The 278160-nt window shown below is 51.1% G+C and overlaps 10 protein-coding genes and 3 non-coding genes across 38 annotated transcripts; 8 read left to right on the top strand and 5 right to left on the bottom strand.

Annotated features, from left to right (window-relative positions):
* Positions 1–2150: 2150 nt before the first annotated feature.
* Positions 2151–2223, bottom strand: Trnam-cau (transfer RNA methionine (anticodon CAU)). The gene has a single exon. It is a non-coding gene; the product is annotated as a tRNA-Met (tRNA).
* Positions 2224–11789: 9566 nt separating this feature from the next.
* LOC113185170 (small nucleolar RNA SNORA43) lies at positions 11790–11925 on the top strand. Its single transcript, XR_003301099.2, has one exon. It is a non-coding gene; the product is annotated as a small nucleolar RNA SNORA43 (small nucleolar RNA).
* A 29179-nt stretch (positions 11926–41104) lies between these two features.
* On the top strand, positions 41105–53775 carry Atxn2l (ataxin 2 like). 19 transcript variants are annotated; one of them, XM_026392062.2, is made up of 24 exons: positions 41107–41915; positions 43370–43406; positions 43614–43670; positions 43759–43830; positions 44140–44290; positions 44705–44829; positions 46033–46124; positions 46844–47044; positions 47935–48110; positions 48250–48360; positions 48871–49083; positions 49173–49244; positions 49473–49543; positions 49700–49995; positions 50074–50143; positions 50643–50789; positions 50916–50988; positions 51082–51269; positions 51614–51743; positions 51833–51954; positions 52112–52324; positions 52499–52688; positions 53015–53051; positions 53312–53774. In XM_026392062.2, exons 1-23 carry the CDS (start codon positions 41620–41622, stop codon positions 53044–53046), a joined length of 3135 nt encoding a protein of 1044 aa, XP_026247847.1. In that variant the 5' UTR covers positions 41107–41619; the 3' UTR covers positions 53047–53051; positions 53312–53774. The 19 variants fall into 19 exon arrangements, with proteins under 19 accessions (XP_077659164.1, XP_077659163.1, XP_026247847.1 ...); XM_026392061.2 differs by having other exon boundaries at positions 53289–53377; XM_077803037.1 differs by having other exon boundaries at positions 41106–41915; positions 52499–52742; positions 52892–53775.
* A 2083-nt stretch (positions 53776–55858) lies between these two features.
* On the bottom strand, positions 55859–59540 carry Tufm (Tu translation elongation factor, mitochondrial). Its single transcript, XM_026392123.1, has 10 exons — positions 59412–59540; positions 59116–59310; positions 58352–58518; positions 58072–58176; positions 57818–57982; positions 57559–57691; positions 57375–57479; positions 57092–57243; positions 56868–56987; positions 55859–56164 (listed from the first exon to the last, which is right to left on the bottom strand). Exons 1-10 carry the CDS (start codon positions 59452–59454, stop codon positions 55991–55993), a joined length of 1359 nt encoding a protein of 452 aa, XP_026247908.1. The 5' UTR covers positions 59455–59540; the 3' UTR covers positions 55859–55990.
* Positions 59541–70672: 11132 nt separating this feature from the next.
* Sh2b1 (SH2B adaptor protein 1) lies at positions 70673–78253 on the top strand. 4 transcript variants are annotated; one of them, XM_026392114.2, is made up of 10 exons: positions 70673–70804; positions 72779–73809; positions 74101–74202; positions 74454–74545; positions 74656–74831; positions 76521–76724; positions 76930–77141; positions 77273–77494; positions 77892–77991; positions 78151–78239. In XM_026392114.2, coding segments are annotated over exons 2-10 (2052 nt in total). In that variant the 5' UTR covers positions 70673–70804; positions 72779–72867; the 3' UTR covers positions 78153–78239. The 4 variants fall into 4 exon arrangements, with proteins under 4 accessions (XP_026247899.1, XP_026247902.1, XP_026247905.1 ...); XM_026392117.2 differs by having other exon boundaries at positions 70674–70804; positions 77273–77441; positions 78151–78253; XM_026392120.2 differs by lacking the exon at positions 70673–70804 and adding an exon at positions 70847–71120.
* Positions 78254–82999: 4746 nt separating this feature from the next.
* Positions 83000–100932, top strand: Atp2a1 (ATPase sarcoplasmic/endoplasmic reticulum Ca2+ transporting 1). 2 transcript variants are annotated; one of them, XM_026392113.2, is made up of 23 exons: positions 83000–83316; positions 83589–83606; positions 83976–84058; positions 85516–85620; positions 86301–86439; positions 88253–88333; positions 89116–89201; positions 89347–89644; positions 90066–90232; positions 94219–94307; positions 94532–94634; positions 94869–95000; positions 96713–96838; positions 96964–97182; positions 97920–98255; positions 98400–98620; positions 98693–98895; positions 99078–99163; positions 99248–99381; positions 99502–99619; positions 99807–99924; positions 100211–100253; positions 100674–100932. In XM_026392113.2, exons 1-22 carry the CDS (start codon positions 83199–83201, stop codon positions 100213–100215), a joined length of 2985 nt encoding a protein of 994 aa, XP_026247898.1. In that variant the 5' UTR covers positions 83000–83198; the 3' UTR covers positions 100216–100253; positions 100674–100932. The 2 variants fall into 2 exon arrangements, with proteins under 2 accessions (XP_026247898.1, XP_026247897.1); XM_026392112.2 differs by lacking the exon at positions 100211–100253.
* On the bottom strand, positions 96227–96298 carry Trnag-acc (transfer RNA glycine (anticodon ACC)). Its single transcript has one exon. It is a non-coding gene; the product is annotated as a tRNA-Gly (tRNA).
* Positions 100720–112868, bottom strand: Rabep2 (rabaptin, RAB GTPase binding effector protein 2). Its single transcript, XM_026392121.2, has 14 exons — positions 112346–112868; positions 111641–111850; positions 108519–108676; positions 105843–105953; positions 105419–105760; positions 104607–104702; positions 104410–104508; positions 103585–103740; positions 102613–102790; positions 102449–102460; positions 102301–102356; positions 102154–102207; positions 101918–102034; positions 100720–101511 (listed from the first exon to the last, which is right to left on the bottom strand). The coding sequence occupies exons 1-14, from the start codon at positions 112404–112406 to the stop codon at positions 101410–101412; spliced, it is 1752 nt and encodes a 583-aa protein (XP_026247906.1). The 5' UTR covers positions 112407–112868; the 3' UTR covers positions 100720–101409.
* Positions 112869–118707: 5839 nt separating this feature from the next.
* On the top strand, positions 118708–125250 carry Cd19 (CD19 molecule). Its single transcript, XM_026392158.2, has 15 exons — positions 118708–118795; positions 119019–119276; positions 119593–119796; positions 119925–120203; positions 122040–122150; positions 122416–122464; positions 122766–122854; positions 123241–123336; positions 123455–123556; positions 123633–123701; positions 123805–123861; positions 123946–124002; positions 124707–124793; positions 124896–125002; positions 125172–125250. The coding sequence occupies exons 1-14, from the start codon at positions 118708–118710 to the stop codon at positions 124985–124987; spliced, it is 1638 nt and encodes a 545-aa protein (XP_026247943.2). The 3' UTR covers positions 124988–125002; positions 125172–125250.
* Positions 125251–133883: 8633 nt separating this feature from the next.
* Positions 133884–145120, top strand: Nfatc2ip (nuclear factor of activated T cells 2 interacting protein). Its single transcript, XM_026392140.2, has 8 exons — positions 133884–134329; positions 135091–135163; positions 137084–137204; positions 137823–137903; positions 137994–138180; positions 139492–139636; positions 140071–140180; positions 142750–145120. Exons 1-8 carry the CDS (start codon positions 133919–133921, stop codon positions 142906–142908), a joined length of 1287 nt encoding a protein of 428 aa, XP_026247925.2. The 5' UTR covers positions 133884–133918; the 3' UTR covers positions 142909–145120.
* Positions 145121–146483: 1363 nt separating this feature from the next.
* Spns1 (SPNS lysolipid transporter 1, lysophospholipid) lies at positions 146484–154690 on the top strand. 2 transcript variants are annotated; one of them, XM_026392149.2, is made up of 13 exons: positions 146484–147211; positions 147754–148045; positions 148129–148194; positions 149647–149783; positions 150849–151000; positions 151089–151155; positions 151902–152047; positions 152331–152486; positions 152783–152972; positions 153258–153323; positions 153572–153670; positions 153935–154106; positions 154349–154690. In XM_026392149.2, the coding sequence occupies exons 2-13, from the start codon at positions 147805–147807 to the stop codon at positions 154441–154443; spliced, it is 1587 nt and encodes a 528-aa protein (XP_026247934.1). In that variant the 5' UTR covers positions 146484–147211; positions 147754–147804; the 3' UTR covers positions 154444–154690. The 2 variants fall into 2 exon arrangements, with proteins under 2 accessions (XP_026247934.1, XP_026247933.1); XM_026392148.2 differs by lacking the exon at positions 146484–147211 and adding an exon at positions 147442–147515.
* A 568-nt stretch (positions 154691–155258) lies between these two features.
* On the top strand, positions 155259–160118 carry Lat (linker for activation of T cells). Of its 3 annotated transcripts, XM_026392135.2 has the most exons (12): positions 155436–155638; positions 155807–155834; positions 155929–155963; positions 156167–156254; positions 156398–156462; positions 156562–156591; positions 156679–156742; positions 156819–156913; positions 158673–158726; positions 158903–158965; positions 159047–159133; positions 159298–160118. In XM_026392135.2, the coding sequence occupies exons 1-11, from the start codon at positions 155536–155538 to the stop codon at positions 159124–159126; spliced, it is 705 nt and encodes a 234-aa protein (XP_026247920.1). In that variant the 5' UTR covers positions 155436–155535; the 3' UTR covers positions 159127–159133; positions 159298–160118. The 3 variants fall into 3 exon arrangements, with proteins under 3 accessions (XP_026247922.2, XP_026247920.1, XP_026247921.1); XM_026392137.2 differs by having other exon boundaries at positions 155259–155638; positions 156562–156742; XM_026392136.2 differs by lacking the exon at positions 156562–156591.
* A 27624-nt stretch (positions 160119–187742) lies between these two features.
* Sbk1 (SH3 domain binding kinase 1) lies at positions 187743–238330 on the bottom strand. The gene is made up of 4 exons (XM_026392090.2): positions 237522–238330; positions 193381–193613; positions 191984–192186; positions 187743–191236 (listed from the first exon to the last, which is right to left on the bottom strand). Exons 2-4 carry the CDS (start codon positions 193604–193606, stop codon positions 190403–190405), a joined length of 1263 nt encoding a protein of 420 aa, XP_026247875.2. The 5' UTR covers positions 193607–193613; positions 237522–238330; the 3' UTR covers positions 187743–190402.
* Positions 238331–278160: the final 39830 nt, after the last annotated feature.

The raw sequence follows: 278160 nt of genomic DNA, 5'->3' as shown, positions 1-278160 counted from the left end.
TTAGCAATGTAGCAAGGCCCTAAGCAATTTAGCAAGACCCTGTCTCAAAAATATAAAGGGCTGGGGATGTGGCTCAGTGGTTAAGTGCCCCTGGATTCAATCCCTGCTGCCCACCCCCCCCCCAAAAAAAAACTTATGCAAATGAGCTCAGATTCAAGAGTTTTCAAAGTTAACTTCCAGGTGATATTGTACAAATCCAGATGCAAGAGCAGTCTTGTGAAAACAAGATCATACTCAGGGATTCTCCCAGTGAGAATTTGAAGAATTGTCTCCCAGCTTTACGCTCACTTTTCCACTGATGAGAGAAATGAGGAAAAAAATACGAAAAAGAACCTGAGAACTCTGTGAAGTAAAAGCCGGCATATTGGGGGGAAATTCAAAACTTGAAGCAAGCAATACAGGGGTGAGTTTCTTGGTATTTTTTCTTTTGTGGCTTCTGAGGTCAGGCTGCAAAAACCCCAAAAGAAAAACCCATCTTGGACCAGGAAAAGGAGCCTGTGGACTGGAAAGCCTGGCAGGAGATCCCATCCCCCCTACTCCCCTTTTTTTCCACCAGGGGCAGGCAACAATTACAAAATTATGCAGCAGTGTTGCTCTGGAAGCTAAAACTTTAGAGGAACCAGGAAAGAGGACACTTGTCTGAAGAAGTGGGGCAATCACTATTTTGTTTTTCTATTGCTGGTTTGGCCCAAGGATGGGTTCAACTGTAGTAGGGGCACAGGCAACTAAAACTTCTGAACAACTGACTCTCTGGGCCAGAGATCAATTGACTACTGAAAGGAAATATAATAAGAGATTTTTTTTTTTTTTTTTTTTTTTTTTTGGCAGGGGTTGGAGGTATACTGGGAATTGAACCCAGAGGCACTTTACAACTGAAGTATATCCCTGGCCATTTTTGTTTTTATTTTATTTTTATTTCTTTATTTGTGGTACCAGGGATTGGACCCAAGGGCTTTTAACCACTGAGCCATATCCATCCCCTGCCTCCCCTTTTTGAGGTTCTTGCTAAGTGCTTAGGGCCTTGCTGAGTTGCTGAGGCTAGCCTCAAATTTACAATCCTCTTGCCTTAGCATCCTGAGCTGCTGGGATTACAGGAGTTGTGTACCACTGCACCCAGCTTACCAAAGGATTTTAACAGAACCTAGAATCTCGATATGCAAAATACCTGGAACACAATCTATTTTAACAATACTCTCTGAAATATACACTTGAGCCTGGGAAAGACTTCTCAGCAGGTCATCAGCACATTAAGGGACTGTGTAGCATGACCAAATTTCATTTATCCCAGTAGTACAGGAGAGGCTTAACATGAGGAAATCAATGATACAAATTAATAAAGAAGAAACCCAGTTAACTTGATGCAAAAACCCTTCCCCACCCCCTCATTTGGTACTGGGAATTGAACCCAGGGGTACTTTACAACTGGACTACATCCCTGACCCTTTTTATTTGGAAAAGGTTTCACTTAAGTTGCTTAGGGCTTTGCTAAGTGGCTGAGGCTGAGGCCTTGAATTTGATTCTCCTGCTTCAGCCTTCTGAGTTGCTAGGATTATAGGCACACCACATCTCCTACACAGTGTCCTTTCATGATAAAAATAAAAGGAACAGAAGGGACTGTCCTTAACATGATAAAGGGCACTTAGGGAAACTCTCAATGGTGAAAAAGACTGAACACTTTCCCCAGAGTTCAAGAACAAGAGACAGGATGTCAGCTTTCACCATTGCTATTTGTACCAGAGATTTGACCCAGAGTAGACAAGGAAAAGAAAGGCATCCAGTTGGAAAGGAAAAGGAAAGAAATCCAAGTTGCAGGTTGCAAAGGTAAGGCAAAAATCAGTGTGCACACATCAAAGGACTCTCAAAAGTGAAAAGGTGACCCACAGGGTGGGAAGAAATCAGTAAAATGTATCTGATAAAAGACCCACAAAATATAGAGAGCTAAAAAGAGACAACCTTACTTCAAAGTACGTGGTGCACGCCTGTAATCCCAGAGACTCTGGAGGCCAAAGCAGGAGGATCACAAGTTCAAAGCCAGCCTCAGCAATGGTGAGGTGCTAACCAACTCAGTGAGACCCTGTCTCTAAATAAAATACACAGTAGGGCTGGGATGTGGCTCAGTGGTTGAAATTTTTTTTTTTTTTTTTTTTTTTTGGAGGTGCTGGGGATTGAACCCAGGGCCTTGTGCACATGAGGCAAGCACTCTACCAACTGAGCTATATCCCCAGCCCATTAGTGGTTGAGTGCCCCCGAGTTTCAATCCCTGGTACAAAAAAAAGACAAAGGACTGGAAGATATTTCTCCGAAGAAGCTGTATAATCCTATGGCTCAGCACTTTTACTCTTTAGAGAGAACACCCAAAATAATTTAAAGCAGGCTCAAATTGCAGTAGAATTTTATTATTTATTTGGTACTGGGAATTGGACCCAGGGGCACTTAACCACAGAGTAACTAACATCCCAGCAGATTTTTATATTTAGCAACAGGTTCTCATTGAGTTTCCTAAGGGCCTCATTAAATTGCTGAGGCTGGCTTTGAACACACAATCTTCCTGCCTCAGCCTCCTGAGCCACTGGGATTACAGGCATGCACCACCACACCCAGCTCCTCAGCAGAATTATTCACAGTAACAAGGTGGATACCCAAGTCTCCATCAAAGTGGAGAATATACAAAATGTGTTATATACATACAGTGGAATGTTAGCATTGAAAAGGAAAATCCTAATGTGTCATAACGTGGATGAACCTTGAAAATATGCAAAGTGAATTAGCCACAGAAAAAGACAATATTTTATTATTTCACTCGAATTAATCTAAAAGGGGCAAATTCGGGAAAAAAAAAATAGGTTTACCAGGGGCAGGGGAAATGGGAAATTATTGCTTAATTGTTGCAGAATTTCTGTTTTGGGTGATGGGAAAGCGTTGGAAGTAGTAGTGATGTTTATTGTACGTTATTATAAATGTATTTAGTGTCACAATTGTGCACTTAAAAATTAAGGCTGGGCATGATGGCACACACCTGTAATCCCAGTGACAGGAGGCTGAGGCAGGAGGATTGCACGTTCAAAGCCAGCCTCAGCAAAAGTGAGATGCTAAGCAACTTGGTGAGACCTTGTCTCTAAGTAAAATACAAAATAGGGCTGGGGATGTAGCTCAGTGGTCAAGTGCCCCTAACTTCAATCCCTGGTACTAAAAAGTAAATAAATAATAAGATAAACCAGGTTCGGGGATGTGTGTCTGTAGTCTTAACACTTAGGGGAGGCTAAAGGATCACTTGAGCCCAGGAGAAATAAGTTAAAACAATAAACTTAGTGTTATGTGTATTTTGTCACAATAAAATAATGGATCAAAGACTTAAGTATAAAAACTATAAAACTATTAGAAGATAACTTAGAAGGAAATCTCTGTGAATTTAAGAAAAGATGTATTAGGTGTAATGCCAAAATTATGATCCATAAAATCCAAATCGGACCTTTTTAAAATTAAGAACCAATCTTCGAGAGACGCTTAAGTGAATGAAAAGCTATAGGCTGGGAGAAATTTGCAAGTCATATCTGACAAAGTACTTGTATCCAGAATATATAAAGAATCAAAACTCAGTAATTAAAATTTTTTTTAAATGCTTAAAATACTTGAACAAATACTTCAACGATTTCTTGGAGGTTCTACACCATTAGTTATTAGGAAATGCTAACTGAAACCACAGTGATACACCACTCCACACCCATTAGAAGGTGTAAACAACAGACCATGCCAGGTGTGGAGGAACTTCCTTACACTTGGTGAGTGTGAAATGGTGCGACTCCTTTGGAAAGCAGTTTCACACTTTCCTCAAAAGTTAACATACAGTTACCACATGCACAGAGATCTTGAGAGATTCAGAGCTTCAAGGACACCCATGATGTCCCTTTCCTGAGCTGAAGACAACCCTGTGGATCACAGTGTGGGAGCTGCAGGGCCAGAACCTGGTTTTGGTTCCTCTTCCACCATTTGTGTGCCCTTGTGTGATCCCACTAGGTCTCTCTTGAGCTTCAGTTTCTTCAGATCCATGCTACATCACCAATACCATGAGATTTATGGTCTGTGATAGTATGATTTATAACAAGCAGTTAAAGAATTAGATGTTAGCCAGGCACAGTGATGACATGCTCCTGTAGTTCCAGCTGCTCAGAGGCTGAGGTGAGAGGATCACTTGAGCCCACAAATTCAAAGCAAGCCTGAGCACCATAGCAAGACAGCATCTCAAAAAACAAAAACCCTATTAACAACTAGATGTGAGTTAGACTCTTCGCTTTCATGAAATCAGGGAATTTTGCTTGCTTAAGGTCACACAGCTATAAATATAAAAAGAACATATGATGCTGGGAGCTTCAAGGGACTTTCATGATGAAGTCAAGCTTCCCATGTTTCCCAGATGAGGAAATTAAAATATAGAGGAAGTGATTTTCTCCTGTCTTTTGACTCTCAGCCTGAACTAAAACCCCTCTCCCCTCTAATGTAGGAACAAGTCCCAATATGTCCTTTTCCTCACAAGTTATGGGTGCCCCTCTAGGAAGCTCTGCCAGTTTCCTGGACAAAAAGCCTGGTTTTCCCAAGAAAGCGATCAGGACAAGGTTTCCAACCTTGGGCTTGACACAGCTCAGCTGAAGTGTCAAATTCAGCCAGAGCCCAAAATCAAGTAGTAAGCCATATGGTTGGGAGCAGCCACATATTCCAAGCCTTTACTATGAAAGTGACAGGGTTTGAGCAGGTCAGACAGAGAAGGAAAGGCTGCTGCCAGACACAAACTAAAGGATTAGCTAACGAATGTCAAGCCTCTACCTGGGTTTTGCCCTGGCCTTCAGGACTGACTGGAAGGGACATGCAGTCCAGATGTGTTAAGCAGACTCACCAATAACTCAACTTGTGGCCCAAGTGACAAGAAAAATCTTTATTTTCTGCTACAAAAGACACTTCCTTTATGTAGGAAATTTGGAATATATTAGTGGTAAAGACAAAGTTGCTGGTAGTTTCAAAAAATATACAGGGCTGGGGATGTGGCTCAAGCGGTAGCGCGCTGGCCTGGCATGCGTGCAGCCAGGGTTCGATCCTCAGCACCACATACCAACAAAGATGTTGTGTCCGCAGAGAACTAAAAAATAAATATTAAAAATTTCTCTCTCTCTCTCTCTCTCTCTCTCTCTCTCTCTCTCTCTCTCTCTCTCTCTCTCTCTCCTCTCTCTCCTCTCTCTCTCTCTTTAAAAAAATAAATAAATAAATAAAAATTAAAGAAAAAAAAACAAACAAATATACAACCAGGCACAGGGCTGCATTCCTGTAATCCCAGCAACTCTGGAGGCTGAGGCAGGAGATGGCAAATTCAATTACCTCAGCAATTTAGGAAGCCCCTCAGCAACTTGAGACCTTGTCTCAAAGAACAAAAAGGACTGAGGCTGGGCCTGGGGCTGGGGCTCAACGGTAGAGCGCTCACCTAGCATGTTCGAGGCACTGGGTCCGATCCTCAGCACCACATAAATGTCTAGCTGCAACTAAAATAAATACATGTTTTTTTAAAAAAGAACTGGGGATGTAGCTCAGTGGCAAAGCACCCCTGGGTTCAATCCCCCAAATTCGAAAATAAAAATATAAAAATAAATGAGATAACATGCTTTGCCCAGAGCCCAGTCCAAGGCATATGTGGAGGCTCAGTGTTGGCAGCTGTGCTCCACTGACTCTCCAGAAGGATCAGGTAGTGTCCAGCGCCAGGGTGGGAGCCCTCGTGGAAAGGCGATTACATGGTGATCATAACTCCCCGTTCACACCCACAAACATTTGCACAGCCCCTTCTGTGTGCCAGGCTCTGGACCGAAAACATGGGTATAACCCATGAGCAGACTGTCCTGGGCCACACCTAAGTGTGCCACACCTTAGGAAGTAGGATAGCAGGCTGAGGCCATCCCCACCTTCAAGCCCTTCCACTGACCTGCCCTGTGAGTCACTTCCCCTCCAGGACTTCAGGCTCCTCATATCTCAAATGGAGGGGACAATTTTCAAAGAATGGAGAACAAACTTTTTTTTAGCACTTTATGCCTTTAATTGAAATTATCCAATCTTTATTTTTGCTTAAAATAACAACCATTTAAAAATATTCAGTGGTGTTTAGTATATTCACACTGCAGTGCAATTGCCACCCCTGACTTGTTTTTAAAAACATCATTTCGAAGTGAAACCCCTCATTGTGCAGCTTCTCTCAGCCTCTGGTGGCTTCCTGTCTTTCAACTGATCTACTCTGGTATTTCATGTAAATTGAATACTACAACAGTGACATTTTCCATCTGACTTTTCATTTAGCATATTTTGGAGATTCATCTACATCATATAGCATGTATCAGTACTTCAATCATTTCATGACTGACTAATATTCCATTGTATGGATATACCACAGTTAACCATTCATTCATTCATTGGTGGACATTTGGGCTGTTTCCATCACTATGTCTTTTCTCAACAAATATTTTTTTCCCTTTTTTTTTCTTTTCTTTCTTTCTTTTTTTTAAATGCCATGCTTGGGGGTCAAATCCAGGGCTTTACAAAGGATAGGCAAGCACTCTACCACTGAGCTTCACACCCCAGCTCAAACCATTTTAAAAAGGGGGAAACCTAGGCTCAAAAAAGGTCAAGTGAAACTGGGTGTGATGGTACAAACTGTAATCCCAGCTACTCAGGAGGCTGAAGCAGGTGGATCAAAAGTTCAAGGCCAATCTGGGCAATTTAGAAAGACCCTGTCTCAGAAAATACAATAAAAAGGTCTGGGGACAGTTCTGTGGTAAAGTGCTTGCCTCACACGTACAAAGCCCTGGGTGTGATTCCCAGTGCTGACAAACGGAAAAAAATGCAACATAGAATCAGAGAGACTGTGACAACTAGAGAACTGATGCCCTCATCTCAGGGAGCAGCTCCTACACACAGCGCTGCCAGGGCTGAATTTAAAGAGAAGCAGAAATTTAGATTTTATTGTGAACTCTAATCCTAATATGTTGGATTTACTTAAAAAAAAAAAGTTAGTACCATAGAGGACAAACAAAACATTTACTGGCCAGATTGGGCCCAGAAATCCATTTGTGAATTCTGCTCTCATTGCAAATACTAAATGTCAATTAAACACTATAGACCCACAATTTAATGCGCTTCCATGCGCTTCCCTCGTCACTGGAGAGCCCAGGTGAACGCCGTTCATTTGGAGACCCATCACCCTGCACAGCTAGGAGCAGGCTTTACTCTCAAGGAAGGCGCGCTCCCGAGTTCTGCAGTCAGAAGAGATGAGGGGAAGGGGCTGCAGGGACAGCCCAGATGACAAACAAAACAAACTCTGGTCCCCTCTTCAGGACCCATCATGGCCTCAGATCCAGCCACCAGCCCTCAAGTCTCGGAGTAGAAAGGCACATTTGCTCTCCAACTTTACTTCTCCAGGGGGCGCTGCCATCTCACAAAACACAGCCCCAGGCCCACTCTCCTCCCTCTTGCACTAAAGCAGCAAACGGGACTGAAAGGACCACAGCAGCCTCTGTTTCTTTTACCAGTCCCTTCCTCCCTCACACTCTTCTCGGCCGTCCCTGTGGGCTCAGGCCAGCCAGTAGAACTTCAGGACAGTGTAGACAACACAACTAATATTTGAAGACTTCAGTACATCACTGTGGTTGTTGGTTGTTGTTTTGTTGTGTTTGTTTGTTTTGGGTACTAGAGATTGAACCCAGGGTCATTTTACCACCGAAATACATCTCCAGCCCTTTAAAAAAAATTTCTTTTTTTAAATTTCCAAACAGGGTCTGGCTAAGTTGCTGAGACTGTCCTCAAGCTTGTGACCCTCCTGCCTCAGTCTCCCAAGTTGCTAGGATTAAAAGGTGTGTGCCACTGCATCTGGCACCACTATCAATAAGGTAGAGAATAGTTAAACAGAAGGGCAACATGGAAATAGAAGACTTGGCAACACTACAAACCAACCAGACTGAACAGGCATCTGCAGAATACCCCACCCAACAACATATCCATTCTTCTCAAGTACACCTGGAACATTCTCTGTGATGACATACATTAGCCACAAAACAAGCCTTAAGATAGAATTGAAACCATACAACAATGGAATTATCTTAGGGATCAAGGACAGTGAGAGCCTGGCATGGTGAACTGCACCATGCCAGGAGGATTGCAAGTTTAAGGCCAGCCTAAGCAACTTAGGGTTGCCCTAAGCAACTTAGCAAAACCCTGTCTCAAAAATTAAAAGAAGGGCTGGGGATGTGGCTCAAGCGGTAGCGTGCTCGCCTGGGTTCAATCCTGGGCTCCAGGCCCGGGTTCAATCCTCAGCACCACATACAAACAAAGATGTTGTGTCCTCCAAAAACTAAAAAAAATAAATATTAAAGATATTCTCTCCTCCCTCCCCCCCCTCTCTCTCTTTAAAAAAGAAAAAGAAAGATGGAGGGAAGAAGAGGAAAAAATTTGGAAAATTCACAAATATGTGGAAATTAACACATATCCAAATAATTAATGAATCAAGGGGAAAATTAGAAAGTGCTTTCAAGACGGGAACCCTCCTCGATGAAAAACAAAACCCCTTAAAATTAAAGGGGGAATGAGATGGGCAAGCTACTCTCAATTCCATAGAACTAATGGATATACAGAAAATTGGGATTTAAAAAAAGGACCAGTCTTTGAGGCTATGGAATTAACACACCAGGATGTTGAGAAGTCATCTCTGCCTTCTGAGACCATATCAAGAAGCCAGAGCCAGACAAAGCAACATCACTAAAACACATCGTGACAGGACAATAGTTTGCCCTGCTCTTAAAATAATATTAGGGACTTTCCCCGATGATAAGGAGCAACCCCAGGTGGCCAGGGGCAGATGTATGCATAGAACAGTCACTAAAGTAGCCCACACTTACCTTTGTTGGCAGACTAAAAAGCTCAGCCCTATTGGGGACTTCAGGTGGTTAGGAGACATGCTGTAGGCGACGAGGAATGATGAAGAGCATAGGCTCTCCTCTGCGCAGGGTGGCATCAAGGGGCCAGTCCTGTCTATGCTGTGGATGCCAGAAAAGCTATACGTGTTCATCTTTAGTTTGAAACAAACTGATTCCCTCTCCCTCCTTCTTCGAGCAGAAGCCCCCAGGGAAGAAGCTTGTAACCCTCTTGTCGTTCCTTTGTCCGATTCTTCTCATGGAGTGGACAAGAACCCACTGATGCTTTGAGAGGAATGAAAACAAAAAGAGAACATACCAGGACTCATAGGAATCAGCTAAGGCAGTTCTCAGAAATTTATAAACACATATTCAAAAAGAAGAGATACCTCAAACCAATAACCTAAGCCTCCCAATAAAAAGAAGAAACTAAACCTAAAGAGAGCAGAGGAAGGAAATCATAAACATGAGCACAAAGAAATGCAACAATTAAAAAGTAAAGAAGTAAATGAAACAAAAGCTGATTCTTTGAAAAATCACAAACCTGACAAATCTAAATGGACCAACCAAGAGAGAAATAGAACAGACTCATAAACAAAACAGGAACAAAAGAGAAGATATCGTTGATTGTTTGCCTCACATGCACAAGGCCCTGGGTTCAATCCCCAGCACCACCACCAAAAAAAAAAAAAAAAAAAAAAGTCATCATGACTGACATTGCAGAAAGAAAAAAAAATATAAGGGAAAACATCTGTGTGTCAATAATTAGATGACCTAAATGACATGGAAAAATTCCTAGGGCGATTCAAAATACTGAAATTAATTTATGAAATATAACATCTGAGTATATCAATGTAAAGGCATTGAATGATTGATTTAAGAGACTTCCCATATGCCAGTAATCACATGCCTGTAATCACAACTCAGGGGGCTGAGGCAGGAGGATCACAAGTTTGAGGCCAGTCTGAGCAGTTTAGCAAGACTTTGTCTCAACATAGAAAATAAAAAGTACTGGGGATGTAGCTCAGTGGTAAAGCACCCCGAGTTCAATTTGCAGTATCAACAAAACAAAATAAAACTTCCGTAAAGAAAATTCCAGGAGTCCATTGACAACTAAAATATATATAGAGAAAATTCCAGACCAGATGGCTTTGTTTTGAATTCTACTAAACATTGCAGAATTACCATGGATCCTTTACAACTTCTCCAAAAGTTGAAAGATGGGGAGGAAGATAGCAGACTAGGAAGCACCAACCATCGGTCTCCCTAACCCAGCTGGCAAGAGTACTAGCAGAATCTGTCCAGAGTAACATCTTGGAGCTCTGGATTCCACTGAAAGTTGGTGACTTCCAGGGTGAGATAGGAGTTTGGGGATGCCCACATGGCAGAGGTAGTGTACCGGGATGGAGTAGGAGAAGAGTCATCACGTCCATGTTTACACTATGACCATGACAACTCCCACCCCCGACGGCGAGGGCGTATCTCCATGGCAACGCCCACCGTAGGTTCTGTATTGTAATCAGGTGAAAATCAAGTGACCAATAGAAACTGTCTTCTAATAAGGCAAAAATCAAGTAACCAATGGGAACAAATGGGGCAGGGTCTCCAATCAGTGTGTGCAGAGAGGTATCCCAGTGCAGCTTACCGCATAGGATAAGACTCACCTCGACCCTGGGCCTTGAGCCAGTCTCACGTGGCCCACTCTGCTCTGTTTTATGGAGTGTCACTTTCACTTTGAACAAATCTATGCTCTGCCTGTTGCTTCTGTCTGTCTTGCTCAGTTCTTTGTTCACGAAGCCAAGAACCGGAACCCTAACTGGACCTCTCACTGGTGTCACGGGGAAAGTTTGGATGGTGACTTGTGATGAATTTCAGCTCTTAGCAGCAGCTATCCAGCCCTCTGCAGGCAGTTATACTGCTGATAGACATCAGCATGGATGTCACATCAGAGCCAGGGTGTGGGCACTCAGGGTCCCACTCTCTAAATATGGGGGAACTACATTCTGATGAATAATTGCCACATTTTTTTTAAATTGCCATATTTGTGTAGGGTGTGGTGCTGAAGATGGAACCCAGGGACTCATGCCTGCCAGGCAAGTGCTCTACCTCTGTGCCACACCTCAACCCCTGATTGCCACTTCTATCCACAGAGACCATTTTTTTCAAACACACACACACACACACACACACACACACACACAGACACACACCATTGTTCAAACCCATCCCTCACTGGCTTAAGCACTTCCAGAGGATTTTAAATGCCAGGATATTTTTTTCCCTTTCATTTTTCTTTTTTTCCCCTTGTGGGATCTAGACATGAAAGACTAAGACATTCAAAAGTCACCACAAGTATGAGGAAGATTAGAAAGACACCTTGCATGCCCAGATTAAAGGAGGTTTTTTTTTTCATACTTCATTCCTTTTATTGCCAAATAACATTCCATTGTACAAATATATTATATTCTATTTATTCATTTAAGAGTTGATGGACAGATGAGTTGTTTACACTTTTTAGCTGTTATAGATAATATTGCCGTGAACACACATACAGAATTTTGTGTGGACATACATTTTCATTTCTCTTGGGTATAGACCTCATGTGGAATTTCTGGGTCAGAACTGTTGGACACACTGCTAGACTGACATTTTCTATTCCCATTGTGAATGTATAAGGATTTTAGGTTTTTCATATTCTTGTTGGTACTTCTTGTTATCTCTTTTTTTGTTATTACTATCCTAGTGGGTTAAAGGAGGTTTTGTAAAGACCTAATACTTTAACATTGCACCTCAGTTGATCCTTGTTACGGAGATCACTTACAACGATTAATAAACAAAAGCAGCTGCCCTGCAGATGCTGGACTGGGACAGCCAACACCACAGACATGACTGCTTTGCTCTGCCTGTGACATCAAGGCAAAGAGGAAGTAGCTATTTCTGTGCTTAGTTTTCAGACCAGTGCGCACTAAGAAAGATTTATAGCCTAATACTTCTTAGAAAAAAACAACAAGAAACAATAAACAGCAACCCTGGAGCAGAATTACCATATTATTAGAATAACAGTTCAGTTTTCAACAACAACAAAAAAAAATCACTAGTATATAAAGAAATAGGAAGGTATGGCCCACTTATTGGGGAGCAATGCAAAACAATAGAAACTGTCCCTCACAAAGGCCAGATGATATACCTACTGCTACACAAAGATTCTAAAACAACTCTCTGAAATATGCTTAAATAACTAAAGGAAGATGTGAGAAAAGTAAAATTAAAAAAAAAAACGGACAGACAAAACATATGTCAACAAAGAGACAGAAAACAAATTGAAATGACACACAGTGATTGTGTCGTTGGACCCAAGTCCAGCTGTGTGCCACTTGACAGGCCACTTAAATCAAGAGACAAGGTGTTGAGGCAAGGAGGATGACTATTTGAAAAGCTGACTGGATAAAAAGATGGAAGACTTCTGTCCAAAGTACATCTTGCTAGGAAGCAATTTAGGTGTGGCCTATTCAGGTGGTTGATGAGTGTTCCTAGACTAGTGGGTACCTTCTCACTGTGGGTGGGCCAGATGATACAATCTGATCCTAATTTCCTCATAGTGAGGTTCCTTAGGATATGCTTGTCACCAATTAGTTTGCCCACTCGGAGTTCCTGACGTGATGTCCAATGGGTAGGCTACAAGGGTGGCTGTCCTGAGGCCCTCTTGCTGATCCTCAAACTCACAGTATCTCATGTGAGGTTGAATGTGGAGTTAGGTGTGAGATCTGGTCTCAACTGAAATGAATAATTCACTGGAGGAATTTAAAGACCGATTTGAGAAGGCAGAAGAAAGAATCAGCAAACTTGAATACAGTATGCTTGAATTATTTAGCCTGAGGAACAAAGATTAAAAGGATTCAAGAAAAGCAAGCAAAGTCTAAGGGACCTTTGGATCATCATCAAGGAAACCAATATAGACATTTTAGGGTTCCAGAAGGAGAACAGGGAGAAAGTGCAGAGAGATTCTTTGAAAAAATAATGACTGAAAACTTTCCAAGTTTGATGAAAGACATAAATATTTAAGAAGCTCAATAAATTTCAAATAGAATAAACTCAAAGAGACATACACCTAAATATAACTATTACATTGACTGAGACACAGAATCTTACTTGTCAAAGACACAGAATCTTAAAAGCAGCGAGAGACGTGACTTGTCACATACAAGGGATGCACAACATTCTTATCCATAGATTTTTCATTACAAACTTTGGAAACAAAAGGTAGTAGGCTCATACAGTCAACATGCTAAATAAACAAAAGAGTCTGTTAACCAAGAATTCAGCAAAGCTATCCTTCCAAAGTGATGAAGAAATTAACATGCTCCCAGATAAACAAAAGCTGAAAGATCTGTTATCACTAGATTTGCTCTGCAAGAAATGCTAAAGGAAGCCAGGTGGGTGATGCACACCAATAATCCCAGCAACTCAGGAGGCTAAGCCAGGAGGATCACAAGTACAAGGCCAGCTTCAGAAACTTATCTGAGACCCTGTCTCAAAATAAAAAATAAAAAGGGCTGGGATGTAGCTCAGTGGTAAAGTGCCCTTGGGTTCAATCCCCAGTACCATGGGCTGGGAATGTGGCTCAAGCAGTATCAAGCTCGCCTGGCATGCGTGCGGCCTGGGTTTGATCCTCAGCACCACATACAAACAAGGATGTTGTGTCTGCCGAAAACTAAAAAAAAAATAAATATTAAAATTCTCTCTCTCTCTCTCTTAAAAAAAAAAAGAATATTAAAAAAAAAATCCCCAATACCATGGGGCGGTGAGGGTGGGTGGGGACCCAATTACTAGTTTGCAGTTTTGTACACACAATACAAAGAGATATAATTCTATGATGTTAACATATGAAAGAGGTGAGGACAGATTTGTAAAGGAAGAACTTTTGTATGTAACTAAAATTAGGCTGTTATAAATTCAAATGAATGTTATAACTTTTCTTTTTTTCTTTTTTCTTTTTTTTGTACCAGGGATTGAACCCAGGGGCACTTAATCACTGAGCCATACCTCCTGCCCTTTTTAATATGTCATTTAGAGACAGGGACTCGCTAAATTGCTGAGGTTGACCTTGAACTCAGGACCGTCTTACATCATCCTCTTGAGCTGCTGGGATTATGAGCATGTGCCACTGCACCCAGCTGAATGTTATGACTTAAAGATATCAATTGTAGGGGGCTGGGGATGTGGCTCAAGCGGTAGCGCGCCCGCCTGGCACGCGTGCGGCCCAGGTTCGATCCTCAGCACCACATACCAACAAAGATGTTGTGTCTGCCGAAAACTAAAATAAATAAATATTTTTTTAAAAAAAGATATCAATTGTAATCCTCATAGTAATCAAAAATAAAAAAGCCATAGAATATACATAAAATAACCCAATCAATAAATTGGCCAAGGACATGAACAGACACTTGACACTTCTCAACCAATATATGAAAAAATGTTCTCATCTAGCAATTAGAGAAATGCAAATCAAAACTACTGTAAGATATCATCGCACTCCAGTCAGAATGGCAGCTATTATGAAGACAAACAACAAGTGTTGGTGAGGATGTGGGAAAAAAGGCACACTCATACATTGCTGGTGGGACTGCAAATTGGTGCAGCCAATATGGAAAGCAGTATGGAGATTCCTTGGAAATCTGGGAATGGAACCACCATTTGACCCAGCTATTCCTCTCCTCGGACCATACCCAAAGGACTTAAAACCAGCATACTGCAGGGACACAGCCACATCAATGTTTTTAGCAGCACAATTCACAATAGCTAAATTGTAGAACCAACCTAGATGCCCTTTAGTAGATGAATCAATTAAAAAATGTGGCATGTATACACAATGGAATATTACTCAGCAATAAAAGAGAATAAAATCATGGCATTTGCAGGTAAATGGATGCAGTTGGAGAAGATAATGCTAAGTGAAGTTAGCCAATCCCCAAAAACAAATTTGTTTTCCCTGATATAAGGTGACTGACTCATAATGGGGTAGGGAGAGGGAGCATGGGAGGAATTGACAAACTCTAGATATGGCAGAAGGGTGGGAGGGGAAGGGAGAGGGCAGGGGGTTAGCAATGATGGTGGAATGTGATGGATATCATTATCCAAAGTACATGTATGAAGACACGAATTGGTGTGAACATACTTTATATACAGAGATATGAAAAAATGTATTCTATATGTTTAATAAGAATTGTGATGCATTCTGCAATTAAAAAAGAATATACATAAAACAAATTGAGAAAGGAATTAAATTATCTCACTACTCTCCAAAAATTAACTAAACAAAAAGGAAGACAGTAATACAGAAAACGAAGGAACAGTGCTTTCCAAAAGGTCTGAAGAACACGAGTGGGCGCCTCTCCCCTTTCCCTTTGTGTTTGACATTTGGCAAATTATTGGAAGATGGTGCTTCTGACTGAAAGGTGAAGGTATGATCTTATAGGTAGAAAATACTTAAGATGCTACAAACAACTGTTAGAGCCCCTTCATTAATTCAACAAATTAGCAGGATGAGGACAACAGACAAAGATCAGCCGTACTTCTGTATACTAAAAATAAGCAATCGGACAAGGAAATGTACTTAGCATGCAAGAGGCCCCAGGTTCAATGCCCACAAGCTTCAATACTCAGTGTGGTATGAGCATAAGGACAAAGAGACGAATGGAATAGAATAGGAGAGAGACCCTCACATACACAGTCAAGTGATTTTTTAAAAAATTATTGTCAATGGATGTTAGTTTTATTTATTTCTATGAGGTGCTGAGAATCAAACCCAGTGCCTCACAACTTTCATTCATGGTTTTAGGTGAAGTTCTAATCTCCTGGTTTTGTGTGGGAGTGTCCAGTTGTCCCAATGAGATGTGATGAAAAGACTTTTTTTCTCCATGAATAGTCTTGGGATACTTGTCAAAGCTCAGTAGTGCCGGTCTACGTGAGGGTTTATTTCTGGGCTACTCAATTCGATTGATCTGTGTGTCTGTCCTTATGCTGTCTGTCCACCAGAGTAAGTTTTGAAATCAGAAAATGTGAGTCCTCCAAATTTTCTTTTTCTTCAAGACTCTCTTCTTGTGTGTGTGTGTGTGTGTGTCCACACTGGGGATTGAGCCCAGGGGTGCTTAAACACTGAGCTACATCTCCAGTCCTTTATTTTTTTAATTTGCTCTTTTTAGATATACATGACAGTAGAGTATATTTTGATATATTACACATACATGTAGTATAAAATTTTTTATTTTTTATTTTTTAGTTGTAGATGAATGCAATACCTTTATTTTGTTTATTTAGTTTTATGTGGTGCTGAGGATCGAACCCAGGGCCTCACACGTGCTAGGCAAATACTCTACCACCGAGCTACAACCCCAGCCCAGAGTATAACTTATTATTTATTTTGAGACAGGTTCTCACTGAGTTGCTTAGGGTCTTGCTAAGTTGATGGACTGGTTTTGAACTTGCGATCTTCCTGCCTCAGCCTCCTGAGTCTCTAGGATTACAGATGTGTGCCACTATGTATTAATTTGATTTATGGATTATTCATTGTTAGCATATAGAATTGCAACTCATTTTTGTTGTGTTGACTGTATTCTGAAACTTTGCTAAATTAGTTATTAGCTTTTTTGTTTTAGTGAGAGAGAGAGAGAGAGAGAGAGAGAAAGAGAGAGAGAGAAATTTAATATTTTATTTATTTTTTAGTTTTTTTGGCGGACACAACATCTTTGTTTGTATATGGTGCTGAGGATCGAACCCAGGCATGCCAGGTGAACGCGCTACCGCTTGAGCCACATCCCCAGCCCAGTTATTAGCTTTAACAGGTGTGTGTGTGTGTGTGTGTGTGTGTGTGTGTGAGAGAGAGAGAGAGAGAGAGAGAGAGAGAGAGAGAGAGAGAGAGAGAGAGAGAGAGAGATCTTTAAGGTTTTCTACATATAAAATCATGTAATCTGCAAACTAATATAACTTTACTTTTTCCTTTCCAGTTTGGATTCCTTTTACATGTTTCTTTGCCTAATTGCTCAAACTAGAGATTTTAATGTTGAGTAGAAGTGGCCATAGTGGGTATTCTTGTCTTGTTCCTGATCTCCAGGGAAAAGTTTTGTCTTTCATCAATAAATATGATATTAACTTTTAAACTTTTGGTGTTGCAGTATGAAAAGGGGATGTTAAAACACCATGTCCCTGAATACCCAATTTCTATTCCCCAAAACCTACCCAAGGGAACAATGAGAACAAGCCCGGCCAGGAATGCTTTGAAGGATACTGTCTCTTATGCACCCTGGGAGCTGTGGTAAGTCTGCGATCTGTAGAAAGCTGCTTTCTTGCTCATCCGCCTGGGCAGTTGCTCCTTGGGGTGCTGGTCATGCAAGCAGACCAAGCAAGCTGATGCTGGTGATGTCACTGCTCCTGCAGCCTGACTGACAAAATCCCCTGTCAGTGGGGTGGGACATGAACCCCAGGGCACTATGGGAAGGTATGTGTCATTCACGCAGCTGGCCACCAGGAAGGAGAGAAGGTACTGCTTGGTGAAGCACCTGCAAGGATAGAGGTGCTGTCTGCTCAGCCTGTCGCCACTGAACTCCTCTTGGTGCCTTCTCTGATCTCTTGTGAGCCTTTCCTGACAAACCCTGCATCTCCTCTGCACTTTCTTTGGCCTACCCCACTGCCCTGGCACGACTGGGTGTGAATGAGACAGGTATATATTCAGATTTTTATTTCTTCCCGAATCCGTTTTGATTGTGCGTTTCTAAGAAGATGTCTATTTCCATCTAACTTACCCAGCGTGTTGGGGTGCGATTGTTGGTCGTAGAGTTGGGACTCTGAGCTGATTCCGACTTGTGCCGAGTCCCCCTTCCTTCCCATCTCATCTCCGTCTTTCCCCCCTTCTCTCATCCTCTACTTTGCATTTCTCTGACCTTCCTGCCGTCACCGGTCTTCGACTAGCTCTTTTCCTTCCCTGGACTTCCCCACCATCCCTCCTTCCCCCAGGCTCCTCCTGCAGACCTGACAGGCCTGCACTGCTCCCGGCCCATCAGAGTGAGGCCCAGCCCTGGGCAGGTGTGCCCCTGTGGGACACATTTTGGCCTGATGTAGAGGAGAAGGAGAAAGAAGAGAATGAAGGGTCCAAGGAGGATCCCATCAGCTTCTCTTCCTGAAGGCAAAGCTTCCACTCGTGCCCAGCGCTCAGTGGGTCAGCGCTTGGAGACCCTCTTCTTCAGGCACCCCTTGCCCCATGGCCCTCTGGCCTCCGGATTTTTGCTCTCTGAGCCCTCTTAAGTAGAGACAAAGCTCTATTTCTTCAACCCACCTCGTCCTCAAGATGGGCCTCTTCTTGAAAATGAGACTGATCCCCGCCAACCTCTGAGATCCTTTCTCCATGGCTCTCAACTTCCCCACAGCCCACTTCTCCCAGGCTTGCCTGCCTGAGATGGAGGGTCCCAGAGAAACAGAGAGAAATATTTTAAAATTCTAGTCTGCCAGGTGTAGTGGTGCATGCCTGTAATCCCAGGGGTTCAGGAGGCTGAGGCAGGAGGATCGCAAGTTCAAAGCCAGCCTCAGAAACTTAGCGAGGCCCTAAGCAACTTAGTGAGACCCTGTCTCCAAAAATAAAAAGGGATGGGATGTGACTCAGTGGTTGAGCACTCCAATCATTGGTACCTAATAATAATAATAATAATAAATAATAAATAAAATACAGATATCAAATTAATTACATGTTATCTTTTTGCAAATCTCTTTATTGTCTTGCCTAATAAAAGCTGAATTCTTATATATGCTTTTGCGTACAATATGGTTTGCGTATTGTTTTAGATGAAATACAAAGAAAATCCAGCCTCACACAGATATATAGTTGGGAAAGGAAGGATATTTTTCAAATAACTGTGGATATACTACCATACAGTTGACAGAGTTGTTTTTAAAAGTTAGTTAAGGGGCTGGCGTTGTGGCTCAGCAGTAGAGTACTCGCCTCGCACATGCGAGACCCTGGATTCGATCCTCAGCACCACATAAAAATAAATAATAAATGAATAAATAAAATAAAGGTATTATGTCCAACTACAACTAAAAAATAAATATTTAAAAAAGCTAGTTAACAATATGGGGGGAGCCCAGTGTAGTGGCTCACACCTGTAATCCCAGTGACTCTGGAGGCTGAGGCAGGAAGACTGCAAGTTGGAGACCAGCCTCAGCAACTTAGAGAAACTTGTCTCAAAAGGTAGAGGGGACTGTGGATGTAGCTCAGTGACAGAGCACCCCTGGAGTTCAATCCCCAGTACCAAATAAAAAAAAAAAAAAAAAAAAAAAAAAAGGACATTCTGGGGCTGGGGTTGTGGCTCAGTGGAAGAGAGCTTGCCTAGCAAGTGCAAGGCTCTGGGTTCAGCCTCAGCACCACATAAATAAAATAAAGGTATTTAAAAAAAAGGACATTCTGAAGTGAAACTGTTTTGTTTTTCTTTTCTTTTTTCCTGAGTACTTATTCACGCCAGTTATCAATTGATTGCCTTTTGGTCTGGTACCCATTTCTTCCTCTGCTTGCTACTAGATGTGAATTGGTAACTATTTCTTCCCAGTAGAGGGCATCAGAGGGATGCAGCAGGAAGAAAGAGGCTTCTCTGGGTCTTGTTTTCTTTGCTGCCTCCTTCACCCTGGGGACAGGCACCCCTGTCTGTGACGCTCAGTGGCCTTCAGGCCCCTGCTCCCTGCCAGACAGCACTTCAGTGGGAAGGTTTCCTGCTTGCAACTCCCTGACCACCAGCCTCTTTCTGCTGGCTGTGGGCCAGTGTGGGCCTGCAGTCACACCTCTCCACTGGGGTCTGAATCCCAGCCTTGGGGAGGGCACCTGCCCTCTCAGGTTTGCTTTACCTGGGTCCTCCCTTAGCTTTGGGGCATTTTGTGTGTGTGTGTGGGGGGGGTATGGCTCTCCCTCCTGACTGTGGTGCTTGGGATAGAACCCAGGGCCTCATCATATCAAGCAAGTGCTCTACCACAGGTTTTGTTTTGTTTCGTTTCTCTCTTATTCACAGTTAGTAGTATCCTTGTAAAGAGCTTTTTTTTCTTTTTTTTTTTTTGGTTGTGGCACTGTTGATTGAGAGCACCCTACCTCTGAGCTACATCCCAGCCCTTTTAAAATGTTTTACTTAGAGATGGTCTTCCTGAGTTGCTTAGAGCCTTGCTATCTTGCTGAGGCTGGCTTTTTTAAATTTTTGAGACAATGTCTCGCTAAGTTGCTGATCCTCCTGCCTTAGCCTCCTGAGCCTCTAGGTTTGATTTAGTTCATTCTTCTTCCTGCTAAACCTTCCCTGTTTAAATTACCATGTGCAGCCAGCACTGTGGTTCATGCCTATAGTCCCAGCTACTTGAGAAACTGAGGCAGGACGTTCAGCCTGGCATCTAGCAAACCTCTGTCTCTTACTAAGAAAATAAATGACTCTGTGGTTTCTGCCTTTCTCAAAGGCAGAAAGAAGAACTGGTACCAGGTGTGTAGCCCACAGGTAGAGCTACAAGGGAAGAACCTGGAAGTCATCTTGGTCGTGTCCTTGAATATAAGTGAATATATTGAATATTCACCTTCAATGTGAGTGTGGTGCTGAGTTCCTTGACAGTGGAAATGTGAGGTTAGTGATCCACACTTTATAGTGATCACGGTCGGGCTATCGCCTTTGCTTACTTTGATGAACTACCAAATAAAGCAGGCGCCTTGGGAGCCAAAGGGCTGCTGCACCTGTTAGGTCAGCAGTACTGACCACCAGGGCTGTGGGCTAGAGTGTGGGCTCTTCTAGGGCACTAGATGGCTCCAGAATGAACATGACAAGTTCAGGTTCTTGAACTCCCAGCTCATGTCCTGATCTGAGAACAAGAGCGATCTCATGACAGTCCTAAGAGTATTTATTGTTTTTTTTTATAGCCACAGAGCTGATTTTGGTGAAAATAAATAAAAAATAAAAATTGTGTGGAAGAGTTCTGTTTCTAAAATGGATTAACAGGGAACAGATTTACCCAGGAAGAAGGAAAACTGTCTAATTTCCCAGAGATTCCCCACACAGACCCCCAATCAGTGTGCAGAAAGTCCAGTGGAATCTAAAAAATGCTATGAGAACTAAGAGGTTGGTTTTAGTAAGATTGTAGAATACAAACTCAATGTACAAAAATCAGTTGTACTAATTAGAACAAATAAAGTATTTTTAAAAAGAATAATATCGGGGCTGGGGTTGTGGCTCAGCAGTAGAGCACTCACCTAGCAAGTGTGGGAGGCTGGATTCAATCCTCAGCACCACATGTAAAAATAAATAAAGGGCTGGGGATGTGGCTCAAGCGGTAGCGCGCTCGCCTGGCATGCGTGCGGCCCGGGTTCGATCCTCAGCACCACATACCAACAAAGATGTTGTGTCCACCGAGAACTAAAAAATAAATATTAAAAAAATAAATAAATAAAAAATAAAAAAATAAAAATAAATAAATAAAATAAAGGCATGGTGTCCAACTACAACTAAAAAAATAATAATATTGACCAAATTATATGTTACATTGTGTGTATGTACAACTATGTAACAATAAATCCCACTATTATGCATAATTACAATTTACCCTGTAGTCCCAGTATCTCACAGGGCTAAAACAGGGGGTTCCCTTGAACCCAGGAATTTAAGACCAGCCTAAGCAACATAGCAAGACTCTGTCTAGAAAAACAGGAGGACAAGAGACGGAGGAAGACATGGAGGAGTTGGAAAATAGGAGGAAATCTTTGTGACTTTTGTTTAGGGAAAGATTTCTTAGATTTGACACCCAAACTACAATAGATCAGGAACAAATCCACAAATTATATGTTATCAAAGTCAAAAACATATGCTGTTTAAAAGATTTCCAGTGAAATAAAAAATAAGCTGTCAACTGAGAATATTTATAAAAATAACAATGGCAACAACAGTAATAATAATATCTAGGTGTGGTGATGCATGCCTATAATCTCAGCTACTCAGGAGATTGAGGCAGGAGGATTACAAATTTGAGGCAAGCCCGGGCAACTTAGTGAGATCCTGTCTCAAAAAAATAAAAAGGGCCGGGGATGTGGCTCAGTGGTAGAGCAACCCTGGGTTCATTTCCCACTACCAAAAAAAAGTTATTAACCATGTCAAGTGCAGATAAAGATTTAAAGCAACCGAACCCTCATGCATTGGAGATAGGTATGGTTTGGCAGTTTCTTAAAAAGTTAAACATATACCTACAATATGCGCCAGTCAAGGAAAAAGAAACCATATGCCCATGTAAAGATTGTACATGAATACTCACAGGAATTTTATGTAGAATAGCCCCAAACTGGCAACAATCCAATGTCTATCAACAAATGAATGGATAAACAAACTGTGAAAATTTCACAATATGGAGTATTTACTCCATGATTTAAGCTATTCTTACAAACAACATGGAATAATCTCAAAATAATTGTGCTGAGTGAAAGAAGCCAGACATAAAAGAGTGCATGACTGCATTTATGTGAACTCTAGAACATTTGTGTGTGTGTGTGTGTGTGTGTGTGCATGTGTGTGTGCATGTGTGTGTGCATGTGTGTGTGCATGTGTGGTGCTGGGGACTGACTCCAGGGGCACTCTACCTTTGCGCTATATCCCCATCCCTTTTATTTTTTATTTTGAGATGGGCCTTACTAAGTTGCTGAGGTTGGCCTCAGAGCCTCAGGCTTGCCATCCTCCTGCCTCAGGCTCCCAAATTGCTGGAATTTCAGGCATGTGCCACCACACCCTACTAAAATCTAGAACATTGTATGTGACTTATACCTCAAAAGAAGAAAAGTGTAAAGAAACATTGCACTCTACTTAACAATATAGATCCTGAACTATTTAGGGATAAGTGTACTGAGTTTACATTCAGGGCTCAGCCTGTGGGCAAAATCCAGCCTACTGTCTGTTCTTTTTTTTTTTTTTTTTTTTAATGGTTTGTGAACCAACAATGATTTTTTTCAGCCAGTTGATTGGTTTTAAAAAATCAAGAGGGGCTGGGGCTAGGGTTCAGTGGCTGAGCCCTCACCTCACATGCGTGAGACAGTAGGTTCCATCCTCAGCACCACATACAAAAAATGAAACAAAGATATTTTTAAAATATCAAAAGAAGGGCGCATGAAAATTTCATGAAATTCCAACATTAGCATCTATTAAAATTTTATCAGAGACAGCCACAATTGTCTATTGCTGTTCTTGAGCTACATCAATGACTTCCACAGTTGCTGAAGAGACTGTATGTGCTGGTGTTCTCACCACTTCATACTGATCCAAGGGGCGCTGAAAATCACAGTAGCACAATTTAACATGACAGTGTTTCAAACGCCATGCATGGCATCATACTGCGACCTTTTCCCCCAAACACCGATTCATACCCATTATGTCAATAAAGAAAAGTGGCACTCAAAGAGTAGGTTATTTTGTAATTAAATTCAATGGAAAGTCCTTGTGTTTATTACACAACAAACATTATAGAGATGCTAGAAGGATATAATACACATTGACCTTACCAGACTAAGCACTCATCATAATATTCCTAATTCATAGGAAGGCAACAGTCAAAAAATTTAGGAAATTGAAATAGAATATTTAACCACAGGAGAAATTCTTCACAAAAATTAAAAAATGAAAAAAGTGAGATACAAGTGGTGATATATGTGATCCCAGCTACTCAGGAGGCTGAGGCAGGAGGATCTCAAGTTTTATATCTCAAGACTTTGTATCAAAACAAAAAATAAAAATGGCTCTGGGGATGTGGCTCATTGGTAGTGTGCTCCTAGTTTCAAACCCAGCCTGAAAACAAAACAAAACAGAAAAACAAAGTGACTACAACAAAAGTCAGATTCCAAGTGGCTAGTTGAGCAAGAAAAAACTCTTTGATGGTAAATTGATTAAATTACTCTTGATTACAGTATCCAGAGAAGATAAACTGTTCAAAACTCTTATGTGAGAACAGTTGCTCAAAGAGTTGAAGAAATCAAGAGAAACATCAATAACAATTTAAAAGGTGAATTATTTTGATTTTTCTTGACTCTTGATTTAACAGATTTTATCAATACTGCTCAGCTAGAGTTGTTTATTTGAAGAACCAATGTTGAAATTGAAATGACACCAAAAAAAGTCTCTATGGATAGTCTTAAAGAATCTTATTTTAAAAATATTTTTATAAGATATTAATGTACCTTTATTTATTTATTTGTTTATATGCGGTGCTAAGAATCGAACCCAGTGCTTCACACATGCGAGGCAAGTGCTCTACCACTGAGCTACAACCCCAGCCCAAGAATATTCTTTTAGAAACTGAGAAAATACTAATTCAGTATGAATGGAAGTGGAATCTACAAAGATGTGTTAAAAGTAATGTTGGTAAAAAGATATAAAGGAGAGAAAGCCTTAGTTGGACAAATGTACAAAGCTTACTAAAATGTAAAATGTTTAAAACTTTTTTTCTTTTTTTTTTTTGTTACCAGGAATTGAATCCAGGGGTAACAAGTTCTCACCGAGTTGCTTAGAGCCTCGCTAAATTGCTGAGACTGGCCAAGCCACTGGGATTATAGGTGTGCACCATCATGCCCAGCCATGTTTAAAACTTCTGATAATTGTTTTTCATTAGTTCACCACATTTTGCAAGAAATTTAAAATCTGTCATATGATGTTGAACCAGTGTTGTGAACTTTGTTTGCTTGTATAGACTTAGCCATCATCAGTTCTATGAATTTCTATTAGAAATAGAAGCTGATTACCCCTGACCTGCCCTATCACACAGTTGTTTGATGTCTTAACTGGACTGAAGTTTCATGGTTTTGCTTTTGCTGTTGTTGTTAACTTTTTTTTTTTTGAGAGAGAGAGAGAGATTGAGAGAGAGAGAGAGAGAGAGAGAGAGAGAGAGAGAGAGAGAGAATTTTTTAATATTTATTTTTTAGTTTTCGGCGGACACAACATCTTTGTTTGTATGTGGTGCTGAGGATCGAACCCAGGCCTCATGCATGCCAGGCGAGCACGCTACTCCTTGAACCACATCCCCAGCCCTGTTGTTGTTAACTTGGGACTGGATTTTTCTTGAAATTTTTCTGAATGAGAAGAACCACACTCAACCGTTCCTAACTGAATGGCTTTGGTAACTACTTTTAGTTATAGACTTGATAATATTTCCTAAAATTACAAAAAACAAAATAGTACATCTACACATAAGTTACGGTGCTGTAAGGCGATTTTAATGATAGCATATTGTTTGAGACACATGTAATATATCAAGCTGCTTTCTACATATCCCACAACGTCAAAATCTACAAGAAGAAGCAAGATTTCCATTCCAACATAAATTTGCAGCAATTATATTTTCCAAGATCAAACTACAGTTATGGTAGCATTTTCAGAACTTTTTAGAATGCAAGGAAGGAAATATCTATGTTTCAAAATTTATTTAAACTGCTTAATTGAAGAACTTATGCATAACTTTTAATTGGAAGTGATGAAACTGCAGTGTAGTGTCATGTTAAAACACAATGATCTAAAAAAAATTCTATATATGCCTCCAAATGATGAATGTGGTCAAGTAAAACCACAGCTGTAGGTTGTATTTGGATTTAGCATTACCTCTCCCCATGGAAAAACATTTTAATAAAACAATTATAGATCAGACAAAAATTTGTGATCGATTCTGGTGATAAGAAGCACTAACTGTAGCTGGGCATGGGGGACACACACCTGTTATCTTAGAGACTCATAAGGCTGAAGTGGAGGATCACAAGTTTAAGTTCAGCCTCAGCAACTTAATTTTCTGGGGTGTAGCTGAGTGGTAATATACTTGCCTCATATGGGTGAAGCCCTGGGTTTGACCCCCAGCTCCCAAAAAGAAAAGATGGAAGAAGAAGGAAGAGGAGGAGGAGAGGAAGAAGAAGAAGAAGAATTAGAAGAAGGAGAAGGAGAAGGAGGAGAAAGAGAAGGAGGAGGCAGAGGAGGAGGAGAAGGGAGGGAAGGAAGGAAGGAGGGAAAAGAAAAGAAAAAAGAAATCTCAATCCCTGCCCTCTCCAAAAGTATTTACTTATGTGCTTGGTTTGTGGCTCAGTGGTAGAGCATTTGCCTAGCAGGGCAAGACTCTGTGTTCAATCCCTAGCACTGAAGAGAAAAAAAATGTACTCAATTATTATACTTCTAATCTCATCAAACAAAATTTGTTTTCTCTTGTTATATAAATCCATTTTTTTTTGTACTGGACATTTAACCCAGGGGCACATTACCTCTGAGCCACATCCCCACCCCCCCACACCTTTTTTTTTTTTTTTTTTTTTTTGAGACAGGGTCTCACTAAATTGCTGAGGCTGGCCTCAGACTTGGGTCCTCCTACCTTAGCTTCCTGAGTCACTGGGATTATAGGTGTGTGCCACTGCACCTGGCTACAAATCCTAATTTTTGATTGTTGTCTCACAACATATGAAATATTTACTATTTGGCCCCTTTATAAAAAAATATCTGCCAAACTCCTGCTCCAGAAAATGTAAACCAATCTATAGTGACAGAGAGCAGATCAATGGTCTCTAGCGGGTGAGCAATTGAATATGGGCAGGTAAGAAAGATTACGAAAGGTCATGAAGAAACTTCAAGTGTTCCATTAGCAAACGATGGAACCATGAAAGTTAGAAGAGAAATGCCTTGTGGAACATGGACCCAACTGAAAATGTGAACAATCAAGTTTTCTGAGCTTCTCTTGCCATCCTTAGTGTTTTGCCTTCAGGAGGATCAAAAAACAGCCTCAGCAACTTAGTGAGACCCTGTCTCAAAATAAAAAAATAAGCAAGTGGCACACGCCTATAATCCCAGTGGCTTGGGAGGCTGAGGCAGGAGGATCATGAGTTCAAAGCCAACCTCAGCAAGGGCAAGGCGCTAAGCAACTCAGTGAGACCCTGTCTCTAAATAAAATACGAAATAGGACTGGGGATGTGGCTCAGAGGTCGAATGCCCCTGCTTTCAAAGCCTGGCACCCAATAAATAAATAAATAAATAAGGGCTGGGGATGTAGCTCAGTGGCAAAGTGTCTCTGGGTTCAATCCTTGGTACCAAAAAGGAAAAAAAGAAAAGAAAAGAAAAAAGAAGAAGAAGTAAAAGAAGAAGATCTTGGAGCTGGGATTGTGGCTCAGTGGTGGAGCATTTGTCTAGCATGTGCGGGGGCACTGGGTTCGATCCTCAGCACCACTTAAAAATAAATAAACAAAAGAAGGGTATTGTGTCCAACTATTTCTAAAGAAAATAAATAAATGTTAAAAAGAAGAAGATCTTGCCTTGCCTTCTAATAACTGAGGTTCTTTGTTAAAAATCTCTGTGACAACTTCATCAGCCACATATTCCTTGAAAAAAAAAAAAGCGTTCTCCTCAAGCTTACCACAAATATTGCCATTAAACTAAATCTTTAAAGTCAGGGGTGGTGACGCAGGCCTGTAATCCCTACAACTTGGGAGGCTGAGGCAGGAGGATTGCTAGTTAGAGGCCAACCTCAGCAACTTAGTGAGGCCCTAAGTAACTTAAGAAGACCCTATCTCAAAATAAAAAATAAAAAGAGTTGGAGATGTGGGCTCAGTGATTCAACCCAGTGGCTAAGCTCCCCTGGGTTCAATACCCAGAGCCAAAAAAACAAAAAAACCTAAAATATTTAATCTGCCAAGAGTAAAATCTTAGGACGCTCTGGAGGGTTTAGGTTTATACACATGGTATCATCTAGAAAGAAATACCTTGCACAACAAAATAACTGCAAGACTACTAAAATATGTGGACAGAACACTGGGCAAGTCATATGAAAGGCTGTTAGACTAAGTAGAGCAAAACAGAGCACTATATTGGGTTGAAGTCTTGGACATCGGTGCATTTACTAGAAGTCTGTATTTAATTTAACTCATGCAGTTGGAGGGGGTTCTAATAATTTACTCAGTTTACTGAAAAAAATGCCCTCAATGATGGCATAACTTTAATGGAGATGCCGGAGCTTCCCTGCCAAGATTTGGAGGATGGAATCCAAAGGGTTAAGGGAATAGGAATGCTGGAGTTGATCTCCAATATTATGGAGATTACATCATGTGCAACTGACATAATCATCCCTTAAATACTTTCGCTGAGAAGACCTAGAAGATACTTCTTTCATGAAGGCATTGAGAAATAGATCACTGAGGAAAACATCTGTATTTCTGAAATGCCCTGCTGTTGCTCAGTGTTTGTGTAAGCAAGGTATGACCACAGGGTTGCCACCAACGAAATGTCAGTGGTATGATGGGAACCTGAAACAGCGGAGATCAAGCACGTTGTCACCCAAAATGAGATAGGTGCATGTGTTAAAGGGCAGCAGGGACATCCCAGTAACCATCTTTGGCAGTGAATAACTCTTCACCACGTTCCTAGGATTAAATGGATGGGCAGCCACCAAAGAATTGTTTGATTTCTATAACAGAATGAAATCTTACCCTGGTAGCCAAAAGCCCAACTTGAAAAATTGCCACAGTGGAGATTCATGGTCCCTCTCCCAGTTTCCAGACCCAAGTCAGCATATATCCAGAGTCCTTCAGTTGAAGAGAAGTTTGAGTCTCCTTGATAAAGGGACAGTGCCCATTTACAAGAGTAACTGTGCATTAGGGAGAAGGAACAACTCAAGACATAATCAGGGTGGTGGCACATGCCTGTAATCCCAGTTACTCAGAAGTCTGAAACAGGAGGACTCCAAGTTTGAGGCCAGCATGGATAATTTACAAAAACTCTTGTCTCAAACTTTTAAAAAGGGCCAAGAAGCTGGGCATGGTGACACATGCCTGTAATCCCAGCAGCTGAGGAGGCAGAGGTAGGAGGATTGCAAGTTCAAAGCCAGCCTCAGCAACTTAGTGACACCCTTGTCTCAAAATAAAAACATAAAATGGGCTGGAGAATGTGGCTGTTATGAAGTGACTCTGGATTTGATCTCTGGTAACTAAAAAGGTCAATGGGGGCTGGGGATGCTGCTGAGGATATAGCTCGATAGTAGAATGCTTGGCTCTAGCATGCATTAGGCCTGGGTTCAATCCCCAGTTCCACAATCAATCAATTAACCAATAACTTCATGTAGGCGTTACTTGAGAGATCACATCCTTAAAAAAAAATGAGGTTCTGTTTTATAGGAAGCAGGATGTACTTTAATCAGAGACTATTATGTGGTGCTGTCTCCTGTATAGCCCGAACAGATGAGTCAGAACCAAGGAGTGGAATTGGATCTTGTTCTTCTCCCTACTCTATTGAACAACCCATTTGTAGAACTTTTGCTTCCCATCTTGTCCAATTTGAGCTTTGCTGATTTGGAGGTCTTATTTCCCAAGGGAGAAATTCTTCAGGTGACACAATGGTTTCATTGTATTGGAAGATGAGACTGTCACCTGGCCATTGTGGACTTTTCATGCCACTGAACAAACTGTAGACAAAAGGATAACTCTACTGGCAAGAGTCATTGATTCTTTTGAGTAGGAGGAAAGTGGACCCCACTATGAGTAGGGACAAGATTGGTATATGGGAACCCAGGGGTTCTGCCAGGTAGATCTGACTACTTCCAAGCCCAATGGCAAAGGTCAGTGGAAGACTACAGTAACTAAAGGCAGCAGGATGATGGCTGACCTTCAGGAATGCAGTTTGGCTTCATTTTGCCAGGTAAAATTCTAGTTATCTAAGATTCTAGATGACGTCCAGGTAAATATGACCTGAATAATTAAAGAAGGAACCATAGTATCCAACTTGGAACTTATGACCAATTACAGAAATGGGGACTCTAGCAGCTTGATGTATTTTCTCTTTCCTAATAGGCATGTGTTTATTTGTATATGCAAACTATTTCCTTTTTCTCTCCTCATTTTATGTTTATACAATTTAGTGTTATGTAGCAGAATACTCAGAAGGACAATGGCTGACCTTTGAGACTATGGGACTCCTTCTAGGGAAAGGGTGAAAACTTCACTTATTCTTCACACAAATGGGGAATGGGAAGGGTGGAGGGAGGATGATTGACAGTACAAAGTGCAATTGGATAGGAGGGATATCTTCTATTTTAAGTACAGGAGGATAACTAAGCTTGACAACAATTAATTAAATAGTTCAAAATAACCAAATGTGCTGATATTTATAGACCCTTAATTTTTTTAAAAAAGCTAATGGAGAGATTTTGATTGTTCTCAATACAAAAGAAAGGTGTTTGAGGTGATGGATATGCCGATTACCCTGATGTGATATTACACATTGTTTACATCTATAGAGATATCCTATTGTGCATCACAAATATGTGCAATTATCACACATCAATTAAAACTTAAAATGTTTTGAAGTACATGAATATAACTAGAAGAGAATTGGGAATGGGGAGAGGAAGAGAAGGAGAACTTAGTAGAAAACCAGAGAAAACAGAAGGCGTCTGAAGTCAAGGAAGAGGTGAACTCGCAGTCAGTGTGTGGCATCTGAGCCATGAAAACTAGGAGGGCAGAGGGCTGGGGATGTGGTACAATGGAACAGCATTTGCCCAACATGCACAAGGTCCTGGGTTCAATCCCTAGCACTGAAAAAAAAAATGAAATCAAATAAACATAGGAGGGGCACTGGGGAAGTTATTACAGATCTGAGAATGAGAATAGTATTAAGGAAAAAAGGCTGGTTGACATGGGGCTGAACAGGGAAAGACCCTGAATGTGGACTTGAGAAAGACAAGCTAGCGCAGTCTTACAGGGTTAAGAGACATGCTATAGAATCAGGACTTACAAAAGTGGACCAGTGTGGAAGTTCTGGAATTAAGAGAGCACACCAAGAGATGGGAGACCGAGAAGCCAGCTCAGTCTTTTGAAACTATGTGGTTAGCAGAAACTTCAGAAAGCCAAGGTCTCTAAAACCCAACTCACCGAGACAGGACAATAAATAATCTGCCCGGTTTTGAAAATAACATTAGGGATTTTCTCAAATGATTAGGAGCAGTTCCCAGTGATGAGGGCAAATGCACGTGTGGATCAGCCACATACATACTCGCAGCTACCTTTACTTTATTAGCTTAGTAAAATGCACACCCCTGGGTGGAGACTTAAGATGGCAATGGGACACAGGCCGAACAATATGATAAAGAGCAGCTCAGACACTATTAAAATTCCACCTCTACATGTGATGACGTTGAGACCAAGTTCTTACCTACCTGGCAGATGCCATAAAGCTGTAGACCTTTGTCCTTTGTTTGAGGCGGCCTGACACTCTCAGTCAGCGCTGGGATTACAGGCATGGGCTACCATGCTCAGCTCAACACCTATTTTAAAATTACCCATGAAAACCAAGATCTCAGATAAGCATAGTTAATAGTTATTAATTTTTTGTCAAGTGAAATCCCTAAAAGCAATGAACACAATATTTTAAACATCCTAATGGAGACAAATGTAATCCTGATTGGTAGCAATCTGGGCAAAAACATGTTAATAATTCTAAAAACATCTTTACTGTGACTTTACCAAAAATTTTAAATTAACTTATTTGTCAAAGATTTATTTAAGTCAAATGAACTAAGAGACATTTTTGTTTTTATTTATTTTTTTTATTTTTAAGGAGAGAGAGAGAGAGAGAAAGAATTTTTTAATATTTATTTTTTAGTTTTTGGTGGACACATCTTTATTTTTATGTGGTGCTGAGGATCGAACCCAGCGCCCCGCGCATGCCAGGCAAGCACGCTACTGCTTGAGCCACATCCCCAGCCCACTAAGAGACATTTTTAGATTCAGTTTTTTTAAATGATCATCACTCCTTTATCTCTAAACCAATCTGGTACCATGAATACAGATATATACACAAGCACACAAGTAGAGATACAATATATACAGGTATGCAAACATGCATAAAAAGGCAGAAAACAAATATTTTATAATTATCATTTACTAGATTTTAGGTCCTCATAGGTAGGAGCATGCACCAGATTTAGAATACCAAAAATCAAAACATACTCTGACACAGAAGGTTATCAAATGACACACTGAGCAACAGATTACACCACAGGGGACACAGATATGGAGGAGGCCCATCTAGCTGGGGATGGTCGGGGCAGAGTCTATGAAGCAGTGGTTCAGGTGACTACTTGTTTATTAGCCACCAGGCAGATCCAAGTCAACATCCCCCTGTTTACCCTCCTCTTTAGGGTCTTCTAAAGGGGAAGATCCCTGCTTCTTTTTTTTCATTTGGGAATTAGTTAGCCCTTAAATAACTGCTTAAAATAATAACCCTTGAATAATTAATTGTTTGTTTGGTACTGGGGATTGAACCCAGGAGTGCTTTATCACTGAGCTACATTCCCAGGCCTTTTTATTTTTTGTTTTGAGGCAGGGACAAGCTAAGTTGTTTAGGGCCTCACTAAATTGCTGAGGTTGGCTTTGAACTTGTGATCCTCCTGCGTCAGTATCCCAAACTGCTGGGATTACAGGCATGCGCCATCAACTAATTTTGTTTTTTTTGGGAGGTGGTACCAGGGACTGAACTCAGGGGCACTAGGCAACTGAGCCACATCCCCAGCCCTATTTTGTATTTTATTTAGAGACAGGGTCCCACTCAGTTGCCTAGCGCCTTGCTGTTGTTGAGGCTGGCTTTGAACTTCTATCTCAGATCCTCCTATCTCAGCCTCCCAAGCTGCTGAGATTACAAGTATGGGCCAGCATGCCCAACTAGAATAACCATTTTTTTAAAAAAAGAAGAATATCAGGGAAAAGAACCAGGTAGATAATCAGATCTGTCCATTTTCCTTCCTGTTTACAGAACAAGTCAAACTGAAATGTTAAATTAAAATGTACAGTCCCATGTGTAGGCCATGTTTCTTCACTCTCTAATTTATATTGGTGCAAACTGTGTTAAAGAAAACAATCAGCCCAGGTGTGGTGGCACATGCCTGTAATACAATGGCTCAGGAGGCTGAGGTGGGAGGATTCCAAATTCAAAGTCAGCCTCAGCAATTAAACAAGCCCGGGCTCAGAATATAGCAAATAATAGGGCTGGGGTGGGGGGCTGGAGGGATGGGGGTGTTCAGTGGTAGAGCAATTTTCTAGCATTTGTGAGACACTGGGTTCGATTCTCAGCACTGCATAAAAATAAATGAATAAGGGGCTGTGGCTGTGGCTGAGTGGTAGAGCATTCATCTCGAATATGTGAGGCCCTGGGTTTGATCCTCAGTACCCCATAAATAAAATTGTGTCCACCTACAACTAAAAAATATTTAAAAATGAATAAATGAGTAAAATAAATGTCCATCAACAACCAAAAACATATTTTAAAAAGGGGGGCTGGGGATGTCGCTCAGTGTTTAAGCATCCCTGGGTTCAATCCTTGGTAGAAAAAAAATTATTTTAAAACTTCTGCTTTAAGGGCTGGAGATGTGGCTCAAGCCGTAGCGCGCTCGCCTGGCATGCGTGCGGCCCGGGTTTGATCCTCAGCACCACATACCAACAAAGATGTTGTGTCCGCCAAATACTAAAAAATAAGTATTAAAATTCTCTCTCTCTCCCTCTCTCTCACTCTTTCTTTAAAAAAAACAAAAAACAAAACAACAACAACAAAAAAACCTTCTGCTTTAAAATAATACCAATTATTGTAATCTCATTTACTCTAGGGAATGAGGCAGGAGGATCAGAAGTTCAAGGCCAGCCTCAGAAATTTAGTAAGACCTTGCCTCAAAAAAAATAAATAAATAAATAAATAAAGAAGGGCTAGGGGTACAGGGTCTCTGGTTCAATCTGTAGTGCCACCAAAATAAGTAAATAAATAATCTCAGTTATTATTATGTACCTGAGGGGTGAGATCTCAGGGATAGACACTGAATTACCAATTATCTTGAAGTTTATCCACTTTGAAAATTTTCTGAAAAGAAAAACAAACAAGGGGTTGGGTTGTGGCTCAGTGGTAGGCACTGGTTCCATCCTTGGCACCACATAAAAATAAAGGTTATTGTGTCCACCTACAACTAAAAAACAAAACAAGAACAAGATCATTCTTTTTGCAAATTATTGGTGGTTTGAGCATCTTCACCTCCAAAAAGCAGACATAGCCTCAGGATCCACCAAACTATACTTTTGATGTCCTCAAGAAAAAGAAGTCTTAGCTGGGCATGGTGGCACATGCTTATATTCCAGTGACTTGGGAGGCTGAGACAGCAGGACCCCAAGTCTGAGGCTAGCCTTGGCAATTTAGTGAGACCCTGTATCAAATAAAAATAAATAAATAAATAAATAAGACTGGGGATGTAGTTCAGTGGTAAAGCACCCCTGGCTTCAACCCATGGTACCAAAAAGAGAAAAAGTCATCTTAGTCCCTTATGAAAAGAATATCACAAAGTCTTGAAATCATCTAGATGCACTTGAAAATTTATGATTTTTAAGATGATGACACAAAGACCTTTTACAGAGTTTAAAGAGGATTTGGAGGCATTCCAGGGTAGGTCAGAGTTAGGGAAACTTCAACAGAAGATGATCTATTTATGGTTGATGTTCTTATCCTAAATAATAAATTAAGAGCACCTGCCTAAGTATTAAAGGAGTTTGTCTTTGTACTGGGGACTGAACCCAGAGGCACGTCTACCACTGAGCTACATCCCCAGCCCTTTTTATTTGTTTATTTTGAGGCAGGGTCTCGCTGAGTCACCTAGGGCCTCGTGAAACTACCGAGGCTGGCTTGGGTTCTGCCACCCTCCTCCCTTCTCGATTGCTTGGATTACAGGCCTGTGCCACTGTGCTCAGCAGCACTCTGGATTTTTAAGAGAACCCCCCCACCCCTTATTTGTCTTTTGATCTCAAAGGAATCTGAGAAATGACTCACACAAAGTTTACATTCCAGTTCTTGATTAAGATAACAGACCTTAGGAGACAGATACCAGGTAGAGAACTGAGAATCTACTATAGCTAATTCCACAACTGCAGCATAAGAAAAAAGAAAAGGGAAGAATTCTAAAGACCAGTGAGCTCCTGCATGATTAATTTTTATTTATTATTGGGGATTGAACCCAGGGGTGCTCTACCACTGAGCCACTCTTTTATTTTGAAATGTTTCATTAAGTTGCTTAGGACCTGCTAAACTGGGGCTGGCTTTGAACTTGCAATCCTCCTGCCTCAGCCTCTGGAGTGGTTAAGTTCAAGGATCAAACTTAACCACTGAGCCACATCCCCAGCCCTTCTTTATATTTTATTTTGAGACAGGGTCTCACCAAGTTGCTTGGGGCCTCAATAAGTTGCTGAGGCTAGCTTTGGACTTGCGATCCTCCTGCCTCAGCTTCCTGAGTCACTGGGATTACAGACGTGTACCACCGCACTCGGCATCTTTATTATTCTAAACCTTGTGTTTGATACCTACTCAGCTGTGCACACGGGCATATTAGTCATTTGAGGGATGTTCATCTAAAGCTGACAACCACCCGCTTCAAGGCTGAAGAGTCAGAGATAGGGAAACTACTGCAGCTGTGCATGGTACTGCACCCCTGGAATCCCAGCGACTTGGGAGGCTGAAGTAGGAGGATCACAAGGTTGATGCCAGCCTTACTAACTTAGGGAGGCCCTGTCTCAAAATAAAAAATAAAAAGGGCTGGGGATGGGGCTCAGTGGTAAAACCCCTGGGTTCAATCCCCGGAACAACAACAAAAAAGAGTGATTAATGGATTCTCAGGATACCCAACTGCCAGCTCTTACAATTTCCCAGACTCTGGAATGGCACCTAGAATCCTCCGGTCATGCCCCACACTTTGAGCAACAGTGCAGCCTTGCAGGCAGATGGTGGTCACTGCTCCCCAAGGTGGAAACAACCCCCTCCTGGGAACCAAGTTGCCTGTCCCCTTTTTTTCAGGACCCACTGATAAACACTCTGCAAAACAAATGGAGGTTACCCCTCAGTGACAAGGATTTCTCCAGAGACATCTGGAAAAACCAGAATGAGGTAATGAGCAACCAGACCCCAGGCCACTCCAATAAAAGGCTTTCTTCTCCATGTTTGGGGAGTAGCCATCTCTCTCTCTCAGCTCTGTGTCTCCATTGTCTTTCCCATCCTTGAGGTAAAATCCCTCAATCAGAGCTTTACCTGTGTGCTAATAATACTCTTTGGCCTGGTTTCATTTCTATTTGTCACTGGGTCAAAAGTTCTGGTCTCCAGCCTCAGATGCATTTGGTTTTATACAGTTACTGGTATCACCTATTTCTGTTCTTATTTATTTTGCAGCTTAAATTGTCCCAGATTTGACTGGTGGGATACTTTTCAAGTTAGCCCTTGTGTTTCTTTGTCACATAATTTAAGTGTTTCCCTCCCTTTCCCTCTCTCTTTCTTTCTAGGGCTGGGATTAAACCCAGGACCTCACAGATGTGCACAGTAAGTGCTCTACCACGAGGCTAACCCCCCAGCCTACGTACTTTGTTTCTGACAACAAAATGTTCCAAATTCATCTCATACCTTCCTTGCTCTTGTCCTGGCTAGAATCAGCCTTTCTTCAAAGAGCTGCAGGTGCTCTTAAGGGATAATGGAATTTATTTATTTATTTATTTATTTATTGAGTGAGAGAGAGAGAGAGAGAGAGAGAGAGAGAGAGAGAGAGAGAGAGTTTTAATATTTATTTTTTAGTTTTCGGCGGACACAACATCTTTGTTTGTATGTGGTGCTGAGGATTGAACCCGGCCGCATGCATGCCAGGCGAGCGCGCTACTGCTTGAGCCACATCCCCAGCCCAGGATAATGGAATTTAGAAAGCAAGATCTGAGCCCTAGGTATCTGTTTATCCACGGGTTTTGTACTGATACTTCTTGCAATTCAATCACAAGAAATTTTTGTGCCTCCCTTCTCTCCAGCTGAGGTCTCTGGTTCTCAAAAACATCCATATTTACTCATGTGCTTCATCCTATAAAACAGGCAAAATAGGTACAGAAGTTCTGGGTACACCTGTAATCCCAGGAGTTTGGGAGGCTGAGGCAGGAGGATCACAAGTTCGAGGCCAGCCTTAGCAACTCAGTGAGGACTATACAACTTTGCAAGATCCTGTCTCAAAATAAAAAATAAAAAAGGGCAGGGATGTGGCTCAGTGATTGAGGGCCCCAGGTACAACTCCCAGTACCAATAAAATAAAGAGTTGAGTCACCTGGTAGCAAATGCCTGTAATACCAGCAACTAGGCAGACTGAAGCAGGAGAGCACAAGTTTGAGGTTGGCTTGGGCAATTTAGTGAAATTCTCTCAAAAATCTTTTTTTTTAAATATTTTTTTAGTTGTAGTTGGACACACTATCTTTATTTTATTTATTTATAATATTTTTTTAGTTACACATGGGCACAATATCTTTATTTTTTTTGTTTATTTTTGTGTGGTGTTAAGGATCGAACCCAGGGCGTCGCACATACTAAGCAAGCACTCTACCGCTGAGCCACAACCCCAACCCTGTCTCAAAATCTTAAAAAAATTTTTTTTTTTTTTTTAAGAGCTGGGGATGAAGCTAAATTGTAGAGTACACCTCTGGATTAAATTCCCAGTACCACACACACACCAAAAAAAAAAAAAAAGAAAAAAAAAAGAAAAAGAGTTGAGTTTCTTTGTTTATATATGTATTCAGTTTCTAAAGTACTTAACCCCACCCTTGTTGATTTTAACTTGTGGAATATTTTAACACGATTTGAAGTAAAAACTCCATGGAAAGATCTACTGAAAGCAGTGTCTCCCCGCCCCAGTCGGAGCTCTACAGCTTCCTTTAACAAGACTGTAGGGCTGGGGATGTGGCTCAAGCGGTGGCGCGCTCGCCTGGCATGCGCAGGCGCTGGGTTTGATCCTCAGCACCACATAAAAATAAAATAAAGATGTTGTGTCCACCGAAAACTAAAAAATAAATATTAAAAAAATATATTAAAAAAACCAAGACTGTAACCCAAGAAATCCTCACTTCCCCCTCTCTCCCCATAAGTAACTCATTGGACTCATTTTTGGTCTATTCTTTCTGTATTTTTCTTTGTAAAAACCTGCATATCCATCTGCTTTCTTTTTTCTCCTTTCTTATATAAAAGCTAGCCCAGAACTTTGCTTTTTTTTAATATTTATTTTTTAGTTGTAAGTGGACACACAATATTTTTATTTCATTTTTTTTTAATGCGGTGCTGAGGATCGAACCCAGTGCCTCACATGTGCTAGGCAAGGGCTCTACCCCTGAGCCCCAGCCCCAGCCTAGGAACTTTGCTTTCTTAACAACATGTCTTGTCAATCATTGTAGCATATTATTATTCCTTTTTTAAGGGATGGTGTCTTGCTATGACACCCAGGATGGCTCTAAACTCCAGGGCTCAAGCAATCCTCCTGCCTGAGACTCCCAAGTAGTTGGGACTACAGGTGTATGCCCCTCAGCTAATTCGGTGGTTGTTATTAACTGGGGATTGAACCAGGGGTGCTGTGTCACTGGGCTACACCCCCAGTGCTTTTTATTTTTGAGACAGGGTCTCTCTAAATTGCTTAAATCATCATTAAGTTGCTGAGGCTGGCCTCAAACTTGCAATACTCCTGCCTTAACCTCGTGAGTAGCTGGGATTATAGGCGTGAGCCACTGTGCCCAGCTCTCTTTTCTAATTTTTAAATCGCATACAATAAGAGGGCAATTACCAATTTAGTGAGTGCGTGGGTGCTAGCCACTGAGCTGATAGAGGGATAGAGGAATAGAGAAATGCCCTTCATGATACCAGACTCCAAGAGAAACAAATGCACAAAAACACAGTGCTTTGGAGGCCTGGAGGAAGGAGTCAAAACATTTGAAAGAACTGACACCTGAGCTTGAAATGAGAAAGCAGAGAACCAGAAGGGAATTCTGTGTGTAGAAATAGTACTCAGGCAGGCAGAGTTGAATAAGGACAACGCTTGTTGTGGAAAAAGGGACTTGAACCTGCTAAAACTTAGAACTTGGGTGTGGGAGGAGGAAGGGGTGGGGAGCAGTTAGAGACCCACAGAGAGGCTGGAGAGCTGGTGCCTCACAAGTGGTACAGATAAAAAAAAAAAAAAAAAAAACTGCACTGTTATGGTACCAGGGAGATGAGAAGGTCTTTAAAATACCATTTGGATCCATTCACCTTACAAATATTCAACTGACTGCCTACCTTATGCCGGTACCACAGGAGGGAATAAGTGTCAAGGCCCCAGCCATTAGGGAATTTACGTTAGCAGGAAGACAGAATTCAGCAAGCTTAGTAAAAGAAGAGAGGAAATTGCTGGGCAGGCCCCCATGAGAGGAACCTAACACATTTGACTGAGGCCGAGGTGACAATATTTCCCAAAGAGTAAGACAGACTCATAGCTAGGCGTGTTTGTGTTTGGGAGGGAGAAGTTGGGAAGAACCCCAGTGCTGGTGCCTAGAGCAGAAAGAGTGACACTTTGGGATTAATCGGTAGGCGAGGTGGCACACACCTGTAATCCCAGCGACTCACAATTCAGGAGGCTGAGGCAGGAGGATCCCATATTCTAGCCAAGCCTCAACAACCTATTAAGACCATGCCTATAAATAAAGGACTGGGGATGTTGCTCAGTTCCCCTGGGTTCGATCCCCAGTACAAAAACCACACAAACAACAAAAAACCTGGGCTAAGCTACCTCCCTGTCTTTAGTATTTGGATTCATTTTGGCAAAATTATATATGCAAGAAATGATTTCAATTCCCATTCTCTCTTGCCCACCCTTCCTCTATCCCTGTCAGCTCAATGGCTAGCACCCCTGCACCCACTCTTTGCTTCCTCCTTTATTGTTCTTCCTTCCACACCCTTATTTGATTGATATTTTCTAAATAACACTTAAAGGTGAGATTCCCTTTGGTACATTCATATATGTATATAATATGATTTTGTTAATTTCATTCCATATTTCTTCTCCTTTTTCCTCTCATCTAGTGTGGTTTTCAAATTTGTATTTATGTATATATTTTTGCGGCACTGGGGATTTAGCCTGGGGGTGCTCTACCCCTGAGCTATAGCCCCAGATCGCTTTCTATTTTTTGAGTCAGGGTCTCTAAATTACCAAGGCTGACCTTGAACTTCCAATTCTCCTGCCTTGGCCTTCCCAGGCTCTGGAATTCGGACAAGCACCATCATTGCCCCGCTCCAGTCTTTCATTTAAACTCCCTCTTTTCTCCTTTTAATTTTATGCTCCAGCCAAGCTGAATTTTTCATATCTTGTCATATCCTGTTCCTGCCTAGAAATCCTCTCCTTGCCCGCTTCTCAATTTAGATGTCACCTAATGCTGGATTAGGTGATACACTTACCTACTCTCATAGTGCTCGCTGCTTCAGCTCACAGATTTCATCAATTAGTTAAACCCCCACTAACTTAACTCTTTGAGAGCAAGAAGTGGTTTAATTACTCTTGTGTGCAAGGCATCTAGATTAATGTTCAACTCATTTCGAATGAATCTAAAGGCTGCCTTCATTGTAGACTTGGGCAAAGGATTTTTAGTTTTGTTTTGCGATGTTGGTGATCGAACCCCGGTCCTAACACGTGGTAGGCACGGGCTCGGATACCCCCAGTCATCAGGTGTAGGGCTTTGAAGTAGACCCTAGGAACTCTGGCCTTCCATGTCACGGTTCAAGGGTTCATTCTCAGGCACGGAGAAATGACAATTTAGGTTTAAACTTACTGAAATTTAAAATTTAGGATTGGGCATAGGTACAGCATGCTCAAAAAATTTTTTTTATTTATTATTATTATTTTTTAATCTAGAAGCACTTTACCACTGAACTACATCGCCAGTCCTTTTTGAGGCAAGGACTTGCTAAATTACTGAGGCTGACCTCGAACCTGTGATTCTCTTGCCTCGGCCTCCTGAGTGGGGGGGGGGGGGGGTTTCAGGCGTGCACTACCACACCCAGCTCAAACTAATTACTTTAATATGCATCAATCTTTTTATTTAAAGTAGATACAATGAAGCGTAGCTCATTGGGAAACCTATCACCTGCCTAAATGAGCAGGGGCTAAGTCGTCCAGTCCCAGGGATTTTTTGGCACCTAACTCCGCCCACCAGTACTCAAGTGGCGGAAGAACCTCACGCCACGACGTGACAGCTCACACTGCAGCGGAGGCATCCTGACGTTACGCCGGAGGCGTGGGCGGGGCGGCCGGTCCTTCCTCTCCGCTTCTTCGGCTCCTCCCCCAGAGCTTCACACGCTCATTGTGAAGCGACAGCGGCCGCCAGTCTTTAAGGCTGTTTGAGCCCTAGAGACCCTAAATCCTTGGCGCGCGTGAGCGCCCGCGCTGCTCCTTACCCACACCAAAGGCCAGGGGTGCGAGGGTCACCTATTTGATTCTCTCCCAGCCTCTCGCCGGAGCTAACCGCCCGGTGCGCGCGGGCACCTCGCGCCGCGCTCCCTCCTCCCCGCCCCCCCTTCGGAGCTCCCGCCCGCGCGCTCCTCCCCTCTCCTCTCCCCGGCGACGCGCACGCGCGCCAGACCGGCTCGCGCCCTCTCGCTTTCCTCCGGCCCGCGAGACCCCCCTCCCCTTCCGCCTCGCGCCGCGGTCTTCTCTATCCACCCCCGACACCGCGGGGCTCCCCCCGCCCGCCAACGGCGGGTCCCCAGCTTCCCGATCCCCCTCGCTTCCCGCGCTCTTTGGCGGGGACCCAGCCCCGGCCCCCTCTCTCCCTCCCTTCTCTCCGATTCCCCTTCCGGACGCTGCCATCATGTTGAAGCCTCAGCCGCCACAACAGACCTCCCAGCCCCAGCAGCCGCCCCCCACGCAACAGGCCGTGGCCCGCCGGCCTCCCGGCGGCACCAGCCCTCCCAACGGCGGCCTCCCGGGGCCACTGGCCTCCGCCGCTGCTCCCCCAGGGACTCCCGCGGCTGCCTCTCCCTGCCTGGGGCCTGCGGCTGCTGCCGGCAGCGGGCTCCGCCGGGGAGCCGAAAGCATCCTGGCACCGCAACCGCCGCCTCCGCAACATCAAGAGAGGCCAGGGGCAGCCGCCATCGGCAGCGCCAGGTGAGGAGGGGTGGGCTTCCTGGCGCGGGAACCCAGGCTCCAAGGAGGCGGCGGCGACTCGGTTCTGGCGGGGCGGGCCCCAGCCCGGCGCTTTTAGTGGCGCCGGGAGCCTAGGATCCCCGTGAAGCTAGGGGTGGCCTCTCCGGTCCCAACAGGTCAAAGGGAAAGGGTCCCTAAGTGACCACCAGGAAATCTAGGAGCCATGCTTGGCTCTCGGGGCCTAATTGGGGCTCGGGTCTCGGGCCCTGAGAGGAGGCGGGGCGCGTCCCGCCAGCGCCGTCGGAACCGGGAGTTGGGGGGGGTGAGGAGGTGTTCGGGGTCCCCGGCTCCATTACCACGAAGGGTCTCGCGGTCCCCGGCTTCAGCCAATGGGGAGTCAGCTGCGGGAAAGGGTCCCCGGCCGTAGCCAATGGAGGGGGGCGCGCGGCCCACAGTTTGGCCAATGGGGAGGGAGGGACTTGGGAGCGGGTTGCTACCTCCCCCTTGCCGGTCTGGCCAGTAGGAGGGGAGCGGGGTGGGAGGGGGCACGGAAGGAGGGACTACTGGGAGGACTGCGGGCCGGGAACCTCCAGCGCGCGCGCGCCCCTCCCGTACGTGCGCGCGGATGCTCTGTCTTATGACCCGGGCATTCGCGTGTCCTGGTAACTCTTAGGGCAGGGGCTGGGAGTGTGCATGGAGGGATTCGTCTGGTGTTGGGTGGATGAGTAGTGGACGCACCACTCAGTTTCTTCTCTGTGTGTGCTAATACGATTGAGAGTCGCGGTGCACGCAGGCGCAGTGGGTTCTGATCACGGGAGGGGGGATTTTGAAGAGGCCCGTGGGCTTTAGTGCGCAGGCGCAGACCGGGCGAGGCCTCCCGGTGGATGGCTTTTGCGGCTGCGCTGTCCCCCAGCCCCGCCAACGGCCCCCTCATCGCCCTCCTCAACTGCCGGTTACATCAGCCATCGAGGAGCAGTGTTACCTGTCGATTGGTGACCCCTGCAGTGTGGGTAACAGGCTGAATGAATAATGAGGGTGATGGGGTGGGGTATGGAGGGAACACCCCTCCTCCCAGGGTTTGGGGCATAAGGCTACTGAAAATGATTTTTTTTTTAACCGTTTGGGAGGTAGTGTGCCTGAGCTGAGTAGTTCTGCATCGCGCCCCTGAGCATTCACCTTCACATCTGGGGAGGGTTACTGGTTATTGAATGCTATAGCATTTGTCTGTTGGAAGCATGCAGCCCTATCCCCTTGGAAAAAGTGAGAGGGCTGTGTTGCATTGGCTGTTATAGCAGTTGACAGCCATTGTTGACTGGGGTCTTTTTTTTACGGGCATTTAGATTAAATGTGTTTATTGGCATTTAATGTCTACTTTCTTCCTTTTTTAGAGTATAAGAATATTTTTGATTAATTGCCTTGTAGGCTAAATCATCAATGCTGATTAGTAACTAGTTTCTTGTTTCCCTCTCTTTTAGGGGACAGAGCACAGGAAAGGGACCCCCACAATCACCTGTGAGTTCCTTTTCCCTCCTATATAAGACTCAAAAACCTGAAAGCGAAATATATGGGAATATAGGGCAGAATAGGTGTTGAGATGGTCAAATGGACTCAGAAGGGCCAGAGGCACTGCACAAATAAGGTGGGTGTGGGTAGAGTGTGGCCATTTAGAAAGTGGAGTGTTTATTCACTGCTTCTTTCTCTTTCTTATGTTACTGACAGGTGTTTGAAGGTGTTTATAACAACTCCAGGATGCTGCATTTCCTGACAGCTGTTGTGGTAAGTGAGGACTTAACTCCTAGGTTGATTGAGGAATGCAGTGCATCAGTTTTCTAGAGTCACTCTCCTTAATCTTCCATTCTCCTAGGGCTCCACTTGTGATGTAAAGGTGAAAAATGGCACCACCTACGAAGGCATTTTCAAGACTCTGAGCTCAAAGGTCAGTGTACTCGAATTAGTTTGGTTTTGGTGCTGCATGTGAGAAGGAGGGAGAGAATGACATTTTGGGTGTGTTTTCAGTGGTATTAGAAAGTACTGTCAATCATTTATGTAGAACGTATGTTTAAAATTCCAAAATTTTAAATTTTAACTTTAAGCCTTTGCTGAGTCCTGTGGCTGATGTTGAATACAGGCACACGAGAATGAGATGTAGGGCAAAATATGGAAAGGGTTAAGAGAAACACAAGTCATTTTGCCTTTGCATTTCTTGATACTGACCCTTGGGTGTTGGGGAATGGGGCTTTTGTAGTTTGAACTGGCAGTAGACGCTGTGCACCGGAAAGCATCTGAGCCAGCAGGTGGCCCTCGCCGAGAAGACATTGTAGACACCATGGTGTTTAAACCGAGTGATGTCATGCTTGTCCATTTCCGGAATGTTGACTTCAATTATGCTACTAAAGGTATTATAGCTCTAGGCTATTGTGTCAGGCTTTGTAGAGGGAAGTTTGTGTGCAGGTGGACTGTATTAACTTTTTCTTTACTACCCTTCATAACTAAGGGAGATGGCTGAATTTTTCTTCTTGAAAATGTGTCTTGATATCTAATATATGGTGGGGCAAATTCCGGCCTATGTTGTGGTTCTTCATATTTTCTCTGATTAGTTTTCAAATTACTATTTCTTCTGAACTATCAAGATCAGGGTTTTCATGCTCTGCCCTACCTTCCATGCCCCATAAGCATAGATACCCTAAATCTGGGTTTGTTAGAATACCTTTGTTCCTGAACTATTTATGAGGGGAGGGGGTAAAGGTGAGGGGAAAGAAAGCTGTCAAATGTCACCTGACTCCTTCTGATCTTCAACTCTGCCCCTACAGACAAGTTCACTGACTCAGCCATTGCCATGAACTCGAAGGTGAATGGGGAGCACAAAGAGAAAGTGCTTCAGCGCTGGGAGGGCGGTGACAGCAACAGTGATGATTATGACCTCGAGTCTGACATGGTATAGTTTCCTTCCTTGAACCGGGCAGCTACAGTGTGGGTTGATGACAGTGACATTGTTGGAACAAGGAGTTGATTCTTGAAAATAGAAAACAGTTAAACAAAAGTACCAGTTCTTTTACTCTTTGTAATTGACAATGATTAACTTTGCTTTATGGTATTATTTTTTCCAATGACAAAAAGTAGAAGTGAGATTGACTAATGTAGATCCATTTGTCTTTGTAAAACAACTACCTTCATACTTTTAGAATCTTCTGAATGAAAAATTTGTTTAATTTGTACAAAAAGTCTTTTTAATTTGAACTTTTCATACTCATACACAGGTCTAGTTGGTTGCTTTTTCTTTTTAAGTATTTTTTTTAGAGGTTGATAGATCTTTATTTTATTTACATGCAGTGCTGAGAATTGAACCCAGTGCCTCACACATGCCAGGGAAGTGCCTTATCGCTGAGCCCCAGCCCTAGTTGGTTGTTAACACTATATACATGTATCAGTGTATATACACAACAAATTGTATTTCTTCTTTTACTTATCTGGTTTGTTACCATTATTTTGCTATTAAAAATAGTGTCTCACTGGGCACAGCTGTGCACTCCTGTAATCCCAGTGGCTTGGGAAGCTGAGACAGGATGGTCACAAGTTCAGGGCCAGCCTTAGTAACTTGGCAAGGCCCTAAGCCATGTGGCGAGATTCTGTCTCAAAAAATAAATAGGGCCCCTGGGCTAAATTTTCCTGTACCGAAAAGAAGAAAAAAAAATAGCATCTTTTTGAATGTGGTAGTGCACACCTGTAATTCCAGTGATTCAGTAGGCTGAGTCAAGGGATTTACAAGTTTTGAGTCTAGCCTCAGCAACTTTATCAGACCCTGTCTCAAAATAAAAAGGACTAGGGATCTAACTCAGTGTTAAAGCACTTCTGAGTTCAGGCCCCAGTACTGCTTGCCCAATAGTGTCTTACTGGACCTTAGAACATGTATTTCCATACATACAAGTTAGAATTTTTCAAGGACATGGAAATGGATTTGTTAGGACTTTCCACTTTTATTAGTTATTGCCTATTTATGCTATAAATTGGCATTATTAGTTGATGCTCTCACCAGCCCTGTACATTCTTGGATTGGTTGCATTTTTGTTCTTTACCAGGTGGAAAAACCAGGTTCCTTTTCTTGCTGAGTTTTAAAACATTCTCCCTTTCCCTTCCCTAGTCCAATGGATGGGACCCCAATGAAATGTTCAAGTTCAATGAGGAGAACTATGGTGTAAAGACCACCTATGATAGTAGTCTCTCTTCTTACACGTGAGTATTTTGGTACTTCCAGGAGGTACAGTTGGGGTTGTGGGGTCACCGACAGAAGGCAGGTCTCTAGGTGGAACATAGTTTTTACACATGCTTTTCTGGGTATCTAGGTAACCCTCCCCCTTTCCTTTCCTGGCTGCCTTATGAACTGCTCCCTGAAAGGTATTCTGATTCTAGGCCACCCATGTATAGAACTAGCTACTTGCTTATTCATCTACCCATACCTTTTCTCTAGAGTATAAAAAACATAAGCATTACGTTTAGGATATGCTAGCTGGGCATGGTGATGCATTCATGTTATCCCAGCTCATCAGGAGGGTGAGACCGGATGATGGCAAGTTTAAGGCCAGTTTGGGAAACTTTGTGACATCTTGACTAAAAGTAAAAAGGCCTAGTGGCAGAGCTCCCTTGGGTTCAATCACCTGGGCTGAAAAAAAAGATTTTGAACATAACTTGGTTCTCTGCCTAATACCCAGTAAATACTCATTTAAATATTTGTTGACTGGGATGGTGTGTGGCTCAGTGATGAAGCACTTAACTAGCATCATAGGACCCTAGGTCTGATCCCCAGCACTGCAGAAGAGAAACTGTTATTGAAGGAATTAAGTACTGTATGCCTGAATGCCTGAAGTGGTTATGGGACTGATAGGAATGTTTTCCATTTTCTTTTTGTTCCCTGGTGGGTGATGGGATATGGTGGTCTGTGGGTGTTTGCTCAGGGTGCCCTTAGAAAAGGACAACTCCGAAGAGTTCCGTCAGCGGGAGCTGCGTGCAGCCCAGTTGGCTCGGGAGATTGAGTCAAGCCCGCAGTACCGCCTGCGGATCGCCATGGAGAATGACGACGGACGCACTGAGGAGGAGAAGCACAGTGCAGTTCAGCGGCAGGGGTCAGGGCGAGAGAGCCCCAGCTTGGCATCCAGGTATTTGTGGGGGCAGCCAGGACTCTTTGAGGCTCAACAATAGGATTCAGGACCTGGTCTAAGACCTTTGTACAGTTTATTAAATCTCACCACTTTGTTAGATAAAAAAGTTAATGCCTTGTTATTCTCAATTTTTAAGTTAGGAGACTGAAACTAGGGAGATTAATTTGCAACAAGGCCAAGGCTTATAGATTTAGGGAAAAAGCCTTTTTTTTTAAAAAAAAAGTTATACTGTGTTCTTTCTGTTTATCAAAATGAAATCAGCTGGGCGTGGTGGTGCATGCCTGTAATCCAGCAGCTCAGGAGGCTGAGACTGGAGGATTTTGAATTCAAAGCTAGCCTCAGCAAAAGCAAGGCTCGAAGCAACTCAGTGAGACCCTGTCTCTAAATAAACTACAAAATAGGACTGGGGATGTGGCTCAGTTGTTGAGTTGGTTGAGTGCCCCAGTGAGTTCAATTCCCAGTCCCCCACCCACCCCCACCAAAAAAAAAAAAAATCAAACTGTACCATCAGTTTCTCGTGAAAGCTTCTCCTTAATGTAGTCTGATTCCTCCTAAGAGTCAGGAGTGGTAGAATTGTGGAGCATTGACCACATTGTTTGGGTCAGGGTTCATGTAACACAAGGTCATAAGCCTATAGCCTCAACATTTAACTCTGTGATTTTCAGGTAGAATAGTGACAAAAGCTGGAGCCAGGAAGTGTGTCCATAGGGGGACTTCAGAAAGGTCTCATGTTGCCAATTTGTGTGAGGTATTCTCGGTACTGGGAATTGAAACCAGGTCCTCACACATGCTAGGCAAGTGGGCAGATGCTCTACTGTTGAGCTACATCCCTAGCCAAAATGTGTGGGTTTTGCGGCTGCCTTCCCTTATTTAAACTCTTTTCCCAGGGAGGGCAAGTATATCCCTCTGCCTCAACGAGTTCGAGAAGGTCCCCGGGGAGGAGTTCGGTGTAGCAGTTCTCGGGGTGGCCGGCCTGGCCCTAACTCTTTGCCACCTCGTGGCCCTCATCATCTTGACAATAGCAGCCCTGGCCCAGGTTCTGAGGCACGTGGTATCAATGGAGGTGAGTTATAAAGCAGACAGATGGGATGGAAAGAAAATGGAAAAGGTGATTGAAAGGATTTAGACCATTTGGAAAAGATGATGAGTTGGTGATAATGCAGGTTCTCTGTCTCTTCATATTCTCTGTCTTTTGAAAATAGGTCCTTCCCGCATGTCCCCCAAGGCACAGCGCCCTCTGAGAGGTGCCAAGACTCTGTCTTCACCCAATAGCAGGCCTTCTGGAGAATCTTCTGTTCCACCTCCTCCTGCAGGTAAAGCTTCAGTGCTGTTATATGAAGAAATGGGTAGAAATTTGTACAGGGAGATAAACATGTCCCTTGGAATGCTGGGATGGGAGAATTAAGTTTAGAGAGCTTGGTCTTATCCTTTAGGCGAAGAAATTTTTCAGTTTTCCTAGTATGAAATCTAACCTAGCAGTTCATGGGATGTATATTGGCTGGCAGGTATCTTTTTTGTTTGTTTAGATTTGAATTTGACCAACAGTTTTAAAACATGAGAAGTCACAGAAATTTTTAAGACCATTTTTGAAATACATGAAATTCTGCCAACACTGAGCCTGTCTTACTGCATAGCTTTAGCTGGCCCAGAAGCACACCTGTTTCTTTTAAACATTCCAGCCCTTCATGGTGCCCTTGAGGCTATTAACCTGCTTTCTGTTATCTACCTTGGCCTTGGTTTGAGGTGTAATAAATGTATATGCTTTGGGTTTTAGTAAGTTTCCTGTACTTGCTGCTTATTGACCATCAGTAACCATTGTACAGCTCTCCCTTTTCTTCCAGTGGGCCGGATGTACCCTCCACGCTCTCCAAAGTCTGCTGCCCCTGCCCCAATCTCTGCTTCTTGTCCTGAACCTCCTATCGGCTCTGCAGTGGCGACCTCTTCAGCCCCTATCCCTGTAACATCATCAGTTGTGGATCCTGGAGTGGGTTCCATTTCCCCAGCTTCTCCAAAGATCTCACTGGCCCCCACTGATGGTAAGAGTCAGATGGTTGAGTGCTGTGGACAATGTAAAATGTGGCTGTGGACAGGAGGACCTTCAGGCATCTCTCTCTTTCCTTGTCAGTAAAAGACCTCCCAACCAAGGAACCTGGCAGAACTTTGGAATCCCAGGAGCTGCCCCGGATAGCTGGGAAAGGTGAGTGCGGTTTGTTGTGCTGCGGTCTGATGCCCCTTTGTTGAGGAGAGCATTTCAGGAAGTTTGTTGGGATTCAGGAACATTTATCTGTTACCCCTTCACTTATAATTATTTCTTTGGAATTCTCATTTGTCTTTGGTTTCTTGTCCTTGAGCTACTAGTATTGTGTAGACACCTTTGAGAAAGGTGTATGTTATATTTTCTCCTTTTTCCATCATTTTTTCATAGTCCCTGGCCTTCAGAATGAGCAGAAACGATTTCAACTAGAAGAACTGAGAAAGTTTGGGGCCCAGTTTAAGGTACGTGAAGTGCGGAAATGAATTGGATGTCAGCAGGGGGTATGGAGGATTTATAGAAGAGACAAAAGGGCCAGCTGGGTAGAAGATTTGAACTGAAGCTGACAAGAGGAGTCTGGCCTGGGATCTGGATCATGATACATATCTTTCTTTTTCCAGCTTCAGCCCAGTAGTTCCCCTGAGACCAGCCTGGATCCTTTTCCTCCTCGGATTTTAAAGGAGGAGGTCAAAGGGAAGGAGAAGGAGGTTGATGGTCTATTGACTTCAGAACCTATGGGGTCCCCAGTCTCATCTAAGACAGAATCCGTATCGGATAAGGAAGACAAACCCCCCCTGGCACCAGCAGGAAGCACTGAGGGGCCAGAGCAGCCCCCACCACCTTGCCCAAATCAAACTGGCAGCCCCCCGGTGGGGCTCATCAAGGGAGATGACAAGGATGAGGGCCCTGTTGCTGAGTAAGCAAGGTGGGGAGCTGGGTGGATGTTGGGTGGTGAGGGGAAACCATGAGGACTTAGCTTTATTTTATCTCACAGACAAGTAAAGAAGTCAACGTTGAACCCCAATGCCAAGGAGTTTAATCCCACAAAGCCTCTGCTGTCTGTGGTGAGATGGGCATGAAGAGTGGGGACTTGGGTTTCCATGAGGGAATTTTGGGAGCAGGCACTACACAGTGGAGGGGAGCACTTCATTGCCAGGACCACTGGGCTGTCCAGCAGTGCAAAGGAGATAATACAGAAGTGTAGAGCAGCAGCAGTTATGCTGGTTTGGGAAGAAAGGAGTCTCGAGGGTTGGGTGAATCTGATAGGCTTTAGTTTCTCCAAGAAGTTCTTAGCATTTGGAGTATTTGAGCGAGACTGTTCGGATCTTGGGCTTCATTTAGACTGACTTGGCTTGAACCTGTATGCTTACATAGTTTATAGGTCTTGGACAAGCCATTTAATCTGTTTTCCCACCTGTAATTTGTGAATGCCCATGTCAGGGTTTGATGGGAAGTTTAGAATGTGCAGAATGTGTTTGGCACACGACATTGTGAATGGCTGTTATGGCCTGGGTAGGAGTGGGGATATAGAAATAAAATGTTGTCCTCCCTTGTCTTTTACAGAACAAATCCACCAGTACCCCAACTTCTCCAGGGCCCCGAACTCATTCAACTCCCTCCATCCCGGTGCTGACAGCAGGCCAGAGTGGGCTCTACAGCCCCCAGTACATCTCCTACATACCTCAGATCCATATGGGACCAGCTGTACAGGTAGGAGAGAAGAGCCTTGGGGCCTAGGGTAAGAGAAGTAGAGTTTTGTTGGGCAAACCAATGGACCAGGTCAGGCCAGTCCTGAATGTCAATAAACAAACCAAGCTTCATATGTCCTTGTCCTAGGCACCTCAGATGTATCCGTATCCTGTATCCAATTCGGTGCCTGGGCAGCAGGGCAAGTACCGAGGAGCAAAAGGTGAGCAGGGTGAGGAGGGGCAGTTGGTGGGGCTGCCTGGTACCTCCTGGCAGATGGAGCTTGAGCTCTGCGCTCTTTTCCCCCCACCCTCAGGCTCCCTCCCGCCCCAGCGCTCAGACCAACACCAGCCAGCCTCAGCCCCTCCGATGATGCAGGCTGCTGCAGCTGCTGGCCCACCTTTGGTGGCTGCCACACCTTATTCTTCCTACATCCCCTACAACCCGCAGCAGTTCCCAGGCCAGCCTGCCATGATGCAGCCTATGGCCCACTACCCCTCACAGGTGATCATGGCACAGGAGGGAAGGGGGGGTGGTACAGAGCCCTTGCAAGGGATCCCACCTTCTCTGTCTCCACCACTTAAGTGCTGGGTGAGGGAGATAGTTGCATGATTGACAGTGTCAGACTTGTGCTGAAATCCAGGCTCTAACAGGGCTTAATGCCTATAACAGTCATTGAACACCTACTTCTGAGTTTATTCTTCTGAAGTGTAAATGAATTAGCATCTGCTTGGCAGGATTACTGTAAACCTTGAATAAACTAGGTATCTGCTAAGGCCCAAGCAGTGCTATGCACACATTGACCAACTTCCCTAGTTGGCTGAACTAAATTCTTTCTGTCCCATTAGCCGGTGTTTGCCCCCATGCTTCAAAGCAGCCCACGCATGCTGACGTCGGGTAGCCATCCCCAGGCCATTGTGTCATCCTCCACTCCTCAGTACCCTTCTGCAGAGCAGCCCACCCCCCAAGCCCTCTATGGTGAGTTCCGTGCTTTTCCTGTCTGCTCTGGGCTGTATCTAGTGGCTTCTGGCGTGCTCAGCATTGGTTCTCTCCTTCTTCCTCTGCAGCCACTGTTCACCAGTCCTATCCACACCATGCCACGCCACTCCATGCCCACCAGCCACAGCCGGCCACCACACCTACTGGGAGCCAGCCGCAGTCACAGCATGCGGCCCCCAGTCCCGTCCAGGTGCCTGCTCTTGGGAATCTGAATGGTTTGGGCAGGAAAGGTGGCTAGAAAAATAGAGAGCCTGGCATTATTTCCCATTTGGCGATTGGGTCAGAAGTGATTGGCCTGGTACCAGAGGAGTACATGGCACTCATATTTCCCTTCACCTCTCCAACAGCACCAGGCGGGGCAGGCCCCACACCTGGGCAGTGGACAGCCACAGCAGAATCTGTACCACCCAGGGGCCCTGACAGGCACGCCGCCCTCTCTGCCACCGGGACCTTCTGCCCAGTCCCCTCAGAGCAGCTTCCCCCAGCCAGCCGCTGTGTATGCCATCCATCCCCACCAGCAGCTGCCCCACGGCTTCACCAATATGGCCCATGTTACCCAGGTAAGCACCCAAGGGACTGATCCGGCTGGGTCTCTGTGCCAATGGAAATGAGCCTTGACATTGACCTTTTCCGGAGACACTATACTTCTTTTGCAGGAGTATCCCCAATGCTAGGATTCTCGGGTTCCATCTCAGACTTCTGTGGTTCTCCTAGCTGCTTTTTCTCCTTGACAGGCCCATGTCCAAACTGGAATCACAGCAGCCCCGCCCCCTCACCCTGGGGCTCCCCACCCGCCCCAGGTGATGCTGCTGCACCCACCCCAGAGCCATGGGGGGCCCCCCCAAGGCGCGGTGCCCCAGAGTGGGGTGCCTGCACTCTCAGCTTCCACACCCTCACCCTACCCCTACATCGGACACCCCCAAGGTGAGCAGCCTGGCCAGGCGCCTGGATTTCCAGGAGGAGCCGATGACAGGATTCGTGAGTTCTCGTTAGCTGGGGGAATTTGGCATGGAAGAGCTGAGGGGCTGCAGGTGGGGCAGGATGCACGGGTTCTGGGTGGGGAGTGAGGGGTCTTGGAGGCAGGGCTGTCCCACAGGGCGCCCGCCGACCTGCACCTGTCTGTGAAGTATGTAGGGTGGGCAGAAGCCACAGTCGCCGCCGCCAGGGGCTTGCTCCTGGCTCTGTCCTTTGCTTCCCTCCGTCCTCGCTCAGTTGTGATCCAGCAGCCCCCCTCCCCACTGCCTCCCCAGCTCTCAGTGACCCCGACTGTCTCCTGACTTAGCCGAGGTAAGGTCAGCGCAGCAGACAGGGCCAGACTGGGGTGTGGGGGGCTGAGCTGGGCACACAAGTAAGGGCTCTGGCTTACTGGGAAACAGCGATTGACCTGTGCTTCTGACAGCCCCATGAGACACCTTGAGGAGGCCGCTCCTACCCACACACCCCCACAGCCCCTGGACGCATTGATGAAGGGACAGCTGCTTGGGTTCTAATGCTCCTGCTCTCTTCTCTTTCCCCTCCAACCAGTTCAATCTCATCCCTCCCAGCAGCTCCCCTTCCACCCCCCGGGGAACTGAAGATTGTCCTGGCCGCGACCTGAGACCTCCATGAGTGGAGGGAAGAGTGATCTATGTCTCTTCCCCCAGCAGCTCGGACCAGTCCCAGCCCCCCAACCCCCCCTTTCCCCTGGGGGAGCTGGGGAATTCCTGCCAAGCACCTTGAATGGGAGGGGCCTCAAAGTGGGCAGGGCCAGGGTCCTGCAGGGGTGGGGGGTTCCTGCTCTGCCCCTGCCTGTTCCCACCCAATCTTGCCCTCCCATCCTCTCATCTATTCCTCCCTCCCCCCGCTGGAGACGGAAGATCTTTTATTTTCTATTATTTATAACCTCAGACTTGGGCCCCCTGTTCTTTCTTCCCCATTAACTTGAGTGACCTGCGTGAGAGACAGACAGATGCCCCACAAGGATGGTTGGACAAGGACTTTTACTTTTTATTACATAAAAATATTAAAAAATAAATAAAAAAAATAAAATTTTAAACTAACTTAACTTATAGTTTGCTCTTTAGAGATGAGAGGTTGGTTATAGTTGTTCAGTCTTAGGTGATATTAGGATTACATTCATCATGACACCTGTTCTCCTTTAGTCTAAAGTAGCAGTTTCTCTGAACCTAGGATAAGGAAACAAATGTGTGCTGTTCATTTGAAAAGTGGGTTCCAGTCTTAATGTGGAGTTGTGATTATTGATGGGAGTTTTTGTGTTACTGGATGGTGAAAAGTACAAGTATCAGGGGAGTAGGTTTTTTTTTTTGGTAGTGGGGCAGAACATAAGGCCTCACATGCTAGGCAGATGTTAGACTACCGAATTACTTACTGCTCTAGCCTTTTTTATTATTTTAAGACAGGATATTGCTAAGTTGTCAAAACTGGCCTCCTGAGGTGCTGGGATTATACTCTTGTACCACTCCACCCAGTTGTGTCTATTTATTAAATGCAGTTTGTTTCTGGCCATTGAAAAGTTATATATAAATAATCAGCCTTATTGGTTGGTGCACAGCTTAGAGGTCTCGGGTGTGGGTAAAAACCTGGAGTTAAAGCTGCTAGAAGGGGGAAGAGAAGTGGATTGGGGAACCAGTTTAGGGAGAGAGTAGGGGTTAGGACAAGAAGCATGGGCTTCAGATGAGGTGTTTTTTTCAAGGTTGCAGTTTGGAATTCTTTGTGATCTGACTTCAGTGATTTTGTCCATAAAATGAGATTATTCCTTCCTTCCAGGATTGTGAAGATGGGACTAGTGCTCAGTGTCAGGCAGGGTTAACCACTTAAAACAAAAACTTGAGGGTGCGTGATGGGAGGGGAAGGAATTTTAAGTGGGAAAAAAAAATGTGAGCCATTGGCCAGGGTTGGAATTCTAAGCAAAGAGCCCTCCAGATGGGAATAAACCCATGTGGTTGTACACACCTGTAATCTCAGCAATGCAGGAGATTATGGCAGGAGCATCAAGTTTTGAGGCCAGTCTGGGCAATTTAGCAAGATGTTGTCTTGAAATAAAAAGGCTATGAATGTAGCTCAGTGGTAGTGTGTGCACCAGGGTTCAACCCCAAGTATAAAAGGGGCAGGGTCAGCAATAGAAACAGCTGTAAAGCCTGCATGCATTTGGGCTCAGAATGTATGTCTAGTTATTGTGGAAGGTATTTGTGGATATTATGGAGTAGTTTTTGATGCTTTGTGGGAAGGTTGTAGATTGATTTATCATCTTTAGGCAGAAATCTCAAAAGTTGGAGCTTTAGCTTTCATGGAGTCAGCAGTTCCCATGAAAACTCTCAGCCTTGCTTGAACAGGGGGGTGCTGAAACAAACCTGCCTTGTCTTAGGATGCTGCTTTTGCAAAGATTTTCCTTGCATCTATCCTCTTTGCCTCCTTCCCATTTTTTCTTAGTTTGGTTCTGCTTTGGATCATATTTCAGGTTTTGAGTCTGCCGTTGAATGGGCAGGTATCATGAGATGTTCAGGCATCAGGATGCAAGCTTGACAGGCCTGCCCATTTATAAAAATCCCCACTTCATTCCTTATATATTTGATACATTCCCTTTTCCTTAATTTCAAATCTGACTGAACATGTGGCTGCATGCTGCCAGGCAAGCACTCTACTATTGAGCTTGCTACACTCCCAGCCCTAACTGCATTCTTAAATGTTCTCATTCCTGTACTTGAAACCAGTCATATAGCGGTAATGACCACTCAAGTACTCTTCAGGAATGATTACTTGGCTTTCTGACATATGTACTTAGTACTTCTTATACACTGGCTGCTAGGTCCAGAGATGAACAAAGTATAGTCCCCACTAATAGCACTTAAATGGGTGGTCAAGAAAGAAGATGAGTGCTTAGTGTCTCCAAGTGACAGGCAAATCTTTTAGGAATCATAAGCTCACCAATAGTAGATTCTACTTCTCAAACTCAATAGCTTTGAAGAGCTTTTAGTTTATATAACCCCCATAGAAATGGACTGAACTAAGCTCTTCATCCATCTTGGGCTTCATTTCCTTTATGTAATCTCCTGTCACTTCAATTTATGCAAAGGACATAAGACACAAAGGCTAGCTTACTATTCACAAATTTTATTGCCCTATCTTGCCTGGCAGGCCACCCCATATAACCAGGGGAAGTGTCCATCTAGCTGCACTGGGCTAGATTGCAGCTCTAAAATTAAGAGAACCTGAGCAGAAGTCCACACTCAACTCCATTTGATGTTCTTGTCCTCTTCGGTCATTGCTGGTATGTCTGTGACAAGGCCTGTGCCAATGGTCCGATTGCCATCTCTCAGGGTGAAACGCTGGCCTTTCTCTAAGATCATTGGCTGCCGCAAGATTAGGCTGAGCTTCAAGTCCTCCCCAGGCATGGCAAGCTCCTAGAAGAGGTGGAGAGATGGACCAGACACAGACTTAGCAGTCTAACTGCTGGCTGCTATGGAGTTAAGTCATGGGAAAATGCAGCAGGGTGATGAATTTGTCTGGGCACAGCTTTGTGTATTCTGACCATCAGACCACAGACATTATTCAAGAAACCCTGTGCTTCTAGGGTAGGGTACTCCCCCCACCACATTTTGGTACTGGATATTGAACAGAGATGCTTAATCACTGAGCCACATGCCCAGCTTTTATATTTACTTAATTTTGAGATGGTGGTCTTGCTAAATTGCTGAGGTTGACCTTGAACTTGCAATCTTCCAGCCTCAGCTTCCCAAGTTGCTGGGATTACAAGTATGCACCACCACACCCAGCTTGAGGTACATTCTTAAGAAAAATATTTAGAAACTTTGCTATTAACAGGTTTCTTTGTCAGAAGACTTTGTATTTAACAACACTCGTCAAGAGGCATCCTTTCCAGGGAAATTTTGTGGGTAAATGGTGGTGTAGCTGGGCTTTTGACCTAGTTCAGCCTAGGGCATGCTGGATGAGGACTCCCAACTCCAGTACTCTCTCAGCAGCAGCCGCCAGCCTCTCAACCCAAGGAAACAGACCCACCCGAGCTTTCTATGACATCTTTGAACTATGAGAGCTGGTAGGAATAATACTCCCTTCCTGCCTTCACATTCCCTATACCCACCATACCTTCCCTGGAGGCAAGACAACACGACAGGCCATGTCCCAAGTCAGGGAGAACATGACAGGCATGAAGTGGGATACAAAGGGCTTGTGGCGGCCACCCTCCTCCTTGCTGAGGATGTAAACCTGGAGGAAAGAGCAATGAGGATGAGCTGGGCTTGGCTAGAAGCCCTGCTGCTCTGCAGGGGACAGGTTAGCTCAGCCCTGCCACCATTACTTAGTGCCCTCACCTGAGCCTCCACCTTCTGGTGGGGCTGGATAGAACCTGGCTTGGCCATGACCAAGCCACGCCTCAGATCTTCCCGCTTCAAGCCTCGGACCAGGGCTCCAAGGTTATCCCCTGCCTCTGCCCTCTCCAGGCTCTTGTGAAACATCTCAATGCCTAATGGGAAGAGAAAAGGGAGGGAGTAGACAAGACACAAGAGAAAATGGGGAGGGGTGTCAGGCAGAAAGAAGACAAAAGAGAAAGTCATCTTGGAGCCAGTCCCTGGATGCCAGGGTTTGCTTCTATACCTGTCACAACAGTGCGAATGTTCTTGCTATGTCCCAGAAATTCACACTCATCTCCTTTCTTCAAAACACCACGTTCCAATGTACCTGTCACCACTGTGCCTCGGCCTAGGAGAAAGGAGGACAGGATGTCAGACCCTGGGTCAGGCTGTTGCTGTGGGAGGTGATGAACAGGCAGAGTCCTCACCAGGAATAGAGTAAACTGACTCTACAGGCAGCAGGAAAGGCTTCTCCAGATCCCGTGTGGGTACCGGGATGTAAGTGTCCACAGCGTCCAGCAGCTTCTGCACCGACTTCACACCTAGCTCAGGGTCACGTTGCTGTTGGGGGATGGGGTAGGATTCTGAAATTTCCTTTGTTTCTCTCACCAAGAGCCACTCCCCTAGACAGCAAAGCCCTTGAATACCCTCCTAGCCCCATCCATCAGCACTAACCCCTGCCTTTACCTCAAGGGCACAAAGAGCGGAGCCTATAATGACTGGTGTCTCTTCCCCCTTGTAGCCAAATTCTGTGAGCAGTTCCCGGATCTCCAGCTCCACCAGCTCCACCATTTCAGAGTCTTGGACAGCATCTGCCTTATTCACATACACCACAATGTGCTCCACCCCAATCTGTAAATGGGAAAGGAATAGAGTCGATGTTCAGAGTCACTCAAGTTCCCACTCTTCCTCTTTCCATCCCCGTCCAGGCTCTTGAGTACCTGCTTAGCCAGTAATAAGTGCTCTCGGGTCTGGGGCATGGGACCATCATTGGCTGCCACCACAAGGATACAGCCATCAAGAGGAGCAGTGCCTGTGATCATATTCTGGGTAGAAGGACAGAAAACAACCTCCTCAGCTCTTTACCACCACTTGTGGCCATGGCAAACCCTTGATCTCACATCCAAACATCTGAATCTCTCCTAAAGCACCCCCTCCCCACAAAGCCTATCATTATCTTGAGAGGAGGCAGATTCTGGACCTGTTCCTAGCAACCCTCACCTTAACGTAATCTGCATGACCCGGGCAGTCTGTGTGGGCATAGTGACGGGCAGCAGTGCTATATTCCACATGGGCCGCATTGATGGTGATACCCCGAGCTCGCTCTTCCGGGGCATTGTCAATCTCTTCATACTTCTTGAATTTAGCCCCACCTCCCTCGGCTAGAACTAATTGGAGGGAAGAGAACACACCTCTCAGCCCAAGTTCAAAGCTAGAGGCAGAACTCAGGCCACACCCCTGGGTCCCTCCCATCTAAGTAAACCTAAGGGAGATCAGTAGATGAAAAGGGGCGGGGTGGGGGGAGAGGCGGGGCAAGAGTTAATCCTGGGAAATGATATTGGGCAAATTATAGTTATTTTGTGTGTATATACAATATGTAACAACAAATCCCACCATTATATACAACCATAATGCACCAATTAAAAAGTCTCTTCCAGCGGAGACCACTTTGGGCCAGAAAAAAATTTAAAAGCCCTCAAGGGCCTACCCAGTGACTTCTGGGGAAGCCTCTTATCTGCATTTCCCAAGGCCAAAGGAAAGATATACATAGTTAAATGTACATACTTAGAATTTTTACATAATTAATGTATAAAGTTAAGGGAAATCTGGCTCCTACGTTTTCCAAATCACCTCCCCCACGTTCGAGTTCTCTTGGGGCGACAGTAAACTCTACCAACTGACACCGTGGTGGCCCCACCTCCCTGGTTCCCAGTCCCTCAAGTAGATAGGGCTCTGGCAGACGCCCCCACCCCAAGCCTGCTCACTTTTCGTGATGGCTGCAGTCAGTGTGGTCTTGCCGTGGTCCACATGGCCAATGGTACCCACATTCACATGGGGCTTGTCGCGCACGTAGGTCTTCTTGGCTTCCACAGCCAGACTGCGGTACAAGAGGGGTAATGCCCGGGCTTTCAGCGGTCGCAACACGCCCTGCAGTAATGGGGTCGGGCTGGCGCAGAAACCTGCCAAGACAGGGGCGCGGAGTCAGGGCGTGAATCCGAGTCCAGCTACCGCAAAGCCCGCACGTGCCTCCAGGCCACCATCGCCCTCCCTGCCTCCTCACCACTAAACCGGGGCGTCGCGCGCAGCAGGGTGGCGGCAGCCATTGTGGTGGTATTCTGCCCCCGAGAGCCAGTAGTGAGTACAGGGAACCCGCGCGTGCAACCGAGGAAGGGCACTTGCGGCCGCAGGTCACATCCGGCGGAAGTGAGGGCAGGTCTGGGTTCCTCTAGCCTCCAGTTTCTATGGGCATATAGCCGACTTCCGGGAGTGGGGCGGAAGAGGAGGGTGTTTGTGTCAGGGAGGCGGGGAAGGATTAAAGTTTCCACAGCTCCCTCAGGCCTGGCAAGCTGAGGGAAGACGAAGGTCCCCCGGCACGGCGGAGCAGTGAAGAGCGCCCGGTAATGTACCAGGGGCCCGACCGCTCATGAGCTTGTAGTTCCCAGGGCAGCGGACTTCGAGGGTTAGGTAGGGCTAGGCTGGGTTCAAAGGGAAGAAGGCCCCGGCCTGCGGGCGGCCACCGCAAGGACTGCTCGGGAACATCCTGGGCCCGGCGCAGAGCGGCACCGAACTCCCTGAGCGATCTGGCGGCCTCTGCCGCAGCTGGAGGTAGGACCAGTGCCTGGACGGGGGCTCAGGTGTGACTCGTCTCTCTTCTTTAAACTGTTAGCTGCAAAATGGGAATAGTGGCTTCCACTTCAGAAGGAGATCTGAGAAGGAATGAACTGGGAGGAGTTGGGAAGGGATCCCGGGGCGTCCAGTCCCGACCTCAGATACCAGCGCTCCTGTCTCACAACCTTCGGGGACGCTGACCTCACATAGTCAGAGCCACCAGGACAACTTTGCCGGACTCCCCTAGGACCCTTCTGCAGCCTAAGAAGCAATTCCCTTGGTCATCTCCCACCCACAGAATTTTTTACAGATGACACCGAGGGTGAAGGACCACCTTAGGAAGCCTTTTGTTGTTGTTGTTACGGGGGATTGATCTCGAGCTCATGACCACTGAGCCCCATCCCCAGCCCTATTTTGTATTTTATTTAGAGACAGGGTCTCACTGAGTTGCTTAGTGCCTTGCTGTCGCTGAGGCTGGCTTTGAACTCACGATCCTCCTGCCTCAGCCTCCCGAGCCGCTGGGATGACAGGCATACGTCACCGCGCCGGGCTTGGGGGGCCTTTTAAGGACAGCCCTGAGTCTTGGTCCCGCCCTGGCCCCAGCGCTTAACACAGGATGGGGCTGGCAGTGAGTGAGTGCCCAGTAAATTTCGATTGAATGAATGAGTGCAAGGTAGTAAATGACCTTTCACATCCATCATCTCATGGCAGCTTTCTGTGGCCTCACCCTGAGGTGGTGACAGTGGCTGCCTAACTCTAAGTTATATTTCTGAAACTCATTATATACCCATGGGAATGTAACCCAGTGGTAAAGTACTATCCTAGTATGTGCAAAGTCCTGATTTTGACACTAGCACCACAGGAAAGAAAGGAGGGAAGCCTGGTGCAGTATTGCACTCCTGTGATCCCAGCGACTCAGGAGGCTGAGACAGGAGGATCGCCAAGTTTGAAACCAGTCTAAGCAACTTAGTGAGACCTTGTCTCCAAATTAAAAAAGAAAAAAAAAATTAGAGCACTTGCTTAGCATGTATGAGCTTTAATCCCCAGCACCCCCTCAAAAAAAAAAAAAAACAATTTATTTTTAAAGTACACTATTTGGTAGGTAACATAATGGGTGTTATGAATCTATGACACATTTTGGGGAAAGCTGAGTGTGAATGCCTGAAATTTGAGAAACACAGTGCTCAGGAAAGAGTTCAAAATGGGGGAAATATTTTCTACAGCTGCTGACTATAGCAACTTCTTTTTTTTTTTTTTATAAAGCATCTCACACTCTTTTTTTTTTTTTAAAGACAGAGTGAGAGTGAGAGATAATTTTAATATTTATTTTTTAGTTTTCGGCGGACACAACATCTTTGTTTGTATGTGGTGCTGAGGATCAAACCCAGGCCGCACACATGCCAGGTGAGCACACTACCGCTTGAGCCACATCCCCAGCCCCATAGCAACTTCTATAAAAGGATTTTTCTTTCACTTTTTTTAATTCGTGCCTTCTTGTTGTAATGATTTGTTTCATATTCATACATGCACACAACATAACTGGACCAATGTCACTCCCCAGCATTTCCCCCTACATCAGGAATCTTGATTTACAGATAACAGACTTACATTGGCTGATTTAAGCAAAGAGGGATTTATTAAGGGTATTAGGCAGCTTACAGACTTAGGACACAGGTTTGAGGAACAGTTCCAAGCCATAGAATGGATCTCATCTGGTAACTGCTTAAAAAAAAAAAAGAAATTGAAAATAAAACTGCTGCCACTGCCAACAAATACTATAAGCCAGGATTTAGACTCATCTCTAACAGTTACTGCTAGTGGCACTAAAGCTTGTTCTGCATCAAGAAAGTGACTTTCCCTCTCACCAACCCCAAAACCAAGCAAATCCAAAGCCTCACATGGATGTGTCTTATCAAAGGACCTTAAATGACATGTCAGTGTTCTTACATCAGTGGAGGCTGAGAAGTTGACTGACACTGATATTGGGGAACAGGTTTGACTGCAGAGAATTTCCTCAGATGTACAGTCTCTTCAAGATGTCCCTCTGTACTTACGACCATATTATTGTGAAAGAGTGGAAAGAGCACAAAGGTCCAGTCTAGTCTGGATATGGTTACATGGTCCCCCACCCCGCCCTGCCCAGTTCTGGGGCTTGAACCCAGGGCCTTGTGCATGCTGGGCAAGAACTCTACATCTCTAGCACTTTATTTTGCTATAGGGTGCCACTAAGTTGCACCACCTGGCCTCAAATTTGCCTCCTGAGCAGCTGGGGTGAAATGTAGGTTCAGAGGTAGAGTCCAGGAGAGCCAGACACCTGTGAAAACATCTGTGAGCAACGTTAAATGAAGAGCTCCTAGCCACTGTAGAAAAATAGCATGTGTATAAGGGGCGGAGACAAAGGAAACTGAAATAATTACCACTTTAGAAGGCTGAATTTGCTTGGAGATTTTTCTCTTTCAAACATTTATGTGTTTACAGTTGGAAGAAAAATTCTTTATGCAGAATCTTGAACTTTTGTTGTACTAGGAAACAAACTCAGAGGAGCTTTACCTCTAAGCTATATCCTCAGTCCTTTTTATTTTGAGGCAGGGTGTAAGTTGATGAGGGACTCCCTAAATTGCTGAGGCTGGCCTTGAACTTGTGATCCTCCTGTTTCAAAATCCTAAGTCACTGGGATTGCAGGTTTGCTCCACCTTGCTTGTCCTAGAATCTTGAACTCCTTAGAAAGATGCTCTTAAAATCAAATGGCTTTCCACCTCCCAACCCCAGCAATCTGTTTTTTCTACTGTGTGGCAGACTTTGAACTCCTGCTTAACAGCCATTTTTCTTTCTCCCAGCAGTGTTCTGATTTAGTTCAGGATGGCCTTTTCCCCAGCTCCAGGAAGAAATCCTAACAGGTCTGTTCCAATTTTAGTGGGCCAGTTCTCCTTGCAGGGGTTTTGTTTAGGGCTAGATGTGTGACTTCTTTGGGACCAAGGATTAGTAAGAGATCTGCTTGCTTGTGGGGGGCGGGGGTTCAGGGAAGAACTCCTCACCCTGACCCATATTTTTTTTTCTGGAGCATTATAATTATAATGGTGAAATTTATTATATATCAGGCTGGGGTTGTGGCTCAGTGGTGGAGCGCTTGCCTAGCATGTGTGAGGCACTGGGTTCAATTTTCAGCACCGCATATAAATGAATAAAATAGAGGTCCATCAACATCTAAAACAAAAAAAATCATTATATATCTATACATGCACATAATATAACAAAATAATTTGGCAAGGATTCCTTATTGTTAAGGAGGCATTGATGAGATGCACATCATTCTCTGGATATTGTGAGGTCTGGATAGGAAACCTAGAACTGCTGTGCCCATCTTGCTCCCAGTTGATGACAAGGCCAAATCCCAGAGAAGGACAAAGCAAAGAATGCCCAAGAAGACTACTGATGTGAAATGAGGAGTGTCCTTATGGTTTAAACAGGATCATCTGTTTTTTTTGTTTGTTTGGGTTTTTTTTGCAGCCAAATACATCCTAACTACCATCTCTCACTTGTTATTTATTTTTATGTAGTGCTGAGGATTGAACCCAGGGTCTCGAACATGTGAGGCGAGCGCTCTACCACTGAACTAAAACCCAGTCCCTGGAATGGAATTTTTTTTTTTTTTTTTTTTAGAATTTTTAATATTTATTTTTTAGTTCTCGGCGGACACAACATCTTTGTTTGTATGTGGTGCTGAGGATCGAACCCGGGCCGCACGCATGCCAGGTGAGCGCACTACCGCTTGAGCCACATCCTCAGCCCCCTTAACTACCATCTCTCAACAGGGCATGGTACCAAGATGTATTTCTTGGGTTTTGGTCCTGAGATAGTGACTTAAGAAGAGCTGGGGGTAGGCTTCATCTGTTTCTCTGTCCTTTGTGCCTGGCCATTTTCATCTTTAGGCCTCTGTGAGTATGTTGCACTTAAAACAATTTTTTAAATATATATATATATATATATTAGTTTTTTTGACAGACCTTTATTTTATTTGTTTATATGTGCTGCTGAGAATCGAACCCAGTGATTCACACATGGTAGGCGAGCACTCTACCACTGAGCCACAACCCCACCCTTAAAACTATTTTTTTAATTAATTTTTAAATTTTTCCTAATTAGTTACACATGACAATCATTTATGTACTTTGATATACATAAATGAAATATAATTTCTCATTTTTCTGATTGTACATGTTGCAGAATCACATCAGTCATGCACGCAGTAATCAGTCTTCCCAACTGAAGGGGCCAGTATTGTGGTACTAGACTCAATGTATGCAAAACAGGGCTCATTTTTCTCCCACACTCTCCTCCCTTACCCCTGACCCCTGCTATTACTGGGTATTGTAGGATTGAACCCAGGGCTACTGTACCTCTGAGCTCCACCCCCAGCCCTTTTAATTTTTATTTTTGAGAGAGGGTCTCACTAAGTTGCCTAGGCTAGCCTCAGATTTGGGATCCCCATGCTCAGCCTCCCAAGTCGTTGGGATTACAAGCACGTGCCCACCACACCTGGCTTCACACTCTTATACATTAAATAAAAGGCAATACCACACTCTCTTCCCCTTTTCCCACACCTAACCCAGTACCCAGACCTGTAGGTTTCCTCCCTACACTAGATCTCAAATGTGACCATTTGTCACCCTTACCACTATTAACACTGAGGTTCATTTTGGGATCATCTATCATCTAGGTTACCTCAAGAGCTCTCCAGTAGGTCCTGTAGGCTCTGTTCTTATTCTTAATATTTGTCAAGTCCATTCTCCACACAGTCTTTAAAATGTGGTCAGGGGGTTAGAGTGTAGCTCAGTGGTAGAACACATGCTTATCATGTGCAAAGCCCTAGGTTCAATCCCCAGCACTGTAAGTAAATAAACAAACATCCATCTTACCTGAGTAATTTCTCATTGCACTTAGAATGAAATCTAAATTTCTACTTTAAATGTGTGAGTTGCATCTCAGTGGGGGCAGGTGATAGATGAATTATATCTTAATATGGCTGGTGTCAACACAAAATCAAGACTCTTCCCTGTGGCTGCATATCTGGCCCCTGCCCACCTTTGAATCTAATATCACTCATTTCACTCACTCTCCCCAAAGCCAGACTGGTCATCTGTTTTACAAACATCCTAAGATTGTCTTCCCCCAGGATCTTTTTTTTTTTTTTTTTTTTAATATTTTTTTAGTTGTAGTTGGACACAGCACCTTTATTTCACTTGGATTGAGCCCAGGGTCTCGCACGTGCGAGATGAGTGCTCGCTGAGCCACAGCCCCAGCCCATTCCCCCAGGATCTTTGCAAATGTTCTTCCCTTTCCTGGAATGCTGCCCCTAGCTTTCCCCATGGCTTGTCCTCATTCAACAGTCTACCTGGGACGACATCACTTCTTATCTCAAGTAGCCCTCTTGTCAGTTGTCCTTTCATTTTTTTCATAGCACCTAGATATCCCAAATTACTAGCTTGCTTGGTTCTGTTTCTGCTATCCTGTCTCACCAGCTTATGACAACAAGAATTTATTGTTTAACAATAGTGACGTTTAGATGAACAAATCATTCAATGAAGAAATGACTGGTATCACTCAGTTGAGCCTTTCTGTTGGGCTTTTTAAGTTTCTTGATGTTTTTAATGGAAAACAAAATTTGTATTCATATCCACTTCGTAAATAAAAATGATTTGCTGCATCTATATGGGCCTTGGCTTTATTATCTATAAATTGGGGATGGAAGTTAACTATATGATCTCTAAGATTTTTTTTTATTTCTAAAGTTTTTAGAGACCCTCTCAAGTTTGTTGTTGTTGTTGTTTTAAATATTTTTAGTTGTGGGCTGGGGCTGGGGCTCAGTGTTAGTGCGCTTGCCCAGCTTGCGTGAGGCACTGGGTTTGATTCTCAGCATCACATACAAATAAATAAAATAAAAGGTCCATCAACAACTAAAAATATTTTTTAAATATATTTTTAGTTGTAGATGGACACCTTTATTTATCTTTTTTATGTGGCGCTGAGGAACAAACCCAGTGCCTCCTCTACATGCTAAGCCCCAGCCCCCCCTTTTTTTTTAAGATAGGGTCTCATCAAGTTGCCCAGGCTGGCCTCAAACTTGTGATTCTCCTGCCTTGTTATTGTCATTTGAATGAGTGCATAGTAGCTAACTGAGGAAGAAGTCCCAAAACTTTGTCCTCAGTGCCACTCATCAGGCCCTTAAAGAAGTTCAATGGCATCCTGCACTCTTTTTCCCACCAGCCAGCCTGGCACTATGTCCTCAAAAATCTCTGGATGTTCCCCTGGGTACAGGCCCCACTGTACTGCCTTTGTCAGGTTAGCATCAGCCTTTCCTGGACCACTGCACCAACTTCCTGTCTGTCCCCAGGCCTACCCACCTGCCCTCCACCCCTGCACGCCAACCCTGGGTGCCCTTCAAACAGTGCTGACCACACCCGTGTCATTCAGCTGTGAAAGAAGGTATCCAAATTGGAAATACTGTGAACATAACAAAAGCTGCTCAATCAAAGGCATTTGAGAGGTGGCCTAGGTGGCTTAGCCATGCATGGCTGCCTTAGAGGCGGCCACACTCAGGTTCAGTAAGTCACAAGAATGACTCAGAATGTAGGAAGTGCTACACCTGGGATTCGTTTCATTGGATACAAATTAAGACCTGCCAAGTAATAACAGGCAAAGGCACAGGACAAATTCTGGGAGAATCCAAAGGCAGAGTTCCAGGACACTGTCCCTGTGAACTCCAGGTACTTCCTCCTGGTACATCGGTGCATTCACACCTGTTGGTCTCCAGCATCCTGAATTTTTATTGGGGTTTCATGATTTAGGTATGGGTGATTAATAAATCACTGATCAATCCCCAGGTCCACAGGCTCCAAATTCCAATCCACAAATCACCAGGTTCTTTCTGGTGCTCGCCCCATACTGAAGCTACATACGGGCTGCCATGAATACTCATTAGCAAAAACTTCAGTATAACCAAAGGGATTTTTCATAAATTGTTTCTATCACTTAGGAAATTGTGCATGTTTTAGCAGCTCTGCTAGGAACCTGGGACAAAGAATAAACAAATACTTATTTTTTCAGTACTGGGGATTGAACCGAGGGGCACTTCACTATTGAACTACATCTCTAGCCCCACCTTTCCCCCCCCTTTTTTCTTTCTTATTTTGTGTGTGTGTGTGTGGTGCTGGGGATTGAATCCAGGGCCTTGTACATGTGAGGCAGGCACTCTACCAATTCAGCTATATCCCCAGCACTATTTTTTATTTTGAGATAGGTCCTTACTAAGTTGCCCAGGCCGGTCTTGAACTTGTGATCATCCTGCTTCAGCCACCCAAGTTGCTGGGATTACAGGTGTGTCCCACCATACCCAGTGACAAATTATTATCCAAGAGATGGTCTTAAGGTGACTAAAAGCTGAGCTGATGATTGCCCTATTTCTTTTGGTGAAGCCATCAGGAAAGCTACGATCTTTTCCCTTGAGCTTGTAGAACAAAGCTTAGAGCTGCTGTTGGCCATCTTGCTATCAAGGAGAATACCTGTCTGAAAATAAAGGCAGCCCAGAGGAAAGCAGAGCTAAAAGAGCCAGAGGCCAAGTTCAAAATGACATTGTTAGAACCCCTGGATCCAGCCATGCCTGAAGTCATTACTTCTTATTTAATTCTTTTAACTGACAAACTACTCCCTCTTCATGTTTAAACTAGCTTGAATTGGGGTTTATATCATTTGTGGTACCCTGAGTATTAACCTATTCCTGAAGAAGAAGTGTTTCTCCCCTTCATATTAATACCTTGGTTTAACTTGGCCCAAGATGCCATCCTGTCCCATCTTCCCCAAAACTCCTTCCTTCAATGGCCATTCTATCTACTAGCTTCCTTCCCCCTTAGACTTCCAAGACTCCCTCAGCAAACCTTCCCACCTTTGGGAGTGGTAGTAGTGGTGCTGGGGGTTGAACCCAGTGCATGCCAGGCAAGCACTCTACCACTGAGTTACCCCGCCAGCCCCTTCCTACCTTCTCAAACTCCAATCCTCCATTTCTGACCTTCCCTTTTCAGGAAACCTGTAAAACAGCTCTCCCCATTCCTCCTTCCACTTCATTCACTCCTTAAAGCACTAACACTTGGCATCTGCTACCACCACCTCCCTAAAATTACTTTCCCCAAGGTCACTTAGCAATCTCTCCGTATCAACATCTTCTGTAAGAGACAGTGGCAGTACGTAGCACCACTCCCATGGATCCTTTCATGTCCTGTATGCACTTGTGCATTTGCCCATTTCTCCCTCACACATCCTGTATTACCACAGTCCCCACCTTTGGCATATGGCTTCTCTTCCAACAGTTAGAACTCCCGCCTTTTTATAATTTATTAATTCATTAATCCTCATGCTGCTGGAGGGCTTTGCCTTGACAGAAGTGCCTGGGACTCGACTTCTGAGGGATGTGAAAGTACAAAAGGGCCAAATCCCTTGTTTCTGGACAAATCTGAGGCATAACTTACTTCCAGGGCTCCCTTGTGGCTCTAACTGAAGTACTCTCTGCCCAATAATCATGTGCTTGCTTGGCTTCCTTTTTCTCCTCCTGCTCCCTTACTGGTTTGGTTTCTCTTGGTAGCATTTTTTTTTTTTGTGGGTTGGCAATCAGATTGAACCCTGGGCCTCAAGTATGCTATGCACATGCTCTATTAGTGGGCTACACCCCCAAGTTGAGGTAGCTTTGTTGCATTTTTATATTGGGGATTGAACCCAAGGGTACTTTACCCCTGAGCCACATCCCTAGTCCTTTCTATTTTTTATTTTGAGATAGGGTTTTGTTAAAATGTAGAGGCCACCTGAGCCTCCAGAATCTCTGGGATTACAGGGATGTGCCACCATGCCCAGCTCCAGGTAGCACTTTCTTAATAAATAATTTGAATACATTTGAACACAAACCCTCATCTCAGAACACTTTTGGGAAATATGACTCAAAACATCATCTCAACACTTTCTATTTCTCTGCCTGTTTAAGGTTGTTTCCCAGAACGAGGTCTCTTCTCTACATATATTACCTGGACTGTCTCATTCATGTCCATGGCTTCAACCATTGTTCCTCATGTCTGATCACCAAACTGCTTTGTACAGTTCAGACTGTAAATTCATCTCTGCTGGACAGCTCCACCTAGCTCTTCAAGAACACCTCCTGATGCATCTAATACAGTAGACACTCATTACATGTGACTATTTTTAAAAATTAAAACTTAAGTTCCGTAGTCATCCTTGCCACATTTCAAGTGCTTAATAGCCATATGTGGTCATGGCTGCAATACAAAATGTTAATGTAGAATATTTCAGTAATCTCAAGGTTTTATTGGGGGCTGGGAATGTAGGTCAGCAGTAGAGTGCTTGCCTCACATGTGTGAGGCCCTGGGTTCAATTCCCAGCATACACACACACACACACACACACACACTTTCCTGGGCAGTTTAGACACAACACTTCCAAACCTAACTCATCAACAGCCCTTTGCCTTTCTGTATTCCTCAGCTGTGTCTCTCCCAGGTGGATGGCCCAGCTACAGAAGGTGTATAAAGATATGCAGGGGTAGATCACAGATAGAGATTCCCTCCCATTGGCATCTCTCTCTGAAGCTGGGTAGACAAAGCTGATGATGAAGAACCTAACAAAGGCCGTCTCTGACATGATGGTAGCTTGGTTAGAGCCAGCAGATTGGCTAGGTCAGAAATTACTTTTTCACAGTAAGTTCTTCCAGCCCCATCTGGCTGCCCTCAGTCTTATGCGAGTCAAGAGCATTTATCTCCATCTCTTGGGTTACTTACCTCTGTGTTCCAGGATGGGCACTTGATCCAATCAGTTAGTTCTGGAAATTTTATTGGAAATCTCAGGGGGAAAAAAAAGTGTGCTCCTTCTACCAAGTTGCTAAGCTGTTGGGAATTACGTCTGGAGATAGGGAAAGCCATCTTGCCACCAAGAGAGGATACCCTGCCTGAGGTTGAATCTAAATGCATAGGAAAACTGAATTAGGGATGGTGAGCCACAGGTTCCTCATATCTTTTGGCCCCTGCATTCAGCTGATCCTGGCCCACTCTGGACTTTTCAATTATTTGAGCCATAGATTTTATACCTCCTGATGTCCTCAAACACATATTATTTCTGGGCCTCGTTTTTTTTTTTTTTCCCCGTCTGGGACGTAATCTCCTGGACCACCTGCCCTTTTCCTCACAGAAGCAGCCAAATTAAGTTCGGGATCCGCCTCCTCGCGGGGCCTCCCCAAGGTCACCTGCTTCTTCCCTCGCCCAGCTCCTTGGGGGCGATGTCCACGTCCCTCAGCTGCAGGGCCAGGCGCTCTAGGCTGCGGCGGGACCTTCTGAGAGCCTTGGCATCTCTCTGGTTTCCAGGACTCGGCGGCTACTCTAGCCTTCAGCAGTGACTTGAGACTCTATCCCCTAAGGTGGCTTCTCTATGGTTGACTTTTCTCCTTTGTCCGGAATTTCCCCCGAGAGGACGCTCTGGTGGAACCCAAGCCCTCCCCACGGCTGCCTCTGCAGCCCCTTTTAGATGCAACCGGAGAAGCCCCTGCAACCCTACGAGAGTCACCCGCTTTTCGCTCCCGAGGGGTCCGCACTGAGTAGGAGGATGGCGGAAGTGAGTAAGAAGCTGCCCTTCCCTCTCGCCGCTCTTCTCTATGGTCGCTTCCTTCGGCGACGGGAAAAGGGGTCCTGGCGCCTGCGCAGCACCGGGCTGGGCTCTCGTCGCGGAGCGGAGGGGGGGGGGCGCTGGGAGCGGGAGCCGCCGCCGCCGCCGGAGCTAACCGCGGGGACCGAGATGCAGGTGGGACCGGAACCGGAACCCCCCCCTTCAAGTGCCTCTTCCCTCTCCGCGACCCGACCCCGGAGCCTGAGAAGAGCCCAGGGTGGGGGTGGGCGTGGGGACCCGGGGGCAGGAGGGGCACTTTGCCCCGCGGAATGCAGCAGACTGGGCTGGTCCCCAGGAGACTGCGGCCCGGGGGAATGCGCGTGAGGGGGTGTCCAGCGAGTCGGGTCGGGTCGGAGTGGATTGACCACGGGGCCCGGAGTGTCCGAGCCGGGAGCGGAGCCTGCACCCTCCACCACCCGCCCTTCGGGAAATGTCAGAACTGAGCCAAGAGGCAGGTGCACCGGGAAAATGTTTCTGAGTCCTGCTTGGCAGAAGAGAAACTGAGCCACCCTCTCAGGAGCCACAGGGTCAGCAGGCCTGAAGGGGGCTGGGTCTGCCTGGTGCAGAGGACTGGGTGGGCCTGTAGGAGCCGAGGTGGCCTCTGGCTGGGGATCCGTCTCTGCTTTGTCTGCACCTCTTGGCTCGGTTCCCCTGTGCTCCATGACTCCCGCATCTCCTGGCCGCTTCTTGTGGGTTTGGAGTAGTCCCTGTATTTGGGGCCATCTGAGTATGTAAGGCCTAGGCCATAGAGGAAGGGGAGGGTCGCAGACTTGCAGCCTGGCTGTGGATTTGAGCAGGAGTGTGGGATTGCTGATGGATCAGGGACACTTTTCCTGAGCTGCCTTGGCCCAGACCTGGGGCCAGTCATTTCCAGTGTGGCATGGGGGAGGAGCACTAACCAAAGATCCAAGGGTTGTAAATTCCTCACCAGCTCTGCCACTTTGTAGTGGTGAGACTTTTGAGAAGCCTCTTCCGTTCTCCAATTTCTCTTTTAAAAACTTGGAACTCCAGTACTCTCCCTCATAAAGATAGCAGTAAGGGCAGTCATTTCTCACGTGCTTATTTTGTGTCAAGCACTGACATGTTCCATTCCATTTTCCGAAGGACTGTAGGGAGTAGAGATCATTAGCTGTTTCACAGCTCAGAGAGGATGTGTAATCTGTTTACTCCAGAACCCTGGCCTTAACCATTAGGCTAACCAGCCTTCATGGCACACTCCCCTGGAAGAGAAAAGGGAGGCAGATCCTAGGACCCAGCGCTCTGTAATGTTTTGTTTTGTGGCCAGCAAAGACTTACCCTGACGCAACCCACCATCTCTTCCTCTGGTGGTGCTGCTGCTGCTGTGCCCCTAGACTGATGGGGAGCTCAAGTGGGTGCTAGCCATGCCAAGTCTCCTTCATGCAGTGTTTAGGTGCTGGGCTCTGGAGTCAACTTCCAAAACAATTGTTTGAATTCATTGTCCATCCATGGTTCTGAACGTGTGAACTCCCTCCTCAGAGCTGGACCCTAGGGTGCAAGAGGCAGGATCTCTAAGCTCTAAGCACCCCATTGGCCCCCTGAGAGCTGGGGTAGTAAGGAGCTGTCCCTGAGGCTGGTCCAGCCAGTCTCTGGGGACAAGGACTATACAGTGGGAAAACAGTAGACTCCGATTTCTGAAAGTTATCTGAGCTTCGGTTTCCTCATCTGTTGGAGAGGTTATTAAATTCTCTCACAGGGAAAGGTAAGATGACCCCATGGAAACCTCTCGTATGGCTCACGAGGACTGTGCGGTAGATGGTGGAGGATCCATCTTAGAGAAGGGATAATGGTGATGGGGAAAGTCTTTTGTGGAGGAAGGTGCTCCATGGTCCTCTTGCTCCTGGATCCCACACTGGGCGAGTGGCCTGAAAGGCAGCAGGAGAGATTCAGGCTAGACACCGGGAAGCCACTACCCTGGGGCATGGGGAGCATGCAAATCTGGGAGAGGAAAGGGAGGCAGTTTGGTTCTCTCCACCCTTGCCCTCTGAAGAGTCTGAACCAGAGTAGGGAGTCCCTGGCTTGGGGTGGGACATGCCCCCCAATCCCACCTCTGCAGTGACTCCATGTATGTACCTCTCTCTTCTCCTGCAGCTGCTGCCGCTCACCCCGTGTCTTCTGGCCGCTTCCCTCTTTGTTGCCCCTCCCCACAGGCTCCCCCTCTCCACCTCCTGGGGCCCATCATGAATGGTGCCCCCTCCCCAGAGGATGGGGCCTCCCCCTCCCCTCCCCCCCTGCCACCACCCCCTCCCCCAAGTTGGCGGGAGTTCTGTGAGTCCCACGCCCGGGCTGCAGCCCTGGATTTTGCCCACCGTTTTCGCCTCTACCTGGCCTCCCACCCCCAGTACGCGGGGCCTGGGGCGGAGGCTGCCTTCTCTCGCCGCTTCGCTGAGCTCTTCCTGCAGCACTTTGAAGCTGAGGTGGCCCGGGCCTCGGGCTCCCTCTCACCACCAGTTATAGCTCCCCTGAGTCCTGGTGTGGAGATCCCTCCGCCACATGACTTGTCCCTCGAGAGCTGCAGGGTGGGCGGGCCCCTGGCTGTGCTGGGCCCCTCTCGATCATCCGAGGACCTGGCCGGCCCCCTCCCCTCCTCAGTCTCTTCCTCTTCTACGACCTCTTCGAAGCCGAAGCTCAAGAAACGCTTCTCCCTCCGCTCAGTCGGTCGCTCGGTCCGAGGTTCTGTCCGTGGCATCCTGCAGTGGCGGGGAACTGTTGACCCTCCCTCCCCAGCGAGTCCCCTGGAGACCTCATCGGGCCCCCCAGTCCTGGGTGGAAACAGCAACTCCAACTCCTCTGGTGGGGCTGGGACTGTTGGTCGGGGACTGGTTAGTGATGGCACGTCCCCTGGGGAAAGATGGACTCACCGATTTGAGAGGCTGAGACTAAGTCGGGGAGGGGGGACCTTGAAGGATGGAGCAGGGGTGGTGCAGAGGGAAGAGCTGCTGAGTTTCATGGGGGCCGAAGAGGCGGCCCCTGACCCTGCCGGAGCAGGCCGGGGAGGAGGGGCAGCTGGGCCTACCTCAGGGGGAGGAGGACAGCCCCAGTGGCAGAAGTGTCGCTTATTGCTCCGGAGTGAAGGCGAAGGAGGAGGAGGAAGTCGCCTGGAGTTCTTTGTACCACCCAAGGTGAGGCACCAGGAGGGTGGGCCCCTGGGAGCACTGATGGAGCAGCCAGAGCCTTTACTCAGCCCTGCACATAAGCCCAGGCTCTGCCGGCCTACAATCATAGCTTCAGGACTGTTTTCAAAGTGGGCTTGAGTCTCTGATAGTAGCTGTGGGCAGGACTGAGACAGCAGTGTTCCTGCCTTTTGCCCAACTGCCTTAGAAAGGCCCGAGGAAGGAAAGATGCACGTCTGGAGGGAGGGGAGAGTGGGCCTCTGCACACTGGAAGGCTGGATCGCATTCCCTCTCACCTAGGCCTCTAGGCCCCGGCTCAGCATTCCCTGCTCTACTATCACGGATGTTCGGACAACCACAGCCCTGGAGATGCCTGACCGGGAAAACACGTTTGTGGTCAAGGTAGGAGCTCCGAGCCTTCCACCCCGCCTCTCTGCAGTGCTTATGCCGGGAGAAAGCTCTCAGCACTTTTGAGCAAGCATCGTTGTCTGCCAGAGGTATTTATATGTCAGGTGCCTCAGGAGTGTGTCTGCAGGACTGTGGCTTCCCTAGGAGATGTTAGAGTGGGAGATGTTTTCATTAGGGGTGGATGTGGCCTTGGGACTATGTCCCTGGCCCCTGCCCAGGCTGAGGTCCTCCTCTTGACCCCACAGGTGGAAGGTCCCTCGGAGTACATCCTGGAGACAACTGATGCTCTCCATGTGAAGGCCTGGGTGTCTGACATTCAAGAATGCCTGAGCCCAGGGTGAGGACCTGCCTCTGTCGCTGAGGAGACCTGGGGGTGGGGGTGGGGAGCAGCCTTATTCCTCTCTGCTGGTGACTTTCTCTCCAACACCATTTTTCCTGTTTCTGCAGACCCTGCCCTGCTACCAGTCCCCGCCCCATGACCCTCCCTCTGGCTCCTGGGACCTCCTTCCTCACAAAAGAGAACACAGATGGCTTGGAGCTGCCCTGCCTGAACCATTCAGAGAGTCTGCCCAGCCAGGATCTGCTTCTGGGACCCAGTGAGAGCAATGATCGCCTTTCGCAAGGTAAGATGGGGCCTTCGGACCTGGGAGCCTCTGAGCTTCTGTGCAAGGCTCCTGCTGTTAGGCCCCACACCCTCTTTCCAGGTTCTCCTGGGCACCCCATCCTCTCCCCCAGCTGCCCCATCAATTGCTTGTCTCTTGTCTCCAAACACGCGATGCACTCTTAAGCCACAGCTTGCCATTTAGCACCACCACTGTTACCATCCCACACAGGCCCCAAGGAAACTCCCTGACAACTTCTGTGTCCAGCCTTGTCACTTTTTCCCTAAGTCTCCCACAGGCCACTACTCTTACTGGAGATAATGGTTCTCTTCTCCAAGCTTCCAAAACACTTTGTTGACATTTCTGTTTTGTTCTTACTCTGTATATGTTGAGGTCGCCAAATTTTCTTTTGTCTCTGTATCTTTTGGCTTGACCAAACACAAAGACACGTGTCTGCCTAGCCCGGCTCACCTTTCTAGACTTGACTTCCACTCTACCCTTTTCTTCTGGCCGCTGTTCTGGGTTTCAATGTGACAATACCTAGCACACGGCTCTGTTCAGCAAATGAACAAAGAAATCATAAGACTCTTGGAGCTAGAATGGATTCACACAGCCTCAGAACTCAGGTAGCAGAGATCAGAGAGAGGGAGTGGCTTTTCTGAGGTCACCTGAGAGTCACTGACGAAGATGGGCTACATCATCTTCATTCCTGAGCCCCAGCCCTCCTCGCCACACCTGCCTGGCTTCTCAGCATGGCCCAGGCCTGCCACTCAGCAGACATTCAGGCAGGCCCTAGTCCATACAGGGCCCTGTGCTAGCCCTGGGGCAGGATGGATGGGGCAACTCAGATGTCTGAGATGAGCTCTTTGCCCTCCATGGGTTGGCACGACATCACTCCTGAGAAAAAGCAGGTCCCAAAACAGTGTCTGCTTAGTGTCCTCTGACCAGCACAAGCAGGAAGTCCTTAGGAGCTCAGGAGGAAGAGCACAGGGAAGGTGGAGTAGACGGAGTGCTACACAGAGGAGGTGAGACAAGAGAACATGACTCGGAGCAGGTGAAGGCCAGTGCAGAGACCTGAGGTGGGGAGGGCTCAGGATACTTCGAAAAATTGGATAGGCTGAAGTGAAAGCCACATGGATGCAAATTAAGGTAAAGATGAAGTAGGCGGAGTCTTAATTTTTGCTGAGATTCTGGAGAGTGAACTCGAGAGTGCTCTACCACTGAGCTACATCCCCAGCCCTTTGTATTTTGAGACAGAGTCTCACTAAGTTGCCCTGGCTCACCTCAAATGTGTAATCCTCCTGCCTCAGCCTCACAAGTGCTGGGATTACAGGCATGTGGCACCACACCAGCTAGAAGGAGACTTTTTGATGCCTCTGAGAGTTGGGGACTTTGTCCTATATTCCAAAAAAAGGACTCCTTTTTTATGTGAGAATTTTTGAGAGAGTCTATCCCCACACCTCTGCAGCAATTTTTCAGCTATTGATTCAGAAAAGCTATAGGCACATTTGGATTCTAGAACCTTCTTACAACAACTGCAGTCCCTCGACAGTGCAGAAAGTGGAAGTCAGGAGCCATCAGTTAGAAATCAGCAGGGGTCACTGCCTCAGAGGGGTCTGGGTAGATTGCTAGTGGGGAACGGGCAGGAGGCCAGGCCTGCAGAACAGACTCTTCTCCGGTTCTCAACTTTGCCCTCCTATTTTTTTCCAGGGGCGTATGGGGGCCTCTCAGACCGGCCCTCAGCATCCATCTCCCCTAGTTCGGCCTCCATTGCTGCCTCCCATTTTGACTCCATGGAACTGCTTCCGCCAGAGCTGCCCCCCCGCATCCCCATTGAGGAGGGCCCCCCTGCAGGAACAGTTCATCCCCTCTCAACCCCCTACCCTCCCTTGGACACTCCGGAAACAGCCACAGGTACCAGAGGGGTGCTTGGGTGTCTCTCCAGGCCACTTGCCTGCCTTCCTGACGTTCCTGTCGTGGGATTCCAAGGGATGAGACCCTGGCGGAAGGGGTGGCACATGAAGGGAGGAGGCACTGCAAGTGGCGGGCAAGGCTTTTTCCTCTCAGAATGGGGAAGCTTCCCTGACACCCAGGTTTCCCTCCTCTCTCCTCCCTGAAGGGTCCTTCCTGTTCCAGGGGGAGTCAGAGGGAGGTGAGGGGGACCAGCCCCTCTCAGGATATCCTTGGTTCCACGGGATGCTCTCTCGACTCAAGGCCGCCCAGCTAGTGCTGGAAGGAGGCACCGGCTCCCACGGTGTCTTCCTGGTACGTCAGAGCGAAACGAGGCGGGGTGAATATGTCCTCACTTTCAACTTCCAGGGCAAGGCCAAGGTGAGCACCCCTGAGGCACAGGCTCTGTTCTATGCAGACTGGGGAGCTTGGGGACACCGCTGTCCAGGGGAGGAGGGTTTTGTGGTGGCAGGGGCCTCGGCTCCCACCTTACTTGCTCATCCGGCCCTCAGCACCTGCGCTTGTCACTGAACGAGGAGGGCCAGTGCCGGGTCCAGCACCTGTGGTTCCAGTCTATTTTCGACATGCTCGAGCACTTCCGGGTGCACCCCATCCCTCTGGAGTCTGGAGGCTCCAGTGATGTTGTCCTTGTCAGCTATGTGCCCTCCCAGCGGCAGCAGGGTGAGCAGAGCAGGTCTGCAGGGGAGGAGGTGCCCGTGCACCCAAGAAGTGAGGTGTGTGTGCCAGAAAGCCGGGGCGGGGGGCTGTGAGGAGAGGCTGTTGGGGAGACAGGGCAGCAGAGGCTCCTTGCTAGGGGTCTGGAAGGGATGGAGGAAGGCTGCTAGGGTGTAGGAAGGAGGGCTCCTCGCCAGAGCCGGGCGGCAGCGGAGAGCTGGGCTGGTGCATCCCCATTCCATCGGACTCCTCCGTTCCATCGTCCGTCTGTCTCCTGGTCCATCCTCCCAGCCCTGTCTTTGCCCCTCGTCACTACCTTGCCTTGGGCCTGCCCTCCTGGGGGATGCTTGGTCTGATCCCCCTCCCTCCTCCCTTGATGTCTGATGTCCCTGTCTGATCTCTCCCTCTCCCCCACCCCAATGTCCCATCTGTCCCCACGATGCCCCTCCCCCCCAGGCCGGGAGCAGGCTGGGAGCCATGCAGGGGTGTGCGAGGGAGATCGATGCTACCCCGATGCCTCCTCCACCCTCATGCCCTTCGGAGCGAGTGACTGTGTGTAAGTGTGGTCCTCCTCTCACCTCCGCCCATGATCCATCTTCCATGGGGGGTGCTCAGGAGATGGGCTGGGGGGAGATAGCACATGGCTCCTGGGGAGATGAACGAGGGGCAGGTCCTGCAGGAGCCATCAGTCTGTCTTCTTACCATTCCTATCCAGAACCGAACACCTCCCATGACCTACCCCAGCCCCCTGAACCCCCTTCATGGACAGATCCCCCACATCCTGGGGCAGAAGAGGCGTCGGGGGCGCCAGAAGTGGCGGCAGCAGCAGCCCCAGCAGCCAAAGAGAGGCAAGAGAAAGAGAAAACGGGCAGTGGAGGGGTCCAGGAAGAGCTGGTCCCCGTGGTTGAGCTGGTCCCCGTGGTCGAATTGGAAGAGGCCATAGCACCAGGCATGGAGGCCCAGGGTGGTGCTGGCTCTGGTGGGGACATTGGGGTGACCCCAATTGTGCAGCTCCAGCAGTTACCACTAGGGGGCAACGGAGAAGAAGGGGGTCATCCCAGAGCCATTAACAACCAGTACTCCTTGGTGTGAGACACCCCACCCCACCCTCTCTCCACTCTTCTTGCTCTTCAGTCCTCGGGTCGTGAGGTGGGCTGGGTAGGGACATAGAGGAGACTTGGGAGTCCCCTTCCCACAGGCTTCCTGACCTTGTCAGTCAAGGGCATACGTGCTGGTACAAGCAGAGGTTCGAGAGCCCTGTCAACTCCCTAGTTCGTACACTACAGGCGCCCATCCCCTAGGCAGGGGATTTGGGCTCCATTACCTCCCTGAGGGGCTCTTATGGTCAGCCCCATCCCTGGGGGCCATTTCCCCATCAACTACCCCCCAGCCCAAGCAAGGGTGATGGGGGGAAGGGCTGTCAGTTATTTTAAGGTGGTTGTTGTTGTTGTTTTAAACAAAATGGAGAAGCATAAATAAATAAAAGGGTTTATCTCAGTTCCACCGTGATGGCTGTGGCTAGTGTTTGTGGCGGGGAGCAGGACAGGTGAGTCTGGAAGGCCACTCACTCACTGTTGTGAGCTCCAGAGCTGGGAGGCTGGAGAGCCAGGGTCTCTGTCGCTCTCCACCTGTCTGACTTGGTGAGTGCTAAGCTCAGCAGTGCTTCTTGGGTCTCCAGTAAGGTCTCCTAATGGGACAGGGCTTTGGTGATTGTTAAAGGCCCTTCCTGCCTTAGGAGAAAGCAGGCAGAGAGCTAATGGGCAGAGGGACGGGGCAAGCTGAATGGTGGAGCACTGGCTTCCGGCCCTGGCTCTTTTCTCATTTGCTGTGTGCCCTGGGGGCCAGATGTTCCTGCTCTGGGCCCTGGTGTCCTTAACCAAGATGAGGTTTCATCTCAGTCATGCTGCTGAAGTGATTTGTTTGGTCTGGATAATGTTTCCATTTGAGTGTCACAAACACGTTCAGATTACTGGCTTCCCTTGAAAGTCAGAAGATCCAGTCGCGTGGGTCCAGACTCCACATCTGCCACATCCCTACCAGCTCGTTTCCTGCTCCTACAGGCCTGGCCTGTGGGCATGGAGCTAACAAGGCCTCTCCTCTTGCAGTGCCCCCATTTTTAAACTTGGCTTTCTAAATTGATCTTCTGTGCTACAGCTGTGCCCTCCAACAGAGGGCACCCCTGGACTTTGCAATGCTGGAATGATGGGTGCCAACAAGGGGACACTCAGGTTCTGGAGAATCCCACCTCTGTGCTCAGCCCTCTCCCCGTCTCCTACCATGTCTCTCACTCCCACCCCAGCACCACCTCTCAGCCCCCAGCCTCTGCCCCAGCTCCAGGAGGCCCTACCCATGCTCATGACCTTGCTATTCTGGGCCTTATGTCCTGTAAGAGATGGACAGGAGACAGCTGGGCACACAGGCCACCCAGGCTGGGGACTGGCTGGGGGAAGCCTGCTGGCTTTCCCTGTTTTGTCTCATCCCTGGGGCTCCCCCAAAACTTGGCCTCAGGAGACAGGATAGAATTGGCCATCAAAGGGTGGGGAAGTGCTTTGGAGACCCGGGTGCTATGTTCTCAAAGCAAGATGGCCGATGGCACCCCCCGGGTAGGCAGGGCCTGATCTCATCCTAATTTAGCGGCAACTGGTCCTCTGAGGCTCCCCTTCCCCCCAAACCCTGCTAACCTTCAGGGACTTGCCTTCCAGAGATGAAGCAGGGATGGGCATGGGCGCAGAGATACCTACCCACTCTGCAGACAAGTACATCTCAGCTGAGGGGGCCTCAGACAACTTCCTTCTAAGCCTTTCTTTATAAACTAAAGTTCAGAACCTGTCGGGGATGGGCAGCTCAGCCCTCAAGCAGGAGGAAGAACACCTTCAACCCTGGGCGTAGAGCCCACCGTCGTCGAGAGTCTAAGAGAGCCCTTTATTGCCCATTCTCCCCATCCCAGTCCCCACCGCAGCCATGGCTCCCTGGTGGAGAGCCTCCTGCAGCTCCTGGCTGGTGGCTTTCCCTCTCTGGTTTCATTCTGCCCCTCTGGGAAGCTGGAGGAGGCAGAAACAAATAACCTCAAAGGGCCCCGTTGGCAGGAGCGGCCTGTAAAGCCTGCCTCTTTCCCTGTCTCATACTTGACTCCCCTGAAGCTACCCATCTCCTGTCTCCCCCTCTCCATGTTTGGGCATTCCTGCTGCTGTAAGACAGTGGCCCTGTCACTCCTCCAGGTGTTGCTGGACAGAAGCCAGCCAGTGCCAAAAAGCTTGGCCAGTACTGGGCCTGACTCTGGCCTGAGACAGGGTGCTGGGCCAGGTGGAGGTACCTGTTGGTGTGAGCCCCAATACATACACACCCCATTGTCTGAGGCATCCACCTCCCAGGTCACAGCAGGACTCCAAGGGAGGGGTTTGTGGGAACTGTGAAAAGGGGGAGGGAACACCTTGTCCTCAACTCACCCTGAAGGCTATCCTTCCCCAACTCCAAGCACAAGTCCTAAGTCTAGGAGGCCAAATCCCTCGGTTGCATCCATCTCTTCTGGCCATACCCTCCCCAGTGCAGGGGCTTCCCTGTGCCCTGCCCCACTGCCTCCTGGTCCTGTCTGGAAGTTGGAGCCCAGGAGGAGAAGCAGCCTTAGGAACCCTTTCAGATTATAATCCCAGCGACCCTGGAGGCTGAGGTAGGAAGGACACAAGTTCAAGGCCAGCCTCAGCGATTTAGCAAGACTGTCTCAAAATAAAATAAAATGGACTGGAGATGTAGCTCAGTGGTGAAGCACCCCGGGTTCAATCCCCAGTACTAAAAAAAAAAAAAAAAAAAAAAAAAAAAAAAAAAGGTGTGGTAGCACAGCCTGCAATCTCAGTCCCAGTGATTCGGGAGGCTGAGGCAGGATTGCAAGTTCGAGGCCAGCCTCAGCAATTTAATGAGATCCTATCTCAAAATAAAAAAACAAAAATGGACTGGAGATGTGACCAATGGTAAAGCACCCCTGGATTAAATCCCCAGTACCAAATTAATTAATTAATTAATAATAATAATAATGATAACTTTTCAGTCATCTGTACATTCCTTGTTCACGGCAGGAAACTGAGGCCCAGGCAGAAGGACTTGAGCCCAGGGTCACTGGGCTGCTTGCTGTCACTCACCTTTCACACTGCTCCCATGGAACCTCTGCTGGCTTCCCTCCCCTGCCCACATGCTCCCTGGTACCCAGTCTGCTTCTCCAGCAGCTGCCTCGGTGGAAACCAAAAGACGCAGGGTGGGGAAGGGCGGCTCAGAGCAGCTGCTCCTCTCAGGAAGCTGACACCAAGGCCAGCCGCTCAGCAACAACTTGTGGCTTTGCACCCAACCCTGGGGTCCCCGCCCACCTGGCGGCCACTAGCCAGCTCCCGCTGTCCCTTTTCCCACTGCTTCTCACACTTCCCATCTTTCCGCTGGCTCCGTCTTTCCCAGCTCTGTCCTTTCCTCCTGTCTCCCAGACCTGTTCCCCAAGTCCGCCCCCTCCTTATTCCTTTGGACCGGAGCCTCTGCTCTATCCAGCTTCCCAGGTGCCTGTCAGTGGGGCAGGCCCAGCCCCTGCGCACAGCCTGGGTCTGATCCTCATTCCCTCTCAAGGGTGTTGAGGCATCAGTGCCAGAGTACAGTGATGACGACATGCTTTGGGGTCTACCATATAACCCCCCTGGGTCAGAGCGAGCACAGTGGGAAATGAAGCGACACTCATTCCATGACTTGGGGTGACCCCCGCCCCCATCCTGAAACAGTTATCCCTCCCCCTCTGCCATCAGCACATTCTGTAGCCTCTTGGGTTACCTGGCTGCCTGAGTGTCCCATTTTCCTGTCAGGATTCCCTGTCAGGGATGGGGGGGCACTGAAGGCTGTGTTCCCAGAGGCTGAGCTCGAGCGATGGGGGGAGGCGGTTTAGGGGAGAGACAGGCAGTGCTGGCTTTGCTCACCAGGCCCTGGACACTAAATCCCTTGTTGATGGCTGCAGCAACCCCTCCCTAGGGTAGGGTTACCATCTTCAGCCCTGTCCCCTTGACCCTCTCCCCTCCCTACTTCCCCTTGTCCCTCTAGAACTACTTCCTCTGGTCCCCAAAAGATGTTCTTCCCTGCTTTGGTCCCCTGAAGGCTTGGAGTATCTTTGCTGCTACTCCCACAACACACCAGGTGAGACAGTAGGCAGGCCCTGGAAACGGGTTCGGGGTAGGTAAGACTGAGATGGAAAGAGGGTGTGACTGAAACAAAGGGCCAGGCCCCAGAGTGGAAGAGGACGTAAGGGAAGAACTGGGGGGATGAGTCTGGGACTGGAAATTCAGTCATCAGGGGAAGTTGAGGCCATTGGGGGTGGGGTCAGTAGCAGATGATAATGAAGTCTATCCTTGCCCCCCCCCCCAGGGCCAGGGCCACCTCTGCTTCCCTCATGAGTGACATCTCAGGCTGCAGCCCCACTGTTCCCCTCTGTCAGCAGAAATATCTCTCTCTTCTGACCCCTCCTGCTAGAGTCTCAGCCAGCCAATCCCTGATCTGGGGGAGGGGGGAGCCTGGCCCCCCCCACTCTCTCATAAGGACCAGCTGGGGGCTGGGGGGGTGGCCGGCTGCCGCAAGTGGGACGGGGGTCAGAGCTTCGTGGAGAGAAGGAAAACCTGGGGGGGGCAGGCGAGAAAAAGGAAGAAACCCAGACTATAGGCAGGTAGAAACACTGAGGAAGGCCCCCACGCCTGAGAGTCCCCCGGAAGGAACACACCGCCCCCTGGCCCCCAAGAAGGGAGCACAATGGAGGCTGCACATGCCAAGAGCACAGAGGAATGTTTGGCCTATTTTGGGGTGAGCGAGACCACGGGCCTTTCCCAGGACCAAGTTAAGCGGCATCTGGAGAAATACGGCCCCAATGGTAAGTGTCCCTTGGAAAACAGACTGGTAGCACCCACATGCATACTCGGAGCTGCTCCTCCAGAGTATCCTAGGGACATGGTCTGATGGTTGCAGCAGGGAGAGGATACTGAGCAAACTGGGTCTGAGATGTGGAGTTTGGGGAGGTTTTACGGGATGACCTTGTGAACCTCAGGTGCCCTATTGGTGGCCTTAGCCACAAACTCTTGGGCGTGGGGGCCAGGAGGCTGAACCCCAAATGAACATGTCCTTTTCTCCTTTTTCCCTGCATAGAGCTCCCTGCAGAGGAAGGTAAGTAGGGAAGCCCTGAGCCCTCATAAATGACCCACCCTTCTCCCTGCCATACAGACCCCACACTCCTTTCCAAAAGGCAAAGATCCCCTTCCCAGACATTGCAGTATCCAAGGCAGAAGTCTCCAGGCACTTTCTCCTTGAGGCATCCCACCCTTGAATAACTGTCCACTATTTTGAGGAGCCTGCCTTTTGGACTCCGGGCAGCTCCCTCTGCCATTCTCTCATACAAGCCCCTGCCCATCATCCTAGGGATTCAGGGCACTACATTCCCTGGACCTCAGCCTATATGCAAAGTCCCAGAGTTCCATCCTTTGGATCTTAACCCGGGGGGACCCTTCCCCTTGCCTCTCCCTTCCCCCCTCCCAGGGAAGTCCCTGTGGGAGTTGGTGGTAGAGCAGTTTGAAGACCTCCTGGTGCGGATCCTTCTGCTGGCCGCCTGCATCTCTTTTGTAAGTGGAGGAGGGCATCTGGGGGCTGGCTGGGGTGTGATGGGGGATCAGGAGTCTGCTCTCGCGGCGGAGGTTAGCAAGGCTCCCGGTCGCGGATCCACTAGTCCAAGCCCTGAGCATCCTTATTTTCCAGACCAGAGTTGGGGGGGCTGGGTGCTGATTCGCGCCCTCCGTCCTCCCCCGCACCCCGCAGGCAGGTTTTATTTTAAGCTGTAAGGCTGTTCTCAGCCAAAACACTGAAGTTAAGCCACCCTCGGAGCTTCAAGGGCTTCGAGGGCTCGGGTTACCCCGCTAGCGCTGCACTCGGGGCTCAGACGCCCGCGCGCTGAGGCTCCTGGGCCATGACCACTCCCGGCATGCCCCGGGCCACTCCGCTCCACCAATCACCGAGCACCCTGACGCCCCTGCCCCGCCCTCCCCGTTCTCTAACGCTGATTGGTCAAGGGAAAGACTCGGCTCAGAGAAGCGGGAAAGCGCTGCTGGTGCGAGGGTGGCTCCCAAGGCGCCCCCAACTCCCCAACTTCTCATCTGTCTCTACGAGTCACCCCCACCCCAGCCCCCACAGGGCTGGAACCTGGGACTCCTCCTCACCCATCCAGGCTGACACCCCTACCCCTTCTCCCCCGCCCCAGGCCCCTCACAGCCTCAGGGCTACCCCACCCCTCTTCAGACCCCTGCCACCTCTCCTGCCCTGAGGGTTCTCCTCTAGTGTCCACGAACCGGCAGGTGGCTCCTCCGCAGACACCATCCCAGCAGGCCACCCTGTATTTCGGACTTTCTTTGACTTCTTAGTCCTGCTGGAAGATAAGGCTCTGGAGGCTTAGAAGCCTCCCTGTCCAATTGGTCTCCTTAATGGAGGCCCTACTGCCCCTGAGCGCAAGCTGGCAGGGCCTCCCTTCTCCCTTCTCAGATTTGCTCCTTGACATTTGCCTGTGGCTGTTGCCTGGCAGTGGCAACAGCTGGGGCGGGGTGTGTACAGGAGGCGGGTAACACTATCCCCCCTCCTGCTCCCTCGTGAAATTGGAGCTTCCTTACCTCGCCTGTGGGGGAGGGCTGCGGGTGGGCTGGGCGCCTGCCTCTGAGGACCACAGGGTTTTTCCTATGGGTTTTGGCTCCCCTGGGATGGATGTGGCTGTGGGGGTATTTGGCCTGGGTGTCCCCTGAGCTTTGCTCCCAAGCCAGCAACTCAGTGAGGGAAACTAGAAAGCACTCCCAGCTAATCCTGAAATTGTGCATGTCTGTGCTGGCCTATTCTCTCTGAATCACTGCAGTGGCCATTGCTGATGCTCTGAGTGGGTAGAACTTCCCACAGATGTGGGTCTGCAGTCCCCATATGCCCCATAAGCTCCTGCACAGGGACCTCTGCAGTGGTACCTGGAACCCTTGCACTTCCTTTCTTTGCCCAGGTTGGGGGGAGGTCTTTATTATCTGTTATTCTCCCTTGCCCTGCTCCCCAGGTGCTGGCCTGGTTTGAGGAAGGTGAAGAGACCATCACCGCCTTTGTTGAACCCTTTGTCATCCTCTTGATCCTCATTGCCAATGCCATCGTGGGGGTTTGGCAGGTTAGCATTGACCCCTCCCCTTTCCTCTGAGTCCTGACACCCATCATGAGGCCCACCCTCCCTCCAGTCTCCTCCTCCTCCTTGGCTTCCCCTGGGTCCTCTCACCTAGTTTGTAAATAGGATGGAGTGTTGGAAAGAATTGAGATCCACTGTCACTTGTTCACTGTATGACCCTGAGCAAGTTCCTTCATATCTCTGAGTCTCAGATTCCTCATCTGTAAGATAGGGCCAATAATCCTGTCCCTCAGGATTGTGGTGGAATTGCACATGATGAGTGTGAAAGTGCCTGGTGCACAGTAGGAGCTCAGTGGTCTAGTTTGATTTCCTCCTCCTCTTATCTCACCACCTCTACTGACCTTGTCTCTGCTTCCTGTTTTTCTTTTTTTTTTCTCTGCTCAAAACTCTCTTCCCTGTTTTTAGCCATAGGTGACAGCTTTCTTAACACACACACACACACACACACACACACACACCCCTGTGGGGTTTTGTCTACTCGCTGTGCCCAGCTGGAACTACATATCTCTGCCTGTGATGGTCTTAAGTCCCCTAGAATCTGGGTCCCTGCTCCTCCATCTCTGCACCCCTCACCGGTGACCCACAATCCTCCTAGACCAGTCCCCTCCCTCCCTACTCTCCTCTTCCCTCTGGTGACCCTGCCCTCCTCCACCTGTGTCCCTCAGGAGCGAAATGCAGAGAACGCCATTGAGGCGCTGAAGGAATATGAACCCGAGATGGGGAAGGTCTACCGGGCTGACCGCAAGTCAGTGCAAAGGATCAAGGCTCGGGACATCGTCCCCGGGGACATTGTGGAGGTGGCCGGTGAGTGATGGGAATGAGTGGTCCAGGATGGGAGGTCTTGGGTCTGAGGCCAAGAAGAAGGTGGGGGTGGCTTCTCCTTCCCAGACTCCTTAAGAGGTCACCCCGGGACATTCTAGTCACAGCAGTCTCTCGTCAGAGCCTCCGCAGGAACAGCCAGTCCTGTCCCTGAGTCTGCAGGCAGACCCCCTGCTCCCCCTCCTCTCCCCCAGCACTGCAAGCGACAGGTGGAACCCAGTCTCTGCCAACGGCCCCGTCTCCACCCCCTCGTGGGGCCTGGCTTCCCTCTCCTTCCACCCACCCCCAAGCTTGGTCAGCTTTCAGTCTTGACCTCCCAGTGCCCTTGAGGCCTCTCAAAGGGGAAGGAGCGAGGGTAGAAGGGAGGAGGGGAGCCAAGGATCAAGCCCCCGACCATGTAAGGGAAACTCTGGTCCCAGCTCAGAGCACGGGACCTGGGAGGAGGGGAGCTCAAGGAGGGCCCCGCCCCCAGCAAGGGACACTTAATGCCTTCCCAGGGAGGGGTGGGGGCCGGGTGGCTAAGATTACTGGGATTCTGCCCCCTTCAGCGGTTTTTATATTTGCCCTGCGCAGGCCTTCCCGCGTCTCCAGGCCCCTGGCATGGGGAAGGTATCTTCCTAGGCCTCCTTCCCTTCACCAGACACCCATGTCACCACCACGGGAAACACAGGGAGGAGGGCAGGCAGGCCGAGGACCCCGATGCTGTCCTGCCCTGGTGACAGTTTGGAGTCAGCCCCATGGATATCTATAAATATCACCGGGGCTTGGGTGACAGGGTGTCAGACTCCATCACTGACCGCCTCCCTCCTCCGTCTGCTTCCTCTGGCCCAGGAAAAGGGACCTTAGAAACTGAGGGAAGGAGAGACAGTGAACCCTGTCCCCTGGGCCATCTGCGGGACCAGGGTGGAATTAGACAGAGGCCCTGGGAACTGTTCAGCCTCCCGCAAAGGTCTCTGAGTCTGAGGGGCATCTGCCTCTCAGCTCCTCCCAGGTGCTCTTGGTGTGGGGGCCTCCTACCTGGGCGCCTCCCTCGCCCACCACAGCCTTCTTGGCTCTCCTGTGGGTTTGCCCACAACCCTGAACCTTGTTTCCTGCAGACTGTCCTCCTCTCCCCTCAACTGGCTCACCCCTGGCTCCCACATGCCCCCAGATGCTCAGGCCTGGCTGCCAGGTTCCAATGCGTGCTCTCCTCTGTGACCACGGGTGCCCCTTCCTTTCCTCCCACATCCTCCTTTGACCTCCCTCGTGGGCACTCCTCTCCTGCTTCACACTCCACTTTTTCCTCTAGTTTGACCTTGATATTCTCAACTCTAGACTTCTTCCTGTTTCTTTCTACCTTCCCTGACTGTCCACTTCCTCTCTTGCCTGGTGCCACTTCTCTCCAACTCAGCCTGTTCTCTGAGTTACCTTCTTGCCTTGCCCTCCTCAGCTTTCTCACCCTTGTCTCCCTCTCTGTCCAGCTTTAGCTGGATTGTCCCTGATTTTCCCCCTTGGTTGTTTTAATGAACACATACTATGTGCCAGGAAATACACCAGACCCTCCCTTCCCAGGCTCGAGCTAGTGGGAAGAAAAGCATTCAACAAAGGGGGGGCAGAAGGAATGGTGCTATACAGTGGGAGGGCTGTGCTTGCTGAGGTGGCCGGAGCATATATATGCCAAGGGCCTAAGGAAAGCCCGGGGTGGATACCCAGACCTGAGGATGGGTGAGGTGAAGAGTCAAACATGGACTGGGGTTTTCTTAGGAAAGAACACAACTCCATTCCCCACTGATCTCACTGTTCTCTAATCTCTCCACAGTGGGGGACAAAGTCCCCGCAGACATCCGCATCCTCTCCATCAAATCCACCACCCTCCGGGTCGACCAGTCCATCCTGACAGGTCCGCTGGCTGGGGTGGGAGGACGCAGTGAGGGAGAAGCTGGGTGGACAGGGACGAGGTTCCAGGTGGACAAAGTAGAACAGCCAGCGACAGACCTCCTCCTGGCTGGCCGTAGCAAAGACAGCACGGCTCGGCCTTCGCTCTTCCACAGGGGTCATGGGGGAGAGCTGGATGTTCGTGCCCACTCCCCATATGGCCATCAACCCACCCCTTCCACACAGGCATAGGGACACACATTCCCAAGAACTGTCCTGTCTCCTCTAGAAGCTCAAAAGTGCCCAAGTGAGAAGCCATAAGATTCTGCGACAAGGTGGAGGGTTCACATGCTCTTCAAACCATGGCTGCTTCTCCCTTTACTGGGGGGAGAGGGGACCATGGACATTCCCCAAGGTCCAAGAAGGCAAAGATGCCTGAGCCCCTGCCATTGGGGAGGAGGAGGCCATATCCCAGCCGGGGACAGGCCCTCCTCCCAGGAGCCTGCTCTACGGTACAGCACCCTCCACATTTACCAGCTCATTTGATTTATCTCAAGTATACCCCATCTTGTCTGCAATTCAGGGAGCAGGTGGTTAACCGATCAGAGTCAGGTCAAAGTCCTTTTCCTCTAAGTGCCATGGAGTTCCGTTTGCCCTGCCCAGCTTATTCCGGAGGCCAGACTCCCTCCAGGAAGGCTGCCTGGTCCTGGCAACCTTGTCCTTCTGAGCAGGGAGGGACTTAGGGACAGGAAGTCAAGGAGAAGAACATATTGTCATCTCAATGTCCCCTTGGCCCCTTCTCTACAGGCGAGTCTGTATCTGTCATCAAGCACACAGAACCCGTCCCTGACCCCCGAGCTGTCAACCAGGACAAGAAGAACATGCTTTTCTCGGTGAGCGATCCAGGGCCAGCTGTCATGCCCTCAAGCCGAGGGCCTGGTTTGAGAGAGTAACGTGGTGGCCGGAGAAGAGCTGAAGCCCTCTACCTGGGTGGAGGTGGCATGAAGATCACCTGTCGCTTCTTCTTCACCTACCCAGGGCACCAACATTGCTGCCGGCAAGGCCTTGGGCGTCGTGGCCACGACTGGTGTGAGCACTGAGATTGGGAAGATCCGAGACCAAATGGCGGCTACGGAACAAGACAAGACCCCACTGCAGCAGAAGCTCGATGAATTTGGAGAGCAATTGTCTAAAGTCATCTCCCTCATCTGCGTGGCTGTCTGGCTCATCAACATTGGCCATTTCAATGATCCCGTCCACGGGGGATCCTGGTTCCGTGGTGCCATCTACTACTTTAAGATTGCCGTGGCCCTGGCTGTGGCTGCGATCCCAGAAGGTATGGGGCAGCCTTTCTCTCTCCTTCCATTTCCTAATCTCAGTGGCAAAGACTCTTTTTGCATAATCAGGTAAACAGTGACAGTTCCAGGGGTTAAAAGTTGATATCTTGTGGGTTGTGGTGGCGCATGCCTGTCATCCCAGCGACTCAGGTGGTTGATGCAGGAGGATGGAAAATTCAAGGCCAGCCTCAGCAACTTAGCAAGGCCCTCAGCAACTTAGCGACACTCTGTCTCAAAATAAAAAAAGGAAAGGGCTGGGGTGTGGTTCAGTGGTTAAGAGCTTCTGGGTTCAGTCCCTATGTACCACAAAAAAAAATAAATACAAAGCTGATTGCCTTGGGGTCAGTAGGTACTTAGCTGACCATGTCAGGTCTCCCTCCTGCCCTGCACTGACCCTGCACCCCCTCTCTCCCCTGACAGGTCTTCCTGCAGTCATCACCACCTGCCTGGCCTTGGGTACTCGTCGGATGGCAAAGAAGAATGCCATCGTGAGGAGCTTGCCCTCCGTAGAGACCCTGGGCTGCACCTCTGTCATCTGCTCCGACAAGACTGGCACCCTCACCACCAACCAGATGTCTGTCTGCAAGGTCAGGAGCAGTGTGGGCAGAAGAGAAGCCTGTTTTGGGGGTGAAATGAGCCTTCCAAACATGGGGTGATCCCTTCTTCGTTGGCAGCTTCTCTGCCTGGCCTGGAATATGCTCAAAGGGCAGAGGGAGCCATCCTGCCAGCTCTGAAAGGGATCAGTCAGCCAGCACGCTGGGGCCACCATCCCCTGCCAGTCAAGGCTGCGTGTCCTCGCATCCTCTGTGACAGCCCCTCCAGGGGAAGGGCTCAGTCACGCAGTTTTTCAGAGGAGGAAACAGGCTCTGGGAGTCAGTGGCCCGCTGAAAGATGCACAGGTAACAGGTGGCACAGGAGGCTGAGGCAGGAGAGTCCCTGAGGCCAGGAGTTTGAGGCCAGCCTGGGCGACATAGCAAGACTCCATCTCAAAAAGACAGGCAGCAGATCTGAGGGCCAGACCCAAGTCTGTGCAGCCCTTGAGCTTCTTCCTGCGCAGCACCTGCCTCCAGAGAGCTCAGGTCACGGCCGCCCCCAGCAGGCCCAGCCACGCCCTGGACAGCATTTCCAGCATTACAGCATTTCCTTCCCTCTCTTCTTTCCTTCCTTCCTTTCTTTTTGTGGTTACTAGGGTCAAGCCCAGGATGCTGGAGGAGCACTCCACCCCCAAGCCACATCCCCAGCTCCTGAGCAGCATTTGTGAAATGAGTTTTTTTTTTTTTTTTTGTACTAGGGATTGAACTGAGGAGCACTTAACCACCGAGCTGCATCCCCAACATCTTTTTGTTTTCATTTTTTTTTGAAATTTTTTTAGCTATAGATGGACATAATATCTTTATTTTTATTTATTTATTTATTTTATTTTTATACGATATTGAGGATTGAACCCAGGGCCTCATGCATGAGAGGCGAGCCTCTACCACTGAGCGACAACCCAGCCCCCAGCTCCTTTTTGTATTTTATTAGAGATAAGGGCTCGCTGAGTTGCTTAGGGCCTTGCTAAATTGCTGAGGCTGGCTTTGAACTCTCATTCCCCCTGCCTCAGCCTCACAAGCTGCTGGGGTTACAGGCATGTGCCACCGTGACCTGGCTTAAACCGAGAATTCTTAATCTTTTCTGTGCATATAATATATTATATATACAAACATACATATTATACTGAGAAGAGGTCCAACTGCTCCTTGGCTTTGGACCTCTTCTCAGTATAATATGTATGTTTGTATATATAATATATTTTTTTCTTTTTTTGTGGGGGCTACCAGGTATTGAACTCAGGGACACTCAACCACTAAATCACATCCCCAGCCCTATTTTGTATTTTATTTAGAGACAGGGTCTCACCGAGTGGCTTAGCGCCTCGCTGTTGCTGAGGCTGGCTTTGAACTGTGATCCTCCTGCCTCAGCCTCATAAGCCACTGGGATTACAGGCGTGCTCCACTGCACCCAGCTCTTTTCTTTTATAATGCTGGGAATTGAAGCCAGGGTCTCATGCTTACTAGGCAAGCGTTCTATCACTGAGATAGACCCCCGAACTCCTCAGTGTAAAATTTTCAATGTGTAAAATAAAATACACAGGATTCTGTTTTAGAAGTAGGGAAAAAAAAAAAAAAACAGCTAGGTATGGTGGAGCATGCCTGTAATCCCAGCAGCATGGGAGGCCAAGGCAGGAGGATCATAAGTTTGAGGCCAGCCTCAGCAACATAGCAAGGCTTTCAGCAATTTAGCAAGATCCTGTTTCAAAATAAAAAATAAAAAGGGCTAGGGATGTGGCTCAGTGGTAAAGCACCCCTGGGTTCAATTGCCTGTACAAAAAATAAGAAAAGAAACAGAACAAATACCTAGAATTACAGAAGTAACTAATGATTGAAATACAGTTATCTATCTATAGGTATATATATATATATATTTGGGGGCGGGTATTGGAGATTGAGCCCAGGGATGCTTTACCATGAGCTATACCCCCAGCCCTTTCTATTTTGAAACAGGTTCTCACTAAATTGCTCAGGCTGGCCTTGAACTTGAAATCCTCCCTCCTCAGCCTCTTCAAAATATTTTAAAAACATGTAATTTGGTAACATGTGTTTATTTATTAATGCATTTAAATAGTGAGTTCTGGCAGCAGGTTTAAAAATTATAACGATGTTGAAGTGGTGATTATGCTCTTTTGAGAGATCCACAGCAAAGGTAAAGTGACAGGAAGCAGCTCTAATTATATATTTTTTTAAAATACTATTCCTTGAGGGGCTGGGGATGTGGCTCAAGCGGTAGCGCGCTCGCCTGGCATGCGCAGGGCCCGGGTTCGATCCTCAGCACCACATACAAACAAAGATGTTGTGTCCGCCGAGAACTAAAAAATAAGTATTAAAAAAATAATAATAAAAAAATAAAGTGGAGTTGCTCAGGCCTAAGGCCATCCTAAAAAAATAAAATAAAATACTATTCCTTGAAGACCAGCAGACTGACATTTTATATATATATAACTTTATTTTTTTATTTTTATGTGGTGCTGAGGATTGAACCCAGGGCCTTGCACATGTGAGGCAAGCACTCTACCGCTGAGCCATAAACCCAGCCCCAGCTCTGATTATATTTATGACAAAGTTTAGTTTGGGGGCTTTTTGGTTTGTTTTTTGAGACGGTCTCTGTAACGCTGTGGCTTGTGTTGAACTCCTGGGCTCAACCTCAGCCTCCCAGGTAGCTGGGACCACATCCAGATCAAAGTCACAGGTTTTATTAATTCTTTTTTTTTTTTTTTTTTTTTGCGGGAGGCCTACCAGGAATTGAACTCAGGGTCAGTCAACCACTGAGCCCCATCCCCAGCCCTATTTTGTATTTTATTTAGAGACAGGGTCTCACTGAGTGGCTTAGCGCCTCGCTTTTGCTGAGGCTGGCTTGGAACTCGGGATACTCCTGCCTCAGCCTTGTGAACTGCTGGGCTTACAGGCCTGTGCCCCCGTACCCAGCTAGGTTTCACTAATTCTAATGTAGCCTACCAACCCCAAACTGAAAGGAAATGCTATATGTCAGAGACAAAATAAAAGATGTAATTTTTTTTTTTTTCTGAGTAAGTTCACAGACTGAGAGGTTGACTATGGACCCCAGGTAAAGAATCCCTGCCCTAAACAGAGCTCTGTGGAATCGTCTGTTCTTGACATAGAAATTGCTGCTCTGTACAGCTGGGGTTTAGCTCAGTAGCAGAGGGCATGCTTAGCAAGTGCAAAGCCCTGGGTTTGATCCCCAGAACGGGGGTGGGGGTGGGGGTGGGGAAGGTACCTGCTTTGAAGGGTGAGGACTATGTAGTCAGATCAGGGCAAGAAAGGCTGGGCCCTTGGCCCCTTGTGGAGACCCACAAGAGCCCTCTTAGCATCTGAAAGACGCCAGCTGTAGAAATGATGGATTCCACTTTGTCTAACCCCAGGAACCTGGGAAAGCATTTTTCTTCTCAGGAGTGAGAAACCCAGTCCCCTGGAGCTTGTGTGGGATCCTTGGGCTGCTGCCCTTTGGAAGTCATTCCTCCCCATCCCTCTAATGCACAGGCTTCAAAGCCAGGCCACAGGCTTGTGTACCTTGGCTCCTGTCCTCTTTCATAAAAACAAATTAATTGCTGACATTTGAAGAGATGAGATTGCATAGAAAAGTAACCTGAATTTCTAGCTCTTCCTGCAAAACCGGAAGATCTGGCCAAAAGGGACTCAAACTGCAGGTGGGCAAGGTGCTCACAGGTGGATTCGCTGCAGTCCACCCCACACCTTCCCGGACTGTCCCGTTTTATTAACTGATCTTCTTTAGCCCCGACGTGGCCTGCAGTAACTTTTGTTTTCAGTCCATGGAGACAGAACGTGGAGCATGATTGATTTCTAGCCATGGCGGGGCGGGGGAGATGCCAGGGAGTTTGCTTAGTCTGCTGGGAGTGTGGGGTCCAGGGGGTTGGACCTCGGGGCGTGGGCCTCGGTGCGAATGCCTGCCTTCCAGGAGGGGGAGAGGCGACATGGATGCGTGTCCTTCTCCCCTGCAGATGTTTATCGTTGACAAGGTGGACGGGGACCTGTGCCAGCTAAACGAGTTCTCCATCACTGGCTCCACTTATGCTCCCGAGGGAGAGGTGTAAGTCACCAGGAGTCCCCAGCACCCGTGTCTGCCCCCACCTCAGTGGCCCTCCTCTGTTCTTGCCTTCCTCTCTCTCTTCCCTTCCTTTCCCTCCCCTTCTCCCTCCCAGCCCATCTCTGATCTCCAAGTTCACTGCCATCTCCTGAGCCCTGCTCTCTGCGTCTCACTCCGGGTTCTTCTCCACTGTCTCTCTCCCTCCTTCCTCCCCATCCTGCTGCCAGCATGAAGAACGATAAGCCAATCCGGTCAGGGCAGTATGATGGGTTGGTGGAGCTGGCCACCATCTGTGCCCTCTGCAATGACTCATCCTTGGACTTTAATGAGGTAACCTCCCCACCCCCAAAGCGGCCCCTTCGTCCCTTCCAGCTGGCTCAGAGTCTGGGCCTCCTGAGCAGGCCGCGAGGGAGGGTCACAGGAAGGGGCAGGGAGCTGAGGCCACTGCCCCAGGGTTCCAGGGAAAAGAGTTCTTGGCTCCCTTCTCACTCTGTCCAAGTGGAAGGTGGGTGTGATGGTGGGGGCAAGGGCACCCACTTCCTCTTCCTCTTCTGCCCACCTCAGACCAAAGGTGTCTATGAGAAGGTGGGGGAGGCCACGGAGACGGCGCTCACCACGCTGGTGGAGAAGATGAACGTGTTCAACACGGACGTGAGAAGCCTCTCCAAGGTGGAGAGGGCCAATGCCTGCAACTCAGTGAGTCTGGACACCCCTCCCTGGGCCTTCGCTTCATGCCACACAGCCCCAAGCAGCCCCGGGCCAGGCAGAGCCTTGCACCCCATGCTGGGACCCCAGCTCTCGCAGGTGGACCTGCTGCTCTTCAGGGGAACCCACTGTCCCTGCAGTTAAATGGGGTTTTTCTTCTGCCTGGCCACAGTGCCCTGGAAGGTCACATCTTACAGCCATGTCCTAAGCTGAAATGGACAGAGGTGGATACAGACACCACAGTGGCCCATCCTGGCCAGCCCCCATTTCAACCTGATCCCTTGTCTCTAGGAGCACACTCGTCCCCATCAGATCTCAGGTCCTGATTTAGAACTGGGCATCTGTGGCCATTGTACCTACAGGGCAGGACCATCCTTGTCCAGATGACCAAGGCTGATTCCGTTATACTCACTCTGAGCTCTTGCTATTAATATTTGCTGAATTTCCATATTGAGTCTCTCTGAGGTATTATTTTCCTACATCTCTCTCTTTTGTACCAGAGACTGAACCCAGGGACCATTGAGCTACATCCCCTAGCCCTTTTTTGTATTTTATTTAGAGATAGGGTCTTGCTGAATTTTTTAGGGTCTCGCTAAGTTGCTGAGGCTGGCTTTGAACTCGTGATCCTCCTGCCTTGGCCTCCCAAGCTGCTGGGATTACTGGCGTGTGCCATTGCACACAGCTTCCTACATTTATTCTGCCATTTCTTCATGAGGTGCTGGAGACTGAACCCAGGAACCTGAGCATCCTAGGCAAAGTTCCCCCCATGTGCAAAATCTCATTGCCATTTTATTTAATTTTTTAAAAAAGTAAAAAGAATCTAGGTCTATTGAAGATTATTATTATTATTTGGTACATGGGATGGAATCCAGGCATGCTCTTTCACTGAGTTATACTCCCAGCCCTCATGTTGTGAGTCAGGGTCTCACTAAGTCACCCAGGCTGGCCTTGAACATGTGGTCCCCATCTCAGTCTCCCAAGTCACTGGGATTACTGGTGTACACCACCACACCCAGCCAGGGAAGATTAATTTCAAAAATTTACAAATGATAATATAAATTCATTTTTACTTCATTTTTTGTTATTTTGACTTTTATTTTTGCAGAGGTAGCCATGTGTATTTGGTGAAGAAAAGGCTTTCATTCATTTTTTTTAATTAAATATTTATTTTTTAGTTGTAGCTGGACATAAAACCTTTATTTTGCTTATTTATTTTTATGTGGTGCTGAGGATCGAACCCAGGCCTCGCACATGGTAGGCGAGCGCTCTACCACTGAGCCACAACCCCAGCCCACTTTCACTCATTTTTGAGGAGTGCTTTTTTCTGCATGCCAGGTATGAGGCCTAACCAACCATACATGCAATTATTTACATTTGAATTAATTTAAATTAAACAAAGAGGAAAATGCAGTTTTTCAGTCACATTGACCTCATTCCCAGTGCTCAGTCGCCATGGCTCACCTGCTTGAACAGTGCGGACTGCGGATCTCTGTCACCTCTCAGAGTCCTGTTGGACCCTACCACACAAGGCCATCTTGTTTCTGCTGTGCTTTAAACCAGTCACTGTAACACTGTGGCAGCATTACCCTTGGAATTCTTTCCATTTGTACTTCAGGTATCAGCCTTAGCATTAGTCTGGAGGTCCACTGTGACCTCCAAACCCTTTTTAACTGTGTTAAGGGGCCTGGTCTCCTCTTTCCCAGGTGATCCGCCAGCTGATGAAGAAGGAATTCACCCTGGAGTTCTCCCGGGACAGAAAGTCCATGTCTGTCTACTGCTCACCAGCCAAGTCTTCCCGGGCTGCTGTGGGCAACAAGATGTTTGTCAAGGTCAGAAATTGGAATGTATTCCCACTCCTCTTCTTCCTAATCCTGCCCCCTCTCCTGTGCCCATCCCCTCTCACTGTGTCCTGGCGGGCAGGCAGTGGTCTCTGAACGCTGTTCTGGTCTCCTAGGGTGCCCCTGAGGGTGTCATCGACCGCTGTAACTATGTGCGAGTTGGCACCACCCGGGTGCCGCTGACTGGCCCAGTGAAGGAGAAGATCATGTCGGTCATCAAGGAGTGGGGCACTGGCCGGGACACCCTGCGCTGCCTGGCCCTGGCCACCCGGGATACCCCTCCCAAGAAAGAGGAGATGATCCTAGATGATTCTTCCAGGTTCATGGAGTATGAGGTGAGTGGGGGGAGGCCCCATTGTCCCGGACGTCACCAAGAGGCTGATTTCCCACTGCCCGGCACCCTCTCATCTCAAACCGGTGGCTCTGTACGGGTCACAGAATCACAAGACACTAGTCTTCAAAAGAGCCCTAGCAATCACCCAGTCCAGTGCCGCTTTACTGTATCGACCTGTGGTGCTGGGGATGGAACCGGGGGCCATACACATGCTAAGAACATACCGTGGCCGAGCTGCTCCCCAGCCTCCTGGGCTACGTTAAGTGTGACCAGTGGATGGTCTGCGACCAGGGGAGGGAGGCTCTCGCCCCATAAGGGAAATCAGTGTCACTGCGCGGAGGGGCTCGCTCCTGTGCCTTCCATAACCAGGATGTCTCCAGGTGGGCATGGGCATTCTGGTGTAGGCCCCCTATTGGTCGTGGACTCTGAATGGCACCAAAAGCCCACTGCCTTCGTTTCTCAGAGGGAGATTGTGGCCTGGCAGGTCACAGGGATGTGCTCGAAGTTGTGGGTCAAGAGGTGGCCCTGCGGATAGCAGAAGCCACCTGCTCTTACCTCTAGCATGTATTCTGTGAAGAGCACTGTGGCTGGCCTGGCACTGTGAGGACCTGCAGGGACATGTCGGAATGAGAAACGTTTCTTGCCCCTGCTGAGGTCCAACACCAGGGCCTCCTCAAATCTTCCCCCCTCCTGGCTCGTGTCCGAGTCCCTCCCTGACCGCCCTCCGCTCTTTCCCAGACGGACCTGACGTTCGTTGGGGTGGTGGGCATGTTGGACCCACCCCGCAAGGAGGTCACAGGCTCCATCCAGCTGTGCCGCGACGCCGGGATCCGTGTGATCATGATCACCGGAGACAACAAGGGCACGGCCATTGCCATCTGCCGACGGATCGGCATCTTCTCGGAGAGCGAGCAGGTGACCGACCGTGCCTACACGGGGCGCGAGTTTGACGACCTGCCCCTGGCTGAGCAGCGGGAAGCCTGCCGTCGCGCCTGCTGCTTCGCCCGCGTGGAGCCCTCCCACAAGTCCAAGATCGTGGAGTACCTGCAGTCCTACGACGAGATCACTGCCATGGTGAGGGCCCCGAGTGTCCCCGGAGTCCGGCGCATGGGCTGGAGGGCCCTGATGACAGGGACAGAGGAGGGGGCCCAGGCTCGGGGGGGAGAACCTCAAGGAGGGATGTGGAAGGGGCCCTGAGTCCCCTCTTTCTTCCCTCAGACAGGGGACGGCGTCAATGACGCCCCTGCCCTGAAGAAGGCCGAGATCGGCATCGCCATGGGCTCTGGCACGGCGGTGGCCAAGACGGCCTCTGAGATGGTGCTGGCCGACGACAACTTCTCCACCATCGTGGCAGCCGTGGAGGAGGGCCGCGCCATCTACAACAACATGAAGCAGTTCATCCGCTACCTCATCTCCTCCAACGTGGGCGAGGTGGTCTGGTGAGCGCCAGGGCCCGGCGGGTGGGCGGGTGGCGGGGCCTGGACAGGTGTGTGACCACCTCCTTCTGGCAGCATCTTCCTGACCGCCGCCCTGGGGCTGCCTGAGGCCCTGATCCCCGTGCAGCTGCTGTGGGTGAACCTAGTGACCGACGGGCTCCCGGCCACGGCCCTGGGCTTCAACCCCCCAGACCTGGACATCATGGACCGGCCCCCCCGGAGCCCCAAGGAGCCCCTCATCAGCGGGTGGCTCTTCTTCCGCTACATGGCCATCGGGGGTAAGCAGGATGGGACCCCCACCGTCCTCCCCAGCCCTAGGGACTCACCCCCTGCTCAGGACACCAGCTGCCCCAGTGCAGCCCCCCAGTCGCCCTCTCCTTCACCCAGCTGTCACCAGCCAGGAAGGCCCTCCCGCGCTGGCCACCTCCTGGCCCTGACCCCTCCCCATCTTCCCACACAGGCTACGTGGGTGCAGCCACTGTGGGAGCAGCTGCCTGGTGGTTCCTGTATGCAGACGACGGGCCTCATGTCACCTACAACCAGCTGGTAAGAGGGGACAGAGAGCTGGGCCCTAGGAGGGTGGTGTAGAGGCCTCCACGGGACCTCAGGCTCCTGTCCCCTCCTCTGCAGACCCACTTCATGCAGTGCACAGAGCACAACCCTGACTTTGATGGCGTCGACTGTGAGGTCTTTGAGGCCCCTGAGCCCATGACCATGGCCTTGTCCGTGCTGGTCACCATCGAGATGTGCAACGCTCTCAACAGGTAGGGCCTCCTGCCCGCCCCAGTGCAGTGTGGGGCCGGCGCCTGGGCCTCCCCTCCCTGCCCTCCTCTCCTCATGGTCTCTGTGTCCCCCTCTGTGGCTCTGCTCGGCCCTCGCTGCAGCCTGTCTGAGAATCAGTCCCTGCTGCGGATGCCGCCCTGGGTGAACATCTGGCTGCTGGGCTCCATCTGCCTGTCCATGTCCCTCCACTTCCTCATCCTCTACGTTGACCCTCTGCCGGTGAGCCCCCTTCTGCCACCTGTCCCCCAGCCCCGGGGAGCCCACACAGGGCCTGGGGCTACTTGCACTAGAGGTGCTGACGAGGGGAAGGTGGGACTGGCTGAGATGGTGCCCGGCCCCCTGCTCCCTCTCCACCTCCTCCCAAGAGGACCCTTGCTTTCCTCACGGCTGCCGTCCCCACCCCCAGATGATCTTCAAGCTGCGGGCCCTGGACCTCACCCAGTGGCTCATGGTCCTCAAGATCTCCCTTCCAGTCATCGGGCTGGACGAAATCCTCAAGTTCATTGCTCGGAACTACCTAGAGGGTAAGGAGCGCCCCTCCTCTGACCCCCGGAGCCCCAGGCCCTGAGGTCACCCCCTGCCCTCCGCGCGGCGAAGCGCGCCCGCCCCGCCCTCTTCCTTTGCAGGTGGTAAGTTCTCTGTGGCCCTGGTAGGACCAGTGTCCCCAGGCAGGGGGGCCCAGGCCCCTTCTCTGCTCCAGCCGCTCCAGGCAGGGTCACTCTCCTGGGTGGCCCCCAGCCTGCTCAGCCCTCTGGGCCCGCAGGCCACCTCCCTCCTTGACACCAGCTCTCTCTGTCCTCTTGGCCATAGGATAACCGTCCCCCTCCTCCATGTCTTTGAACCCGTGTCACAGGTATCACCCTCCCTCCCTGCCCTCGCGCCAGCTGCTGCGCCCTGCCGCCTGCCCCTAGCTGCCCGCGCATCCCAGGTCACTTGCGCTCGCTGCTCCACCTGGAGCCACTGCCACTGCTGCCCCTGCCGCGCTTCCACACGGCTGGTCTCTGCCCTCGCGGCAGCACCAGCACTGCTGCCAGGGCCCGGGCACCCTGGCGGTGCCCAGCCTCCGGGCACCACTGTCCGCTGGGCTGCGCTGCGTGGCGCTGGCTGCCTCTGCTGCTGGGGCTGCGGGTGGGAGGGTAGGGAGCTGGGGACACAGGTAAGTGCAGGGAGGAAAGGGGCCGCGGCGACCTCCAGGCTGTGCGCCAGCAGACGGGCACTGGGAAGGACCCCTCTCCCTACCCCACCTGCTCCATCCCTCCCCTTCTCCTTCCAGATCCAGAAGATGAGAGAAGGAAGTGACGGTCTGCTGCCCCTTCCTCCCTGATAGCGACGCATCTTCACCAGGGCTGTGGCACCAACTCCTCCCGCCCCGACATGTTTCTGTTTATAAACACAACATCCCCTCCCCCGCAACCTGTCCTCCCTCCCCACCCTGGACATCCTCCCCTCCCAACCCCATGGGGCTTGCAGGGACAAGGCGACCGACTGAGCTGAGCTGCTTATTTATTGAAAATAAATGACAGGAAATTCTGGCCTCGCCTCCGTGCACGTCTCGAGGCCTGCGTCAGGCCCCAGGGACAAGCGTCTTAGTGTCATGCGTCCAGAAAGCAGCTGCCTGTCTCAGGGTGTGCATGAGGGACCCACTGATGCTGACAGAGTCTGCCAGCCACCACACAGCTCGGCTGTGCCTCGGGACGGACGGGGACGACTGTGCCAGCGTGGCTGTTGGCCAGCAGGGGCACTGGAGGCAGCACGGCAGCCAGAGAGCCGCAGGGTTCAGCCTGCCCTTTGGTTCCAGGAGGGGGCGGTGTCATCCCTGAGAGCAGAAGGCCCAGCCACTCTGGGAGGAGGCGCTGGGCAGTGGTGGCCCCGGCACCCCAATCCCAAGCTTGGAGAGGGTGAGAGCTCCGTCCTGACACCCCAAGGCCAGGCCTCAGGGACTGGACTGGAGGAAGGCAGTCTTCCCCAGGGGGGTGGAAGCGGGGATCGATGGGTTCTCGCCGGGCCCTTCAGGTGTCCTTGATGTCCCTCACATCCTTGAGGGACCCCTCATCCAGGATGCAGCGCACCTGCTCCAGAGTCCCAGCCTGGCGGATCCGCTCTAGGCGCACCTGGGGAATCAGGCAAGGGACGCAGAAGTCTCTGGTGGGAAACACAGCTCCTATCCCACCTGCCAACCCCCAGTGGCAGGGCCCAGGACCAGTGCACCTAGGGCACCCCGCCCCCCCAAGCCCCCGCTGCCACCAGGGGAAAGGGAATGAACAGGTCCTAGGAGAGCTCAAGGAAGCTCAACCTGCCACAGACCCTCCGTGCCACCAAGCCTGTGCTAAGGGCATCCTGTGACCGACACAAGATATACCCAAAGAGCTTCAGCTTTGGGGACAATAATTCAGGGCTACGTACCATGCCAGCCCTGGGAGGAGGACAGGGACTCCCCCAACTGAGGGACTGTCCTCACAAGACACAGGGCAAGTCACTGAAAACCACACCAGTATTGGGGAGGGGGGGGCGACATACCTGCAGGGCCTGGGACAGTCGCACGAAGTCCCTCTGCACCTGTTCGCTGGTCTCCAGCTCAGCCTGCAGCCGCAGCACCTTGGCCCTCTGCTCTGAGAGGAGGTCTGTGAGCTGGGCCTGTGGGGACAAGACGCTGAGTTGGGGCCTGGCTCAGCCTTGGGCCAGCCAAGAGGGGGTGTGGTCAAGTACTGAGATGACCCCACACAGTCACCCCTTCCACACCAGCTGACTCTGACCTCTTCTGTCCGGCCAGAGCCTGGCTGTTGCAGGAGGCCTTCCTGGCGCTGGGCCTGAAGGAGACAGAGGACAGGAGGGGCCTGCTAGGTCTTCTCTGCACAGTGCCGTCCCTCACACCCTGGTCTGCTCCCTGGGCTCTGCCTCACCTGGCTCTGTTCCTGCTGGATCCGGTCCATCTCTGTCCTCAGGCTACACAGGGAGGCTGGGAAGTCAGGCACAAGGAGGCTGCAAGTCAGGCCCCCACTGGTTCCTTCCCCACCAGCCAGCCCCGGCCAGGGCGCCTCCCATACTCACCCTCTAACACCTCTGTGGGGGTGGGGGAGGGAGAGAGAGAGAGAGAGAGAGAGAGAGAGAGAGATGTTGGTGGAGGCTTGTCCTCCCATGTCTCCCCTCCTCTGCCCAGGTGGCCCCGAGGGAGGTCAGGCGCCTGGCGGCAGGGGAGCTGGCTGGGCCCTCACCTGTCTCCTCCCGCTGCACCCGCAGCTGCCCCTCCAGGCTGGCCCTGGCCGCCGTCGTCTCCTCCAGCGCCTCCCGCAGAGTCACGATCTCAATCCGCAGGCGCTCGGCCTCGTGCTCCCGGGCCTGCAGCCGGGCGCGCGCCTCCTGCCGTGTGCGGTGCAGCAGCTGCTGCAGCTCCTGGAAAGGACGCGAGTGGCCCGCTGGGCACCGGGCAGAAGAGCAGGACAGGGGCCGGCGGGGCCGCTGGCCAGAGGGGGATAGCGGGGAGGAAGCGGAAGGAAGGAAACTGCCCCAGCAGGAAAGAACCCAAATGCCAGGCGGGAGGGCGCGTAACACCCCACGTTCGCGGTGGAAATGAAGGCACCGCGCCCGACGCACAGCGCAGGGACTCAGAAATGGGGCGGGGCCGGAGTTCCAGAAAAGAGACCCCTGGGTCAAGCCCCCAAGCAACAGAGTCCAGCCCTCCATTATTTATGGACTGAAAAGTAAATCAAAAAAGAACGAGAGAATGAAACAGGATCCAGGAAAACGGGCACCGCAGAAGTGGATGTGCGCCGTAACCGCGGGGTAGGGACAGGTCCCAGGGATCTTTGCATTTTGAATAAATTACATTATCCATAAATTACATCAACAAAGGCCATGCACAGATCAATGATGACGGCTTATGAACCAAAGATCATGATGATTTCAGTTTAAGGATCTCAGGTCTCTCAAAAACAGGAAACAAACCAAATCGTTGCCTCCTGGGTGTCAGGAATTGTTAACTCTTCTTCATACCAATGCTGGGAAGATACTATGGTCCCATTTCTCAGATGAGGAAACGGAGCCTTAAAGAGGTCAAGTGGGTTGGCCAAGGCAAAGAGCCAAAACAGCTGCCAGGGTCTGTCCCTGGGTCCCCAGATGCTCTGCTCTGCCTGGAAAGGAAGGGCCCACAGGTTGCCCAGGGCTCTTTGTGCCCACGCCCTGCTCACCTGCACGGAGCTGGGCAGTGACTCGTCCTCGCCCTCGAGCTGCTCCAGGCTCTGGGGGGCTGAAGAGGGCAAATGCTCAGCCCGGAGCCCCTGGTTTTCCTCATTCAGCCGCTTTACCTCATGGTGCAGGCACTTGTGAGAGGTGGCCAGTTCTGCCTGGGGACAAACATGGCAGTGAGGAGGGCAGGCTGGCTCCTGATGTGCTGAGGCAGGAAGACGCTCCCTTACTGCTTGGCTTTGGCTCCAGGCTCTAGACACCCTCCTGTTGACCTGGAGCACAGGTGAGCAGCTGCACTCCATGCTGGGCCTTACTTGGTCCACACTGTTTCTAAAACCCTCAAGTCGCTGCCAACTTTGACAATTGGGAGCTGATGCACAGGTATGGGGGTTTCTGGCTTCTCTTGAAAAATCAGAACGTCTAGCTGCAGGGAGCTGGCACTCCAGGCAGGAAGGATCAGCTTAACTGAGCAGTTGTCCCCTCAGGACCCCTCCTCCTGGGCCAGGCCACTACCACGCCTTCCTACCAGGCACCTGGTGCCATCTGATCCCTTCCCCCTGCCCTGGCCTCGGTAATCACGGGGCTTGTTTTCCATCTCACATTCCACAATCCAGGCCCCATTATCTCGACCTCACAGAGGGTGAAGCAGAGGCCCTGAGGTCACAGGTTAGTCCAAGATCACAAGAGCGCTGGCTGTGGCTGGGTGGCCCCCAAACCCTTTACCTACCTGGCACCAATGCCTGGAGGAGGCCAGAGCAGCCGGAGGAGGAACAGGTGCCCCAACTAGCCTGACCCCGCTTCCTCCTGCCACAGTCCCCAGCACTCACCATCTGCAGCTGCACCCGCTCCTGGGCCTGGCTCACGGTCCCCTGCAGGGTCCGAAGCAGCTGCTCTGAGTTCTGGACCTGGGCCAGGAGCACCTGCATCTGGGGGTGGAAGGAGGGCATCCGTGAGGTCAGGGCCACCTGGGGGGCAGCAGGTGGCCAGAGGCCCTCTGAGGGCAACAGCAGAGGCTGGGACCCACCTGCTTGGCGCAGTCCTCGGTGCTCCTTCTCAGGCCCTCCTGCAGTTCATCCCGCTCGCGGCTGACGCTCTCCAAGTCCTTCTGCAGTTGCCGGCCCTGCCAGAGATCCAGACCTGTCTCAGACTCCAAGGGAGGCCATCCCTCTCCTGCAGGCTCCGTGCCATCGTCCCCTGGCCCCTCAGCCAGATGCTCAGGGACGACTCTTCCCTGCACAAGCCGCGTCCACCCCGGCAGGCCCCGTCCACTCTTCCTGTCTCTGCTGCCATCTCCTGGTCCAGTCACTGCCTTCTCCTAAGCCACAGTCCCAACCAGTCCTGGTCATCCAGCTGCTCCCCAGCCCCCCACAGCCCACCCCGACACACAGGCCCAAAGGGCTCCCCAGGCACGAAGCCACACAGGCCTCTCCCTGGCTGGGCCGCGGCGCTTCCTCCTGGCCTGTCTGAAGTGCAGGCTCTGAAGGGCAGCCCCTGCCTCCTCCTGACCTCTCTCCTGGCGGCCTTCCTGCCTTCCAGGGCCTCAGAACTCGCAGCCCCCCTGCCCCTGCCCCTGCCAAGTGCCGCTTTGCCACCATCTGGGTCTCGGGTTCCACGCTGACAGTCTCTGCCCCACGGCCCTCTTCAGTTGTGTCCTGGGCGACTCGCCCTGTGACCTTATCCACTCTGTGTGTGCACGTGTGTTGGTGCCTGACTCCCGCTCTCTAGGGGACGGTGTCTCCTTCCTCGTGGCGTCCCCCACTCTAGCTCTATCTCGGGGCCTGGGCCAGGGTGGCATGTGGCCCCAGGCCACCCGCCCCGTCCACCCCGTCCACACACCTCGGCCTGCAGCTGCTCCCACTGGTTGTCTGGGACCAGCTGGTACCCAGGAGGGGGCAGGTAGATGCCCTCGGGGACCAGGGTGCCCGTGGACACCAGGGAGGCCGTCTCCTCCTGCTCGGGGCTCAGGCCCTGGCGGCTGCGGGGCAGGGAGGCGCTGCTGCCGGCTCCGCCGAGGGAGAAGGAGGAGATGGAGGCGCCGTCGTCACAGTTGTGGGCGAAGGCCTCGGCGGCCGGGCCCCCATCGCCGCTTGGCTCCTCCAGGGGCTCCAGGGGCGGAGATGGGTTCCGGGACAGCAGCTCCGTGGAGCCGTGCAGGGAAGGGGGGTGCCGGGGACGTCTCTAGGGAAGGGTGCAGGAAAGAGGCTGGGGAGCTGGCTCCTGGGCGCCCCTTCCCGGCCCCGCGCCCCCGGCCGCCCCTCACCTGGATCTCTTGGATCAGCTCCTCCGCCTTCAGCAGCTTTGCCTTGAGCTCCTCGATCTCCTGCTCCATGGGCAGCACGATCTCTCGCAGCTTCTCTGAGTCCTCGTGGGCCTGGGGGACGCCAGGAGGTGAGTGGGCAGGACAGCACCCGGCAGCCCCTGGGCCCCTCAGTTCTGTTCAAGGTTCCTCTGAGAGCTTCGGGGCGGGAGGGAGGTAAAAGGGTCAAGGTCCTGACTACCTTCCTTTGCCCACTTCCTCTCCAACATCCTTTTTTTTAACCCTAAAACTTCTTTTTTTTTAATATTTATTTTTTAGTTCTCGGCGGACACAACATCTTTGTTGGTATGTGGTGCTGAGGATCGAACCCGGGCCGCACGCATGCCAGGCGAGCGCGCTACCGCTTGAGCCACATCCCCAGCCCAACCCTAAAACTTCTTAAATCGAGCACTTGGCGTAACTTCTGCCACACCATCTATATTTCTATTTCTCAGCTTTCCTATGACACGATCCTATGACTCAGTTGCAGCTAATGTGGTGTAAGCAGATGTGCCACATGTGAACTTCCAGGGCAACTCCTTAAAGGAACAGGAGGATATGTCTTTCTGTACTTCTTCTTGCTGGCTGAAATGTGGATGTGATGGCGGGCACTCAAGGAGTCATCTTGGGCCATGAGGCAATTGGCTCTCTATGGCAAAATAGCCACAGAGGAGGAGCCTGGCTTCCTAAGGACTTATTGAGCTGCTACACCAGTCTGGACTTTAAGAAAAATAAACTTCTATTTAAGCCAATGCTAAATGGATCTTCAACTGCATGCAGGCAAACCTCATCCTAACCTAACTGATATGCCCTCCCACACTCCCACACGACCCTACGGGTGATTAATACTTTTCTGTTCCTGCTGAGCTTGCAGAGCAAGAGCCCCTGCACGTGTCACTTGGCTTCTCTAACCAACCAACCAAAACTGGGCCATATCACCAATGCAGTTCCTCCCGCCACAAGTGCCAGGTCACTGAGAATGGCCTGTCATCCGCCCAGGTGTTCAAGGCAGAAATTGGCCAGTCATCCTTTCTGTTACCACCCTCTTCCAATTCATCCAGTTTTTCTTTTTTTTCTTTTTCTTCCAGTGCTGAAGATTGACCCAGGGCCTTGTGCCTGCCAGACTCTATCATTAAGCCATATCCCCAGCCTTTTTGAGTTTTTTGGTTTTGTTTTAATCTTGAGACAGGATCTTGCTAAGTTGCTGAGGCTAGCCTCAGATTTGCGATCCTCTTGCCTCAGCCTCCCAAGTCTCAGGGGCTACAGGTATGCACTACCATGCCATCTGTCTCTTGAATCACTTTTCCACATGAGCTCAATTTAACCCTCCAAATCTCTTATAGGAACAGCTGCAACGGGCAGTATAAACCTGTGTGGCCAGAACAAACACCCCAATCTCATCTGCGGCCCCCGAATATACTCTGCAGATGCCTAAGCAACAGACAGTGATGGCTGAACGCAGGGGTTGCCCACACTAGCCCCTGCCTGACTGCAGACTGGACTGCCTTCCTCCACAGCAGGTGGCTGTCACCGAGCGAGGTCCTCCTTACCACTCTGCAAATGTTCCCCGAGAAACACTGGCTGCAAGGAGCAGCCTCTGCCGGGAGCTGAGGAGTGGAGGGTGGCTTTCCTTTCTTGGGCTCCTGTTTTGACCCTTGTCTTTCTAACTGGGCAGTTCCCTCCATCTCCCCAAGCCTCAGCTTCCTCGAGCATGAAATGAGGTATTAAGTGAGTACCTCACAGGGCTGCTGTGTGGATGGAACGAGGCAGCGGTTTAAATTCACTTTAAAAGATGAAACATTTGAAAATAGGAGCTTCCTATTGTTGTTTTTAGTTGTGTGTGTGTGTGTGTGTGTGTGTTTACGTGGTGCTGGAGATTGAACCCTGGGCTTTGCACATGCTAAGCAACTGCTCTACCTCTGAGCTACATCCCCAGCCCTGTGTGTGTGTGTGTGTGTGTGTGTGTGTGTGTGTGTACACAAACATACACACATATAAATTAAACATATATACAGATAGATACAGTTTTTTGTTTTTAAGAGACAGGGTTCTCCAGGCTGGCCTCAAACTCCTAGGCTCACGCCATCCTCCAGCCTCAGCCTCCTGAGTGGCTGGAGCTACACTCGGCTCACTATTTTTGTTTAATGATAACAACAACAATAATCAAGGAGGCTCTGTACCATAGAGGTTAAGAACAAAAACTCCAGGACCTCACTGCTTGGACTGGTAGATGCCAACTCCGCTTCTTTATATCTGCAAAAGCTGGGCGCATCACGGAGTCCCTGAGCCTCCCCTTACCTGCTCAATGGACCTGGTGCTCCGCCTCACACGTGGCGAAGACCGGAGGCCCCAGCTCTGCCCAGCACCGAGCAACTAGCCTGGCGCACTAGAGGTTCCCTGAAGTGTTAGTGCCCTCCCCCTTTCACGGCTGATCTGGCTTTGGAGGTAATGAAGGTGGTCACCCCACCAGCACGGGGCAGGCCAGAACTGCGCCAAGAGGCCAGCAGTCTGCGGTGCTCTGTGCTCCGCCCGGAGTCATCGCTCCGCATCCTGCGCCAGTGACTGTGGACGGGCACCTCAGCGATTCCCACCCAACACCTTCCTGAGGCCCAGGGGGACACAGGCCACCCCGACCCCAACCTTTTCCATCTGCTTCTCCAAGGAGTCCAGGGGGTGGGCCCGGGCCAGCAGCTGCTTCAGGTGGCCCAGCTCTCGCTCCTTCTCCTCAGAGTCCTGCTGCTGCTGCTGCCGCTCCTGCTTCAGGGACGCGATCTGGGCTTCATAGCTGCTGATGGAGTCTGCGGGGGAAGGGTGGAAGGCCATCTACCACAGTGGGCATCACAGGGCTCTGCACACAGAGCTGGGCTGGCCTCGGCCTCTGTGTGCCTTAGCATCCCCAGCAACAAAACAGGGTGCTGCTGACCCACTGCTGGTTACAGGACCAAGTGAGACGACATGGGTAAGGTGCTCAGCCCTCTCCCTGGCACACGACAGGGACCTTGGCCAATCTATCTCTCAGATGTATTTGATTAAAGACCTGGTCCCTAACATTTATACTAAAACCGAAAGTCAAACACCATTTTAGTTAGCAGGAAATGGTTCTGATATATGCAGTATTGATTGATAGATAGATTTTTTAAACTCAGGGGCACTCGACCACTGAACCCCATCCCCAGGCCCATTTTGTATTTTATTTAGAGTCAGGATCTCACTGAGTTGCTTAGCACTTCGGGGTTGCTGAGGCTGGCTTTGAACTCACGATCCTCCTGCCTCAGCCTCCCATGCCACTGGGAGGCATGGAGCCACTGCGCCTGGCTGCAGTATTTCTCTTAATGTGGACTAATTTTAGAAGTAAAGGCTCAGTCGTCACACTGCCTGGGTTTACATTGGAAGCCTATGTCCAAATCAATTGCACCACATAAATTCACCAAGAGGTGACAGGACAGAGAAGCTGGCATCGTGGGACAGCTAATCTGGGCATACTCAGAGTGAAGGAGGGACTGAAGGTGATGATACGCAGCCCGTGAATCAGGGTGGGTGGCATGACCAGGCAGAATGATTGCCAACAATTTCCAGATAACCAACAGCTGGTTGATGGGTAGGACCTAAGACACCAGAAACCTTTATTTTGTGCTCTGGAGCACAGTGTGATGATACTTGATTTTGTGGTCAAAACAGGACTGGCTTTGCAAGTGATTCTCTGGGCCACCAAGCTGTTTTGGATACAGTTCAAAGTAATGCTTGGATACTTCACGATGGAAACTGTATATGCAGACAACAGGATGGGCCAGAATTTCTGTTAAAGCCGTAATTACCATCTCTGTGACTTCTACAGAGGCACACTGTTCAGATAAAGAATCACTGGGAGAATTTGAAGAATCTGACATTCAGAGACAAACTGTCCAAGTGATCCTAGAATAGATTCTGAAAACACAACGGCTACTCCTATTAATACGGATCAGCTACAACAAATATTTTGGGGTTTTTGGTTTGGGGTGGATTGAACCCAGGGGTGCTCTACCACTGAGCTATGTCCAGGTAACAGGGCCAGCGGGAGCAGAGGCCCAGAGGCGGAAGGTGGCAAATGTGTCTGGGCACAGCGGCATGTTAGAAAAGCCCAAGTGAGGGCTCCTGAGGAGAGATGCTGGGGGCGGGGGCAATGCATGGCTCCCGAGGTTTGGAATTTACACTACAGGTCTGTGGCACCAACAGTAGGTAGAGCAAAAACACTTTCTATCTGCACAGACGTTTATTTACCTTAATGTGTACTAATGTTAGGAGTAAAGGTTCAGTTGCCAGATTACCTGCCAAATCTTCTGCTCCTGTCTAGCTGCGTGACCTTGGGCAAGTTATTTAAACTCTCTAGGACTCAGAGTTCCCTCTGTCAAATGGAGTTGGATAATAGTTCCTACCTCATAGTTTGTTATGAAGATGAAATACTCATAAAATATTTAGCTTTGTGCCTGGCATATATAAGTGCTCAATAAAAGCTATTGTTATTACTTGAGACACACCTTTTTATTTTTTATAGAGATAAGAAGCTTCCTTTAATACATGTATGTAAGCTTTTAAAAAGTAAATCTATTAAAAGAACAAATACTGCCAGGCATGGTGGTACATGCCTGTAATCCCAGCAACTTTTTTTTTTTAAATACTTTTTAAAATTGTAGATGGACACAATATCTTTACTTTATTTATTTATTTATTTGTATGTGGTGCTAAGGCTCGAACCCAGTGCCTTATACATGTGAGGCAAGTGCTCAACCACAGCCCCTAATCCCAGCAATTTGAGAGGCTGAGACAGGAGGATCTCAAGTTCAAGGCCAGCCATAGCAACTTAGCAAGACCCTAAGCAACTTAGTAAGACCTCATCTCAAAATAAAAAGGTCTGGGGATGTAGTTCAGTGGTAAAGTGCCCCTGGGTTCAATCCCTAGTACCAAAAAAAAAAAAAAAAAATTTTTTTAAAGAACATGAAGTCAATAACAGGATGAATTGTATGAAGATCTAACTACATTGCATAAGTATGGATGCCTGGAAATGTAAGAGACAGCTCCAGATATGGAAACGTATGGTGGGATGGGAGTGTTAGGCGGTTTATTCTGGAAACCAGTGTCAAGGCCAGATCATTGAGGGAGATCTGAGTCTGGGACAACAGGCTAGGAGAAAGCAGACAGAGCCCCATTACAGCAGGTGGCGACAGGTCTGTCATATGTTTCAAAGACTTTTGCCACTGACTAAATGATGAGGCAGGAATTAGGAAAAGAATCTCAGGGCCCTGGGAGCAAGAGAGCTGGTGCTTCCCAAGTAGAGAGGAGGGAGGGAGGAAGGTGTATGTGTGTGGGAGGGGTGGGCAGGGGTGCCTGGGGAAGGTCGGATATTGGAGGATCACATTCACAGACTGGGCCCCCAAGCTGAGTCTATAACCCAAGAGCCCAGACTAAAATAAGACTCATTCAGGGAACTGAAAAGTTTCTTGCTTATCTTTAAGGTTGATCAGTCATCAGTGAGGGACGAGAAATGACAGAGAACAAGGAAAGAGACAGAGCAGGGAGCTAAACTTAGCTATAACTAACAAGAGTGGCTGCCATCACGTGTGGTTCCTCTATGCAAATCAGAAAAGGGTGGCCCTAGCTCTGGGCCATAGGCATACCGTGAGCTAGACCACCCTGCAACCCTCCTACCACTGATCTGTCCTCCTTCTTATCCTGCGGATACTCCCTCTTATGGGCTGATGGGGAGTCTGGGGGAGAGCCCCTCTCACCTTTCAGGATGGCCTGCAGCGAGGCCACCTCCTCTTGACACTGCCGCTGCACTGCAGCCACAGCCTCGGCTTTGGTGCTTTCGCTCACCTCCGCCACCGCCTTCATGGTCTCCATTTCTGCCAGGGCGCCTGCCAGCTCAGCCCGAAGCCGGCTGAGCTCACCTGACTCGGTCTCAACCTTTACACCTTCAAGGGGCTGGGGGTCCATGGCTGTGGAGGACAGGAATCAGTCTCTATGCCCATTACTTCACGAATCCCCAACACTCCGGGCCACCCACCAAATCTGCAAGTCCTTCAACTCGGTACTGCAGCGCCACCTTCAACCCGGCCCCGCCCCACTCACCTGGCCCCGCCCCACTCACCTGGTCCCCGCCCCTTCCTCGCCTCTCTCCCACTTCATTCTGCCTGGCGTTGCCTACAGCCGGTCCTCGGTTCACCCAATCTCCTCTTCCCTTCAACGCGACCTCCACAATGGCCCCGCCCTTTCCTCGCTGCGCCCCGCCTCTCACCTGCCACTGGCCCTCCCCTCGAGCCACCAGGCCCCGCCCCTTGCGCCGGTGGCTCAAAGCCCCGCCCCCTTTCCCGACGGCGTGACCCCGCCCCTTTCTCCAGCCTCCCCTCTCCTCCTCCCACCCCCCGGCGGCCGAGCTCGGCTCCGCCTCGGGCTCCAGCGCCCCCCGCGTGCACGAACGCTCCCCGACGTACCGGCCCCCGGCCGCAGCAGCCGCCCGTCCTCGCTCGCGGCCGCCGGCGCAGCTGCCGCCATCGCCTCAGCGCAAACGGCGGATTCCCGCACTCCCTGGTGACGGCGCTGGCCTCTTCCGGGTCCTCTCGGCTGTTTCCGGATCCGCTCGGCTGTTTCCGGATGGGCCCCGTACCCGCGGCCCAGGCCGGAGGTGAGGGGGATTGCCGAGCGTCGGCCGAAGATTCCCGAGTGGACACCGGCCCTGGCTCCGGGTCCCGCCCCTCTCCTGGGCCGCGCGGGTCCTGAGGACCCTGCCCTTCCAACTGCAAAGAGGTCCTTCCCCGGCGTCTCTCCGCGACCTTGGAAGTTCTGCTGCTGTTCCACCTCGGGGACGCCGGCCGGCCTCGCCCGGGAGGACGAAGCGCTGTCTGGCTCTTGTCGCGCTGCTCCCGGAGTCAACCCTGGATGGCCCCGGGCCGCCCTTCCGCCGCAGCCTGGCTCACGTTACAGCGAGCCGTGGCCCGGCCCTCCCTGCTCCGCCGCCCTGGTGGAGCGTCCCTCGGGCCAGGGCTGGGTCGGCTTCATTTTTCTGGGCGCCTCCGAGTCCCCACGTAGTCAGGCGTAGAAGTGCGAAACTTCCACGTCCCCACCCCCATTTTGAAGCCGCTTCCTGCTAATCCCCTTCTCCCCCTCCCGGTGCCTCTCAAATCCTTCCTCTGGCGCAGCCTGGCTCAAGCTCTCCTTATCTGTGACCTCTCCCCTTGGAGAGTGCAGGCACTTACAACTCAAGCCCAGAGCCTTGCTTCTCTTTACCCCAAACCTGTTTTGTTTTGTTTTTGTTTAAACTGGGGACTGAACCTAGGGACACGTTAGTATTAACTTACATCCTCATTTCTTTTTCAGTTTTTGAGACAGGGTCTCTGTAAGTTGCTTTACTGGCCTCAAACTTGTGATCCTCCTGGCTCAGCCAGCCTACCTTGTCACTGGGATTACAGTTGTGTGACACCGCACCCAGCCCAAACCTGTTTTCTCCCTCTAAAAGACACTTCAGGAACCTGGAAGTCCTGTAAACTCTACCTCCAGTGTACTCAGTATTCTAGAATGCGTTCCCTTTTCTTCCATTGCTAACATCTAGTCCCAGGGCCCTTCTCCTGAACTTCCATGATGCCCCCTAACTCTTCTTGCAGCCTCTGTGTGGATGGCCACTGTAGTTCATTCTCAAAGCTGCTGGTGCCATCTTTGTAAAATGTCAATCGTGTCTCATTCCTGCAGAAAGCCTTCTAGTAATCTAGCTTGGAAATGGGCAAAGGACAAGAACAGACATTTCACTGATGTCACAAGTGGCAGATATTCTCATGAAAAGATGTTCAACACCATTAGCCTAGGAAAATGCAAATTGAAGCCGCAAGGAGACAGCACTGCAGGCCTCTGGGAATGGCTAAATAAAAGCGCTAACAACAATTGCTGCTGATCATGAGGAGAAAACAGTGTTTCTCATACATTGCTGATAGGAAGGTGAAATGGTACAACCACTGGGGAAAGAATATGGCAGTTGCTGATCTCGGTAAACGCACTCACTTGAACTCTCCAAGTTTACCCATCTCAGATCTCCACTCAAATGTCACTTCCTCCATGAGGCCTTCCTTTACCTTGTCTAAAGTAGCCATCTCACTGGGGGACAGTTACAAACGCCTGTAATCCCGGCGATTCAGGAGGCTGAGGCAGAAGGATTGCGAGTTCAAAGCCAGCCTCTGCAACCTATGGAGGCCCTATCTCTAGTTAAAGTATAAAAAAAGGGCTGTGGATGTGGCTCAGTGGTTAAGCATCCCTGGGTTCAATCCCTGGTACCAAGAAAGAAAGAAAAAGACAGAAGCCACCTCTGTCACCTGGCTACTATATGGTGAGCACTTCTTACCACCCGCAATTATTTACTGGTTAACTTGTTTATTACCATTCTCTCTATCCTTCCCTGACCCCAAAACTTGCATCAAAGTTTTGTGAGAGCAGGCTGGGGATGTGGCTCAAGCAGTAGCGCACTTGCCTGGCATGCGTGCGGCCCGGGTTCAATCCTCAGCACCACATCCAAACAAGGATGTTGTGTCTGCCGAAAACTAGAAAATAAATATTAAAAAATTTCTCTCTCTCTCACCTTCTTTTTTTGTTTGTTTGTTTTTTTAAAGAGAGAGTGAGAGAGGAGAGAGAATTTTTTTTAATATTTATTTTTTAGTTCTCAGCGGACACAACATCTTTGTTGGTATGTGGTGCTGAGGATTGAACCCGGGCCGCAAGCATTCCAGACGAGCGCGCTACCGCTTGAGCCACATCCCCAGCCCCTGTCTCACCCTCTTTAAAAAAAAAAAAAAAAAGCTTTGTGAGATTAGGAGCCCTGTCTTTCTTGTCTTGTGTTTCCCAAAATCTGTTGGGAGGAAAAGGAATGAATAAGTGCTTCCCTTACAGGTCTGTCTGGCCTCCCTCCACGTTGCAGCCAGGGGGAGTTGTGGGAAATATAAATCTGGCCAGGCTTATAAATCCCCAATAGCTTCTTGCCCTCAGAATTAAGTCTAGACTTAATTCTTAACATACGTGCAGGGTTTCTTTCTTTCTTTCTTTTGTAATTGTAGATGGGCAGAATCCATTTATTTTATTTGTTTATTCTTATGTGGTGCTGAGGATGGAACCCAGTGCCTCCTATATGCAAACCAAGCGCTCTACACTGAGCCCCTGCGCCAGCCCCACATGCAGGGTTTCTAAAAGGTAAAATGATGACTAGAAATGAGCCTCCGATCAATTTGGGGAGCTCTCAGGCCTGGCTTTTATCCTGTAGGCCCTGAGAGCCATTGAAGGCTGCTGAGAAAGAGAAGCACATGACTAATTAAGAAGCTTTGGGAATCAGAATCATTAGACTATTCAAATGACCACTGATCTTTAAGAAGCACAAATTTGTCTTTGTCCCAGCCAGATCATATCTTTAGAGGACTGGGGAAGAAAAAGAAAAAGGGGTTCACTGTGATCATGTGTGACCATTGGCACCCCAGTTCCATCACTGCGGGCAGAATCTTGCCAACGTTGCAGGTCCACTGGCAAAGGCAGTCCAGGGCTTCCTCCGGATACTTGTAGAACTAAATCTCTAAGTCATTTGGACTTAGGCAGTAGCACCATTTTGTTTGTTTGTTTGTTTGTTGGTATTGAGGATTGACCCAGGGGCACTTAATCACTGACCCACATCCCCAGCCCTTTTTAATATTTTATTTAGAGACTGGGTCTTGCTAAATTGCCTTGAGGCCTTGCTAAGTTGCTGAGGTTGGCTTTGAACTCGTGATCCTGCTGCCTCAGCCTCCCTAGCAGCTGGGATTACAGACGTGCACCACTGCGCCTGGCATTTTTGTTGTTGTTATGTCCCATTTTACTGTGTGTGTAGAATGCCCAGCTGAGAACATAATTGCAAATATTCGGTTGTGCAAAAAGAGGTGCTAGTAGGTGGGTGCGACATAAGCAACTGATGCGAGGCACTAAGCAACTCAGTGAGGTCCTGTCTCGAAATACAAATGGCTGGGGATGTGGCTCAGTGGTTAACTGCCCCATGGTTCTATCCCCAGTACCAAAAAAGAAAAAAAAATTTAAATTGCTTTTTGCAATGCTGGAGCTTGAACTCGCACCCTCAGCACACCCTCAGCACCCTCCCCCTTGTTTTCTTCCAAAGAAAGCTTTTTTTCTTTTTTTTTTTTTTCCTGCCAGGGACTGAATCCAAGTGCGCTTTACCACTGAGCCACATCCCCAGCCCTTTTTATTTTGAGACAGGGTCTCACTAAGTTGCTTAGAGCCTTGCTAAATTGCTGAGGCTGGCTTCAAACCTGTGGTCCTCCTGCCTCAGCCTCCAGAGCTGCTGGAATTACAGGCGTGTGCCACCATGCCTGGTCCAAAAGAAGCTTTCTTGATAAATGGTGCGTAATTGGGGAACAAAATACTCAGGGCATAGGACTCCAGGAGAGAGCCTGGTGAATTGGTTCTGGAAGGGTCCAAAGAGAGGAGGAGATTGATTCTAGAAATAGTTAACTATAGAATGAACCAGCCTTGGGGATGGAGAACATGCACAGGAAGAGAAGAAACTTTTCTTGCATTCTGGTAACTTCTTTCCTTCCTTTATTTAACACACACTTATTGAGCACCTACTAGGTGCCAGTGTACATCTAGGGATAGTAAAGATCCCTGTTGCCAAAGAGTGAACATTTGGCACAGAAGGCAGGTGAGAACACTAACACACACACGTCATTTGAGACAAGGCAAGTGCTGGAAAGAAAAAAAAAAAAACCAAGAATGTGAGATCAAAAAATTTCCCACGGGCTCAAGGAGGGCCCTTCTGAGGGAGCCATATGTGAGCAGAATCTGAGATGAAAGGAGCCAATCAAGCGGGAAAAGAGCAAGTGCGAAGAGGTGGGGGGGGGGGCGCTTCACAGTGAGAGAAGAGGAGGAGTGTGATGGAGGAGTAGATGGAAAATACAGCATCATTTGGACCTTGGGAAGCCATGCTCTGGAGTTTTATTTTAGGGAGATGAAAAGCCACTGCAGTGTTTAAAGAAGGGGACGACCATGCTCTGGCAAGAGCTGGACGGGGCAGCTGTGGAGCTAATGCTGGGGATTTGAGCTGTTTTGTTGAGTGAGAAGCAAATGGGGATCCAGCGACTCACCCTCTCCATTCCCCAATGCCCCACTGTCCCCTCCCAGCCCCCTCAACTTGGCCAAAGGGAAGTGGGGGCCCTGCCACCTGTAGAGTCCCCTGGGGTTTGCCCAGGGCAAACAGGAAGCTACAGCCCAGTGAGACTGGCCTGGGAATTGACAACTGAGAAAGCAGGTCTCTTGGGTCCCTGAGCCCTTTTTCTGAGTGCCTTCAGCAGTCACACACACACACACACACACACACACACACACACACTCGGAGAGAGGGACAGAGGGAGAGGGAAAGAGAGATTTAGGAGTTGGGACTCCAGGGTTCTAGTGCTCCTTGTATCACCAGCCCGCCCGATGCTTGATGTGTGACCTCACACCAAGCCCTGCCCTTCTCAGGGTCTTCATTTCCCCATTTCTAAATGGGTCCTTTCTATAACAGAAGCAGGGGTTTCCTGGAGGAAGAACTGGATGAAAAAGTGACCTGAATCATTAGTCACTTCTAAGGACCACTGCAAAGGAGCTGCAGCGGCTCCTGCCTTCTCACATAACTGCCCAGCGCCATCCAGCTTTAAGTACGGTGACTGATTTATCCCCAGAATGATCTGCGGGATAGAGTCTCTTGTCATGCCCAGTTTGTGGATAAGGAAATTGTCCATGGTTTTGAACCCAGGCAGCTTTTAGCTATTAATTGACACTGTCTTTAACTGAGGGCCTACTGGGTGCAGGGCTAAAAATGGTGTACATATATTGTCCTGTTTAGTCTTCACAAACTATATATTTTATTTATTTATTTATTTTTCTTGTGGTGCCTTGCACATGCTAGGCAAGCACTATACCACTCAACCACATCCCCAGCCCACAAACCATTTTTTTTATAGTTTGAATATTCTCCCTAGCTAATAAGACAACTGAGGCTTTGAATGATGGAGGAATTTAGCTGAGTGGTGAAGGTAGAAACTTCAAATTCTGATGCCAGGAGCAGTGGCACAGGTCTATAATCCCAGCAGCTCAGGAGGCTGAGGCAGGAGGATCGCAAGTTCAAGGCCAGCCTCAGCAATTTGGCAAGGTCCTGAGCAACTTGGTGAGACCCTGTCTCAAAAGAAAATATAAAAAGGGCTGGGGATGTGGTGCTGGGGAGGTGGCTCATTGGTTAAGTGTCCCTGGGTTCAATCCCTGGTTCCAAAAAAAGAAAAATATACAGATTTTGATCTGTCAGACCCCAAAGTGCGCTGGAGGTGGAAGAAACCCCAAGAAATGTTGGTGGGATGAATGGAGGATGTACACGGGAAGGGAAATGGATTCAGGGCTGGGATTGGGAGGAGGAAGGGGGGGGGGAGTCTCAGGGAGCTCCTTAGTCTGAATCCCTTCAGTCCACAAATTCTGTCAGGTGACTTGATTTAGGGCATAAAGCAAAGGGGACAGTCTCTGCTCCCAAGGGCTTAGGAGCTTGTGGGGGAATTAGAACAAGGAGAGGCACAAATAAGGGCATTTCTCAAGGTGGTGAGTGCGACAATGAAAACAGAGCTGCAGCAGGAAGAGGGCAAGCTTCACAGGTCGGAGGGTGAGTGGAGAAGGGCCCAGGGGGACCGCCCCCTTCCTCTCTGGGGGGATCGCCTGCCACCCCCACAGACACCCATGCTTCACTGCCCACCAGGCCCGGGCCTGCCCCAGCATCCCCTGCGCGGGGAAGCTGGGTGCCCGGAGGAACCAGGCCACCATGCCACCTCCTCTGCTCCTGTCCTTCCTCCTCTTTCTTACCCCTGTGGGAGTCAGGCCCCAGAAGCCACTGCTGGTGGAGGTGGAAGGTATGTCCGAAGGGCAGCGAGGGAAGGAGTGGGGTCTGGACGGCTGGGTTCCTTGACAGGGTAACTCACCCTCTCTGGGCCTCCATTTTCTTATTTGTCAACTTGGGGAGGGTGAGAAGGACTCTGAGGACTCGTCCACTCCCAGTCCGTGGGGTCCTCTGGTTTTTCGGAGGGAAGGGGACTAGGGGCTCCTCTCTCTCTCTCTCTCTCTCTCTCCCCACAGAGGGAAAAGAGATCCTGCTGCCGTGCCTCCAGGATCATCCTCCCTCCCAGCAGCTGGCCTGGTCTCGGGGGAACCAGTCGGAACCCTTCTTAGAGCTGAGCCTGGGCTTACCAGACCTGGACATCCTTGTGGGCCACCTGGGCATCCTGCTCGTCTTCAACGTCTCTCACCAGAAGGGGGGCTTCTACTTGTGCAGGTCGGGGCCCCCTTCCAAGGACACCTGGCGGCCTGGCTGGACAGTGAGCGTGGAGGGCAGTGGTGAGGGCCAGGCCGGGCTGGGCAGTGGGGCTGGGCAGCGGGGCTGGGCAGTGGGGCTGGCCAAGGAGAGGGAGGCCTCCAGGGACAGTGGGCCCACGGCCAAAGTGGAGTTGGAGGAGGTCCACCTGCAGCTTCACGACTGGAACAGCTGCCCCTGGTCTCTCACGCTTCTCTTTGGTCGCTGTTTCTCTGCCACCTGCCCCACCCCGCCCGCCATTCTTCATCTCTGTCTCTCTCTCTCTGAGTCTTTATTTCTGGGTCTGTCTCTCTCTTCCTCTCCTAATGTCTGTGTATCTGCTTCTGGGTCTCTTCCCAGGGGAGTTCTTCCGTTGGAATGCTTCAGACTTAGAGGCCCTAAACTGTAGCCGGGGGAACATGTCCTCCAGGGGCACTGGGCTCTCTTCTGATCCCCCCAACACCTCCCAACTCTATGTGTGGGCTAAGGACCACCCTAAGATCTGGAATACAGGGCTGGTGTGTGCCCCACCAAGGGGGAGTCTGAAACAGAGCTTCAGCCAAGGTAAGGGGTCTCTGCTGGGGAGATGCCAGGAGGTGGGGTTCCCTGATGGGGGATGGTGACTGGAAACTGGAAGGTTTGGGGGGATCAGACCCCAAGCATGAGGCTTTCCTTGTCTCTCTCTGCTCCAGATCTCACTGTGGCCCCTAATTCCACACTCTGGCTGTCCTGTGGGGCGTTCCCTACCCCTGTGGTCAGTGGCCCCCTCTCCTGGATCTTCAGGCACCCTCTTAAGTCTCACATCTCATTGCTGAACTTAAGCCTGAGCAAGGAGGCCCCATCCAGAGACATGTGGGTCCGGGGGTCTGTTCTGTCGCTGCCGCAGGCCACAGCTCAAGATGCTGGTACCTATTATTGTCTCCGTGGCAACCTGACCATCGAGATACGCGTGAAGGTCACTGCCCCGTCAGGTAGAGTTACCGCCCATTGTAGGTCATCGCGTGGGGGTTGCTGGAAGAGTTGGAAGCCAGACAGTCTTAGACCCCTGACCTGAGAGTTGCGAAAAGCCTGGTCCCAAAACCCAATTTCTTTTTGGGGGTGGGAGTATCAGGGACTGAACTCAGGGGCACTCAACCACTAAGCCCATCCCCAGCCCTATTTTGTAATTTATTTAGAGACAGGGTCTCACTGAGTTGCTTAGCGCCTCGCCATTGCTGAGGCTGGCTTTGAACTCGCGATCCTCCTGCCTCAGCCTCCCCTGCCGCTGGGATTACAGGCATGCCCCATGGTGCCCAGCAATGGACAGCCTGCACCAGAAACCCAGTTTCTCCACACAGCTCTTCCCTCCCTGTCTCTAAGGCTGATTTTCTGGGTCTTTCACTGACGCTGTCTGTTCCTCGCCATCTGCTTTGGGAGGAGCCTTATTCCCCCGCCCCTCACTGCTGGAGCCCTGGGCCTTCTCCTCCTCCATGACTTCCCACTCGCATCCCTGACAACACATTCTTCTCCTGGAACCTTTATTCCCATGGCTCCTGGTGTCACCAAGCCTTAGTAACTCTCTTCTGGGTTTCATACCCAGCTACCCCTGCAATTGCCATTTGATGGCCCATGGAAACCTTAGGCCCAACATATATAAAATAAAAATCAACATCTTTCCCACGTGTGGACTTCTGGGTGGCCCTGCGTCAATGAGAAATGCCAACACCTGTCGCCCGCCCCAGCTGGGAGAGTGGGCATCCTTTCCCCTTCACCCCACCCACTCGGTCATGTTATTCTGCTGGTTCTGTCTCCTGGATTCCCGCCCAACATGCTCTCCAACCAAACACTCAGACACCATCTCAGCTTCCACCCCAGACTTGACCACAGCGACACGATAGATCCCAACTCCCGACCTTGTGGACCTACTTTTTCCCTTCACTGTGACCTTGATTGTTTTAACAGCAGCAAGAAGCTGATTGCTAAACTCCACTTAATCCCCACATCCCCTTGGATCACACCCATGCTTTTTACTTGGTTTGCTCAATAAATACTGCCTCACGCTGGGTTCCAGGTTGTGTGTCATGGTCCCTGTCCTCCTAGGATATGGCTCCTTAGAGGGAGGGAGAATAGTCCTCCTCAGAGCTTGGGACTTAAGAGACTATGTCTTGCTTCAATCCCCAGGTGTATGGTCCTTTTGGATTTTTGTTTTCTGGGTTTTTTGTTTTGTTGGTACCAGACTTTGAACCCAGGGATGCTTAACCTCTGAGCCACATCCTCAGCCCTTTGTAATTTTTTTAATGTTTATTTTTTAGTTATAGTGGACACCATGTCTTTATTTTACTTTATGTGGTGCTGAGGATTGAACCCAGTACCTCACGCATGCTAGGCAAATGCTCTACCACTGAGCTACAGCCCCAGCCCCTGCCCTTTGTAATTTTTAAATTTTGAGACATGGCCTCACTAAGTTGCTGAGGCTGGCCTTGAATTTGCAATCCTCCTGTCTCAGCCTCCCAAGTCACTGGGATTACAGACTTGTGCTGCCACAGCCAGCTCCTTTGTGTTCTTTTTTTTTCTCTCTCTCTCTCTTTTTTTTTTTTTTTTTTGAGAGAGAGAGAGAGAATTTTTTAAATATTTATTTATTTATTTTTAAGTTATTGGCGGACACAACATCTTTGTTTGTATGTGGTGCTGGGGATCGAACCCGGGCCGCACGCATGCCAGGCGAGCGCGCTACCGCTTGAGCCACATCCCAGCCCTCCTTTGTGTTCTTGAGGCTGAGAAGGAAGACGCCAGCCTGGGGTCCTTGACTCGCAGCACCCTTTCCTTAGCAGTTTGGCACTGGCTGCTGAAGACTGGAGGCTGGAAAGTCCCCCTTGTAACTTTGGTTTATCTGATCTTCTGCCTGGGTTCCCTGGTGGCCTTTCTTCATCTTCGAAGAGGTGAGTTATGTCCCCCAGCCAGTTTGCTTGAACCCTACCTCAGGATGACACACACTGGCTAGTATGACACCTGTTTTTCTCTCTTCCCACCCCTCCCCCATCCTATAACCCTGTCCCCCCACTTCTCTAACTCCTTTCAAACTTCCCATTCTCCTTGGAATTCGAACTCATCTCCTCTGTTGACCCAGGGGACCTCCTCAGTACCCCCTAAATCCTCACTCTGCCAAGCACTCCTCCTCTGATCCCTCTTCTTAACTCCCACCAGCCCTGATCCAGAGGAGGTTAAGGAAGCGGATGATTGACCCCACCAGGAGGTAATCTGGCAAGGGCACCCTCAGCCCCCTTTTATCTTATGTGATGCATTTACTGTTTCCTCCGCCCGGGGGTCTTTGCCCCATCTCCACCAGGAGTATTACTGCCCAGGCTCCAAGTGCAGCTCCAAAGCTGTGTCAGGTCCTCCTGGAGTGATCCCGACTCCTTTGTAGCTTGTCCCACAGAGGAGCTAGCTAATCACGAGTGACCACGTTCAACCTCTGAGGCCCCAAACTGAATCTGAAGTGTGTCCCGCGGTCCTTGCCAGGTCTAGCCTCAGTGCACGTCCCTTGCTTCCACCAGGTTCTTCAAAGTGACGCCTCCTCAGGGAAACGGGACCCAGAACCAGTATGGAAACGTGCTATCCCTTCCCACGCCCACCTCTGGCCCGGGTAAGAGACACCAGCAGCCCTTCAGGCCAGGCCCAGCCCTTCCAGCCTGTAGCTCCGCCCCAGCGCGAGAGCTCCACCCATTGCCTCATCCCTCCAATCCCCTGAGCGCCAGGCCTTCCCGAGAGGCAGGTGGGCGGAGGCTGCGGAGTCCCACCCAGGGGTGGCTCCGCCCCCAGAGTCAAGCCCCGCCTCCAGGACACAAAGCCCCACCCCCACGACGCCTCCTGATGTCCAGTTCCACCACCAAACCGTGCCCCAGAACTTGAGGCCACCACCCCAGATATAGAGCTGGCCTCCATGGTTCAAGGCCAGGTACCTAAACCCAGAGGCCATCCCTGGAACCTAGAGCACCCTCTCCCCCTGCCCCCTCACATTGTCGTCTCCAGGACGTACCAAGCGCTGGGCGGCAGGCACGGGAAGCGCCTCCCTGTCCTACGGAAACCCGCGCCGCGATGCCCAGGAGGCTGGCACCCCAGAAGCAGGTGAATGAGGGGGTCCTTCCTCACGCAGAGGTGTTGAAGCTGTCTGTGGCACATTCTGGCCTGGGCTGGAGGACGACAACAGTGATTCAGTTCCCCACCCCTGTCCCCAAACCCGCAGGACTAGAAGAAGAAGGGGAGGGCTATGAGGAGCCGGACAGCGAGGAGGGGTCCGAGTCCTATGAGAACGACTCCAACCTCGGGCGGGACCAGCTTTCCCAGGGTAAGGCTGCCCACTCTCCGTCTCCCCACTTCTGTGCGCTGTGGACCCCTGCTGGATGTCCCTCCTTCTCCACCAGATGGCAGTGGCTATGAGAACCCTGAGGATGGGTCCCTGGGTCCTGAGGACGCAGACTCCTTCTCCAACGGTAATTTAGGGTCCTTGTGGGGCTCCAGGTATGGGGGAGGGGCCAGCACAGTGTGGAGCTCCTCAGGGTAGGAGTGGTCTCTGGAGCTTTCCTTGTGCCTCAGCTGAGTCTTACGAGAACGAGGATGAAGAGCTGGCCCCACCGGTCACCAAGACAATGGGTGAGTATGAAGAAGGTCACACTCCTGGGAAGGGGAAAGGTCTGGAAGCTGGGAGGAATAGTGATGTCCCTTTTCATTTTTCAGACTTCCTGAGCCCCCATGGGTCTGCCAGGGACCCCAGCCGGGAAGCAACCTCCCTTGGTGAGAGACCCTTGGGACTAGCCTGCCTTGCCCAGTCTGGGTGACCTGCCCTCAGCCCTGCTACCAGGCCCAACCTTGACCTGATTCTGACCCCAAATTCAAGCTTAGCTCTGACCTTAGATTTGACTCCTAACTGTAACCTCAACAATGATCCCATCCCCAATTTGGACCCTCAGTATTTACACTGTCACTAATCTTAAACATCAACATCAAGCCCAATGCACTGCCAACCTTGACCCCAATGCACTGCCAACCTTGACCCTAGCTCAATTTCCTCTTCATTCTCACTTTTCCCAAATCTGCTCACTGCCCCACCCCCAAACCCCAGGATTGAACCTGGAGTCTTGTACCAGAGCTACGTCCCCAGCTCTACTTTATTTTATTTGGAGACAGGGTCTCACTAAGTTGCTGAGGCTGGTCTCAAACTTGGGATTCTCCTCCTTAGCCTTCGAGAGGCAGGGTGAGCATGTGCTTCTGTGCCCGGCTCCAGTTTTTCTGACCATGACCATAATCTAACCCATACCTAACCCTGAGCCTACAACTAAGCAGGACCCCAAACCTGGTGGTGACCTAATCAATCATTCCAACATGGGTGGGGTCTCCACCTTCCCGGCCCCTCAGGTTCCTTCCCAGTGGTAGGCCAACTTCCTTCTAAGTCCTGGGCAGGGATCTGGCCTCCAATTCTCCATCCCCCGCCCAATCAGGGTCCCAGTCCTATGAAGATATGAGAGGGATCCTGTATGTGGCCCCCCAGCTCCGCCCCCTTCGGACCGGTCCCAATCATGAGGAAGGTACTGGCTTCTGCACTGTCCCTGGGTGTCCTCTGGCGGACTTCCCTTCCTAGCCTACTTCCACCCCCACCTGCGTTTTGCTTTTTTTCTGGTCCTTCGCAGACGCAGACTCTTATGAGAACATGGATAATCCTGAAGAGCCAGAACCAGCATGGGGAGGAGGAGGGCGCATGGCAGCCTGGAGTACCAGGTGACCCCCAGGTGACCAGGTGAGCTGGGAAAGGCCGCTAGGAAATGAGGAGGAGGAGGAGGAGGAGGGAGATACGCAGGGATGGCAGAGGACATTGACTCTGAGAAGGAGAGGGAAAGCGGTTCCCAGAGCCTGGCGGGCAGGGGAGGGCCCCTGGACCCATTTTCACCCCCATTTCTTCTACACAGCTTGCGTGTCCTGAGGCCCCAACACCTGCCTACTCCTGACTTGGAAATCTGGGGACTCCCAGCAGACAGTGTCAAACCCTGGAGTGAAGTTGCTTGGGATATTGGTGTGTGTGTGTGTGTGTGTGTGTGTGTGTGTGTGTGTGTGTGTGTGCGCGCGCGCGCGCGCGCACGTGTGTACATGCATGTAGGCTTATGTGTGTGTTTTTGTGAATGTACAACTGAATCTTCCAACCCCTTTTGCTTTCCCCAAATAAACTCAATGAACTCTTCCAGTCCTCTGAAGTGTAGTGCTTTTTTGTGGGAGGGAAGAAAAGGTGAGGATAGACACACTCCTGTCCCCTCTTGAGTTCCCCAGAGGCAGGAGGGCTGCATTCCATGTACTGCGTGGCTTGGCATGTACCTTCTGTGGGGTGGCTCCATTCATTGCCCTCATCTACCTGTTCCTCACCTTCAGCTTCATTCCCACAACCCAGTTATCCAACTATTGTTCACTCGGCAGTTGTATGCACAAGGAAGAAACCCTGCAGGGACTGGCAGACTACCTAGACGCATCTTCCATCATCATACAGTCTTTATTTATTGAGCATCTACTATATGTATCCAGGCTGGTCAACTCCTGGGCTCAAGTGATCGTCCTGTCTTAGCCTCCTGAGTAGCTGGACTACAGGCACTCACCACTATGCCTTTTTTTTGGTGCTGAGGATTGAACCTGTGGCCTGATGGATGCTAAGCATGTGTTCTATCACCAATCTACCCCCTCAGCTCCATGAAATAAATATTTGGTCTTCATCCCTGTTTCCTGGTATACAAATAACTCCTGAAATCCTCGGAATCTCCAGAACTCTATCTAGCGAGTTGACTTGACGGATGGTTGTCAACTCCCAGGGAACTTCAGGATGGGGGTCATAAGAAAGAACAAAGCAGGATTAGAGGGTTAGGACTTTCAGCCCACCCCTCAACCTCCAGGGAGGAGAGAGGAGCTAAAGGTCAGTTGATCACCAGTGGCCAGTGGTGTAATCAATCATGTGCACGTACGGAGCTTCCTTGAATCCCCAAAGGCCAGGGCTTGGAGAGCTTTAGGGTAGCTGAACAGGGGGAGGTTCCTGGAGGAAGGTGCCTTGAAGAGGCCGTGGAAGCCTCGTGCCCTGTCCCACGGGCCTTGCCCTGTGCCTCTCTTCATCTGTCTTCTGTAACAAACTAGTAAATCCGTTTCCCTGTGTTCTGTGAGCCACTCTGGCAAGCTGATGGAATCCAAGGAGAGGGTCGTGGGAACCCTGGTTTGCAGCCAGTGGGTCAGAAGCACAGGTAAAGCAAGCTGGGGGCTGCCATCGGCATCAGGAGGAGGGGAGCAGTCTTGGGGGGCTGTGTCCTAACCTGTGGGATCTGACGCTCTCTCCAGGTAGTGCAGAACAGAGCTGGATTAGGGGACACCCAATTGGTATCTGCTACAGAATTAATTGCTCACTTGCCAATGGGGAGAAGTCCTTTCAGAAGTCCTTTTAGTCTCCTGAGTTCAATCCCCAGGATCAATAAGATTATATTAACACATTTCATCTTCACAAACTTAAGAGATAAGTATACTTCATTATGGCCATTTCATAGATGAGGAGACTGAGGCAGAGAAGTTAGATAACAAGCCCAAGGCTTGCCAAGGTATTAAATGCTGAGTCCATCCAATCCAATTCTGAGCCCCTACTCAATCTTTTTTTTTGGGGGGGTGGTAGTGGGGATTGAACCCAGGGGCACTTTACCACTGAGCCACATACCCAGCCCTTCTTATTTTGAGTCAGGGTGTCACTAAGTTGCTGAGGTCCTTGCTGAATGGCTGAAGCTGGCCTTGAACTCCCTTTCCTCCTGCCCTGCCTCAGCCTGAGCTGCTGGGATGACAGGCATGTGCCACTGTCCCCAGCCTATTTTCAATCTTGACACTCTCCCTTCTAGGTGTAAAATTATCAATAAGAAACTGAGCACCAGAGAGGCTAACTGATGCCAGGCCATGGTGGTGCTCGCCTGTAATACCAGCAACTCAGGAGATAGAGGCAGGAAGATCGCAAGTTCAAGGTCAGCCTGGGCAATTCAGTGAGATTCTACCTCAAAATAAAAAGTAAAAAGGGATGGAGATGTGGCTCGGTAGTAAAATGGCCCTGAGTTCAATCCCCAGGATTAATAATAATAATAATAATAATAATAAATTAAAATAATTTTTAAAAAGCCAAATAAATCAGAGACTAAAAGTCTTCAGCCCCAAAAATAATTTTCTAGAAAGCTCCAAATTCTTTTTTTCTTTTTCTTTTTTGGTATCCATGTGGATACCACATCCCCAACCCTTTTTAAAATATCTTACTAGAGACAGGGTCTCACTGAGTTGCTTAGTGCCTCACTAAGTTGCTGAGGATGGCTTTGAACTCGAGATCCTCCTGCCTCAGCCTCCTGAGCCTCTAGGATTATAGGCACGCACCACCACACCTGGCTACATCCAAATTCTTATCTCAGGAAAAGTTGTCATCAGTCACGGTATTCCTGATGTCTTCTGCCTGGCCTGCTTCTCCTGCCACCACCAGTGTCCCCAAGTCCAGTGGCCTTCTGAAACCCAGAACTAGCTGCTGAAAACCCAAGTCCTCTTGCTCCAGAAATTTCAAACCTCTCTACAAATAAACAAGATAAACAAATAAACTAAAGGCCTTCTGTGGGGAGCTACCCCAAATGTACCACTGGGATCTGAAAGATCACTGTAGTCTGGCTCGGTAGTGCTGCCTGACCCCTGACTCCGCTTTTCCCTCGATGGAATAACAAGGTGTGGCCCTAGGATTGGTGGCACCCAGAGGGGTGGAGCTACACTCACCTGTTCCTTTGTAATCCCACCCCGTGCCTCATATGAATGGCTTCTCCCCATAAAAAGGGTTCAGCACGTGCTCCTTGCTCTCTTTCCACGGACCCCTCAGGTCAGAGGAGCCCACACAGGACCCAAAGAAAAAGGTATTTCTCTGTCTCTGTGTGGTTATTTCATGCAGCCCAGTTCACTTGGAGTGACCCTGAGGGTTTACTGGTGGGACAGCATTCAGTACATCTACAACTACAAAAAATAAAATAAAATAAAATAAACCTTGGGTTTTTTTTAATTTTTATTTTTTTCCTGGTGAGTTCTTCTTTATCTCTGAACATTTTAGACCTACTTTTCCTGTGTTAAGATTACTGTTATGTGCCAAGCATCTTTCTAAGTGTTTTAGAGGTACCATCTCAATTTACGTTCACAACAATCCTAGCAGGAAGAAGGAATAAAATTCTCCTCTTACACCTGAGAAAACTGAGGCATAGAGAAGTTACACACCTGTTTTGATTGCTAACTGGCTTTTGGCAAAGGAACCTGTCTGAGCCTCAGTTTCTCTAACTATAAAATGGCACCAGGGAAGAGGCCTCGTATGGTTACTATTATCCTTATATTTTTAATTACTTAGTTAATTAATTAATTAAGAGTCCCAGGGATTGAACTCAGGGGCACTCGACCACGGAGCCACACCCCCAGCCCTATTTTGTATTTTATTGAGAGACAGGGTCTCCCTGAGTTGCTCAGTGCCCTGCTTTCGCTGAGGCTGGCTTTGAACTCGTGATCCTCCCTCCTCAACCTCCTGAGCTGCTGGGATCACTTCGCCCAGCACTATTATCTTTATAACGGTGTGAATTCTCCCGTGGTTTCCTGGTGTCACCATGGAGGGTTTCTTGACTTCTTTGTGTTTCTCCTGCCTGTGGGAATCCCTTGAGTTCCCTGGGCCCCACTGCCTGTCCCTGGGGCCAGCCTACTTTGGCTTCTGCCACTGTCTTACCAGCCACACAGGTTTCTGACCATTTTATTCATGAGTTTGTCTAAGTAGATTTTTGTTCCAGAGATTTGGGCTGTGTCAGGACCTGACTTCCAAGAGCCTTGAGATCCTGATTACCCCCGATGGTTTACGTCCATGTCCCATGCCAGGACCCTGGGGAAGGATTTATTTTTTTTCTCCTTTGTCTGGGCCCAGATGAGATATTCCCTCCTCAATTTCCAGCCTTGGTCAGGAAGCAGTTTCAGTTTGCTGCTGTTCCTGGGGCCTCAGCCTTGACCTCTGTCTCCATGTGAGTATGAAAATGACCATCCGACATACAGGTGCAGTGGCACACACCTGTAATCCCAGCAACTCTGGAGGCTGAGGCAGGAGAATCACAAGTTCTAGGCCAGCCTGAGCAACTTAGTGAGGAATAAGGGATGGGGACCTAGCTCCATGGTAGAGCATCCCTGGTTCAATCCTCAGTACCACAAAGCCATCCCCAGGGCTGCCTGACCTCACATTCCTCCTCCAGAACCATCATGACTTTGATTTCCTTCTTTATTTCTGGCACCAAGAAAACAAGAAGATTCTGTATTTTTTATTTTGGAGATTGCACCCGAAGGCCGATTACCACTGAGCCACATCCCAGCCCTTTTTATTTTTAATTTTGAAACAGGGTCTCCCTAAGTTTCTTCAGGCCTCACTAAATTGTTGAGGTTGGCCTTGAACTTCGGATTCTCCTGCCTCAGTCTCCCAAGTTGCTGGTCTTACGGGCATAACACAAATCTGCTTTCTTCAGTTCACTTGAGTTTCCCATCTGTGCTTGAAGCCTTTCTAGTGTGACTTCTGGTCAAAATGTCCTGCCTTCCTGAGGTTAGATCCTTGTCCCAGTCTCCTTGCCCCGGGTACCCAGCTAGGGGATGGTAGTGATCTTCAGAGGCTCAGGAAATGGGAAGGAGGAGGAGCAAATGTAGGATTATGGAAAGTTCTGCTGTGGGAGCTTCATGCATTGGGGGTTGGGGGGTGGGAGGAGCTGTGGGGTCCGCCACTCAGGCAAGTGTGGGGGGTGGGGGGGAAGCTGAGGTTGGAAGAGAAGGGGTGCTGCCTCCAGCCCAGAGCTCCAGAATGAGGCCACGTGGGTCTGAATCCCACCTCTGTCCCTTCCACGCTGGGCCACTTTTAGCTCCTGAAGCTTGGGGAGAAGGAGGCTTGAGGGACATTTCAGGCCCTCGGTGTTACTTCTTGCATCTTGGCTTCCAGTCACCTCCCAGGTGGGGCCCATGGCTAAAAGAGGGCTGTAGGCTGTTTTAGACTTTCGACGGTCAGCCAGGTACAGTGGCTCTTTAATGTAGTTCCAGCTACCAGGGAGGCTGAGAAAGGAGGATGGCATGAGCCCAGGAATTCAGCCAGGACCACATAGTAAGAGCCCATCTTCAAAAAACAACCTTTCCTTCTGAAGATTGGATAATTTGAGACTCTGGAATTACCTGATAGCAGACAATTTACAAGAGAAAAAAAAAATCTTTCTTTCCTTCTTTTTTTTTTTTTTTTTTTTTTTAGTTTTTATTTTGAGATTGGGTCTCACTCATTTTCTCAGGCTGGCCTTCAACTCCTGCTTCTCCTGCCTCAGTCTCCTGAGTGGCTGGGGTAAGGCCACCGCACCAGCTAGAAAAAAAATCAGATAGTTGAAGTTTACATATTATTCCCTAAAGAGAGAAATAATTGGCTTCAGGGATGTCCACGCCAGGGAGTCTCAGAGAAGCTGGTGTCAGGTGCCACTCCATAGAAACTCTATTCTTTTCTCAGCCCTGCAAGGTAGAAGGGACACGTGATGGGGGATAATATGTGTAATATTATATGTAATACATAACATATATAAACTGTATCTAATAAAATATAGTTATAGAAATAAACAGGGACCTGGGTCTTCTGTGGGGAGGGGGTGACAAACTAAGTTTTCACAGGTGAAGAGGTGTCTTTCTCCCAAAAAGGTCCAAGGAGTTTCTGGAGAGAAGGTGGAACCCCATTCAGGACCAGTGGGGTTCTTGGGGCCTACGTGATAGAAAGAATTTCAGTGCACACCAGACAGAAGTTTATTTAGGAAAGTAGATTAACGCATTCAAGGGACAAAATGGGTCATCTCAAGAATGAGACACTTGATTTGGGGGGTTCCCCGCTCTTCTTTTAAGGGAAACTCTGTGAGGGGTGTTAATAGGAAGGTATGTAGGAGTGACGTCATGTGGGTAATCTCAAGATGGTTTCCAGTGATCTGGTCAATCTCAGGTGATCTGATCAATAGAAAGCCCTGGAAAGTTCACCTAAATAGTAGATTTATTAAAATGTCATATCTCTCTTTGCTTAATCTATTTATTGGGGGGATAATTAATCATACTCAAGACAAATTTACTTATTTTCTAGAAATTTGGGATTGACAGGCCTGAGAGACTGTCTTAGGCCTAGAAAAGTATATAAAACTTCTGAATTTAAATTTTGATTACCTTGCCCTTCCTTTATATCTCCTTTCTTCTTCTTTCTTATTTTCCTCTACTCTACCTCAGAGGGGACCGGAGAGAAAGCCACCACAAGCAAATACCGTTTACTTTTTTTTTTTTTTAAAGAGAATTTTTTAATATTTATTTTTTAGATTTCGGCGGACACAACATGTTTGTTGGTATGTGGTGCTGAGGATCGAACCCGGGCCGCACGCATGCCAGGCGAGCGCGCTACCGCTTGAGCCACATCCCCAGCCCCCGTTTACTTTTTATAATATCAATTTCCTTTATAAATGTGTCTTTTACAGACTTCAGCATTTCTCTGAATAGCCATCATGAAATATGCCAAATAAGTATATTTTGGGGAGGTGTATTTTGGTCTCCCTTCGGGGCCTTTGGTGCAATCTATGCTTCCAGCCTGCCTACAAAAGCCTCCTGGGGTTGGGAAGTCCTTGGAGTCCCCTCTGTCAGAGCCCAGTAGCCTTTGTGTACTGAGAAACAGCTCCACCTGCTGGCGTGAGTCTTCAGTCCTGACCTGGGTGAGTCAGTGTGGAGGATCTGAGGGTGTGTTGTGTTGGGGTGAATGTGTGGGGGGATGTCATTGACATGATGCTGGTGGTGTCCAGAATGGGATGTGGGTGGCCCTTGAGATGCTGTTCTGGATGGATGTGTGCAGTACAACTTACATGAACATTTGTGTGTGTGTCTTGTGGAGTTGGGTGCCTGTTGTGTGGGTGTCACTGGAAGTCTGCTGTGGACGTATGGTGTGAGGTTCAGGGATTTATACAGTTGGAGGCAAAGTGGGAGGTGTGAAGTGTTGAAGAGGTGTGTTTGTGTTGCATTGCTCAGGACTTGTGTGGAAGATACAGATGTTGGAGGTGTATGATACCATTTGTGTGAGGTGTGGGTAGGTGTGTTGGGGGGAATATAATTAAAAACAAAAATCTCTCAACCCAATAACCCTCTCCACAAAGGTGGTAGGGGACAGGAAGGTTTTATTACAGAGTATGCATTAAGCTAGAATGTGATTGGCATCACAAGCAATCCATGAAGATTGCAAAGGCAGAAAGAAATCTTACCCTTGAACCCAGGGCTTCCAGCAAGCCAAGCACTTGCTCTACCGCTGAGTTACCCCCAGCCCCACTGCTATTTAAGGTCAAATTTCAAAACTGATATCAGGCTTTCAAGATGAACAACTCCTCAAAAGGAGTTGATTAAACCTTTAGTGAAACATGGTTCATCTTAACTTTATCATGCATGATAAGCAAGGAGGCAACTTGTGCTAAGACGTTTGCTGGAGAGGGAACAAACTTTTTTGGTAGTTTCGCATATTGGAGCAAGATGACCAGAGAAGTTAGGCTCTTATTTTCCCCTAGGAACTGGGAGGTGTGTGTGTGGGGGGGAAATCCCCTTAACATTTGCATTTCGGAAAACACATATCCCCTGGGCTGGGGATGAGTGCTTGACTGGCAGGTCCTAAATTCAGTTCCCAGCAACCCCCGCCCCCCAAAACAACAACAACAAAAACCCACAAAACACAGCTCTGAGTTGTGAACCCCTGAGTTGTGAAAGGCATTATAAAGATCGGCATCCGCGGCCCTTTGAATGTTGGATTTTGATCTGTTCCCGGGCTAGCACCATCTTCTCACGTGATGCTGGGCAGGGAAGGGGGCTGCAGCTCCCGTCACCCGGGTGAACAGCCAGTGCTGCAAGGTGCGCTGTGGTGCGGAGCCGCGACCTTCTGTGGGTTGGGCATGTTAATTGCAATGGTAAATCATAAATCGAGGAGCACCTGTATTTGAAAGGACAGATTTTGAGAGAGAAGGAGGAGAAGTCTTTTCCTTCGTTTTCAACAGGGAGAATTAAGCCTCTTATTTTAATCTGTCTCTGCCCTTGAAGGAGCCGCGTGGTGCCAAGTGTGTGCTCTTGGGTGTGTTTGAAGGTGTCCGACATGAGGGACGGTGGACCTGTGTGCGAATGTGGCACTGAGTGGAATTCCTCAGGCCTGCAGCAGTCGGCTGTGGGCTGGGGGGGCCGTGGCCGGATACCCGCGAAATCTCCGGCCTAACTTGGCAGCTCGCGAGGCGTTTCCCGCTCCTTCTTCCGCCTCTCTGAGCACTACAATTCCCAGGATGCCCCGCGCCTCCGCCACCGAGAAGACGGGTCTCTTCCGTGGCGGCTCCGGGGAAAGGCTCGTCTGAAGGGAAGAAGCCCGGCCAATGGGGGAGCCGGACGCAATCGAAACCTTCGCTGATTGCACCGAGGGGATTGGAATCTTTGGCGCCTTTCTTTCAGTGGTGGGTGCGTGATGGACGGGTGAGTTGACCAATGAAGTGGCAGGGGGCGGGCCCAGAGCGTGCGTGCGGAGAGGGATGCTGGCCAGCGGGCTGTTCGCCCAGTAAAAGGCGTAAGTTGCTGGAGGGGGGGCGGCCCAGAGTGAAGGCGGGCGTGTGCCATGGCGGAACCGGCGAGGAGACGGGGTCGAAGGCCCCGAGGCGGCGGTGTTGGCCGAGGGGCTCGGGGAGCCCGGGGCGGTCGGGGCCGGCGTCCTCGCGCCCAGCGGTCTCCAGCTCGGCGCACCCCGGACACAGTGCTGGTGGACCTGGTCAGCGACAGCGACGAGGATTTCGTGGAGGTCGCGACTGCGCACGGTGCTGCGGAGCCAGCTGAGGTCTCGTCCCCGATTGTGGTCCCGTCTCCGGAGCCCCCAGTGCCGGCCGCACCCCGGGCCGACAGCGACAGCGACAGTGACAGTGAAGGCGCCGACGCGCGGCCTGCGGGAGCCCAGCGGACTCTGATCCGGCGGCGGCGGCGGCTGCTGCTGGATCCGGGGGAGGCGCCGGTGGTTCCGGTGTACTCCGGGAAGGTGCAGCCAGGTTCTCGGGAGGGCTATCGCCGGGGGGCTGAAGGGCGGGGGGCTGCAGGAGGGCTGTGTTTCGGGTGTGCGGGGACTGGGGGCTGGGGGTGGCCTTGCCGGGCTAAACAGAAACCGGGGCTCGGTGTCGGAAGGGAGAGACGCGAGGCTCCTGGGGCACCTGCAGATTGGGGAAGTTGCAAATATGGGGCTCTGTTGTCTTGGGCATAGGGAGGCAGAGGGACTGGGAGAAGCTGGGATTTGGGGCATGTTGAACTTTGAGACTGGAGTCCATTGCAAAGGAAGCCAGGGAGCTGGGGTTCATAGGGAGGGATTCGGAAGGACTGGGGGGCTCGCTCCAGGAGGCCAGGGTCCCCAGGTGGTAGGTTGAGCGAGAGGCCTGGGGTTCACTAGTCGTCTAGGGTAGAGGAATAGCTAAACACCTGGTTAAAAGAACTATTGCTCCATCTTCAGAGTGCCTTGGGGAAAGGGGCTTGGTACTACAATTTTGGATCCTGGGGGAGCTAGGGATATGGCTCAGTGGTAGAATGCTTGCCTAGCATGCATGTGGCCCTAGATTGAAACCCCAGCACTGGAAAACAAGAAAAATGGGATTCTGGAGAAGCTGGACTCCTCTGAGTTGCCTAGAGTGGGCCATAGTATCCTCATCCTTAGGGAGGACATAGGAATTGGGTGCCAGAAGAATCATCCTTCATGTTCCCTTTTGGGAGGTGGAGAACTTGGGACTGATCCTCCCCTTTTTGTCTTTACAGGTGCAAAGCAGCCTCCACCTCATCCCAGATCATGTGTCCCTCCTGAAACTCTGCCCTGAAGGGGCTGAGGAAGGTAAGGGAGCATGGGCTTCCCCAAGGAGACTTTCTGGGGTTTACATCCAGTTATCTCTCTCTACTGTGGTTTTGGAATCCAGCCTAGGGACTGTGCTTGTACTCCATCTGGGAGCCACATTCCCAACCCTAATTGTCTTTTGAGACCCAAGGAAAGGACATGGGAGAGGGGACTCTCCTACATTCTACCTATTAAAAGACTCCAGTCCTGGAAGGAGCTGGATTGTTAACTAGAAAGCACTGGAACCAACTTAGAAGTGCTGTCCAACCACCCTCTTCCTGACTCTTTTTTAAAAATATATTTATTGGGCTGGGGATGTGGCTCAAGCAGTAGCTCACCTGGCATGCGTGCGGCCCGGGTTCGATCCTCAGCACCACATACCAACAAAGATGTTGTGTCCGCCGAGAACTAAAAAATAAATATTAAAAAAATTCTCTCTCTCTCTCTCTCTCTGTCTCTCTCCCCTCTCTCACTCTCTCTTAAAAAAAAAAAATATATATATATATATATTTATTTTGTTCATTTATTTTTATGTGGTGCTGAGGATCGAACCCAGGGCCTCACTTATGCTAGGCGAGCGCTCTACCACTCAGCCCCAGCCCCTTCCTGACTCTTAATAGACAGAAGAGTGTATTAATATAGATTTTCGGGTGGCACCCCCAGACATTCTGATTCTGTGATCCTAGTGGGGGCAGGGGAAGGGGAGTGTTTAGAATATGTGATATCTTGTTACAACTGCACCAAGTCCATGGGAACACCCTGGAGCCAGAAGGATGTTCTTTGACTCTTATCAGGGTTGCATAGCATTTATCCTCCCCCAGTCATGTGTGATTTTTGCAAACCACCCAAGGACAGTGAATAGGAATCAAGTCTAATAAGGAAGTGATCCCATCTGTAAATGCAGACCTTGACCAAGACTTTGGTACCATGAAGGGGTACCAAATACTGATTTGGCTTGGCTTCAAATCCCAGCCCTAACTCTCAATAACTGTGTGACCATGGGCAAGTTATTTAACCTCTTAATGCTTTAATTTTCTCATTAGGAAAAGGGGGATAATATTGGATCTATGTTAAAATGATTTTGGTGAGAATTATTTTAAGGGAATGTATAGAGAGCTGTTTCTTGGCAATGTATATAGTTTAGAACAGTACCTGGAAAGGAGAAGTACTATCAGAAGGTACCTCCATCCTTGCTATTCAAAATGTGGGCCCAACAGTTGGGCATCCCCTGGGAGTTTGTTAGAAATACAAGATTTCATGCCTGTGACAGCTGCCTTGTTTAGATAGGACAGAATTTTTCAACCTCAGCGTTACTGATATTTTGGACTGCAAAGTTCTTTTTGTAGGAGGGCTGTCCAGTGAACTATAGGAACTGACTTCTGTTCACTACCACATCACAACCCCCTTCCTGTCCACATTGTGACGGCAGAATTTCTCCAGACATTGTCACATGTCCCCTGGGAGGCAAAATTGCCCCTTGTTGAGAACTCCTGATCTAGAGTTCATTATTGTTTCATTTGTGCAGTACTTATTTTGTGGTACTGGGAAAAGAACCCAGGGCCTTGTGTACGCTAGGCAAGCACTCTATTGCTGAGCTACACCCCAGCCCAACAGCATTTATTTTGATGTTTTATGTTAAAATTTATTGGCATTGAGCAAATGGGAAAAAATTTATGTATTTTAGAATAATATCTGTTTTCTTTTTATTAGAAATATAAGTTAAAAATGGTGACTTAACGGGATTCCAGTCTCCTTTCTTTTTAGTTTGTTACGGTGTTAGGGCCTGGAACATGCCAGGCAGGTGCTCTCCCCCTGAGCCACACCCTAGCCCTTGGGCCTCTCTCAAAGTCTTTGACTTGTTTCTTCTTGGTAGCCACCCCCCCCTTGGCCAACCCTCTCCACTTTCTCCTCTGCTCCCAGAGGCAGATGTGGCAGATGCTAGCAGTCCCCACCCTGAGGATCCCCCACGTCCAGACTCTCCCTGGAAGAAGAAGCTGAGGAGTAAGGATGAGAAAGAAGAGAAGAAAAAGAAGGTGTTTGAGTGAGTGGGGCTGGGCTCTTGGGCCCTGGGGACAGGAAGGGAGTTAGGTTAGTGAGGCAGGCGGGACCTTTGGTGGCTCCTGAAAGGGAAAGGAGAAGGGATGGAAGGGGTGTTGAGAGCCAGGTGGGGAATCAACCTCCTGGTTGAAGAGGAGACGCCCCCCAGAGCCTTTCAGCCATGGAAGTGGAGTCTGAGGTGGGGTAATGCAGGGGGAGCGTGTGGTCACATTCTACCAGGTGCCGTCTGCCGTCTTCTCTGCTTCTCTGTCCTCGTCTGTTAAGAGGGAAAGTCGTGATACCTGTGTGAGAGTTGTCGAGTAGAGGAAGAGTAGTCAATGCCTATATCTGTTATAGATTATTGGACATTAACTTGGGAAGTGACTTATCTTCAAGTGAGACATTTTCTTCCTTTCATATTTGGGTCTTGTAAATATAAAATTGATGTCTTGTTTCCTGTCCCTTACCTACCCCTGTCTTCCAGTAAAATAGAAGTTACTAGAAAGTGCTTTCTTTTGATTCTCCAGCTCCCCTCAGGTTCTTGGGGATCCACAGCCCAGGAAGAGAAGTGGGGGCTGGAGTCTCTCCTTTGCCTCATCCTGTCCCTCTCTTCTTTCTACAGGGTTCGGGACACCTCTCCTCTGCCCGCACCTCCACCAAGGACAAAAAGCAGAAAGCATACTCGGGCACTCCAGAAACTGAGGTGTCAGGGGCATGGGGCTCTGGATGGGGTGAAGGAGGACAGTTTGGGAGGGTGGCTGACCTCAGCTGACCAGAGTCCTGTTGCACCCAGGGAAGTGAACAAGCGCCTCCAAGATCTCCGATCTTCTCTGAGCCCCAAGCAGCACCAGGGCCAAGGCTGCCAGAGCCAAGACGACGAGGTGGTCATAGTGGAGGGGCCCATGCTTCCGGAGAATCCCCGGCTCTTCCCACTCAAAATCCGGTGCCGGGCTGACCTGATCAGATTGCCCATCAGAATGGTAAGTGCCTGAGGGCCAAGAGCTGCTTTGAGGAGATGATGCCTGCAGGCGGGTTCTGGCAGCAGGGACTGCGCCTTCCTCTTCCCATCCTGCTCTGCAGAGGTGCCTTCTACTCTCCCCTGCGTGTCTGGGATCCTCTCTCTGTAGCTTTTCCTTACTCTCCCTCTGGCGAACTTCCTGCCCATTTCTCAAGGCTCCACGGAAGCCTCATATCTTCTTTTTTTATTTTTTATTTGTTTTAATTAGTTACACATGACAGTACAGTGATCTTGCCGCGTCATCTCTCCTACAAAGTGTTTTCTCCTCGTCCATCTTGCTTTTTCCTCCCCAGGGCTCTGTGCTCCTCTGTGCTTGTTCTCTCTGCACTGGGCACAGCAGATGTCACTCGGTCATCCTGAGCCCCTCCAGCTTCCTGGAAAAGGCAGATAGTTGGGTGGGGATGGCCCCAGTTCAACACTAAGAATGAGGGCAGAACCGAGCACTCGCTGAGTGCCCCCGGGCGTGGCTCGGAGCAGCCAGGCCAGGCTGCAGCAGGCAGCCCAGGACCCCGTCAGAACGCAGCCTCTGCTCTCTTTGCTCTGTGGGGTTTAAAGATCTGTGAGGGGTGGGAGTGTCAGTGTAGGGTGCTTGCCTTGCACCTGCAATCCCTGGGTTTGGTCCCCAGTACCACAAAAGAAAAAAAAAAGTTTGTTGCCAACCTTTGGGTTACTACAGGTAATTTCAGGGAAAAGTCCAGATTTCTGGCTTCTTTTAAAAATAGGTATGTTGGGCTTGGTGGCAAACATCTGTGATGCCATAATCCCAGAATTAGGAAGGCTGAGGCAGGAGGATTGTGAGTTCAAAGCCAGCCTCAGCAATTTAGCAAGGCGCTAAGTAACTCAGTGAGACCCTGTCTCTAAATTAAACATAAAAAGGGTCTGGGGATGTGGCTCAGTGGTTACGCACCCCTGGGTTCAATCACCAGTACTAAAAAAAAAAGGAAGGTGTAATCAACTGTCCCTCTTCTACCCAGTGACAGTCAGCTGAAATGGCCATTTTGAGGGGACATGCCCTTCCCTGTTGTAATCCCCGCTGTTCCCTTTTTTCTCCCCTGCCATGGCTGCTTCATTTCTTTGGGCTGCTCACGTGAACCTCTTTCTGACATGACCTTGTTCTGTACTTGCCAGGTAAATATGGTGAGACTCACGGCTGAGGAGTTCAGCAAGTAGCTCAGGCCAGAAACTTGTGGTGGGGGCGGTGGGCGTAGGGTGGGGGCGGGGCAGGGAACTGGAAGGTGGGAAGGGCTCCTTTGCTTCTTTTTCCCCTTCTTAGTCGGAGCCCCTTCAGAGTGTGGTGGACCACATGGCCACCCGTCTCAGGGTGTCCCCAAGCAGGATCCTTTTGCTCTTTGGAGAGACAGAACTGTCCCCTACGGCCACCCCCAGGACTCTAAAGCTTGGAGTGGCTGACATCATTGGTGAGTGGAAGGAGGTGGGGCCTTAGGGAGGCTTTTTATTTTATGCACTACTAGGGGTTGAGCCCTGGGTGCTCTGCCACTGAGCCGCGTCCTCAGAAAGCTGCATGAGACCAGAGCCTTGTGTTTGGGGCGGTGAGGATAGGGTGGGGGTAGAGCGGGGAATGTGAACACAGAAAGGGCTCTTTGGGCTTCGTGTCCCCCTTCTTAGTTTTATTTTTTAAATTTTGAGACAGGGTCTCCCTGAGTTGCTAAGGCTGGCCTCCTACTTGCAATCCTCTTGCCCTAGCCTCCTGGGCGCTGGGATCTAATGCACGTACCGCCACACCTGGCTTGAGGAAATTTTGCCATGGGAGGGGAGAATGGGGACAGGTCCAGAGCGGGTTGCACTTCCAACCCCCCACTTAGGCCTGGCTTCCTGATTCTGCCTCCCACAGACTGTGTGGTGCTAGCAAGTTCTTCAGAGGCCACAGAGACATCCCAGCAGCTCCGTCTCAGGGTGCAGGGGAAAGAGAAGCACCAGATGCTGGAGATCTCGTTGTCTCAGGTGAGTGGGAAAGAAATGGCTGTCCACACCCTCCCCTGCCTTTGCTGTCTCTCTGTCAGTTGGCAGGAATGGACTCCTCCTAACCCTGACTCACTGAGGACACTACCCTCCATATTGGGCACACGCCTGGCCTAGGAGGTGGGGAAAGCCCAGGTTCAACTTCCCTCCCTCTTTGCTGGGAACCTCTGTTCTAGTCTGTATGTCCCCTCAGTCTCCTGACTCCTTCCAGTCAAAACAGAAATGATCTTTGGACAGTGACCAATAAAAAACAACACAACAGAAAAATAATTAAAGCCACTTTTTTTTGGTGGTACCGAGGGATGGAACCCAGGCCCTGAGGGCATTAAGCAGATACTCTACCACTTGTAAGTGCCAGCGTCTGTGCTGGGGATGATTGCTGTCTGCTCAGGTATTATATCACTACAGTGTGACCTGGAAAGCCTTACCTGGGAAAGTCCTGTTGTGGACTTCACTTGACAAATAAGAAACTCAGAACTGGGGGTGGAGGAACTTGCTGTATCAGTTCTTATGGCAGCTGTTACAAGATACAGGTAGTCCCCGCTGATCTGGGGTTTACGTTCTTAGGTTTCAGTTACCCATGGAACTGTGCTCTGAAAATATTAAGTGGAAATGTCCAGAAATAAACAATTCATGGGCTTTAGATTGTGTACAGTTCTGAATAGTGAAATAAAATCATGCACCGTCCTTTGTCATCCCACTCTATCCTGCTGGATGGACCTTCTCCACTGAACCCTACTGTATACACTACCTGCTGCTTAGTAGCTACTTGGGCTATCAGAATTACTGCTGTGATATTACAACGCTTGTGTTCAAATAATCCTTATTTTACTTAATAATGGCCCCCAAATAAGAGTTGTGATGCTGGCAATTTGGATATGCCAAAGAAAATCTGTAAGGGGCATCCTTTATAAAGTGAAAAGATATAAGTAAATAAAATAAAGGCATTGTGTCCATCTACAACTAAATATACACACACACATACACACATATATAAATATATAGTTGGGCACAATGGTACACGCCTGGGTTATCAGACTCAAAAAGAAACTATGCACAGGTGTCTGAGCAAATGAACAGAAGATATATATGTATATCCCCAGCCCTATTTTGTATTTTATTTATAGACTGGGTCTCAATGAGTTGATTTAATGCCTCGCTTTTGCTGAGGCTGGTTTGAACTCTTTATCCTCCTACCTCACCTCCTGAGCCACTGGTATTAGGCGTGCGCCATTGCGCCCAACTATATATTTATATATATATATATGTATGTATGTGTGTGTGTATGTATGTATGTGTGGGTGTATGTATGTGTGTGTATGTATGTGTGTGTATATATGTATGTGTGTGTGTATGTATATACATATATATACATACACACACATACATACACACACATACAGATTGGGTGCATATATATGTGTGTGTGTATGTGTATATATATATATATATATATATATATATATATATATATATATATGTTGTAGATGGACACGATGCCTTTATTTATTTTTATGTGGTGCTGAGGATCGAATCCAGTGCCTCACATGTGCTAGGCAAGCGCTCCACCCCTGAGCCAGAACCCCGGCCCTACAGAAGGTATCTTGAGACAGACCACAGTCGTATAACTTGTATTACAATGTACAGTATATTGTTAAAATTGTTCTAATTTTATCATTGTTGATTTCTTCCTATGCCTGATTTATAAGGAAACCTTATGAGAGTGTATGCATAGGGTCTGGTACCATCCATGGTTTTCAGCATCCATGGGGGGTCTTGGCTCATCTTCCCCCTGAAGAATGGAGCACTACAGTACCAGAACCCAGTAGCTTAACTCAATAGAAACATTCTTTTACACTTGGGAAGACTGGAAGTCTGAAATCAGAGGTCAGCTGGATGCGGTGAGCCCTTCCTTGCCTCCTTCTGGCTCTGGTGGTGGCCAGAGTTCCCGGCTGCAGCTGCCTCTGTGCTCACATGTGGTCTCCTGATGTGTCTATGTCCCTGTTTTCCTTGTAAGGACATATTAAAAAAAAAAAAAAAAAAGTTTATTTTGAGACAGGGTCTTGCTAGGTTGCTAAGGCTGGCCTCAAACTTGTGATCCTCCCAAGTTGCTGGGATCATGGTTTAAGGACATAAATCATATAGGTGCCCCAGCCCATGACACTTGTCTAACATCACGCATCCAGTAAGTGGGAGAGCCAGGCCCCAGCCAGACCTTCTCACCTCAGAGTCCGGGCTTCCTTGTGGTCTGCCTCCTTATTGTAAGGGAGGTGACTAGGGCTGGAGGACGTGCCGAACCCAGAGCTTACACCCTATCCCTTGGGTTCTGTGGCTCCCACTCTCTTCTTGAGGAATCTGAGGCCAGAGGGAGCAGAGGACTCGTGCCAGTGCCCAGAGGGGAACCAGGCGGTGCTGACTGCTTGTCCCCTCGCCTTCCCCTCCAGGGCTCTGCCCTCACTGATTTGGCTGCTCGTCCTCCTGTGCCAGGTTCGCTGACCGTCGCGCAGTCTCCCGGCCCCTCCTTTACATCTGTGTTTTCCTCTCCATCCAGGATTCTCCTCTCAGGACCCTCATGTCACACTACGAGGAGGCCATGGGACTCTCTGGACACAAGCTGTCTTTCTTCTTCGATGGGACAAAGCTTTCAGGCAAGGAGCTGCCGGCTGATCTGGGCATGGAATCTGGGGACCTCATTGAGGTCTGGGGCTGAAACCCTGTTTGGAGGCCCCTCCAGGACTTGGGGACAAAGCTTTTTTGCCCTCTCAGGGTTAGCAGAAGCTGAGTTAGAACTTATCAAGGAATGAACTTTGACTCCATCTCCTGTTGACCCTGGTCTCCAGCCTAGCTGCTTGGTTAGTTGTGTAGTGGTCGTGGCTGCCCTGGGGGCCTGTGGCTGCATGACAGGTCCTGCTGAATCGTGCAGTCCCCAGGACATGGAGAAGCTGTCTCCCCCCTCATCTCTCACCTTCATCTCCTGTCTCTTCCTCCAAATGTCTGTTCTATGAACTGTTGCTCTTATTCAAAGAGTGACTTGAAGTAAATGAGGGTTGGGTTATGGGCTTCCAGGCCTGGGACACAGGGCCTTAGATCACATCAAGGACCAACAGCGGCCTTATCCTCATTTGGGGGCTGGGAATGCAGTTTGCTGGGGGCACGTTCTCCAGAGTGGGGTCTGGGCTGCAGCTTAAGCCCTGGAACACTCTCGAAGAACAAAGGTACCAGGGTCTCAGCCACGGCATCTCCTCTCCCCAGGACCCTTTAGAGCTCCCTTTCTGGTACACACTTCCTGGTGCACACACTTGAGGCAGAACTGAACACAGCCATTTGGTTTTGGACTTTGGGATCACAGTCCCGTGCAAGGATCCTGGTTTTGTGGCGTTTCTGCCTTTCTTCCCACCATCCTGTCCCATCGGCACCCTGTTTGTTTATTCTATATCTTTGAATATCACTGTGTCCTTATAGGATACGGTGTTCAGGAGTGAATATGCTTTTACTGTTGTGTGAGATTGTGGTGCAATAGGTTTCACTCAGCATGTGTGGAGCTGGAGCCTCTGCTCATTCTAGATCTGTCACGTGGTACCCCATAGGGGCATCGACGCATTTCACTCACACGTTGCCTTAAGTAGCGGACACCGGGGTGCCACCACCTCCTGGCACCACTTTCCAGGCCACGATCAACATCCTTTTCGGTGTCCCTTCTGCGCTCGTGTGAAACTTCTCTGGCATACACACCCAGGATGGGGTTACGGGTCACACAGGCTAATCTCTCTGGCCTTCCACTGGAGGCTTCCTTCCTCCTCATCCTCCCCGGCACTTGGTACTGCCCAACTGTCTGGTTTTCGCCAGCCCGGTGGGCCCAAGGGGCACAGCGTTTAATGTATTCCCATTGGATCACCAGTAATTTGGGGGATCTTGTCGCCTGCCCCTCGGCCCCGCTGGCTGCTCTAGGAATGGCTCCTTTCCCACAGGACTTCCTTTTTGTGTGTTGTGTGTGTTTACTCTGAGGAGTTCCTCATATATTTCTGGGTAATTGCAAATAACTCAGAATGGCACTTTGTGAACCTAGGGATCCTTCACCGAATAGACATTCTTAATTTTAAGGTAGACACATTGTTTTGTTTTGAAGTTTGTTGCTTTTTGATTTATTTGAAATTAGTTAAGATATTTTCGTTTTCTTATGTTAGCTCATTTCTTTTCCTTTCACGTTGAGTCCGCAGAGTTCGGCTTGGTCCAGCTAGGACACCCTGGGCAGTGCCCTGGCTGGCCACTGTTCTGAGCGGTCCAGCACTGGTTCTCACTAGTTAATGCCAGGCTCTGCTGGTTGGAAAAGATTAAACATCACCTTTAAACTATTTGATATGTACCTTTGTGTGTGAGACCAAGTTTTATTTTTTATCATAGAATGAGCCATTTTTCTCAGTTTTGTCTACTAAAAAAAGCCATTAATCTTTCACTGATATGTGGTATAATTTTTTCAAAAGTATGTCAACTCCTTAAAAATGTTTTTGTTGGACTGCAGCATTCCTTTGAATTTTATAGCATGTAAATAATCCATGTATAGTCTAGCTCTCCATCTTTTTTTGCAGAATTTTTGTATCCATTAGTAAGTTTGAGCACATAAAAATTATGTATTCAATCTCAACAGAATAAATGGGAGTAAACTTGTATATACTTAAGGATTTCCATCTTTCTGGTCCTCATGTGACCCCTCCACTAAGATACTTGTGACAGAATCCATTATTTATTCCCTCACATCCATTCTTCTCCCTTCCAAAGTAACAGAACTCATGGCTTTTAGTGAAGTACAGAGAACCTCAATAAAGAGTCATCAGCTCTCTGGGTCTGTGAAACTGCATCTTGTAGATTCAACCAACAGTGGGTGCAAATATTAGGGGAAATAAATTCTCTCTGTGCTAAACAGGTACAGATTTTTTTGTCATTATTCCCTGAGCGATGCAGTATTCAGTACTGTATGTCATCAAGCTAGATGTGACCAAGGGCCAATTCAGGCCTGCCGGGTGGAAGTGGAAGAGGAGTGCTGCTACTTCCAGGAAGTGGCTTTAGCAGGCAGCGCGTGTCCGTGTCCTTCCCCTTTGCTTACTTCCTGCCTGCTGCCTAGGAGTAGAGCAGTTCTATGGACAAGAGGGGACCTTCACAATGGGAGCCACATGGGAGGACAATGAGGAAGGGACCTGGGGCTCACTCTCCACGTAGGCACCTTGCCAGCCCCACAGCATTGACCTGGGGTAGTTACTTTACAGTAGTCCCCCCTTATCTTCAGGGTATATGTTCCAAGACAATCCCCCATCAATGTGTACCTAATGCTGTACACACTGTTTTTCCCTATAAATACATAGCTATGATTTATCAGTTAGACTTTAGTTTACAAGTTAGGCACAATAAGAGATCAACAACTAATAACCAAATAGAGCAGTTACAACAATATACCGCTATAAAGGTTATATGAATGTGGTCTCAAAGATTCTTACTGGCTGGGGCTGGGGATGTGGCTCAAGCGGTAGCGCGCTCGCCTGACATGCTTGCGGCCCGGGTTCGATCCTCAGCACCACATACCAACAAAGATGTTGTGTCCGCCGAGAACTAAAAAATAAATATTAAAAATTCTCTCTCTCTCTCTCCCTCTCTCTCCTCTCTCACTCTCTCTTTAAAAAAAAAAAAAAAATTCTTACTGGCTAGGCGCAGTGGCACACATCTGTAATCCCAGCAACTCAGAAGGCTGAGGCAGGGGGATAGCAAGTTTGAGGCCAGCTGCAGCAACTTACTGAGACCCTGTCTCAAAATAAAAAGGGCTGGGGGGCTGGGGATTAGTTCAGTGGGTAGAGTGCTTTCCTTGTATGCACAAGGCCCTGGGTTCAATCCCCAACACCACAAAAAAAAAAAAAAAAAAAAAAAAAAAAAAAAAAACGGGATGGGGATGTGACTCAGTGGTACAGTACCCCTGGGTTCAATCCCCGGTACCCATAATAAAAATAATTCTTACTGCACCGAGCTGTGTTTTGGACTGCAGTTGAACACAGATTACTGAAACTACAGAATGTGAAACCCAGGATAAGGAAGAACTTGCACATTGTTCCTGCACATGTGAACCCAAGGCCCGCTTCAGAGAAGCCCTCAACCTCCCTGACCAGCTCCAGTACCCTTTACTGTCTATGTCTATGACATCCACGTGCTGGACTTCTCCATGAGACTCCAGAATTTGTCTTGGATTTCTGGGGTCTTGAAGTTGCATCTTCAAATAACTATAATAATTTTACTTTTCAATAGAGTTTACTAAATGTAGTTTGGAGCCCGTTATCTCAGCGGCTCAGGAGACTGAGGCAGGAGGATCTCTAGTTCAAAGCCAGCCTCAGCAAAAGGGAGGCGCTAACCAACTCCGTGAGACCCTGTCTCTAAATAAAATACAGAATAGTGCTGGGGGGCGATGGGGCTCAGGGGTGGAGTGCCCCTGAGTTCAATCCCTGGTGCCCCCACGGCCCCCCCCTTTCAAAAAAATGATGTAGCTTGGAGGTCATGCCGGGCCACTAAAGAACTACTCAAAGGCGTCCTGGGGCTGGGCTCCTGCAGGTGGCAATGTCCTGGCGTCCTGAGGCTGAGTCCTGCAGGTGGCAGTGTCCTTACGCTCAGAGCGCCTGCCTGCACTACACGAGGCCACCAGAGGGCGCAAGAGCTCCGACCCCACTGCGGCCTGGGCGGCGGAGGACGCTTCTCTCAATGGACATGTCAGTGTCCGCAGTGGAAGCTCAGGACTGGGGAACCCGAACGAGACAGAAGGCGGCTCAACTTCACTCAGCATTCACTGAGACGAACGACGCCGCCGGCCACGCGCCGGGAGGAGGAAGCTGACTGCTGGGAGCGCCCGGCGTGGCTGCAGAGATTTACTGTCTCCGAATCCCTTGCGATCCCATTCTCTCTCCTGATTAGCAAGAAGCCTGCCAAGTGGGCGTTCCAGATAAAGCCACTGAGATCGGCCAAGTCACGGGGACAACCTTCAGGTGGGCGGTCCCGGCAGGCCCAGGCGCGGGGTTGCCATGGCGCCGGCCGCGGAGCCCCGGGGGTGGCCGGCTAGGACCGGGTTCCCGATGACCCGGGAGACCCAGGCCGCCAGTCACGTGATGCGGGAGGCTGGCGGCTCCTTTGAGGCTTCCGTAGTCCGGGCGGGTCACGTGCCGAGGGCTTGCACCCTGAGGCTCCGCCGCCGGCCCCCGCATCACATGACAGGCTCCCGGGCAACATGGCCGCCGCCGTGGTGCAGCGCTGGGGTTGAGCGACAGCGACCGTGCTGCGCCCCTGCCCGGGGTGAGGGGGGCCTCAACCTGGGAGCGGGGCCAGGCCCGCCTTAACCCTATCCTGTCCCCAGCGTCACCTGAATTCCTTGTGTCCCCTGTGCGCGGTGGTCTTCGGGGAGAGCATGACAGGGCCCGGGGTCCTCCCCAGCCATGCTGATGCTTGGGGCGAGCTCCTTACCAGACTCAGGGCGCGCTAGGATCCCCAGGGTTCTCCCCGACCTCCTTTCTCCAGCCTCCTCCTCTCGCAGGTGGATCGTCGGTGGGACCGGAGCGCGGACGGGCGCGCGCCCCCCGGGACCATGGCCGGCTCCGACACCACGCCCTTCCTCAGCCAGGCGGATGACCCAGAGGACGGGCCGGTGCCGGGCACCCCGGGGTTGCCGGGGTCTATGGGGAACGCCAAGTCCGGGGAGCCCGAGATCCCGGATCGCGAGGGGTTGCAGCGCATCACCGGCTTGTCCCCGGCGCGCTCCGCCCTCATAGTGGCCGTGCTGTGCTACATCAACCTCCTGAACTACATGGACCGCTTCACCGTGGCCGGTAGGTTCACTTCTGCCGGGGAGGGAGCGGGGTGCCCAGGATGGGGCCGCCTCCCCGGCTCATCCCAAGCGCTCTCCTTCCAGGCGTCCTCCCAGACATCGAGCAGTTCTTCGACATCGGAGACAGTAGCTCTGGCCTCATCCAGACCGGTGAGTGGAGGCCACTCTTGGCCACACACAGCAGCAGTTATTTCTAGGGGCCTCATTGATAAGGGAGGTAATGACTTTGATTTTGCTCGGGACTGACCGGTTAAGCTAGGGCATCACATTTAAAGGGGGAGTCCATTCGGAGTAAATCTCTGCTCTTCTGCTTACTGTGTGGTGATAGGTAAGGTGCCCAGCGTCTCTAAGGCTCCTTCTCTTTGTCTGTAAGATAGAACTAGTAAGAACAGATCGTCTCTTAGGACCAACTTGAGAATTAAATGAATTTATGCCCGAGAAGTGCCTGGTGCAGTGTTTGGAACGTGGGAGGCACTTGATAGATAATGGCAGGAGAAGGTGTCTGGAATGGGAAAAGGTGAATTTTCCTTGTTCAGATCTTTGGGGTGCAGGGAAGGTAAAGCCAGGCCCAAAGTCTTCTTTTCCTTCCTTCCCTCCTTCATTCCTCAAATGTTTCTGAGTACCTACTATGTGCCAACTGCTGGAGGAAGTGATGATACATCTATAGGACTTTACCAAGACATCAGTCAGTATCTTCAAATCTTTCTTCTGGGGGAGGAATTGGCTATTCCTGTTATTATCCCTGTTTTGCATAGGAAGTAGGTAATGTCACCCACCGGCATCTTTTATAAGAAACTGAGGCTTGGAGATGAGTTTTGCCCAGGGTCAAGTTCCAGACAGAGTAGGGATTTTAATTCTCGCAGTGTTCTTTTTTCTACTCCAGACCAATGAGGAACTTAAGGTATGAAAGTCTGGAGAAACAGGCATGTGATCATAGGTCAGTGTTGTAAACCCCCGGAGAGTTACGTTGGATGGAACTGGCAATCTGTGCAGGGCGGGAGGCGGTTTTCAGTAAAACTTTCAATTAAAATGAGATCATTCTCCATAAGGATGAAGTATTATGTGAAATAAAATAAGTGTGGTAGGCAGGGACTGGCTATGTGGTGATTTGGAAAGGTATCTAGTCTGGAATCTAAAGGAGCCAAGCTCTGTGAGCTCAGGGGAGAGGAGAATATGTTCCAGATAGAAGGGGCCAGAAGGGGCCCAAACCCTTAAGATGATATTGACCTTGGCAATTGGGCTATTGGATGCAGAGGGGAAGGGAAAGCGGGTGACTGTGAGGTTGACCAGGTGGACGGGCTAGCTCGGGGCATCATGGGCCACTGAGCTGAGCTTGAGTTTTGGTTTAGGCTGGGTAGGAGGGACTGGTATGGCGCCAGGACCATCCATTCTAAGTGGGAGTTTGGGAAAGATGTTGAAGATGGGGACAGTCCGGCACTGATGGGTTACAGGACTGGGTCGAGGGGATGGTGGCGAGTCCGTGAGGAGGAGGGGGAGGCTGTCTCTTGCTTAGTGTTTCCTGCATCTTGAATCCCTGAGCTGGAGTGGGAGTTGGGGGGCCCGGGAGCTAGGGCTAGGCTGTGACTCTCTCCTTCCTCCCAGTGTTCATCTCCAGTTACATGGTGTTGGCACCTGTGTTTGGCTACCTGGGTGACAGGTACAATCGGAAGTATCTCATGTGCGGGGGCATTGCCTTCTGGTCCCTGGTGACACTGGGGTCATCCTTCATCCCCAGAGAGGTGAGGCCCCGAGCTGGTTCCTGCTTCTGGCCACTCCCCACACCCCCATCAGTTTGCCGCTGCTCCTTGGAGTCATTTCAGCCCGGGCGCAGTGGTCCCTGCCACCTTCTGCCCTCTCCTTGCCTGAGTTCATCTCCACCCGTCCGCTTCCCCTTTCTTTCAGAACCTTCTTCTGTTTGTCACCCCGTTCCCCTGGTCATTTGCTCCTCCCCTCCACACCTAAATGCTCATGTTTCTCTGCCTTGGAAAAAACCCTTCCCCTTCCTGGTCCGATTTCCTGAGAGGGCCCTTGAGTTCAGGGCCAGCGTGGGCGAGGGGACAGCCAGGGAGCGGCTCTCACTCTTTGCCCAACTCCCTCAGTCCCCACTCACCCTCAAGTGCTGCCAGCTGACTTCTGCCCCCACCACTCCATGGAACCTGCTCTTGCCAAAGTCAACAGTGACCTCCCAGTTGCCAAATGGGGCTCCCACTTCCTAGATCTGCTCCTGTTTGATCTCCTGGGAGCCCCGGCACCCCCAGCCCACTTTGTCCTTCTGGAAGCTCCCTTCTGACTTCTCGATGCATGTTCTGATTTCCCTCACACCTCCCTGGCTGTGGCTTCTGGGCTCCCCTGGAATCTCCTCCATCTGCTGTCACTGTGCCCTGGCCTCTGTCCTCAGCCCCAGGCCCCAGGTGTACTCTCCTTGGTTGATTGTACCTTGTCCTTAGCTTCAGGTGTTGGCAGACACCTAAGGTCCTTATTCACCTTTGTCTTGGTGGGAGGGGCGTGGTAGCCACTAAGGTTTGTTTGGCACCTACTGTGTGCGAGGGAAGGAGTAGACCTTTACTGTGCAGGCCTCGCAGTAGCTGTGTGAACAAGTTATTGTTATTCCCCTTTTGCAGATGAGGAAACTGAGGCTCAGAGAGGTTAAGTTACTTTCTCAAAGTCCCAGCTAGTAAGTGGTTGACCAGGATTCCAGCCAGGTCTGTCTGATTCTAAAGCCCAGGTTTCTCCAGCACTGGCTGGGGAGGTGGCCTGGGAGGCTGACTCCAGGGTGGGCTGCCACCTCCCCTGTTCTTCCCCAGCGTTTCTGGCTGCTCCTCCTGACCCGGGGCCTGGTGGGGGTCGGGGAGGCCAGTTACTCCACCATCGCACCCACTCTCATCGCCGACCTGTTCGTGGCCGACCAGCGGAGTCGCATGCTCAGCGTGTTCTACTTTGCCATCCCAGTGGGCAGGTGAGCTGGCCTTGGGCCTGGTGAGGGGCAGAGGGCCTAGGTGCGGGGCCCGGCTGACCGGCTGTCCCTTTTTCCCCCTTTCCCCTAGTGGTCTGGGTTATATCGCAGGCTCCAAAGTGAAGGATGTGGCTGGGGACTGGCACTGGGCTCTGAGGGTGAGTTCGGTCATGTACTGGAGGGAGGTCAGGGACATTCTCACTGGGCCCCCTTTCTGCCCTTCAGACGCCTCCTTCCGTGGCAGTGCCCACTCTCTGAGCCGGCAGGAAACCTGGTGCCCTCACCAGGAAGCCTGTGCTTGTGGGTATCGGAGCCCACGTAAAACTGTAGGCCCCGGAAAGTGGCTGCGTTTGCTTTTATAGTGGAAAGCCCCAGGATGAGCATCAGGTAAAGCTGGATCCAGGGCTCCCACGCTGTCAAAGGAAGGAGATCGTTCTCTGTTTATCGTTCTCTGTTTAGCTTCCTGTCCTTGATGCTAGCTTCGGGTGTGTGAAACTCTAAATGATTCTCTTTCACCTGAGCAACTTGGGCATGTTGGATCCTTGGGCAATAATCCTGGTGGTGATGATATGCGGTTCCCAGGCCTCCCATGAAATCAGCCACCAGCACTGGGGGTTAGCGGTGCTGATTTTGGCCAAGTCTGAGATGCTGTTTGAACCACGTAGATTGACAGCAGTGTGTGAGGGGGGTGCTTTCTCAAAAGAAAACTAGGGTTCTGTTATCAAAGGAAGCAAAGTTAGCCTTGCAGAAATAGGGTGGCCCCCAGTGACACCCCCCACTTCTCAAATGGGGGCTTGGCTTCCTTGAGCCGACACCCGAGGGGTCTCCACTGTCACTCTCCCCCAGCCTAGAGATTGAGTGTGTCCTGCCCTGTGCCCTTTCCTGAATCCTGCCGTTTCCCCAGGTGACACCAGGTCTAGGAGTGGTGGCTGTCCTGCTGCTGTTCCTGGTAGTACGGGAGCCGCCACGGGGCGCTGTGGAGCGTCACTCAGATTCGCCACCCCTGAACCCCACCTCGTGGTGGGCAGATCTGAGGGCTCTGGCAAGAAAGTGAGTTCAACCCCTTCCCAGTCCAGCATCTGAGGCCCCGGCATCTATGGAGGCTGAAGCGGGCCGGGACTTGGTTGTCTGCCAGCTGCCCAGGAGTGACTAGGACAGTCCTGTGGCTACTGCCCCCTTGTGTCAGCGTCCTGAATAGCAGGCCCGGGACCAGTGGGCTAGCCTCCACTCCCAGGGTCCCGACTTCAAAAATTAAGCTGGGAGGGAGAAGGGTGTCCTTCCTACCTGGACCACCGCAGGACCTGACCCCTCCCTCCCCGCCCCCTGTCCGCAGTCCCAGTTTCACCCTGTCCTCCCTGGGCTTCACTGCTGTGGCCTTTGTCACGGGCTCCCTGGCGCTCTGGGCGCCCGCGTTCCTGCTGCGTTCCCGTGTGGTCCTGGGGGAGACTCCCCCCTGCCTCCCTGGAGACTCCTGCTCTTCCTCTGACAGGTACCCAGATGGGGTGGGCAGGGGGCCTGTAGGTGGCAGGGGTGGGGAGCCTGGGATTCGGGATCGGGCAGGAGGCTGAAGCCCGGCTCTGTGCCAGAGTCTCAGTCTCTGGGTCTGGGACACGTGGCGGGATAGCATCTCCTCTCGGGGGTCCGTGGACCGTGGGTGCTTTTCCTGAATAGACCTGGGTGCGAGGGTGGCTGGGATGAACCATCTTCCCCCCCAGGCCAGGGGGACCCGGCGGGGCCCTTGCAGGCTGAGGGTCTAGTCCCCCACGCCCCACCCCCACCCCCTAGTCTCATCTTCGGGCTCATCACCTGCTTGACCGGGGTCCTGGGTGTGGGCCTGGGCGTGGAGATCAGCCGCCGCCTCCGCCGCTCCAATCCTCGGGCAGACCCGCTGGTCTGCGCCGCTGGCCTCCTGGGCTCTGCACCCTTCCTCTTCCTGTCCCTCGCCTGTGCCCGTGGTAGCATCGTGGCCACCTACGTAAGTAGCTAGCAGGGGTCAAGGGGACGTTCTGGGTTCAGGGTGGAGGAACTGGGGTCAGCCAGCAGAGTGGTTCAGAGCCTACTGAAAGTGGAATGCCTGGTTTCGAATCCCATCTCTGGTCTTTCCCATCTGTGTGACATTGAGGAAGTAGCTTAACCTCTCTGTGCTCAGTTTTTTAATCTGTAACATGGGACCTGCCTCACAGAGGTGTGGTGAGAAGGGGTTAGTGGATGAGCCTGGTATGTAGTAGACCCTTCTTATAGTGAGACCCCCACCCCTCAGATTTTCATCTTTATTGGAGAGACCCTGCTGTCTATGAACTGGGCCATTGTGGCTGACATTCTGCTGGTGAGTAGCTGGCAGCTCCAGGGTGAGCCTAGAGGCTGATGGGAGCAGGGATTGGCATCAGGGGACATCGCTGGCTCTGAATCGGGGCCTTTCCTCCTTTAAAACCCAACCCCCATTAACTTGTGGATGCAGCCCCGGGGTGCCTGTAGTCCTGGCCTGGTCTTGACCTTGGGCCCAGACTGAGCCTTGGCCCTGGCCTGGCCCCTGCCTCTTGCCCCGAGCCCCCCTGAGTCCCACTCCTCCCCCAGTACGTGGTGATTCCCACTCGCCGCTCCACTGCCGAGGCATTCCAGATTGTGCTGTCCCACCTGCTGGGCGACGCGGGGAGCCCCTACCTCATTGGCCTGGTGAGCCCCTGGGCTGGAACGGGGTGGGGGACGGGCCCTCACTTGCAGCACTAGCTGGTGGCCTGAGCCTGGGGGGGGCACTCGTCCCTGTTAGGCACCTCTGCCTGGTGTCTCCTACCTCCCCTCCAATGCCGGGAGCTCTGGGCTCGCCCGGGGTCCAACCTCCTTCCCTTCCTCGGGCTCCATGTTCCTTTTCCCTGATGTCCAGGGGTCCCCAGCCCCGGCCCCTGCCTGGCTCCCTCCGACTCCCTCTCCTCCTTGCAGATCTCTGACCGCCTCCGTCGGAGCTGGCCGCCCTCCTTCCTGTCCGAGTTCCGGGCCCTGCAGCTGTCCCTCATGCTCTGTGCCTTTGTGGGGGCGCTGGGTGGTGCGGCTTTCCTGGGCACCGCCATCTTCATCGAGGGTGACCGCCGGCGGGCCCAGCTGCATGCGCAGGGTCAGTGTGGCCTGCTGTTGGCCACCGTCACAGTACCGTGTGTCTGTCTGTCCAGGCCTGTGTGCCCGGCACCTCCCGGTCCTCCGCTCTCCCCCCTTCAGGTCTGGGTCTGTCTGTCCCGTACGCTGATCCCTGTCTGTGTCTGGGAGTTCCTGCTGCTGCTCCTTCTGTGTCCCATGCCCGTCTGTCCCCCCACTGGCTCTGCCTGTCCATCCAGCCCTGGCTCTGACCCCTCCCCACAGGGCTCCTGCCCGAGGCGGGGTCCACGGACGACCGCATCGTGGTTCCCCAGCGAGGCCGCTCCACCCGGGTCCCGGTGTCCAGCGTGCTCATCTGAAGCTGCGTCACTTTGTCACTCGTCTGTCTGCAGATCTGCTGCAGCTGGCCCTGGGCCACCCCACCGGGTGCCCTGGTCCCAGACCCTTGACCTGGCCCATTTCAGGAGGAGACCCCGGGCTGTGTCCCGCTCCCTGACACTACATGGGCATCGCAGAGGAGGGTGGGGTCTGGGAGGGGACATCCCCTCTGCCCGGTGGCCCCGGGGCTTGGTGCTATTTGTAATGGGAATAAAATTTGTAGCCAGACCGCACGTGCCTGCCGGAGTGTCTCTCTGGGTGTAGTGGCCTCCGACCTCTGGCTGTGGGGGTGCCCCATCTCCAGCCTCAGGGCTCCTGGGAACCGCACGGTCACTCCTGTGGGGAGTCCCTGTCTTCTGGGCTGGGTGACCCCGAGGGAGCACTGCTCTGAGCTGGTTCAGTGTGACTGTGAGTCAGGCCTCTGCTGCTCGGGAGCCCCCTCCTCCCGGCAGGCAGGCCTGGGGGCGGTGGGGTGGACGCTGCCCTCTGCCCCTAGTCTCCCTGCTCTCAGAGCCTCCCTGGGGCTGCCTCCCCCTCAAATGGGAGGCCGCAGAGGGCCCTGGGGCTGGCCAGTGCGCCCCTTCCCACCAGAGCCTCGCCCCTGCCTGCGGCCAGCAGCCCCTCCTGAGAGCCCCGTGGCTCCCCAGGCCTCTTCCCCCTCCCCACAGCTGGGTGGGGGTGGCGGGGGGCGGGTGCAGCTGGCTGAGGAGGCTGATGACTTCCTGCCCTCACCCGGTGCTCACCACAGCTTCCTGCTGCGGGTGGCGGGCCAGCGGGTGTGGAGGAGAGGCAGGCGCCGAGCTGAGGGGCAGGGACGCCCTGGGCACAGGGACCACACAGGGCGACTGGTGCCCCAAACCCCAGCCCGGGCCCTGGTCCACCCAGGACCAGGGTCAGAGCCGGCACCCAGCCCCACTCAGTCCAGCAAGGGGAGGTGGTCCCGGAGCCCCCGGGAGGACACAGCTGCTCACCAGGACCCCCCGTGGGGGGCCCTCTTGGTCCCTACTCACCGCTGCAGCTGAGCCGAGAGGGGCCTGTGGGGCAGCCGGCCCGGTGCAGGCGCCCTCCTGCAGATGGAGGTGGCCGGCCTGACCCCCTACCCGCTGGGCCTCCTGCTGCTGCCCCTCCTGGCCATGCTGCTGATAGCCCTGTGCGTGCGTTGCCACGAGCCGCCCGGTGAGTGGGGAGCTGGCGGGGACCCCAAGGGAGGCCCTGACCCAGGCCCCAAGCCCCGGCCCTCTTCACCGTCCCCACCTCAGCTGCTCCCTGGGACTCAGGGCCCCTGGGCCCCGGCACCTGTCCCTCTGCACCCCTGCCCCGTCTCACCTGGCCTGTCTCCCCCAGACTCCTACGACAGCGCTCCCGCAGACAGGTGAGTGGCGCCGCCCTCCTTTCCCCTGCCCTGGGCTGGGGCCGGCCTCTCGGGCCTCTCTCGGCCACTCACCCAGCTGTGTCTCTCCTCCCAGTTCAAACCCCACGAGCATCCTGATCAAACCTCCCTGTGAGTACCGAGGGTCCCGCCTTCTAGTGCCGGGGAGGGGGTCCCCTGGCCCGCGAGCCCACCTGGGGCTGCCCACATGGTTTTGTCCTGAGCTGTGATGGGAGGGCAGGGGACGGCCCCCAGGTGCAGGGGCTTCAGGAGCTGACTCAAGGCCTGGGGCCTGATGTCTGGAGTCCTTCCTTCCAACTCGGTTCTGTCCTCAGACACACCAGTTCCCTGGCCACCTGCCACCTCCTACCCTCCTGTTATCTCCTACCCACCTCCCAGCCAGCCAGACTTGCTCCCCATCCCGTGAGTACCCCTCGACGGCTCTCCCCTCTCCAGATCCCACCTCCTGCCCCCTCCCTTTCTCGCACTGGGGCCTCTTTTCCTGTTGCAACCCATCTCGCCTCCCGAGCCTCTCCCAGGCATGACCCCTGACCTTTGACTCCCAGGAGATCCCCGCAGCCCCCTGTGGGTTCCCACCGGATGCCACCCTCCCAACAGGATTCAGATGGTGGTAAGGGCAAAGAGGGGCTGAGGGGCGGGGGGCTCTGCAGCTGGGCAGAAGGCGGACCCAGCCTGAGCTGACCCCATGTCCATCTTGTTCTCTCTGAAGCTAACAGTACGGCGAGCTACGAGAACCAGGGTGCGTCTGGGATCTCGCGTCCCCGGGCTAGGTGGGGCAGCTGGCATCTGTCCCAGGTCATGCTGACCCCTGTGTCATTGTCCCCAGAGCCAGCCTGTGAGGACGCAGATGAAGATGATGAGGAGGATGACTATCACAACCCGGGCTACCTGTGAGTGGCCAGGCGGGAGGTGGGGGCCGAGTGAGCCCAGGCGTCCTCGCTCACCTTCCTCGCTCTCTCCTTGCAGGGTGGTGCTTCCTGACAGCACCCCAGCCACTAGCACTGCTGTCCCCTCAGCTCCTGTGCCCAGTGACCCTGGCCTCCGTGACAGCACCTTCTCCAGTGAGTTCAGTATTTCTGTGTACCTCCTTTGCCCCATGTGCCACCTGACCTTCTTCTCTTCCCTCTCCTATTTCTTTAATGATGGCTCCCCTTCTGTTCTCTCATTCATATGTTGGACTTCCTGTTCCGATTTGACTTTCTTTTTTTTTTTTTACCTTTTATCTCCCCTTTGTCTTTTTCCTGTGCAATCATTGTCTGAGAGATTTCCTGACTCTCTTCTTCAATCCTTCTACTGCAACTTCCTTTCTCCCATCCAAAGGTCTTTCCTGGACTCTGAGTGTTCTTTTTGTATAGCTTCCTGTTCTTGTTTCTTTTTCTTTTTTCTTGTACTGGGGATTGAATCCGGGGCCTCACCCATATTAGCAAGCACTAATAGAGGCCATAGCATCTTGCAAATCTCTAAGAATATTAACTAGAGGTGGTCTTTTTTTTTTCTTTTTCTGGAGATTTTCTTCTGTTTCCTGCATCGTCTCGGTTTCTTTTGAACCACCTTTCCCCTCTCCTGGTCTCATTGCAGGGCTTTCTGTTCCCATCCCCTCTCTGGACTAGTTGAGTATCCCTTATCAGAAACACTTGGGACCAGAATGTTTTGGGTTTGAAAATATTTGCATATACCTAAGGAGGTATCTTGGGGATGGGACCCAAGTCTAAGCATGAAATTCATTTATGTTTTAACATATACTTTGTATCCATAGCCTGAAGGTAATTTGATACAATATTTAAAATAACTGAACAAAAAACTAAGTTTCACGGTGTGCAGTTTTCCACTTGTGGTATTATGTTGGCACCCAAAAGATTTTGGATTTGGGAGCTTTTTTAGATATTGGGTTTTTGGATTAGGGATGCTCAGTCTATATGTACTGGAACTGGGCTGTCACTGCCATGCCTGGCTCCAACTTGCTGTTCAGATTTCCCCTGTGCCACCTCTCTTCTGGGCTCCAGACCGTCTGTCCGAATGCTCTCATTTATTCACTCACTCACTCCTTCGTTCGTTCACTTATCGGGCATGTCTGCTGGGCTCACATCAGGATGGACGAGTTAATGAGGCAGGCTGGGACGATAGAAGGACTATCACTTACTGAAGGCCTACTCTGTGCCCTACGAAGAGTCGTATGTGTATAATGGCCAGGTGCTCTAGTGTCCGTCCCTTCCCCTCCAGCCCCCTCAGTACCAGGGCAGGGTTTATTTATTTGTTTTTACTTATTTTGAGAAAACCTCCCTATGGTGTCCAGGCTGGCCTTGAATCCCTGGGTTCAAGCGATCCTCTTGCCTCGGCCTCCTGGGTAGCTGGACTCGGGGTGAACGGATTAGCAGCCATTAGGCAGGGCTTACTGCAGGACAGGCCTCGTCCTATTACCTCTGCTTTAATCCCTACAACTCTGTGAGGCAAGTCCCTTCCTGATCCTGTTTCACAGTCGAGGAGATAGGCACAGAGAGGTGAGATAACTTATCTGAGGTCACACAGCAGTTCCTTAGTGCTGGATCAAGGTTTGAACCTGGGCAGTCTGTCTGCAAGGTCACCTTGTCCACGTCCTCATGGAGAAACATGAGAGAATCAGACAGCGAGCGTGGGGGATGAGTGACGGGTCTTCAGAACACTCCCTGCGTCCCTGTGCAGCTGACTGGGGGTGGGTTGTCATGGGAGCCTCGGGGTGTCCCTGAGGCCCTGGACATCTGAATTGGGGGGCTCCGGGAATCGGTGACTGAAGGTGTCTAATGACAGTGGTGGGGGCGGGTGGGCCTCGGTGGCTTCCCACAGTGGAAGATTACGTGAACGTTCCTGAGAGCGGCGAGAGCGCAGAGGCGTCTCTGGGTGAGTGACCGGGCTCTAGTCGCCCACCCTGTCCCCCTCCATCCGTGGAGCCCACCCATGGCCGCCCACTGCCCCCTCCCTGTCTGTCTGGGGCTCCTTCTGCCCTGCCCCCACTCCCTCAGTGTGACCTGGCCCCCCCTGGCCTGACCATCCCTCCTTCTGACCTGTCCCCACAGATGGGAGCCGGGAGTACGTGAACGTGTCCCAGGAGCTGGAGTCTGAGGCTCCAGCCGAGCCTGGTGTGTATGGGGGCAGGGGCGGGAGCAGGGGTGGCTTTCAGGCTGGACACCAACCTCCCGTCCTGTCCCGTCCCTTCCCAGCTCCCCTGAGCTCCCAGGAAGTGGGGGATGAAGAGGAAGAGGGGCTTCCGGACTATGAGAACCTGCAGGAGCTTCACTGACGGCCTGGTGAGTGGCCCTCGTCTTCAGCACTGTCCTGGGCCGGTGACCCTCCCTCCAGGACCCTCTTGACCACCCAGCACCTCAGGCCTGTCCTTTCTGCTGTTGACCCTGCTGCTGGCCCCGACCCCTGACCCACGGCCCCTCCGCCTCCCCCGCCCTGTGTGTTTCAGCCGGGGTCACGTCTGTCCTGGATCCAGCCTTGCGGGGCCAGCTGAGCTGGGCAGCTAGAAGTGGCTCTGGGGGCTCCACTTGGTACCCTGCCCTGGCTCCAGCTGGACAACAGCCTGAGAATCCCCCCTAACTTATTGTCACTTTGGGGGCCAGCCTGTGTCCCCCCCAATACCCTGCACCTTCTGACGTAGCCTGAGAATGAACCCCCTGGTCCAGCCCCACCCTCTGTAACCGAATAAAGGCCGCGTGGTCTGTGGCGCCCTTGACTTTGAGGCCCCAGGGGCTGGAGGCTGATGAGGTTGGGGTGCGCCGGGTCCTGCCTGTGTCTGCGCTGAGAACGTGGGAGGCCACACGTGCGTGTGCCTGCGTGTCGGGGAGCCGTGGAGACCTGTGTGTGCGTGCGGTGGTCTCCGTCACCCACAGGGTGGAGCGCCTGGCCTGGTCCTGGGAGTGACAGCAGACGCTGCCCGGCACACGGCTGCCTTTGGAGTGAGGCTGAGACCCAGGACCCAGGTCGCATCCCCCACGAGGTGGTCCATGCAAGTGCAGCGCTGGTGGAAGAGCCGCTGATGGTGGGGTCTCCCGGGGGCGGTGTGGATGTCAACCGTGAGACCCTCCCCCAGGCACTCATCCTCTGTCCTTGTGACCAGGGACTGGCCCTGATGACCTCGAGTGCTCTCCTGTGTGGTTCTCAGTAGATCAGAAACGGTGGCCGCGAGTCGGCTGCTCTGGAGGGAGCCTGGCCGGGAGGGAGGCAGGGCCCCGACTGCCACCACAGCGAGACCTGGTCTCAAAAAAAAAAAGTTCTAGGTGGCTGACAAAGCTGGTGTGGGGCAGCCCGTTTCAGGTGGCTCCCGCAGGACTGGCTCAGTGCCACCCCGACTCGGTGGCCTGGGCGGGGCCCGGGACTCTGCATCTCGCTGCAGCACCCAGGGGAGCTCCCTGGACTGCATCTTGGACAGCAGGCTGTGACTGTGGTGCCCACCTGAGCGGCATCCCCTGCCCCTTATTTTGGGAACATCCCCTTGGGCTCCCCTGGGCTCCCCTCCTTTCCCAGTCTCATTCCAGGTGGATCTGGAGCTGGTTGAGCCAGCCTGCACCCCGGGAGGGGACCCCAGACATCCCCCTTGCCTCTGGCCACTGTGAGGGCTCAGGCAGAGGCACGGGAGCAGCCCCATGGGGAGGCACAGCCCTGGGGACGTGCTGGGAGGAGAAGCCTGTCCTTCGCAGCGCTCCTTCAACTGGAGGTCAGAGTCCTGCGGCCACCTGGGAAGCCCACCTAGGACAGAGCCATCGGGAAGGAAAGAGTGTCCCAGAGACGGCCAGCTCGGCTTCCTGATCTAACCGCACAGGGGCAGGACGACCCTCTCAGGTTTCCCGGTCACCTGGGCCAATAAATTACCCTTTGTCTTCAACCCGCTGACTTGGAGTCTCTGTCACCACAATCAAAGTTGCCCTGAGCCATGCAAAGTTGCCAGTTCTCTGTGGACTCTGGAGGTAACAGGGACTTCTCCTCGTGGGGCACCTTCTCAATCACCGTGACTTCCCTATTGTCAGTTACGGTTAGTGCCCCCACTTCACAGGTGAGAAAGCAGGTTCAGAGAGGTGAGGTGATTTGCCCAAAGGCACAAAGCCAAAGAGGTAGATCTGAGATTAGGTCTGTGGCCTCCAGAGTCACAACTGCCTGCTGCCCTGGTTCTGGTTATTGTGCAAAATGCCAGCTGCCTGGGACATGGCAGAGCACATGACACCGAGCTCATGACACCGAGCTGGAGACGTGGGGGAAGGAGACGGGGTTCAGCCAGACAGGAAGATGGAGTTAAATCCTTTTATTGGGAGGAACCAGAAATGGGCAGAGGCATCTGTGTGTCTGGGCAGAACAGTTTACCAACCGGGGATGCTGGAGGACAATCGAGCAACGCCTGGGAATCTGGAGGTGTGCGCGTCCCTTTCCCAGCAGACTCGGGTGGAGACCCTGGCTGACTGGCACCTGGGCTGAGGCAGCGGGGCCAGCAGCAGGCACAGGGCCACCCTGCAGATTACAGGCCTGTGCCACGGCTTCCAGCCACAGCTGGAAAGCAGCTGACACCCGTTGCCAGACAACAGTCTGATAAGCTGGGTGAAGTCACATGGCAAATACTCACCAGCTGATAAAATGAGCCAGGCCTGTCAACGCAGATGGACATCACCAGCAGAATGTGGGGTGAGGCGGCCAAGCCAGCCACACACGTCCAGTTAAGAATGGGAAAATGACACTGGTGGACTAGCCCTGATCCAAAATGCTTGGGACCGAAAGTATTTCAGACTCTGCAATATCTGCACATATATAGGTATCTTGGAAATGAGACCCGAGCCTAAAACAAAATTCAGTTATGTTTCATGTACACCTTATACACCTAGCCTGGGGACAGGGTCTTGCTAAATTGCTGAGGCTGGCCTCTAACTTGAGATCCTCCTGCCTCGGCCTCCCAAGTAACTGGGATTACAGGTGGGCACCACCATGCCCGGCTTATACAATATTTTTAGTGTACTTACGTTTTGACAGCAATCTGTCACGTGAGGTCAGGTGTAGAATTCTGCACTTGCGACCTCACGTTGGTGGTCAAAATGTTTTGGATTTCAGGTTTCAGGTTTTTGAACGAGTGATGTTCAACCTGTACCTGGTTTGGGGTCACACATTCATAAAGGTACCCCGATGGGGTAGAGAACTAAGATCAAGGCTCCAGGATGGAACGGGTCAGGGTAGGGGGATGTGGCCCAGGTGGCTCTAGAAGACAGTGGACAGCAGGCCAAGCCTCCCTGGTGGTTTATGCCAAGCGAACAAGCTGGCTGTGGTGCCCCAGACCTTAGCAACAGCCTCCACAGAGGCCACGCGGTGTAGTGGAGGCACTAAAAGAAATATCATGTAGTGAGGCTAGAGAAGACTCTAAGAGATGAGTGGACGGGGGTGGGGCTGAGCCCTGTGGAGACTCGATCCTGAGAGACCCAGGGTGGCCCCTGGAGGCTTTGGAGCTCAGGAGGACATGATCAGGTCTGTGTTTTAGCAGAGATCTTTGGCTTGGTTGATGGGCAGAATCGATGGTGAGGCCAGTTAAGCAAGAGGCAGGGAGGCCATGAGGAGGCTGTTGGAGTCATCCCCGTGAGCAATGGTGGCGGGCTGGCCACAGAAGTGGCAGGGGCAGCAGAAAGAAGTGGTAGAATAAGAAGGTGTTGAGAGGCACAATCCAAGTCCTTGCCTTGGGGACTGGGTGGTGCAGGTATTCCCTGAAGCACTGAGCAGGTTCCATTTGCGTTTCTTGGAGTGAGCAAGGGGAGGTGGCTTTGCTTCCACAGCCGGTGACCCAGGTGGGAAAGAGCAGACCATGCAGTTGAGGTGTCCTAGGCTGGGGCCAGGATTTCTTAGCACATTGAGTGGTCAGTGGGGAGGCCCCTACAGGAGCTGGGAGCAGAAGCAGGTTGTCCTTGAATTCTAGCATTGGAGAAAAGGTAGATTTAGTAAGAGAGAGAATTTTCTGGAATTTCTAGAGAAGAAATCTGGATCCTCGTGATCCTCCTGCCTCAGCCTCCCAAGGGCTGGGATTACAGGCCTGTGCCACCGCCCCAGACGGCTTACTTTTTACCAGGACTGAACTCGGAGCACAAGGCCACCGAGCCACATCCCAGCCCTATTTTGTATTTTATTCAGAGACAGGGTCTCACTGAGTTGCTCAGGGCCTCGCTTTTGCTGAGGCTGGCTTTGAACTCACAATCTTCCCACCTCAGCCTCCCCAGCTGCTGGGATGACAGGCGTGCACCTCTGCCCCCTGCCCGGACCTCTTAACCTTTGACTTATATAATTGGTTTGGTTAGTCGCAGAGATAGCAAGCACTAATTCCAAGCCTAGAGCTGTACTTGATAACAAGAGCTTTGAAATGTAAGCCAGGAGACTGAACTTTTTGCCTTGACTCTGCCACTTGACCTTTGTGGGACTTTGAGGATATTGGATTTAAGTCTGTTCTGTGTCTCGGTGGGGGCAGGGGACATTGGGGCAGGAACCCAGGGCCTCGTGCCTGCCAGGCGAGCGCTCTCTCCCTGAGCCACATCCCCTGTCCTGGATTGAAGTTTCAGACCTTTCCATTCTGAGGTGCCCTAGCCCCAAAGAATGTCCTTGAAAGCCGCAGAGCAGGTTCTTACTGCTGAGAGGCTGAATGTCCAGGAGCAGCTGCAGTCAGAGGGCGCACTGGCACCTCCCATGGTCGGTCGGCTCAGATCTCTGCTCTCCTTTCTCTACGGAGTCCATTTCCGGTCTCTTCATGAGTGTCCAGGAGACAGCGAGTCCAGGGTCCCCATCCCTCCAGGTTTCCATGCAGTGGGAGGGGCAAGATATTCAAGTTCCCGGCAGAGCCCTAAACTTATTCTGATTGGATGAGCTTGGGGCACTTGACTCTCCTGAACCAATCACTGGCCAGGGGAACACCACACGAGGTGGGTTTGGGCCCGCCCCTGACCTAGAATCCACTCCCAACTCGGCCTGGACACAGGGATGGTGCTCAGAGAAAAATTCAGCACTATGCTGGTAGAAGGAGGGATGTCTGTATGAGATGCATTTATTGCACGCTTACTGTATGCCATGCTCATTATTATATGGAGTCTCAGGATACCCGAGTGGGAGGCGGGAGGAGTCCATTCTGTAGACAAGAGAAAGAGCTCAGAGAGGTTGAGTGATTTACTTAAGGTCTCACAACAAATTCCGAAGCCAACTCTGAGAGGGAGAGGGGGAGGTTGTGCATTAGCTGGAAGTTGGTGGAATAGGAGAAACCGAAGGTAAGCCAAGGAGCCAGCCGTGGAGGGTCAGTTCTGCTTCGCACAGGGGACTTGGGCTGGAGCTCTTGGGAGTGAGGCTTTCTTATTAAGCTGGGACCACTCGACAAGGGCCCTGAGCTGCCAGGGGCCACAGTGAGCAGGGCAGAGAGAAGGCAGCAGAAGAGGAGCAGCGTTGAGAGGTGAGGGCGGCAGGTTCCTGAGAGCACCGAGGTGCTGGATCCGCTGGTTCCTGAAGTCGGCTCCACGTGGGAGAACGATGATCACCCCTCTCTGCCTTGGCTCAGCTTCAGCTGGGTCTCTCTCATTTGCAAATGAAAGAGTTGACTCAGAGGCAGGATGCTGTGGGAGCCTCGGCCTCACCAACAAGGGCCCCATCTTCAGACACCTGCCACATGCCATGCGGTGGCACTCTGCCTACGTTCAGTCCACCCCGGACCCTTGAAGCAGTTCTTCTCTTGCTACCCTTTTACAGAGGAGGAGACTGGGCTTCAGAGCGAACAGGTTGCCAGACCAAGCGGGGACTGTCGCTGTCCCTCCCGGAGCAGCCCAGGGCCACCCTGTTCTGAATCCCTCCTTCCCTGCCCCCACCCCGCTGGACGAGTGGCCCCAGGCCCTGCTCTTCCTCGGTCCCTGAGAGTGGTGGGCAGCGACTCCTCCCTGGGGCTGCAGGCTCCCCAGCTGTCCTCAAGGACACCAGAGTGATGTGAGCCCGGTGGCATCCGTGCTTGGAGCATCTGGTCTACCCCCAGGTCTCCACTGCAGCCCCCTTCCCTTCCTGTCTGCCTCTTCCTGGTATTGGGGGGGCGGGTCTGCTCATTCCTCGCCTCTTGCACTGGGCTGGGAAGCTTCCAGCTTTCTTTCTGTTTCAGGTCCCCTTTGCAATCCCTGCACCCCCAACGCCCCCCCAAGCAACTGCAGCCTTCACTGGGCCTCATCCTTGGTCTCCCCCCTCTGCCTCCCTGTCCTGTCTGTGTCTATCTCAGGGTCGCTCTGCCCCTTTCTGCCTCTCCCTCCGTCTCTCTGTCTTGACCTTGGTCTGTCTCTCTGTCTGCTTCCCACTCTGCCCAGCACGCTGTGTCTGCTTGTCCGTCAGTCCCTGCCCCTCTGTCCTGGATGCCCATCTCTCTCTCTGTCACCCTCTGATCTTTCTCTTGCTCGGTCTCCCTCCTCCTCTCCCTGCCCCTCCCTCCCCACATCCTGAGTTGTCTTTGGGGAACCGGAAATTTGGGGGATCAGAGAGATACCGGGAGGCTCAGCTGCTGCCGCTCAGAGATAATGTGTTGGGGGGTTGCTGGGTGGGGGAGGGGGAGCCCAGAATCCCCTGCGTCTTCCTTCCAGCCGGGGTCTGCAGGGACAGCCGGGGCACTGGCCTCCCCTGCCGCCTCCTTCTCCCCTGAGTGGGGCTTGATCCCTGTGGGTCCCTGTGGGAACTGCATCAAGCCTCCTGACCAGAGCGGGGACCTGCACAGATGGGGACGGGGAGGTCTGAGGTCTGGCCAGCGGGGGCAGGCGGAGAGTCCAGAGGAAGAAGGCTCCGCCTGGTGTCTGGAGACCTGTAGGTGCTCTCACGCCTGTCGCCGCCCTTCGTCGCCCTTCAGGGTCCCCTCCTTACTATGATGGGCTTATTGACCCTGGGTGGCACCTTCTCACACTTGATCTTAGCCAAAGGCAGACAAGCACTTTCTCTGTGACAGACCCTGTGACAGGTCTCTGCCTGTTTACAGCTTTAATCCCCACAACAACCCCTCGAGGTGGCTACTGTTATCAACTCTATCTTACAGGGGCACAGAGAAGTTGAGTGATTTGCTGAAGGTCACACAGCTAAGAACCCTTGATATGACACAACTCTGACCACATGGGACTGATGGTTGCCAAAGCCTGGACTGGCCATTGGCTTGTCCATTTTGGATGGCGGCTGAGTGAGTTCACTTTGAACCCTGGGAAGAGAAAGACATTTGCTTCTCACTTCCGATCATGGCTGCTGGCACTTCACCCCGCTCTGGGCTTGCTGATCTCCCTTCTTAAAGGGGAGGCAGGAAGTCTCAAGCTCTGGGCCCCAGCAGGCAGCTGTATGGAACTCAATCCTTTGTTTCGTTTTTTCAGGGTTCCTTTTTATTTAGAGCAGGCAGTGCCAGTTTTTTGGTTTAGGGATGTGACACGTGGTTACCTCTTAAGTGAATTTAAGTAAAAAAGAAAACTCATAAGAGAATGGAGCCCTGGCACTTGTAGGTGTGGCCAAAGTCGTGAATATGGGTTCAGAGAACTGAATTTTATTTACCTGTTTAGTTGGTGCTGAGGATGAAATCCTGGGCTTCCACCTCAACTCCCGCTCGCTCTCCCTCTCAAGACCGAATTCTAGGCAATTTGGAGCCAGTTGGTGACTGAGAGTCCCCTTCTGGCTTTGCCATGTCCCAATCCCAGCCTGGCCGAGCCTGGCCGAGCCCCCAGTCACCTTGTCAAGACCACGTGGCCGGTCAGTGACCCCGCGGGGGCACTTGCAGCCATGGCAGGATGCTGGGACGGCCTTGCTGAGCAGGACCCAGCCCAGACACCCCCAGCTCTGCCACCAGCCACAGGCTTCACCCCTAAATGTCCCTCCCTCTTTGGTCACCTGCACCTGCCCTTGGTCCAGCCCACACTGGGCCCCACTCCTGGGCTGCCTGGGTGCGGGAGAGGGGTTCTCCCCATAAGGGAAGTCAGGCCTCCCGCCCTCCACAGAGGGGGCTTCTCCCACAGGCTGAGGACCACCGGCTGCGGAGGCCCAGCCTCTTCCCCAGGCCTCGCCAGCTGCCCAGCCTCCAGGACTGACTCCTTTGCACAGGCCCAGCTTGGAGCCCCTTCCCTTGGGCCTCCCCTGCTCAGGGTGATGGGAGCACAGCTGATCCCCGGGGAGGGGTGCAGCGTGTGTGTGTGTGGTCCTGAGAACTGAACCCGGAGCCGTGCAGGCTTGGCAAACGCTCTCCCCCTGAGCTATGGCCCCGGCACTTTTAAAATTTTCATTCAGAGCCAGACCCTCACTTGGTTGGGCTCCAACTTTCAATCCTCCTGCCTCAGTCCCCTGAGTTTATAGGCTTGTGTCACCACACCCAGCCAGATCCGCGGTTTTGAATTCAGAGATTGAGCAGATGTTGGATGTGTTGAGACAAAAACATGGGGTTTGGAGAGGCTTCTGGTGACCCAGGCTTCTCCGACCAGTTTGCTGTTTGCAGTTGATTTTTTTTTTTTTTATTATAAAAGTTAATGATACATTTGAACTCCCCAAACCACTCTATAAAGTTTGGCTTTCCTCTGATTCATATACACAGGCTCTTGGCAATGTTTCCACCATCCACCTCCCACCCGCTCCCTGAGTCAGACGCGCTGGCCTTTGGCTCCCTGCTAGCTTGGAGGGGTCGAGCTTGTTTCTACCCCTGGGTCTTTGCACTTGCTTTTCCCTCTGCCTGGATCTTTGCTGAGAATCCTCACATGGCCCCTTGCTGCTAGTTGAATCGCAGTTGCAATTTCTGCTCCTTGGAGGAGTCGTCACAGTGGATCCTGCCTCCTGTTACAAATGGGCTTCAGGATGCTGCCATTTATTTATTTATTTATTTAGCGCTGGGGATTGAACCTGGGCCTTGCGCCTGCTAAGGACATGCTCTATCACTGACCACACCCAGGGCCCCCATTGCTGATTTTTTTTCATGCATTTGGTGTTTCATATCTGTCCCCCTCTAGACTGGGCTCCTTGTCCATCATTGTCCCTCCAGGGGCAGGTATAGAGCTTGGCACAGAGTAGTTGCTCAGCAAATCATTGGATGACTGAATTTTAAAAAATGCTTCAAAAGACAGGCAAGTGAGATCCTCAATAAGTTCCCGCTGATTCTAACACGTGGAACAGGCCCAGCCTGGCAGAAGGCGCTGTCTCAAGGAGGGATCCAAAGCTGGTGGCCCACTCAAGTGCTTGATAAAAAAAAAAAAAAGAAAAAATGTGGTAAAAAAACCACATAACATAAAATCACCATCTTAAGTTTACTCACACCTCTCAATTCAGTGGTGTTAGGTATAGCTTCACGTTAGGCAGCAGATCTCTAGAACTTTCTCATCTTGCAAAACAGAAATTCTGCGGGCACCAGGAAACTCCCACTCCTCCTCCCTCGCCCACCGGCCCTGGCAACCATCTTTGTGCTTTTCTGCTTCTTGTCCTTTTGTGACTTGGTTATGTCATTGAGCAGAATGTTCTCCAGGTCCGTCCAGGTGGTAGCCTGTAAAAGAATTTCCTTCCCTCTTTAAAAAAAAAAAAAAAAATTATTATTATTTTTTTGAGGCAGGTTTCTGTGTGTTGCCCAGGCTGGTCTTGAACTTGTGGGATCCAGCGATCCTCCTGCTTCAGCCTCCCAAGGGGCTGGAACCCCAGGCTCAGAGGCCCCACATCCTGCTTTTCCTTCCTTCTGAACGATGTTCCAGGGAAGGGGTGGCCCACATTTGGGTTTTCTGTTCAGTTGTCAGGGGACACTGTGTTTCCTCCCCTTTGCTGTGAACACACCAGTGCAGGCGTTTCTTGGCGATACTACGTTTGATTCTTTTGGATACACACCCAGGAGCCGAGAGCATGGTCCTGTGGTAGCTACATTTTAAGTATTCTGAGGAGCTTCTGTGCCTTTCCACAGTGGCCACTTCATCTTAAATTTCCGCCCACAGTTCCCCAGGGCCCCCAGCTTCTCTGCATCCTTCCCAGCACTTGTTATTGTATTTTTTTATTTTTTGGTACCGGGGATTGAACTCAGGGGCCCTATGAGCCCCATCCCCAGCCTTATTATATATTTTATTTAGAGTCAGAGTCTCACTGAGTTGCCTAGGACCTCACTGTTGCTGAGGCTGGCTTGGAACTCACGATCCTCCTGCTTCAGCCTCCTGAGCTGCTGGGATGACAGGCGTGCGCCCCTGTGCCTGGGTCTGGGAACTTTTATAATTTTAGACATGACGTCTCGGTCTTTAGTCCACTTTGAGGTATTGTATATGTGATGTGAGGTGAGGGTCCGAGTGCATTTCCGTCTTCCCGGTACTGCTTGTTGAAAAAATTGTCTTCTCCCCATTGATGATTTGAGCATCTTTGTCAAAGATTGGTGGACAGCATATGTGAAGGTTCATTTGGGGGCTTTATTTTGATATTCCCCATGAATTTTAAGAGGGATCTTTAATTTTTAGAATCAGTTTATTCTTACTGATAAAATTAATTGTTATAAATTTGAACTGAATTTTTAAGAATTATTAGCCCTTTTAATCGACAAATCATAATTGTGTACATCTATGGCGAACTTTGTTGTGTGGGTGTGATGCTGGTGGTTGAACCCAGGGGTGCTCTATATTCCTACATCCCCAGCCCTTTCTCACTTTGATCTTAAGACAGGATCTCACTAAGTCACCCGGATGGTCCAGAACTTGTGATCCTCCTGCCTCAGCCTCCGCAGCAGCTGGGATTACAGGCTCCGGGTTCCAAGGTGACATTTCAATATAGAGTTAAATTGTACTGGAGAAAACCAAGATCTGAGTACAGCACCTCAGGCAAAACAATGGACTCACTTTCTTGGATGTTAAAAGATACTAGAGGGAGGCAAATTAGAAAAGGTGGGCTGGGGGCTGGGGCTCAGCAGTAGAGCACTCACCTAGCATGTGCCGGGCCCTGGGTTCGATCCTCAGCACCACATAAAAATAAATAAATGTGTTGTGTCCAACTACAATTAAAACAACTTTTTTTTTTTAAAAGGTGTGCTATTCCCTATATTTCCACCTGTTAGAAAACTTGATTTATAATAAAATGTTCCACTAGTATACTCTAGAACACTGTGGCCATACACATGCACTGTGTGAACGGTCGGCATGTACCAGCCCCACAGCCTCCTGGGACTCAGGCTCCTTTTCTATTTCTCCTCCATCATCCGTGGCTCTTCACCCCATCCTCAGAAAGGCAAGATGGCTGCTGGTGCTCCTGCTGTGTTCTGGAGAAGGGGAAGACGGGAGGCCAGACCCACCAACTTAAGCCCCCTGTTGGGGAAATGTTAAGAACCTCTGCTCAGGGAGGCCCAACTGAGGTTTGCTGGCCTCTCCTAACCACAAGGAGACTAGGAATGAGGACAAACAGTTCGGTCACTAAGGAAGAAGTCCCGGCCGAGAGGGAGAGGGCGCGGGGCTGCCCCTACTGCGACAGTAGGGCCACTGGTAGTTCCCCCTGGAAATCCAGGTCTGGGTGAGCGCCTCCCCCTGCTCAGCCTGGAGGCCATGTGCCAGTGGGTGGCCAGAGCTCAGTTGTGCTGGCCCTATTTCATTTTCTTTTTTAAAAAATTAAAATTGATTCTCTGTCTACCCAGGGGCACTCAGCAACTGAGCTACATCCCCAGCCCTTTTTTTGTATTTTTAAATTTAGAGACAAATTCCCACCAAGTTGTTTAGGGCCTCACTAAGTTGCTGAGGCTGGCCTTGATCCTCCCGCCTCAGCCTCCCAAGCCACTGGGATTAAGGTGTGTGCCACCACACCCGGTTTGAATGTTTTTTTTTGTTTTGTTTTAAATAGGTAGTAAGTACCTTGCCATGGTCCAAAAGTCCTAAAACACTAAAGAGTATACAGGCCCTTCCTATTTATGGATTGAGCAACCATGGATTCAACCAACCTCAGATTTAAAAAAATATATATTTTTAAATTGCTTCAGCACCGAATATGTACAGTCCTCCCCCTGCCTTTCATGATCTCCTGAACAATACAGTGTAACAATTTCCCTGGCATTTACACGGTGTGTGGTACTTAGAGGCATTCTGGAGATGATTTAAAGGGGTGGGAAGATGTGCATAGGTTATATGCAACATGACCCCATTTTATACGAAGGACTATGGGATCTAAGGGGTTCTGGAAAAAAAAAATCCCCAATGACACACAGGAACAAAGAGTATGTGGAAAAATCTCCCTCCTGCCCTTTCCCTAGCCACCAAGAAGGAAATATATACATGAGCATGTTCTCTACCCTCCTTTTTTATGGAACAGTCTTTTTTTTTTGGGGGGGGGGGTACTAAGGATTGAACTCAGGGGCACTCGACCCCTGGGCCCCATCCCCAGCCCTATTTTGTATTTTATTTAGAGACAGGGTCTCAGTTGCTTAGTACTTGCTTTTGCTGAGGCTGGCTTTGAACTCCTGATCCTCCTGCCTCAGCCTCCCGAGCTGCTGGGATCACAGGCGCGCACCACTGCGCCCGGCAATAACGGCCTATTTCTTTGTGCTGTTTGCAGCTTCTTTCTTGATGTCACGATGTGCAGCAGCACCGCGTCACCTGTAATTGTACAGTCCACGGCCAAGCTGGGTCCAAAACTATGAAATGCAAAGTTCCTGAAATAAACGATTCCTAAGTTTTAAATTGCATGCCATTTTAAGTAGCTCAGTGAAGCCCCTTACCATCCCGCTCTGGTCTGCCCGGGTCACCAATCATGCCTTCATTCAGCCTAGGGACACAGGCGGGTGCCCGGCCGTCACTTAGTATCCTCTCACTTATCGGGGTGGACTGTGCTAGCATCACTCTTCTTACAGGTTCGGCACTATCCGCGGTCGCAGGCGTCCACGGGGGTCTTGGATAAGGGGGTGTCCCGGGTGTCGGGGATCGTTTAGCATCATCACCCCCAAACCTTGCTGTCACGCAGCCGCCTGCGCTTTGCCACGTGCCGTGGAGCGGGCGGGTGCTGCCCCTGCCCTAGTGCTGGGCCTCGAGATGGTCTCCCAGAGTTTATCAAGAAGAAAAGACGAGGCTGGGCGGGTGGACGAACATGCAAGTCATTTAACACCCGTGGGAGTATCTCCGTACAACGAATCCCTAGAAGTGGAGTCACTAGGTCAGAGTGAGTGCGCATGCGCCTTTGACAGCGCTCGCCAAATCCCCCCCCCCCCTCCCCGGGGGAAGAGACCTGGACTCCCACGGCCAAGGGCCAAGGGCGCAGTGACGGTTCCCCCACCTCCTCGCCAGCTCCGGGTGTTATCAGTCTGATCTTTTACCAAAATGGGAGTCAGACTGCAGTTTTAATTTGCATTTCTCTTCTGAAAATAAATGTCTTTTCATTTAGAGTCACATATTTTCTTTTTTTTTTTTTTTATCTCTCTGTTCAGATCTATTGCTAGATTTCTCCTCCTCCTCCTCCTCTTTATTTATTTATTATGGTACCGGGGATTGAGCCCAGGTGAGCCACACCTCCATCTCTTTTCTCTCTTTCCTCCTCCTCCTTCTCCTCCTCCTTTTTTTTTTTTTTTTGGTCCTGGGGATTGAATTCAGGGGCCCTCGACCACTGAGCCCCATACACATAAAATATTGTGTATTTTATTTAGAGACAGGGTCTCCCTGAGCTGCTTAGGGCCTTGCTTTTGCTGAGGCTGGCTTTGAACTCCGGATCCTCCTGCCTCAGCCTCCAGAGCTGCTGGGATTACTGGCTTGTCACTTAACTTTTTAAAAAGTCACAGTTTTGAAAGGGTCACAAACGTACTGTAAAGCAAAATCAGAAGCTTGAGGATCTTCTTCAAGTGGACCTTATTTAATGTTTGAAGATTTTTTTTTTAAACATTATTTCTAGTGCCAGGAGCTCTTTTCATTTTTACATAGTTGAGTGGACCGATCATTTATCTATAAAACCTCCTAGAATGTATTAGGCCTTTCCCGTTCCAAGATTTAAAAACTATCGGATGTGGTTATTTTGAGCATTGCTGTGGTTTTCTTGCTTACACCTAAATCTTTCATGTAATTTATCCTGGTCTAAGGTGTGAGGTATAGAACAGTCTTATTTATTTATTATTTTTTCCAGCTGCCTAAACCCTTTTAATACCATGAGCTGAATAATCTAATTTGTATTTTCCTGACTAACTTGGAACGGTGCTGTAGATTAGACCAAACTCCCCTGGTCTGTTTCTGGATTTTCTGGTCCACTCCACCAGTGACTCTGCTAAATTGCAGAGACTGGCCTTGAACTCAAAGTCCTTCTGCCTGCGCCTCCTGAGTGGCTGGGATTGTAGGCGTGCACCTCCAGGATCAGTGATCTGTTGAGCACTTCTGTGCTGGTGCCTTCTACAGAAGCTGTGATCGCTAACACAGTCAGAAGGCCGACTCCCGTAGCTTCGTGACCTTGAAGCAAGTGGCTTCATCTCTCGGCTCAGTTTCTTCATTTATAAAGTAGATATAATAATAGTCCCTATCTCATAGGGTGGTTGAGAGAATTAGCAATGTAAATTACTTAGAGCAGTATCTGGCTTATAATACACAGTAAATAGGTGCTGGCCGGTTATTTTTATTATGTAAGACTCTTGTGACTCCTTTAATTAATCATGGGAAGGCGCCCGAGGATCAAAGCCAGGGCCTTGCGCATGCTCAGCACCTGTTCTACCACTGAGCCACACCCCCCCCCCAAGACCACTTTGTTGTTTTGGGTACTGGAGGTTGAACCTGGAAGTGCTTAACCACTGAGCCACATCCCAGCCTTCCCTCCTTTATTTTCGTGGCACTGGGGATTGAACCCGGGGCCTTGTGCGTGCGAGGCAAGCACTCGAGCAACTGAGCTATATCCCCAGCCCCCTCCCCAGTCCTTTTTACGTTTTATTTAGAGACAGGGTCTTGCTGAGCTGATTAGGATCTCACTAAATTGCTGAGGCTGGCTTTGACCTCGCCATCCTCCTGCCTCGGCCTCCTGAGCTGCTGGGACTTACAGGTGTGCCCGACTTCCTAAAACCACTTTGAATCCTGCCTTCAGCCCTGGTATGTGGAAAGCATTCTGGACCCCACTTTTTGGATGAGTCAACTGAGGCTCTGAGCCCTGAAATGACTTGCCAGGCCCTGGGTGTTTGCTTGGGCCTGGCCTCCATTTATAGTCAGGTCTGAGTCCTCATGGTGACCTCTCGTCCTCCCTTCTGCCAGTCTGGCTTAGCAGTGGCTGATCCCTGAAAAGCAACCGGCACAGGAGGCCCCACCAGCTGTGGGGGGTGGGATGAGGCTTCTTTACACCCCGTGGCTGCAGCTCAGGCTCCTGTGTGAGGAGACCTCAGGGGCTGAGGGACCTGGAGCTGGCTGGCTGAGCCCCTGCAGGGACCCTAGGTCTCCATGAGGGTGGTGGCCTGCCCTGGGCAGCCCAGGGGTCCTGGACGGAGATGCCCCTCTTGGCCCTGCACTCACCAGCCATGTGCCCCAGGGCGAGGCCTTCACCCTGCTGAGCCTCCGTGTCCTCATCTGAAATCGGGGTTGTCGGAGGCTCAGAGGCTCAGAGCACGGGCCACAGCCTGGCAGGCTGCAGAGTGTGCGTTTGTGGCCTTTGTGGCCGCTGGTAATTTGAGACTCTGCTGTTTCTTACCACCTCCCACAAATGCAGCTGAGAAAGATGCTGGAGGCCCCAAACTGCCGGCTCCAAGGACCGTGTCAGGTGTGAACAGGGCCTGGGAGGAGGGGCCGGCGGGGGACAGGGCTGCTCCTGCCGGGGCCAGAGAAGAAGGAGTGATGGAAGGGACCCGGTGGGGTTCTGAAGAGCAGGAGCTCCTCTTCTCTGCCTCTCCTTGTCCAGGGGACAGACAGCCTGGGGTGCAGAGGGAAGGGAAGGAAATACAGAGACGGTCCCCCAAGGGACCCAAGGAGGTGAGGTTTGAGGGAAAGAAAGACCAACAATCCTCTTCCTAGAAGGGGTTTGCTGGGTCAAATCTTATTTTACTTTTTGGTACTCGAGATTGAACCCAGGGCTGCTTCATCACTGAGCCACATCCCCAGCCCTTTTTATTTATTTTTTTATTTTGAGACAGGGACATGCTAAGTTACTGAGGCTGGCCTCAAAACTGCGATCCTCCTGCCTCAGCCTCCTGAGCGGCTTGAATTACAGGGGTGCACCCCTGTACCCAGCTTGGATCACATCTTTATGGACAAATCCAACCCCATGGGTGGACTGCCAGGTTTGGCAAATAAAAATATTTGGAACAACATACTTAGCAGAAAGCCTTACTGGTTGGTTATCTGACGGGCACATTGAATGCAGTCTCCCAAGTTCTATCTGACAGGGCCAAGAGTTGGTGGGAGGGCATTTCTGGTTGGGGATGGGATAGCTCATGGCCTGTGCCTGGAAGGGAGGCCTTCTAGAAGTTTCTGCAGGCTCCAATGGGGATGCAGAAAGTAGCTGGGAGGACTTGACCTTGAAGCTGAGGGCTGCCACCTAATCCAGCATCATGCAGGAGGCCTGAGGAGCCTTAGCAACAGCAAAAAAAAAAAAAAAAAACAGAAGAGAAAATCCTCAAGCTGCAAGAGAAACCACAGCTCCCGCCTGCCCTCCACCTCCGCCGTGCACAGAGGCAGGTGGGAGGGGGGGAGCAGCCTCAGCCAGGCCTGCTCCCTCCCTCCCCCACCCTAGGCTGGCTCCAGCCTGCAGCCTGGGTCCCAGGGCCACCCCAGGACAAGCCATGGGGGACCAAGGAACACAGGTGGTCGCTGCAAAGAGACGGGGTCTCAGAATCTTGAGTGTGCCTGAAAATCACCAGTTTGGACTGAATTTACCAGAATTGATTCTGTTCAGATGGGGGGGGTCCAAAGTTAAAAATAAATATATGTTTGGTTGAAAAAATAGGTTCTACAGTTCCCTCCCCTCCTGGATCCCGTGGAGTATCACCTTGCTCTATGTCCAGCGCTGGGCATGGCTCAGGGACAGGGGACTGGCTGCCAACAGGTCCTCAAGGACCTGGCATGAGCAGGAGGGGCCCTGAGAAGAGCTCCTTGTGACCAGCCCAGATGTGGGCTGACCTACTGGGCGGCGGGGACAAACCCTCTGTTCTTATTTAACCAACTGAGGACAGGCCCAGCTAAGTGCTCAGACACATGAACCCAGATAATCGCCCTGAGGGCCCTTGGAGGCCCTTGGAGGTCTTTGGAGGCCCTTGGAGGCCCTTGTGTTGCTTTCCTGGTTTGACCCACAAGAGCACCAAGTCGTGGAGGTTGCGTGGCGTCCCCAAGGTCACACATGGGGAGGCTCCATGGCCTGACCGTTCAGACAGGGAGGGGTCTGGTTGCCACGGTGACCACCCTTGGCCTTGTCCCCAACGTCCTCTCTGTTGGTCCCTGTTATTTCTTCGCCCAGCTGTTAGGTCCCAGGTCTGCGGATCCCGGGACTTTCGTTCAAGAAAACCAGAAAGGACGTTCTGAGACGTCCTCTGGGCAGGCCCTGTGCTGGGCCCCAGGAACAAACCTGGGAACATGGACGTTTCCTCCTCCCTCGCAGAGCGCTGGGTCCAGAGGGGAGAGAGACAGGAGCTCTCCAGCCCACCCCCCCCCTGCACTGGCTCTAGGGGCCAGGCGTCCTCAGGGTCCCCCGGGGGTCCTGGGGGAAGCAGTGAGATACAAGCAGGTGGCCGCTGGTCTCTCCCTCCCTCCCAGGACTCTGAGATGCCACTGCCCCGTCTGGGGGTGAGAAGCCAAGCTCAGAGGGGTCCACGACTTGCCCTGTTACAGGAAGCAGCAACCTTGGGATTCAAATCTGGGACAGCCGCTTGGGCTCTAGGCCCCATCCCAGGGGGCTCCCCAGAGGAGGTGACACCCCTCTGAGTTGTCCAGCAGGGACGGGTCTGGAGGAGGAGGAGGAGGAGGAGGGTGTGGGGCCTATGAAGGTCTGGAGGCCCCAGGCCGGCACGTGGCTGGTGGCTGCAGGCAGCTGCGCGTGGCCTGGAGCTCATGTGGGGGCAGAGCTGGTGTCCCCACCTCGTCCCCAGAGGTGGCCCTGCTCGCCATTCTCGGTGGCTGTGTCTGGCTTGGGCCCAAGAAACAGGACAAGACCCAGCACAGGGCCTGGCCCCGCCCAGCTGCGTTGTGCTGGAACACTAGTCCCAGCAGGGCCAGGGAGGGACAGGATCCTGGTGGACAGGGCGCCCCGGGCGGGATCCTGTCCGTCCAGCCACTGTCCGCCCAAGCGCAGCACTCGTCTTCCCCTTGGCTGGCTGTGTGACCTTGGGAGAATGACGTGCCTCTCTGAGCCTCAGTCCCCACTTCTACAAAATCGGGACCAGGGTGCCTCTGGGGCTTGGATCAGGATTGGCTGTCTTCCTAGGCACAGAGGCCCGGAGGTCCCCTGACCTCGAGGCAGCGTTATCTGGCAAGTTCTCTGCTTTCTCTTAAGGTGGTGGCTGCCGCAGTCTGGCTGGGCACAAAATCACGAGCCACCACACACCTTGTAGATTCAAACAGCAACTCTTTATTCTCGAACTGTCACCGGCACTTTACACACACGTTCTGGGGAAATCCACCTCTCCACTGGGCTCTGAATCCCAAATACTCTCTGAATCCCCCAGGACTCAACGGGAACTCAAGGAGCGGGCGCCAGAGGCAGCAGGATACGCCCTACTCCCAGCAGGGTCCACCTTAAACCTGGAACCGCGCCCTAAACCCAAGGATCGCCCTAAACCCTGATCCGCCCTAAACCGGGATCTGCCCTGGTCCTTGAGCAAGGTCACCTTTCAAGCAATGTCACTGCAAAGGACCTGGGTCATGCCATGCGTCCTTCCTACTTGGCAATGGCTCTCAGCAGGTGGCCATAGGGGCTAGTGTCCGCCTGGCCACCTGCTGTCACTTCAGATCAGCGGTGTGACCCTCCCTCACCAGCCCACTGTCAGTGTCACCATGTCACCGCTCTTCAGCTTCAGCCCCCCACAGGTGTCACAGGCGGCTCCCAGCAGCTGGGGGAGGGGTGGGAACTAAGGAGCGTGACTAAGACAGGAACCTAAAGCGCACTTTCCTGGAGGCCTCCCCCAGAGAGGTGGGTTCTTTCTCTCTGGCTCTGGTGGGTGACTCATGCGGGGGCAGGTACGGAAGGTGCCGGGACCCGGGGGTGATGCACATCCCTCCCTCTCAGGAAGCTGCTGGTGCTGTGGGCCATGGAGGGCCAGTCGGGTCCTCTGGATTCTGAAGGTCGGGGACTAGGAATTCCAGCAGGGTTGCTTCCTAGCTGTGTGACCCTGGGCAAGTCACTGCCTGTCTCTGTGCTTCATTTTCTCTGTCTGTATCAGGCTAATCCCACATCCATATTCCAGCACTAAACCTGTCCTCTTGTGCTGTGTTTGGAGGACTCCCCACCTCGGAGACCTAAGGTGATGGGTGCAGTGGTCCGGCCTGTGATTCTAGCAACTCAGGAGGCTGAGGCAGGAAGATCTCCATTTTGTGGCCCGCCTGGACAACTTAGTGAAACCCTCAGCAACTTAGCAAGACTCTATCTGTGGGGTAGGGAGAGAGCCAGGAGGAGACGTTTGTGGAATATCTGTTCTGAGGCCTGTTGCTTTATTTCAACCTCACACAAACCTATTTTGCAACTGAGAAATCCAGTTCCCTGCAGGTACCAAGTCACTGAGGGCCATGCCGGGGCAAAGCTGGTCTCCAAACACTGACCTGTGCTTCTGCCCCCAGAGCCTGTGTGTGAGTCCACACAGCTTTACCCGGTCAATAGAACGGCAGGCATTGAATGAAATGGGTCTTATTTTTCTTGCAAAGAGAAAAAAGAAGAGCGAAGGAGAGAAGAGCCGTGAATTGGCTCCAGGGTCTCCTGTCCTTGCAGGTTCCAGTGACAGTCTGACCTGCTCTTGTGCCAGGAGTCAGTCCTGAGGAGAAGGCCCCTGTCCCTTGCCCTTCAGCCTTGGTGACTTGGATGAGTAAGTTAGAGACATATCTTGACTCGGCTCCTGGGTCCCTTCTGTGTCTCTTCACCTGGTTTTACGTTGCAGGCTATTTTGGTACCTATAACATGATTCGTAAGGACACCAGTTCCTGATGATTCATTTCAAAGAGGAACTTAAGTACCATCGGATAAAGTGGTAAAAATAATGGTGATTCCACTACTGTCCCGTATAACTAATTAGACCAATGAAAAAAAAAAGAGAGAGAAGAGATTTAAAATAAATAAATAAATAAATAAAGGTGATTCCAAGGTTACTTAAACTCTTCTGGGCCACCAGAAAAAAATGGTAACTCTCTGATTTATTTTAGGAAGGCCACGTGAACTTCTGTGACAATCTGATACACAGCAAACCAAAGAACAAATTACAAGGGGGAAAAAACTCCAAAGGACAGGGCTGGGGCTGTGGCTCAATGGTGGGGTGCTCGCCTAGCACACGTGAGGCTCTGGGTTCAATCCTCGGCACCACAGAAGAACTGATGAATAAAATTTTAAAAAAAGTAAAAAAAAAAAAAAGAAGCAAAGGATTGCAGATTAATTTCCCTATGATTTGGATGTAAACTTTTTAAAATAAAATACAAATGTAAACTGGGTGCGGTGGTGCACGCCTGTCATCCCAGCAGCTCAGGAGGCTGAGGCAGGAGGATCGCGAGTGCAAAGCCAGTCTCTGGAAAAGTGAGGCGCTAAGCATCTCAGTGAGACCCTGTCTCTAAATAAAATGTCAAAGAATGGGGCGGGGAGGGGGGTGGTTGGGACTGTGGCTCAGTGGTAGAGCACTTGCCTGGCATGTGTGAGGCACTGGGTTCGATCCTCAACACCACATGAAAAAAAAGTAAGTAAATAAAATAAAGGTATCCATCTACAACTGAAAAAAAAAGGGGCTGGGGATGTGGCTCAGTGGTTAAGCGCCCCTGGGTTCAATCCTCAGGACACACACAAAAAAGAACAATTGTAAATCCAAAAAATAACATATCTGAAGCAAACAGGGTTTATTTCAAGAATGATCAAGTAATTGATCAACATAATTGTATATTTCACACTAAAGGAGAATAACTGTATGACCTCAGTAGATGTTGAGAAGTCAGTAGAGAACTAAAAGTTCTTTAAAAAAAAAAACTCTAAAAAGGAAATAAAAGTAAACAACTTAAATATGAGAAGTCTTCTTCCCCAATATCTAACGGCAAACATCGTTCTAAACACTAACGCCATTTCCTGTAAAATCAAAACAAAACAGTGTCTTGAAGCTTCTATCCAATACATCAGAATGGAAAAAATGAAATATTCACTATTGAAAAAGAAGAGATAATCTGATATTGTTAGAAACCATTGGCTAGAGGTGGAAAAACGCAAATAGATCAGGTGTGGTGGCCTATGTCCTGTAGTCACAGGTATTTGGGAGCCAAGGCAGGAGAATCGCAAGTTGGAGGCCAGCCTCCGCAATTTAGGGAGATTTTGTCTCAAAATAGACAAAAAATGCTGGGACATAGCTCAGAGGTTCAGTGCTTGCCTACCATGTGTGAGGCCCATAACAGGGGCCTTTTAAACCTTAACTAATCCTCCTGCCTCGGCCTCCCAAGTCACTTGGTTTACAGGTGAGGCTGGCTTTGAACTCCCCATCTTGAACATATTTATTTAAATGCCAATACTCATATTTATTCATTCGTTAACTAACATTATGTAAAATTTCACATAGAAAATGTCAAAAACCGACAAGCCACGGAATGGAGGAGAAAGCTCAGAAATGGATCTTGAAATCAATAGGAATTTAATCATAACCGAAGCAGAACTTCCATGCAGTCAGAAGAGGGCAGTGTACCTAATATCAGGTTCTAGCAGGACTGGCTGTTTGGAAAAACAGTAAAGAAATAAAACTGGATTCCGGATGGTGAGGTAGCCCAACGGCAGAGCATTTGCCCCTCATGTACGAGGCCCTGGGTTCGATCCGAAGTACCACAGCCGGAAATATACAACAAAGAAATAAAATTGGTTCAATATCTCACACATATGCAAAGGTAAATCACAGACCAACTAAAGGCTTAATAAAAGTTTTAGAAGAACAATCTAGGCATTATGTCACATGCCTGTAATCCAAGTGACTTGGGAGGCCGAGGCAGGAGGATTGCAGTTTTGAGGTCAGCCTCAGCAACTTATCGAGGGCCTAAACAGCTTAGTGAGACCCTGTCTCAAAATAAAAAATAAAAAAATAAAAATAAAGAGGTCTGGGAATGTGGGTCACTGGTAAAGCACCTCTGGGTTCAGTCCTTATAGCAATAAGTCAAATAGCCCAAAAGAAAAAATGGTTAAGGGTATATAAAGACAGTCCGCGCAGAAGCGGATCCGAATTACAAGTAAATAAAACATGCTTGCTTTCGCTGGTCACCAAGAAACACAAATTAAAGTACCAATGGGTAGCACTTGACACCTCTCAGGTAAGAGAAAATGCACCCTGGTGGCTTCCTCAGGAAGCACCCAATCATGGATTGCTGGTGGGTATGCAGACTGTGGCCAACTAGAAAAAAGATGGATACAGGGCGGAGGGAGTCAAGAGCAAAAGCAAACTAAGGCATTTTGGAAATCAATTTGGTAATAGCCAGTAAAATATTTTTGCAAAGTCCCAAGAAATGTATTTCTTTTTTTTAAAAAAAAATTATTTTTTTTAGTTGTAGTTGGACACAATACCTTTATTTTAATTATTCATTTTTATGTGGTGCAAAACCCAGGGCTTCGCACATGCTAAGCGAGTGCTCTACGCTGAGCCACAGGCTCAGCCCTGTATTTCTTATTCATTTTTTTGGGGGGGGGGATATTGAGATTGAACTCAGGAGCACTCGACCACTGAGTCACGTCCCCAGCCCTATTTTGTATTTTGTTTAGAGACAGGGACTCACTGAGTTGCTTAGTGCCTCACCATTGCTGAGGCTGGTTTTGAACTCATGATCCTCCTACCTCAGCCTTTGAACTCGCCTCCCGAGCTGCTGGGATTACGGCCTGCACCGCTGTTCCTGGCTGGATTTTAATGCTTTACAATGTGACAGAGAAATCACTTGAGTGCAAAAGTAAAGAAAAGCAAAAGATTCTGAAATTCCAAGGTAGCAAGTTTCTCTGGCCTGGGTCCTCCAGAACGAGTGTCTGTCTGTCTGTGGGTGTGGCTCAGGCATGGCCTTGCAGCTGAGTGCTTTGGGGTTCAGGAGAGCAGCCCCGGGCTCTGGGGCTCCAGATCTGCTGGCTCTCATCGCCCCAGGACTGCAGACTGCAGGGAAAGATCACCTGGGGGTCTATGGTCAGGTCCTGGTGCCCAGGAATAGCGTTTAATGGTTCTGGGTGGTGCCTTGGAATCTCTATTATGATGGTTATTTATAAATGATTATAAGTTTTTATTTTCACAAAGCTTTTGGGAACCAGTGCCTCTCGGCTTATTCAGACAGTCAGCTATTCACACAAGAAGCCGCTTCTGGTTTATAATTGGATAATTATCCTTTTCTGGTGCAGCCGTTAGCAGCTCTTTAGGGGTTGGCCAGGGACTGTTTTCTATGTCATCCATTTTTGCCAAGCTTCAAGAGGAGAACCTTTATCAAAAAGCTACACTTTAAAAAAAAAATCAGATGATGTCACGCTCTGCTTAACACCTCCAAGGGCTTCCTCATAGTCTCAGGATGGAATCCAAAGTCCTCAGTGGGACCCAGCAGAGCTGACGTGGTGGGGTCCAGCCTGGGCTCCCAGCAGCCCCCCACACACTCAGTTAAGCTGAAGCCACACAGTCCTTCTCCCAGTCCCCTCCTGGCTTCTCATCTTCAAAATATTCAAACACAGGAGCTAGGGCTGGGGTCGTGCTCAGTGGTAGAGCACTTGCCTAGCATGTGAGAGGCACTGGGTCCGATCCTCAGCATCACATAAAAAACAAATAAACAAAATAAAGGTATTGTGTCCACCTGCAACTTTTAAAAAAAATTAAAAAGACATTTAAACACGGAAGAGTTGAAAGGATGGTGTAATGGTCACTTACACAGCCACAACTGAGATTCAGCCCTGTGTGTTTTGTTGGTGTGTATTTTGCTAAAACATTGAAAATTTAATTGTAGGTACCATGACGCTTAATCCCGAAATACTTCAGTATCTATCTTCTAAAAAATAAAAATGCTTTCCCCTCTAGTCATATGTCATCATACACCCAAGAAAATTAAGAGGAATCCGCTCACATTGAATCAATATTCAAATGAAACCAATTATTCCCAAATTGCATTTTATAGATTTTTTTTTTTTTTTTGTAGTGGGGATTGAGCCCAGGGATGCTTAACCACGGAACCACATCCAAAGCCCTTTTAAAAAAATATTTTATTTACAGAGAGAGTCTCGCTAAGTTGCTTAGGGACTCGCTAAATTGCTGAGGCTGGCCTCGAATTTGTGATCCTCCTGCCTTGGCCTGCGGAGCTTCTGGGATTACAAGGGAGGGCTGTTAGGTGCAGGACGGGCTGAGTCGGCTGTCTGCAGGGCATGCCAAACAAAGTTAGCTGCAGGATGACCTGGCCTCTCAACCCTCTGTCTGGTTCTTTATCAACTATTTGCTTCAAGCCCAAACTCCCAAGCCCCCGCTCAAGACTGAACACTCAACCCCCCCGCTCAAAGCCGAGCACTTAACCCCCTTGGGCCAACAAGGCAGCTTGCAGACCCAGAGACCCCATTAGATTTGGGCTATAAAAACTCCCTCCTGCCGGGCCCCTCTCTCTTTTCTTTCTTGCTCTCTCTGTCTCTCTTGCGCTCTCTCTCTCTCTCTTTCTCTTTCTCTCTTTTCTCTTCTGTTGCACTGCTGCAATAAAGCTCTCTTGGTCGCTCTGAGTGTTGTGGTCACTTTTCTTTCAAGGGCCACGGGCTAGATGTTTGGTTTCTGAACCAGGACCCAAGAAGGTTTACACATGGTAGTTAAGACACTCAGTTAAGCTGAAGCCACACAGTCTTGGGTCTGCTTAGACTCTTCTGGTCTGGTACAGGTACCTGCAGTGGGTTTGGGGACTTGTCAGAAATGTAACTTCGCAGGCCTCACCCCAGAGGACTCTGGGGGAGGTGCCCAGATACCTGTTGCAACCAGCCAGGGCCTTCTTCTTCCTGCCCAGGCTTCAGAAACACGGGCGTAGCAGCCCCTCATCTTTTCTTGCCTCTGCGACATTTACTTTGGAAAGAGACCAGCCTCGCTGTCTGCAGCACACCCCGGGTTCTGCTCTGGCCAGCCTCATGTTCCTCGGTCCTCAGCTACTTGGTGGGTGACGCTAATCAGCAGCCAGGTTAAGGACTGCTGTGACAGCTTTGGGCTGAGCCAGCAGAGCTCTGAGACCTTTTGGGTCCTTGGGGCCTCAGGCATCCAGGGAGCTCCGTGGGCTGGATCCCATTGCTGTCCCCGCGAAGTCACCTGGGTCTCTCCCTGTCAGCACGGACTAGGAATTTAGGGAACTACAGCAAGAGCTGGGCTCACAGGGGACACAGATGGAGGACAGAGGAAGCCGAGCATCTTCTGAGACTGGGTGACACGAGGTATCTGGGAACCCCAGAGGGGGCCTGGCTGCAGGATGTCAGTCTGCAGGTGGCAAAGAGGCCGTGTCCCATTCCTTCCCGGGCAGCAGAATCCAGGGCCAGACTTGTGACCCTGTCACATCCCAAGAGCCTAGACCTCCTCTCAGTTTTCTGGTGTCCCTTATTACCCAGAGATTTCATGTCATTCTTTTTTCTTTTTTTTTGGGGGGGGGTGCGGTACTGAGGCTTGAACTCAGGGGCACTTGACCACCGAGCCCCATCCCCAGCCCTGTTTTTGTATTTTATTTAGAGACAGCGTCTCACTGAGTTGCTTAGTGTCTTGCCATTGCTGAGGCTGGCTTTGAACTCACGATCCTCCTGCCTCAGCCTCCCGAGCTGCTGGGATGACAGGCGTGTACCATTAGCGCCCAGCTCGTGTGATTCATTCATTTTTCATGCATTTAAAATGCGAAATCGACAAAATTAGTGGATATCCACTACATGTTTTTTTATTATTATAATTAGGTGCTGGGAATTGAACTCAGGGTCTTGAACGTGGTAAACAAGTGCTGCACCACTAAGTCACACACCTAGCCGCATCTTATAGTATTCGTGGCATCTCATGGTCCATACTGTAATTGTAATGAACTATAATCCCAAATCCGCCACTTCCAGAAGCGCCCCTCCCCTTTTCCTTTAAGGTCAGAATAAAATGTCTGGAGTCTGCCCTTACTACATACCAAGGAAAATCAAGTCCTTCGTGATCTCGAGGATCCCCGAGGTGGGGTCCCCCTCTCCTGGCTCAGGCAGTGCCTAGTCTTTTTCTTGACTGTCACTAATGTGCTTGGCTTCGGAAGTCACTCTCCTCTTTTTGCCCTTTTTTGGCTCCAAATGGAAACCCCCGGATTCCTGATTGCTCCAAAGCTCCGCTAACTCAAGGTTGGGTGATGAACAATCTCCTTCCCTCAGCTGCCAGTAAATACCTCTAAATTACTTTTCTTCCGCCCACGTTTCCATCCTAAACCAGGCACTAGATGGTATATAGTCTTGGCATTTCTGGGAGAGGGAGGTGCCGTTCGGGGACTCCCCCTCACTGATGTAAATCTAAGTTGAGGAGGCTTCTATTGTGCGAGCCAAAGGCTGAACGGGACCTTCCAGGTTGCTCCTTCCAATATCCCTTGTCTTGGATTACTTATGGGGAAAATTTGCATAGAGCTCAAGGAGCATCTTGGGAAAAAAGGAATCCAGACCACAATTCTTTTTCCTTCTGAAGCTCAATGGTACTGGGAGTTTTGAGGGACTGACTTAGTCCAGACTGGAGACCACAGACAGAAAAGGACACTGAACTCATGCAAGAGGGAACTGGCCATGATCTAGAGGAGGGGACCCAGCCTAAATGAAAAGTCCCAGGAGCACACAGGAAATTTGTCTCCTGTCGTTACAGTGTGTGGATGGAGCTGCAAACCCCTCCTGTCAAGCCATTAACATGGGGTGGGAGGGCAAAGGCTAGGTGTGGAAGGCTATGTGTGGGGATGATACCAGAGTGGCAGACACAGAAGCTGTTCAACAGGAGACCCAGGCCCTCTAGTGGTTAATTCTCGCGTTTTTGGACACATTGAGAGTCCTAAAGAGGTGATGATTTGTTCACCAAGCTGGGGAACCTGCTGTACTGTTTGCATTTGTAGATTTCCTCTCCACCCTCCAATCTGTTGTAAAGGGACAATTGTCCGCAGGTGTCTGTCCTTACTACTGCAGGACAGTGGCAGACATTTTGGAATGAAGGAGTTTTTCTTTAACATATCGTAAGGTCCAATTCTTGGGTAGCAGTCCTCTAGCTTCTGATCTGGTCTGAGTGGTATTTTTTCTTTTTTCCTTTTCCTTCTCTTTTTCTTTTTCTCTCTCCTCCCCCATTCCACAGATCATTATGTAACTGATTTAATGTCTGTTTTCTTCTTTAAAAGGAAACTTCATTTTATTTTTTATTTTTTGGTACAGAGGTTTGAACCCAGGGGCACTTCACCAGTGAGCCACATCCCCAGCTCTTTTATTTTTAGATATTTTATTAGAGACAGGGTCTTGCTGAGTTGCTTAGGGTCTTGCTAAGCTGCTGAGGCTGGCTTTGAACTCACCATCCTCCTGCCTCAGCCTCCCGAGCTGCTGGGATGACCGGCGTGGATTGCCTCTCTGTCTGTTGCTCTCTGAAAACAGTGTTGGGTATTCGTTCATTGATTTGATTACTTGTGGCAAAGTGCCCATCCATCATGCGCCAGGCCCTGTACCAGGCATCGATGGGGTGGTGGGGAGTAGCCGTTTGCCAAGTCCTGTCTCTGCTCTTACGTAGCTTGCGTCCTAGCGAGGAGATAGGGATGACAATATGTGGCTTGGCGGTGGTGGTGTTGGCTGCACGGTGTGTGATGAAGTCAATAAGGACCCGCAGCCCCAGATCCTTTGAACCTTTGGGCAGGGACCCGAAGGGAGGGAGGGTGGGAGAGTCCAAGTTGAAGGTCAAGGCCCTCAGGTGAGGCCATGCTTGGCTGTCCTGGGAACATCGAAAGGCCAACATGGAGGCAGGTGGTACTGGGAAAGGAGCCCGGATGAGGCTGGAAGGCAGCAGGGCCTTCTACCCTGTGGGATCCTGGGGATCCCTGAGAAGACCTGGGCTTTGATGTGGAGAGCTATCGGAGGGTTCTGACGGAGCGACGGGTCTTTTAATAAGTAAGAACCACTCTGGCTGCTGTCCCGTGAAGAGCTTGTGGGGGACTCCAGAGAGAGAACTGTGAGCCAAAGAGGCCATTGCGACAGGCTCTGGTGGTGGGCTGCATCCAGAGCTGCTCTGTTGACACAATAGATAATTAGCCCGTGCTTCCTTGAGTGGACGTTGACTCACGTAACTCCCTTAGCCACCCACTTCCCCGGCTTCAGAACCTCCTTAGGCTTTTGGCCACGTCTGCTGCCCATTGAGCTTCCCACCCCCCGTGTGACCTAAGGTCCAGAGAACTAACTGTCTTTAGCCAGTATTCCTGACGGTTCCAAACCTGATGAGCTTCAGGGCCTGGCCTTGTGATTGGGTAACGTCCATCTCCATCCTTAGATGGCTGCTTTCCAAGCCCGGGGGCCCTGCTCACTGCTCTGTCTGGAGCCAGTTTACCAAAGGTGCTCAATAAATGATCTCTGAGTGGTGGCCAGATGAACTGGCCGGCTCTGTTCTTCAGGACTTTGGCCTGTTTCCTGCCCCGTCTGAAGGTTCCAGGTTGAAGCTGGACACCAGGCTAGGGACGATTCCCTGCCCCTCCCCAGAGTCAGGTCCTCAGTGCCCCCACCCTTGAGCCCTGGCCTGGGGTAGCAGCCCCCAGTCTGGAAATGCCACCTCGAGAGGCCCTTTGTGTCCCTTGCCACCCTGCAGTCGAGACAACGCAGCCACCCAGGGATAATTTTTCTAAACTTTTGTTTATTTTATAGCAATTGTCATGATAAGAGAAGTAGATAACACATTTAAAAACTTTCTCAGGGCCAAAGGGTGCCAGAGTATTTACAAACACATATTGGGGGTTCGCGGGGGCAAGACATGAGTCTGGGGCTCTGGTTCCACCCAGGACCCTGCCCCAGGTCCCAAGCCAGGCTTGAATGCTACCAGCCTGGGGGCTCTGTTCAGCGGACCTGGTGGGGGACCCTCCAGCTGGCCCGTGGCCCCACCTCCCATCCATGGGGCTCCCCACACCCCACAGGCCAGCTCAGAGGGGCCTCTGGGAAGCACCGAAGGACGGGGGCAGTGTGGGAGACACAGGGGCTTGGACAGAGGCCGGGGACGCCCTGGCCTGCCCCGGGGTGGGTCAGAGACCCCCACAGGTGCGCACACACACGTACACATTGTACCTTCACAGAGGAACCGCAAGGGGGAGGGTTTTTTTTGTGATTTTTTTTTTTTGTCTTCTAAGTCTCCATGTCTACGGTGTTATTAATTTTTTGCTATTTTTTGTTTGTTTCTTCAACAATGACATAAACTGAGGTAAACATCTGTGACCAACACCTCTCCTAAGGGGCAAAGGGTCCCAACCCGACCAACAGAGACAGTAGCAGCAGCAGCGGCGGCGGCAACAGGAACCGAGTCCTGGCCCAGTTCCAGTCCTGCTCAGGGTCAGGCGGGTTGCTGCCGCTGAAGACAGAGGGGACTGGGCTACACAGCTACGGTCCCCCCCAGCTCTAACATCCTAGGTACTAGTACGACAAGGGAGGACACTCCCCACAGGATCTCAACAGAGAGGGAGAGGGCGTCTGGCGGGGACGAGGACTGGAGTCTCGCATCCTTGTTATTGCAGGAGATCAGGCTGTCGAGAGGCCTAAGGCAAAAGGAGAAGTGGCTGCTGGGACAGAGGGCCTGGACGGCCCAGGTGGCCGGGCAGTGACGGGGCCTTCTCTGAGATGTGGCGGGGGGTTTGCTACTTACCTGGCGGAGGTGGGCCCCATGCCCTCTGGGAGAGGGGTCTCGAGGATCGGGCGCATTGGGGAGGGGCCGGGCCCTGGACGACACACGCTGATTGTAAACTGGGCAGGGCAGGGGACCGATAGCCCTTTTGCGTGGTGGGACTGAGGGGGTGGGTGGAGATGTGGGGGCTCCAGGCCAGAGGGTGGTTGGTGTCCCCTGTCACAGGCCTGGCCTATCAAGGAGTCCCCTCAAATGCTCCAGAACCCCAGGAGGAACCCTGGTAGAGGCAGCCGTGGCTGGTGGGCAGGGCACTGCCAGGCGGCGGGAGCAGCCTCACCCACGTTGAGGTGATTGCGGGCCCAGCCTCCACAGAGGGCGGGTCGCGGGGAGCTGGCTGAGGCGGGCTCCTTTCCTCTTGGGTCTGCCACCCAGGGGCCCGGACCAGCCTGCAGGTGCCTCCTGGCTGGATTCCCTGAGGGGTGTGGTCAAGATGCAGGCCTGGCCACCCTCTTGACAGCTGCCTGGCGAGGAGGCAGGGGTGCGGAGGCGTCTGGCTGCACAGTCACCGGGAAGCACAGGGCATCCCACACATGTGCTCCACACACCCGCACACACCAGTCACTTACCCTCGAGGGCTTCCACGCCCTCCCGCATGCCCACAGGTGCCCTCCTACCCCTGCCTTCTCCGGGGACGACGGAGGTGGGGGTGGGGTCAGCCTGACCCCAGCAGCAGCCCAGGAGAAATGACTGTTCCAAACTAACTCGCTGCCCCTGGGGTCCCTGCTGAGTGTCCGGGTGGAGCCCGAGGACTGGGAGGATCTGGGAGAGGGTTCTGGGGCAGGCGGCAGGTGCCCCTGCAGAGGGAGCTGGACCTGCCCTGGGCTCCCCTGCCCTTGAGGATGCGGCGGCCCCTGAGACCCCTGCCCTGGAGCCCTTCTGTCCCCCAGAGGTGTAAGGACAGTAATTTCGGGAATAGGGAGAGGGGAAGGACTACCAGAGCACCACCTCAGTGGCTCTGTGGCCAGGGCAATGTCTCCCCTCCTGGGCTCAGGGTTCTTATCAGCAGAATGGGGGTGTAGGGTCACCACTAGATTCTTGGGGCCTGTGCCCGCACATATGTGACATCCAGACTTGTGCTACATTTTCCAGGGGCTTGGCCTCTCCCTCCAGCCTCCCAGGAAAAGGGCAGGATATGCCTGCCCTCTGCTGGATGCCCTCCTCCTTCCCACCAGGACTCGCGCCCAGTCTCAGCCCTACCCTTCAGTCCCTTTCTGTGCCCAGGGTGCAATGGGGACAGAGTGGAGTGGCCAGAAGGGCGGGGACTGTGGGATAATCTACCAGGGTGTGCAAAGGGCCAGGAGCAACTTGTAGGGTTCCCAGGGCTCAGGGAGGTGTGGGGGAGTCTGGCCCGCAAGCTCCCTGGCTCTGGTGTCGGGGCCTCTGAATCCTCGAGTCTGTGGGGTTTGGCTCCCTGGGCCGAGGCCCACGGGCAGGGCCCCGCGGTCTCCTGGTGGCTCTATCACCCGCCCGCTGGACTGGCCGGGTGCCTGGGCCGCCTACTCTACTGCTACTCCCTCCCGCCGCCGCAGCGGCTGCTCCATATCCCGCCGCCTGGCAGAACCGGCTCAGTGCGGACCGAGGGCTGCTCCCCAGCCGCCCGGCTGCGTGCTCGGCGCCCTGGCCCGAGAGCGGCGGGGCCGGCTCAGACGCAGATCTCGATGGCCGTGGCCAGCACCACCTGCCCTTTGCTCTTGTCCGGGCGGCCATCGGTCCTGCCGGGGGGCCCCGGGGGCGCCAGGCCAGCCTCAGGCACCGGAACGGGCACGGGCACGGGCACCGGCACTGGACCGACAGCGGGGGGCGCGGGCCGCGAGCCGCTGCCGCTCTCGGTCAGCACCGTGCGCTTGAGCGGCCCAGGCGCCTCGAGGCGCAGCGGCCCCGCGTTGGGCAGGCGGTCCCCGGGGCCAGGCGGCTTGCGCGCTCGGTGCGAGGGCCGCCGCCGCAGCTCGGACGTGAGCTCGTGCTTGAGGAAGCGGAAGACCTCCTTGGCCGGCCCGCGGCGCTCGGGCTCCAGGGCCAGCAGGCGCTGGAACATGCGCAGCGCCGGCTCCGTGAAGCGGCGCCACTGCGACGGCAGCCCGGGCAGGCGGCCGCGCTGCCAGCGCACGAACTCCTCGAAGAAGGCGTCGGCGCCCGACGCCGCCTCCCACGGGAAGTTGCCGGTGAGCACGCAGAAGATGAGCACGCCGAAGGCCCACACGTCCACGCCCGTGTCCACCGCGAAGCCGTCGGCGCGGCCCGCCTGGCACACCTCGGGCGCCGTGTAGGGGATCGTGCCGCTCACGCGCTTCACGCGGCAGCCCACGCGGCGCGTCATCCCGAAGTCGGCCAGCTTCACCCGGCGACACTCGCGATCGAACAGCAGCACGTTCTCAGGCTTGATGTCGCGGTGCACCAGCTGCCGCCCGTGCATGAAGTCCAGCGCCAGGCCCAGCTGCTGCACGCAGCGCTTCACCGTGTCCTCGGGGAGCCCAACCTGCCAGCCAGGCAGGAGAGCCAAGCTAAGTGGTGACCAGGCACGCCTGTCCCCACCCCACCTTCTCCTCCTCCCTCAGGCCCTGCCCTGGGGCTGCTGCCCTCTGGCTGCCTCTAACTGGACATTGCCTCTCTCCTGTGACTGCCCCAGGTCCTGGTGCCAGCCACCCTCCCCCATGGCAGCAGGCACTTTTCCATCCCATGTCTGGAGGGGTGGCTGTCATCCCCCACCCTACTCAATAGAGGGTGGCAATCCCAGACTGAGCCCCAGGTGCAGACCAGGTGCTGCCCTAAGCCCCTTTTCAGATGGGGGTCTGTTAAATCCTTGGTGGCTCCTATGTCCACTTCCCCTAAAGGACACTGAGGCTCCGGGAGGCCTCCTCCACCAGCACTTGGCACAGCAGAGTCTATCCTGGGGTCTTCCTCACTCTCTCTGCCCCAGGGTCGCCTCCTTTCCAGGTGGACCTGACACCTCCCACTTTGAGCAGCTCCTGAGCAAGGTGCCGCTGGACTTGAGCCCATGGCCCGGCTGTCTCCTCCCGGGTGCTCGCCTGTCGTCATCTGGCTTACCAGGGGCAGGTTTCACTAGGACAGCGGCAGGACCTTTCTCTCCCGCAGCTCTCCAAATAGAGACTGACATACAGTAGGCACTCAATAAATGCTTGTTGATTCAACCATCTGACTCCTAGTCTCACACTCTAGGGACCCTGAAGACCATTTCCCCTCTCTATGCCACCACCCCAGGTACCTGGGGAGGGATGATGTCAAACAGGTCCCCAGCAGGCGCGTACTCCTGGGCGAAGACGTAGCAGTCCTCGGTCTCAAAGACCACGTCGAAGGCCTTGATGATGAAGGGGCTGGACGAGAGGCTGTTGGTGATGCTCACCTCCCGCAGGAAGTTCTTTAGCTTCGTTTTGCTCTTGTTCACAAACTTCAGTGCCATTTTTGTGCCTGGTGGGGGCCATGGTGACAATGGTGAGGCCTCTCCCTGTACCTTGCACCTGCCACATTCCCATACCTGTCTGCACAGCCTGTCCAGCAACAAGGCCCACCAGGGCTCTAGCAGGCATGATGGGCCCTGTCCTGTAGATGGGAAACAGGCCCAGAGAGGGGAATGGACTTGCCTGTGGCCACACAGCAGGCCTTGCTCAGGTGCTCAGGAGTGCAGCCTCCCGCCCCTGCTCTCCTGTTTTGCGGCCATGCTGTATACTTATTTGTGGCATCTCTTTTCCCAGCCAGAGCATGGCTCCTCGAGCACAGGAAACTGCCTTGTCAGCTGCTGCGTCCCTGAGTCCAGCACAGAGTAGTTGCTCAGCAAAGATTTGTTAAATGGGTGAACAAAGACAATATGACACTGAAAGACAAAGGCCCCTGACACTGTGCCTGGACAGACACGTGTGCCCTCCCAGGTGCACACACGTGTGTCCACAGAGCACCTCCTGTGACAGCACCTCACATTCACGACTCATGCTTCATACTGACCCTAGGAGGGGAGCGCTAGCCCTGTTTTCTAAATGAGGGAATGGAGGCATAGGAAGGTGGTCACTTGTCACATAGCAAGTAAGCAGTGATCAGGGACCCATGTCCAGTACTACTCCTGCTGCCCTCAGTGGGCACAGAGACCCGGCCCTGGCTGTGTGCCCTCTGGGCGGGCACTGCTGTGAGGTGGGGGCTAAGCGAGATGGCTCTGGGGCTGGCAACTGGGTGCCATCCAGGTTTGAGACCTCTAACTGCACAACCTTGGCTAAGTGCGGGTCTCAGTGTCCCCCTGGAGAAATGGCGATGGTCACACTGACCTCACCTTCTGACCATGGTACCCGACTCCCAAGGACCCCTCACTCTCCGTCCACCTCCCTAGGGCTAGCCATCACCACATCACCAACTCCCCAAGTGCAACTGTATCCCCGTCCTCTCCCCCGAACTCCTGAGGTCCCTGGGTACATCCCCTTGGCTGTACCAAATGGCCCCCAGATGGCCCCCAAATGGCCTGCCCTCCAGCCTGGAACTCTGCCCCGAGTCCTCCTTGTCCCATCTGCTCGGTCTCCTCTCTGGGCCGCTTCAGTTCCTGTCCCCTCCACCAGGACCACGGTCTCTGCCTCCTAGCTCCCCACCAACCTTACTAACGGCCACCCTGCGGACACTCACCCGTGCCCTTGTAGGCCACCAGGTCGACTTTCCCATAGGTGCCTTTGCCCAGCTCCCGGACAAGTTCGTAGTGCTTGGTGACATCGCTGGCAGCCAGTGTGCGGAGGGTCAGTGCCTGCATGTCTTCGGTCAGGAGAGGCACACCTGTGCCTGGGCCTGGGGTGGTCCCTGGCCCACAGCAGGGCAGGGAGTGCGGCGGGTCGGGCTCTGGGCAGCCCACGCTCATCTTCTCCCTGTTGTGTGGGGGGGTTCAGTGTGAAGAGTGACATCAGACCAGGTCCCCCTTCTCCACCTACCTGCCACCTCCCCTGCACCCAGGAAACACTCCTGGGCCCCATGCTATGCCCAAGATGACCACAAGGGGGCATCAAGCATCTCTGTCACATCACCTTCCAGAAGCTTCCTGGTCAGGCTGGAGCCAATCCCTATGGCTCCTTAACACTTGTGCACCCCTGGCCCATTGGTCTGCTGCTGTCATCCACCCAGTGCCAGGCAAGACACACATTTATGTCACACAGACAGGGCCATGTCAACCTCAGGTGCGTGTGCTCATTCATAAATTTGCCTTGTGCTTTGCTTTCTCAGGAGATGGGATCAAACCAGGACTGTGTGCAAGCTCAGCTCTCACTGAGCCTCATCCAGGCCCCAGCCCCAGATATGAAGCAAGTGCTGTCAGGCGGGCATCGAAACCCTGGGACGCAGAACCCACCCGACACACAAATCCCTGCTCTTCGGTGCTTATGTCCCAGGGAGAAGGGACAATAAACAGAGAAAACATAAATTATATATGATGATCAAAGGGGACGTGGGCTGTGGGAGGACAAGGCTGGGATGGATGAAGGGCAGGCCTGAGGGGGGACTGCGGCATCCAGTGCCTTCGCCACATGGCCTTGCCCCGGCTCTGGCAGGACACGGCCACACACAGCACTGCCTAGACCTCCCCCAACAGATGACAACGCAATCCTGCTCCGGCACAACACAGTTGTGGTCCCAAGGCTGCACCCTACCCCGTCCCTGGAGGCTGGGACAAAGACCCCGTCCTCCCTTCCAGTCACCGCCTGAGACTCCTTTGTTGTCCACACAACCTGGGGCAGTCCTCCTGGACCCACCCCTCACGGCCACCGTGTTTGTCCCCAAGTAGACCAGTGTCCTTGAATCTAACTGTGAGTATTGGGGTGGGGGGGAGCAGGGTGTCACAGGGGGTAAGTCCAGGCCTGGGGACAGGAGACCTGACTGAAAGGCTCCAAGTGGGTGACAGCAAACTCAAGAGGGGGACAGGGAGCTCATGCCCAATCCTGGCCTTTATCTTCCCGTTATTTACTTCACTTAGTTTTCCTGCGGTCTGTCGAGGCGTGTCGGAGGCACATCACTACACCTATCCAAACCCCAGGATCTGACGAGTCGTGACAGATCCATATTCATGAAACCGCCACTGTGATCAAGATAACGAACAAGCCCATCGCCCCAAGAGTTTGCTTTTGCCCCTTTATAAGCTCCTGCCCCGCCCCATCCTTGTCTTCTAGGTGTCCACTCTGGGACCTTCATTTCTTGCGTGCAAAGTAGGGAGGGCTGGGCCTTTTCCCGGAGCTTGCATGAAGGTGTGCATGCATGCGCGCATCAGCCGTGGGGGCCAGTACCCGCCCTCTATCAGCTGCCTTCCTGGCGCACCTCCCTCTGCCCTGGCCTGGTTCCCTGTTACTTCTAATCCCAGAGGCCTCACCCCGCACTCCCAGCCCCCCAGTCCTCTGCTCCCTGAAGGACAAGCACCATCGCTCCATCTGGGAGAAAGCACAGATTTGGAGTCAGACAGCCTGGGTTTGAGTCCTAAATCTGTCGCTTGCTCTCTGGATATGATGGGCAGGTTAGTTCACGTCTCTGGGCTTTGATTTCCTCCTCTACAAAAAGGATGTGAGGGGCTGGAGATGTGGCTCAAGCTGTAGTGCGCTCGCCTGGCAGGCGTGCGGCCCGAGTTCGATCCTCAGCACCACATACCAACAAAGATGTTGTGTCCGCCAATAACTAAAAAATAAATATTAAAAATTCTCTCTCTCCTCTCTCACTCTTTAAAAAAAAAAAAAAAAAAAAAGGATGTGACCACGGCACTTATTAGCTAAGCTGTTAGGATCAAGTAAAATGGTAGACATGAAGCACCTGGTACCTGGTGTACAGTAAGCGCTCCCTAAGTGCCCAGCCTGATGCCCATATGATTATGAGCAGCATTTGCAGGGAGGGGCCACTCTTCAGGAGCCCAGCACCCTCCCCCGGGCCCAGAGGCTCCCTCCCAGGCCCAAAGCCTCTTCCTCTTCCCTCTCACGACCCAGCCTCCCACTTCGCAAGGAGGAGGAACATCAGGACCGAGCTTCCTGGCCTCCCACCAGCCCCAAGCGGAGCTCCATCTGCACCATCCTCCCGGTTGGCTGGGGCGCAGGGAGCCCTCCCCCAGCTTGACTTCTACCTTCAGGATTCGCTCCCTCCATTCATGAGCCAGCTCTGCTCGGGGACCGGGCTCAAACAGCCCCTTCCCTCCCCAGCTAGGGCCGTTTCTCTCCTAGTTTACTTTGATCAGAATGTGTGCTGGGGACTTCATCTGAAATGCCACATGGTCGCCCTCAGGTCTAGTCTGCAGTCCGGTGAGCTCCTTTTAGAAACCCCTGGAGGGAGGAACGGCATAGACCTCCGGAAACCAAGTCCTGCCTCCCCTTCCTCTGCTCTCAGATCTTGATGGAACCAGGCGTCCAGGAGGTCCCAGCTCTAGGCTGCATGGCTCTGGGTCTTTTTGCAGTAGCCACAGCTGGGCCATAGGGGGTGCTGTTTCCCCATGCTGCTCCCTCATTGGTGTCTGGGCAGCCAGAGATCACTTCTTCCAACCCCAGCAAACATCCACTACCTGGTGACGAGGACCGAGTTGAGAAACTGCCTGGGCTGGCTTGGTGCCAGCAGGGAATGCTGTGGTTATTTTTGTGTGGGTGTCCTCAGGCCAGTGTGTCCCAAGCCCCTGGCCTCTGTGTGTGTGTGGTACTGGGGATGGAACCCAGTGGCTCCTGCATGCTACGCAAGGGCTCTGCACGGAGCTACATCCCCAGTCTAGGGATCTCCCTAGTTGCTGAGGCTGGCCTCAAATTTGTCATCCTCCTGCCTCAGCCTCCCAAGTTGCTAGGATTGTAGGTGTGTGCCACTATGCCCTGCTCTCTTGGCCCTTTCTGTGGATGGTGTCGGGGAGATGCTGGGCTGCTCTCCTGACCTGGTCCCGACATGTGTAGACTCCCCAGGGCTGAGGTGGACAGTCCCTGTGAGTGCAGGCACATGTGTACACAAGTGTGCAATGCCCCCACCCCCCAGGTTTCAGCCCAGTGGCTTTGGACTGCTTCTGCATCCCCTGGGCGCTTGACTGGCAGCTGCAAGTGGCCACACGCCTTCCCTGCTCACACCAGGGACTGCTGGCTACCTGGCTTGCCCCTGCCCCTTTGTCCTCCAAGCTGACCTGGGTTCAGCCCTTGCTCTTCGCCTATAGCCTCTGTGGCCCCAGCCAGTCTCTGCCAGCGCTGCAAAGCCACCTCTGTCACTTCCCTGGCCACTCAGGCCTCGTTCCTCTGGGAAGCTTCCCTGATGCCCGGAAGGTGCCAGTTCCCACTTCTGTGAGCACCAGGATCCTGCACCCTGTCCCTTTCTCATGGACTCTGCTGACCCTGTGGGGAGGGGGTGTGTCTGGACAACGCCCCTGTCCATCAGGCCAGGAACTTCCCAGAGGGCCCGGTTTGGGGGGTCCCCACGTTGCCCCCTCCTGCCTGTCCCTCAGGCTGTTTTCCACAAGGAATCGATCCACACGCCTGTCCCGGCCACCACGGCCACCACGTCATTGCCCAGGTACTCGCTGCCTCTGACCCAGTTACCACACATGTGACTTAGGAGGCACAGTGGCAGTGACAGAAACATCACGGGCCTCAAGGCTCCGCAGCCTTGATCCAACGTGTGCCACACTTTGGCTGGGTGACCTTCAGTGGGTCCCACTCCTCCTCTGGTCCCCAGTTCACATATCCATATGGTGAAGGAAACCAGCACTAACTGTCCCTCTTGCTACAGGGCCAGGGGCTACCTGGCCTGATTCCCAATATCCTCCAGGGTAGGTTTTTTTTAAAAAAAATTTTAATTTAATTAATTAATTTATCTTTGTGGTACTGGGGATTGAACCTAGGGGTGCTCTACCACTGAGCCACATCCTCAGCCCTTTTTTTTTATGTTTAATTTTGAGACAGGGTCTTGCTAAGTTGCTGAGGCATCCTCCTGCCTCAGCCTTCAGAGTCACTGGGATTACAGGCCTGGGCCACTGCGCCTGGGTAGGGTAAGTATCATTGATAACACCGTCACTTTAGAACACAGATGAGGTGCAGAGTGACTAAGTCCTGCACCCGAGGTCACACAGCCAGTCCTGAGCCTGGCTCCAGGCTGGCACTTGACCCACCGTATCTTCCAGAATGCTGGGCTCATCTCCCCCAGATCCCTTGGGAGCAGAGGGGGGGCGGGGTCTCAGCCAGGAAAGCCCCGCCCTCCGGGCGGCCCTGCAGAACCTGCCTGGCACTGGGCACCGGGCTCGGGCTCGGGCTGCACAGGCGCCAGCTGCTCTGCTCCTTTTCCAGATGAGAACCCCAGGCCCCGAGTGAAGCAGGGACATCTGAGTGGCAGCAGGCGGGAAGGCCGCCAGGCGTGCGCCAGCGCTGGGGGGATTGGATCCTCAAGTGCTTATGTCACTGCAGCAACTAGAAGGGCAGCTGTGGCCTCTGCTGACCTCAGTCCCCTCCGCGTAGTGGCTGCCACATCCATCCACACTCAGGCTCACTCTGCAGCCCCTGGGGACCTCCTTGGGCCATGCACCTCAAGGGTGTGTCCTCCCTGGCCCCAAGGGAGGCCCTCCATCTCCCTTCTGAGTGGCTGAGAGCAGGTGGGGCCCCTCTTTAACGCAGCAAGGGTGGCTCTGCCATATGCTGGGAAGGCCACCGTGGTGGGGGAGGGTTTCCCAGGAGAGAAGCGAGACTGAACCGCCCACCACTTCCTGTTGGCAGGCAGCTGGGGCTGGTGTCACCCTGCGAAGCTACACTCGACTCAGGCCTGCCTTGAAGCCCTGCCCCCACCACGCGTGGACACACACGGACACACAGGCATGTCCCCAGGCACACACGGACACACAGGCATGTCCCCAGGCACACACGGACACACACAGACGCACGCAAATACACGTGCGCGCAGACTCTGGAACACGCGTGCGCACAAAGGGAGCGCTGCCAGCTGGGCAGAACTCCCCTCATTGAGTCCTCACAAGAACCGTGGGAAGGGGACAGGAAACGTCCTGTGTTTTCTGAGAAAAGCTTCATGGAGGGATAAACTCTACATGACAAAGCCGTGCATCAAGAGCGTGCGGTTCAGTGATTTCAGCCACTGTAGAGCCAGGGGACCCCGCCACACTGAGCGTGGCTCTGTTTTCCAGATGAAGGTTGAGGATTTGCCATGGAGGACAGCCACCGGGCGCCAAACTTGTTTCCCCTCCTGCAGTACAAAGTCACTGTTGGAAAGTGGCTGTCCCACAGGAAGCCACATCCTCAGCCTCCTTTGCATCCAGGTGTGGCCGTGAGGTCTGTTTCCCCCTGGGAATATAAACCAAAGTGAGGTGTGTCACCCCTAATCTGGGGCTTGTCCAGATTCAAAGCCTGCTCTAGTCTCCTGGCCTGGTGCAGACACTCCAAAACCCTAAAGGGTGATGGGGCCCCAGGAAGGAGGGGCCCAGGCATCAGGAGGACCCTTGTTCCTGGACGGGGCACCTCACTTCCCTGGGTTAGTACCATTCTTCCAAGACCCTGTGGAAGGCAGCCACGTGCTGGGGTCTCAGGCACCCAGGTGCCCCTGTGACTTCACCTGCGGGCCAGGGTTCCTGTCTGCTTTATTCTGACAACGAGAAGCGAACTTCTGCTGTCAGGCTGCAACCTGGGCTGACTTATCACAGCAACTGGTGCGGCTCCAGTTCAGGGGCTGTGTAGCCAGGACGCAGAGCTAAGCTCTGAACTTCCATGTGTTCAGATGCCTGGAACCTAGCCAGAGGTTACCCCGGATAGTGACAACACTGCGGCCAAGTGACAAGAATCCAACTGTAGGAGTGAGTGGGAGTGACGAGTCTGTCGAGAAGAGAGCCTGCCATTCCCCCGCTTTGTGGGAGAATAACACTGGCCACATATTTACTGAGCGTGTACCATGTGCCGGGTGCCGTGCTCACCACGCTGGGCCACGTCACTTCAGGATCACTGTCCTGGGAGGTAGAAGCTGGCTGTGGCTATCTCTGGTTCTGCTGTGGCTTCAGTGTCCCCTTTAGAATCCATGTTGATATTTAATTAAGGGGTGGGATCGCAAGAACTGGTTAGGACACAATGGCTGTGTCCTCATGAAGGGGCTCATGCCATGACTCTGGGGATGGGTTCCTTATGAACGCTGAGTCCAGCCCCCACTTGGCCTCTCTCTCTTGTCCTGCTGCCTTCCACCATGAGATGGCTCGGCAAGAAGGCCCTTGTCAGACGCCAGCACCTTGACCTTGGACTTCTGAGCCTCCAGCATTGTGAGAGATAAACTGCTGCTCATGATTCGTTACCCCGTCTGTGGTACTTTGCAGTGGCCCTAAGTGGCCTAGGACCGCTACTGAGGCACAGAGGGGCTAAGTAGTTTGCCCAAAAGTTTGTAGTTAGCAGAGCTGTGATTTGAACTCAGGCTGCTGATCCCAGGCTGTCACGCTCCGTGTCCTGTGAGGCTCCTGAAGGCAGACCCGGGCAGAGTGACTCAAAATAAGACGCTACAGGAAGGATGTGCGTTACCCATCACGGGGGTGGAGAAGCAGAGGCTGGGAGCCCATCTGCTGGGGACTCGGTTGGGGGGTTGGCTGGACCGAGTGATCCAGCCAGGTCCTGCTGATTCTCACACTAGGATCCTCTGATCCCCTGTTCCATGCCCAGGTCCCCTCCCCCAGGGGCCTGGAATGGGCAGGTGCTGAGGGCACCCTAACAGGGGCCAGGTGGGGAGGATGCCATGGGCTGGACCCTTGTCCTGGGTGGGTCGCCTCCCTTCTCTGGTTAGTATTATTATTAAAAGGTCCTGAAGAAGCAGCCGTGTGCTGGTGGAGTCGGCACCAAGGGGCCTGTGATTTCGCCTGCATCCCCGTTGGTCCCTGTACCTCGAGCGGCAGGAGCTGCGCCCTCTACACCTCCGTCCTCCTCTCTCACCTGCCTCCAGGTTCCTGGCTGTGATCCTGCTCGTCAAATAACTTGTCTTAAGAGCAGATCTGGCCCAGTCCTGGCCTCGACACGCATTTTCAATGGTTTCTTTTCTTTTGGGGGTACCAGGGATTGAACTCAGGGGCACTTGACCCCTGAGCCACATTCCAGCCCTATTTTGCATTTTATTTGGAGACAGGGACTCCCTGAGTTGCTGGGCGCTTCTCCCTTTTGCTGAGGCTGGCTTTGAACTCGCAATCCTCCCGCCTCAGCCTCCGGAGCGGCTGGGATGACAGGAGTGCACCACGGTGTCCCTTCAGTGACTTCTTGAGTGAGCACGGTCTGTCTCCTTCCGCTCAGCCAGAGCCCCCCTTTCTTTGGATGGCCCTCTCTCTGCCCATGTGGTTCAGGAGGGTCGCCTCCACTCTGGCTTCAGGCATGGGGCTGACCTCGGCCTCGCCAAACCAGAGATCCATGTCTGCCAGAGATGGACCTGTGACCAGAGGTGACCCACCAGGGTCAAGTGCTAGGACTTTGGCTACAGGTCTCAGCACAGAGGTGCCCTCTCGCCCTGAGCTGTACAGCTGGAGGGCACAGCTGCTGGGGACTGTCTAGCACCATGAGCGGATGAGTCTGCCTGACCCCGAGGCAGCAAAGAGACACGAGGAGATGAAAGGTGCAGGACTCCTGGTGACTTTGAGCCAGTCACACCCCTGAACATTTCTTTCACGAATCGGTCTATTTCCTTTTTGGCTTAATGAAGCCTGTTGGAGTTAGTTTGAGACCCCCCCCCCCACCTAAAGAGTCCAGAAAAGCGTCCGTACAGTCCAGCAAGAGGCCCAGGAGCTCCTGGAGAGTGAGCCCCTGCCGCCATCAGCCAGCCATCCCCAGCCCTGGGCCAGGATGGGACAAACGCGGGCTGAATCATTCTGTGAGTGTTTGGGAAGTTGTCACTTTTTACATCTTGGCTTTTCAGAATGTGACCCTGAGGGCACATAATTATTTCTCCACGGGTGGCAGGAAGGACCGCTGGGTCCATTTCACAGGCGCAGAGGCTGAGGGCCAGAGGGAGCATGCTTTGCTCACAGTCACTTAGAAAGTCAGTGGTAGGGCTGAGCGAGAAGCCAGGGCGCCACAGGGCAAGGCGCCGTCCCCTCTGGTAGCCCAGTTCAGCCCCCTGCACAGCACAGACGGGAGCAGCTGTGAGTGGCACCGGTCACTGTGCACAGAAAGGCTGGCAGGGCTGAGACGGTTGGTGACAGCCAGAGACAGGAAAGTGACAGGTAGCTAACGCTCAGGGAAGCCCTGTAGAGTACCCAGCGCCTCAGGTAAATGAACTCATCCTGACACCATCCCATGACATATTCGTGACATCTTACCCCCAAATTACAGATGAGGAAACTGAGGCACCCTTAACTGAGATCATCCCGTCCAGGGAGCCACAGAGCCAAGGTTCACACCCAGCGCCCATCACTCACACCCGGCAGCTTAACCTCTAGGCTGCTGTCTCTAAGATGACAGCGTGAATGTCACCATTAATGTTGCCAATTTCATAGTCACTGCAACCCCATTTTACAGACAAGGACACTGAGGCTCAGAGGGGTTAGGCAACTCGCCCCCAGTCAATCCGTGCATGAGCAGCAGAGCTCCGACTCTTAGGTCTTGGTCTCCGGTTCCCAGCCCCAGGTCCCCCTCCCGCCCCACTGCGTTCAGCACCACAGGCGTGGACAGCGCCCGGGCAGGCCCAGCCTCCAAGTGCAAGAGGCCCTAGAGGATGAGGAGCAGGCGAGGGACTGGAGGACTGGAAGTCGGGACGGTGGCTGGAAGGCCACGTCTGGGCACAGTGCCATTTAGTTAACCAGACCTTTACTGAAAGCCACCCGGTCACACCCGACGCTTTGCTACTCACTACACACAATGAGTGGCCTGCACACAGTCGTCTTGCCGAGTGCACGGGTGTCTCTCTATGGTAAGTTCTAGAAACAGGGGTGTGAGTTGAAGGGCAAGTGTGTTTGGGACACCTGCAGGTGCCTGACCCCCTGCTGGGAGCTGTGCCCCGCACCCCTGACCCCCAGGTAGGGCAGGGCTGCTTCTTGGAGGAACACAGCGGTGGCCACCAGCCCCATCATCCTCTCTGGGCCTCCATGTCACTGTCCCCGAGGTCAGGCAGCTCCAGATGGTGAGTGCTACCTTGACGTAGGGGAAGGGTTCTCGCTTGCGAGGGTTCACGAAGCCACTCAGCCCCTGCGGCACCCACCCTGTCACCACCCCTCACTCCTACTGGTCCGAGCCACCAGCCTCTCAGCCGTCCCTGGCCCCAGAGCCTGCCCTTGTCACAGCAGCCAGGGGGCACCCCATCACTGCCAGCTCAGCACCTCCACTGGCTCCCGCCCCATTACAAGGTCCTCCTGATGCCCCTGGTGGCCCCGGGGCCGACTCTCCTGGGCCCTGTGCTTGGCACTCGGGTCTTCCTGCTGTCCCCGAGCCGGCCAGTCCTGCGTGGGGCGGTCCCTCCACCTAGAAGGCTCTTCCCTGACAGCGTGTGGCTTGGCTCCTTCCCCCAGGACCCTCTCAGGGGACACCTTGCCAGCGAGGGCTACTCTCCTGCCCTCCGACCCCGCACCCTGCTCTCTTTCCCCGGGTAGATGTACCATTTGCCGATGTTTGACACAATTCACTGCCTCGCGGCATCCACTGTGACTTCTCTTTGTCCCACCAGGTCTCAAGCACCTGGACGGCGGAACCGTGGTGCCTGGTGCGTTGGCTGCTGGCCCCAGGGCTGCCACAGGGCAACCGAATCTCGGGGAGTGAAGGGAAGTGCTGTAGGAAGGCGCTTCCTGAGGGACAGTCCTGTAGGGCCTGGGGGGTAAAAGGAGCCAGGTGTGGCTGGGGAGCAAGGAGACCGGGGGACAGTGACAGGAGAGGTTGTATTTGCTCTTGCACCCAGGCACAGAACCAGGTTTCCAAGAGGGTCCAGAGGACAGTGACCTGCCCAGCGGCTGCCTAAGACCCACAGTGGGCCAGGTGGAGCTCGGGAGGGGAAGCCCTTTCTCTGAGTCCCCAAGCCAGGTTTCCGGGACCACCTGACTTTAACACTTTCCCCGAAAAATGTCCCTGCCCCTCACGTTAGTTTACTGAAGTTCAGACAGCTGTCCGCACGTGGACTCCCCTGTCACTGCTAGGGAGAGGGGGACCCAGAGCCAGGCCCTCTGGGCCCTGAAGGAGGCTTATGAGGTGCTTAGCCAGGCTTGGGCCTCGGCCACTGGTCCCCTGGGAGCCCTGGCCATCTCTCTTCCATTTTCCAACCTATGAAATGAGCTGATTTAGTGGTTCTTATCTTTCAGGAATCTTTACAAGCTCAGGACCCTGTTCCCTGAGAAATGTCCCCATGCAGCAGTGTCCCCTTCTATATACAACAGCAGAGGACAGGGTCCTGGGGAGCCCCCAGACTCTAAATGGGACTCTGCTTCCCCGTGGTCCTTTGACACAGTACAGACCCTGTCACCACCCTGTTCCGCTTCAAAGGAAGAAGACGGTGTTCTCAGGTCTCGTCCTTGTCGTCCACTGAGGTGAAAACCGTGCTCTGTCCCTTCTTGGCAGTGTGACCTTGGGCGGGCTGTGCCACCTGCCTAAGCCCCAGCTTGCCCCGCAGTGGGACGGAGCTGACCATGCCCAGTGAGCCTGGCGGGCCGCCGCAGGACAAAAGGAGCATGTCCCCAAGTGTCTGGTTCTGAGCAGATGCCTGGAGGGGCCGGGGAGCTGGTTCTGTGGCTGATGCTGCAGGTGAGCCCGGTTTTCTGTCCTGTCCACAGAGGCCATCTAGGCTCCCTAAACCTCACCCTGAACCCACTCAAGCCGGAAGGAACGACGGTCAGTGGACCCACCTCTCCCATTTCCCAGATGAGAAAACTGAGGCAGAGTGGGGACTGTACCAAGACCCAGTCACCTTGGCGGGACGGCGCCTGCTCCTCCTCTCTGCCCTCCCTCCAGGGCCCGCAGGGTTCCCTGTGCTGGGTGAGGCTCCAGGTCTGGCTCCAGCCTCAGCCTCTCCTTCCACTCCCCTCCCAGTTGGCGCGCAGTCTGCCCCTTCCCTGGGGCACAGCCTTGGTGGCTATTAATAGTCTGTGACTCTGCCAGCCTGCAGCTGGTACCCAGAGCTGAACAGGCTACAGAACCTCTTCTGGTCCCAGGGGAGGCGGGAGCCTTGGGCCTCATCCTCCCCGGCTCCAGGGCCTGGGGCAGAGGCAGCCCTGGGGCCCGGTTCTCCCAGCCTCACTGCCTGGGGGAGGCGGGCAGCCCGGCCCTTGGTGGGGGACAGGCTAGGGCACAGGGGGCTGGGGTCCCTCACCACTGCCTGGCGAGGCAGGGGTCTTGGCTGGGTGAGCAGGGACTCCTGGGAGGCTCGGCCCCTCCCCCTGCTCCTACAGGAGTGGACGGACATGCTGTCGCCCAGCAGGCTGGGGCCCAGGCTGGGACACCACCATCCGGGTCATGAGGCCTGGGGCAAATCACTTATTGCCTGAGCCTCGGTTTCCTCATCAGTTACTGAGCACAGTGAGGACGCAGGTTCAGACAGAGGTAGTAACAGCCAGTGCTCCTGAGCCACTGGGGGGGGAGCTTCCTATGCATCTTGACTCATTTAAACCCTACAACAAACTTAGGAGAAGCTATTTCTTATCCCCGGAGACCAGAGAAGGAAAGATTCAGTAAGCATCCCGGGTCACACAGCGAGGAAGGGCCCCAGAGATCATCCGCTGGCTCCAGATCCTTCAGTAAGTATTGGTGGAGCGCCTTCGGAGCGCTCCGCCCGGCACTGTTCTTGGACCTGGAGGACAGCAGTGAGCCACAGGAACAGCCGGGCCCTCAAGGAGCCTGATTGGTGGCAGACGAGGAGGAGTTGGGCACAGTGGCACAGGCCTGTCATCCCAGCAACTCGGAAGGCTGAGGCAGGAGGGTCTCCCGTTCAAGGCCAGCCTCAGCAACTTGGTGAGACTCTGTCTCAAAATAATAAAAAAGGCTGGTGTCGTAGCTCAGTGGTAGAGCACCCCTGGGTTCAATCCCCAGGACCCTGGGGGAGGTAAGGGATGAACGTCAGTGGGGAGACACTCTAGAGGGAGATCCAGGCAGGAAGGGGAGGACCCCATGAGTGGGTGGCCTGTCGCCCCTGGACACACAGCTGGAGAGCTTTCCCGGTGGGAGCCAGGGAGGTGGGCCGCACAGGCGTGCTCAGGGGCAGGACTGCCGAGGGGTGGCCAGGGACAACGGGGTAACACAGAGGGCAGAGGGGGAGGGGGAGGCCGTTGTCATGTGGGGCTTGGAGACCACGACACAGATCTGGTTTGCACTCGGTGAGAAGCACGCTGAATCCCAGGCCTGAGCAAGCCCTTCCTGAAGCCAGCCATGGGCCACCCCTGACTGCTGGAGGCAGACACAGCACACCCACCTGGGCCTCGAACCCTCGCACTCAGAGCCTCCTCAAGATCCAGCGAGAGCGGAGACCCTTCCCTGCCCGGCAATAGGTCAGGACCGCGGCCCAGCCCAGCCCAGGCCCCCCGGGTCCTTCTCACGGCCATGCGTTGTGGGCTGTGTGTGAGCGGTGGGGACTCTCCCCTGAACTGCAGACACGGGGACTTGAACAAAGCCCCGTCCCCTCACCTGGAGCCTCTAAGTGGGGCTGGTGCTCCCTCTCTGCCCAGGGCTTCTGAGGACTAAGAGCAGAACTTCAGGAGACACTAGGTGCCATTCACAGCCCTTTACAAATATTCATTCACTTAAGCCTCATGATGGCCCTACAGGCAGGTACTAGTATCGCCCCTATTTTATAGACAGGGGTATGAGGCACAGAGAGGTTAGGTACCTTGCCCAAAGCCACACAGCTGGGTCTGGATTGCTTTTTTTTTTTTTTTTTTTTTTTTGGGTTGGGGGGAGGCACAAGGGATTGAACTCAGAGACACTAGGCCACTGAGACATATCCTCAGCCTGATTTTGTGTTTCATTCAGAGACAGGGTCTCACTGAGTTGCTCAGGGCCTCACTAATTTGCTGAGGCTGGCTTTGAACTCATGATCCTCCTGCCTCAGCCTCCCAAGCTGCTGGGATTATAGGCGTGCCTCACGGTGCCTGGCTTGGATTGGAGTGGCAGAGCTGGGCTCAGAGTCCTGCTCAGGGCTAGGAGTGCAGTGCCTGGGGCCAAACGAGAAGATGACACCCCGTGCCTGGCCGCCGGGTGCACTTGGCGGGGTGAACTCTTCACTGCCTCCTTCCAGCCCAAGGGTGACATGGTCCCCAGGAGGGGCTGAGAGGGGTCTGGAGAGTCCTGTCTCATATGTGGCCAAGTCATGGTGTGGATGGAGCGCGGGGGGTGGGCAGGAGAGGTGGCTTCCAGGTCCAGCTGCTGCCATTTCCTGAGACCCAGATGGAGCCGGCGAGGGATGCCTGGGGCCTGCAGGAGGTGCTGGTCCTGGCTCTGGCCCTGAGCCACCCGCCTGGGGCAGAGGCCTCCGGCAGTCACCGACCACCCGCAGGCGTTGGCTGGACAGCAGAGGCCGGGGTGCAGAGAGCCTTACCCAGAACCCTGCTCCTCAGGCTGAGCTCCAAGGCAAGGTTCAGAGAGCCCCCCGGACCCTCAGCCCTGAGCCCACCCTACCCTGTGCACCTCGGAGCAGGGGTGAGGTGTTCTTAAGCGCCACAAATTACTACCTTCCAAAGACGCCTGTCCTGTCTTGGGACAGCACCAACAGCCTTTCACTTCCTGGGACCAGCCCAGGGAAGCATAGCCACCAAGGCTTACCCACCCTCTCACCAATGCCCCTTTGAAAAACTGCCAACAGTTCCTGGGCACATTTTCTAGGGCAGACCCTGTCCTAGGCCCTTTTCATGATTTCATTCACTTAATCCCCCAGATGACCCTATATGGTTAGTATTATCCCTGTCTTACACATAAGTAAACTGAGGCCCAGAGAGGTTAAGTGACTTGCTGAAGGTCACACAGCAACCAAATGAGGTACAAACCTAGGCAGAATCCAGAGTCCGCGCTCTCAACCATGGTGCTCTGCCATCTACTTTGACCTCAGGCTGCTGTAGACCTGTATCCAGAAAGATGGCACACTTCCTTCCAGGGCCATGCCCAGTGGCTGGGGCCCAGTGCTGGCCCCTGGCCCATCTACTTGGCAACACCCATCAGTTTCATTAACGTTTAGGGAATGTTGGGTTTCTGAGTGACTGCTGCATCCACGCACCCTTCTGCCTGAATCCCAGACCTCAGTCTTACAAAGTGAGAGCAAGGAGGAGGCTTACAGGCAGGGAAACGTCAGCCTAATGTTCTCTGGACCGAGGGGTAAACTGAGGCCTGGCAGGAAGCCTTCCTGAGAATCCTTGGCAGGTCCTGGGTCTAGAACCTTGGACTTTTGCTCCTGGGCAAGTGGCAGAGTAACAACAGATTTAGATGACTGGATGCCTCTAGCACAGGGTGGCAGTGTGTGACAGAGATGGGACCAGAGTGTCCAGGCTCATGCCCACTTCACCTCTGAGCCCTAAAGACCCCGGATGGCCACCGCTCTCTGCATCTTCCAGCCTGCGCAGGGGAGGCCGGGAACACACACGTGCAGAGACACACAGAAGGTCCCCTGCTGAGCAAACATTTTTCTAGCCTCTTCCCTGGGCCTTCAGCCCTGGATGCCAGTAGCAGTGGCCAGGAGGTCACATCAATGAGCAAACAGGCCAGGGGGGTCCTAGGGCAAGCTGCAGGGGCATGTGCCCTGTCCAAACAAGGTGGCCATTCCTCGGCTCCGGCGTAGGGCTGCCACCTCACCTGATTCTTCCAGCGGACCTGAGTCAGTATTTGAATATGAGACCTTCCAACTGTTTTTTTTTTGCACCGACAGCAACTGTAAACATGTCAATACACCAGATCGACAAAACGCTTCTATAAGCTGTATTTTTTTTTTTTTTTTTAGTTGTCAGTGGACCTTTACTTTATTTATTTCTACGTGGTGCTGAAGATGGAACCCAGGGCTCCCACATGCTAGGCAAGCGCTCTGCCACTGGGCCACCACCCCGCCCCGTTCTTGAGCTGTATGTGACAACACGTGCTGGGTCATATGCTGGGCTCTGGGTTTGACAAGGCCAATGTGATGGGGACCAGACAGCCCTGTCCCCCGGAGGTCACAGCCCAGATGTGCTGAGGAACTTCCATAGCGCACGCAGACACACGCCACAGTCTCCAAGCCACCAAGCCACCAACCATTCACATTCATCTCTACAGGATGCGCCAGGCCAGGTCAGGTCAAAAGGGGAGGTGGAGGCAGAAGCTGCTCCCAGGCCATTCTAGAGTGGGGCTCTAGGCCCGGGGTCGGGGGGCAGCATGGGACAGCGGAAGATGATTAGAAAACCCGGAGCAGATGGGCCAGGAGAGAGCAGGCTGGGGAGTGAGGTGGTTTAGGGCCAGACTTCAGAGGCCTGGACTCAGTGGGGGGTCACTGCAGATTGGACACCACGGTCCTCCTCTGGCCTAATGTCTCCCCCTGGTCAATGACTCCACTCTCCACTCTGGGTCCACTCCCTTCCTGTGAGTGTGTGGTCCCAACCTGCCAGGGCATGTGAACTCCTTCCCGGATGGTTAGGACACACCTGGACACTTCTCACGATCCAACTCCTATCCACAGCTGCCCTGCTGGCTGCAGAGAGAGTGGCTTGCCCTCTGTCACCCTCTCTGGGAAATGCCACATGCTTGCCCAAGGTCACACAGTCTTGAGGGCAGCTGCCACTCCCCAGTCTGTGCTGAGGGTGGCTGCCTCAGCTGTCCCCTCAGCTGTCCTTGAACTTTCAGGAGGGGCTACAAGAAGTTGGGCCTGAAGCAGTCCCTGTCCTCCCCTCCTCCAGGGTCTCACCTTTCCCCCCAGGGCCATGCCAGCAGCAGGTGTGTGGGGCGGGGAGGCAGGGACCTGGTGTGGTGAAGGGGGAGAAGAGGCATCAAGGGCTCAGGCTCAGGGTCTCCAATTCTGCAGAAGCTGGGGGTCAGGTGCCTCAGGTTTAGGGTCTGGAACTGATCAGCTGGCAATGACCAGGGCCACCTTAACGGTCCAACTAAGTGTGGCCGGGGGCAAGCCGACAACAGCTTGGGGGTCTGATCAAGAACAGGAACAGCTCAGGAGAGTTCAGGAGACCTGACAAAGGGCCCGACTCAGTGCACACACACCAGCTAAAGGTCCAAATGAATCAATAAACAAAGGAGCTACTGGGGGGCCCCGGTACCCAGGGTCCTGCATCCTGAGACTCAGTGTGCTCACCTATCGACTGGGTTTGGAGCCAATGCCTGCCTGCAGAGGGCTCCCAGCGAGGAGACTGGGGGATCCCAGCAGCCCAGAGTGTTCTCTGGCATCGGCCAGCCCCTGCTGAAGATCTCCCATTCAGAATTTCAGGGTACAACCTCCGGGGACACCTCACTTCCCCAGGAGTTGCAGGGCCTGGGGTTCAGGACCACACTGAGGGCGGGGACCGTGGATGCTTTGCAGACTGGAAATCTAAAGCAAGAACCTGGAATGGCCTCTGGGCTGTCCAGGACACACTGACCCAATCCTAGGTTTGGCCCTGGGTGTTTTGGAGGTCAGGAGAAAGGAGGAACTTGGGTTTACTGTCCCTGGGACACATGGGGACAGATAAGTGCTCTGACCTGAAAGGGCTTCTTCATCTAGACTACCTCTCCTCCCCAGAGTCAAGCGCCTCACTTTGGGGAGGGCTTGCCCCCTCCCTGTCCTGCGGGGCCGTGGTCTGGGTGAAGATCCCCACTGTGGCCTGAGTGGTGGGCAGTGGAGACAGAGAAAACAAGGGATCCCCGCTCCTTCTCTCAAACACACCCCTTCCCTGCTCTCAGACAAAGACACCACCCAAAGCCCCCGTCAGCGCCCAGAGCCACATGCTGCAGGCCCCTCACCTGTGGACACCCCCATATTTTCCCAGGGGACTCTACTTGAGAACTGAGGCTGGCCATGGGGGAGGGGTGTATATACTCCGAGGACCTAGGGTCCAGCGCTCCGGGCTCAGATTTTGAGGAGCCTCTGCACCTTCTGCTCTCCTCTCCACGCACAGGGGGCTCCCTCATCACTCCCTCCTGGGGCCCCGGAGCAGCGCCCAAACCTCAGGGTTAGGGTGTGGGTTGGGGGAAGGGAGAGGAGGAGGGGGCGGCTCCTCCAAGCGAGACACAAAGAGACGTCCTTCAGCCTCGGCTCCATGGCGACGCTGGGGAGGGGGAGCGCGCTCACAATACTCCCTTCCCCACCTGCAGGGATGCAGGGACCCCGGGGGCCACTCACCTGCCGCCCTGCACCTGGGCCCGGCTTACCTGGGCTGGGGCCGCGGGGACGCCGCGGCAGGGGGCCTGGGCGCCGTCTCGGTCTCGGTCAGCCCGGCCCCGGGGGCTCAGGGCGCCACAGTCACGGGCCGGGATCCAAAGGGTGCCGTCAGGGGCTCGGTCGCCCGAGTCCCGGAGGTTCGAGGGGGGGTCCCCGAGGCTTCTTGCTGGTGAGGGTGCCCAGACCTGGGGTTTCCGTGTGCCGGGGCTGGGGCTTAGGATCCCTGATCTGGGGAGTTCCGAGCTGGGTCTTGGTGGCTTGAGGTGTGGAGTTGCAGCGACCGGGGTCTTGGGAGGGGTTCCAGCAATCCCGTTCGGGGAGCTCTGCGTTCTGGGTCTTGGGGGGCCCAGACCGAAGAGGGGGAGTCTCCGCGGAGCCGCGGGGAGCTCTGTCTTCGGAATCCGAAAGCCGGCTCCGCTGTCCCCCGCGGGAAGCCGCTCGGTGTTGGCTCTGGGGCCTCCGCTGCCCGGGGCTCGCTGGACGCTGGATGCCGGGGGGATCCCCGCGCTCCGCGGCTGCGGGGCTGCAGGGTCCCGGCCACCGGCGGGCGCTGGGAGGACGCCCCTCAGCCGCTGGGGGGCTCCGTCGCCGCCGCTACGAGCAGCCCGGCCCTGCGGTCCCGAACCCCGGCCTGGCCCGGGCTCCGGCTGCGGATCCGGCTCGCGCTCCGCCTGGCGCTCGGGCCCCAGCGCCGGTGCCCGCCCGGGCTGCGCTCCATCGCGGCATCGCGGCTCCGCCCTCCCGCCGGCGCGCACCTGCCCGCCCGGCCCGCGGCTCCGCCCTCCGGCTCGCGCGCCGCCGCCCGCCCCTTTGTCCGCCCCGCTTCGCGCGCGCGCGCTCCCGCCCGCCCGCCGCGCGCTGCGGGGCGCAGAGTCTCCCTGCGCGCGGGGCGCAGCGCGGCGCGGCGCGGCGCCCCCACCCGCCTTCCGGCCGCGCCGGGTCCTAGCGCCCGCGGGCTCCTTTCCCCTCCTCCCACCCCCGCCTTTTCTAGGTCAGAGCCCACGAGGGGGCGAGAACGAGGTTACAGAGGACTCGGGGGAGTCTCAGAGGGTCACCTGGTCCAGCTGCCTGGCCCCTGAGGGACCACGCTGCCCCAGACTGTCCCAGTCAGTGCTTGTGGGGCGGAGCCTGGGTCTGTTTCAAGAAGGGAAAACAAATCCGAGTTCTCCTATTCCATATGCTTTCACTCCATCGTCCCTCTGTCCGTCCGCCTGTCGGCCCATCTATCTAGCCATCCATCCATTCATCATCCATCTATCCATCCGATTTCGAGCGAGACCCCAGAGAACAATCTGCCCAGGGATGAGGTCTTAAACTGGGGTCTTGGGCTGTGGACCACTCGGGTGGCATCTGTGACCCATGCTGTAAACGGGAGGTGACTAGTCAAGGAACGCAGTGGGGGTGAACGGGGCTTGGACAGAAGGGAAGAAAGGGGATTCCTGGCAGAGATAGAGGTGCAGCATGTGTAAAGCCACCCGGCTGTGAAGGAGCTTTGTATGATAACCGGAAATTGGTGGCCTGAATGGAAGTGGGGCGGATGAGGACAGAGATGAGATGGGGACAGCGCATCTTTCCAGGCCCTAGTCTCTCTCCCTCTCGTCCTTGCAGCACACTCTGCTTTATGAGAAAGCCCCCCAATGCCCCAGGCACCTCCCCTATTTCTTCTGTGATTAGGCGTTTTTCTCAGTCCTACCATCTGACTGTTTCTAGAACTTTGAAATCCAGGGATGAAGAGCTCAAGTACCATAGGTCACATAAATGACTGAATAGGGGCTGGGGATATAGCTCATCAGCAGAACAGCGTCTAGCATGCAGGAGGCCCTGGGTTCCATCCCAGAACTGCAAAAAGTAACTGAGGTCAGGCAAAAGGCTAGGGAGTAGTGGAAATGTTACAAACTGGAGGGACCCCGGGCTCCTGTGGCCAGATGGTGTTTCAAGAAAAGCAGAAAATCCATATCCTAACATAAAATCTTCCAGCTTTTCCATGTTTGCAGTGCGTTCCCCAAGTTCAGAAATATTGAATGGACCAAATGAAACATGCTTTGGCGGCACATCTGATCTACAGGTCGTTGGTTGGCAACCTCTCCTGTTGAGAGAATATTGCTCAGTGTCTAACTTGTCTTTCTCCCATCTCTACTTACATGCATGTTTCTTGAATGCAAGTCCTTTGTGGCCATCAACTCTGTAAAATGCAAATGGAATCAAGCGCCTCCCCTATATGAAATTTTGAAGGACTCCCTGTTCCCTCCAGGATAGTCTACCCTCCTTATTGTGGCATTCAAAGCCTTTAGCATTTGGAGCCTCTTCACCATTTCCCCTCTCCATTCAGCCTTGACCTCAGTCTCCCTGTTCTGGAACATCAACTTCCTCATCTTTTTTTTTTATTTATTATATATTTGTTTTTCTTTATCTAGAACATCTTTCTCCTCTTCTTTGTTTTCCAAACAAATTATCCTGCCAACCAGTTCCTCTGTGGCTGCTGTTCCTCCCCTCCCTCTTCTTGAACTACCAAGGTCAAATTCTACCCTCTTGATTCTAATGCTGTCCAAAGAAGGCACAGTGCCCCCAAACTAATGAAGGTGTTTGAGTTATTGGGAACACAGTAGAGGGGGGCTGGAGAGGGAGGAAGTGGGAAAGAATTAGAGCTTATTGAGGACTTTCCTTTTTATCGGATGAGGAAACTGAGGCCTAGAAAGGAAAGGGGTTGAATCAGGCCTTGACACCCTCCCAGCCATGGTTATTACTTGTTGGGATCTAAAACATCCCCCTAAAGCCATCAAAGGCTTGGTTCTAAGATTGGTGCCATGGGAAGGTGGTGGGAACTTTTTCGGAGGGACGTAGTGAGAGATTTTAGGTCACTGGAGGAGTGTCCTTGAAGGGGCTTGGGGGACAGGAGTCTTTCCTCTCTTCTTTTCATTCCTGTCCATGTGGTGAAGGAGCATTGCTCTGCCACATGCTCCTGCCACGGTGGACTGCTTCACCACAGGCCCCAAAGCCATGAGACCAACGAAACCTGGATGCAAGCCTCCAACAGGGTGAGCCCAAATAAACCTTTCCTCTTCCTAAGTTGGTTTTGTCAGGTATCTGACAATAACAGAACGCTAACCCAGTTCCTGAGGGCTGGCCAGGTTGAGGACCCCCTTCAGCAGAAACCTTCCTTGATTCCTCAGTGGGGGCCGTGATCACCCACAAAGCAATTAGGAAAAGTTGGCCAAGACGCATCGTGGGAAATAAGATCCTGTCCTCTCCCACGTTGGAGCTGAGAGGGACTCTTGAGCCCAGAGACGCGGCAAGGGTCCCACCAAATTTAAGCTAGGGCTGTTGCTGGGAAACTTTGGGCTTTAGTGTCCTGGGGCCAATGGGCAAGAAGAGGGGAGTCGCTGTCCCTGCAGAGGAAGGCGGGCTGTTTTATAGAGTGGAAGCCCACAGACACCTGTGTGGCTCCAACGGTGCATGGATTATGATAACCAACAGTTTGGGTCCCTGAGGACCGAAGGGGTCACACCTGGCCAAGATGAGAGCTGAGACTGGAACATGGTAGAAATTTTAGGAGGTGAGTGTGGATCATTTGAAATGGACAGTGGAAGGGGAAGGATTGAGTCCCTGGTTAGGCCCCCAGATAACTACAGCAGCCAGGAGAGGAGGCTGTAGTATGCTCCACTAAGTCTTCAAAGTTTCCTCTTAGAAACTCTTCAAAGAGGCACACGGCGAGGGCTGGGGCGTAGCTCAGGGGTAGAGCATAGCCCTGCATGCGCGAAGCCCTAGGTTCAATCCCAGCAAGGAAGGAAAGAAGGAGGGGGACATGGGTCTGAGAAATTGCCCTGTAGCACAAGGGGAGGAAGATGGCAGCCACGAACTTGTGCCTCTCAGACCTCTGGCGTCAGGGAAAGTATTCAACCAAGCAAGGCAGCTGTGAAACCCATCTCTGGCTCCCAAAAGAGGCTCCTGTTGGCTTCCCATGGACTGGTCCCAGCCAAGGAACAACAGCACACCTGTTCCTTGGAGGCACAGAAGCCCTCTAATGGGCGACCTTGGATCAAGGGCACTGCAGCCTGAGTCTCTCTCCCCTAAGGGCTGGATCTGGTGCAGCCTGCGGCTTCTCCCAGCCCCCTCTCGCTCCCGCTCTTCGATCTCCTCCCGAGCATTTTCTCCAACAAATTGCTGACCCCACCTTGGCCTGCTTCTCAGAGGACTGAGCCACACGACAGAGCTGGAGAGAGGAACTAACAGTAGTTTAGGAGGCTGCGGGTCTTGGTCACTGACGCCTAGGGATAAACCATCTCGCCAGCCCCAAGCTTTTTCCCCAGCAAGACCCCCCAGGGGTCTTGATGGGCATAATTTGGATAGCAGAACGCAAAGGGAAAACTTGGCCATGATTTCCACAGCCCCGTAGAACACAGGTTAGAAAACAGAGATCATCTCCATTTAGATTTCCTCTGCCCAGGGCCCACAGCCCTTTACAGTGATGCCACATCTATATGCTCCCGCGTAGTTAGCGACTGCTCCCTGTAAATTACCAGGCACGATAGAGGCGAGGCCCCTGGTCATCTGCAGGACAGCCCCCCAGAATGGCCACCAGTATGCCTAGGACATTGGTACTGGTGACCAGCTCACACAGCCTGATGGACCCTGGTGGTACTGCCGACTGGGGAGGTCTGAGCTGATCAGGTTGAAGATGACAGATAGGATGATATTTGGGGCCAGAGTTTGGAAGCAGTTGACAGGCACAGGAGCATCCGGGGCCTCCAGAAGGTAGTCATGGCTGATAAGCAAAGCCGGGAAGTTCACCAGAACCAGAGGGGATCGGGGAGTGACAGCTGGGCAGGCGGGATGTGCAGAAGCTGGAGGGGGCCCGTCTTCCAGTCTCTTTCTGAAGGATACATTCTGAAGCGAGAGGCACACTGTTCCAGAGACACTGCCACTGAGCCCCCCACCCCCACCCCACGTGGAAATACAACTCCGGGACCGTGGGTGGCCAGCTGGCTGCCACTGTGATGGCAGGAAGAGCAAAAGACCTGCTTCTCTTTGGTGTCACCGACCTGCTGGGCTGAACTTGAAGCAGCTTTCAGTTGGGAATTCTGCTCCCTGCACTGAAGGTGTGCCAAGTCCTACGGGGAGAAGAATCTCTCCAGAGCCATGACAGCGGCTGTTTCTGGGGATGGAATCCAGGAAATGGGATGGGAGGGGGTGTGATGGGAATTCATCTTTCTCTGTCATGTTTTGTCTTTTTTTAGTAAAAATATCTGACGCGAATAGGATAAAATGTTAACATTGATTCTAGCAGTGGCTGTGCACAGGTTTACACTTTTCTTTAATTTCCTTCACTTTTTTTCCCCCAAACAATTAAAAATTATTCAGTGGGAGTATTTTAAAATGGAATCTTCTTTCTTTTTCTTTTCTTTCTTTTTTATTTGTACTGGGGATGGAATCCAGAGCCTCACACATGCTAGGCAAGTACTCTGTCAAGGAGTTATATCCCTAGCCTTTTTTATTTTGAGAGAGAGTCTGAGTTGCCGGAGCTGGCCTCCAACTTTCCGTCCTCCTGCCTCAGCCTCCAGAGTCACTGAGATTACAGGTGTGTGTCACCATGCAGGGCTTCTTTCTTCTTCTTTTCCTTTTCCTTCGCCTTCTTCCTTACATTTTTGCAGCGCTGGGGATGGAACCCAGGGCCTCTCACATGCTAGGCAAGCACTCTACCACGGAGCTACACCCCCAGTCTTAATTGGGATCTTAACAAGAAATGAAAAGAGAAGAAAGAGCTTTCCCAGGATGTGACTCTGTTTTCTAAAGCCAGGTCCAAGATGACGTCACCGACCACACTCTGAGAAGCACTGGGGATGGGGTAGGGTTGGCCACCCCAGTCTGCCCCACCCTGACCTCCTGCTCACGGTGGTCCTGCGTCTCCATGCTCCTTAGAGCTCCTTAGAGTACGGCTCTTTCTCCGGGTCGTGGAATGAGATCTGATAGATCTTGACCCTGACCACAATTATCCTGGACCCCAGAGTTTTTTTTGGTACCAGGAATTAAATCCAGGGGTGCTTAACCACCAAGCCATACCCCAACCCTTTTAAAATATTTTACTTAGAGACAGGGTCTCGATGAGTTGCTTAGCACCTAGCTTTGCTGAGGTTGGCTTTGAACTCGCGACCCTCCTGCCTCAGCTTCCGGAGCCGCTGGGATTTGAGGAGCTCTCCTGGCCAGGAGGGTGGGGGGGGGAGGGTTCTTGTTGCTGGTTCAGTCCCAGATCTTTCCATGGGGGTGGGTCACCAAAGTCCCCCCTGAGGGCTGCAGACATCCGGCAGGATCAAGTGCGGTCTAGCACACATCCCTCCCTCGGGGTCTGGCTCTGATCCCGTCCTAGTTTGAGTTTCTCGGAAAGAGACCCTGAGACGAGGAGTCAAGAGCACATCGTTTGTTTGGTAGGTGATCCCAGGGAGGGGACAGGAAATGAGTGACAAGTGGGGATGTGTCATCAAGCATTTCTGCACTGGGGGGGAACACAAGCAGGTCACCTGTGTGCTGCAGAACTCTGAGAGACAGTTCTGACCACCCTCCGAGTTACCCCAACCGAGGGCAGGGGCTGGGTGGAGCCGCTGGGCGGGGCGCTGAGGAAGTGGGCGGAGCAGGCAGAAGTGGGCGGGGCAGGCAGAAGTGGGCGGAGCAGGCAGAAGTGGGTGGGGCAGGCAGAAGTGGGCGGGGCAGGCTGAAGCCCGAAGGCTCTGGAGACAAGGTTGCTGGCGAGTGGAATTTGGGAAGGGGGCCAGGATGTTCGGGAGGGTGGGTCTGCCTCAAACGCTGGGGCTGGGAACGGTGCCCTAGACCTGCCACGACGCCTGTGGCGTCCTGGTGGCGCAGACCCCTTATTCAGCTCGTGCCCTGCTGGCTCTGAGTGCAGAGCCCTGTTTTCCTTTGGGAATTTACACTCCCTGTCACACCCCTCTGTACTCCTAAGGGTTGTGACCCCACTCCCACCCATCAGTGGATAACACCCCCTAGCCAGAGCAGTAGTTTCTGAGATGGGTCTGTGCCCGGGGGTCGGGCGGATAGGATGGGCTCTCTCTCCATTGCACTGAACTGTGGCAGGGTGTAGGCCTGGGCTTCCACCAGCAGGAGAACCTCCAAAATGACGCCAACGCAGCAGATGGCAGAGCAGAGAGATGGAGACAGGCACAAGCCCGTCAGTGCTTGAGCCCCTGGATCTAGCCATACCTGAAGACGTTTTATTTCTCTGACCCAATCGATTCCTTTTTGTGTTTAAGTGAGACACTTGGGTCTCTGTTGCTTACCACCCCAAGCTCCCTGCACTGAGTGTAAATGTGGGTTTCTAAAGCATTTAAAAATGCAGGAGTTGAACTTCCAGGGCTCCTCTGCCCTGTGTACTCACTGTTTCCTCATCATATATTTTCTTAGCGTCTCAGGTTGTGTAAGTGGGTTTTCAGAGGAAGCTGAGCCTGGCCAGGAAGAGATTGGAGTCTTTGGAGTCCAGCCTCTCTCCCTAAGGGTGGAGCTGGGTCTGGTCAGGGCTCAGGAGGCTGGATAGCTGCTGGGGCTGCCTCTGCGACCCCTTTCCCTCGAAGCTCCAAGAATCTCTGCCTTCAGAGGCACCCAGGATACGAAGGTGCTGGGGCGAGGGTGGGCGAAACCGCCCAGTCCTGGCCTGCAGGAGCTTCCAGCTGAGTGTGGGGGAGGAGACCCGACCCTCATCAAGCCAGTAAATAGAAAATTGACCTTGACCCGGGTTCCAAAGAGAGATGAAGGCCGGGGCTTCCTGGAAGAGGTGGTGGCACGCAGTGACCCCATGCAGGCTCCCGGGTCAGGCCAGACCAAGCTGCACAGAGATCTGAAGGGTGAGCAGGAGCATCACAGGCCAAGGCCCGACCAGTGCTCAGGCCCCGCTACGATGGGCGCTGAAGGTCCTCTCTCCCCAGAGCCCAGTCCCTGCAATGTGAACGTACTCTTTCTCCTTCCTGCCTTTGTGATCTTGCACTCCTCAACCCTGGTAAGTTCTGCCTGATGGCAAACCCGCATCCTGCCTGCTGCCTGTGCAGCCTACTTTCTTTGCTTGGGTCCCAGGGGAGATGATGGGCTGCTGAGCACCTCTCTTCCAATGTTTTTCGAGTCACTTCTCAGACATGGGTCTCCAGGCTGAGTAGACATCTAGGATGCACCAGGCCTTCACCAGGAGAGGGCCTTCCGCCAGATGAGGAAACCGAGGCACAGACAGCCGAGGCCCCGCACTAACAAGGCCGGTGTCTTCCACCCCTGGAGTGGAATGGGACTCCGTCCTGGGTCCTTCTTGTCACTTATGCCCTACCCTCCTCAGACCAAGGGCCCTACCCAGGCTGCAGCCTCCAGCCCAGTCTGTCCCCCCCCCAGCCCCTCGCCCCTGGGAGCCTCTGTTCACGTGTCCACTTACTTAACAAGCACAGATCTGGGCCTGGCTGCCTCAGACCTCGAAAGGACCCCTTGGTGTGGCGCTGCCACCTTAAATCAGAGACTCGGGAGGTGGAGCAGTTTGTGAAGCTCCTGCGTCCACGGGACTTGACCTGGGTCAGGCCGGACCTCAGGGCCCATGCCCGGCCCCGTTGCCTCCTGTCCTCCTCAGCCCTGATTCCATCGGATCCCATGTCCTCTCTCTCCCCCTCCACCTCCCTGTCCCCATTTCCATTCCAGCCTGTGGGCTGCTGCTGGTGTCCTGGGAGGAAGGACAGTGGAGGCCCGGGGTGCGGAGGGCTCCGGCCTCACCCCGCTCCTTCCCAGGCTGGTAGAGGCTCAGCCTAGCGGGGGCTAGAGGAGGCAGGCAGGGGTGGAGGGTGGAGGGGGCTGGGTGGCGCCGGCCTGCAAGCCCTAATTAAGTGAATTAATTAGGAGGGGAGGGGCGGAGAGGCCTGTGGGAGTTAATGAGCTTGGCTAATTAAGTGGATCCCGAGAATGGCTTGCATTCTAGTGGCTGGGGAGAGACAGGGGCTTAGCCAGGATGGAGGGAGGGAGACGAGACGCCCTGCAGCTCCCTGGTGTCACCAGGGTTTGTCTGAGGCCATCATTGGGGGTCCGTGGCCACCACTGGGGTCTCAGGCCACAGAGGCCACTACCAAGGACTGCAGCTACCCCGGGGTCTCTTTTTAAGTTCCTGTCAGGGCCTGGAGCCCTCACCAGCTGTGTGTGGTTTTGACACCTGGGTCTGAAGTCACCAGTGAGTCCCTGGAGACACAGCCCCCGAGGGTTAAAGCTAGATCCCCTTTGAATGCTTCGGGGCAGGAGGGTAGAATTTGAGTCCCCACCTTGGGACCCTTCGGAGCAACAGTGACGATCCTGTGACTTGCCGGGGACCTTGGCAGTCCTTGAACCCCTCTCAGGTTCAGTTTGCAAAGATACCCACCCCAACTGTTGCCAGGGGACAGGGACCCGCAGGTTCCCCTCCCATTCACGGAGGTGACAGCTGAGGCCCAGGGAAGCGGGAAGGGGCTCAACCCCAGCCTGCTGCTCGGACCCGGGACGTGGAGCCCCGGGGTGGGCAGGGAATGTTGTCTCCCAGGCCCGGTGCCAGTCACCTTGAAGGCTACCAGGTGTCCCAGGAGCCTGAGGACCTTCTCTTGGTTGGCCTGGTTCTAATTGTGGAGCCCCAAATAACAACGGCGGGTCCTGGGGACACAGCTCTCAGCACCTGCGAGGTGCCAGCCCTTGCCACCAGGGTCACTTACAGAACCAAGGGCCTCCAGAATGAAAAGGTGCTGTCCCTTGTTCAGAAAGCAGAAGGAAGAAGAAAAAAAAAATAAAAAGCCCCTTCTTTTCTCCTGAGGGTGGTTCCCCGTCTGTCATGGTGGCCTATTTAATGTCACCCTCCCTTGGGCACGGAAACTCTAGCAGAGCAGGTGCAAACCCTCACAGGGGCCTGGGCCACCTGGCTGAACACCCAGCACTCATCCACCCCACCCAGGCCCCCAGCAGGACGGGGACAGCCCAGAAGCTGTGGGGTGGGTGGTGGAGCTGACTTCGTAGGCTCCGTGGTCCCTTACCAATCTGGTGTCCCCGACAAATTCCAAGATGAACTGATTTAAGGATCTCAAGACACGGAGCCAGGTGGGGGTGGTGCACGCTTGTCACCTCTGCAGCTCGGGAGGTTGAGGCTGGAGGATGGCAAGTTCGAAGTCAGCCTCAGCCGGAGGATGGCAAGTTCAAAGTCAGCCTCAGCCACTTAGTGAAAGACCCTCGGCAACTCAGCAAGACCTTGCCTCAAACCAATAAATAAATAAATAAATAAATAAATAAATAAATAAATAAATAAATAAATAAATAAATAGGACTGGGGTGTAGCTCAGTGGCACATGCTGGGTTCAGTCCCCCAAACCAAGAAAGAATTTCCAGACGCCCACCAGAGAGCATGAAACCCCACGCTACTGTGCTGGCCGCAGACCCACCAAGCTGACCCTGCTGGACCCAGGTGGCCACCCTGTGAGCTCGGTACAGCCACTGTCCTCATTGTAGATATTTGATTACTCTCTCATTCAGTTACCAGCTATTTATTTCTCTGTGGTGGTGCTGGGGATGGCACCCAGGGCCTCACACACGCTCTACCCCTCGAGCCCCTCGATATTTATTGGGTGCCTGCCCAACACTTTGCAGTGAGCCAAACAGAGGCAAATCTCTGCCCTCCCGGGGCCTCAAGGCGACAAACAGGGTAAATAAGTAAACGATTGTGCTTCGAGGGATTAGCGTGAAAGAAGAAATAAAGCCGAGAAGGGAGTAGAGGCAGGGACGTGCTCATGGAGATGGGGACACTTGAGCAGAGAGTTGAAGGAGGTGAGGGAGGGAGCCTCGCAGACAGGGGGAGGCAGATGGAGGGAACAGCCGGTGCAGAGGCCCCGAGGCCAGAGTGTGTTGGGATGTCCTGGAAACACCAAGATGCCCGTGTGGCTGGAGGAGCGTGGGACATGGTGATGGCGACAGCTCCTTTAGGGCCTTTGACTTTGAGGTGGGAAGGTCCTGAGCAGAGGCGGGATGGCCTCTGGCAGGCTTAACAGCGCCCCCTGGCTGTGGTGGGGAGAAGAGACTGTGGAGCGAGGCCGGGAACACAGAGGAGGCGACTGCCCCAGAAGGATGAGAGAAGAGAGCGACTGGGACCAGGGCAGCAGGAGTGGAGGGGGGAGAAGCCGTCAGACCCAGAGAGGAAGGCTTAGTCACCCGGATGTGATGGCAGGTGCACAACGGCAGGAGGCCGGGGTTGGAGGATGGGAGAGTCAGGTCACCTCCCAAGGACTCTGCACTGGGCACCTGGACTATGGAGTCCCTGGGGCATCTGAGGACATGGTGCTCTGTCCCAGTCTGGCTCCCCGGATTCCTTGCCCCTCCTGGGGTGCCCTCTCCTCATCTGCACTCCTGCCTGCCCTGGCCCAGCGGCTGCAACGTGGGGATGCCTCCGTGGACCTGCTTTGGCGGTCCCTACACAAGGTCACAGGCTGAGATGCCCATAGGGGCCAGGGTGGTACAGGGGCAGAGCTGGGGCAGGGACGGTGGTCAACTGGAGAGTCCTGGCCCAAGGGGGTCCTCTGCTGTACACGGGAATATGGATTCAGATTCCCAGAGCTGCTGATTTTTCCAGAGAAGGCAGAAATCTGGATCTTAGAATTCCATGCCCTGATTTTTAGATATCGGCAAATCATTTTAAAAAGTCACCCTTCTGGGCAACCCAGGGGGTGAGGAGACCTTCATGTCCAGGTCTTTGATTTCTGCCTGCTGCAAAACCTGGGAACAGAGAGGCCACTCGGGGTCGGACCTGATAGCCCGGCTCCTGGCCAGGCTGGGCAGGAGCCCGGTGAGGAGCAGTTAGAATTGCTAGAAGGGAGCAGGTTGGGTGGGGCAGTGACATTTCTCCATGCTTGGCGTGGTTGCCAGGCAAGGACAGCCAGTGACCCCTTGGGCAGCAGGGAGGGAATGTGGTCGGGGGAGGTGGCTTAGCCTGTGTCTAGGAAGAAGCAGGGTGAGGTCTGCTCCCAGGCAGGAGGACCAGGAGGACTGAGCAAGAAGGGGAGTTGGCTGCTCCTGGCTTTCCCTGCCCTGGAGGCCACATCCCTCTCTGCTTTCCTCACCCAAGAAATGGAGCTCCATCTGTCTCCCTAGACAAGACTGGGCAGAGGGACTGGAGAGAAACAGGAGACAGAGCTGTGGCCCCCCTCCCCCCTTTTTGGGTAGGGGTGGTGGGAGAGATAAAATCCAGGGGCCCTTTGAGCCACATCTTCAGCCCTTTTTTAATGCTTTTATTTAGACACAAGGTTTCGCCGAGTTGCTTAGAGTTTTGCTAAGTTGCTGACTTTGAACTCGAGATCCTCCTGCCTCAGCCTCCCAAGCCTCTGGGATTACAAGCATGCAGCCACCACGCCTGGCTGCTATGGCCATTTTATGGCGGATGAAGCGCTAGAGGCTTTGGGTAACCTGGCCAAGTCCACATGACCCGGAAATAGCGGGCCTGGGGTTCGATCCAGGGTATGAGGCTGCAAAATCCGAACTTGGAACACAAAAGTTGTCAGAGAAGGAGGCCGAGGCCGCAGAACCGGCTCCTTGCTGTGCCAGTGGCCGCTTGTGTGAGCGCAGCGCTCCCTCTAGTGGCCGATCTGCCACAGTGCAGGGCAGACCAAGGGACCGTGGTGGGACAAGACCCTTTCACTGTCCTGTCCCCATCATTATCCACATTTCCAGCTTCTGCTCTCGACAGCCCCTGCAGGACCTGCAGCCCCTACCCAGAGGGTCCATCCAAGGCCCTTTTGCTGGTTCAAGGTCTTCATCTGTGCCATTCCCCAGGGTCCTTCTTGTCCCCCCTGTTTTTCTTATTCTCTATCAGAACCTGGGTCTGTGTCTACGCTGTGGTTCTCAAACTGCGGCACATGGCCATCTCCACGCCAGGGCAGAAAACTCCGTGTCCCCTCCCTGCAGCTTCAGATTTGTGGGGTACAGAGCTCAGGGGGAAGGCAGGGGAGATCTCGGGGTGTGCCCTGGCGTCCCCTTTCAACCTCTCCACTCCTTGGCCCACCATTCCCAAGCGCAAACCCCTGACCTCGTCATCGCCCTCCCCTCTGACATCCCCATCTCGGTGGTCTCTGTTCTATCCCTCTGTCCTCCCCATCGCTTGCCCTGGGACCGAGCTCACAGAGGCTGCCAGTCCACTCCGAGGTTACCTTCTTACTACCCTCCCCTGGCACCCGTGTCCACCCTGTCCTGCCTGGGCTCCGCCTCCTCGCTGGAACTGCTGTCGGGGAGGGACACGCCCCCGCGGCTGCCGAGGAGCCCCGCCCACTCTCTGCCTGCCCTGAGCGAACCCCTGAGGGAAGCTGGTGGCTACCCTTCTCTGCCTGTGCCTGCTTTTTCCTGGTCTCTCTCTGAATCTGCCTCCCAGATTCTCCTCCTCCTGTAAATAACTCTCCTGGGGACCTTGGAGAGGCCGGGGGGCTCTGCACGTCTCACCTGCCCTGGGGGATGCCAGTGAGGGTCTGCACACCCCCTCTGCGCAACCTTTCCCCACCTCCTCTCTCCTCCCGCTTTGGCTCCTGCTCCAGTAGGAAAACAAATGGACCAGATTCTCCTCCACCGTCTCCCTCCATCAGCCCAAGCCCGACTGACTCCTCCCAGCCCCTGGCTTCTTCCCAGACCCTGGCGGGAGGGGTTCCTGTAGGCCGACCCCACTGCACACCGGTGCAGGGCCTTTGTTTTCTCCTGGAGTCACCACCCTGTTCCCTTCCCAGAACCACCGCCCTGAGCCCTGGGGTCTCCTCCTTGAGCCACCTGTCTTCCCATTTCTTGGGTCCTCTGCCCACCCTTACCTGCCCATGCCTTACTGAGGATTGACCCAGGGCTCTGGACGTGCCAGGCAAGTGCTCTGCCACTGAGCCACATCCTAGCCCTTTTTATTCTGAAACAGAGTCTGGGAATTTGCCCAGGCTGGACTGGAACTTAAGATCTTCCTGTCTCAGCCTCCTGAGAATCTTTCTCCGACTTTTTTTTTTTTTTTTTTTTGCACTGGGGATTGAACTCAGGGGGCTTAACCACTAAGCCACATCCCTAGCCCTTTATTAAAAAATAATTTATTTACAGACAGGGTCTCACTGAGTTACTCACTCAAATTCAAAGCCAGCCTCACTACATTGCTGAGGCTGGCTTTGAACTTGAGATCCTCCTGCCTCAGCCTCCAGAGCCGCTGGGATGACAGGCATTTGCCACCAAGCTTGGCCATTCCCCACTTCTAATCATTCCAACTCCTTTATCTGATCGTCAGTACTTTCTACCTCCATGTTTTCTCCAGAACATAGTTACATTGCTCCCTGCCAGTTGTGAGGGGTACCTGTCAACTTCCCGCTTTGGGATATGAGAATTTAGCTCCTTTACTTCCCCTCCACTTACCACCCACTTGCACTTCCTGTCCCCCACCCCACAATACAGTGGTTTCCTAATATTGGCCAGATGCGTAATATTTACATCTTGCGGAAACATTATTTATAGCTCTGAGTGGAATCCTTTGATTTCTTTCCCTTTTGGTAATTGACATTCTTTTTTAGTGAAGTTTCAAGTTCACAGAACAACTGAGCAGAGAGTGGTGGAACCTACCAAGAGATTCTTCGGCTTTGTTACATAGTTCTTCCCCCACAGTTCCTATTATTAACATCTTGCATTAGCGTGGCACACCTGTTACCATCAACGAACCAATAGTGATGCACTGTCATCAATTCAAGTTCGTATGGGACTTGACAATGCATAAGGTCATGGGTTCACCTTGACGGCATCCTACAGAATAGTATCACGGCCATGTGTGTGCGGTGACGCACGCCTGTCATCCCAGTGGCTCTGGAGGCTGAAGCTGGAGAATTGCAAGTTCAAAGCCAGCCTCAGCAACTTAGGGAGACTCTGTCTCAAAGTAAAAAAATAATAATAATAAAATTAAAAGGGCTGGGCATGTGGCTCAGTGGTTAAGAACTCTTGGGTTCAATCCCTGGAACTGGGAAAAAAAAAAAAAAGAATAACATCACCATCCAAAAATTCAGGGTGCACTACCTCCCTCGCTCCCCTCAAGTCCTTGGCGAATTGATCTTTTCTGTCTTTATGGGTTTGGCTTTTCCACAATGTCATAATGTTAGAGTCACACAGTGCTTTTCAGCCTGGCTTCCTTTCACTTAGCAATATGCACTTAGAGCTCCTCTATGGCATTTTGCGGCCCGATGGCTCATTTCTTTGATTGCTCAATAATATTCCATTACGTGGAGATACCTATTGAAGGACATTGTGTTTGCTTCCAAGTTTTGGCAATTCTGAGTAAAGCTCTTGCACAGACAGAACACTAAAAACAAGTAACAAAACCAGAAACAGAACTCGGGGCGCAGGGGCCCGTGCCTGTTTGTTCCAGCTACTCGGGAGACTGAGGTAGGGAGATGGCAAGTTGGAGGCCAGCCTGGGCAGTTTAGTGAGAGCTCGTCTCAAAATAAAATAGAAAGGGCAGGAGACTTAAGTCCGTGGCAGAGCCCTTACAGCATGAGTGAGGTCCTGGGTTTGGTTCCCAGTACTGGAATTAGAAAACAGAAGCAAAACTTGGTTAAACTAAAACCTTCTACGCAGCAAAGGAAACCATCAACAGAGCTCAAAGGTCACTCACAGAAGGAGAGAAAATATTTGCAAACCGTACGTCTCATGAAGAGGTGGATCTCCCCAAAACATAACTCCATGGCAAAAAGAAGAGAACAAAAAACCTAACTTAGCTGGGCATGGTGGCACACCCAGCAGCGGGGGAGGCTGAGGCAGGAGGATGCCAAGTTCAAAGTCAGCTGGGCGACTTAGTAAGACCCTCAGCGGCATAGCAAGACCCTGCCTCAAAATAAAAAATAAGAAGGGAGGGGCCGTTCCTAATCTCAGGGAAAACAGGGTCACCTTTCTTCCCCTCCTGGGCAGAGTTATCTGTCCCTGGGTACACACCCGCCATAGGAAGAAAGTCATCCAGACTTTGGGGACGGCACCAGATGACCTCAGAAATGACTGTCTCCCAAACTAACAAGTGAATCACAGCTCCCAGCAGAGCACACAAGGAACGGAGCCTTTGAATCACCTCTTTAAAAGACCCCTACTCCTGCTGATGGAGACCATCAGCCTCTGGGACAGGAGTCTCCTGTGTTTCTCCTTTGCTAGCAAAGCAATGGACTTCTTTTTCCTTTTTCTCAAAAAAAAAAAAAAGGGGGGGGGATGTGGCTCAGGGGTAAAGTCTCCCTGGGTCAATCCCCAGTACCAAATAAACAAAACAGCAACGTAATAACCCAATTAAAATCGGGTTAAGCGGGGCTGGGGCTGTGGCTCAGTGGTAGAACGCTCGCCCAGCATGCAGGAGGCACTGGGTTCGAGCTTCAGCACCACATAAAGGTAAAATAAAGATATTGTGTCCACCTAAAACTAAAGAATAAAAATTAAAAAATGGGTTAAGGTCCCAGAACTAAAAAAAAAAAAAAGGTTAAAGATGCAAATAGATATTTCTCCAAGGAAGACATATAAATGACCAATAGGTATTTTTTAAATGCTCAGTGTCTCTAATCATCAGGGAAATGTGCATCAACACCACACCTCTTGGAATGGCTGTTATTTCTTTAAAAAAATAAGTGTTGGCAATGACTCTGCGGAGTTGGAACTCTTGCATGTTGTTGATGGGAATTCAAAGTGGTACAGCCACTGTGGAGACCAGCGTGGCGGATCCTCAAAAACTCAAAGTAGAACTACCACAGGATCTGGTGATCCCCTTGGTGGGCATTGATCTGAAAAAATTGAAATCAAGATCTCAAAGGGATAGTAGCGGTCCTCGGTTCACAGCAACACTATTCACAATCACTATGATGTGGGAGTGACTCACGTGTCTTTTTTTTTTTTTGGAACTAGGGATCTAACCCAGGTGTGCTTTACCCATGAGTTACATCCTCAGCCTCCCCCACCTCCAAGAAAGGATCTCACTAAGTTACTTAGGGCCTTGCTAAATTGCTGAGGCTGGCTTTGAACTTGTGATCCTCCGACCTCAGTCTCCCAAATCATTGGGATCACAGGCATGCGCCACCAGGCCCAGCCCAGATGTCTACCAACAGATGAATACATAGAGGAAACATGGTGTGTACGTACAATGGAGTACTTCAGGCCTTTTTAAAGGAAATTTGGGGCTGGGGTTGTGGCTCAGTGGTAGAGTGCTTGCCTAGTATGCTTGAGGCACCGGGTTTGATCCTTGGCACCACATTAAAAATAAATAAATAAAAGCAAATAAAGGTATTGTGTCCATCTACAACGAAAATATATATTTATATGTTTAAAAAAGGAAGGAAATTCTGAGGACATTATGCTGAGTGATGTCAACCAGCACAGAAAGACAAGCGTGGCCTGATTTCCAGATGTTGGTTGTATAATTGCCAGGGTTGATGGGGAGGAACACAGGAAACTACTAATTCATGGGCCTAAAGTTTCAGTCAAACAATACGGATAAGCTCTAGAGAGATACCTGTAGCTGTGTTTCAATAGCTGGGCACGGAGGAGCATGTCTGTCATCCCAGCAGCTCAGGAGGCTGAGGCAGGAGATCGCAAGTTCAAAGCCAGCCTCAGCCAAAGCGAGGCGCTAAGCAACTCAGGGAGACCCTGTCTCTAAATAAAATACAAAATAGGGCCGGGATGGGGCTCAGTGGTCAAGTGGCCTTGAGTTCAATCCCTGGTAACACCCCCCTCACCAAAAAAGAAAAGAAAGAAAGAAAGAAAGAAACCCAGCAGACATACTGGACTTGGCCCACAGACTATAGTCACCAATCGCTGCTCTAACACTTTACCATTGAAAGGGTAAAGTTTCTAAGCTGCAAAGCCTGAGTTAAAATGTAAAGGACCAGGTATTGTTAAGTTCCTATGCTACACTCAAAACCTGAAATTCCTGTAGCTGTTAGGACAATTCCCGGGACTGCCCAGTAGATATCCCCCCTGACCATTTAGTTGTTTAATAACCTGGACCCTGTGCAGTTTGGCACGTAGGCATTCAGGGCCCAAACCCATCAGTTTGAATGTACCCCCCTTCTTAGGACTGACCTATCACTCCCGCCTGACCTGTTACCGCCAATGAATGTGCTAATCATGTTTAAGGATTGTTGTTGTTGTTGTTCAATTTTCCCGCGCCTCATGATGATTTGCTCTGATGTATGCAAAGCCCCCGCCCTCCGCAAAAAGTGTACTTAAGCACTGCTCGGGGGCTCTTGGCCGCTCTCCCTTCTTGAGTGAGCCTGGAGCCCCAGGGCGCTGGATTGGATTCTCAATAAATCCCCTTTTGCTGTTGCATGAGCCGGTCTCTTGGTGGTCTCTTCCTCCGACATTTGCCGGACCCTTAAACTCATTAAACCAATCACTTAAGACCTTTGCATTCCACTTCAAGTAAACCTGCCTGTATCAGGGTCCACTTTATGCTTCGGATGCAGCCCTGGCTGCTCTGTTTCTTTCTCCTCCTCCCTCCCGCTTCCTAATCTCTGGGGAGACAGGATCACCTTTCTTCCCTGCCTTGGGCAGATTGACCCGTCCTTGAGAACACACCCACCCACCATAGAAATGAAGTCATCCGGACTTGGGGATGGCACCAGAAGATCTCAGAAATGACTGTCTCTCAAATTGACAAGTGGATGACCACTGGACAGAGAAGCCGTGGAATGTAGCCTTGGAGTCACCTCTTTCACAGCCCCTGTTCCTGCTGATGGGCAGAATCACAGCCTTTGGGACAGGAGTCCCCTGTGTTTCTCCTTTGCTAGCAAAGCAATAAACCTTCTTTTTTCTTTTTTTCTCAAAACTGCATCCTTGTTATTGGATTGGCACTGGGGACAAGGACAGAGCTTTCGGCAACATTGCCTCAATTTTTAAAAATATGATTTATGCAGCCTGGGGCTGGGGCTCAGTGGCAGAGCGCTTGCCTTGCACCTGTGAGGCACCGGGTTCGATCCTCAGCCCCACATAAAAACAAACAAAATAAAGATATTGTGTCCACGTATGACTAAAAAAATATTTTTAAAAAAATACAGTTTATGCAATTTATAAAAGCAAGCTGATGAGAAATGGACTGGTGGCCTGTTGACTCGGGTTTCAATATGGGGAGTTTGGGCTGCGCTGTTTCCTTGGGAAATCCCTGAGGTCACTGTCTCTGTGTGTTGTTAGCTAACTCAGACAATGAGATGAAAGACAGCACTAAGGCTGGGGGTGTCGTTCCAAGGTACAGCTCTATGTGCGGATTTGTGTTCCATCCCCAGCACGAAAAAAAAAAAATCAAATAAAGAGCTAATACAAACAGGCGAAAAAAAACCAAAAGGCCATTTGGAGTATTATAGAAACTTCTCAGGGAGAAGAACTCTAACCAAATACTCATCACTCAACATTCAGAGGAGGAAGGGGCCCACCTTAGGTCCTCCTGAGACCTCAGAAAGTCAAGGGCAGGCCCCACAGTTCTGGAGGCCCAAAGTGAAGGCCAGGGTGATGGGGGAGGCTGGGGGCTCCCACATTCAGGATGGAACAGCCACACCCTCTGGAGGTACAGACCTCCCCTCATTGCTGCCCAGAGGGCCCAGGGTCAGCCCCCCGTGTGTCCTCTCTGGGGACTGAATCTCCAGGCTTTGTGGAGCAGGGGAGGGGCAGCGAGCGCCCAGTGGCTCTGCTGGAGGACATGTGAGTATTAAAGCCCTTCTTAAACCAATCCGCCTGCTTTTAGCACCAGCTTTACTCTCATTTCCGTCAACACTGGTGCCTTCCGGGGGATTTGCCGGGCTCCTTGGGCTGTCCACGCTCCGTGTCAAGTTCCCATACAGAGCAGCCTCCTCTGTCTGTTCAATCAGCTCCCACAGGACATCTGCCTTCCAGCTTCCAAAATGATGCTGGCCGCTGGGTCCCCCTCCTCAGTCCTCCCTGATGCGCCCTGGGAGGCAGCATCTGAGACCCCCAGAGATCCAGGTCAGAGTCTGCAGAACCTGGGACCCTGTGACCTTACGTGGCAAAGAGACTTTGCAAATATGGTTCAGGTGATGGACTTTGAGCTGCGGAGAATATTCTGGATTATTGCTATGCTTTGATGTGTCCCCAGATTCATGTGCTGGAACCTGAATTCCTCCACTGGGAGGTGGGGCCTAGCAGGAAGTGTGAGGGTCACCAATAAATGAATGCCTTTCTCTCCCGCATTGAGTTATTGCTCTGTATGGACAACCACCATGAGATCAGCTTGTTAGAAATGAATCACCCTGAGTTTTGCCTCTTTCATGTGTGCCCACTTCCCCTCTGCTGTCCATCATGGGCTGAAGTAGCATGAGACCCTCACCAGAAGCTGAAGCTCTTCCCAGCCTCTAAAACCATGACCCGAAATAAACCTCTCTTCTTTATAAATTAGCCAGTTTCCAGTATTTTGTTATTGCAGTAGAAAATGGACTAAGACACCAATCTAATCCCATGAATCATTAAAACCTTCTCTGGCTGTGGTCAGGGAGAGTGATGCAGCGGGAGGGGCCAAAGAGATGCTACCTTGTCGCGGGGTCCACAGGGAGTCGAGGACCGAGGGATGCAGGTGCCTTTTGGAATCTGGGAAAGTCAAGAAAGTTTTCCTATCAATATCCCTATTGATACTTTGATTTTCCCTCAGTACTTTTGATCTGGTATATAGAATTGTAAGAAAACAGATTTGTGCAGCGGCTTGGGAGGCTGAGGCAGGAGGATCACGAGTTCAAAGCCAGCCTCAGCAAAAGTGAGGTGCTAAGCCACTCAGTGAGACCCTATCTCTAAATAAAATATGAAATAGGGCTGGGGATGGGGCTCAGTGGTTGAGTGCCCCTGAGTTCAATCCCCAGTACCAAAACAAACAAACATACAAACAAACAAAAAACATTAAAACTATTTTTTTTTTTTTTTGGTTTTAGGAAACTAATTTTGTGGTGATTTGTCATGGAAGCAATTGAAGGCTGATGAACATACTGCTGCATTTGGGAGGTTGAATGTCCTGAGACCTGTGGGTTTAAAGCCTTGGTCCTCAGCTGGTGCCACAGAGAGCCAGAGAGACCTTTAAGACATGGGGCCCAGTACAGGTCTTTAAGTCACTGGGGGTGTATATCCTAGAAGGAGACCCTTCCCCCCCATTCCTTTCTCACTCTTTTTTGATGCTGGGGATCAAATTCAGGGCCTGGTGCATTCCAGGCAAGCGCAGGACCACTGAGCTATACCTTCAACACTTTTCATTTTTTATAATGAGAAAGGGTCTCACTGAACTGCCCAGGCTGGCCTTGAACTTGAGATCCTCCTGCCTCTCACTCCTGAGGAGCTGGGATTAGAAGCAGGCACCACCAAGCCCAGCTACCTTTTCACTCTGTAAATGGATTACCTCAGGTATTTCATTACAGTCATGGAAAGCTGACTATCACACATACCTTAAAAAATTCACTCACTATTCTTTGCATATGGCTCGAGAACACAGAAGTTAGACCGTCTTTAACCAGAAGTCACCACTCAAACTTGCGGTCACCTCTAGCCCTTCATGACTTGTTCTCATCCAAGTCACTTTTGAATTTTGTGTCACTAAACCTGTTCCTGTTTTCCTTGACTGTTCATCTCTCAAGCCAATTGTCGGCTCCCTCTCTCAGTCTTGAGACATTCTCTGGCTCCCTCCGATACATGTGCCCCTGGTGTCTTCCAACTTCACCAGTTGCTCTTCTCGGCTGCCTTGTTAGATTATTTTCCACATGATCTCAAAAGTGTGGTGTTCCTGCAGCCTCTTCTGTCCCTTCTCTCTCTCTCCTGTGTGATCTCACGACTTTCAAAGCCATCTTTATGCATATGGTGTGATATCCTATCACCAGCCAAGTCTCCTCCTCAGCTCCTGCCTCTCATGATCAAGTCCTCACTGGACATCTTCACTCAAACCTGACACATGTTTCTTGAATCTGGAATTTCCCCCAAAGGCCCATATGCTGAAGGCTTGGGCACCAGCCAGAGGTAGTGGAATCCTTTAAGAGGCAGGGCCAAGCGGGAGGAAGTTAGGCTATTGGGGGCGGGCCCTTGAAGGTGATGTTGGACCACGCCCCTTCCTCTCTCTTTCTTTGCTTTCTGATCACCATGAGGTGAGTAGCTTGGCCCCACCACACACTCCCCTCATGATGCTCTGTCTTGCCACAGGCCCAAAAGCAATGAAGCAAACTATGGACTGAAAACTTTGGATCTGTGAGCCAAACTCAACCTTTCTTCCTTATAGATTTATTTTCCTGGGTGGCCACAGCAAGGGAAATCTGACTAACACACTCCTCAAGTTAAAAATCTCTGTGGTGCTGGGCATGAATGGAACCTGGGGCCCACACATGCTAGGCAAGCACTCTACCATTGAGCCACACCCTCAGTCTATGTAGCAGAATTCTCGAGTTTGTCACCAGATCTCTTCCCTCCCTTGAGTCTTCCCATCATCCACGTATGTATCCAATCCCCAAGCTCCAAGTTCACCTTGATTCTCTTCTTCACCTAACCAATCAGCACATTCTGTAGACTTTGTCTCCTAAATGTTTAGATGATGTAATTCGTCAGCTTTTCATTGCTATAATGAAAGACTTGAGGCAGACTATTAAGAAGGAAGGTTTTTAGCTCACAGTTTGGGAGGCTCAAAGTTCAGATAGCATTGCATAGGCTCTGATGAGGGTCCCTCTGGCTGCACTACATCATGGTGGGTGTGCATGTGAGTACCTCCTTGGATCTGTGTGGTCTCTCTCTCCTTCTTATAAAGTCATCAAGATCCAATCACAGACACTCCGCCCTAATGACCTAATCTAATGGCTTCCCAGTGGTTTGACCTCTAAACACCATCATCAGATTAATTTTCCTCTTACTATTAATAAGACTTCAGGATTAAACCCCTCCGTGAATTCAGGGGGTTTAATTCACCGTGTTCAAGCCATAGCAGAAGATATCTCTTCTCCCTGGGTCCAGGCCCTGTCTACACCTCCCCCATCACCCCCCACATCACCACGGTGACCTCCCTCTGGTGTTTTGTGTCCAGTCCCAGAGCTATCGATTCTCCCCGGAGCAGCCCAAGGGATCATTTAAAATGTCAATCAGATTATATCACTTCCCCCACTAAAAGCTTCCAAAGGTTTCCCAATCCCATCTAGGATAAAATCCATTCTCCTCCGTGGGGCTGACGAGGCTTAAGTGATCTGATCCATTCCTGTCTCACCCCATGACTCACCCCATGTCATTGTCCCTATTCTCTGCCCTGTCCTAGCCACACACTGATCTCTTATTCTTGGCAGTCACCAAACTCTACCAGCCTCTGGGCCTTGTTTCCCCCAGTCTTTCCAGGGTTAGCTCCTCCCACTCCCCAGGTCCTATCTTCCCCGTTTCCGACACGCAGAGTTGATTTCCTCAGCAGAGGGTTTTGAACTGGACGATCCTATTGGTCTGTTTACTTGTGTTTTATTTGGGCTCTCTCATTAGAGATAAGCCCCAGGGGTGCAGGGAGGATGTTTTTCACCCTCGAGTTTCTAGTTTCTGGTCTAGTTCCACCGTCCAGTTTCTATAGGATACAGTGAACTCTGTTGAGTGACTGAATGAATGAGCCCTAACCTGGCCTGCGCCAGTGTCTGATTTCATTTTCACAAAGACCCTTTGAGGTTGTCACACTGGACTACATTTCCCATCTTCCCTTGCAATGAGCCCTTATGGCCAATGCTTGCAGCCGGTCGTGAAAGCAGCTGGTTTCAGATTTGGCTCATAAAAACCTTCAGCGTGAACCTTACTCTCTTATTCATGTGCCAGCTTCAGGCAGAGGATCCAGCAGTGAGGTCCGAGGCGCGGGGGGTGACAACAGAGTCACCAGACGGGAGGATCCTGGGTCCCTGAAGGATTGCATGGGGCAGAGCCGCCTCCCTCCCGCCGAGCTCCTGTGGACATCTAGGCTGGCTTCTCCTTACACCAAAACACCACGCGTAGGTGGCTGGTGAGCAGCACCTGGGTCACGCTTTCGCTCACAAGTGTTCACTGAATGCAGATGTGTCCTCTGCACCGACCCACAGCCGAGCCGAGATGCTGTGCTCACACCTCCCTGATGACACACCATGCCGCATGCTCGTGCGAGTGCTTGTCCCCACGAGGCTGTGAGTCCCTCGAGAGAGGGGTCTGTGTCGCCCTCATCTTGGTGGCCTCAGCAGCCAGTCCCTACGAGACCCCAGGGCAAGTTCGTTCCATCCAGGGGAGAGTGGACATCTGCACCCCTCGCGGCCTCTCTTCCCTAAAACTGGCCAAGAAAATCCAACTCTTTCAGGCCCCGAGGGAAGAAATGACGTCCCCAGGGTCACACAGAGGCAGGACGTGGCAGGCTCAGCCTGCCCAGGGCTGCTCACTGGGCAGCTGCCACTCAGGAGTGAATCCTAGTGCCCTCCTGGGCCTGGAGAAAGGCTAGGAGAGGTGGTAAGAGGGGTCTTTGGGGGCAGACACAGATGCCCCTGAGCCCCCAAGGTGACCTCAACCAGCCTCACTGCCCCGTGCCCTTCCTCCAGCAGCTGAGAAGTGTCCCAGAGCCCCAGAGCTGTCCCTCCACCCTCCGCCGGCTCTGCCTGGCAGCCTGGGCGTCCACATCACTCAGTATTTTTAGCTTCACCACCTGGCACCTGTGGTCACTGACTCTGCCCAGCCTGGCCTGGCGGGATCCCCTCTTTAAGCCTTAAAGGGCCAGAGTCGGCCAGCTAGGAGGGAGACCAGCAAACACAGGCTGCCGTACCCCCAGAGCAGAAGGCAGAGGCGCCTCCCCTACAGGGGTCTCCAAAGTGGGAGGCGGGAAATAGAGGGAGGAGGGGGCAGGATCTCACCGCTGCCCGGCCCTTAGGCCTGTGCCTGTCCCTTTCTGGAGCTTCCCAAATGCCAGCTGCTCACCAGGGGGACGGGTTCCCATGCCACATCTGTCCCCTCCAAGACCCGTGGCGCCAGACGCAGGGCAGGGCCTGATAGCCGTCCGCTCGGGGAGGTCCAGAGACTCATTCATTCATTCCCTGGGTGTTCAGAGGGCCCGGGCTGCACACTTCTGTCTGCACACTACTGTCGCGAGTGTCATGCCCGGGATTCAGGGGGTGCATCTGCATGCACAGCTGACTCCCTCGGGCCCCTAACACCCCCCGTGAGCCCTCAGGTCCTCTCATTGCTTGCTCGGTTGTCCCTGGATCAAGTCCTCTGCTCAGCTGTCCAGGTCCTTTGAGGTCTGTGCCCCCACCCTGTCCTTGTCACCACCATCCCTGCCTAATTTCTTTTTCAAACCCCTGAGCAGCTGCTCTTGGAGTTCCCAAGGTGGATGTCCCACTCCCACCAGGGAGCCTGTCACGCTGTGCCCAACCTATCTGCCTATCTCTGTCTCTGTGCACAGGCTGTCACCCCGTGAGGGCTGGGGCAAGAGCTCCGGTCCTCTGCTGAGTCTCCCAGGGCTCTGGGTGCCCAGTCACCGTCACAGAGTAAGTGAACAACCAGGCCAGGGAGGATCTTCCCATTGCACAGATAAGAAGACCAAGGTCCACAGAGCGGAACTCACGGACCCAGGCCCAGCACAGGGAGTTGAGGAGGAAACTGGTGCAGGCTGCAGGAGCGTGCACCAGGCCCTCCTGTCCTGCTGGGGGCCTGGGGGGGATAAACCCGACTTGTCCCCGCACCTGCCCTTCTCCCCACCTAAGCCGGTGCTGACTCAGGCGGTGATGGAGGCTGGGCGCCCTGGGCAGAGGTGACCCCTGTCACATTGTCCAGCCATGCCCAGAGTCCGTGGGCATGGCCTGGGGAACACACTCGGCTGGAGGCTGGGCTTCCCTGCAGGTGGGGGTGGGGAGAGCTGGCAAAGGGATAATGATAGTCCTCGGGCTGTGGAGCCCCACCGCCCTGAACAGCCCCTCTCCCGACTTAGGGATGTCGAACTCACACCTGCGCCTACAAACCTGCACACGCACTCACAACCACACACACGCACCCCCAACACCCAGTCACGCAGCCGCACATACTTCTATCATTGCCGCCGCCTGCCGCGTCTTACACACACACACACACACACACACACTTTCACTTATTAATTCAACAAAGACTGAATATCTGGTCGGTGCCAGTGGCTGTGGGAAGGGAGGGAGGCTCTCAGGACAGGGTGGACCTGGGGCTCCCAGAAGGCCTCCCTGGAGGAGGAGGCACTGCGTGGGGCCTGGTGCAGGGAGGCGGGGACGGGAAGCCTGGGCAGGGTTTCCCTGGGACCCAGGGAGTGGGAGGAGATGGGCAGTGTCTTCCTGGGTCCCAGAGGCCTGGAACACCCAGCCGAGACTCGACTTGATCCTGTGGGAGCCAGAGAGCCACGGAAGGCTCTGAGCCGAGCAGCCACCTGGGAGGGACAGGGAGGTCCCTCTGGGGCTAGGGTGGGAGAGATGGGGAGAAGGCTTTGGTGACCACAGGGCTGAGTCTGAGCGGGATGGTGGAGGGGGACGACGGACTCGCAGGCAGCCCCTCCAGGCCCTGGGCTCTGCCCCCACTCCGCCCACCTGCTGCCCACGGCAGACACTGACCTCCGAAGGGGGACCTCCTGGAGTGGCTCCTCTTCCTCCTTCCTGTGGAAGCAGACCAAGCAGAAGGCGGGCACATCATCGGCTCCGCAGCCCAGGGGCCAGGCCGGAGGCAGCTCCAGGACAGGGCAGGGGCGGCTGGTGGCAGCCTCGGCAGCATCGTCCCTGGCCAGGGCAGGGGTCCCCGAGCCAGCATGCTCCAGGGTCAGCAGCCTGTTGGCTTCAGGGCCCCGCACCTGCCTGCCTGCCACCTGCGCCTTCTGGCTCAGGTTGCCCGTTGCCTCGGTGGGTGAAGAGCCTGTGGCTCTGTCCCTCAGGAGCGCCTGTCCTGACCCCTGACAGGGTTCCAGACACAGTGCTGGGCCTCGGAAAGCAGCTTGTCACTGCCTGGGCTCAGGGGTGGCTGGCAGGTGGCCACAGGTCCCCTCCCTGCCTCTCTGGAGCCCTCAGCCCCTCAGCCGCCCACCCTGCAGCTGTCTATGGGAGGCAGCACCGGGAGGACAGGCCTGCAGAGGACCTGCCCTTCTGTCCATCTGTCTGTCCAGCTGTGTGCTCCTCCCTGTCCAGGCAGCCGGCGCAGGGATGGTTTCCCTAAGAAAGTTTGCTCTCCGGTGCTGGGGTGGGTGGCACCAGTGGCCTCCAGGAGATTGGGCTGAGACCTCCAAAGCGAAAGGTGGATGAGGACCAGGGGAGGCTGGCGCGAGGTCCACGCTGGGCTCCAGGAAAAGTTCTGGCCCCCGCAGTCTGCGGCCGGCTCCCCGGACCGAGGCTCCCCCGGCGCGCAGCGCTCCTGCTCCCTGCGCTCCAGTGGCGGCTCCGCGGCCGGCTGGGCTGTGGGTATTAATAGCTCCACATTCACGCTGCGAAGCCGGGAGGTTAACTCCTTCCCTGCCACAGCACCGAAGGCAGGCGGGCTGGCAGGCGGGCGGGGCGACAGGGACGGTGCCTCAGTCCTGCACCCGCCCTGAGCCGGTGCCGCAGCGGGACCCTCGCTACCGCCTCCCCCCTGCGAGTCCTTGCGCAGCCCCGGGCACCTGGATCTTGGTCAGACATCCCAGGCTACCTGGATCCTTCGTGTGCACCTTCAGGAGACTGCGCAGGACGGTGGGCTCAGGGTGCCACCCCGGGGATGATCAGGGGTCCCCAAATCCCTCCACATTCCCCTAAAAATCATCTCTGGCAGCCCTGGGTCCAGATCCATCACCAGCTTCTGTGGGAACCAGAGACGAAGCTGCCACCGTGCCTGGAGAGCCTAGGGAGGATTCAGAGCCAAAACCGAGTTTGCATGAAGAATGTTTACTGAGCACCTGCTTTGCGCCAGGCACACGGAAAGGGAGAGGGCAGGTGTTCTTGTTCCCTTGGCAGGTCAGCAAGTCACTGCAGGAGGTTGACGGTGCCCTTGACAGGTGCCCCAGCCTGCAGTCGGGGTCCAGGTCGGGCTTCAGCCCCGCTCACCTCCGCTGCAATACACAACACGCAGGATCATTCACAGTGGCCTGGGAGCCCTGGAAACAAAGGAAACAGATATTCAGACTGTGAAAAGTGCTGCTGCTGCTGCGAAGGGAGTTTCCACCAGCAGGAGAAAGAGAAGGAATCAGGCAGAGATCTGGAGGGAGAACATTCCAGAAGGAGGGACCTCTGAAATCCAGAGGCCAGAACGCTTTGGCACTTGAGGGAGAATGTGAGAAGGAGAGGAGCAGAGGGAGCAGGGGTTTCCTGGGGCTCAAGAGGTGGGGTGTCACCAGCTGAGAGAATAGAGCAGGTGAAGCCCGAAGCAACGTGAGGTGGATGGCGCATCGCAAAGCAGAAAGAAGACAGAAGGTGGAAGTGATGGGAGAGGGATTTAGGAGGTTCTTGTCCCAGAGTTGCCTTTCTGAGGGGGAAGGGTGGGTGGAGGAAAATGGAAATGGAAACTCGGGTCCAAGTTCAGGTATGGAGACCGGCAGGCAGAGGCTAGGAAGAAGCCATCTGTATTTGTTGACCTGGATTCTACTGGCTGGGTGAGCAGGCCTGCGCTTCCTTGGCCAAGAAACTCTGGGAGATGGGATCAGAGCCACCATGTACAGTTGTTTAGGCTGTGCACTGTACAGCCCAGGCTGGCAGACAGGCGGGGGCTGATGTCCCTCCTCCTTCTGCTTTGCCAGGCCTTGTACTTTGGTATGGCGACAGCGTAGAAGTTTGCCTTGTACTAATAGTCCACCCCAAAGTTACCTTTTTCCTTACACATAAGTCTGAGGGTGCCTTTTCCTGTGGGTTCACCAAGAGGGGTGCTTCTTTCTAATTGGTCTGTTTAGGGAGCTCGTTTTATATAGTTGGTCCTCTTAGAGGGGCACCTTTCTTGAATTGTTCTCCCCAAAGGGGGTGATTTCTTCCTGCCAGGTTCAAAGGGGGGGCCCCATAAATTGGGCTGAGGGAGAAGACCCAGAGGCCACCGGTTCTAGAGCTGGGGACCTGCTCTGTGGCTTTGGATCAGTCCCTGTGTCTCTCTGGAACCACAGACTCCCAGACCTAGCTAAAGCCCAGCTGGCCCAGCTCCTGACCAGCACAGAGGAGGAGAAGGAGCCCAAACAGGGGCTCCCTGAGGTCCGCAGTGACACGGGGCTAGCACCCCGTCTCCCCGTCTCACGTTCCACCTGCCCTGCTCCAGCGTCAGCGTGGGACGCTGGGGACTTGGTACTTCTTCAAGGGGAGGACAGAGAATGAGAGGGGAGAAAAGGAAGGGGGGAGGGGGGAGGGGAGGGGGGGAAGGGCCGCTGTGCTATGGCTCCTTGGGGTGGAGGTCAGAAGGGGCCAGGGTGGCCCTGGCCTCTAGGTGTCCCTCCCTGCTCCCCCAGGCCCCATGGGACGGTCATTTGCAGATGTTAATTATTCAGGAGGTTGTGCTTTGCCGGGTTCTAATGCACTCTGATGGCGTTCTCTAGCTAATGGGGAAAATCAATAGGTTTTAATTCCTCGTGGCTGCGAAGCTCTGTCTGTCTCCTGTTTGGGTGGCAGGGGTCTGGCTCTCCAGGAGGCTGGGGTCCTCCTTCCCTCTCCCACCCTCACCCCCACCCTCACCCCCACCCCCATCCCACCCCACCCTCTCCGGCCTCCAGTCTGGGAAGGGAGAATTGGAGACCCAAGACCACTTCAAACTCTGCCCCCAACACCATGGAGAGACTGAGCTCTTGAATCTCAGCCACCTGCTGCCCTCCAAGAGGGATGGGGGCTTCCCCAGCCTCCGGGCCAGACCTGCGGGACAGATGTGCCAGCTGGCAGGGGTAGCTAACCCGCTTTGGGTGGGGCTGGAGTCAGGCCACAGCCCTTGGCCCTGGGGTTTTGGGACCTGGGGGGGGCTTTCCCCTCCCCACCACTCAGGGTGTGTATGGGGAGGAGTCTGAGCCCCTACATCTCCAAAGAGTCTGAAACGTAGATTTCTGACGTGACATTTATGGGCGGTTATACATGTTCGGCAGTTTCTGTGCAGGACCGAGAGCTGAGAGGTTCTGTACCATCCTCAGGAGCTCATCTCATCTCAAACCACATCCTCTTCCTGAGCTGGTGTCCTTTAAGATTCCCGTAATTATCTAGTGAACGGAACGACCTCTATTGTAGGGCATGTGCATGTTATTATTATTTATTTATTTTCTGGTACCTGGGGAGGGAATCTAGAGTTGCTTTACCATGGAGCTGCACATCCTCAGACCTTTTTATTTTATTTTATTTTTGAGACAGGATCTTACTAAATTGTTGAGGTTGGCCTTGAACTCGCCGTCCTTCTTCCTCAGCCTCCCGAGCTTCTGGGATCCCAGGTGTGCGCCAGGACGACAGGTGTGTGTTTTCAAAGTGTTAATTAGGCAAGGGGAAACATTTCACATGCGTGGTTCTCTTGATAATGCTATTCTTTTTGTGTTTTTTTTCCCCTCAATGTTTCCAAAACATAACCTCAATAAAAAGATGAATAAATAAAAGGCGAGGTTGTGCCAGCTTCCTGATGGCCCAGGATTTTCCTGATAGCCTGGAGCCCACCTCGTCGGCCTGAAACTGTTCTGACCACCTAGAAGGGCTGTCCATGGGGGCCCAACCCTATTACCACGGTCCTCTGGAACTCAGGATCTGGACTGAGAGGACAATGACCATCAGACCGCAGGGGTCATCTGCACCTAGGCCCCAACGGTCCCTACCCCTCCCACCCAGGCCCCAGCAGGCACCAAGCCCAGGGGCTCTGGGGGCGCAGACCTGGCTGGAGTCCCTCCCACACTTAGGCTCAGTGCTCCCTTCTTACACCCCTGGATTCTCCCTCTCAGACTCAGGCATGCAGATGCTGACTTTGTCCTTCTCCCCAATTCCTGGCACACTGTTATTCTTGGTCAATGCAGGGTCCCTCTCTTATTTTTTAATTTATTAAATTTTTTTGGTACCAGGGATTCAACTCAGGGGCACTTGACCCCTGAGCCCCATCCCCAGCCCTATTTTGTATTTTATTTAGAGTCAGGGTCTCACTGAGTTGCTTAGGGCCTCACTTTTGAGGAGGCTGGCTTTGAACTCTCGAGCCTCCTGCCTCAGCCTCCCGAGCCCCTGGGATGACAGGCGTGCACCATGGCTCCTGGCTGCCCCTTATTTTTGTCCAAGTCTCCATTCCCCTTTTCCCCCTGGAATACTTGGCAGGATGGCGTGGAGCACAGAGCCACTGATAACTTAAAGGTCCTGTTCCACGTCTGTGATGGCTCTTTCCCCCTGGGATCTCTGAGGCTTGGATCAAACACTTTCTCCTTTGACACACCCAAGTATGGCTGGTATTTTTCAAAATTCTTCACTAAAGAACCGATGGATCACCTGGGACAGAATCCAGCTTGCTCATCGCGGGAGGGAGAAGCACATACTGAGATGACCAGCTCTCATTTATTTGGCTCCCTTTCCTATTTATTTTTTTTGCACATGCTATGCAAGTGCTCTGCCACTGAGCCACAACCCCAGCCCTGGCTCTCACTTCAAATGCAAATCCAGTGCTGATGGGGATGCTCATCCCAGACTGGATGAGATGCTGCAGTACGTGTGCGGGCCCAGATTTCCAGAGAGGAAAGGGTCCCAAGTATAGGGGACCCTCAGCCCCATGTGGGTGAGTAAGAGATGACATTTCTCTTTCTGTTAATTAAGGTACTGCTGAGCTGCTGTAATAAAGAAGCCCCACATCCCAGATTCAAACAAGTCTTCTCACAAAGTCATCAGAAGCATGTGGCAAAGTTTTATTTCATGTTTTTTATTTATTTTATTTTTAATTTTTGGCACCCCGGATTGAACCAGGGGCGCTTAACTGCTGAGCCCCATCCCTAGACCTTTTTAAAAATATTTTATTTTGAGACAGGATCTCGCTAAGTTGCTTAGGGGCTTGCTAAGTTGCTGAGGCTGGCTTTGGACTTGTGATCCCCCTGCCTCAGCTGGGATTCCAGGCGTGCACCACCGCACCCGGCTCTTGGTCTTTTTCATTGAGAAAATATATAAAGGCAAGAGTTTATATTGGACCAGGGGGATAAAAGCTCAAAAACACAGATTATGTGATGTGTTTGAATCTCTTGAGAAGAGACTTTTGGTTTTGACTTTCATTTTGCATAATGAAGGTAAATAGAAAAAAAAACAAAGCAATCATGAACTTTAGGAAAAACAAAGAGTCGCACAAGAAAGGGAATATGTAATCATAGACTCCTATGTGCCCGAGCTGTGGGTCACTTACAAAGGTGTAATCTTATAAATACTACAAATCATTTTAACCCAAGAGGATAGATGACCATATTGGGAAGAGGAGACAGGAAGCCTGTGTGTGGGACAGGACAGATGAGGGTATAAGAGAACTACGACACTTTCATTTTTGGTAGTAGGGAAGTAATGTCAAAAGTCAAGAAATAGCTGTATTCGCATGTTCTTTAGACTCTTGCCATTCAAAGAATAGTCTGTGGACCAGCAGCATCAGCATCACTGGGAGCTTATTAGAAATGCAGAATCTTGGAAGCTGCCCCAGACCTGCTAAACCCAAACTCGTTTGATATATTTGTGTGTGTGTGTGTGTGTGTGTGTGTGTGTGTGTGTGTGTAGTGCTGGGGATCGAACACAGTGCCTCCTTGTGTAAGCCAGCTAAGGGTTCCACCACTGAGCTACACCCCCAGCAACCTGCTCCTCCCCTCCCCTGAATGTATTTTTTAAAATATTTATTTTTTAGTTTTAGCTGGACCCAATATCTTTATTTTACATTTATGTGGTGCTGAGGATCCAACCCAGTGCCTCCTGCATGCTAGGCGACTACTCCACCACTAAGCCACACCCCAGCCCTCCCCACCATGTATTTGAACAAGATCCCCAGGTGATTTGCATAGTTCCTTGAAGTTTGAAAAGCCCTGACTTGGAGGGCTGGGGTAGACCTCTTGCATGTACAATGATCTGGGCTGGAGGACTGTGCCGGAGTGGGGACCTGACTTAGAACCCTAAACAGAAGGAACAGTGAAAAGAGTTGAGTTCATTGCCTTTAGGAAGAGAAAGGCTGAAGTAGAGTCGGGGAATGCTAGCTTTTCCTACAAGTTTTAAACTGCATGGACAATTTATGTCATTGAAGAAAGCAGACCCTGTGCATGCTTTCAGATCCCTACAATACAAAATGCAATGCAAAGGCCTTCTCCGACTAGGGATTCCCCAGGGTCCTCTTAGTCTTGTCAACAGATCCTAGAGCATCCTTCTAGAACATTCCTCTCTGCATATCCAACCTTTGAGCTTGGGGCCATCCATTTATATTTTTAACAGATCAGAGCACTCTGATGCATTGTTGGGCATCTTGAGCTATTTTTGTTCAACAATATCTTGGAGATTATTGCCCCAAAGCACCTATGGATCCCCTAGACTCATTTATAAGTTGCTTTTACAGGATGCCTAGAATGGTAATTTATTTAACTACCCCCCCCTACTGATGGGAAATGAGGTGGTTTCCAACCTTCTTCTGTTACACAGATTGCTGCCATCAGCATCTTGTAACCACAATGTAGTGTCGGGTTAAGGGCACACAAGCCTGGGAGTGGAAACCCAGGGCTGCTGAGAGCCAATGATCTGATCTCTGCGAATTTCAGTTCCTGTAGCTGTGAAATGTGGATCAGAATGATATTGACGGTGCTTACTGTGGGCACTCACGTTTCACCCGCCCTGGGTTCAGCAAGGAACAAGAGATCAAAATCCCTGCCCTTGGGGCTGGGGGTTGTGGCTCAGTGGTAGAGAGCTTGCCTAGCATGCATGAGGCACTGGGTTCGAGTCTCAGCACCACATACAAATAAATAAAAATAAAGATCCATCAACAACTTAAAAAAAAAAATCCCTGCCCTTGAGGGACTTAGAGTCTAATGATGGGAGGCAGATAAGAAAGAGAGTAATCAAAATAGAGAGGTAGAGCATTTGCCTAGCATGTGCCAGGTCCTGGGTTCAGTACCCAGTGCCACAACACACACACACAATACACACAAACACACACACAACCCACACATATAATAAGGGACAAAAGGGGGGGGGTTGCCATTTTAGTTAAGGGGGTTACAAATGGCCTCACTGATTGACACAGACCTGAAGGAGATGAGAGCCCTATAAGTACCTGGGGGAAGAGCAAAGGGTCAGGGACAGGGCACTCACGACCTCCGTGACAGCTGCCGGTGAGGGGACATTACCTCTGCCTTCCGCCGTCTGTCTAGCACTCAGTCTGTCCTGGGCACCTATGCAAAATGAGTACAGCCCCTGCCCAGTGTGCAGCAGCCGTGACCTCAGGTGCCAGCAGGAGAGCTGCCCCGGTCCCCTGACCTTGTGTTGTGGGGAACCCCCAAAGAACCGCAGTGGCACCAGCCACAGCTGAAGGAGCCAAGTGGCCTCAGAGAGGGGCTGGATTCCCAGCCGGGTGGGGTCAGTCCCCAGCAACGGGTGGGGGGCTCCGATGAGATAGTGGCCGGAGGAGGAAGCAGGAGCCAGAGGGGGCTGGGGACTCCCTGTGGGCCCTTGGGGGCTCCGAGAGGGCGTGGGGCGCTGGGTGCGTATAGTGGAGAGGCTGCAGGGTGGCTTTTGGGTGGGTCTGCGACAGTGGCCCTCCTAGGTCTTGTCCCTCTGAGGTCGGTGCTGGACTTCTCTGTAGAAGCTGAGATCCTGCAGCCTCTTTAGCACAGCGATCTGATTGGAGGCGGAGGAGGAGCTGGGGCGCGTTCTGGCACGTGCCGATTAACTTAGGGTATATTTATCTGGGATGGGTGGGTGGGGTGGACTGAGGAAGTGGTAGGAGGGCTACCCCATCCTCACCCCAATCAATCCTTAGTGTCACCATGGCCCCAAGGCGACTGTCCTCCAGCCTTGCGCTCTGCCTCTAGCGCCCCCTACCGTCAGAGCGATGGCGCTGCTGAGCGGCAGGAACGTGGTTTGCGCAGCAGCGGCCTCCGCTTACCAAGGCCAGCCTCGCAGGGGAGGTTTGAGTTTAGTGCCCGGCGCGGTCGCCTATCAAGTTCGTGAGGTGAAGACGGGCTCCTCCATGGTCTTTGGAAAAATATCCAGCTGGATTCTCACTCACCAGACACCTCTCTCTTTAAAGCCTAGGAAACGAATGGGTCAGAGATTTAAAGATAAAACTATACCCCGGCGCAGGGGCGCACGCCTGTCATCCCAGCAGCTCGGGAGGCTGAGGCAGGAGGATCGCGAGTTCCAAGCCAGCCTCAGCCAAAGCGAGGCCCTAAGCAACTCAGTGAGACCCTGTCTCTAAATAAAATAGTAAAAAGGGCTGCGGCTGCAGCTGTGGCTCAGTGGTTGAGTGCCCCAAACAAAACAAAAACCTATAAAAGGATTTGAATAAAATATTAATGAATTTAAAAAAAAATAATGTGGGGGAGGGGGGGGCCTGGGGTTGTGGCTCAGCGGTAGAGGGCTCGCCTCGCACGCCCCAGACCCTGGGTTCGATCCTCAGCACCCAAGAGTAAATAAGTGAAATAAAGGTATTGTTTCCAACTACAACTAAAAATAAATATTTAAAAAAAATAATAATCTCAGTCGGATGCGGTGGCACATGCCTGTCATCCCAGCAGATCGGGAGGCTGAGGCAGGAGGATCGTGAGTTCAAAGCCAGCCTCAGCAAAACCGAGGCACTGAGAAACTCAGTGAGACCCTGTCTCTAAATAAAAATTAAAAAATAGGGCTGGGGATGGGGCTCAGTGGCTGAGTGCTCCTGAGTTGAATTCCTGGTACAAATCAATCAATCAATCAATCAATCTCAGGGTGAAAAGTTTTTCTAGCTGAATGCCAAGTTAAGGAATCACCAAGTTGAGGAATTACCAAATTTAATTATAAAAAAATAAAAAAAAATGGTCTGGGGATATAGCTCAGAGGGTAGCGAGCTCGCCCCCCACGCACAAGGCCATGGGTTCAATCCCCAGCACCAAAAAAAAAAAAAAAAAAAAAAAGTCTACAGAGCAATAACTACCATAAACAAACAGAATAAAACAAGTGACTTTTTTTTTTTTAATTTATTTTTGTTGTGGATGGACACCATATCTTTATTTTATTTTTACGTGGAGCTGAGGATCGAACCCAGTGCCTCATGCATGCTAGGTGAGCGCTCTACCTCTGAGCCACAACCCCAGCCCCACAAGTGACCATTTTAAAGTGTGTGATACAAAGGGCAGGTAGATAAAAGGTCATGTCCATAATGCAAAGTTAGCTCTTAAGAAAGACAAGGACCACAAACCCAACAGGGAAAAGGGTAGAGAACGTGAACGGGCAATTCCAAAATAAATAAATAAATAAATAAACAAACAAATAAACAAATAAATAAATAAATAAACAAGAACCGTCTATGAGTATACGGGGAAGATATTTGACTTTTCTCATTATATAGGTCTTTGACCTTCCTGTTCCTTTGCCTGGAACCAGGGGGCAAGGTAATTGCCACTCAATTCCTTCAGTTCAGGGTCACCCAAGGGCCATAAATGACCCCAAGGGCCTGAACTGCAGGCTAGCTCGGGTAGGAAGGGTCTCCAGGGCATCTGAGCTAAGAGTCTCATCCTGAGGGAAGGAGTCCTTCCTACCGCAGCAGCAGGAGGTTGGCAGGGAACCAACCGGGTCAGTGGGTTCCAGGATTTACTTTGGTTTCTTTTGCTCTGTTTTGCATGCTGCGTATTGAACCAGGGGACTCCCACATGCCAGGCAAGTCCTCTATCACTGATCTGTATCATCCCCAGTCCTTTGAAAATTTTTGAGACTAAGTGGCTGAGACTGGCCTTGAACTTTCGATCCTCCTGCCTCAGCCTCCAGACTAGCTGGGGTCACAGGTGCTCAGCACTGCACGCAGCTGGATTGAAGATTCTGATCTTGACCCTGAGAGCAAGCAGAAGCCTGTGACAGTGAGGGAGACACATTTGTGAGTTGAACAGATCCCTGTGGCTTCTGGGGACAGGGTGGTGGGGACCCCATGCAGGATATGATCCAGGCTAACAGTGATAGTATCCTGGGTTGGAGAAGTGGCAGTGAAAATGGGGAGCAGAGGATGCATTAGAAAATATTTAGAAGTAAATATCAGAACTTGCCTTACAACAAGTTTGAGCAGGGAGATGTTAAAGATGGTTTCTGGCTTGTGGAACCAGATCAATGGTGTCTTAGTCCATTTTCTGTTGCTATCATGGAATACCAGAGAGTGGGTGATTTATAAAGTATAAAGTTTTGTTTAACTCATGGTTCTGGTGGCTGGGAAGTCCAAGAGCATGACTCTGGCATCTGGGGAGGGCCTTTTGCTGCCTCATGACATGACGACAGAGGGCATCACATGACAGACAGACCAAGCTGTCACTCTTCCTCTTATAAAGGTCAGGTCACTCTTCCTCTTCTTAGAAAGCCACCAAAGCCATCATAGGAGCCCTCATCTACTCCTCAGTGCCTCCCAAATCCCTGATATCCAGATATGATCAACATGAACTTGGGGCCACACATGGAGGCGCACACACCTACAATCCCAGCTATTCTGGAGGCTGAGGCAAGAGGAGCGTAAATTCAAGCCCAGCCTCAGCAACTTAGTAAGTCCTTGTCTCAAAATATAAAATAAAAAGGGCCGGGGTGGGGGCGAAGCTCGTGTGAGAGCACTTGTCTTGCACATGTGCGACCCTGGGCTCGATGCCCAGCACTACAGAAAAATAAGAATTAAAAAAGACCCTTGGAGAGCCAGACCATCCCAGGCTCTGTTTTTGGGGAGCGTTTGGGTGGCATGTGCTTTAGTGTGGCTCTTAAGTGTCTCCCAAAGACCCATGTGTTGAAGGCTTGGTTCCTAGGTGGCACTATTAGAAGGTGGAACTCTGAGAGGTGGGCCTTGTGGAAGTCCTTAGGTCGGTGAGGAGTGCCCCTGGGGAGACTGTGGGACCCTAATGGCTTGTTCTCTCTCTCTCTCTCTCTCTCTCTCTCTCTCTCTCTCTCTCTCTCTCCCTCTGGCCATGAGGTGAGTGGGCTCCCACCACAGAGTACGGCTCCACACAGGCCCAAAGTAATGGGGCCTACTGACCACGGACTGAAACCTCCAGAACTTGGAGCCAAGATGAACCTTATCTCTTTATACGTTGACTACCTCAGGCATTTCGCTACAGTGAAGGGAAGCTAATGCGAAAAATTCGTGCAGAGAGCTGGGCGGTCTCTGCTGTTACTACACACCTGATGGGGTGAAGCCACCGGGACATGGCAGAGTTCTTTCTAAAAGTGTGCTTGTGGAGAGGAGAAATAAGTTGTGCCGGGAGCAGGCAAGGGAGAGTTACTTTATCATTCTTTTAAGAGGAGAGAACTTTGCAATGTATAAATATTGATGAGTTGTCAAACTTGGGGATTTTTTTTTTTTTTTGCGCTACACTTTAATGGGTGAAAAATAGCCTCTCAGGGTGGGATTGATACGCATTTCTCTTGTTATGATTGAACTTGGCATCTTTTCATAGATCTAGGAGAATTTTTTTTTTTTTTGAGACTAGCTTTTTAATGTTTTTAACGTTTTTCCCACTGGGTCATCAATCTTTTCCTTATGGATTTCCAGGGTCCTGTATATCAGGCAGAATGGCCCTTCATTAGTAATCTGAGTGGCTAAAAGAATGTGTCGTTTTTCTTTTGACTCTAGTGAGGTGAAAGAGACTTCCGCTCTTGTGTACATTTCCGATGATTTGTACAAAGTGGTACAATTCCTATGATTGATGGTTGGGCATCACCTGTCAAAATGACAAATGTATTTGTTCTTTGACTCAACAGTCTCACTTCTGGGAATCAATGTTATAGAGCTACTTGATATGGAGAAAAAGCGTGTGTGTGTGTGTGTGTGTGTGTGTGTGTGTGTGTGTGTGTATGTTGGTGGTGTTGACCTTTCTCTTACAAAACCAGAAATAGCCTAGGAGGCCATCAGTTGGGGCTCTGATCAGATAAACTATGATATAATCCTCAAAGTGGAATATTTTGCTGCTGTAAAACATGGAAGTAAGTTTCTGTGTATCATAATGGAAACATTGCTAGGATGCGGCGTTAAATGAAAACAGGAAAGGAAGAGATATTGAGTGTGCCACAGTTTGTACAGGACCTGTGGGAGGTGGGAAACAGGAGAATATATTTGTACTGTAGTTGCATAAAAACACTGAGAAAATCTGGGCCCGATGGCCTGTGCCTGTAATCCCCAGGGGCTCAGGAGGTTGAGGCAGGAGGATCGCAGGTTCAAAGCCGGCCTCAGCAATTTCGTGAGGCCATTAAGCAATTTAGCGAGACCCTGTCTCAAAATAAAAAATAGAAAGGGCTGGGGATGTGGCTCAGTGGTTAAGTGCTCTGGGTTCAATCCGATGTACCAAAATAAACAAACAACAATAAAAATCCCACTGGGAAAAAAAGTAAAAGCTGATTAACAGAGGGCCGTTGGAATATGGAAGAATAGGAGACAGAGATGGCAAATGGAGCCTTTAAAAAAATAGATAATAAATAAAACTTGTGAATTTTCTACTTTTTTTTTTTTTTTTTTTTTTGGTACCAGGGATTGAACCCAGGGGTACTCAACCACCAAGCCACATCTCCAGCCCATTTTAATTTTTATTAGAGACAGGGTCTTGCTGAGTTGCTTAGGGCCTCGCTAAGTTGCTGAGGCTGGGTTTGAACTAGCGATCCTCCTGCCTCAGCCTCCTGAGCCGCAGGGATTACAAGCGTGCACCACCACACTTAGCTCGATTTTCTACTTTTAAAAAAAGTGAATGGATGAATGCAATTGAGAGAGAGGGTTTGCTGACATGGAAGAGAGAAGAAAGTTCCTGAGAAGGCAGGAGGGGTGAGATTCAAGGCCCAGGTGTAGCTGTGGGTATCTGCCTCAGTTTCTCCATCCACAAAACAGGGTCTTTGGCCAACCATAAAGAGCACCTAGCCCTGACCTTTGTCAGATGTAGCTCATCTCTCAGCTGAGGCTCAGGCCACTGGGCAGATGCCCGCCCGGGAAGCAGGCCTTGCCCGCCACTCCTCCAGGTGCACCCTGGGAGGACTGTCAGTGGTCAGTGGAGACCCGGGTCCCTCTAGGAAAGGAAGGGAGGCCTTGTGTGAAGCCGGGAGAGGGGAAGCCGCAGGCCTGCAGCCATCACTTTGAGAATCCACCCACGTCCTTCTCCACTCGGTGGAGCCCACGGTGGGGACAGATTGGCCCTAAATTTAGCAGAAAAACAGGCCCAGAAGTTGCTTTCAAGAAGCCCGGCGGCAGCTACCGGCACGTCCCACCCTTTGGTTCACAAAAGAGGAGACTGAGGCTCAGAAAGGGCAGAGGACTTGTCTGCAGAGCGCTGCCAAGTGTATGTTAGGTGTCCTGAAAAGCGGCCCCCTAAAATGGGTTTGTTGAATCCTAACTCCCAACACCTCAGCATGTGGCTGGCTTTGGAGATGGGGCGCTTAAGGAAATACTGAAGTTAAAATGAGGTCGTCAGGGTGGGCCCTAACCCGATAGGACATGTACCTTTAAAATCAGAGTGTAGAGCCCGGCATGGGGGCCCACGTTTGTAATTTCGGGGGCTCCAGAGGCTGAGGCAGGAGGATCACGCGCTCAAGACCAGCCTCAGCAACTTAGTGAGGCCCTCAGCAACTCAGCGAGAGCCTGTCTCTGAATAAGATCTAAAACTGGCTGGGGCTGGGGCTCAGTGGCTAAGGACCCCTGGTACCAAAAAATAATAATGAAAGACTCACAAAGAGGAGAAGCTGATGTAAAGGCGCAGGGAGAAGCCGGAGGCCATCTACACGCCAAAGAGTGGTTTCAGAAGAAACTGAGCCTCCTGATACCTTGATCTCAGAACTGGGAGGAAATTAGTTCCTGTTGTTCGAGCCTCTGGGTAGGTCCTCTGGCTGGGCTGGTGCCTGACCTCGTCCTCAGCTCTCTGCCCTCGGCTTGGGCTGGCGCGGGCCGCTTGTTTGTCTCTGCTTGGCTCCTTTGACCTCTTCTGCTCCAGGCTCAAAGCCCAGAGATTGTTCTGTGGCTCCTGGGCCCTGGGAGGTGGGGGCGGGTGGGGATAGGGCATGTGTCAATCATCTCTTTTCCCATCTGCTCCGGGCGACTGCAACCTCTCTTTGTGATCTCACCATTTCCCCCACAAGAAGTGGGGTTCTCCTCTAGGATTCCCCAAACTAACTCCGTCTCTCTCCCCGGCCCCCTCCGGGGTACTGGAGACCAAATCCACTCTGCCCCGGAGCTCCACCCCGCCCCTCGCCTTCTATTTCCCAGGAACAGCCTTGATCTAAAGGGAGGAAACCTCCTTCTTGGCTTTTATGTTTCTTCAAATCCTGAAAAAATAAAAAAAATTAAAAGGACCAAGGAGGCCGCTTAGTGATATAGTGCCCCTGGGTTCGACCCCCAGGACCAAAGAAGAAGGAGGAGGAGGAGAAGGAAGAGGAGACCCTACCTCCATGGTGATGGTATTAAGGAACTGGACCTTTGGGGAGTGACTGGGTCAAAGGGCAGGGCTCTCCTACGTGGGATTAGTGGCCTGGTAGAAGAGGTTTGAGGAGCCTGTTTGTCCCTTCTGCGGAGGGAGGACAGATCAGCAAGGAGCCATCCACAAGGAACAAGCCCTCACCGGATACCAGATCTCTCAGGACCTCGATCGTGGATTTCCCCGTCTCCAGAACTGGGAGCAATACACTTCTGTGGTTGACAAGACACCCGGCCTAGGGTATTGTGTCATAGCAACCTGTGTGGACCAAGGCAGTCTTCATGTGCTGGACGGGCTCTTGGCCACTCCAGAGGCTGAGGTCCCTTTTGCACCCAGGCCTGGAAATGGAGGGGGACAGAGTACAGAGGTCAGAGTGTGGAATATGTGTACCATAGACTTTAAAGTCCACCCAGGACTTTAAATCAGTGGCAGTCAGCCCAAAAGCCCTGACCCAAGCCAAGCCAAACAGTGGGACACTTTGTAGAACAATTCAGGAAGAAAAGCCTTTTTCTTTTAGCCTTAATCCTGAGGGGATGACAGTCAGGAACAGTCCACTAGGAGAGAGGCTGCTCAGAAGTCAAGCAAAAGCTAAGAGAGAGACCAAGTAGTAAAGATGTAACAGACATCTCCTGGATCCAGCTATGCCTGAAGGTCATCAATGACCAGATTTTTCATATATGTGAATCAGAATCTATCCCCGTTTTGCTAAAGTCAGTTTGAATTACTCTTCTCTCATATAAACTTATAAAAACATCTTGAGACTTTTAACCGTGTCAAACACTGTGGTAGGCAGGCAGCTGGGCTGGGATCTAAAGCCCAAATTGCCTGCTGTTGGATGCCTGGCAGTGAACCCATTAACCAAAGCCTGAACCCAAAGCGACCCTGGGATCATTTCTGTGCACAAAGCTCATCCTGATATTGGTGCTCTGCCTCGTCTCGGAGGATTTCCCAGATCACTGGGTTCAGCCCAAAGTGCATCTCTCTGCTGTCCGCATTTGTCTGAGCAGAGCATTTGGCTCTGAAATGCGCCCATCTCATCTCTTATTATCCTGAGCTGGTCTTTCAATCTTGGTAAATTTGATTTTTTTTTCTTTTGATATGAACTCTCTCCAGGCCAGGGACGGGCTCTTATTGATTTAGTTTTCCTACACAGTTCTTGACCCAGGGCTCAGTCTACAGATGGAACGTTTGAGCGTCAGCATGGGATAGTAAAAGGACCACTGGATTTTATTTTATTTTATTTTTTTTTACCAGGGATTGAACCCAGGGGCCCTCAAGCCCTGAGCCACATCCTCAGCCCTTTTAATTTTTTAAATTTTGAGACAGGGTCTCTCTAAGTTGCTTAGGGCCTCTCTAAACTGCTGAGGCTGGCTTTGAACTTGCGATCCTCCTGCCTCAGCCTCCCAAACCGCTGGGATGACAGGTGTGCGCCACTGTGCCCAGCAGGAACACTGGATTTTAATTCTGGCTCCACCGTTTTCCGTCACGAGCTGTTCATGGGTGCCTAGTAGCCCAATGAGGGGACAGGCCAGGCATTGCGGACTCCCCGTCAGGGATCGATCCCATGATGCAGGTTCGCCTCCCCCTGTGGCTCTGCCTAAGGTCCCGCACATCACCTGAGATGGGTGTGACTCGCCCAGGTGTCAACCCATCTGCTGACCACGGGACATCAAGAAGCAAGACCCCACCCTTGAAACCTTATGCCCCTCTGACGTCACCGCGGTCTCTTTGGGGGAATGATGCTCTGGGAGACCCAATGAGACTGGGCTACACCCCCCTGAGACCCAATCCCTTACCTCATTTGGGTGGAACTTTCTCGAATGTCTTTCTCCCCAGTAAGCAGAGGATTTTCAGGTGGCTTGCTCTGTCTTTCCAACTGACCCTTAAGGTCAAGGGCTGTCCCCGGTTCCTGCAAGCAATGTGTGATGTGAGCTTCTTTCGCCGTTTTTTAGTTATCGGGGTAGCCAGATTGTGAAACCCAGCACAGGTGGCCAGCCCGGCCGGATGGCCATAACTTCACCACCCTGAGCTTCGCGGGGATAATGGCGCCTGAGCCACATCACGTGTATGATTGTCCCTTTGGGCCGCTGCAATAAAAGACCATGATCCAGGTAGTTTAGAATCAGAGCACTTTTATTGCTCATGGTTTTGGGAGCTGAGAAATCCAAAATCAAGGTGGTGGAAGATTCAGCATTTGGTTCAGCTTTCTGCCTCAAACGTGACGCCTTCTAGCTATGTCCTCCCAGGGTGGAAGGGACAGGTGGCTCTCTGGGGACCTGTCTATAAGGGCGTCAGTTCCATTCATGAGACCAGACCCTGCGTGACTGATCACTTCCCGGCCCTATCTATCTCCCTCTCCTTTTCTTTCTTTCCTTCTCCCTCCCTCCTTCCCTTCCTCCCTCTCCCCTTCTGTGTGTGTGTGTGTGTGTGTGTGTGTGTGTGTTACTAGGCATGGAACCTGCGAGGCTCTCTCCCTGAGCCACATCCACAGCCCTTTCTATTTTTTTTAATTTTGAGACAGGCGCTCACTAAGTTCTCCCAGGCTGGCCTTGAACTTGCAGTCCTCCTGCCCGGGTCTCTCCGGGGGCTGGTATTACAGGTGTACGCCCTGTCATCAGCGAGGCACTGTCTCTTCATCCCATCCCATCGGTGATTGGGCTTCAACCTACGGATCTGGGAAGGACACAAATAGACCATAGCCTCCCGCCATTCCATTGTTTGTTCATTCCATAAGTATTTATGGAGTGCGTCCTCTGTGGCAGGTGTGCAGCTGGAAGCTAAAAATATAATGGCGAGTGCCGTCAGAGAAGATGTACTTTGAGCTGGGTGTGGTGGAGCATGTAATCCCAGTGAGTCTGGAGGCGGAGGCAGGAGGATTGAGGGTTCAAAGCCAACCTTAGCAATGTATCGGAGGCCCTAAGCAACTCGGCGAGATCCTGTCTCAAAATAAAATTTAAAAATTTAAAAAAATAAAAAAAAATAAAATAAATAAAATAAATTTTTACAACTAAAATTCTACAACTAAATTTTTTTTTTTTTAAAGCTGGGGATATGGCTCAATGGTTAAGCACCCCTAGGTTCAACCCCCTGGTACCAAAAAAAAAATGAAAAAATAAAAAAACCTACTGCTGTGACATGAACAAGAAACTTCCACTGTGTAGAGCTACTGGAATTGGAGGTTGTTACAGCAGCACAACCTACCCTGACATCCACTGTGGCCAACTTAAGTGAGAGCGGATTTCATGGAAAGAAATGGATGAGGGAGGCTGGGATTGTGGCTCAGCGGTAGAGCGCTTGACTAGCATGTGCGGGGCCCTGGGTTCGATCCTCAGCACCACATAAAAGTAAATGAATGGAGTAAAAGTATTGTGTCGAACTACAACTAAATAAAATAAATATTAAAAAAAAAAAAAGAAGTGGATGAGCTGTTCATGGGCTCAACAGGAGGCTCAGAAAGGGGCAGCTGCGGAGTGGGCCCTACTTCTGGAGTCATCGTGGAACCATTTCCATTTCTTTGTCCCGATATTCAAAGTCCTGGGAGGGAGAGTCCCTTGGCCTAGGTTTGATCCAGTCTTCCCTCTGCCTAGAGGACGGTGCACTTCGGATTCCAATCCCTGCTAACAATATTTTATGAAAAGACAAAAAAAATCTCAAGGGGAAATCCAAAGGTCGGAGACGGGTGCTGGGCTGACAACCAGTGCTCCCCAGAGTGTGCACACCGCCTTGCTGTCGCGGGACTCAGTCTGGGAGCCACTGCTGATAACCTGCTCCCCCAAACCCGGCTCAGTGGGCTGGGGGGCCTCCAGGATGGAGACGCACAGGCCAGCCCGACTTGCTTGGGCCGAGAGGTCAAAGAGAGCTTCCTGGAGGAAGTGACCTGGGAGCTGGGATTGAAGAGCAGCGGGGTCACACTAGGTGCAGGAGGCGTGGCAAGTGGGATGACAGGGGGAGGAGCAAATGTAAATGATATGCAAATCACCCCCCTTTTCTTCCTCCCTGAAGGTGAAGGCCTGAAGCTTTTGATTTTCAGCCAAATACTGTTGGAATGCTGCAGGACAGGAACTGCCAGGCACAGAGGATGTGCCTATAACACCAGCGACTCAGGAGGCTGAGGCAGGAGGATGGCGAGTTCAAAGCCAGCCTCAGCAACTTATCGAGGCCCTAAGCAACTCAGTGAGACTCTGTCTCTAAATAATAATGCAAAATAGCTCTTGGGCATTTCCTTTCCCTGCTAAGTGGCCTGCCTCTTTCTGGGAACTAGATCACCCCTAAGTCTGACCCGCCTTGGGTTTGGCTTTTGCTGTCTCAAAATGATGTCTTGGCTCCGTCCCTTACACCATACACCACAATGCACTCCACGTTGATTAATGATTTACCTGGCTTCTAAAAAAAGCCATTGAAAGTGCTTGAAAAAAAAAATCATGGGCAAATTCTTTTATTACTTTGGCATAAGAGCCTCCTTTCTAACCATGACTCAAAACCCAGAAGCAATAAAGGAGTCAAATTCAACTATAAAAAGTACAATATGCATATCTGTTATTCCCAGTGGTTTGGGAGGCTGAGGCAGGAGGATCACAAATTCAAAGTCACTTTCAGCAATTTAGCGAGGCCCTAAGCAACTTAGTGAAACCCTACCTCAAAATAAAAAATAAAGAGGGCTGGGGATGTGGCTCAGTGGTTAAGAGCCCCTGGGTTTAATCCCTGGTACTAAAACAAACAAACAAACAAACAAATCAAAAAGACAATTTAAAACTTCTTCAAGGGAACTAGGAAAGTAAAATGAGAAAGCAAATGATAATCTGAGAAAAATTTTGCAGGTCATTTCACAAATAGTCTATTACATAGCTAATTTCCAGAAGTTTAGACAAAAAAGCCCGAGTAGTCAGAACAGAGGCTAGACAGCCAATTCACAGAACAATGGCCAGGATGCTCAAGTATTGGTTCTTATCTCTCAAATTAGCAAAAATCTGAAGATTGACAATAGTCTGTGTATATATAAATTCTTTCTGGTTTGATGGTAGGAGCTCACAACTCCAGGGGTGATTTGACACAAGCTATCCAAAACACCACCCAGCAATTCCACCAGTGATCATTTATTTACCCTGTAGATAGGCGCAGGCACACTAATATATGTACATATGGGAGGCTCTTTTTATAGCATTGTCTTAGTGCAAGGGGAAAAAAAAAAGGGAAACAATATAAGCTCACCACAAACTCACTCTGGACACAAAGAGTAGTGTCAGTTTCACCCAAACATTAGGAACTGTGTGTGGATAAGAGGCAATCCTTCATAGGGGAAATCAAGTTTATCAGAGGAAAAAAACAAAACAAAACAAAACAAAACCTGACTTTGTATTAGTCAGGTTTCCATTGCTATAACAAATACTTGACATAAAGCAACTTTATAAGAAAAAAGGTTTATTGGCTCACAATCCCCATTGCTTTGGGCCATGTTGAGGGTGCACATCATGGCTGGTGCACCTGGCAAAGCAAAAACATTTACCTCATGGCCAGAGAGCAAAAGAGAGAGGAAGGATCCCATAATACCCTTCAAGGGCACATCCTCAGTGGCCTGAAGACCACCCACTAGGTCTTAAAGTTATACCACCTCCCGATTGTTCCAAGCTGAGACCAAACCTCTAACACATGGTCCTCTGGGGGGTATTCCAGATTCAAACCATAGAAAAAAAATAGATGTCCAGGCCCTTCCTGTTAACAAGATGGAGACAAGTTATACTTGTCTTACATCAGAATGTTCTAGAATGAGCACAGGGACACATCCCTGGGGTAGAGGGATGGGATTTCAAGGTGTTAGCTGAGGATGTAGCTCAAGTGTGGAGCATTGGCCTAGCAGGTGCGAGGCTCTGGGTTCCGTCCCCAGTGCCAGGGGTTCAGGGAGAGAGAGAGAGAGAGAGAGAGAGAGAGAGAGAGAGAATGAATTTCAAGTGTGTTGAGAAATGATAAGTAAGCCACCTTCCGAGGGTGGTGGGTTCTGTTGGGACGAAGACCCTTTGTGTGCTGAGCTCGGTGAGTGTGGCTCACTCAGGTGAGGCAGCATCTGTACAAAAGCAAGGAGAAAAACTTCTAGTGTGAGGTGAAGCTCTGGAGCGGGGAGAGATGCACTAGACAGCCAGGCAGAACGCAAAATAAGAGACTCAGGAAAGTAATCATCTAGGAACAGTCCCACCGGTGGAGGATCATGGGAGAAAGCAGGAGGTGGGAGCAGATGGTTTTGCGTTGTTTGCTACGGAGGCGGGGGAATTCGGTGGAAGACCTACCTGCCTTCTGTCTCCTCGGGAAATCTTCAGTAAAGAAAATCTCTGTGGCTGGGCTCAGTAGCAAACCCATGTAATCCCAGTGACTCAGGAGGCTGAGGCAGGAGGATGGAAAGTTCGAGGCCAGCCTCAGCAAGTTAGAGAGACCCTCAGGAACCTAGAGAAACCCTGTCTCAAAGTGAAAACAAACAAACAATAAACAAAACGAAACAAAACTGGAGATGTAGCTCATGGTCAAGGGCCCCTGAGTGGTTCAATCCCCAGTGTTGGGGGTGGGGGGTTCTCTATGGCTTTGGTGTAGCGGTTCTCAGCTCTCCCCACCGGCTACTGAAAGGTGAGACTTGTTACTGTGACTGCTGGGGTGAAGACACGATCCTTCTGATGAGTAGGGTCATTCTTGGTGAGTAGGATCTACCCCCCACCTCCTGCCGTCTCCAGCTGGAAACACTTCTTTGGTGTGAGTGGATTGTTTCTGGAAAACTTTCAAGATGCGTCCAGCTGACAGTGGGTGGAGGAGAGAGCACGTAGGAGCCAGAGGACAAAGGAGCAGCTGATACCTGGTGGCACCTGTATTTAAGACTCGGTTGTATCACAGCGGCATTGTTTAGTGGGTCTTTTTATATCTTCCTCTATTGCAGTGCTAGGTTTGCTGCCTCAATTGTTACTTGCTTCACAGTAGGTTGTCCTTACTTTTTAAAATTAGTTCCAATCCGCACATAAAATCGAGGAAATTTCATACTCAATCTGTATTCGTTGGTCACGTTATATTTTTTGATCCATTTGTGACCCTAATTATCCTCGCCAATTTCATTTACCATTAAAACAAGTGATGATTGGGCTGGGGATGTAGTTTGATGGTAGAACACTTGTATAGCTTGTGTGAGGCCCTGGTTCAGTCCTAGCATCAACACCACACACACACACACACACACACACACACACACACTCACAGTGACTATTGTTCAATAACACACTGAATTCCCTAAACTTAGATCTTGTTTGAGAAATAATCTGGTTAAAAATAACTATTATGCGAGACTGTTTGGAACTGAGGTGTGGACATTTCACAATTTTTTTTCTATTAATAATACATACGCCCTGATTTATCACTTTATAAATTCTTCCCAAGTTTTTTATGCCAACAGAAATCCATCAATTAGGATGCAAGCTAAAAGTGGAGATGGGTGCGGTGGCGGATGCCCATAATCCCAACAACTCGGGAGGCTGAGGTAGGAGGAACGCAAGTTCGAGGCTCGTCTCAGCAATTTGGTGAGACCCTCTGCAAGTTAGAGAGAGACCCTGTCTCAAAATAAAGACAAACAAAACATGTATTAGTCAGATTTCCATTGCTATAACAAATACTTGAGATAAATCAACTTATAAAGAAAAAAAGGTGTATTGGCTCACGATCCTCACATCCTCAATGACCTGAAAACCTCCCATGAGGTCTTTTCACTTGGAAGAGAAGTGAAAACTGGGGATGTAGCTCAGTGGTCAAGTACCCTTGGGTTCAGTCCCCAGTAACACACACACACACACACACACACACAGGTGCAGGGGGAAGTTGGGTTTGAGCAGAGGGGTCTCACAATATGAAAGTTGCCTGGAGCTCACTGAAGCCCTTGTGGGTTGTCTTGGAGGTGGAGGGAAATAGCCTCAAGGAACATGAGCCTCTGGCATTTCTTGTCTTTTAAGGAGACAGTCAGTAGATGTCAAATCAGGTCTCCATGTTGGGTTGTCCTGCACTGGTTGGTTGGCTGGTTGGGGTTATGAACAGCTGGTTTTCATCGTCCTAGAGAAAGGAGCTATGATGGTTCTTGATTGTTTCCCTCAAAGAGCAGACCCATACTGGGTGTTCTGGTTACGTATTGTGGCATGACAAATGTATTTGTTAGTTTTCTGCTGCTATAACAAATGCCTGAGATGATCAATTCATAAAGAAAAAAGGTTAACTTTGGCTCAGAGTTTTAAATGTTCTAGCCCATGATGAGTTTGACCCACTGCTTTTAATTCTCTGATGCTGGGGGGCAATGGTGGGGTGCACAGGATGGAGTTTACCCCCAGCCAGGAAATGAAAGAGAGAAAGAAGAATAGGGACGGGGGTTCCACAATACCCTTCAAGAACATGCTCCCAAAGACTGAAGGCCTCCCTACTAAGCCCCATGTCCAAAAGGTTCCACTGCCTCCTCATGGCGCCAAGCTGAGGACCAACTCTTTAACTCACGGCCTTTGAAGGACGCTTTTCCAAACCACAGCCACAGATCACCTCAAAACTTAATGACTTCAAACAACAAGTTATTATGATCTCTCAGAAGATGGAAGCCTTCTTTCCACCTGGCTAACCAGAACTTCCCCACGGCACAAGGTCCTGAAGTAATTGTACTTCCTATGCAGTGTTGAGGGGCTCTAGAGGAATAAGTCGTCCAAGAGACCCGGGCAAAAGCTATAGAGCTTCCTGTGATTCATGCTCCACTTCACTGGTCAAAAAGTGAATTCATAGGGCCAAAACTCAGATTCAACAGTGGGGGGGGGCTGCATAAAGATGTGAATAATGAGTGACATTGTTCAGTGAGAAAGTATCTTTATAGACCATTTCTCACCTGTGCTCATGTGTATCAGTCAGGACAAGTCAGGATAAGCCGCAATAACAAATACCCCCAGACCCCAGGGCCTCAAAACACACAAAATATATTTATTTCTCATTCTGATGGTCTGGTGTAAGTCAGTGAAGGGTTCGGGCCTCATAATCACTCCATCTCACAATGTCACCATGTCAGCATGATGTCTCAGGATTCATCCTGGCAGGGAAAGCACAGAATCAGAGGGATTTGCCCAGGCAATGGAATGATGTGGCTCAGAAGCAACCTATGTCATTTCCACCCAGTTTGCACAGTCCTGTGAATTGCAAGGAGTAAGAAAGGTGTCATCCTCCCTTGTACTTGGAAGAGAAGTGAGGCAGATGAAGATCGCTCCCACGTCATGCTACGCAAATGGATATTTCTGGGCTGATGTCACAGTTACATAAACCTTTGGGCACAGCTTCTCCATTAATCATGTTAATGGATGTTTATAAAAACATCCTCTGTAGGCAGAGGCCCCTGAAGAGGAGATCCATGAGATGAGTCTTCCGGACGAGTAGGAATTTGAAAGGAGGCTGAGAGGGATGAGAAAGGAGACATTCCACATGACGGAACAAAGAAATCACAGGCTCAGAGACGTGAAAGAAATCTGCTGATTCTGGGAGCCACGAGGAGTCTAGCTTTGTGGGCTTAGAGAGGGCCAGGAGACAGACAGACGGGTTGGAACCGGGATGGAAATAGTCATTAATAATCAGTCATTAAAATTTATTGAAAACATTTTAATGTAGCCAGCACAGTTCTAAGCACTTCATGTGTTTAATCGCAGCAATGGTGGCCTGCTGACCTCATCCACCTGCAATCCTGGAGTCCCGCGCCCCCTTCTGTACCCTCCCTTGTGCCTAGGAGGTTGACTTCTATGACCTGTGTGTTCCTTAGGGCTTCCTTCTACCCTCCCGTTTGGAAATACTCTCCTTGTTAATTCTTCGAATCCTCATCTGTGTTTGATGATAGAACCTGAGTGGTATAGGTACCTCTCCAGCTAAGTACTCGCTGATTCCCATTTTATAGATGAGGAAACTGTGGTTAGAGCGATGAAGCATTTCTCACGGTTGCCTAGCTATGGAAGGCTCACCCCAAAGAATCTGGCTTCAGAGCTTCAAGGGCCTGGCAGATCAGACTAAGCAAGGACATTCCGGTTACCTTCAGAGGAGCCAGACCCTCCCCCTTTCTCTCTCTTGAAGGCCACATTGGGTGACCTTGCTATTTCCAGGCTTGTTGGGAAACCCATGAGGGACCTCATTTGTGAAACGGGAGAAGTCTCCAGTCTTGGCTAGCCACTCAGAGACTGCGGTGGGGCTCAGGGGGACCTTGGCCAGGAAAGAGCTATTCTGGAGCTGGTGGGCGGGGCATGTGACCAGGCCCAGCCAATCAGAGCAGTGTGTGGCCCTGGTCACAATCGGTAGAGGAGTGGACATTTGAACCCAGCAAGGCCAATGGGATGAAGACCGTAGGCAGTACCCTGGGAGTCCACGGGAGGAGGCAAAGCCTGGGTGTGTCCACTGTCCCCACGAGGCTGTGGGACCTCCTTTCAGACTCCGCATCCACCATGTCTGAAGGCTCCCGGGGCTTTGGGTGGTTCTTTTTCATGACACAGTATCTTTCCTTTCCCCGCCTTATGTCAGTTAAGCCCCAATTCTCTAGAGTCCCCACTTTGTCACTTGCAAGGAAAAGAGTCCTGAAAGTGGATGACAAATTGAAATGAAAAAATAGAGTGAGGACCGCAGCAGTGGATTTCTTTATTGATTTTTATTTTTTCAGTTGTAGGTGGACACAATACCTTCACTTTACTTATTATTTATTCATTCATTCATTTCATGTGGCCTGAGGCTCGGACCCCGGGCCTCGAACGGGCTAGGCAAGCGCTCACCACCGAGCTACACCCCCAGCCCAGCAGAGAGCTTCTGTTCTTCCAGACCTTTCCCCACCACCCAGCCCCAAGGTTCTTCCAAGTGACCTTCCAACTACTCATGGTTGGCCAGAGTTAGTCGCCCCCTCCCACACCTGCTAGGTGCTTAGAAAGTTTAGACGCCTCTGTGACAGCACCTGTCACACTGAGTGGCTTTTGCTGCCACCAGGCTATGAACAATTTGTCTGAATTTTCTTTCATTTTGGGAGTCTCAGGTTTTAGCCAAAATTCAGGCACCAGGTTGACACTCACTGGACGTTTGTTGACTGACTAACAAAACAAAGAAGGCCAGGGCAGTACCGTCAGGCAGGCAGAGGATGGATGGGGGCTGTCCCTGCAGTGCCAACAAAAAGTAATAGCTGTCTTAAGTCCTTTTTGGAACAAGGTAGGCTTGAGATTAATATTAAGAATAAAATGTTATTTAGTTGACTTGGGCAAAAATCCCTAGGGTGAAATTAAAAACAGCTGTCATTTACTGTGCGGCTCATGTGCTAGGTGTTTCATGTACATTAAATTTTCACCCCAAAGCCAGGAGCAGTGGCGCATGCCTGTAATCCCAGCGGCTCAGGAGGCTGAGGCAGGAGGATTGTGAGTTCAAAGCCAGCCTCAGCAATTTAGCGAGGCCCTAGGCCACTCAGTGAGACCCTGTCTCTAAATAAAATATAAAAAGGGCTGTGGATGTGAGTGCCCTGGGTTAAAACCTCAGTACCAAAAAAAAAAAAAAAAAATTCATCCCAGCTTGGAAATGGAGGTACAAGGGACATATGGTGACCTGACCCCACGACATCCAGATTATTATGAGGAACTGAAAGCGGCTCTAGGGGTGGATTTTCTGAGCTAATCACTCTCCTTCGCTGTGGTTAGAAGAGGGAAGAGGCCAACTAGGATCAGTTGGGTAAATCTTTTTTTTTTTGGGGGGGCGGGTACCAGGGATTGAACCCAAGGGCACTTAACGACTGAGCCACATTCTCAACCCTTTTTATTTATTATTATCATTTTTTAAAATTTTGAGATGGGGGTCTCACTAAGTTGCTTACAGTCTCACTAAATTGCTGAGGCCAGCCTTGAACTTGTGGTCCTCCTTCCTCAGCCTCCCAGGTTGCTGGGATAATAAGCATGTGCCGCTGCGCCTGGCTCAGTTGGGTAAATCTTTTTGCTGTGGAAAGTGATTCAAGAGAACCCTCTCTCTCTTGCTGGATGTGAGGGGAAGTCGATGGCTTGGGCCATCTCTGGTAGCCATCTTGAGGTCAGGCCTGACGCATGGAGAAGAACAGAGCCGAGAAAGTCCTTGGAGGAGTGGATCTCGGGTGTGGGGGCCCCACTGCACCCAGCCTGAAGCTGTCCGGTTATAGGTTGATGTGAGTCAAAAATCATACCTGTATATGAGTCTAGTTCAACTTCTGTCACTTCATTCAGTTACATAGTGAGGAAACCAAGACTTGGCTGGAGATACCTCAGCTAGTGAACTTTTAAAAATTTCTTCTAATTAGTTATATGTGACAGTAGAATGCATTTTGACACATCATACACATATGGAGCATAATTTATTCTTCTGGTGGTGCTTGGTGTAGAATCACACTGGTCATGTAGTCATACATGCACACAAGGTAATAATATCTGATTCATTCTACTATCATTCCTACTCCCATATCCCCTCCCCACCCTTCATTCCCCTCTGTCTAATCAAAAGTACCTCTATTTTTCCCTAGTCCACCCACCCCTCATTGTGAATTAGCATCCACATATCAGAAAGAACAGTCAGCTATGGTTGTTTGTGATTGGCTTATTTCACTTAGTATGATATTCTCCAGCTCCATCCATTTACCTTCAAATGCCATTATTTCATCCTTCTTTAAGGCTGAGTAATATTCCATTGTGTGTATATATATATATATATATATATACATATATATCACATTTTCTTTATCCATTCATGTGTTGAAGGGCACCTAGGTTGGTTTCATAATTTAGCTATTGTGATTGAGCTGCTGTAACATTGATGTGGCTGCATCTCTATAGTATGCTGTTTTTAAATCCTTTGGGTATAAACCGAGGTGTAGGATAGCTGGGTCAAATAGGTGGTTCCATTTCAAGTTTTCTGAGGAATCTTCCTACTGCTTTCCTTAATGGTTGCACCAATTTGCAGTTCCACAAGCAATGTATAAACTTTTCCTCCATATCCTCGCCAACATTTATTGTTATATGTATTCTTGATATTTGCCATTCTGACTGGAGTGAGATCAAATGAGTAGTGTTGGTTTGCATAGGAAAACTATGCCATTCACAATAGTGTCAAAAAAAAAAAAAAACTTGGGAATCAATCTAACAAAAGAGAGGAAAGACCTCTACAATGAAAACTATAGAACACTAAAGAAAGATATTGAAGAAGATCTTAGAAGATGGAAAGATCTCTCATGTTCTTGGATAGGCAGAATTAATATTGTCAAAAATGGCCACTCTACCCAAAGGGTTATTCAGACATAATGCCATTCCTATTAAAATCCCAATGACATTCCTCATAGAAATATAAAAAGCAATCATGAAATTCGTTTGGAAAAATAAGAGACCCAGAGTAGCCAAAGCAATCCTCAGCAAGAAGAGTGAAGCAGGAGGCATCACAATGCCAGACCTTAAACTATACTACAGAGCAGTAGTAACCAAAATGGTGTGGTGTTGGCACCAAAATAGACGTGTAGACTGATGGTACAGAATAAACAGAGACAAACCCGCATCAATACGGTTATCCCATACTAGACAAAAGTGCCAAAAACATTCATTGGAGAAAAGAGACCCTCTTCAACAAATGGTGCTGGGAAAACTGGAAATCCATATGCAACAAAATGAAATTGAACCTCTCCCTCTCACCATGCACAACATTCAACTCAACGTGGATCAAAGACTTAGGCCCCAGAACAGGGACCCTGTGCCTAATAGGAGAGAAAGCAAGCCCGAATCCCCATCATGTTAGCTTAGGAACTGACTCCCTGAGAAGACTCCTAAAGTGCAAGAAGGAAAATCAAGAGTAGATAAATGGGATGGAGTCACGTTAAAATGCTTCTCCTCAGCACAGAAAACAATAGCGTGAGGAGGGAGCCTACGGAAGGGGAGAAAATCTTTACCCCCCACACCTGGATATCTCCAGGATACAGAAAGAACTCAGAAATCTCAACAAGAAAACAAAACAAAACAACCCAAAATATCCAATAAGCAAATGGACTAAGGAACCAAACAGATGCTTCACGGAAAAAATACAATCGATCAACGAATATATGAAAAAATGTTCAACACCGCTAGCAATTAGAGAAATGCAAACCAGCGAGTAAATTTAAGAGACGGATTGCACTCCAAATGCATCTTATCCTACAGCTTTCTCATCCCCCTGAACTTGGCCTCCATCCTGATTCATCTGTTCACCTGCTGAGACGGCTTCTCTTGTTCATGCTGTTTCTAATGCTTAGAATGTTCTATGCCTCCTGTCTTTGCCTGGCAAGCTCCAACTTGTTTCAGGTCATAGCTTCAATAAATGCCACTTCCCTACCGGTCCCCACCTCCCCACCATCTCCACGTCCCAGGTTATCCTAGATCACGTCGTTATGTTAACAGATAATGTTGTTGTTGTGTTGTTTTGGTCATGGGAATTGAACCCAGGGGCACTTAAGAAATGAGCCACTTTTGAAAAAATTTTTTTCCCCAGCCCTTTTGAAAAAATTTTTATTTTGAGACAGGGTTTCGATAAATTGCTTGGGCCTCACTGAATTGTGGAGGCTGGCTTTCAACTTGTAATCCTCCTGTCTCAGGCTCTCAAGCCGCTGGGATTACAGGTGTGCGCCACCTCCTCGGCTAACATATAGCTATGTTGACATACACTAGAGTTACCGATGGGGTATGGATTTTTCCTTCATTGCTCTTATCCCAATTGAAAGGAAAGTGAGGAACTGGGAGAAGGGAGAGTGAGAAATGGAAGACGGAGACCAGAAAGGGATCCACACGAGAGTTTATCTGTCAGAGCTGACAAAGGAAGGCCACCTCTCCATAGATGGAGAGAGGCAATACAGGCTTGGGTTCTGGGACTGTTATGGGGCAGGCTCAGGGATTAGAGCCGGTGGGTCCTAATGCCAGCGGTGAAGGGTGGAATTGGTATGAGGGGAGGTGAGCCTTTCTCAGAGCCTTTCCCTTGGGAGGGAAAGCGAATCTTTTTTTAAAAAATGGCCACTGTCACTTAAGATGGCCGCCCAGACGCTAAAAAATGACTTTACATCTCCCCCCTTTTTTTGTTTGTTATTGGGCCCCTTAAGGGACAGGGGCCTAGTTCAATCTTCTGTATCTTCTTCCTGCTGGGAAGGAGCAGCATCTGGACCCTTGTTAGGGGTGTGGGGTGTCACTGAGGCAGTGATGATGGTCAGGAGGTGCCAGGCGATGCTGACTCCAGACGGCTCAATTTTGGTGGGGTGGTGGAAAGTCCTGTGACAGAAACTGGTTTGGTGAGAGATCCTTTGAATCTTGTCATCAATAAATCTAATGACACAGGAGGCAAGCATTAGCCAAAGGCCTATGACAAGGAGAGAGGTCAGGAAAGGAAGTGCCCACTGGAGAAGGGGGTTATGTAGCTGCTGTCCCTCAGTTCCAATGGCAGGGGGAAACTTTGAGGCCTGAAGGAGATCGGAGACAAAGGGGGCATTGTTGAACCCCGATGCAAGAAAAGACCACCGACTCCAATTTTAAAATAAATTAAAGCACGCTTCTATTTGTGTACACAAAGGCTAGCCAGCTGCTGCAGTCTGGCTGGGCACAATTCACGAGCGACTTGTCAAGCAGAAACAAACTTTATTTTTAGAACACATGCCGCACCACAGGAGCTCTTCAGGAATTCCCTCAGAGCCCAACTGCCACCACCTGCTTCCCACGAGCCTCTCAACCCCCCGACTCCTCCTGCTCTTGAGGCTGATTGGCTGGGTCGCATGGGTGGAGCCAAAAGAGTCCCCCAGTGAGCAGCTCCGTGGTCTGAAAGGGCGGGGAAACAGCCCAATGAGCATCACCACAGAGGAGCCAATCAGTTGGCAGCTAGAAGGTTGCTGGGGCTGCTGTGAGCCAATCATCAGCTGGCAGCTGGAAGTTTGCTGGGGCCCCTTCGGCTGTGGCTCTCAACATCTCCCCCTCTCTGTTTAAACAACAAGCATGTGGCTTAGGGACCGTGCCTGCCTTAGGTTGTCCAATACTACATATGGTCCTTACCCGTCATCGGATGAGCTGACCTCAAGGCGTCAGCCTCCTGTCTTAGGTTGGTACCATTGCAATTGGATCTTACCCGTCATTGACTACCGGTCCAGCATACAGCCACACCTGTGGATAGGCCTTTGTACCAGCTGGGGGGGTGAAGTTCTTTGCCTCACCTCTGTTGGCCCCCAAATTTTAGCTGAACGACCATCACAAGCAGAAGGGAGGAGGATACACCAAGCCAATTGACGGCTCCTTTTGGAAAAATTGTACCACCGATGACACCATCAGCAAAAATACCCCAACACTATCACAAGTTGCTGCACCAACAGATAGTTCACAATGCATACAAGTGATACATAGTCCAGGCAAGTTCTGCAAACAGTTCAGTGATAGCTATTGCAGAAGCTGTAGATTGGTTTTATCTTTGTCTTCACCGGCACTGGGATGAAGACAGGAATTCTGGCAATAATGGCTAAAGAAAAAATTATATAACATTCCAGCAGGCACTAAAAGAAAACAATTTTCTGAACAATTTACATTATCCTGAACAAATTATTAAATATAATGAAAAGGAAAGGTGAAAGTAAACAAACAGATCTGTTAACCTCCTTTTTTGTTCACATATTAAAACAATCCTCAACAGCTGTTTACCCAATTTAAATTAAACCATTTAAATCATGTGAATTAAAAAAAAACAATATTTGGATCCATTTTTTCATGAGCGCTCATCATATATGATATATGGACATAGGTACATACAAACATACAACACAAAACAAAAGTGTGCACACATAATATAATACATACAATACATAACATAATAGTAAAGGCCTTGTAACTTTTTACACATGAAATCTCCATTGAAATGTTTAAAAACTCTATAGTCAAAAAATAGAACTGATCAGCAAAACATTAACCTAGGTAGGTCTGTATGAGCTCAAAAAACAAAATAGAACTTCATGATGTGGGAAAGGGTAATAATAAAATAGATATTGAAAAAAGCATCCTGGTTCTATCACAGATATAAGAATAGCCAAACTGGAGTTTTGGATATCAGCTGTTATGGATTTGAGCCAAATCATCTTCTTTTTGGTCTGTAGAAATCGCTTCAGTTAATCTCTCTGGAATCCAAATCGGCTGCTGTTCTCCCTGTGGAAACACACAAACAGACCCCCGACTCCAGACAATCACTGGGTCAGGACTTTAGTTAATCTCTGAAATCCAAATTGGCTGCTGTTCTCCCTCTAAGGCATCGTGGGCAAATACCCGGTATTCTACTCCTTTGATACCTAGTATTGTTAAACCCTCCTTCTATGGGGGCAATTCCTTTTAAAATGTCCTGTTTGTCCACAATTGTAGCATGTTTTTGGCCTGGCATCTAAAGCCTGTTGTATTGCAGCTGCCAAGCCTTGCCCTTGTTCATTAATGTCTCTACATAATTTAATATATGTGTTTAAATCTTCATGTTTCCATGGTCTAATGACCTCTCTGCACCAACGATTTGCTTGCTCATAAGCCAGTTGTTTTATTAATGGCATTGCTTGTTCTGTATCCCCCAAAACTCTGGTAGCTGTTTGAATAAGCCTATCTACAAATTCAGCGTAAGGTTCATTAGCTCCTTGTATTACCTTAGATAATTGACCTTGTGAACCTCCATGTCCTTGTAAAGTCTTCCATGCCTTAACTGCATCTACAGCAATTTGTGCATATACGCCAGGATCATATGCAATTTGTTGCTGCTGATCCTCATAAGGTCCTTCTCCTAACAACATATCTAAATTTCTCTGAGGATAACCAGCTGCTGCATTTCGCCTAGCCGTCTCCTTGCAAAATTCCTCATTGGCAACCTTCCATAACAGGTATTGACCTCCATTTAGCACAGCTTTACACATATTAGCCCAATCTGCTGGCGTCATGTTCAAGTTGTTAATGGATTCGACCATGCTTACAGTGAAGGGTGCTTGAGGACCATAGGTTGTTACAGCCTCTTTTAGCTGCTTCACTGTTTTGAAATCTAAAACATGGTGAATTCGCTGCCCTCCTGACTGTTCAAATACAGAGCATGCTGATCTTTGAGGTCCTGTCTCAGGATCCCATCTATCAACTGTGGGGGTTGGGGGCCTCCCAGCATATGGAGGTGGCGCTGTTGGTTGGACACTTACGCCCTCTGGTGATAGAAAGGTGTTAGTAGCAGTCTCCTGTTGTAACTTTCCCGCTGATGGCTTTTTCTTCTCTAAACTTTCTTCCCCTGTCTGACTAGCTCGAGAGACCTTCTCTTTTACTTGAATCTTTTCCTCTGTCTGACTAACTTGAGAGGCCTTCTCTTTTACTTGAATTTTTCTACTATAACTATAATACAACCCAACAAGATAATGCCAAGCAAGACAGAAACAGAGTGAAACAAAATTGGAACAACAAAAAATCATTATATCAGCCTTTCTATCCTCCTGACATGTCCATCCGTCCTTTCTCCCTATCTGTTCCTCAGATGTGAGCGGTTTTTCTTCCGTCTCACTCATCTCCAGGAACAGGTAACTTAAAACAAAAGCCAAGCCAAACAAAAGAAGAATCTTAAAATGGCTACCCATCCTCTCGCCCTGCCCTCAGGGGCGAGCAGTTTACTTACCCTCAGTCGCTCCCCGTGCGAGCCACCAAATGCCGCAGTCTGGCTGGGCACAATTCAGGAGCCACTAGTCAAAGGAAACGAACTTTATTTTTAGAACTCACACACCACACCACACAGCTCCTCAGGAAAACCTTCAGAGCCCAACTGCCACCACCGGCTTCCCACACGCCTCTCCACCTCCCACAATCCTCCTGCTCTTGAGGCTGATTGGCTGGGTCACGTGGGCGGAGCCAAAAAAAGTTCCCCAATGAGCAGCTCCGTGGTCTGAAAGGGCGGGGAAACAGCCCAATGAGCATCACCGCAGAGGAGCCAATCAGTTGGCAGCTAGAAGGTTGCTGGGGCCGCTGTGAGCCAATCATCAGCTGGCAGCTGGAAGTTTGCTGGGGCCCCTTTGGCTGTGGCTCTCAACAGCCAGTGACTGTCTCACTCAAAATCCCGGGCCAGAGAACAGCAGCCCAGCTCTCCAGGAACAAGGTTTTATAGCACAAAAAGTTGCAAACGGGGGCGTCTTGAGAACTTACAGATAACAGGATGTTAACAAGCGTAATACAAAGGCGGATAGTAGGTTAATGATCTACATGGCATGATATTCCAAGGTAGGGAGTAAATTCAGATCCCAACATCAGAATTTATGAGGTGCCACTGAGGTTTCAGAGTGAGAGAATTGTTATCTGGTCAGGGGGGAACCAGGATTTATGAGGCACCACTAAGGTTTCAGAGAGGGTTGTTATCTGGTCAGGGGGAGCCAGGCCTGGGCGAATTCAAGGCACTGGCAGGAATTCCTAACAAGTTTAGAGATCGCAGTCATTCATAGGAAAACAGAAATTAGCTTTTCGTGACTTGGTGATGAGATGGCTCCCAATTTTGAGATGAAATGAGGCTGGGTTCATGAGCATGAGTAATTGAAGTTCCCTTGGTGGTGAGGAATCCGTGCTCCTTCCAAGTAGCAGAGTGGGAGAGAAGTATGTGGAAAGCGTGTTTGGAGTCCGTGGAGACATGGAGGGAGGCTCCCTTTGCCAAAGCAAAGGCTCTGATGAGGGCACCCAGTCCAGCCTGCTGGGTGGATGTGTTATTGGAGAGGGGAGCGGCTTCCACAACCGAGGTGAGAGAGACTAGAGCAGACCCTGCCTGAGGAAGTCCCTCCTGAAGGAAGGAGGAGCCATCTAGTGGACCATGTGTAAGTGGCCTGGAGCAAGGGGCCTTCCTGTACGTGAGAGGGATGTAGAAGAAGCTCCTCCAGAGTTTCAGTGCCTGAATGGGTGAGAGGAGGAGAGTTGGGAGAGTCCTGAGGAGCAGGGAGGAGAGGAGCAGGGTTTAGAGCTGAGCACGTGTGGAAAGTAAGACTGGATCTTCCACCAGGCAAGATTTATGAAGCACCACTAAGAACCTGTAGATAACAGGTGACGGGGGGTGAGGAATGGAAGCCCTGGTAGGTGGGGAGTCCCTTTAGATGATGAGGAGCAGGATGGGGAGTGGGGGCCCCCAAGGTGAGTTTCTTTGACTTGTTAATGAGCAGAGAGACTTCAGCCAACGATGGTAGGCAAGGGACCATCCCCGAACAGTAGGGTCAAGATCCTTGGATAATAAGCCACAGGGGCAAAGGTTGGCCTCAGCCTGTGTCTGAGGACCCCCCAGAGCAAATCCCTGCTTTTTAGCCATGTAAAGGGAGATTGGGGAGACGGGGAGATCGGGGAGACGGGGAGATCGGGGAAAGTTTTGAGGTCATTCTTCTATGTTGTAGCCAAGGGAAAAGTTAAATTGACCCTGTTCTTTTTTTTTCCTTAGGTCTCTTTCAAGCCCGCTGAGACTGTCCTTTGTATCTGAATGTTACTTCAGGGTGGCCTTGGCCAGGGAGCCTGCTGCCCAGGACTTGACAAGGTGCTAGGCCAACAGAAGAAGGGAGGAGGGTTCTGGGTTCCTTGTGTGTCTAGAAGTTGGGTCTCTGGAGGAGTCCAGAGCTTTCGTGGCAGGTAGGAGCAAGAGGAGCCAAGGGAAGGCTAGAGTGGAGACAGGAGAGAGCCCACACGTAAGGGACTTCCTTCCATTTTCCCGAGCACTCGTGATACAAGTTATGAAGATGGGAAGGTTGAATCGTGGGTGGGCCTTCAGATCAGGAGCCAAAAGGAGCAGGGCTCAGGGGGCGAGGAGGCGGCCGAGAGGGCGTCAGGTGGGGTTTGGGAGTTCCCATGGTGACCTGGAGTCTGGGACTGAGAGAAGAGAGTCACCCACTACTTCCCGAGTCCTGAGCTTGGCCGGTAGAGAGCCTTGGTTGCCCGGCCAGGGCTTTCATGAGACCCGAGAGTGAACTCGCCAGGGGGAAGAGATGGCCGAGAATCTTGGTGCTGGGACGAGATCTAGGTTCTAGGGAGGAGACTTGTGAGGAGGAGAGGAGGGGAAGGGCAAAGTCACTTACCCAAATGAGGTGGGAGTCTGTGGATGAAGAAGACAACCACTAAGTGCCTGGAGGAAGGCGTGTGGTCCTTGTCCTGGGCCCTCAGGCCAGGATCCCAAAGTAGCTCAAATCCCCAGAGAGGAGAGCCAGGCTGATGGGAGAAGGTGACCGAGTCCCTGGCATCAGTGAAAGAAAAGTGGCTCAGGACGAATCATAATCACACACACCCGGGGTAAGGAGCGGGGTTATTGTCAGGAGCCTGACGAGGTTGCTCTGCAAACAGAGAGGGACAGCAGCAGCAGTAAGGGGGGACAGCAGTATTGTGACTGGGCCAGAAAAATGGAGGGGGTTTTGAGACCGAGGTGACTGGGCTCGTGGTGTGAGGCGCTAGGAGGACTTGAAACACCCCAGACAGTAGGGTTCACCTCGGAAGGCGTGGTGGGAAGGCACTGGCAGACGGGATCGGGAAGGGGCCTAAGGTCAGGGTGAAGATCAGGGGAGTGGCAGGTGAGTCTGGATGGAAGCGAATATGGGGGAGAAGGAAAGGGTAGCCCCCAACTTTGTGAGGATGTCCCTTCCCGTCAGGGGAACAGGACACTGTGGAATGGCCCAAAAGATGTGGGATAAAATTAGAGAGCCAAAGGCACGAACAAGGCTAGGTGTCTGTAAGGGTTGGCAGCAGGCCCCCAGAACTCCTTGGGGACTGACTAGGTAGACCAGTGTCCAGGAGGAAGGAGACAGGCCCACCTGAAATACACAGAGTACCCTGGGTTGCCGCCGAGTGATGGCAGTGGTCAGTGATGGGGACCTGGGCCTCTTAAGTCCTCTGCAGCCAGTTCTTAGAGTTGGAAAGGGGAACCAAAAGGGCCGGATGGCCAGGGGCTGCTATGGGCTCAGGGACAGTCAATGGCTCAGTGTCCCTCCTAACGGCCTTTAGGACAAGGGCCAGAGGCTTGCAAGGCTTGGGACACATATGAGCCCAGTGACCTGTCTGACTACATTTAAAACAGGGTCTGCGTGGTCCCAAGAGACCCTTCCATGGGCTAGTGGAACCAGGGACAGATGCTGAGGCCAGACAGGAGCAAGCATCTGATATTTCTGCTTCTGGGCCTTCTCATCTCTCCTGTTGTATGCCTTAAAGGCCACTCCCAGAACCTCAGCCTGGGGAGTTAGGGGCTCCCTTTTGAGGCACCTAGTTTAGCCTCCATATTGGGGAAACTCTGGGAGAAAAAGTAGGTCATTAGCAGTTGTCTCCCATCTGGATCTCAGGGTCCAGCTTAGTATCTTGACATAAAGCCCTGGCCAGGCGGTCTCAAAATGCCGAAGGGTTTCATTCTTATCTTGGAGGACTTCCTGGAGCTTTTCATAATTGATAGCCTTATGGTTCGGCCTTTCTAAGTCCTGCCATGAGGTGAGTAATGAATTGGTCTCTACTAGTTACTCCTCCAGGCGAATTATAATCCCAGCTGGGGTTCTGACCAGGGACTGTTTCAGTGCCAATCAGATGGGCAGGACAGGTCTGATGCACCCCCCATTAGCATAATTTCTAGCTTGCTCCCAAATTCGCCTGCACTCCTTGAGCAGGAGGGTGTTGGACAAGATGATATGGACATCGTGGAAGGTCAAGTCATACGATTGAGTCAGATATTGAAACTCCTTGATGTATGTTGTGGGGCTTGAAGTGTAAGACCCAAGCGGCTTTTGTATCTGTGAAAAATCTGACCAAGAGAAAGGCACAGGAACCCAGATTGTACCATCTACCCCAGCCACCTCGCGTAGAGGACTCAGAGATGCGGGTCGGGCAGCAGCAGCCTGTGAGCATGTAGCAGGAGAGAAGGGCGGTGGCGGGGGGAGCTGGGGGGACAGTTGCTGTGATAGCTTCATTAGAAAGAGAATTGTGGTGTGGTGGGGGCTCATCCGCTGGGTTGAAGGTGGAGGAGTCCTGGGTAGGATCTTCTGTCCTTTGGAAGCTGCCTTAGGGGAGGTGAGAACTGAGAGGACTTGTGCAGGAGAGCAAGAGTTGCAGAGAGAGGGCTTAGAACACAGAGAAGAGAAGGCCTGGATGTAGGATATCTCTTTCCATTTTCCCAAACGCTCACAACAGTTGAAAAGATCCCTGATGATATGGGGATCTAGAATGCTGTTAAGCGGCCATATAGGGTTCAAAGGATATTGAGGCCAGATCTGATTGTACAAATGGATAAGTTTGGGGGGTTTTAGGTCGAGAGAGAGAGAGAGAGAGAGAGAGAGAGAGAGAGAGAGACACCCCAGGTTAGCCAGAGAGAGAGAGAGAGAGAGAGAGAGAGAGAGAGACCCCCCTTAGGTTAGCCAGAAGGCAGCCTCAGGGACTATGGGAGGGAATGGAGGAGGGGCCGCCCATGGTGAGATGTAGGAGGTGAGTTTAGAGGTGGGGCGTCCTCCAGTTTCTAGTATCACCTGGTCAAGAGGACGGTCATGCTCATCGGGTTGTCACCACCACTGGGTAAGCATCAGGGCAGGGCCCATAGAGGCACTTGGGCACCCGGCCAGGACTACGTAGGACCAGAGGCCATAGACATTAACCCAAAGCCAAGAGGTCTCACCAGGCACAACTCCCAGTCACCCTCAGTGGCTTTTCTCAAAACCCAGGACCCAAATAAAAGGGCACCTCCAGGGCTGGGGTTGTGGCTCCGTGGCAGAGTGCTTGCCTCACAAATGTGAGACACTGGGTTTGATCCTCAGCACCACACAAAAGTAAATCAACAAAATAAAGATACTGTGTCCATTAAACAACAACAAAAACCAACCAAACAAAAAAAGGGCACCTATAGACCCAGTTAGCCATAGGGATCAGCCATAGCTGTGACAGCTGAGGCTGGGGGTGCCCCCGACTACATGGTAACCCTGGGAGTGCTGGACAAGCGATGGTCACTTCCCGGGACCAGTAGGTTGTTTCAGCCAACCAGAGACGGGGACGTTACCCAAGATGTCTGATGGTGGGTGCAGAGAGGGCGTTCTGCAGCATGGAGGGCCTGGGCCCATGATGGAATTCAGATCGGTGCCTGGGAATGCTCAGTGACCCTCGAAGAGGGGCGTGGGCACACTGGGAACCTGATCCCAGGTTTCGGTACCAATGAAAGAAAGTGAAGAACCAAGAGAAGGGCGAGCGAGAAATGAAAGACCAACACCAGGCAGAGATCCACACGAGAGTTTATCTGTCAGAGCCGACAAACGAAGGCCATCTCCATAGATGGAGAGAGGCAATACAGGCTTGAGTTCTGGGACTTTTATGGGGCAGGCTCAGGGATTAGAGCCCATGGGCCCTAATGGGGGCAGTTGAGTGTGGGGTTGGCGGGAGGGAGTGGTGAGCCTTTCTCAAAAAGGCCCTTGGGCGGGAAAGTGAAACTTTCTTAAGATGGCCCTCCCAATGCTGAGCAAGGACCTTACTGCAATTATAACTGATTCATCATTGCATAATAATTTTAAAATAACTTCTCTAAATTTCATAAGAAATTCTGGAATATACACAAATATGTCTCTTTTCTTCAGCAGTGAATCTGGAACAGGGGGTCCACTTTATGCTTTGAATACAATCCTTGCTGCTCTGCCTCTGTAACTTATTTCTAGAATAGACATGTTTGTTTCCCTGCTCCTCCCTAATCTCTCCGCCTCTCCAATCTTAGGGGAACAGGATTACTTTTCTTCCCCATCCTAGGCAGATTTATCTGTCCTTGAGTACACATCCACCATAGGAATGAAGTCATCCAGACTTTGGGGATGGTACCAGAAGATCTCAGAAATGACTGTCTCCCAAATTATCAAGTGAATTACCACTCCGACAGAGAACGTGGAATGTAGCCTTTGAGTCACCTCTTTGAAAGCCCCCTGTTTCTGCTGATGGGGGAGGAAACACAGCCTTTGGGACAGGAGTCCCTGTGTTTCTCCTTTACTGAAGGTGAAGCCATAAACCTTCTTTTTCTTAAAACTATGTCCTGTTATTGGATTGGCATTGGGGACAAGGACTGAGCATTCAGCAACAAATCCTTAGAATGGTGGTTGTCACTTAGTGCACAAAAACAAATATTTGCTAAAAAGTAAACAAAATTGTTGACCTCCATGGTAATCAATATTAAATAAAATTTGCAGGAGGCCATTGGTTTGGACTGAGCTCCTACACCAGGCCTAAGAGACCAAACCAAAATGGAGTCGCTCATGCTGAAGTTCCATGTCACCTAGCTGAAACTAGTTTATCTGACCTTCTGAGAAGTCAGGAGAGTTAAAGCCAAATTTCTCAAAAGGCCAGTTTTAGCTGGCCCAATAAGGAGGTCTGCTTTGCTTAGGAAAACCAACTTTGAAATGACTAATATGCTTTTTGGTTTCTGTTTCTGCTTTCCTCAGCCTTTTTTTCTGTCTATAAAACCAAACTCCTTTGCTCTGGGTTCATTGGAACACTCCCATTGTATGGAATGAGGTGTCCACCGATTAAAAGTTAACATCTTTAAACTCATCTGTAATCTTGTTTTTTGACTTGAATCATGCCTGGTGGTTTTCCACATGTGGTCTTAGCATCGGCATCACCTGGGAACTTGTTAGAGATGCAAATTATCAGATCCTACTTAACAAGCAGGGGTTGAGCAATCCCTAGTTAAATATGCCTTCCAGTGTGATTTTGATT

This window comes from Urocitellus parryii, chromosome 9, assembly GCF_045843805.1.
Source record: "Urocitellus parryii isolate mUroPar1 chromosome 9, mUroPar1.hap1, whole genome shotgun sequence".
NCBI lineage: Eukaryota > Metazoa > Chordata > Mammalia > Rodentia > Sciuridae > Urocitellus > Urocitellus parryii.
This window is presented reverse-complemented; position numbering and strand designations above follow the sequence as displayed.

Excerpts from the sequence above, each read along its gene's own strand:
- Sh2b1 (XM_026392114.2), top strand. The coding sequence starts at position 72,868 with ATGAATGGTGCCCCCTCCCCAGAGGATGGGGCCTCCCCCTCCCCTCCC. Across the intron at positions 73,810-74,100 it reads AGTTCTTTGTACCACCCAAG|GCCTCTAGGCCCCGGCTCAG; the intron begins GTGAGGCACCAG and ends CCTCTCACCTAG. Across the intron at positions 77,142-77,272 it reads ACTTCCAGGGCAAGGCCAAG|CACCTGCGCTTGTCACTGAA; the intron begins GTGAGCACCCCT and ends TCCGGCCCTCAG.
- Rabep2 (XM_026392121.2), bottom strand. The coding sequence starts at position 112,406 with ATGGCGGCAGCTGCGCCGGCGGCCGCGAGCGAGGACGGGCGGCTGCTG. Across the intron at positions 111,851-112,345 it reads GCTGCTGCGGCCGGGGGCCG|CCATGGACCCCCAGCCCCTT; the intron begins GTACGTCGGGGA and ends TGTCCTCCACAG. Across the intron at positions 104,703-105,418 it reads GGGAGCAGCTGCAGGCCGAG|GGCCGGCAACTGCAGAAGGA; the intron begins GTGTGTGGACGG and ends GATCTCTGGCAG.
- Sbk1 (XM_026392090.2), bottom strand. The coding sequence starts at position 193,606 with ATGAGCGTGGGCTGCCCAGAGCCCGACCCGCCGCACTCCCTGCCCTGC. Across the intron at positions 192,187-193,380 it reads GGTGGCCTACAAGGGCACGG|GCACAAAAATGGCACTGAAG; the intron begins GTGAGTGTCCGC and ends GGCCCCCACCAG. Across the intron at positions 191,237-191,983 it reads TTGACATCATCCCTCCCCAG|GTTGGGCTCCCCGAGGACAC; the intron begins GTACCTGGGGTG and ends CCTGGCTGGCAG.
- Nfatc2ip (XM_026392140.2), top strand. The coding sequence starts at position 133,919 with ATGGCGGAACCGGCGAGGAGACGGGGTCGAAGGCCCCGAGGCGGCGGT. Across the intron at positions 135,164-137,083 it reads CCCTGAAGGGGCTGAGGAAG|AGGCAGATGTGGCAGATGCT; the intron begins GTAAGGGAGCAT and ends CTCTGCTCCCAG. Across the intron at positions 140,181-142,749 it reads TGGAGATCTCGTTGTCTCAG|GATTCTCCTCTCAGGACCCT; the intron begins GTGAGTGGGAAA and ends CTCTCCATCCAG.
- Atxn2l (XM_077803037.1), top strand. The coding sequence starts at position 41,620 with ATGTTGAAGCCTCAGCCGCCACAACAGACCTCCCAGCCCCAGCAGCCG. Across the intron at positions 41,916-43,369 it reads GCCGCCATCGGCAGCGCCAG|GGGACAGAGCACAGGAAAGG; the intron begins GTGAGGAGGGGT and ends CCTCTCTTTTAG. Across the intron at positions 50,144-50,642 it reads CAAAGCCTCTGCTGTCTGTG|AACAAATCCACCAGTACCCC; the intron begins GTGAGATGGGCA and ends TGTCTTTTACAG.
- Lat (XM_026392137.2), top strand. The coding sequence starts at position 155,536 with ATGGAGGTGGCCGGCCTGACCCCCTACCCGCTGGGCCTCCTGCTGCTG. Across the intron at positions 156,914-158,672 it reads CCGTGACAGCACCTTCTCCA|TGGAAGATTACGTGAACGTT; the intron begins GTGAGTTCAGTA and ends GGCTTCCCACAG. Across the intron at positions 158,727-158,902 it reads GAGCGCAGAGGCGTCTCTGG|ATGGGAGCCGGGAGTACGTG; the intron begins GTGAGTGACCGG and ends CTGTCCCCACAG.
- Tufm (XM_026392123.1), bottom strand. The coding sequence starts at position 59,454 with ATGGCTGCCGCCACCCTGCTGCGCGCGACGCCCCGGTTTAGTG. Across the intron at positions 59,311-59,411 it reads CGCGACGCCCCGGTTTAGTG|GTTTCTGCGCCAGCCCGACC; the intron begins GTGAGGAGGCAG and ends CTGTCTTGGCAG. Across the intron at positions 56,165-56,867 it reads TTGTCTTGCCTCCAGGGAAG|GAGCTTGCCATGCCTGGGGA; the intron begins GTATGGTGGGTA and ends CACCTCTTCTAG.
- Cd19 (XM_026392158.2), top strand. The coding sequence starts at position 118,708 with ATGCCACCTCCTCTGCTCCTGTCCTTCCTCCTCTTTCTTACCCCTGTG. Across the intron at positions 118,796-119,018 it reads ACTGCTGGTGGAGGTGGAAG|AGGGAAAAGAGATCCTGCTG; the intron begins GTATGTCCGAAG and ends CTCTCCCCACAG. Across the intron at positions 122,151-122,415 it reads CTTTCTTCATCTTCGAAGAG|CCCTGATCCAGAGGAGGTTA; the intron begins GTGAGTTATGTC and ends AACTCCCACCAG.
- Atp2a1 (XM_026392112.2), top strand. The coding sequence starts at position 83,199 with ATGGAGGCTGCACATGCCAAGAGCACAGAGGAATGTTTGGCCTATTTT. Across the intron at positions 90,233-94,218 it reads ACCAGATGTCTGTCTGCAAG|ATGTTTATCGTTGACAAGGT; the intron begins GTCAGGAGCAGT and ends TCTCCCCTGCAG. Across the intron at positions 98,896-99,077 it reads CCGCTACATGGCCATCGGGG|GCTACGTGGGTGCAGCCACT; the intron begins GTAAGCAGGATG and ends CTTCCCACACAG.
- Spns1 (XM_026392149.2), top strand. The coding sequence starts at position 147,805 with ATGGCCGGCTCCGACACCACGCCCTTCCTCAGCCAGGCGGATGACCCA. Across the intron at positions 151,001-151,088 it reads TTTGCCATCCCAGTGGGCAG|TGGTCTGGGTTATATCGCAG; the intron begins GTGAGCTGGCCT and ends CCTTTCCCCTAG. Across the intron at positions 152,973-153,257 it reads GTAGCATCGTGGCCACCTAC|ATTTTCATCTTTATTGGAGA; the intron begins GTAAGTAGCTAG and ends CCCACCCCTCAG.